We start from the raw sequence: 287,626 nt of genomic DNA, 5'->3' as shown, positions 1-287,626 counted from the left end.
CACGGGGAATCGCTCCCTCCATAGGTGCTCCAACTGGTTAGCAAAACACATCAGTTCTTTTACACAAAAATCATATGTATTCATCAGATTTCCTGAGAAGGGCAGTCTTATGATGATGAGTTCCCGGGTTCACAGTCTTCTTCACATCGTCCTGCTGTCCTCTAGTTGAATCCTCCTTTTTGAGAACAAGCCAGGGCCCCTTTTCTGATGCAACCTTTTGTAACAATCAGTACTAGATGAGTCTCCTTAATGTCTAGAGCTTTGTCTCCTTGATGTCTGCTTGATGTCTCCTTAATGTCAGACAAGATGTTATCTATTTATCAGCTTTGCTCGGCAGATAGCTAAAACCATCCTAGCAGAGGAAGAAAAAATCAGGAAAAAATGCAAGTAAATTTTTTATGTATCTTAGTCAGGGACTGTCAGGGGTTTAACTCTTTCAGTCTCTTCTCACAAGTGACTAATGTCAGGACAAGAGGTAATGGCCTCAAGTTGCGCCAGGGGAGATTTAGATTGGATATTAGGAAAAATTTCTTTACTGAAAGAGTGGTTAGACATTGGAACAGGCTGCCCAGGGAAGAGGTGGAGTCACCATCCCTGGAAGATGTGGTGCTTAGGGACATAGCTTAGTGGTGGGCTTGGTAGTGTTAGGATAATGATTTGACCTGATTATCTTAAAGGTCTTTTCCAACAAAAATGATTCTATGATTCTAGAAGTTATGCAAGTGTCATAGTGATGACCATGGTTCTTATGGCACTGAAGATGAATTTTTATTCTCCTTTAGCTCATTAAAGCTGTGGCTTATCTGATTAATCAAGCCTTGGGGCACTGGAGCACTGGAGTTTCATTTTTTTCTGAGCATAGGTATTTAGTGCTTGTTTGGAGGATTTTCATGATTACTGGATTAAAGCCTGACTGCAATGCAGAGAGCCTTTTTTTTTACAACTAGCTTCTTGCTTTTATATAGGGAGTTGTAGAAGACTGAGAAACTGTGTGTTTGTCTCTCCATTGCCTAACATCCGGTATCTGATTGACTAGTCTTAAACACAAACGAAGGAAACAGGATGTCTTACGGTTGAGCAAGAACAATAAGGAAGTGTGACTGTTGGTACAAACAGACCTACGGCGCAAGTGCAGCAAGAGTTCACAGGTTGGACGCTGTGCCTAAAGGGACTCAAAGACGAACGACCACCCAAAAGGTAACGCACAGGCGCACTAAGCTATGTATGTCACGTGACTGTTGCATGAACTTCAGCTGACATGCTGTTACAGCAGAACCAAGGAAACAGATGCAAGCAGTTGCAAAACCTGCTGTGGAAACTAAGTAAAGGCTGGCAATGCGTAGCTTGAGAGACAATTCTCCCCACCAAAGAAGACAGAAGACAAGGACCAACGGGACGCCGCTGGATCCACGGTGGTGATTATCTCTTGCTTTTCTAAAGAAATCGTAGCATCTTTCCACCTTTTCTATTTCTTCCCTCTTTCATTCCCTTTGTTATTCAATAAAGTGAATTTGCATCTGGTAATCAACATCTGACCTCCCTTGTGTCTTAATCTTGTTTAGGATGTATCCGATTTTCATCCCCTCTCCATACATTTGGAACAGGACAGGAGTACTGTTGCTTCTGCAAATTTCCTTAATTTCTGTGGAGTTTTAAAACAATCTCTTATGTGTACATACGTATTTCATATAGTACATTTATGACATGTTCCTTTATATCATTTGGGTAATCTTACGGTGTTTATGACAGGCAAACTTAAATACAAAGCACCTACTTTAGCCACGTAACTTGAACAAATTACAGCAGTTATAAGTCATTTAGGCACAAAGTTCTGAGTGGATGAGCAAGTGGAAGTGTATGTGGAGGATATGTCAGGGTGGTTTATGTCTCTTGCAATGCAAGAAGTTTGCATGAGAGATGCCTTGCTCTGGAGTCACATATGTTAATCATGGTCTGAAAGGGACCTCCTGGAGATTCCTCTCTCCTCCAAACATGAGGATAGATAAAGTTATAGGACTCTTGCTCCAGGCACTGAGCAATACAGGAGTTTCATGTTAAATTAATGACTGTTTAGAGTCACTGTAAACACTCATATATGTATCAACATAAACCATACAATTCACATGACCTTTTATCATTGGTTACTCAATCAATAAATACCTTGATAGCTTTACTAGATTTATACTATAAAATTTCCTGTATAGACTGGCTTTGCATGTAACCTTCTTCTTGGCCATAGCTGAAGCAGTAGAAGGTGTTTTCTTCCAATGGCCCACTGGAATACAGTCCCATGAGTACAAACCTGACTGATATGGTCCACATCTAAAGCATGACAGACCTTGGCTGTCCAAGCTAAAAAGCTCCCTGTCACAGCTGCTTGTCAACAGCTGGAAACAACTACTTCTGCAGACCTGCTGGCTCAGCACCCCAGTTGAATCTAAACCTGAATCCTGGTGAACCAAAAAAAAAAATCCAGAGAGTCTCTTTTCTGCCAATTCCACAATATTTTTCCCAGGAAAGTACCCTTATTGTCACAAATCTGTTCATTTGTAAGCAACAGCATAAATTCTGAGCTCACAGTCCTTTGAACACCACCATTACTCTAATTTTCTAGACACCGTAGGAAAATGTCTTTCTTTTGAAGTTCGTCTTGTCCCCTTGATGTAGATTTCATCTGTGCCTCAGCTCCATACCATCAGGATCCCTGTATATTGATTGTACCCATGCATATTGTACTTTACATTTTAAAATCCACTGTAGGAAATCGGTTCAATACATAGGGGAGTATTTATACCAACAGAAATAACACACCAAACATAAGTTATCTAGCTGTTTTCACCAGCTCCCATTGAAACTAGAAGCAGCAGTGCAAGGTTGAGGCTGGCACCACATAGATAGGGGGTAGGGTGAGGTCTGGAGGAGTGAGAACTAATCCCATCCCATCAGCTCATTCCCTGGTGAAACAGCAGCCAGAAGGTAAAGTCTGATAGGGTTGAGCCAATCTAATGGCTCATCATCACCTTTTAATTTAGGTTTATTTTGCTGTAAGAATATATAGTGCATCTTTGGACTACGTTCTTCATTTGGTAGTGTAGAGAACATGAAGTCACAACTGCCAGCAGTTCTGCTTATTAGTGACATGAGTGAAAAACTGTGAGGATACTTTTCATAAGTGTATATTTCTTTAGTTCTTACTGGCTGTGTGCAACTTTCTGCCCCTTCACAGTAGTACAGGCATCTCACTAGGGCCAAACCAGGTAATGCAGAATTAAAAATGCATGAATCTAAATATACCAGGTTAATGCTATACTTGGGCTATGCAGATCTGTTTATAAATGTGTATCAATAAATAACTGAGAAATTATGAAAATCCTGACAACACTATTCTGGAGAGGCACCTTATTGGAGGGGAAAAGAACACTCCCACAAAATGCCTGGATAAAGCAATTGCTGTGTAATGCAGAGCTCCAGCTTGCTCCTGGACTATCCACTGACTCACAGAAGGTGAGCTCCAAAGCAGCAAGGGTTAAGCAGGAAGGGTTGCCCAGCCATGCCTGAGGTGAGTGGTCAGGAGTCTCTGGCAACAGAGATAAGTAAGTGGGCTGGATGGGCAGTCAGGCTCAAGTGCTTCTGAATCAATTGGACCCTCTGCTGTGTCAGCTCAGGGATCCCAGTGCCTGGGAGGGGCAGTGGCTGGGGATGCATCATGATGCAGTTCCCCTTTCAGGCATGGTACTCCAGTGTCCTTTGGGGGACAAGTGCTTGGAGTGAGCTAGGAAGAGCTGTTAGCTGCTGATGGCCCTGCCCTGGGTGGCCTTTCCAAGGTAATGGCTCTCTGGTGTCTCCCTTGTGCTTGCAGGAGGAGCTGCCATCTCCCATTCCCTGACTCAGCCCAGGACTCACAGCAACGGCCGATTCTCTGCCAGTGCTGCCCCAAACACTGCTTCCAAGTGAAAAGCCCCTTTCTGTTAACACATGCAAACCTGAAAAGGCTCCATAAGAATCAATGTAAGTTTTCCACATAAATATAGGGTCTCCACAGAGCAAAAGAGTGATAGACGGAGAGATAGAGAGAAGTAGAAGGGTGGAAGCAGAGCAGGTGTGTCCAAATCCCACACCAGGGACCTTGACTCGACTCACCACTACCTTAAGGACAGGTAGAAATTCTCCTCACTTTACTCATATGAGAAAGTGAAGCTGGCTTACTTTCATTCTCTTTCACTTTTCTCTCTTCCTAACACTCAGAGACTTCAGTCTTTAGTCACTTGTCCTTTGCTGTAAATTTCTTTAAATTGGAACTGGGTAATCTCCCAGGTTCTGGGAGACACCTTTGCCAGAGGAATTCCTGGGGATATATTCCTTATCTGATGGAACTGAGAGTTGCTAAGCTGAGAAAGAACTGACTACAGATACGCTGCTTTGTTCATAGTAGAAATCCTGTTTTACCAGCAATGATGTTTAAGGAGCCCTGTAGCAAACTCTGTATGCTTGTACATTCATGTTCCTGTATTTTATTTTCTGTCAAATAAGGCTCTGAATTTGACTATCATGATTTGTGTGTCTCACTGGGAATTTGGACCTTAAGCCTATGTGTTTGTTACCCAGGACCTTGGAGATCTCAAATGTGTAGGAAGCATTTGAACTAATTTCCCCAAACCTGTTTCATTTTTGCACTCTCTGAGCATACATGTGGCTCTTAGTCACATGCACAAACCCGACGTGTAGCAGTTGATCTGCTGGGGAAAGACGGGGCTCTGACAATTTGGTGGAACCACTCTGTGTCAGAGGTGGCCTCTTTTACTGAGCTCATGTCTCCTGTAATGCTAAAGATAGCCATGGTCTTGGCTGTGATTTCTAATGATTGAATAGCTCTTCTTTTGCCAGAATATAAGCAGCTCATTAAAAGGCCAGCTAACACAATTCATCCTTAAATGAGTTATCTCAGAGCATGATGTAAGCCATTCTGCCTTGATAAAAGAAAAACAAGGTGGGGAGGCAAGGTCACACAGGAAAGCTGTGATTTACTTGCATCTCGTGGGAACAAATGAATAAAATCCCAGTGTTTTCCTGAATACATATTATCATTGAAGATAATTAGGGAGGTACTGATATCAAAAGATTACAAATCAGTAGCAGGACATTTTTCTCATGCAAAGAGCATTCAGTCAGATCAGGTGTGAAGGAGAAGTAGACCAACAATTTAAACATGGATTGACTAGCCAGTTATTCCATGCTGAACTGTGTCTACCCATCTGTCCATCCATTGAAAGCTTTTACACCCCATTAATCAAATGTCACGGGTTGCCAGAATGCTTGGCGCACATGCTAAAGTGTATATAGAGAGACAGTATTCTCACAGTCCTTTACTATCTCACTTAACTAATAAGCAAAATTACTGGCAGGTATACGGTCATGTTCTCTACACCAAATGAAGAATCTATCCCAAAGATACATTACATGTTCTTATAGCAACGTAAGCACTGAATAAAAGGCAGATGAATAGAACTTCCTTTCTCAGAGCTGAACTTTCAAAATGTGGAAAAGCTGTGATATGTTCCAAGAGTAAAAGCTATGGACTTACACAGGTTCATGCCTTTAGATAAGTAGTAACAACAAGTTCAGCACTTTCTATCTGATTTTGAATAAAAAGGCAGCACCATCAGTTTCTATCAGATGTTTGACCATCTGCCTTTTCAACTCTGCTGTGTTGCCTGGTTGGTTTGCCAGAGTTACACTGGCTTGGGTTACGTGTTTCAGGTGGGTCATGCCTTTGCCTTGTCTTGAACACTCTGGAGTGCCTCCTCTCCTGTAAACAAACATGTTCAGGCCCTGCTTGCTATTCTGCATGGCAAATCCAAGGAAGTCTTCACTGGAAGCCAATAAAACAGTTTCTGTTGCTAGAGAAAGGAAGTAGTAGTAGCATATTTTCCTGCTGCCACCATAAGCAGCTGTGGTCATCAGTCCTCAACAGCTTTTTGAGCATTCCCAAAATCTTCCCTACTTGGATTACCCACTTGGATCCTACTTGGATTACAGGCTCGAGTACCTCCATCCCCCATAGGCTTTAAGCATTTTCTGAAAGAGGTAATAATCCCCAGGAAGGCACAAGCCAGACCCATCCAACCTATTGTCCCCTGTGACCCAAAGGGAGATCCTAGTTCTCTCTCATCTCTGGTAAGAAGACTCAGTTCAGAAAGGGGTCACTGGAATTCTCTAAAAGTGCAGCTTCTTATTGTATCTTACAGTGGGAATATATAAACAGTTATATTGCGAGCTGCATTAGTGCAGTCTACTGCAAATACTTCAACCTATGTGCACAAGAAGAAGGCAGAAGACATTGGCAACTGTTTTGAGGCCAAGTGGGAGACATGCTCCTATCCTCAGAAGTGAGGCTGCCCCAGATACAGCTGTAGCATGAGAGCTTCACAGAGAAGCAGCACACTTGAGAAGCACCTCAAGGTGCCCCTCCACCTCGCTTTCAACTGGCCAGAGTGTTTCTGGCAGTGGCTGAAGCTCCATGTGAATCAACAAAAACTCAATAACAACTAAGTGTTACGAAGCAGGTGTTCTTTATTATGGTGCCAGGCAGCTCCTTCCATACGTGCTCCAACGGGTTAGCAAAACACATCACTTCTGATACACAAAAATCACACATATTCGTCAGATTTCCTGAGAAGGGCAGTCTTATGGTGATGAGTTCCCAAGTTCACAGTCTTCTTCACTCTATCCTCTAGTTGAATCCTCCTTCTTGAGAACAAGCCAGGGCCCCTTTTCTGATGCAACCTTTTGTATCTGTTGTGTACTAGAGGAGTCTCCTTAATGTCTAGAGCTTTGTCTCCTTGATGTCTCCTTAATGTCAGGCAAGATGTTATCTATTTATCAGCTCTGCTCAGCAAATAGCTAAAACCATCCTTGCTCGCCGGGAAAGAAAAACTGAGGAAAAATGAAAGTAAAGTTTTTGTGTATCTTAGTCAGGGATTGTCAGGGGTTTAACTCTTTCATATGCTTCACCAGGGCCAGGAAGCCCAGAAGGGAGAGACACAGAAAGGCATCAGAAGCAATACAGCAATGGAAGCTCAGCCTGCTGCTGTGTGCTGGGCCAGCTAGAGGTGCCAAATTCTCTGCAGATCTAATTCAGAGGCTAACTGCTGAGAGGCATGTGCTGACAGAGGTGAAGAGGTGGAACTCAAGATGCTTGCAGGAGGATCTACTGAGTCATCTGTGCATGTGTGTGACCAAAACATTGGAGAGGCCTTGTTGCTCATAGTCCTCCAACATCAAGTGAGTTTGCTGTGGCACTGGAGGAAAGCTGCAAGGAGCTTGTCAGGATGAGACACAAACAGAAAATGAAGCCCACATGTGCAGGAAAGGGGCATTTCCTTCCTTGAGGATAGGGGGGTCCAACCCAGCCTAAGTTTCAGAAATCTCATTAAAATTTTTGCTGCAGTTTTGCCTCAATACACTGGAAAACAAAAAAATGTTATTACCATACTGAGGACCTTGTAATTTCTTCCTTTAGGTGCTGAACCTGCCTTCTCACTCTGTAACAGCACTCACTAATAAAGAACACAGCACTTGTTAACAGTGTTTAACAAGTATAATGGGTAACTACTGATAATTTGTTGATCAAAGACGGTTGAGGGAGAAGAACAAACTCTATGTATTTAACGGAAGATATTGTGAAACGTTAAACTGCAATTTTATGTTCCTATGTTATCTTTCCATAGCAGCTATCTTCCTGGTTGAATTGTTATGTCTCTATTGACCTAATAAGGAGAAAACTGTGAGAACCTGAGTCTGTATCGCAAGAGTGCAGCTAACCGCCAGTTTGAGTAAGCCTGGAGGGGCCACGTAGACGGAAGAAGCTGGAGGTTTCAAAATCAGCCGCCATGAAGATAAAAGGGGCCCCTCAACTCGCCTGAATTTGCGAGCCGTAGGTGAAGCTGCGACTTCTCTCGGCCACTCAGCGCTGCTTTGCTTTCCTACCTTAATAAATTGAAGATAAATTTATTTCCGTATCAATTGACTCGCAATTTGACTATAACAAATTTGGTGCCGTGACTCGGATCCAGACTGCTAACTCGGAACTCAACTCTGGGAAGGCGCTCCGTCCCATTTTCGGATGGTCCCAGGGAGGGATCCGACTTATCTCACCTGGATTTTCCGAACTGAGATAGGAAAGCAAAAGAAAAAGAAAACTGCAGTTCCCCTTCCCATAACCCCGTAATTTTTGTGCACAAAGAGCCGGACAAAGACCCCAGGAGAGGGTAAGTATATTGTGGATTCCGTTCGGTCGGGGATTTTGGGTACCCGGGGTGCGTGTTATTGAGACGTCCTTTGGACGAAACGAGCGTGGACCTCCTAGTAGTGCGGTTCTCATTGTCTGCGAGGGCGTGAGCCATGAACGGAGGGAGCGAGTGAATTTGTGAGAAAGAAGGCACCTTCGGAAGATGGGGCAGAAGAAGAGTAAGGCTTCTGCTACCATGAAGGGTAGTAAGGGAGGGCTACCCGAGATGCCTCCAGACAGTCCCCTGGGATTAATGATCAGGTACTGGGATGATTTCCCTTCCTGAAAGGGGAAATCCAGAGAAAAGATGGTCCACTATTGCATGGAAGTCTGGGGAGGAAAACAAGTTAGAAAGGATCTATATTGGCCCGTTTACGGATCCTCCAAGGATTGGATATGTCAGCAATTAAATATATATGTAAACAATAAGCAACCATTCAATAAGGAAGAGAGTGAATATGCCTTTTTGTGGATCTTAGGAACCACTCAAGCGGCTAATTTATACCCCTTGAAAGAAAAGAAGAAGGATAAGAGAAATAAAGGGGGATCTGAGGAACCTCCGGTGTCTCCTTCACCGTATGTCCCACCCCCGCAACCACAGAACCCTGGACCATACCCGAACCCTTCCCCCTCTGCTCCAACAGAACTTGAGAATAATGAACCCTCCGAGACTCACTCCCCCAGTAGAAGGGTAACCAGGAGCCAGACTAGGGAACGGAGGGAGGAAGGCCTATTGTATCCACTGAGAGAAACTGCAATGGGAGGGCCACAACCTGGAGTTGGATTCGTAACGGTCCCTCTCAGCTCTGGGGATGTGAGGGAATTTAAGAAAGAAATGGGACACTTGCTAGAAGACCCCCTTGGAGTGGCTGAACGTTTTGACCAGTTCCTTGGCCCCAGTATTTACACCTGGGACGAGACGGACTCTATTCTTAAAATTTTGTTTATGGCCGAGGAACAGGGCATGATAAGGACTGAGGGGATGAGACATTGGGACCAGAGGCACCAACAGGGCCCCACAGGGGACATGAAATGGCCTCTACAGAGGCCCAATTGGGATAATCAGAATCCTGCCCATCAGAATAAGATGATTAATCTTCGAGATATAATAGTGCAGGGTATTAGAGACTCTGTACCCCGAGGGCAGAATATTAATAAAGCATTTAACGAACATCAGAAAAAGGATGAAACCCCCACTGAATGGTTAGAGAGATGACGAAAAAGTTTACAACTATATTCGGAATTAGATCCTGACAGTCAAGTGGGACAGGCATTGTTAAAAACACAATTCGTGGCCAAGTCATGGGTGGACATAAGAAAGAAACTGGAAAAAATAGAGGATTGGCAAGAGAGAGGATTGGATGAGTTATTGCAGGAAGCACAGAAGGTATATGTAAGACGGGAAGAAGAGAGTCAGAAGAAACAAGCCAAAATCTTTGTAGCTGCCATTCGGGAGGGACAAAATGAAGGAAGGAGGAAAGAGAACCCCAGGGGGGGTCCGATGGGCCCGAGGAAAAGGAGGGATAGCCCGTCGAGAGTAGAATGTTTCTATTGTCATAAGAAAGGCCACATGCAGAGAAACTGTCGAAAACAGATGCAAGATGAAGGGATTTTTAAGGAAGATTAGGGGGGTCAGGGGCTCTATTTGCTGGGGACCCCTAAAATTGCCGAGCCTTGATAAAATTGAAATTGGGTCCTCAGCATGAGGTGTTCGAATTCCTTGTGGATTCGGGTCCCGAAAGATCAACCGTCCGAAAGTTACCATCGGGATGTGTTGAATCAAGTAATTGGCGCGAAAGGGGAACCTTTCAAGGTGCCTCTGATAAAAGATGTAATAATAGAAACTCCAAACAAATATGGATTAGGAACATTCTTATTGTTACCGGAAGCCGAGTATAATCTTTTGGGGCGAGATCTAATGGTGAAATTAGGGATCAGTTTGGGGATAGATCAAGAAAAACTGCAAGTGAAATTATGCTTATTAACTGCAGAAGATGAGGCTGAAATTAATCCAGAGATATGGTATAGCCCAGAGTCAGTGAGGAGATTGAATATCAAGCCCATCACAATTTCTATAAAAGACTCGGACCGACCGATTAGAATTAAACAATACCCTATATCCAGATAAGGGAAAGAAGGATTGCAACCGATAGTGGAGAGGTTTCTAACCCAGGGACTTCTAGAACCTTGTATGTCCCCTCATAATACTCCCATATTACCTGTGAAGAAATCAGATGGATCATACCGATTAGTACAAGATCTGAGAGCAGTAAATGAACGCACTATTACCCAGTTCCCTGTGGTGGCTAACCCACACACTATACTTAACCGATTGAGCCCAGATTACAAGTGGTATAGTGTTACAGATTTAAAAGATGTCTTTTGGGCCTGTCGTTTGGAGGAGGGATGCAGGGACTATTTAGCTTTCGAGTGGGAAGACCCTCGCACCCATAGGAAACAACAATTGCGATGGACTGTGTTGCCTCAGGGATTCACTGAGTCCCCAAACTTGTTCGGACAGGCTTTGGAACAATTGCTAGAATCTTATAAATTAGACCCAGGATTAATTTTGATACAATATGTAGATGATTTGTTGATTGCTGGAAAAACCCAGGAAGAAGTTAGGAAGAAGAGCATCAAATGACTCAATTTTTTGGGCCTCAAGGGATTAAAAGTTTCTAAGTCCAAATTGCAATTCACGGAGGAGGAGGCAAAGTATTTAGGTCATTGGCTCACGAAAGGACACAAGAAATTAGACCCAGAAAGGGTGAAGGGAATCTTGTCTCTAACAGCACCCACCAATAAAAGACAGATAAGGCAACTATTGGGATTATTAGGATATTGTCGGCAATGGATAGAAAATTATAGTAGCAAAGTAAAATTTTTATACGAAAAATTAACCAAAAATGGGTTGGCAAAATGGACCCCTGAGGATGAAAAACATTGGGAGGAAGTGAAAAGAAATTTGACAGAAGCACCTGTCCTCAGTTTACCCGATATTCACAAACCCTTTCAACTTTTTGTTAAGGTGGATAATGGAACAGCTTATGCGGTTCTGACTCAAGGGTGGGCGGGGCAGAGAAAGCCTGTAGGATATTATTCTAAAATACTGGACCCTGTAAGCCGCGGATGGCCCACTTGCCTGCAGGCGATAGTGGCCACTGGGTTACTAGTAGAAGAAGTTGAGAAAGTCACCTTGGGAGGGGAGCTAAAGGTGTACACCCCCCATAACATTCGAGGGGTGTTGCAACAACGAGCTGATAAGTGGCTTACAGATAGTTGATTACTAAAATATGAGGGAATTCTAATTAACAACCCGAGATTAGAAATGGAAACTACCTCAATTCAGAATCCTGCTCAATTTTTATATGGAGAACCCAAAGAGGACCTAACACATGATTGCTTCCAGTTAATAAATTTACAAACTAAAATAAGAGAGGATTTAGAAGAGGAGGAATTGGATGAAGGGGAAAGATTATTTGTGGATGGTTCCTCACGGGTTGTGGAGGGACAACGGAAATCAGTGTATGCTATTGTGAATGGACATACCTTCCAGATAAGAGAATCAGGACCGCTAAATAAAGCCTGGTCTGCACAAGCATGTGAATTATATGCCATGTTGAGGGCATTAAGACTTTTAGAAGACAAAGCTGGAACTATTTATACAGATTCAAAATACGCCTTCGGGGTGGTGCACACATTTGGAAAAATCTGGGAAGAAAGGGGTCTAATCAACACCCAAGGGAAGGGACTAGTCCATGAAAAATTAATCCAGGAAGTTTTAAAGGCTTTAAGGGGTCCTAAAAGGATAGCTATAGTCCATGTGAAAGGACATCAAAAGGGACTAATTCCTGCAGTAAGGGGAAATAATTTAGCTGATGCAGAGGCAAAACGAGCTGCACTATTGATGGTCCAAACTTTGGAGGAAGAGCCAGGGAGACTAAAAATAGACAAAACTTTTACTCTCCAGGAACTAGAGAAGCTCAGGCGAATTGGAGTGAGAAGAGAAGGTAATAGGTGGCTGTTACCCAATGGCAGGGAAATCCTTCCAAAAGGATTGGCTAAGGGAATACTGAATAAACTACACCACACAACTCATTGGGGAATTCAGGCTTTAGTGGATCAGTTTGAGCTAAAATATGCCTGCGTCGGGGTATATGGTTTAGCTAAAAGAATTTTGGAAGGATGCATAACCTGTCAAAAGGTAAACAAGCAGCAACTTAGGGAAAAGGTTCAAGGAGGTCGTGAATTGGCCAAGCGACCCTTTGAAAGAATACAGGTGGATTTTACTGAATTACCGAAAGTGGGGAGATATCAGTATTTACTAGTCCTGGTTGACCACCTTACACACTTTGTGGAGGCTTTTCCGGCAGTAAGGGCTACCGCAAAAACAGTCATTAAAATTCTCTTGGAAGAAATTATTCCCAGATATGGGGCTATTGCAGTAATAGACTCAGACCGAGGCCCACATTTCATGTCTAAAATAATCAAAGGAACGGCTGAGTTATTTGGCACGAAGTGGGAATACCATACTCCCTGGCACCCGCAGAGCTCCGGGAAAGTAGAAAGAGTGAATGGGGAAATAAAGAAACATCTAACTAAACTTATGATAGAGACTAGGATGAATTTGGTTAAGTGTCTACCACTGGCTTTGCTTTACATTAGAACTCAACCACGGACAGATACCGGTATATCCCCCTTTGAAATGTTGTACGGGATGCCGTACGACTTTGGAGTATTAATAGAACATCCAAAGGTCGAAGATAAAATCTTAACAGAATACATTTTAGAACTCACCAAGAGGAGACAAGAGCTAAGGAAAAAGGGCCTGGTGGTACAGAGACCTCCCTTGGATCTTTCTATACACCAAATCCAGCCTGGAGACCAGGTACTAGTCAAAACCTGGAAGGAGGCCTCCCTGACACCTCATTGGGAAGGACCCTTTGTTGTTTTACTCACCACAGATACTGCTGTATGGACAGCAGAGAAAGGATGGACTCATGCTAGCAGAATTAAGGGACCCATCTTCCCTAAAGAGTGGACAGTGACATCAGAACCGGGAGACTTACGGATAAGGATAAGTAAAACAAGACCAGTAGATGAGTCACTCCAGAAGGGAAGTAAGGAGTAGCCTATATCAATGGTTTAAGATCCCATCTGGGAATACTCTGCGAAAGGTATATTTTGCACCTTGGAAAGAAGAAAGGATACCTGACCAGACTGGGGGAAGTGGACTATATAAACTAACTGGGACCCCTCAAGTTTTCCCCTTTTGCTGTGAAACAGAGACTGAAATACCAGAAACACCCAGGATAGAACATTTGTGGGGATTTCCTTATATAAAACACCCTACTCTGGACATTTAGGGTGGGTGGTTTGCCAATGTCTAGATTGTAGCACAGAATGGTCCTGTGTCTCATTTAAGAGACAGCCCTATTGCATGAGATGTCGCAATAATTTGATATATCCTGGGAATCAAGAGACCAAGTCAAGATTTGCAAATTGTTTTGTGGGTAGGAATTATTAGTACCCGAGACCTGGGAAATATATGAAAAAGATTGGCATGGGGTTCTAAGACAGTGTGCTGTGAAATTTGCTTGGAAACGGGCCCAACAACAAAACAGGTGGAAACACATGTAACTGCTGGCAGTAAGACTCCCCTGAAGACTACCTACTGCTGCCGAGAAGATACTCGTTGCTCTCCGCACAAGAGTAGAAGTGGAAGGCAGAGAGGTACCAATGGTGGGGAGAACGAAGGCTGCAGCCCCCTTGATGGCACTATTGACTGCCTTATTGATTCCCATAAGCTTGGGGAATCCACACCGACCCTTTAATTGGACATTAACTCGTTGGGAGGGCCCAGCTCTGCTCAAGTTCAACGTAACTGCAGGAGCACCCAGGTTTCTGACATCTCTATGCGAGGTTGTCCCTATAAGTCCTTGTCTAAACCAACTAGGCTATTATTTTTGTCCAAATTCCAATCCCGGAAAAAGCTACTGCAACTACCCTGGTCGTTACTATTGCGGTTATTTGGGCTGTGAAACCATAGCATCATCATGTCAGGTCCAGACCCCATATAAGTTTTTAAAATCAACATGGGGTCCTGAGAATTGCGGAACACCACCTCGACACGATGGTGTGGGGGGGGTGGTAGGGAGAAGCAACTGTCACAACATAATTTTAGAAGTTCTTCAACCTGAAGACTTGGGGTGGCTCACTGGTACAACCTGGGGTGTAAGATATTGGGAACCAGGAAAAGATAGGGGAGGACATATACTAATTAAGAAGCAGGAAATAAGATCATCACAACCAATAGGGCCTAACCAAATTATGAGGAACGGAGAGGAGAAATGAAGACAGCTAAAGCAAGAGAATACTACACTCCCCGTTACTTCTGGAATGTACCCAACGCCAACAAAGAGGATGGAAGGGTAACAGGAGGAAGGGTGGAGAAGGTACAACTGATGGTAGTAAGACAACCAGACCTGGAAATGGAAATAATACCTGAAGAACACCTGGATTTGGATGCGGCTCGGGAAGTGTTGACACGCTTTGATCAGCAAACTATCTGTGAATAAAAGAAAAGGGGGGAGTTGTAATGGGTAACTACTGATAATTTGTTGATCAAAGACAGTTGAGCGAGAAGAACAAACTCTGTGTATTTAACGGAAGATATTGTGAAACGTTAAACTGCAATTTTATGTTCCTATGTTATCTTTCTATAGCAGCTATCTTCCTGGTTGAATTATTATGTCTCTATTGACATAATAAGGAGAAAACTGTGAGAACCTGAGTCTGTATTGCAAGAGTGCAGCTAACCGCCAGTTTGAGTAAGCCTGGAGGGGCCACGTAGACGGAAGAAGCTGGAGGTTTCAAAATCAGCCGCCATGAAGATAAAAGGGGCCCTTCAACTCGCCTGAATTTGCGAGCTGTAGGTGAAGCTGCGACTTCTCTCGGCCGCCCAGCGCTGCTTTGCTTTCCTACCTTAATAAATTGAAAATAAATTTGTTTCCGTATCGATTGACTCGTAATTTGACTATAACACAAGTAACAGCACAGACTGAGTGTGAAAAGTGATTCATAGAAGAAAGTTGCAAGGTCGTGTGACAGGCAACATAATGAATGTTCTAATCTCACTAGATTAGCTTGGTAATGAATAAACTACACTGTCCTTCCTTTCTTAAATATTGCTCTCTTAAAACTATCACATTATGCATGTGCACACGTAGAAGTCGACTACAATGGTTCCCGCTGGTATCCCCCCACTTTGAAAAAACCTGGAGACAGCACTGCAGTGAACAATATATCCACCCGCACAGATATGCCCAAAACCCTTTCAAGCATGCAGAAACTGAGAAAACCAGTTTCTCAGATAGAAACAGTGTATGGAGAGACTACATAGGTTCTCCCTTTTCCTGAGCTGGTGGTGTAATCTTGGGAGATACAGTCTTAGACTCTTTCAGATTAAGGAAAAAGGAATATGGAATTACTCTGTTCAAGTAGATGCATAATATTATTTCCTTTATTCTGATTTACAAAGTGGTTGCAAAATGACTAGATTATCCTAGAATATGTGGCTTAGCAAAAACGAATAGAATGGCAAACACTTTTGAACAGGAATAAAAATACTCAGTTCCTCTGTGGTAGCATGCTGAATAGTTATTAGATGTGGCTATTCGAGAAAAATAACTGCACATTCTGTGCTAACTTTGTTAGCACAAGGAGTGCCCCTGAAAGAATAGAAACTCCCTCACAAAGTAAGTTAGATTGAAAGCAGTCATCCCCAGGTCCTTTTTGTTTGAACAACAGATTGCACTTCAAAGCAAACAATTATTAAAAAATTAGGAGAAAAAGCTTTATGATTCCCAAGACCTGCAATATTGTCTAAATACAAACCCTGTCACCTGTAACTTGTGAAGGAATCACAATATTCACTGGGCTACAAGGAGATGGATTTGTAGCTCAAATAAGCTGCTAAGACTTCTACTGATACAGAATCAGGATGACAACAACAGGAACTCGTCAAGTTAACTTCATTAAGGAATATTAAAAGCTACACCAGGCACTATTTCCATTTGGCACCTAGTCTTTATCCTATTACAGTGATCAGTGTTGCTAGCCCTGAAGGCTCTTTTTGATCTGTGTCCTGAACAATCTGGACCATTGAAAGTACTGTAGCTAAAGAAAGCCACGTTAGTTCCAAAAATTATTTCACCAAACACACTTCAGAAAAATCCCTAAGGAAACAAATAGAGAAACTGGAAGCTTGTAACAATAGCTGCATTGAATGAAGTGCATTGCAAAAGTCTCAAATATGAAAACTAAAAGTAAGCATGAGAGAAATCAAGCCATTCTTTTTTGCTTCTGTAATGATGAGTGTCCTGCAGCAGAATTCAAGGAGCAACACTCCTCTCGGGGATCTCAGCACCATTGGGTCACTGCCAGGAAACTCCAAAGCTGGTCTTCAGAAGCAACAACTGGAGGCTTTTTCTGTTGGCAAACACTTGGCCAGCCTCTAGGCACCAACACATTTGTGTCAAAAAGGTGTCAACTTTTGTGTGCCTCTAGCAGGAACAAACGACATGATTTATCTGCTCTTCAGAGGAACAAACTACATGCTTTGCCTGCTCTTTATACATTGATGAAAGGTGTTGTGGATTATCTTCCTTTACATTGCAAAACGTCTGGCACCTGGCAGCAGGAATAAACACTGATCTGTGTAGGAAGACAGTGGTCCCTCTAGTACACACCTGCCTCCATTCTTAATGTGAGAACATGCCCTGTACAAACGTACCCACAGTGCTCCTACAAGATCTGTTTCCTGACAGTGGTTTTCTATGCACAATAGATGTGCTGCAGAACAATGCTCTAGTGAGACTAAAAATTTTCTATTTTACATTTTTGAATGAAAACTGTCAGTTATGAAAATCATGTGAATTGACATTAAAATCTCTGCACTCAAAGCAAACTTCTGTTACTAGATCTCCATTCAAATGGATCAAAATATGCTTGTTTTCTTTTGGAAAACTTTAAAAATAGGCTGAAAGAATCTAAAAAAGATTAAATATCTCACAGAATCACAGGTGTTGGAAGTGGTGTTGATTCAGGTTTTGTCTACATTAGCAAGAAGTCAATACAACAGGAACAGTAAAATATGGTGGTCTTGAGGCTCTTCACCTCCTCATTCCTTCCAGTTCCGGAAGTTTACTTAAAATTTGATCTAGTTTGCCACAGTATTGAACATCCCCGGACAAGGTCCAAAACTTTTCAAAAGAAAACCCCAAAAGAATCAAATGTAAACACACATCGATTATATTGCTGCAAACAGGTATCAATAATAGTTTTAAATGCATTTTAAACACATACACCTGTGTGTATAGGCATATAAAGAGAGAGGTTTTCCATTGTTGTGCAGTAGGAACATCTAGGAACCCTGAGAAATTTGGAAACTCTCAACTGTGAATGTGTACAAGACAAAGAATGTAATAGGGCTATCTGGAACCACACTTAGAAAAACATGACACCAATGCAACATCTGAAAGACTCTTAGTCTGCATCTGAAGTAAACAAATGTACCTTGACTAGTAAGCATGCATGAAGACCGTTAGCTACCTTGATGGATGATCTACAGATAAATAGGATACCGGGTTAAAGAAAACACTGAGCTCCCAGTGAAAAATGATGAATCATTCTCACAGCAGAGATGGAAATGCTTCTCCACTGTGGGTGTGAGATTGCAAGAAACATCAACTGGACTCCTGTCTTCTTTAGAACAGCAGAACTCTGGATGCTGATCAGTATTGGTACATAGTGTTGTCCTATTATTGTTGGAAGGAACAGCTGCTGACATCCTTCCCACAACTGTTGCAGCACATTTTTTATCTCTCCTTTTGGGCAATAAGGGGTATCACACTTTGCCCATGCATATCTCAGCCTGGCAGTGGAACAAGAAGCCATTAGTCCTTCATGGATCCCAGGGGAGCCACCATGAACACGACACTTCTCTTTTCTGACCAGAGTTACACCCCACTTTGCAGCCCTTCATCCTCAGCATTTTTGCCTGAGCAAAGTTGTACTAACATTCACATTCTCCAATAAGTTGCTGGCTGGGAAGAGCAGGATCATTCAACCACGTTACTGAGTGATGAAAGAGACTGACCACAATTATTTTAATAGTATATGTATGTTTATGTATATATATATAGTTTATGTATATAACATGTAAGTAAAATAACTCAAGGACAACAACAGATACAATTTTGTCTTGGCATTATTGTTGTATCATTCTCTTATAGATACCTTGTAGGTAACGTGAGATAACTGTGGGATACTTGCAAGATAGCTATAACAAGAACAGATAACTAACTATTGAAATAGTTAATATTTCCATCTTCTCCTGAGAATGAAGAGGTATTGTCTGTTTAATTAGTGTAAATGTAAACTCTTTGTAATCAAGTATAGTTTAGGTGTTGCATGACAGCATTATGGTTAACATTTAACATAAGTCCCGGACAGAATATCTTGTCCATCAACCTTATCCATTTAATCAAGGACAAATACTCCTTTTGGACAACTTAAAGGAGAGTCGGCATGAGAAAATGGTCTTAAGTTGTCCTTAGATGACATGTGACTATATATGGATAAAAGGACTAAGAGTACTGCCTTACTAGAGACCCCTGAAAAGAGGAAGACATGTGCAGAAGGATTTGAAGAAGGGCCAAGAAGAAGGGTCTGTCACAATTACGTAGTCTATGCAAATAAGAATGAAAATGTATTAAATAGGCAAAATATGTACAAATTCAATGTATAAATGTGATCCGGAAGCCAGCATTGGGTGTGCTTGATCTGCGGACAAACCCACCGAGCACCCAGGCCTGAATAAATGAGATCACTCCTGACTGTGTGGAATTGGCTTATTGCACACCAGGTAAAGAATCTGCTTTTAGGATATCGGTATGAGATAACTATAATAAAGGCAGTGCATAGCTATAACAAAAATAAGAGAAAGACAAAGACCACAAGCTGAAGACAAAAATAATTTATAATTTATATAGTTTTCCTCAAGTGGCATAATCACACTGGCAGAATCACACTTTTCTTAGTACAGTTGAGGCTTGTTAGTTTCTGCCAAAACAGTTGTGTCACTAAATAATAAATTAAAGCACCCTTGTGATGAACACTGCTACAGGGCAAAATAAGTTAATGTAAGCCTGACCTTAAGTCTTAAAAACAGTAGCCTCAATGATTCCTGTTTGTACTTATCTGTATAATGGAAATACGCTGCTAATAGAACTGACCTGTGCTTAGACTTGTGCTGCATCTTAACTGCTATCGTACAGGGCTATGATCTGAACACTGATTTGCAGCACCTGCCAAGGGAGGACAACTGCAGGCAACAAACTAATCACATATCCTTTTATAGCAGGTCTGCAACAATAAAAGAAGAAAGTATATAAATATTTCTGGAACGTGAAGTAAGAGGAAAACATTTGGATGCTGAAGCAATACAGTGAAAATGCCTATACTTTGTCAGTGAGGGATGTCATAGCATTCATGCTATGGCCAACCACTTTTGTTAGCAGTCATTGTTATGTGTTAGCCCGTCCGAATAATTGACTGGACAGAGTTAGCTAAAATCCAATTCAAGTTTTATTAAATTCAAGCAAGCGATAGCAAGCAAACAGCGCTGGGCGGCTGGGGAGTCCTCGCGCCACCAACGGCTTGCGCCTTTCCCCCTGGAGTCCTTGGTATTATATTCTCCTACTTCCTTGTGCCAGGTATACTTCTGCTGCTTTCTGCGCCTGTGCATTGTGTTGCTAGGGGTCTTTCTCTGCCTCCTGGTGAAGGCTGAAGGTCTTCCTCGTTACCCTGTGGGTGAACTTTTGCAAAAATGTGATTACTCAGCTCCCCTCAGCTACGGGTCTTGTTTACTTTGCCGGATGTCCTGCGGTTAAGCTGTCAAGCCTTGCGAGCACATAAATCTTCCATACCCTCCCATACAGGTTTAATGAACAAAGCACGATATGTTACCTATTACGGTCATAAAAGGATGATACATTGCTTCACTATATATTATAATTTTAATTGATAAACTAATTGAACTAGAGCATTTTAAACAAGGCACCTCTCTCCTGGAGATCACTCATACCTAACACGGTCTCACTCAAACTGAAGAACTTACTCCTTAGTCCCAGAACAGTTAGAAAAAGGCTATGCGTGTAACATCCAGTAAAAGATAAGTAAAAAAGTTAACAAAGGGATCTCTTATGACTTCATTAGATCTAGTGCATTCTGTATTTTTCTTAATTTACCTGATGAAGGTAAAATATTAACATTTGTATATCAGTTATTAAAGTTATTATCTTGATCTCCAGCTCACTCCAAAGGATGGCAGAGAACCAGAACTAAGAACAAGTGCTCTAGCATAAAACACATCAAGCCTGGGCTGCAGGAAGAGAGATCAGATACACTCAGAAGAGCAACACATGGAGGGAAAATGTCAGGCTGCAATTTAAGTAAAAGAAACAATCTCATCAGCACTTCAATCGCGGCTGCTGAAGGAAGATATTTTTTAATCACTCTTACCAGTTCCAGAAAGAGATTATGAACATGCTTACTAAATGGGTGTGGGTTTGGTTTGGTGGTATTTTTTTTTTCTAGATACAGCAGGCTTTGTAAAGTGGTGTCCAAGACTCTCACAATTTACTACACATGAGAACAGACTAGGCAGTAGACAGGAACCGTTTTTTTTTTTTTTTACACAAGCACCAATTATTAATTTTTGCTGTTATTAGTGGGGTTTTTTTGGAGGGGAAACATGGGGAACTGAACCTTGAAAAGATTTCTGCCTTCTGTACACAAGAAAGGAAGAAACTAGGGTTGCTGCAGAAGCACATCTTTGATCCTGTTTATGCCATGAAAAGACCAGATTTGACCAGCATTCTTGGAATCCTCTTATAGGGTAGTAAAAGAACTAAGCTCAGACAAATGTGTGTTTGAGGTCTTTGAAGAAGTCTATTAAAGATAGGAATTAAAAACATGTTTCATGTGAGCATATTAGTGTTATAAGTATGGATAATTAGGACATTCACTTGCCTAGTCTACATTGGGCCATTAAAAACAAGCTTGCTGTCAAGCAATGCAGGACTAAACCTCTAATGTCCACCCTTCACTATAGTGACTGGGAATGCAGTAAGTAAGTGATCTTATATCCATGTAAAGCAGAAGGCTCAAAAATAATAGTATTTAATGGATTAACAGGAAAAACCCCTACATTTACAGTGTAATAGTAAATCTCAGCTACTCAGTGGTAAATGTTGGTACAGCTACTCAGGAAACAGAAGGGCTGTGAAAAGCACTGGTGTATTGTTTTAACATAAGGCATATGCATGAGTTTTGTGTTTATTTTTCACCCTGTCCTCAGAAGATATTAACTGTGAGGTGGAGACATTTGGAAAGAGGATATTATTCTTAATTTCTCATTAATAAAGAAAATGTTCAAACTAGATTACTACTAAAATTCTATCAGTTCACGTGGAAATGTTTCATTACAGTAATTTTTTCATAATATAGTGTTTCCTCAATTTCACACCTGTAGTTTCCTTAATACTTCCACACCTAAATACTTGATAATCCTTATTGAATAATCAGAATACATACATAAAGGACATTATTTCCATCTGTTTTAATTACTTTTTTCTTGTTTAGTCTTTGAAAAAACACCCTAGAAGACAGACCACTTTTTTTATTCATAAGATAGACATTCTTAAAGAAGAGTGCCTGCATTTAGGTAATGAATTTATTGGCCTACCAGTTTGTGTACCCAAAGACCTGCTTTCTGACAGAAGACAGCCTGAAGTTGGACGATAAAGGAGGTGTGCCTGGTAAGTGCCTCAAATTACAGCAAACAGCTGTAATTCGTGCATTATATTAGTGCTTAATACACTAATTTACAGATTCCCCCCAAATTGAACAAGACATTGTCCAAATGCTCCTCTTCTCAGTGGGAGAGGAAGCATTTTAGTGGACTCTTCTATCACTGCTAGGAAGATCCCCTTCTCCTATAATTGTTAATGTCATGCTACCTACATGCTAACTTCCGTATTCAAACATACAGTTATTACATGGTCAGTGCTAAGTTTCTGCATGTAGCCCCATGATGAGATCGTAGTAGGAAAACTGGTCATAAGTGAAGTTTAGCATTCTATACAGAGAGCTCCATACTCACTAAGAAGTCAAGGTTTAACATTAGCAAAGCAGAAGTTTAGAAGTTCACAGTATACAAGTGTAAGTGGTAAGTCTATGGGCCAACTTGACCTGAAAGGTTAAACAAGATTTTAGTGGTGAAGTATAAGCCACTTCCCTCCTTTTTCATTTACAAATGCAGAAGTAATCACTGTAAGGATAACTCAGTAGTCCTACTGATGTACAGCAAGCAACGAAGACTTTTTCCTTCTTTTTCTCTCTTTTTAGCAATGGAATTTTTCCTTCGTTTTCTTTCCCAAATTTTCAGACTTGTTTTTCACAAGACTCAGGGCCAATTGTTTTGTCTGATGCACCAGGTGGTCTATCAGCAAGAGTTCTTTTCCCAAGCTCAGTCCTGTTTTTCCAGACTCTGGTCTTGTTTTGTCCACTGGACCAGGTAGTCTGTCAGCAGTGCATATCTTACTAATAACTACTCCCCAGAATAAGAACACCACCCACAGACTGATAAAAGAGAAATCATACCCCGGAAAATATCACCAGATAGTCTTGCTTGTTTGTACTGATAGATGTGATCTAGGTAAGGAGAATTAATCAGTTAAACATCTTTTTGAGGAAAAGCATCCTTGAAAATCTGTAACCTAACGAATTTAGTTTATAATTTTCATTTTAGAGTAGAGAGCATAACAATAAATACCTTCTGAGCTTGTGTAGTAATTAAAGTTATGTAGCTGTAAAGTGTATATAAACTCTTAAGCAAAACAACAATGTGTGCTGGATTTGTGGAATTACTACCTAGCACCCTCCTCTGCACAGATCTGAAATAAATAAATTTCTGCTCTGTCTGTACGTTGCCTTGTTGCACACTGGGTACCGGACCCAGCTTGTGGAACAACACTACTACCACCATGGCAGAACCCTGATACTGTTACAGAAGAGTCCGGGAAGACCCTTTGCCAAGTTGCAAGGGTCAGACTGGACTCCCTGGCTTTAGAAAAACTTCCTCTCAAAGGAGTCTACCTGCAGCTGGATCCAGTCTTAGCCTCTGACTGTAAAGAAGAGTTTGGAACCTAGGTTCTGCCACAGAGTCAGTTTATTTCAGCTCAAGCTGGGACCCCAAACAAAGAAATACCTGGCCAATTATACCTTTCCAATCTAAGTTACTCTCCCCTCAGATGACAGTTCAGTTTAATACCAATATTTGGGTCTGGGGTCTTTTTGTTCTTCATTGGATGCTTTTTCTGTCTCCAGGTTTTTATCTGGAGGATTCAGCTTCTGTTGAGAATATGGACACCTTATTTTCCACAGGACGCAGTTCCACTGAGAATGAGGCTACCTTATTTTTCCCAGGATGTAGCTGCCTTGAGGCCTCCTTTCACATATTAAGCTCCACGTAAGTTCACCACTGGTGGCCTAAGGCTTCAGTAAATCTAGTTACTCATGCTAAGCAAAGCAAAACAAGTTTCAATTCAATCTAATTTTAAGCAATCACGTAATTGATTATGTTATTCTACAAGTAAACTATTTTGATCCCAAACAGATACCCAGTTGGCAACACCAATTAACAAATACTGCAATGAAAACAGCCAAACATAGCAAGGTAAAAGAAGGTTGTCCTAGCCCTTTCATTCATTTTTTAAAGGCAGAGGTTTAGTATGTTGTCCTTGGTCAGCAAGGCCTCTACCCACCAGGTCATCACTTTCAGCATCTGGAGGCCTCTCTGTGGGGGACAGGCAACCTGGCTGCTTTGTAGCAGAAGCATCTGCCACAATATCACCAGGGCTCTGAGCATGGAAGACACCTGACTAGAGCAGGTTTCGGGGGGCTCCCCAGTATCCCCATGCTGAGGTTTGGTTAGTATTTGTCTTATGAACATACGACAACCCATCCACAAGTCAAGGCCAGAAGGAAACAGCATAAATAAAAGGTATTCTGCAATTTTATACTTAGTCTGTATGAGTTCTTGCTTTTGAATGATGGAAGGACAATCAACCTGTACATCACATCCATCTATATTAAGTCAGACAGCTCTAGTGATGTTAAAAAGGTGGTATTTTCATTTACCTTTTACTGCTATTTTTGTATAGCAGGTACCATCTGTTAGTAGCAACTACTTCTGGTGCTATGACTTGTCAGTTATAACAATTTAATCTGTATCAGCAGAATGCATCAGAAACCCAGAGCCAACTACTTCCTGACATTCAGTATAAAGAGAAAGACTTATCCATTAGGCAGCTAGCAAACTGTTTTGCACTAGTTACATTTTCATTCTGTTCCAACTAGTGATCTCCATTCTGCTCATACATATATTTACCCCATGTTCCCATCAACTGGAAAATTGCTGATTCCAGTGCGCTGCTGCACACTGTAGCTCTCTTCCCAAAGCCTAATCTTAGATACTAGCAGACAAGCAGTATATAGGCCTTGCCTGTCTGTATATTCTTCAGTGTTTCTATGGGCAAGCAAAAGCACAAAGTTCTTGGGGTACATGTGATGCTGGCCAGCAACACTGAATGAGAAAACAAGAATCAGACACATTCCTGGGTACTGCACTAGAAATGGGGGGAGATGTGTGTGTCAGTGGAGTAAGGCCGTTTTCAAGCTGTGTAGTTTCATTAATACCCATTTCAAGCTACAGTGAAAATTAATAGGGTTGCTTGTGGTACAACCTTTCTTTCTAGTACATGATCAAAGAAAATCCTTCTCAGCCAGAGAAAGCAGCTGAGCCCTGAAGAATCCATCCCTGATCTTACAGTGAACTCAGTATTTTCAGGGGATGGATTCTTGGCAATAAATCACTTCAGTGTGCTCATACAATAAAGTTCAGACACAATCCATAAAACTAATAGTTCTTCCCCACATTATCAGGTATCAGTTGTTTGATTCAAGATGACCCAGGCCCTACGGAAAATGATTGAAAAGCAACTCCCTGTTTTTAACCGTTGCTACTATATGTAACAACTGTTTAAAAGCAATTAAGATACTTAGAAGAAAAGAACTAATTAAAACACCCAATAATCTCCTCTCTAACTCAATTATTACAGTTCTATTGATCAAGCTTTCAAAGCTTTTTTCAAAGGAGAACAATTTTCTTTCAATGGGTGAACAAAATGTCTAACTTCACCTACTACTTTATCATCCTCACAGTGTGTCAAGCATATCCATCTACACAAGGTTTAAAAACCTGCAGAAGTTTGAGTCACAATGACTTTAGTGGGATTGCATACCAAATGTTATTTACTCAGCCTGATTGAAAATTCTTGCCTGCATATTGAGTGAGTCTTAAGTGAAACCACCTAGCCAGCCCCATGTAGCACCTTGTCAAACTGCAAGCCCTTCCCTTAAAGCCTTAGGCCTCTGGTAAAGTATCTCAGACACTTGCTAGTTCACAAACTGCTCATACTCATCCTTCCCAACTCTGAACTTCTGCCTCCAGGTATACAAATCTGCCTTCAACCTAGATCTTGCCAGTCTTGTGCAGTACCACTATTTTAGCTAACACTTCTTTCTTCACTGCCTTTCATCTTCCAGGACCTTCCTGCCATTTATCAACACCTATCAACCTCTTAAAGACTTATTCCATTAAAAATTTGCAGCTGAGCATTTTTTGTAATGCAGATAGCTAATAATTGAGCCACTATAAAGTAGACAGAGTCCTCAGTAATACAGTGACCAGTCATTCAAACCAACTTCCATAATAATCAAAGAGAAATACACACAACGCAGCCTCCCTTCAACACTTATCTCCCTCTTCAAATTCCATATCATCACACTTTCCTTCTCCACAGTTCCTCCCCATATGACCTAATGAGGTTCTCATACTCACTGACATAGTTCTGCCTACTTTATCTCTTTATACAAGACCATTTCTGAACGGAGACAAAGAACAGGAAACATTTTTTTTGCTTCACCCACTATAGAATTCACTGTACCCCAGCATTGCTTGGCTCCTACACAAATACCACCTCAGCTCCAGCTCCGAAAGGGGGGCTGTACAAACTCTCTTCCCCTTTGTTACATTAAAGGGCAAAGGAATTTGGCAGAAAATAAACCCCCTTGCATTCCAGCTTGTCCTCAGATATCAGAGGGGCTGGAAGCGGCTGGGCTTAGATTCTGAGTGATGCCAAATTTGGCTTTATGAGTCTGGTCATGTCCAATATCAGTCTAGCAGCACTCAACAAAACCAGCACAGCCACGTGTAGGAGCGTGGTCACGTTCAAAAGAGCTCACATGGCTAGACTAATAATTGAACTCTTATGGTTATGGAATCACCGCACCTTCAGTCTAGCAGCGCTTGAGAAAACTAGCATGGCCGCATGTAGAAGCGTGGTCACGTTCAAAAGAGATTGATAATGTGCAGTTTAATGAAGCAGCAACAGATACACAAGTTCTTTGGCTTGCCAGTGATAAATTCACTGTCTGCAAAGCATGTGGAAGTTTCAGATAAGAATAATACAGCCTAGCTATAAAACATATTAAGTTACAAAAGCAACTCTACAGAGATTTCTAAGTTTCTTGGGGAGGATTTGGGGTAACTGAGTGTTTGAGTCTTACCCAAAGGCATCCCTATGCGAGGGGGAAGAGAGGCTCAGCCTATTGACTAATCCCAAAAGCCTAAGATGGTCCATGACTTGCCATTGATGATATCTTCCCTAGCATCCTCCTCTCTTAAGCTAGTTTTATACTATTTTTTACGTTTCAGGTGGAGCTTGAGTGACTCTAATCATACATGCCTTTGTTATAATTGGTGTAAAATTTCCTTGCTTTGTTTTTAAAGGTATAGACTAGAGAAAATTCGGGGCACAAGCTCAGTGAGGGGTGGTCACACCTGGGAGGTGGGTAGCTTTTTGGATGGAGAAGTGTTTTGATATTATAATAAGCCAAGTTCACTTCGGGACATGAGTTTGTACTGATAGATGTGATCTAGGTAAGGACAATTAATCCTTGAGTTTGTCAACAAGATGACAGGCTGTTGGCCTAGGGCAGCAACTATACAGCTTATCAGCTCCATAGTATCATCAAGTTCCCATCTCTGCAATGGTGTCACAGAGCCTGGCCACATTGTCTTCACTCTGCTCCACCCTCCTTGTTTTTTCTCTCAGAGTCAGCACACCAAGCTCCCTGGTGTTGCCAACATCCAAGATCACAGCTTATGTTGCCTAGGGAATTATTGTGGAACAGATTTTTTCATAGCTGCATTCTACCCTGGAAACTCTCATTGCTGTATAGGGGAAGGTATCTCAGTAAGTCCCCCTAGTAGTTACTCCACACCCTTATCTGCCTGCTGTCACTCAAATCAGGAAATTAATCTATTAGTACCTTCCAACAATCCTTTGAAGGGACAAAAGCAGAACACAAGGTCTGCTTTCTTACTGACATACATCAAGTCCAGTTTCAAGTGACAGAGTCCACTGATCAGACACAAACTACACTGGCTAACATGAGATATCATGTCCTAAGAGATATACTATGCTTGTTAGCATGGAAAGAGGATCTTGTAATTCATACAGGCTAACAAACCAGAAAGCAGGAACAGTTAGTGACTGTTGGGCAAAGAAACCTTCTGGCATAAGAGATAATGCACATGCCATACCCTTTAACTATCAGTAATTGAGAGTCAGTGCCAGCCAGCCTAACAGAGATCACCCAGCAATAGATGTTCAATAATTAATTGCTTGATTAATTATGGTACACACTGCTGCCTTGTTCTTAACTTATGGAAGTATCCAGGAACCGAGATGATTTATCAAATACATTATCTAACTGTTGTAAGCCATTAATATGCAAAATAAATGTAACTAGATTCACTATGAGACATTATGGAAGGGGAAGGTGCTTTTACTTCAAAAGTTATTTCACTTCTACTCGTTCTCTCATACTTCGAGCACCAAAGATGTATATCAAAGTAAACTCACCAGGACCACCTGCATGTCACCTGTAGGACACAAAACAGCTACTGAGTCTTCTCTGCATCTCTTGGGCTCTTCTTGATTGACTATGACAGGAGATGTAGTTCCTTTTTGGACAAATCCTGTAGGAGTCAGAAGTAATTCTAGCAAGAGCAATTAATTGCCTTGAAACATTGCTCCCTTCAGCATAGTTCCTACCTATTATCTTTGTTTTCCTATTTTGTCAGGATTATCCTGGCAAAAAAAAATAAGAGTATCATCAGGGCTATAGTTTGTCTTCATGTTGGTCTACAAGGAAGAAAAAAAGAGTATAATGCAGCATGTCGTAAACTTGTTGCTAGCCTCCTGCTGCCAGACTGCGTATCAGGAAGCAGCAAGAGCAAGGTTGCTCTCTAGGGGACAGGCACCCAGGAGCCAAAGGGGATCCTACAGCCAGCAGCTCATAGCCCTCACCAGCCAGGACCCAGGCCCACAGTAACCCGAGAAAGGGAAGCAGACCAGACCTGGAGATGGCAGCCAAGTCTAACCAAGAGTCCAGAGCATGAGACAACATCACAACAACGACACAGGTTCAGTGTTAAGCTGGTCCATAGGTTGAAGGCTAGATCAAGGAGCTCCATAACTAGGCATAGGCACAGCTGCAGCTGAGCTGAAGATCAGCACTCCTCCAACACAGCTCAAGCAACGTATGAAGGCCCAGGGTTCAGCTTAAATAGAACTCCTGAGTCCATGCTGTGGGGAGGAGGTCTCAGGTGAGGCTGGTCAGGTCTATTAAGGCTTATTGCGTCCTCAGGGCCCTGACACTGCAGATAATCTGCTGATAAGTCGTATGTGTCATGGCCGTGTTGGAGTGCATGTCTTTGGGTGTGATACAAACAGCATGCTCCCTGATGCTTACCAGTTTTATTGCTGTTAGTCTTCTCCCTAATTAGGGACCAACACAAGGCATTCTTTTAACCCTTCCTCTATTGTTTTTCTTGCTGCTTTCACATACAAGTGTTTCCATTCATAATCCATTCAAAGTAACTCTTGCAGTAGCTCAGACGGAATCCATGGGGATCCATCGTATAGTCACTTCCTAGCTCAAACAGAATCCATTGTATAGCATTAATAGAAAGTCTTGCTAAAGCCTTAGGCCACAAGCAGTGAACTTGCGCTGAACTTAGTCACATGAAGGGAGGCACGAGACTGGTGCATCCTATGAAAAATAAGGCAGCCACATCCATCAGCAGAAGCTGCATGCTCAAGATAAGAAAAGGAATGTCCAGCCTGGAGGCAGAGAAAGGATCCAATGAGGATCAAGAAGGCCCCAGACCCAAATATTACTGTTGGACCAAACTGTCACATGAGGGGAGGGGAACTTAGATTGTAAGGGTATAATTGCCTAGAGATTTCCTTGTTCAGGGTCCTGCTCTGGAGACATCCAGCTTGAGCTGTTCTATACTGCTGTACCACCCAATAAATTCGTCTGACATGCGTCATGCCAGAGACTCTGCTTTGAGGAACCCAGACTTGAGACTGAGAGAAGAGGAAGAGCCTGAGGGTAAGCATGTGTGTGAAGAGTCCAGAGGGGCATCCGTCAGCTCACTGGAGTCACCTGCTGAGAAGGGACTCCAGTCCTAGCAGCAAAAGTCTTGGGTGGTGTGTGTGCAGCTCCTTGAATAGTGTGTGAACACTCAGCCAGTGGCTTCTCCCTTAACAGTAATCTTAATACTTTTGCTAGAAATCTCTATGTTAGAAAGTCAAAGCAATAAATCTGTATGTGTGTTTAGCTTCTCTAAGTAAAGTAAAATGGAGGCTTTCCCAAAATCCCTATGAACTGTCATTGTCTCAGTGGCAAATATCTCTTATTCTAGCGGACTAATGCTATGTCTGTATCATTGTATATCACAATAATAAAGAAGCAAGTACTTCTGGAAAGGACTTCACATTTTTACTTTCACTCTTGATATTATGTCACCTTTCCTGGAGATTACAGGGAACTGTAATCAACATTTTTCTTTTTCTAAAGGGAAAAGACCTTATAGTTTTTGCTTTTTGAAATCACTTCCTAGCTAAGTGACACCTTTCTCAAAGCCCAAGTTATTAGTGTGGATTCAGTGGATGTAGTGTAATCAGGACCAATGTTGTTTTGCCTGGACCAGAGAATATGAAGCTAAGAAGATATTAGAAGTGATAATAGATAAAATTAGGACAATAAGAAAGCAATTGTAGGCACGTAGGAAGTAATTAGGCATAAGGTGACCTGTATGTATTTTATATTACAAAAATAAAATTAAGCTGCCTACTCCAACTAGTTCTTCAAGCACTGTCTTACAATGATGTTTCTAACGATGGTGAGGACTGTCTTACCAATTCATGAGGCAAACACAGCTGCAGCCATGTGATATGCGTTAACAGAAACTGTGATGAACTATCCATAGAAGCATCATAAATGTTATATTCATTATGCAGTGAGGCCACTCTGCTTTACCTCAAAGCAAGTAACTGAATATGTTAAACTGGCTGCATCAGTCTGAAGAACTCAGGGTGGGTTTATATGGGACAGACCAAGAAAAATCTGAACTTCCATGGGAAATTAGAAATTCCTTAATACATGTTATGGGCTACAAGGCATGTGATAAAAATACTGTAATATGTCAATAGTGAATAGCCACAAGATCTGTAGTTTAAAAAAATGGAAGCCATTATGAAAGTTTCAAGCTGAGTATGACAGATGAGTAAGATGTATACTGCAGTGTAATAAAAGTCTGACAGTTGTAAATAAATAATCAATTGCAAATTACTTTGCAATATCTAAGTGTGTCTTCTTTGCTACAAGGCTATTTAGCCAGATGTGCTTATCTGTGTATTGTATTCCAAGACAGGAAGATATTTCATCCTTTACAATGAAGTCTGCAAGGCACCCTGTATATGCAATACATTAACCGTGCCTGAAAACTGCAGTCTCCCGCACAGAGATGTCTGTGTGGGTCCCTCATTATGTCTGTCAATTTGAAGCTTTGCAGCTGCACTGGGGTGGAAACAGCTCACCTCTCAAGACCCTTCACTTGCTTATCAGACTCAGAAGAGAGAACTAAGACTAGATGTTTTTAAGAACTCAGGTCAGCACTGCAATCTTGCTATGTTTCTCACCTTCAGAGTCCTACCCTACCAGCTGGATCCCCTGGCTAAATATCCTCAGCGTAACAGAGAATAACTGCACTAGAAACCATAGCTGTTTCCTTCCTGCTCCTCCTCTCCATGGAAGAACTGACAAGAAAGCAGGCACTTGAAGGTGGGGTGAGAAAACTAAGGGAAATGTTGTGTGTTCCTAGCAATTACTGAGAAACAGAGACTCAGCTGGCCCTTCTATTGTGTTAAAGCGGTGTCACCTCTTAAAAGGACAATCATAAGACAAGGAGAAAGGAGTCATGGGATATTTAGTAAGGGACTCCTGCATATAGAATGAGAAGGCTCCCAGGCAACTCACAGATGGCACGTTTGGTTCTTGCTACAGTAAGCACCCCTCAGCGCCTAATGAACTGCAGCACCAGCATTCATGGATACATGCCCAACACCATAAAAGCGGTGATAAATCCTCTCCTCATATGAAGCAATGAATTGTGGGTGAGGATATATATGGTCAGTTGTGAGAGGCTGTCAAAATTTTGTCAGGTTAAAATTGCAGGTCTGAAAGACACCACTCATCTATCACTACCCCTAAACATTTCTAAACTCAAACAGGCATTTATGATTAAGGCAGTCTCCCTTCCTTTTCTGCTTCTTCTTAGGTTTTAGACAAGAGAGATGAAGTAGTAGCTTTGTACACAGCACCATTTGTTTCAAGAAAGGAAAACTAAAGAGAACTTTCAATTGTTTACTAAGGTACACATGAATCTGTTAGTTGTTCATGTAGAAGACATTTTTGGAAACATAGTCTGGTATCTTCTTCAACACAGCATGGATGTTCAAAATCGTTGAAAATAAAGTCCGTCCATCATCTCTTGTGCTTGGAGAACCAAGCCATAATGCTGTGTCACTAAGTGAAAAGAAAGAACTGCTGTCAAACAAGACACAGTAGAAACTATAAAATTGTTTTACTGAGGTTTATTTACTGCCTCATCTGTCAACCTCCATTTTTACAGTTCAGTGACCTCCTGGCTCCTTAAGTACAAAACAGAGCTCTGAAGTGCAAGTGAAGTAAGATTTATGATTACTCACTTCAACATAGGTCCATCTGATGTCCCCGTCTGGGCATCTAACACACTGAAGTAAACCTGATAGATTAATGTGACAGTAACACTGCCATAATTAGACAAATAGTAATAACAAGTATAATGCGAAAGCATTGTGTGTGTGTGTATATATATTATCTTAATGAACCATTGTTTTGTAGAAAAAAAATTTAATGGACCTTGGACACAATGTGTGCACAACCTCTTCACTGACCCTGGAACAAGAACGTATGTTATGCATAAGTAACATGTCCAAAGCTTGTCAAGATGCCACATCTGGAAAACGCTGTTTATGTTATCAGAAAAGCATATCGTGAAGGGCATCTAAGAGAAAGAAGAACTGCTTGTTGGAAAATCAGCCAATCACTGTACAAGTTGTGTAACTTTTGAACGATGATAATTGTATAATAACCAATGGAAACAGCACGATCTTTAGATTGTGTACAAGGCTGAAACAAAATGAACTAGTTATGCGGGTGCCATTGTTTCAGAACCAGGTATGCAGAATCATTCACTCTGGCATTCTTTAATGCTTCGTTTGCAAGTATTATCTTGCTATCATTAAAGAAAACAAACCTCAAATGCTTGCGTAAGATCTAGTATCCAGATCTTGAGGCCTTGTTGCAATGTAGTTGCAACACTGGATTGTGATACGTTGGGACTATGGAGTAGCTTCACAATGGATAAAAATGTTCTCTTACAGCTGCAGTTCTGATGTCCTTAGTTTTACCTAAGAAAGTCTTCCAGAATCATGACCTCTGTCTTAAAAAATAAAATGTAGGAATGATTTTGGAAACCAGATTTTAATCAAATAAAGTTATCTTACAAAAGCTAGACACAAATCTCTGAGTAGTGGAGCAGGGAAGTCTGGTAATTGTTGGTAACTCTGTCAAACAAAATACTGAGTTCCTAGTTCTCAGGGAGGAGGAAAGGAACAGCAAACAAGGTGACTGACAAGTTCAATTAATTCAACAGACGAAGCAATGGATAGTCTGTGCTAAGGAAAGCTTCTCATTCTCACACTCACACACACATCCTATCACCTGAGACAAGCCCCATCTACCACTTTGACCAGATGATGCGGTTGAACCTGGGGGAACCTGCTACTCACGCTGTCTGACCTGGCTCAGTGTCAGGCTCTTGGGCAGCAACTTGGCTCCAGCACATAACAGTTCCACCTCACACCCCCTGCCAGTACTCTATGTCAGACATCCCCCTAAAGATCTCTACTGCTGAGGGAATTTTGTACGCAGGTATCAACACAGGCTGCCCATCGGATTGGTTCATGATGATATTGCCATACACCTTTCCATCATTTTCAAGTATCATTCTGTAGGAGAAAATTTAAACGCAGCAGGATGTCGCAGGCTCATGGTTATGGGAATCTTTGCACTTAGACAGTGTTGCAGATGGAGTGATGTACTTCACTTGTAAGTGAGAAGTAGCAATATGTTTACTGATTTAACAAAGTTTGATAATAAATGCAACAGTGGGTTAACAAGATTCGATGGCAAGGTACGCTTATTATTTACTGCATAGAGGACAGGGTCAGGCAAAACTGTCAGGGAGACACTCCCGTTGAGTCATGAGGTTCAGAAAGGACCCCCTTGCATTCTAAACTCCTCCTCAGAGGAGAGTTTATGGATCCAGACTTAGTCCCAGACTTGGTCAACAGTTTATGTCTAAATGACTATATGTGCACAATCAATCCTTTATATCGCTTATCTAGGATTTCAAAGTTAGCATGCTATTAATGACTGCTAGGGGGGTTGGACTAGATGATCTTTCACGGTCCCTTCCAACCCCTAACATTCTGTGATTCTGTGTGATTCTGTGACTTACTGAGAATATGTTGTGGTAAGGACTCTCTAAGCCTCAAGGAGTAACTTCGAGAGGTGTCCCTACTCAAGGGGAGATCTTGGTGTGCAGCTTGCTGCTGTGCAGGACAGCTCTGTCACAGAGGCTCATAAAATTAACTTAGGAAAGTTATAAGTTCGAAAGAAATTTATTCTAATAAAAAAAACACTTAATAATCCAACAAAATTAGTAAACTACAGGTTCCAGATGCCACGGAAAATTAAGTACTACACAGTAAACTTATGCTTAAGGAACTAACTCAAAACTCAACTCGCTCACAAATGAAGATGAGGGCTCTCAACCTCAAGGAGCTACCTCAGGTGGCATCCCGACCCAAGGGGAGAGTCCCTGCCTGCAGACCCACTGCTCCGAGGAGAACCAACTCAATTTGTCTTCCGGCGGGACCCCATTTATACCCTAGACAAATCTGATCTGTGGTCAAAAATATGGTCATGTTGGTCTTCGTTGGCTGAGGGTCTCAACTTTAGACTGAGGTGTGAGTCTAACAGTAGCCAATTGTGTAACTCTGATGTGATCAAAATTAGCAGATGTTGTGGTTACCCGAGTTAGCAGATGTTTGCCGGAACAAGCAGAGTCAGCAGATGTTTTTATATTTTCACTAACGTTAGCAAATCTTGTGTCTCATCAGTCTTTCTTCATCAGGGTGGGTGCTAGTGCCACAAGCTCAACGGGCCCTGGGCTGTCCACTATCTATGGAGTAAGATAATTGACTTATAGTCATATCTACATACCAACTACAGATGTTAGTTTCTTCCAAATTTGGCTTGAGTTGGACATTGACCAGCACTGTGTTTAGGTAGGCACATTGTTCAAATGAACTCTTGGCTATTGTGTTGGTATCTGTCTCCCCCAAATCCGCTTTGAGCCAGATGCAGCCACCGTGACCAGACACATCCATTACGACCACCATTGATGGTTATCACTGGAGCAGGGATACAGTAAATAAAGGTCAGGTTGGGGGTGGGGTGAGGGGCACACTGCCATACTCAGCCTCTTGACTGTAGTCAATTCATCTTACCCTCAACAGAGTGGTGGTATGGTCACCTTTTGCTGCTGTGCCATAAATAGAATAATGATAATTTATATGCTTACAGATCCACGGTAAGTAGATAGTGAAGCTCTGCTATTTATTATGTGTTAATTTACATGTTTTGGGTCGTTGGAGTTGGGTTATTTGTTTTATCATGTACCAAACCTTTATATATAATATAATTATAATAAATAGACATATTAAAATTAGAGTTATTAAAATCATAACTGGGTGAAGCATAAAATTAAAAACTCCTGTTGCTGTTGGTGACCACCAAGAAGAGTTTCCTACCAATGGGAAATCCTCCTTTATTCTTTCCAACACATGGTTTATCTCTTCTGTAACATGATGAAGGGTGATTTTGATTTTTGTCCCTTGTTCTGAATGCATTCTAGCAGTTGACACAGGTCATCATGTTGTAGCAGTTTCTTCGCAAATGTAAGATTCATTTTGATGGGGGTAGGCAATAAACCTTGACTCAATGTATAATCAAATTGTAACAACTGATAAGAGATAACAGGAGCTGAATAATTAAAGTTTCATCCCATAATTTTAGTAAAGATACAAACACAAATATTTGAGTGTTTACTTGTATCTAATGTGAGGGTATCTACGAATATAAAATCCCAAAGGGTTCTCATACAAGCACATCCTTTTCCAATATATACAAGAACAGTTTCAGGGGCTTTATCAGGATTAATTTATTTTTGTCGAGTTTCAAGACAAATGTCTGGAACTTTGATGGTGCTACTCTCACAAATAAATCCTTGTTGTTCCCATACAACACATGTGTTAACATCAATAGTTTGCCATTTGTTTCCATTTCATTGGGCCCATACTCTATGTTCCAATGGATAGAGTATAGCTCCATTGTGATTTAATCCTAGCTCAATGATTTGGTATATGGTGTACACTGAAGCATCATGTATTGTTAAGACAAAAGCTGTGGCCTTATTGTTGATGAGGTCATAAGTAAAATTGACTAAATACCACCAGGACTGGAATTATTTTTCAATTTAGTTGCATTATCCCAAATTACCTTACGAATTTCAGTGGGTAAAGTGCCCTCTTCACCCTCTCTTATAATTGCTGAGCTTGGATACAACTAAGAGCTAGGGAAACATTATTCTGGGCTACACTAAGTGCATCCACAACCAATTGGTGGTCCCTTTCCTTAATTCTTTCCCACTGAGGCAATATATCAGATAAGAGCCATTGCTTAGTTCCCAATGCTAATAGAGAAGACTTCAGTAGGTGTTGTAATTTGTTGAAATAATTTGTTGTTATGCTCAATTTATAGTAACGTGAACACAGCATTTCCATTTGCCATGCTGCAGGGTGCTGTAAGAGAAAATAAAGAATTGTTTTCGCGGGGAGAGTCCAAAAAGATTACACCATTAAAAAGAAGGAAAAATCCATCATGCACTAATTCTATGTTTTGCACTACTGCTACCGGTAGCTTCCCAGGCAAGTGGGCCACAAGGTTTAGTTAAAGTCATAGGCAGAGTAGGTGGATGGTAGATGACTGCGGGAGCTGCGTGAGGACACTGACACGATCAATGTGATCTAACAAGTGAACCTTTATTTCCATGTTTCCAGTGCAATTTATGACCCTCGACCACACCCAATAAATACTGATTGGCTTCATTGCAAATAACAGCCCATAGTCCAACCTGATTGGCCACATTACGAGTCATGTTCAAGTCATGTTCACAAATGTTCACGCCCATCTTCTTCAAGAAATTAAAACTGCGTCATTAATGGCGGCTGTCTCTTCTCCTGCACCTGCAAGATGTTCGTGCCCCCTGCACCGGAAGTTGTTTATGCTTTCAGCAGTTCCAGTACGTCCCAGCTCGGATTCTCTGGAAAGGCTGGCTTGTTCACATGTCCCTTATTTCATAAATGTCCTCCCACAGATGACCATCACAGGCTGTCCTGGCTGTAATGTTGGATATTCCATTTTCCCAGTAAGTGGAGCGCTAAGCTCAGTTTTTGAAGGGTTTACAGGGCTGCCAGTGGGTATGTGTTGATTATTTAATTTACGGAGTACTTTGGGAAGTCGCGTATTCCATTGAGACTCCTGTAGTTTGAGATTCCTCTTCAATAAGCCATTAGCTCTTCCTACCATCCCATTTGATTGAGGGTAGTAAGGCGTGTGGAATACCCATTTATTTTTCTCTTGTTTTGCCCAGTCTTGAACTCCCTTACAAGAAAAATGTGAGCCATTACCACTTTGGATAACATCAGGAGTAGGCAGGTTTGAGAACCAACAATAGCCCTTGCACTGTATTTTGCCCATTGGCTTTCCAACAGTCACCACAAGCAAGCCAGAGACTACTTCCACTCCTGTGAGGACGTATGGATATCCTGCAGAGGATTTAAATGGTCCAATTTGCCTTGTAGATTATAGAGTTTTCCCTTCATTGATATGTAGAGATGGTGCTTTAGCAGGGGGATCTGCTTGTAATTTCAATCTACACTGGGGACATTCTGTGAGAATGGTTTCCCAAGTTTTTCTGTTTACAGGCCACCCTTTACCTCTGTGGAGCAAATTACAGTGCTTCTTTACCTGTGTGGCCTAGGTTTTGATGTAACCATTCTCCCAATTTATACCATTCAGGATTTAAGGTGATTTTTCTAATTTTAGCTAGCTTATCGACCTTTTGATTCCACTTTGTGGCTGGTTGGTTATCCTTAGCGTGAACTTTTACCCATCCCATCTTGAAAGGTGTTTTCCTGGCTATATATAGTAATAATTGCCAAGCTTTGCTTTTCCAAACTGGTGATCTATTCACTTCCCCATTCAAGGCTTCCCACTGACAGAGACACAGTGTGGCACTAGCCCACAGAGCATAAGAGTCTGCACATATGATTTTTCCTCCATTTTGTGCTGTCAAAAGAACTGGTCTTATTTCTCCTACTTGTGCACTGCCTTCACCTTCTTCTACAACTTGTTTCCCGGTGATAATATCTAACGCAACGGCCTTATGTTGCCATTTACTGTTTGTCCTTTTTGCTGAAGCGTTTGTGAACCAAATGTTTTCTGTTGTGTACCCTCAGTGAGGGGCAGTGCATCCAGAACGGTTGAAGGTTTAAAAGGTTGTTGTAATGCTAAAAGGTCTGTGTTTATGGGCATCTGCAATTTGGAAGCCTCAGTGTGTCCTTCAATTAATTGCATATTTTCTGCAACTCAAGTCAGGTAGGCAGACCATTATCTGATAGTAGATGTTCATGCAAGTCCTTCTGGGGGAGCAGTCCCCTTTAGGATTGCTTCTAGTAAATTAAATGGTCCTCTAGTTTGCACAGGTTAACCCTGATGTATTTTCTTAACTTGTTTAGCTGCTTGGACTAAAGATGAAAGTCCCTTTTCCCATTCAGAGTATGATTGTTCTGTTTCTTTAAATGCGGTTGAGCTAAGCAATAAAGGTCTTTTTGGCCCATTGGGGCCAGTTTGGAACAGGTTACAGTAAGTAGTGTGTTCAGCGAAACCCCGTTTGGCTATAATAGGGTTGTGGTAGTGTACTGGTCCCAGTGACTGATGTGTTTTTAATTCTTCAGTTCGAGTTTTGACTGCCTCTTTATGTTCTAGTTTCCACTCCCACACTTTACTTTTCCTTAAGAGTGAGTATAATGGATGGGAAAGGATAGAAAATCTAAAGATATGCATCCTCCATTATCCTAAAGTTCCCATTAATTGTTGTAACTCCTTCCTTGATTGGGGCATTTGCAGGTCTTCAATTTTTCTTAAGGCATCTGGAGGAATCAGTGCACTGCCTGCTATCCACCAATTACCTAAAAATTTTACTTCTTTACTTGATCCTGGACATTTTCCAGGTGGAATCTCAATTTCTGCTTTATTGATTGCTATACTACTGCTGCCCCTTCCTTCACCATCTCAGTCAGAATATCATCTATAGATTGGTACAGTTTCACATCTTGAGGGAGTGAGATTGGCTGTAAAAGTTCAGCAACTTCGGCATGAGCAATTGGGGGTTCCACCTCAACATGAGAAAAAACTTCTTTCCTTTGAGGGTGACAGAGCACTGGAACAGGCTGCCCAGGGAGGTTGTAGAGTCTCCTTCCCTGGAGATATTCAAAACCTGCCTGGATATGATTCTGTGAGACCTGCTCTAGGCAAACCTATTTTAGCAGGGAGGTTGAACTAGATAATCTCCAGAGGCCCCTTCTAACCCCTACGATTCTGTGATTCTGTGATTCTGTCATGTGAGTGAATGTTTATACCCCTGTTAAAGGTGTATTGTATTCTCTCCCAAAAGAAAACAACCTTCTCTTTATCCTCCTCGTTCAAGGGAACCATAAAGAACAGATCTTTTCCACCAAGCACTGCCTGCTAAGTAGCTGTGAAGTTCGCACTGTTTGGTACAGCAGCTGTTCCCGGGGCTGCACTGGCATCCCGGCGTCGACAGTCCGTTGTTAAACGCCATCTCCTGTCTGGTTTCCGAACTGGCCAGGCAGGTGCTCTACCCGGCGAGTGGGTTCTGGAGATAATATATCGTTTCTCCAAATCAGCCGTGACTTGGGAAATTCTGTTTCACGCCGCAGCAGAAATCGGCTATTGTGGCACGGCAGTGATTTGGGAGTCAGGGAGCGCAGGGGTGGTGCGAAGCCCCCGCGCTGTCACCTCACGGTCCCCACCAGAGCCGGGCTCCGTGGGGAAGCTGCGGGGTCGGTCCGTTTAAAACACCGAAACCTGAAATATTTTCATGCAAAGCGAGTAGTCGACATGGGCTTCTCGCCCAGAAGCCACAAATTGTCTTTGACGGTTTGACACACGACACTCACTCCCTCCACACCACTAATCTTAGGTCTTCGTCGTCCAGATCCACACCTAGCTCCTCGGCATCTTAGAATCATAGAATTGATATGGGAAAGTAGAAAATATCTGAAAATATTCTTTTTGAAATATGTGATATGCTTTAGTCGCTGGAATATTAGCTAGCTAGCCTTGTCTTTGGTAAACAAGAGTGTAACCCCCTGCCCTTGGCAGGGCTTAAGTAGGGTCTTTATCACTTGAAGGCCTGCTTCATTGTGCTCAAGTAGGGTCTTGATTACTTGAAGGACTGCTTCATTGTTTTAGGTAAGATAGGGATGGGGGAGGAATTTGTGCAACAGACCGTGACCACGGAGGGGAATGTTGCCTTGAGCTGTGGTCGTGGCGGGGGGGGGGGGGGGGGGGGGGGGGGGTGGGGGGGGCGGGGAGACACTGCCCAGCTGCCCCTGAACTGCCCATGCTCTGGAGGATGGGTTCAAAAGGACAATCATGATGAAGACTATCGAGGAACTCTTACTTCCTCCCCAAGACCACCAAAAGACCCCCGAAGGGGAAGACTGCGCCTGCACAAGGGGGAGGAGATCTAATTTACATCCGAAGAGGGACAGAGTGATAAATATGTAAATATGTAAGTTTTGTTGCTTTAAATAGGAGGCAATTACCGCGGCTCAGGGTGCAAGCATACTTAGGGCACCTGACCCTTGCTGCACCCAGCGCTGCAGAGCTGTAATAAACATACCTGCTTCACAATCAACTTTGATTGCGGAGTTCTTTCGCAGATCAGAATCATTAAGATTGGAAGAGGCCTCTAAGATCATCAAGACCAACTGCCAACCCAACACCACCACCATGCCCACTAAACCATGTCCCAAAGTGCCACATCTACACGTTTTTTGAACACCTCCAGGGATGGTGACTCCGTCACTTCCCTGGGCAGCCTGTTCCAATGTTTGATCACTCTTTCAGTAGAGAAATGTTTCCTGATATCCAGTCTAAACCTCCCTTGGCACAACTTGAGGCCATTTCCTCTCATCCTATTGCTTGTTACTTGGGAAAAAGAGATCAACACACACCTCATTACAGCCTCCTTTCAGGTAGTTGTAGAGAGAATCTTGTTGTGTTAGTATTGAAATTTGTGCTCCTTTATCTATTAAAAATGTCACCAATTGCCTCTGAGGACCTACGGGGATTAAAATATATGGGCCATCATCACTTATCCATGGATAAGCCTCCACATTCTAGACAGGCAGGCCCAATCGCCTTCTGGACATTACTTGATTTTTGACTTCATGTTCTGCAGTTCCTCCCTAGAGGGGAGGAAGGGGTTGTCTCCCTTTCTAGGGACAGGGTACCGGAGGAGTTGAATTAGCTCCTTCCTTTCATTTAGCTCTTCTGGAATGCTTCAATGAGACTCAGCACAATGCCTGTAGGCTGACCCTGAATCACACTCTGGGAATGCCTAGGGGCTAACACATTCCCCCCCTATTTAATTTCTCTTTGCGGGTTTTAAAATTTGTTTATCTTTGATCTAGTTTCTATTCCCTGTTTCAGGGGTCTTACTTTGTGATCTCCTCGATAGGGCTTCAAGGTTTTGTTTTTCAGCAGGCCCATCCTCCCAGCCCATTTTACGGCTTTAGCTGAAAATGCCATGCATTAATTCTGCCCATTTAGGGAGTTGTTTAGGAGCATTATTGCCCTAGTTTTTATTATATTCAGTATTTCTTTTAATCTCATCCAGTTTTGCAACTAGATAAGGTTTAAGAATTGCCAGGGCTCCTCTAATTTTAACATTGCAAAATCTGCTGTAGCAGATAGTGGTTCATCATGGGGTCCTCATTGTGCATGGCTTGTATGCAAGTAGCTTTTGTGACAGCTGTAGCGAGCTCACTTAGAGATTTAATGGGAATTACGGGGGGTTCACCTCACTCCATGGTGTCTATTCCTCCAGCCAAATAAGTTACTCAGCTGGTGATAGAATGGAGGGTATTTGTCAGGCTGGGTCCTAAATTTTATAAAACTCCCAGACCCCAATAGCCATTTGCTTCATCCTCACTCAATATTATTCAGTCACCACCACTTAGGCATACTGGCCATAAGTATTCAGTTTGTTTCACCTGTTTTTCTGCTATATTTCTTTTGCAAATGTATCCATTGCAACGGATCCCAGGGGGTGGTTTGCTTAGTATGTCGTGGATAACCACCTCGAGGTTCCACAGTCCACTCTGTTTTAACAGTGCGTCTGGTTTCATATTCAGGAAGATTTGTGGGGAACAAAGGTTCGTCTTCTTCTGGTTTGCTATTGTTATCATTGATATTAATGAAATGTAAAATGTGATTGAAGCAACTGGGAAGCTGATAAGAGTCCTTTGTATTGTCTTGATCCAATTTTGGTGAAACAGTAACTAGACATGATTTAAGAGTAGATTTAGGAACTAACTACTAGACAATATGGCTCTGTTAGAACAGGTGATGGATTGTGGTCTGGCCAGCAAACCATGAAGAACTGCTTGGGACTGCCAAGATTAGAGAAGAAGGAGGTAAAAGGTAATTCTGGCAAGGGGAGATCGCGGCCACTGTCTCATTGACTACCTACCCAAATTATACCACCTACTCAAAAAGGACAATAGAAGAAGACAGACTGTGGGGGATCTCAGCTGGACTGAGGCCCCTGGACAGGATGACTTTGACCTTGAGAGGATTCCAGTCTACCCGTAAGAAAACAGACAGGAGCAAGAAGAGCTGCAGCTGCAAGATAAGCAAGTCCTGAGAAAGTGTCGACTACAAGACAAAGACATACATGTCCTTTTGGCAGAAGAGCTGAGTTATAATGAACTGTGCAAATAACAAATGATAAGATTGTATAACAATTCTGAACCAATTAGAAAGAGACACATCTGGGAAAGCTAAGGGGAAAGAGAGTATAAATGAACAGGCAGTCAAGGCTTTTGCACTACCAGGCTTTCAAAAAGATTTGTTGTCTTGTCGCTTTGTCTGTCTCAACCGTGACAACAGACCGCGCATTAATTTGCGTCAGAAGCGAGGAAGAAGAACAAATCACCGAACGGAATAGTGATTAATGTGTATTAGTTAAGTGTATAATTATGGAAAACTCTGAGGCCAGGTGTGCTGTCTAGGGACAGACACCCATTGATGTGCATCAATGCAATAAAATACCTCGACTCTGTGTGCATATTGGTGTTTTGCACATCGGGTACCACACCCCACTTGTGGGACAACACTATCATTGGGATCACCCTAGATATCTCTATCCCAATGTTCAGGGTGTGATAGGTAGAGACACGGACAATTTAAAGTGCCAAAATCCAATGCGAATTTTATTATATTAGCAAGCGAACAAGAGCAAAGGCAGCGCTGGGCGGCCGGGGAGTCTGCGCTCCGCCAACGGCTCGCAACTTCCCGCCTCGTGTAAGCACATTATATACAGTCTCATTTCCTGCATTCGTGATGTCGCAATCAGGTCGATACTCTGCGCATGTTCCTTCTGTTGCTGGGGGGTCTTTCTCTGCCTCCTGGTGATCCTAAGGATGACGGCTGAAGGTCTTCCTCGTTGCCCTGTGGGTGGACTTATGCAAGAATGTGACTACTCAACCCCCTCAGCTACGGGTCCTGTTGACTTATGCAAGAATGTCCTTCTGTTGGGCTATCAAGCCTTGCGGGCACATAAATCTTCCATCCATACCTTCCCATACAGGTTTAATGAACAAAGCACAATATGTTACTTATTACAAGGGGATACTATTAGTTTCCTAATCTGTATGATGTTGGGGGGGGGGGGGGGCAGGGAGCCTGTATAAGCATAATTTTGACCTTTTCTCCTAACTTGTCTTTTCTCCTTTTCTTCCTGTAATTTTTTTTTGCAGCTGTTCAGTTGTTAAAGACAGCAATAACTCAGTTGTCTTCCTACCCTCTATTTCCTTCTCTAGGTCTTGCTCCTTCTTTTTTCTATTTTTTATGTGGCCCCTAGTTACGTTTAGGTGCTCTTCAATGGCTTCCCGATTATGCCAGTCATCATGAGCCCATTCTTCTGAGAAGTTGGGACTCAGATTCACTCCATCCCTCCATAAATAATCAGTGATACTACTTGCCATCCTGCCAACTATGCCAATTTGTCACAGATGGAGTGATGCACTTCACTCATAAGAAAAATATAGCAATTTTTATTGATATAAAACAGTGATTTAATGAAGTTTGATAATGCAACAGTGGTTTAACAAGATTCAAGGGCAAGGTACACTTATTATTTACTGCAGAGAGGACAGGGTCAGGCAAAACTGTCAGGGAGATCCTCCCATTGAGTCATGAGATTCGGAAAGGATCCCCTTGTGTTCTAAAGCCCTTCTCAGAGGGGAGTTTAGGTGTAGTTGGATACAGACTTAGTCCCAGAACTGGTCAATGGTTTATGTCTAAAGGACTGCATGTGCAAAATCAATCCTTTATATCACTTATCTAGGATTTCAAAGTTAGTATGCTATTAATGACTTACCGAGAATTTGTTGTGGTAAGGACTTAACCTCAGGAAGTAACCTTGAGAGGTGTCCCTACTTAAGGGGAGATCCTGCTGTGTAGCCCACTGCTGTGCAGGAGAGCTCAACGGACCCTGAGCTGTCTGTCGTCTGTGGAGTAAGATAATCGACTTACGTTTACATACGACTACAGATACTAGTTTCTTCCAAATTTGGCTTGAGTTCAGACACTGACCAGCACTGTGGTTAGGTGGACACATTGTTCAAATTAGCCCTTCCTTGGCTATTGTGTTATTATCTGTCTCTCCCGAATCCACTTTGAGCCAGATGCAGCCACCGTGACCAGACACGTCTACTACAGCCACCACTGGTGGTTATCGCTTAAGCATGGTTACAGGGAAAAAAAGGTCAGGTTGGGGGTGGGAGAGAAGCACACCGCCACAGATGGTACAGTAAGCAAGTTGTCAACCCAGCACAAATATACAGAGAATTTTTGTGCTGAGGCAATAACTGTGTCACTGATTCAGCATAAATGAATTGCTGATTTAGCAAAAATGTATTCGGTATTTGGCAAGCTATATGGTAAATAATGTAACAGTTAGGTCAGCTGCATAAGGAACTTGGTATTGGATACAAAGGGACTGGCCATCCAGAGAACATCAGTCTGAGCAAAATAAGAAAGTAAAAAGATCACAGGTCACAGAAAGTAAATACAACAAATAGTCAATTCACAAACTATGGAGTCAGAGTAGCAGCAGCAGATCAGCATTTAAGACCCCAGTAATTTGGGACCAAGTGCTATGAAAGCAAATATTGTCCTCCAAAGCACTTCAATGTGCCTAACAGGACAGCCCTGGAGCCACTGTGCCAGAAACATGGATGCCAGAGGCAACACTGGGGGTCCTGCACACCTTAACATGTTAGGAGAACTCATGATTTTATTTGTCGTAATTATATGCTGCTACGCTTTAAATAGTTTATAGTAATTATGTGATGGAGTGCTTAGGGTATTAAAGGATCATGCCATATAGGTTTTCCTCTTCACAATCTCTGTCTTCCACTGGACAATGCTGTTTTACATCAGAGCAGGCATAATGTTCATATCTCAATAAAAAAGGCAGCTCACAAGGACATGTGGTTAAATGCTATTTATTGAATAAGTAGAAACTAAGAGTAGTGAGTCAATCTTATGTCCTTTCTCGTGCTGGGAGGCCAAAGGTGTGTCAGCATTTGAGATGTCTTCAAGGTGGCCATGGCACGCTGTGCAGAATTCCCCACCATGGTGAGGTTCAGAACATCTGCAGATCTGCACTGCTTATAACAGTAACACCCTGTCCCTTGACTGACATCTTTGGCATGGACCCTGTTGTCTGACACCCTGCCCCTTGACCAATATCGGCAGCAGAGGCAGGATGCCGTCCGCGTTACCCATGTGAGGTATGATTCGCACCAATCACACTGCCATTGGTGGAGCCACAAGGCGGTGCAACTCTTACCCACATGCAAAAGGCATTCATACGATTGGATGTGGCTGCCAGATGACCAGGATGCCAAGTGTCCCTGGCAATCTGCTGGAGCCACGGCATTGCTCATGATCCCATGTTTGTTATTGGTGATCGGGTGAGTCACTGTATGGGCATGTTGTTGCTCACCTTTCACATTGCCTCAGTAAAGCTTTGTTTTATAACATGTTGTCAGACTCCATTACTGTTCAGATCAGCTTTTTTCCTCACAATACAAGCACTAATCTGCTGTCCAAAGAATGAGAAATGTCCACGAAGGACAGGTCACGTGTCAAAACATCCAACAGGACCACCTGTACATCCTCTTGTAACGTCTATCAGCTAGCATAACAGGACGTGGGTTGGGGCCGCTGCCCAAAGCAGATTGGGTCATTCAGCGTTCACTTAAGTAGGGCAGGACATTCAGTGCTACATATGGGCACCAGCTGGGAAGGCCCAGTCATAGTTGCATACACCTCAGGATCACTAATTCCTCATTGCAATGTCTTCTGATATGGTTCCCACTATACACTATTAGACCTTTTGTTCCTGCCAACATGTTCTCCTGGCAGTTGTCAACCCAGCTGCTGGTTGGTTCTTGCCCATGGTCCTGTTTGTCATGACTTACCACTTTCAGCCTCTCTTTGCGTTATACTTAACTCTTGCCCAAGATTAGGCTATAGCACTCCTCTCATTAGCATAAAAACTGCAGGCATTCCCAATGTCACAGTATCAGCTGGCATGATGGGCTAGGTGGATCCTTACGCAGAGTTCAGAATAAAAGTTGTGTCTGCTGGAATGAATCACAAGACATGCTCTTCCTCTTCAACAGAGATTGGCTTTTTTTTTAAAAAAAAAAATTACTATCCCAGCATGCATCCTGGTACTTTATTCCTTGCCAACTTAATTCTTGGTCATGTTAATACTGAGCAGTAGCAAGGTTTAACACCATTGCTAATAAAATTTAGTCACAAAAATCTTCCTTGGTAAGCACAGCTAAAAGGGGCAATGAATAGTTGGTGCAGCAGTTTCTGAGCTCTTGCTTCTAGATCTTCTGGGACCTTCTTATGGGATCATTGTCGAAGGATCTCTGTGTATCGTTTTGGGAAGTCTTTGAAGAGCCTGAGGGTGCCTATTGCTGCTGGGAATAGATAACTACAGTAGGCCTTGACTTCTAGCATGGCCTAGAAAGGCTAAAGAGATCTGTCAGCTGTCCTTGATCAAAGGGGCCTTGGAGTTTTTGTTCCAGCTGACACCGATTAGGGAGAGTTTGGCACCCTTTCAGCCTGTGCTGGGGGGTGGGGTGTGTATATAAGAGCTGGGCCTAAAGCATTGGTCTTTAAGTGCAGTTAGTGCAGAAAAGTCTAGTGCCTTATTTCTTAAAAGCACACACTTCCTCAGCAGTGGTGGGAGTGTGCTACAAGGTACTGTCCTCAGCAGCTGTTGGGAAAATTTCCTCTGTAGTGTTAGAGGTCTCAACCCAGACAGAGTTTCAGAAGGAAAGTGCTGGTCTGGAGCCAGGGGAGATCCTCTTCTTTTAACCTGAAGGGAGAAATACAGGTTTTGGGGTGTTTTAAGCAGAGGAGCTGCAGGAGGAAGTCAGCACACTATGCACAATATCATCAGACATATCATCAGAAGAGCCTAACTGGATCTTCTCTGAGACCCTACAGCTTCAAGAAACCATGGAGCTATGTACTAAAGGAGGAGCAGGCTGAGTCTATCCATCAGGGTGGAAAGCAGAGGCTCCCAGGATGATGGAAGCTGGTGACTCCTGGTACTAGGAGGAAGGCTCATGCTCTGCCTGAAGGTTTGTAACTACAAAACATGTTCAGTGTCATGACTGGAGAAAAGAGTCTGGGAGCTCTGTCAAGTGAAACATCTGAGCTGGCTGAGCCTGAGCCATGCAGGAGCACTAGAAGGAAACACTGAGAGTTAGTAGATAGTGACTCCTCTGCTGTAGGAAATAAGCCTGTCTGCTGTTGTCTGGAGGGCTTTGCTGCTTTCCAGGGGCTCCAGTTTATGATATCATGGAGAGCCTGTAGAGGCTTCTCTGGATCTCTGATTATTGTTCCCTGCCGCTTTTTCACATGGTCATCAATTACCAGGGGAGACCTTGAAAGCATCAGCTATGATACATATAGCCCTGGGGTGACAGTCAGGGGCATGAGGGCTCATGTGGTGTTTCCTCAGCCCTTCTGGTCAACAACGGTGGGGTTTTGGTTTCTACAAACATGACATGCTATTTGAGGACTGAATACAGCATGGAAGAGCTGGGATCACACACAGTCACAGCACGGTAGGGGTTAGAAGGGACCTCTGGAGGTCATCTAGTCCACCCCCCCTGCTAAAGCAGGTTCACCTACAGCAGGTTGCACAGGACCATGTCCAGGAGGGTTTTGAATATCTCCAGAGTAGGAGACTCTACAACCTCCCTGGGCAGCCTGTTCCAGTGCTCTGTTACCCTCACAGTAAAGAAGTTTTTCCTCATGTTCAGATGGAACTTCCTGTGCTCCAGTTTCTGCCTGTTGCCTCTTGTCCTGTCACCACCTGCCCTTTAGATATTTGTAAGAGTTGATAAGGTCCCCTCTCAGTCTTCTCTTCTCCAGTCTAATAAGACCCAGGTGTCCCAGCCTTTCCTCATAAGAGAGATGCTCCAGCCCTCTAATCATCTTTGTAGCCCTCTGCTGGACTCTCTCCAGTAGCTCCTTGTCTCTCTTGAACTGGGGAGCCCAGAACTGGACACACTACTCCAGATGTGGCCTCACCAGGGCAGAGTAGAGGGGGAGAATAACCTCCCTTGATCTCCTGGCTACACTCTTCTTGTATCCGCTGGACTAAGGTGGGGGGGAGCATCTTTGCCAACAGGATGGTCAACCTTGTAAGAAAAACTAGGAATGACAGGAAAGACAGAATGACAATCCAGTGAGGAAGTTATGGATCAGGTTATCAAGCAAAGGGTGTGAGCTCATGTGAAAAGAGAGAACTTTATCATCAACTAAACAGGGCTGGTGTCACCCAAGTACACACATACAAACAAGTGCCTACAAGACAGCATTGTAGGGAATGCTTTCATACCCTTTCTAGGAAGTCAGTATGATTGGGTGCTTCTCTGAAGCATTTGTACACTAACATGTGCACCATAAGGAACAAACAGGAGCAATGAGAGCGCTGTGCAGTTCTAGGATTACAGTATTACTAGGATCATGGAGACATGGTGGGATAGCTCATATGACTAGAGTTCTATGATGGACAGATACAAGCTTTTTAGGAAGGACAGGCTAGGAAGATGAGGAGGGGGTTGCTTTTTGGCAGTGGGATTGCATGCGGCCCTACCTAGGGCCAGACAACAAGACAAATGAATTTATGGTTCAGGATTAATGGGTAGAACAACTTGGGCAATGTGGTGCATGTCTGCTAAGGACAACCTCTTCAGGATGGAGCTCTAGATGAGGCTTTCCTTGGTCAACCAGAAGCCTCATATTTGTGGGCCCTGGTCTTAATGGGTGATTTCAGTCACCCCAGTGTCTGTTGCAGAGCACAAGCAATCCAGCAGACTTCAGAATGCTTTGACAACTACTTAACGCAGGAGACTGAGAAGCTGATGAGGTGAGATGCTCTACTGGTAGTGATCCTTACAAGCAAGTTGGACTCCCTGAAGGGCTGTGAAGGTTGGGGCAGCACTGAAATGGAGTTCAAGATCATGAAAAGAGGGAAGAAGGCAAAAACCAAGATCATAGTCCTGGACCTCAAGAGGCTGGACTTTAGCCTGTTCAGGGATCTACTTGGATGAATCCGTTTGATATGATCCTGAAGAGAAGAGAAGTCCAGGAATGCTGGTTCGGGTTTTTTGGGGTTTTTTTTGTTTGTTTTTCTCCCCAAAGGAATAACTCCCTGCAAGCTCAGGAATGGTCCACCCCAGCATGCAGAAAAACCTGCAAAGGTGGCAGGAGGGCCTGCATGGATGGACAAGGAGATCCTGACTGAACTCAATCATGAACAAAAAGTATACAAGAGGTGGAAGCAAGGATAGGTGACCTAGAAGGAATAGAGCCACTACCCAAGTATGCAAGGATGGGTGTTAGGAAAGACAATTCCGTCTAGTGTGTCAGTCAGCACAGGCAGGATGTGGAGCAACCACAAAACCACAGATGAAATGCAAAGAGTACATTTATTTTTGTTACCTCACCAACCAGGGGATCCCCAAAAGCAGCACCTGGGCAGAGAGGCACACAAGCAGGAACACAGGCATCACTGAGCTTGGCCCATGCTGGAGGATCGCTGACCCTGCTGTTTCTACCTGTTTATCAAGGATTTGCGCAGGCGTAGTTTACCCCTGTGCTTTGATCTTCTCTGTAGCAGGGCAGGAATTTCAAGCATGTCCGGCAGGGCGCCTTTAAGTCTATCATATGCCTATGTTATCTAAACACAGATGTTCTACTGTTAAGCACACCAGGATAAATAGCAATTAGTATGATACATGTAGTTTTCTACATCCCAGCTGCAGGTCACTTGAGTGTGTTTATAATCCTCCTCACCAGTTTTCTGTTACTCACCCACACGCCACCCCTTTGCTCAAGTGACCATTTCCACTGGGTCTGCAAAGCTGGAGGTGCCCATTTGGGCTTGCAGGGTGTAGGGCACGGTAGTTTACAGAGGCGCATAATAAACATCCACAGAAAAAGGAATAACGACCGTATCTATACAATAGTGCTTTGAATCAGGTGCCCCCCTCCCCCCCCCAACCCCCCTCCCCATTCTGTCAGGGAATTAAACCACTCTGCTAGCCAGGCACCACCAGTAGATTGTTTTATTTGATGCATTAAGTCCCGGAGATCATAGAATCGCAGAACAGTTTGGGTTGGAAGGGACCTTTAAAGGTCATTTAGTCCAACCCTCCTGTAGTAAGCAGGGACATCTTCAACTAGATGAGGTTGCTCAGAGATCCATCAAACCTGACCTTGAATGTTTCCAGCGATGGTGCTTCTACCACCTCTCTGGGCAACCTGTTCCAGTGTTTCACCACCCTCAGTGTAAAAAATTTCTTCCTTATATGTAGCATAAATCTACCTTCTTTTAGTTTAAAACCATTACTCCTTGTCCTATCACAACAGGCCCTGCTAAAAAGATTGCCCCCATGTTTCTTACAGGCCCCCTTTAAGTACTGAAAGGTGGCTATAAGGTCTCCTTAAAGCCAGGCTGAACAACCCCAACTCTCTCAGCCTGTCCTTACAGAAGAGGTGCTCCAGCTTCCTGATCATTTTTGTGGCCCTCCTCTGGACTCCCTCTAACAGGTCCATGTCTCTCTCACCAGAGCAGAGTACAGTAGGTGAATCCCTCTCTCAACCTGCTGGCCACACTTCTTTTGATGCAGCCCAGGATACGGCTGGCTTTCTGGGCTGTGAGCGCACATTGCCAGCCCATGTCCATCTTTTCATCCACCAGCATGCCCAAGTCCTTCTCGCGGGGCTGCTCTCAATACCTTCATCCCTCAAATCTCCTGTATTGATATCAGGGATTGCCCTGACCCTGGTGCAGGACCCTGCACTTAGCCTTGTTGGACTTCATGAGGTTCACATGGGCCCGTTTCTCAAGCTTGTCCGGGTCCCTCTGGATGGCATCCCACCCCTCAGGCATGTCAGCCACACCACTCAGCTTGATGTTATCTGCAAACTTGCTGAGGGTGCACTCAATCCCACTATCTATGCCATTGATGAAGACATTAAATGGCACTGGTCCCAATATGGACCCCTGAGGGACACCACTTGTCACTGATCTCCATCTGGACATTGACTCATTGACCACTACCCTCTGGATGCAACCATCAAACCAATTCCTCTCCCACTGAACAGTCTGCCCATCAAATCCATATCTCCAACTTAGAGAGAAGGATGTTGGGGGGGGCTGTGTCACAGGCCTTATAGAAGTCCAGATAGACAACATCCATAGCTCTTCCCTTGCCCACTGATGTAGTCACTCCATCACAGACGACCACTAGGTTGGTGAGGCAGGACTTGCTCTTGGTGAAGCCATGCTGCCTGTCTCGAATCACCTCCCTGTCCTCCATGTGCCTTAGCATAGCTTCTAGGAGGATCTGTTCCATGATCTTCCCAGGCCCAGAAGTGAGGCTGGCAGGTTAGTAATTCCCAGTGTCCTCCTTTCTACCCTTTTTAAAAATAGGTGTAATGTTTTCGTTTTTCTAGTCATTGGGGACTTCACCTGACTGCCATGACTTCAAATACCATAGAGAGTGGCTTGGCAACTACGTCGGCCAATTCCCTCAGGACTGTGGGATGCATCTCATCAGGTCCCATAGACTGATGTATGTTCAGGTTCCTCAGGTGGTCACAAACATGGTCTTCTCTTACAGTGGGAGGGACTTCGCTACCCCAGTCCCTGCCTTGCAGTCCTGCCTTTACTGGTAAGACCTGCATTGAGGAATGCACTTGTTCTCTGAGATCAGTGTGGAAGTCTAGAGCAAGGAAGACTTCCTCTTAGTGGAGCAGGATAAGGTTAGGGATCCATGTGACCTGATTGGATGTGTCCATGAGTACTAAGGGACATGGCTGATGTCATTGTGAGGCCGCTCTTGATTATCTTTGAAAGGCCTTGGTATGCTAGAAGTTGTTCTTGAGAGAAGGCAGCAATGAGGAGGATCCAGGGAACTACAGCCTCACATCCATCCCTGTAAAGATAGTGGAGGATATCCTCCCGAAAACCATTGGAAAACACATGAAAGACAAGGTCACTGGGAGTAGTCAGCACGCTTTTATGAAGATAAAATTGTGCTTCACTAACTTCACAGCCTTCTGTGATGAGATGACTGACTTGCAGATGAGGGTAGAACAGTGGAGGTGTTTATTTTAATAAGGCTTTTGGCAGTCTCTGATAACATCATAGATAAATTGATGAAGTACAGAATCATAGAATAGATTGGGTTGGAAGAGACCTTTAAAGATCATCTAGTTGTCCTGGTTTGGCTGGGACAGAATCACAGGCCAGTGTGCTGGGCAAGCCATGAGCAGTTTCTAACTCAGGGCAGCTGACCTGAGTTAGCTACAAGTGTAGCCCACACCATGATGTCATGCTCATTATAAAGGCGGAAGGTTTGCTGAGGAAGGGGAGCCTGTGGGGTTTCTGCTGGACTTCTTTCTCTGGCTTCTTCCTCCTCATGAGGACTCCTACCCTGTTAATTGTGACCTCTGCATATTAATTTGGCTGAGCGTAACTTTGTATACATTTGTTGGTCTTGGTGGTGTTTCATTAAATCTGTTTTCACTTCTACCCATGGGTCTGCTCTCCTGTTCCCAAAACCCCTTCCTGGCTGGTAAGGGGTCATCTGTTGATAGAGCAACTGTTACAGTTTAGCCCCAGGTATAGGCTAAATGTAGATGCTAGTCCAACCCCGCTGCAATGAGCAGGGATACCTCAACTACATTAGGTTGCTATCTGGTCTAGTATGGGCTGTATAATTGGATAGTGAGGTAGATTAGAAAGAGCCTGAACTTCTGGGTTCAAAGGGTTGTGATCAGCAGCACAAAGACAAGCTCAAGACCAGTCCCTCATGGTGGTTCAATACTAGAGTGATAACACTTAACAGCTTCATTGATAATCTTGACAATAGGGCAAAGTGCATGCTCACAAGTTTGCAGATGGCTCAAAACTGGGAACGGTGGTCGATGTACCTGATGATGTCCATTTGAACAGAGACAACTGACTGGTTAGAGAAATAGGCAGAGAGGAACTTCATGAAATTCAGCAAAAGTAAGTGCTGCCCTGTACTTGGGGAGGAATAACCCCATGTACCAGTATAAGCTGAGGCCTGACTTACTAAAAGCAACTTTGCAGAGCGTCTATGTTCAAGCACTTCCAGAATCACTGGTTACAGCCTGGTGTTTTATCTGAACAGTTTGCCACCATGTTTAGGCTGCTGTGACTGAAGTCCATTCAGCAGCTGCCTGCAGTCAAGTCAGTGTAAGAGCAGCATGTAACTGCTCCCTGAGATAGCCTGGTGCCCGTTTCAGTTTGAGATACACCACGGGTGAGTGAAGCTTGGCAGTTGATGAGCTGCTTCAGAAGCAGCTCCTGAGGTTAAACAGTTAAAGGCTGCCACTGGGCTAGTAATTATTTCCAGCCCACTAGCTGAGGAGTAGTAAACCTACCCTCAGCACAACTCTAGCCTCATTGCTACCTACTAGCTTTTACCCACTGCCAGACTAGCTGATGGGAGAAGCAAATGTGGTATATTGAATCTTGTAAAAAATAGCAAGATAATCGGTTACTTGTCAGCTAGGGATATCTGCTTGTTAAGTTAGTCATGCAGACACACTGAATTTGCTAGTACCACACGGTTTGCTGCAGCTTTATCATGTCTCCTGATCCCAGGAAAGGGATCTCCAGGGAGGCCTGCTAGCACTCCCAGCTCAACCCAGCACCTCCCACAGGCGTGGGGATTTCTGCCTTCCCAATGCTAAAATACGTATTTTTAATATGTTTATTTGAAAACATGTTTTGTTGGAAAAATCTTTTTCTAAATGGTCAAGAATCCCATGAATGATTTTGATTTAATAGACTAAAAAGCTACAGCTTGCACACATGCTCTATGAAACTTCTCTGTTGTGTCACCCTCTTCATAAACACTGGCCCTACAAGCCACCAGCCACTTGGGGAAACTTGGCTCTCTCCTGCATCTCCTTGGGGACAAATACCCCTCCACGGAGGCTGAGGGTGGCCAGCCCCTATAGCCTCCCTGGGGCTCAGGCTTCTCAGGGACATCTAGCTTGTGTTGTCAAGGGGAAATCGAAAGCAAAGCTCGCTCTGTTGGCTTTCTGTGTCTCCTGCTTTTCTTACAAAATTCACAACCGGCCCGTGTTGACTGAATAGAATTACAAAGGTAGGTTATTTGTTCATGTGCATGAAGTGTTGTCACGGTCCACTCAGTGGACCCATGATTGTTCGTTTGCTGTGATCTCAAAGTGCAAAATTAAGGTGACCACGCCAAAGGGCTTTGGTTCAACCAAACAGAGAAACTTTACTGTTCGCCTGTAAAGGAGCATGCGATAGATAAAGAGGGGGAAAGGAAAGATAAAAGTAAAGTGAAAAGAGGAAAGAGATTGATAGCTACCACCACGGGTCCAAGGTGTCCCAATTGTCCCGGGTCCAGGCAGCATCCCACCGGTCCTAACAATCGTCGTGATCCTTGGTGGGGAAAGCTTCTGGAATTTGGTTGCTGAGGAGCCATCTTTTATGCCAAGTAACACACCTTGCTCCTCCTCTGTATCTCCACCTCTTCCTGGCTCCATCAATGCTGATCAATCTTTCTTGACAGCAGTTATACAGTCCACCTTATCAGCTCAGGCTTGTCCCTGGTACCGGAGAACGGCACAGCACTCTTTAGCCAAAACAGAGCCGTCTTGCCTCTGCAAGGCTCCCTCTTTCAGGTGTTATCTCCCTTCACAAAGTTTCTAGAAGGGAGGAGCAGATACCAGCACTCTTTTGTGTGAAGAAAAAGAAACTTTTGCTGCTTTTTGCCAGATGAACAAGTTGCTCAGCTCTGGTCCTTGCTCTGTCCCGGGCATAATGACCTTACAAGCCTGGCATTCCATTTTTGGGATCAGCAACTGATTCTCAGGCAGACCGCTGCAGATTCATGTCAAGATGTTAGCCTAACTTTTGGGGTACCTTATCGTCTATATCCCTGATGACAAGGTTGAGACAATGCTGTTCTTTGGATCGACTCTTACAGTTGTCCCAGCCAAACTGGGCACATCCAAGAGATTTTCCTTTAGGGGGTTTTACAGCTTACACTATAAGGGCATGATATGAATCATTTTATCTACTAATGCGTATTTCTAACTATCCAATCATAGAATATTTTGTAGGTCTTGCACCACCATCATCTGTCAGTATCCTTGTGGTTTATCTGTTAATCCAGATGTTTCAGTCATCAACTTCAGCAAAGTTATCGGGCATCAACAGCAACCTACAGTTGCCTATCCTTTGGTTAATTTTGAGAGAACAGAGGTTTCCGTATCTCAATGGATCACTTGTTGTTTTCAGTAGCGGTAGGTGGTGGGTCTTGAGTCTGCAGATAGTGACATAGCAATTATACACTAATAATGTTGCTAGCTCCTAAGGACTGTGTATATCACAGGCAGAAATGTAAAAAGACAGAAGAGAAAAAGAGAGAGAAAATGAATTGCGGGTAGAAAGATCTGACAGAGAGCAGGCTCTCGTCTCTGCAGATTAATGGAGACTAGGAAAACCGATGCTGTGGTATGACCCCACTGGTGGCAGCAATGAGGGAAATAGTGATTAAAACAACTGTGCTCCCTGCCTGAAGGCTCCTAACCTCCCCCGGCTCCCCTGTACTACTTCCAGGCTTGGGAAGAAACTGTGTCCTAAACATTAAGCGCTGAAAGTGGGGAGAGACAAACCCTTTGTGCGAGGTTTGGGGGTTTCCACAGCGTTTCAGGCCGCTTCATGAGCCGCTCCTGCCGTTTCCCGGCACAGCCCCTGAGGAGACGATCCCAAGGCGGCCCGGGAGAAGGACTACATCTCCCGTCATACCCGCCGGGCAGAGGGAGCCGCCGCCATTTCGGCACCGTCTCCTGGAGCCGCTGGGTCGGGGCGGCGCCGCGCTCCCCGTTCCCCGCCGGCGCCATGAGCAGCCTCAGCGGCTACTGCGCTTCTTCAAATCTCCTCCTGGACCTGTGAGTGCCGCCCCGACACCCCTCCCACCCCCCGCCCCGTGCCCGCCGGCACCCTTTCCCTCCGGGAAGTCCGGCGGGTTCAGGGCCGGCTGGGGGGGGGGGGGGGGGTGGCGGTCAGACCGCTGCCCTGACCGAGGGGCCGCGGCCTCGAGTAGACGCAGCGCCAGCCTGCGGGGGAGCCCGGCGGGAGGGTTGGGGCAGGGGGGCAGGGCAGGGGGCTGGGTTTGGCAGGCCTTTGGCGGGGGTGGTAGAGTGGGTGACAGCGTTCGGTGGTGGTGGCAGGGTGGGTGACAGGGTTTGTCAGATCTTAGCAGGAGCTACAGGAGAGGTGACAGGGTTTGGCAGAGGTGACAGGGTTTGGTGGGGTGGCAGGGTTGGCGATGGGGTTTGGCAGAGGTGACAGGGTTTAGTGGGGTGGCAGGATTGGCGATGGGGTTTGGTGGGGGTGACAGAGTTTGTCTGGTAGATAACAGCACAATCCCTGACAGATGTGTGAGGATCACTGGCTTCACCAGGCCCCAGTGAATCCACAGAATGGTCTTTTGCTTTGAGTTCTTCATTTTGTAAAGTTCCTTTGTGTTTAGGAGAGAGTTAGGGGTAAAATATTTGATTTGACAGATAAAAGAAAAATAGCTAGAAAACAATAGTTAGGCTTAGACTTTTATTCTTCTTTTAAAGCACTAAAGATAAGGTTATAGTTCCCTGGGTGTAGCCAATAAGTTTTATTGTTTCCTATAAAGTAAAATAGCAGTGAATACATTTATAATTTAAATTATTAATTGTTTAAACTGCAGATCAGTGATGTACTCTGAGAATATCAACCAGTTTTTTGAAAAGAATGAGGTTAATCTTAATAAGCTTTTCTCTCAAGCTAAATTTAAAATTTTGTTGCAAGAGACAGCTAAATGTAACTAGATTTGGTATAGGTCATGTTGATTTCCACATATCTGTATTGGTTTTGGAGTATTTTCTGCAAGTTTGAACTAAGTAGTTAGTCTAGGTTTGCAGGTCCTCGTTCAAGCATGGCTGTGTTAGCCACTTAGTATCTTCAAGAGAAAAATACTAATCTTAAATTTTTATTAAGTTTTTTAGATACAACTGGTTTTATGTACTACAGTATATGGTGACAGTCTGCCTCCTTCAGGATGAATTGCCAGAAAAGTTCATTTGTCCAGTGGGCAAAATTTGTGTCATGATAAGTATGTATTTAGCATGTAGCTGAAGTGTGTGCCCTTGTATGACAAAGGACTGCTTGCCTGTTCACATGACTCAACAGGCATCCGTCATAGAAGAGGGAACAGTTGCATGGTAGGTGCACACATAGCCTCCCAAAAGGCTCAAAAAGTCTATTTAACGCACCCTAGCCAAAGGTAGAGTGCTGTTTTGCACTGAGGAGATGCTGGTTCATTTGGCATCTCAGTAGGACGGGTGTGGGCTCTCAAAGCTACTTAATTGGTTTATTGCATAAAGAATAGTAGTGGTAGAAAATGTGACAGCAGTCTCATGTCCCTTCTGATGCTGAGGACCCCAGCTATCGTAGCATGAGATGAGCACCTTCACATTGGTCAGCATGCTGCACAGATCCCGGCTGTGCTGAGGTTCACACTCACTGTGGTCTTTAGAGCTTTTCTAAGATTTAAGAAGTGAACAACTATTCTCCATTTCTGCATTCAGGTAAAAGAATGTTACATGTAGCTAAGCTGTTTGTTCTCAAGACAAGGCAAAGAATGTGGATGGAGTAATGTGCTTGTACATATACTGAGTTGGAGCCATGCACAGGCTTCTCTGTTACAGTCAGTCAGCCAAGTTCATCCAGCAGTCACCAAGGTTTGGTGAAGGCGTTGCATTCTTACATATCTCCAAAAGAACAAGTTAAAGGCCATCGTGGTGTGTGCTCAGGTTATGTGCTGGTCACTCATGCTGACATATGGGCTTCTGCGGGCAAGCAAGGCCTGTGGTTAAACTCTGCCTGGATTCTGCTTGACATGGCTTTATCCTCGTTGCAGTGTCTTCTGCAGAGACCTGCTACAGGTGCCCTTATTACACTGTGCTGACTTTAGTGGGTTTTTTAATGTACTTCCCCACTGGAGATCTTGTTTCTTCTTTCCTTGCTTAAATCTGTGCTACACTTCAGATTAATCAGCCTTAACGTTTTGACCTCTCTAGAGTTTTTAATCAGTATGAGTTCAGTTTGCTGTGATTTGGTGCCATTCTGGTGCCAGACAAGGTTCCGTTGCAAAAAAGTTGTCTATAGGGTCTCCAGAGTTGTGGCTATATGCTGAATTTAATTTGGCTTAACTCTAGGCTGCTGCTGCCCCCTGCCCTCAGCCACATGTTCTGGCAGTATAATTTCTGTGACCTGACAGTTTTAGCCAAGCGAATTTTTTCATTCGGCTCGGATACCGAACAGCTCACAGTGCAACTGTGAATTTCAGAGCCAGCATGAGGAAGGTGCAGTAAAAAGTGGTTGGGGAGGCAAGGGGGGCATGGAACTGGTCTTTCCAACCTCTATTTGGACTTTACATTTGGTCAGAGTGGTGTGTAGTGACATCTGGACTGCTAATAGGAAGTAATTATAAGGGTTCTATCTTGCTAATAACTTTTCTCTTTTTGCAAAGGTGAAACAGTACCCATGCTTCTTTTGTTGTGCATGATTAATCTGTTAAAATTATATTTAAGATGTGTATTACACTGCATGCTTATATTCTTATGATTAACCTTCTTAGATCTTAGACCTATTAAGTTCTTTTTACATGTAGCACTTGATACCATAAACAATTTCTACTTTTGATTGGTTACTGATCTTTTTTTGCACTGCTTTATTAGTACTGCTGTGACGATTTTCTGTATTAATATAGAAAAATGTAATTATTATAGCAGTAAGACTAATACTTGAAACTAATAATTACACAACTTTTTAACACATGTGTGTAATTTTGCGGTGCTGTTTCCTGTCTTAAACAAGTCAGGTGATGGGTATCTATGCCAGACTGCACTTAAAGCTTCCTACTTATGCTAACCCTTAGACTTATTGTTTAACTAGTAGAACTTAGAGCAGAAAATAAAAACTGAAACAAATCTACTACTGTGTGGAGCAGTCCTTTTAATAAAGTTATTATTTTTAACGGATCTAACAGAAAGTGCCTTTATTAAGGTATGTCTGCTGCTTGTTGGCCTCTGCTCCGTGCCCCAAAAGAGAAATTAGCACTCCAAAGGGCACATGCACAAAAGCATCATATTGGAAGTATTTAGAAACATTCTTTTTTTTTTTCGCTACAGTTATGTCTTATATTAGCTTCTGTTTTCTGCACTTATGCTTCCCAAGATGAGAAATGTCCAACTTACACATGCACTCCTAGCCGAAGCAGTTTTAAGGCCAGCATACTGAGGTACACCAAATTTGTAGTTGATTTACGTAATTATGCTTGGTTGAAAACTGACAGTGTAGGAGGCACAGGGCCTGCCAAACAGAGTGGATCCCTGGCAGCAACAACGCTTGCCAGAGAGGTGGAGAAGGCAGTTGGGGCAGATAACAGCTTGAGCTGTCATACTTGTAGGAGGCTGCTGTTACAAATCTCTCAGAGCTCTGGCAGTTGTTTTAAGTTAATTTGTTCATGCCCACCAGACATGTTCTCAGAACCAAGAGAGATTTTGTCATCAAAAATGAGATTCTTAGAGCAACACAAATGAAACATCAAATTTAAAGGTGTTTTAATTAAGATTGTGAGACCCCACCTCAAATACTGCATCCAGTTTTGGTGTCCCCACCATAATAGGGACATAGATCTGTTGGAACAAGTCCAAAGGAAGGCCACAAAGATGATCCAGGAGCCGGAGCATCTCTGCTGTGAGGATAGGCTGAGGGCACTGGGATTGTTCAGCCTGGAGAAGAGAAGACTCCAGGGGTACCTTATAGCTGCCTTCCAATACCTGAAGAGAACCTACAGGAAGGCTGGTGAGGGACTTTTTACAAGAGTGTCGAGCGAAAGGACAAGAGGAAATGGTGTTAAACTGAAGGAGAGTAGGTTTAGACTAGATCTTAGGAAGAAGTTCTTCAGTACGAGGGTGGTGAGGCGCTGGCACAGGTTGTGCAGAGAGGCTGTGGCTGCCCTCTCCCTGGAGGTGTTCAAGGCCAGGTTAGATGAGGCTTTGAGCAACCTGATGTGGTTGAGAGGTGCCCCTGCCCATGGCAGGGAGGTTGGATTAGATGATCTCTAGGGACCCTTCCAGCCTAAGCCATTCTACAGGATGTAGACGTGTGCTGCACATGTAAGTCGTTGTAAGAGATGTAGTTAGGTATAACTTAGATTTGAGTCTTCCATGTGTTGATGGATAGGTCCTGTGTAACAGGTGTTATTAGCAGGGGGCCAGTCTGCAATAGTGAGTGTCGTGGAAAACTATGGTCTTACAAAGGCATCAGAACATTTGCAGATGGGTACATCTGCATGAATGAAAACTGAGGATGGAAGTAAAGCATCAGTTTCAAACCAGAGCTTCCTCCTGTGGTCTTATATAAATTATCCAACCCAAAAGATTGCAGGAAGATGTATCTATTTTGTTACTTGCCATTAAACCTATTTTAGTATCTGTTCTTCTGATTCATTTCTTCTTCTGATGTGTCCCACTTGTAACAGCTGGTCTGCTATTCTGTTTCTGTGATGTAACTTAGTGTAAGCTGTACCTTGGTGTAAGTTAGACTATTTGTAGAATAGTTAGTTAAAAAGATCTATTTTCTGGTTTATGTGTTGGAAATACACGTTTGTCCTGTCATAAGGCCTTCGCCCTGTCATAAAGTTTAAGGTTAAAGGTTATAGGCCTTTTCTGTTTTGCACCTCTTGACACATTTGGAACAAATAAGTACACTTTTTAACACTTTGTAGACAGCTCTGAACTGTAGACAGCTGGTGTAACAAGTCTGATAAGGTGGAGCAGTTGGGGGTTTTGCAAGAAGTAATGGTCTTTTATCAGGTCATTACAGGAGTAAAGCACTACTAAGTTCTCCCTGTCCAGGATTAATGGTTTCTTTCATTAAGTTACACTGGGACAAAATCTGTCTGCCAGGTGGATGCGTTATGGTCTTATCAATCTTCGTTATTGCTGTGTGTATCCAGGTCACATGGAAGTATAGAGGCCAACTACAGTAGAGAGCGCTACTGTGCAATTACAGTAGCTGCTCTGAGTTTACTGGTAGGGTGAATTAATGGAAAAACATTGATTCTACAAAAGCAAAATGTTTTGTAGTATAGTAACATTTTCTTTCAAAACTTTGGATAGGATTTAAAAAGAAAAGTTGGCCTGGGGAATCTAATTCAGGTAGCTATGATCAAAATAATAGAACCTTCAATCTGAAGAACTCCATCACTTAGATGGACTCATCTTAAGAGGAGGACAGTGATGAGTTAACCTTCCTCCCCTATTTCAACTCTCTCCATTTAGTTTAGCTGTAGTGTAATCCTTTTTAAAGTCTTGGCATTTCCTAGATGACAAGAGTGTTACCTTCATTTATCTCAGGATGTTGGTTAGCTTCACTCTAGTTTATGTTTTCATTTACTTAGGGGCTTTAGGTTTTGATAATAAAATCTCCCATCAGAGAGTTGCAGTTCCTTCCTTAAGGACCAGCAGTTGTCTTTTAGCATATTGATTGGTGATTGCTCTGGAGGTCAGTGGGCTCAGGATGCTTAGAAGCTGTTTGTAAACTCTTCCCAGAGTTGCCTCTGGTGTTTCAGTAAGCCTGTGACTGTAATTTAAAGTTGCAGAGGTTGGGACATTAACATTTTTTTGTATCCTATGATACATTAAAATTCCTTAGGAAACTTAAAAAAATAGCATTACATGATTAGTGTCGCTCTATAGTACTCACTATTACATAAGTAAATACTCTCCTGTATATTTGACCTTGAGGACCATTATTTCAAGTGTTCTACTGGTTACTATTCCACATATATGTGGATAATACTGATCTCTTTGTTTTGTTTTGCTTGAGTAAAGTTCTTCATGTTTTCTCCCCAAAAATTCTGTTCCATCTGGAGTCTCTCAACAATGTATTCTGACTGTAATTATCCGGTTTTGTTACATTAAGACAGATAAAATTCTAGGATTTAAAATCCTGTCTTAAAGCATCCCCCAGCATTCTGTGACGTTAGTAGGCCTATTAATATTTATTTCTGCCTAGTCCTTCCTTTTCAGGTGAATACTTAAGCCCTGTGTGTCTTTGAGATTTGTTTGCAATTTCTCATGCAGCAATATCTCATGATGGAAACTAAGTAAAGTTTCAGTATCTGGCAGAGGGAACATTGCTTGGAACAGGGACACAATTTTGACCCTGGATACAGGGAGCAGGATGTTTATGATGTATAGAAAATGCAGTATGTGTTTGCGTTATTGTTAGTTCAAAATCTCTAGCCCCTGTATATGATAATCAGGCTGTTTCCTTCAGGTTGATAAATCATTCTTACAAATAAGCATGTGGCAGGTGTGGGGGGAAGGAGGCCTAGAATTCTGCTATTAAAAACCAATGGCTGTATGAGTCAAACCAATCAATGTTTCTGATTGCGACAGGATTTCAACCAGCTGTATGAGAACCTTCCTTCTCATCCCAGGGCAGCTTAATTTCTTGAAGAACCATTGGTGATGAGGTGTTTTGAATACCTTGTAAATATCCAAGTGGGTTCACTTTCCCCTATATATTATATTTTCCGTGGATCCACAGTTATTTTGTCTAATCTACTTTTTAGGACCACAAGCTTGTTGATCTGTGATTTCCTGGACTAAGACGTAAAAATTTCTGCCTCAGGTGACAATTGATAGGATTATGTACCCAGGCTGGTACAAGATACCACAGACCTAAACAGTGATAAGCTAAGGAGGAGAGTGTTTATACAAGTACATGGCATTGTTTATCCAGAGGAGCCATGTGTCTTAGTAAGTGATAAGACTAAGACAAGGGGGTCTTCACAGATATGTGACACTATTCACCAGGCCTCGTAAAAAAAAAGTGCCATATGTCTCAGTAACTAGGGGATCTCAACAGGAACCAAAGACAAGACTAAACCTTTGAACTTCTGGGGTGAGCATGTATGCTTAATGAACTGATGAATATTAACCGATTGATAGAAAATATAAATGTACGTGTCTTTACAAATAAAGCCCACTATAATACAGATGTATACGGCCTTGCTAGTAAGATATGTAACCAGACAGAGACAATCAGGAGAATTCACCAGGCTACAAAGCTCTGTTAGATAAGATAACCTAAAAGAAACAATCAGGAGAACTGGCTGAACCACAGAAGCTCTGTTAGGAAAAGATAACCTGAAAATCATAAAAATTCCCTTGAAAAAGCCAAGGGGGAGTCTGAACTTTTCAAGTTTAGGAAAGAGTGTGCAGGCTTAATAGGCTTATTAATATTAACCTCTCCGCCCGGGAGATGCATAATGATATGGTAATGAAACATATGATGTATGATGCAAAGATAGGTACATGTTAAGGGGTAAATATGTAGTATATGTAGTAGGCGGATCGGGAAGTCTGTGCCTTCCTAGTACCTTAGCCAATAGGGAAAGGGAGAGGGTCCTATGTGGCCAGGAAGTTAGGGTAATAAGGGGGCTGTGACCCCCAGCAACTTTGAGAGACCCCATGGGATATGCCCAGTGGACTTTCCCTTTATTCGAATAAAGTTCATTTTTACAAGACTCCTCTGTCTCCCTTGTGAACACTGACCACTGGGGACAGGATTTTCCACGCACAATCATCTGTGATCTGATCTAGTTTTAAGCACAAGGTTGAGCACAGGGTTACACAGCACAATTCATATAAAAAGAGATCTACAAACTACACCGTGAACAAAATACTACGCCTGAAAATATCTCCTTAATGTTTTTAACTGAGGTGAAAGAGAGGTGTCACTTCTCTGGAACTAGCTATTCCAACGGAAGATTTTGCTGCCTGCCAAGTGGAGGCCTAGCTGGTGAAAAGGCTTTTCTTAGAGCTCGTGAATATGCTGCCAGCTAATTCATTTTGTGAGATGGGTTGGTGATCGCAGTGAATGAGGCTACAATTTTTGGCTACAGTTGATTGGGGAACACTTGCACAGAATGATCAGCTGATTGACCCCAAAGGGCAATAACTGAATTGGTGATAGCATGGAACAGCTGGAACGGGTAAGGTCTGAAAGCCGCATAACTGGATGCAGGAGGTGACATCTTCTGGCTTGATCGGCCTAGTTCTAACATATAATGCCTGGTTTTGACTGTACTGTAACTTTCTTTATTTCAGATGCCTTCAGTGTTTGACGAAGAACCTTTCCAGATACGCTGCAGATATCAAGTCGTTGCCACCCAACATAAAGGATAAACTGATTAAATTAATGAGTAGCCAAGGGCAAATAACTGATTCAAATATCAGTGAGGTAAGAACCTATTCAAAACTCTTCTGTCTGGGATAGAGAAACTAAAACTGTTCACGTGAGACAACAGATAAATTCAGGCCTGCTTACTCTGTCCGTGTCTACAGTTTATTTTCTTAAACTTCATAATGTTAGTATGCGTTAGGAGTAATAAGATTATGTTTGTAGTGACAAGTAAAAATGTTCTCGCTTGAGTGATCTCTAACTTCTGTGTAATCAGCTGACATATATTACCCTTTTTCATTACCAAAAACTAGACTCCATTGCAAACTGGTAGAGACTGGTTCCTGAATGTAGTATGTTTCAAGAAGCTAGTGCGTAATTTAGTAATGAAGAGATTTTGGGAACTTGTTAGATTTCTGTTACGTTCTGTTGACGTGATGCATGTGATCTCCGTATAATTTATTTAAATTGTGATTCTTTGAAATACGATGATGCTAGGGCTAGATATGGGTAGTTCAAATTCTCTCATCCCTTTTGCTCACTGATGTGTGTCAGTGTTTCAAAATGAAACCACTTAAAGACTTTTCTTTAGCTGTAAATTCAGGGGCACATCTGTTTTGGTATCTGTCTACTGTTATCTTGTTCAGCCTCAAAGGGAGGTGTGAGCATTGAGGAAAGCTAAAGGTTGGCCTTAGTGAAACAGAAAATGAGTGACTCCGTGTTCATTCCTGCTTTGACCTGTGACTTGAAAGAGGCAAATAGTATCAGTTTCTCAGAGTCAGAAGAGTGAAGCCAAGACTAGAGGCAGAATCAGAAGTACTGTGGAAAACTTGGGAACAAGAAATTTTATCATTAGTATGCACCATTTTTTGCTTGTACAAAGTCTTTGAGGAAAAATCAGTCTTATTAATTTATCTTATTTTAGAAAATTTGAGTTGATAAATTTGGTTTAGGCTGTTTTTTCAGTAAGTAATCCTTTCTAAGCATCCTAAGAGATGTATGTAATTAAAACCATATGACTCTGTGTGTTATAAATGCACAAAAACTATTAGGATATCTTTTATCTGAAAACAAACTAGAGAGTTTAAGTTGCAACCTTTTCCTCTCTCTCTTTGTAAAATCTTATCTGTGTTTGTCTTCATTCAGCAGTTGATCAGTGCCTTCTCTTGCAGCCTGTCTTCCGTATGACACTGGGATATTCTGTTCTGGTTCTTTTTTCTTATGTGTTTTTCAGTTCTCTGTTCCTGCAATTTCCTGCAATTCTATCCTTAGCTGTCATCACTTTTCTTGGGCATGATATACTTCGGCTTTCTTTGCTAACAGTTTCCAGGTGTACCTCACTTGTATTTTAAAAAAACCCAAGGAAGATTCTGAATTCATACTGTTTCTCCATAGCATTTTGCTCCTCAGTTTTCCCGTTCTTTCATCTTGCAGATATTCTTGTCATTCAGCATAGCAAAAATGGCCAGTGTTGTTTAGCTCTTCTTACTATTCCTTGCTCACATCATGTATAACCAACATATTCTACATGTGACACATTTACAACGTCTCAATTAGTCTTCTGTATGGTTAAGGATTTTTTTTTTCTTTACTTACTGCTTCCGTCCTGCTCTTTTTTTTTGGTAGCCTCCACAGTATTGTGGCTAGATCTATTCTCTTGGAATTTTCCAGGCTATGCCGTCTCATTTGCTTTTATGCATGTCCTTTCTTTGATGTTGTTTTAAGTATTCTGCTTAAAGTTATTTTTTTTCAATTGAAATTCTGTTAACTTGCATTTAGATATAAACTTCTGTTTCATCTCTCACCTCCCTATTCTTGCCTACATTTGTGATACAGAATCACAGAATGGTTTGAGTTGGAAGGGACCCTGAAGACCATCTGGTTCCATCCAACCACCCTGCCATGGGCAGGGACACCTTCCACTAGACCAGGTTGCTCAAAGCCCCATCCAGCCTGGCTTTGAACACTGCCAGGGAGGGGGCAGCCACAGCCTTTCTGGGCAACCCCATCCTCACAGTAAAGAACTTCTTCCTCATATCTAATCTAAATCTCCCCTCTTTGAGTTTGGAACCATTACCCCTTGTCTTATCGCTACTCTCCCTGACAAAGAGTCCCTCCCCACCTTCCCTGCAGGCCCCCTTTAAGCACTGGAAGGCCGCTATAAGGTCTCCCCAGAGCCTTCTTCAGGCTGAACAGCCCCAAGACTCTCAGCATTATCGTGCATTATTTTTCCTTATTCTGCTTTTTGCTTGGAGCAGCCATCCATGACACGCACGCTAAACTCTGTATTCCAGCTCACTTTTACCATAAAGATCTGTAGAGCCATTCAGCATGTGACCACAGGATAGAAGTCGATACTTTAATCTCCTGTAATCTGCATCCAAACAACCCTTACTCTATCTAAAATTCCATCTTCTTTGAGACAAGTTACATTTCGGTACATGCGTTCAGTGAATACGAATCTATGAATAATAATATAAAGCAAACCTCTAAGTAATACCTGAGCATGTGAAGGTTCATGGGCTAGGGAAGCTTAATGCTCTAGCTACTTTAAATAGGCAGTATTCTGGTGGTCTTGTTGCTTCTCATTTAGACTTCCTTGCATGTAATAGTTCTTTTACTTATAAGATTTCTCATGCGGCTTCATAACCAGCAGTTTGCTCGCTTTTGTTGTGTCTTAGGCAATTTGGAATTGCAAAAGAAACCAAACAGTCAGGGAAAGCACCTTGAATAAATGTTGATGGTTGCTTTGGCTTTAAGCCCATCATCTCTGGGTTTGGCTGGTTTAGTTCCTTAGGTGTGAATTCTGAAATATGAGTGAAGTAAGAGCTGAATGTTATCTTGTGAAAACTACTCACAAGTGTACTGTGGAATATGTTAGTGGTTTTGTGGCAGGGAGAGACATATTTGAGGCTTCTAGCATTTGGAGGGAAAAAGCTGTCAAAGCTGTCTGAGGTCTGCCATTCATTTTGCAGAAAGGTTGCAATTATAATCTACTAGAAGTTTTTGCTTTTTTTCTAAAAGACAGTAAAAGATTTTAGCATCTTATATATTTGCAAAGCAGAATACCAGTATTCCTTCTAATATCTTTATTGTACCTGTTAGAATGATGGACCTGAGAAAGGAATAGGCCTTTAACAAGCTTGTCAGCTATGCTGTTATTTTTGCTTGTGTGTGGAAATTACTGTATGCTTTTATTCTTGCGAGTTAAGGAAGGGACTGACAAGCTTAAGGGAGTAATAAAACATCATGTGAAAACGTAACGCTTGCCTATTGGTCTGAAGGACAGCTCAGCAAAGGTATAGATTGTTTACACAGGAGGGGCTATAAACAATGTTTATTAAAAAGTAACGAGAATCCTTGAAAATTAAATTAGAGGTAAGATATATGGCTGTTGTTACTGAAATCTGAGGCCTTCTGTTGCTTTGGGTCTAAATTTCACAAATGTCCTCTTGGGGAAGATTTCACAAAAACTACAACCTATGGTCTTGTGGGAGTGAAAGAGCCTGTTTGATGAGAATTTGGTACCTCCTGATGGTATAATAAGGAGATTGCTTGTTTATGAGAAAAAGAGTGTGTGTGTAGGTGAGAAAAATACCTTGGGGCAAAATATCTTCCAAATATTACTGTTACTTGTTCAGCGGATTTAAGTTTTGATCGCAGTCAGTACTTTTTGGCACTTCAGATTTCGGCCATCGAAGTTGTGCTAGTAAGTTTGAGGGTGTTATCCTTGGTAAACATATCTGTGCTGACAGAAGCACTAGTGTTAGCGACTGTACCATCAAAATGGTACTTCTGCTGTTTAACTGATAGTGTTAACGTGCTCCTACTCTAAATATGGACACAGAAACTGAATGTTCATGCTGTAGGAGATGAACTGTTGCCGGAAATACACCATATTTTCTTTAGAGTTTTTAGTTCCTGGGGCTGGTAACACCATCCTCTAGTGAATATTTTTTAAAAGTTCTCTGTGATATCTAACATTACAAGTGTTTTAGATAAAAATATGCATGTTCTATGACATAGCAGAGTTTGACTGAAATGGTAGGTTTTCGTTACAGGTATTGCACCCTGCTGTAGAGTCTCTATACCTCCAAAACTGTGATATTTCAGATAATGCATTATTGCAGCTTTATAACTGCAAGCAACTGAAAACAATCGTCTTAAATTCTGGCCAAAAAAACAGATTGGGAATCACTTCAGAAGGTATGTTATCTGTCCACAGATAACTGGGATCTTATTTCTGTTTTATTTTTCTTGTTAGATTGGAGTAAATTGCAAAAAATATCTAAGGTAAATGTTGCTTAAAAAAATCCCCAATGCCACACCAGTACTAGTTAAAAGTCACTTCAGTGGTGTAAATTATAGGCCTAGAGCACCAATTGCCTTATGAAAGAGAGTTATTGGGTTGCTCTCCTGCTAGGTTTCTGTTAAAACTATGCTACATTTGATTGTATTTTCAACATCATCTTAATTATTCCTTCCTCAAAACTTGTTCCAAAGCCTTACCAGTACTACTGGTGTTGAAGTTTCAGGCTTCTGATTTCGTAAATTACTTTTTTCCCCTTTTTTAATTAAATGTATTTGTTATTAAATAAGCTTATAGCATCTTCTCTGCCTTAAAAGACTTGACTTGCTTTAGGACTTTAGGTGTTACTTTTAACCTCCAGTTTCAAGTTGTATCGGGAGCTATTAGCTTAAAAGAATTCAGCTTGCTGATGTTTATTTCCCACAAGTTTTGTTGTCATCAAAAGACACACTTACTCCTTTGCTCCATCATTAACTCATCCTTGTTGAAAATCGAGGCCAAATATTAATTTAGTGTTAAGCTAATGTATACCGCACTTCAGATCAGTCTTGGTTTGTATTTTCTTACCACTGCATAGTGATACACTTATCTTTTTACCTAAGTAATTGGTTAAACTGTTAAAAATGGATTTTTATTTCTTTTCAATGTCACCTCATTGTTACACTTTTTGACCCCTAAGATAGTTTGCAGTGGTCTTCCCTCAGTACCTTCATCTGTCCACTGATTTCTAATACCAGCTGAGCCTAGAGCTCTTTATGTATACTTTTCATCTATTTGGGTAGAGATGCCTGATAACTTTCGAATTAACACTGGGAAGTCTGTTTCTTTATTGGCAAGTTCCTAGTCTGTCCAGCTTTACTAACTTTCCTGCTTACAAACTGAGCCCTTTTTAAACTGAGAATCAGTTATGAAGCCTTTAATTTAAGCTGGAACAGTTCTGTATCACTTGTCTTAACTACATACAGAAAAAAAAAAAGACCCAAAACCACCCCATTTAAATCAGTGTTATCTTTTACTAATTCAGTCACAGGTTGGGATTTTTTGGTTGGTTTGTTTGGGTGGTTTGGGTTTTTTTAAGAAACCTTTTGGTACCTCATCCAGAAATATCTGAGCCTTGTCATTGCTAGTAAACATTTGCTGTGTAGGTTGCATGTGGAACATTTAATGCAGTTAATATAATATGCAGTACTTACTTCTCTGTCAAATTCAGCTACCAGTACTGTCCTTTCTATCATTCTTTGCAAAGTGGTTCTGACCCAAGCAAGTACTATTTTGTCCATGTTTCTTTGAAGTTCTTACTTAGTAACATATCTTAATGACATTCGACTTTTTACTTCTATTTGTCCAGAAGTGATGTAATTTTCTGTACTGCTGTAATCATCATGTTTCCATCATCCCTGAAATAAATGCCTTTCACGAATTGCATCTGTAGTTCATGTTTATTTTATTGACTACGTCCTGACACTTCTGTGCAAGTGTTTCGGTTATGACTAACTGTCAGCGCTCTGAGGGCACCAACAGACCCTAATGGCCATGACTGGTCTCACCTGCCATGCCAGCCTACACCAGTTGCCCATGGACCTTCAGTCCTGGCCTGAGCTGTCTCGCAGGTGTACCTGGTTCCTGTCCTACTTCTGAAGTACTGTTTTGATTTCCTAAATTGACCTCGGACATGACCTCTTACCTTGCTTTTTGCCTGATATTCACCGCACTGTCAGTGGGACCTAGCACTGTCGTCACACTGCTGTCAAGCCATTGGCTTTTTGTCACACACTCACTGAGGTGATACCTCACGTACATAATACCCCTCAGGTATCCCTCTGCAGTATGGAAGGGAATTCAGCATTAGAAATTTTTATCAACTCTAGCATTGTTCATTGTCATTTGCTTTCTCTCATTCTTGAATTGAAAGAAACCAACCACCAAATTGCTTCCTTGCACAGAGTCTTGCTGCTGCCACGTGAGATGAAAGTTGAACAGTCAATGACCAGGGGACGGCATATTGGATTCAGCATGGTGGTCGTGTTAAAATATGAGTAATTCTTTAAATTGCTCTGTTTCTTTGACAGGTGTCATAGCCCTGGCCTTATCCTGTCCTTACTTGCATGAAGTGTCTTTTAAAAGGTGCTGCGATATAACTGACAGTGGAATTCTTGCTCTTGCACTCAACTGCCAGTTCCTACAGATAGTGAGCTTGGGCAGCTGTTCAGGCATCACAGATGCATCTCTGCAGGCACTAGGAGAAAACTGCAAATTTCTTCACAGTGTGGATTTTTCATCTACTCAGGTAACTGTGGTGGCAAATGGCTAATTGACTTTTGTTTGTTTGTTTTTTAAGATTGTTGTGATAAAATTGAAAGGGGATTTTTCTAGCTGTACTCTTGACAAGATTTAGGACTGCAGTTCACTTCAGATTTCCTCCTCACAAGGAAAAGGAAAGATATATTTTGCATCTCAGTAACCAGAAAAATACACAGCATGTATTGTGGACCAAAGATAAACTTTTATTAGAATCTACCTAATATTGGAGGGTTTTTTCCAGTACCTTTATTTAATGCAATCATTGTCTTCAAGTTTTAAAGTAAACCAAAATATTTAATTTAAAGAAAGTAGAATCTTGGGCAGGTTATTGTCAGCTTTCAGTTAGGACAAACTGACCTGGATAACAATAATAATGGATGTCAAACAATATAAGCCCCTAGTAGAAGTAAACACTCCATAATTAGTTCTAGTTCAAGAGTGACTGTGCTTTCTGAATGGCTCCTCAGCTACGTTATGGAGTCGACACGGAAAGAATGACATTTAAAAAGTCAGAAAGGGCAGGTAAGAGGATTTAATAACAGTATTTAATATGTGAAGGGGGAAATCAGCTGCAACAGCAATACTGTAACATACTTCATAATTACAGTAAGATAATGAAGTGAGGGAAGGGAACTTTCACAGTAAGCGTGATGTTCAGTGGACTGTGATGGTGAGTGATTACACTGAATGCGAGTGAGGCACAGAGCATTCGTAATGAAGTGTCAGATCTGGAAAACATGTAGCAGGTTCTTTTTTTAGATGCTATTCTTCTTTCAGTTTTTCCAGAAGTATGTCATCAAAAGTAATTTTAATCTTTTATTTGGTAATTTTTATTATCATTTAACTCTATTTCTTCAAACTGACTTCATTACTTTTTTGTCCCCTTGCCTCTCTTCCTTTATAGGAAATAGCTACATTTCCGTGTATGTTTTAAATTAGGTGAAAGTTTCTTGCATAACTACACATTTCCACAGATTTTTATTCCTTTCTGATAATCATATGGTGATAATACACTAGAATTCTGAATTCCATTTGACTAAAAATAAATGGAAATATATACTAGGTATAAATGAAATAAGTTTAAGGTGAAGCAGAGAAACTGTGGATGGTTCATGGCTGTAGAGGTTGCAAGGCCTAACCGTATTCTTGTGTTTGAGTGCCAGAATGCATAGTAAAAGTACCAACTGGAACTGGCGAAGCTGTGTGAAAGAGTAGAATGGTGAGAATGTTGGAGATCAGCAATGCAAAGAAGGGCACAGCTCACTTGCAGGAACAGGGAAGCAGATACGAGCTAGGCTGCGTAGGGGCCAAATGCCTCAAGGTGATGTAGCCATTTTAAAAATTAGTTCATCTGGTGACTGTGGAGATGAAGTACAGTAAGTAGAAGGCATAGAAGTGCTGCAAAATAACAAGAAATGGGGTGGGTGAGGCAAAGGAAGGTTTGAACTAAGAAGGAACTGTAGCTCTGTGTCCTCTGTATGCACACAGAGAGTGTGAGAGGAAGCTTGGCCTGAAGAACTCCGCTACACTGGCCCAGGACCACATAAGGAATCTATTTATGTTTACTTAACAGTATGCTTATATTATTATTCTGAGGAGGTAGGTTTTATGTATAAAACCTGTACTGACTCCTCTACCTCTAGTGTGCTCTAAATCTCAGCAGTGTTAGCAGCTAGACACACAAGCTTAAGGGTCCAAATCCTTGTGTTGATTAAATGGTACATTTTATCTTTAATGTTCATTGCCTCGGTGTAGGCAGATAATTGTGGGAAGAATCTTGCCTGAAAGGGCTGTGCAGACCTCAGTGGTTTTCTGTGTAGGGTGTGGGACAGTTAAGTTCTCTGCAAAATGCATTGGCAAAAGCCAGGAGTGTTGCAGCTTAGCCATTTGATCTGTCCAGACACTTCTCGTGTAGGACAGAGCCGGGCTGCTCGTGTACTTCACTGCTGGTACTGGGCTCTGTAAGCCTTTGCTAGAGATGGCGTACAGAGTTTGGTGACAATCGATCTGTACCAAGGAGCTGGTGGATTTGTGGCTTGGTGCTGACTGCAGGTGGTTTATCCTCAAATGTAGGAGTGTACCCCATGATGCGGATGGGCAGATGTGGCATTACAGACAGTGCACATAGATGTTCAATAGAGTAGGAGATGATACTGCAGCACTGCAGTAATAGTACAGCAGTGGTTACTCTCAGCTCGTACAGGGAAGTGAGGGGACACTGTTTTAATACAAAACTGGTTTCATGCTCTCCTGCTGTCATAACCATATACTCACAAGCATCAAGACAGTAGCATTCTCTCCACTGTTCAGGTGCCAGCCAGGCAGTCTGGCCCAGGTTTGGTTTGGTGACGTGAAGGATAATAGACACAGGCTATCAAATCTTCATCACTGTGCTTGGGTTGGTCTTAGGTTGGTGACCATGCACTGGTTTTGGATGTGCTGGTTTATACCCTTTAGGAACCAACAGTGATTACTCTCTTCATTCTGTCCCACCTATGGGAGTTACTAGAATTTATTCATTTACTGCCATTTGTCTCCTGTTCTGGGTGTCCTGAGGAGTAAAATGTGCCGTCATCTTGATGACCAGCTAAGCTAGGTACTGACAATACCTGCTGTTCTTAGAGGCATTTATGTGCCTCTGTGCTGGGACATTCCTGTCCATTTGCACTGATCAGACCCTTTCTGTTACAGTTCTGTACAGCAGACTTGCAGTAGAGGGCCAGAAGGCGATAAGACAATTTGTGCAACAGGAATAATCCAGTCTTTAAACAGAAATGGAGCTTGTGGTCTCTGGATTTTAGCCGTCAAATTTGGCTGAGCCTTACTGTGTATATTTGATGACTGTTGTTTCTGCCATCTAATACAAGCTCTGTGAAAAAACCTGTGATGGATCTGATCCAATCCATCTTTTGAAGTGGGGAGGAAGTTTAATGAATTTGGTTCCTGGAAGCAAACAAATAAATTGGCCTTTCTTGCCTTTCTAAGGAAGAGAACGTCTTTTGTGTCTCTCCTCTGTCTTGCAGGTAAATCATTCCTTTGTGGCTGGCTGCAGCCAGTCAGTTTGATAAACCTTTTAGTGCGAGTGTGTGACGACTGCTGTAAGACTGCTTATTTGAGGGATTTTTGTCTTGTATAACTGGTTTGCTTTAAGATACGTACCAGTAAGCAGATAAAAGTCTGCTATTCCCAACCCAAGAAACTTCCTGCAGGAACATCTCCAGCAGTCCTGAAAACAGGAGAAAAATTGGTCTAGGTAGAGCAGAAATGCTTTAAACCTTATCGATTAAAAGTGCCATGCTCTGACCATAACAGTGAGCCACTGTTAAATGAGACAAGGAAGCTGCAGAAATAGCAGTAACACAGTTGAAAACATCCTGGTAGAAAGCCAGGCTGGATCACATGGCAGTAAAATGCAAGTGTTTAGTAGACTGAAAACCACCCATAGTTGGATGATTTTCTCTACAGGCTTAATTGGGAAGAAAATACTGTAATGTCAAGTGTATTCAGTGACTGCAGGGAGTGAATAAACTAATACACCCCACCCCCCCAAATAGCTGCGTTTGAAAAAATTGAGCTTTATCCACTGTGTTAATAACAATGTGTGTTTTTTCTCTAGGTAACAGATGATGGCGTTGTAGCACTAGTGAGTGGAACATGTTCAAAGAATTTAAAGGTAACTTACTTAACCCAATAACAAAGAAATGAACAAAAGCAAATACCTGCATTTTAAAATTAGTATTATCATCAATCTTACTTCTGAGGGATGGTTATTATTGACTGACTTTGGCCTTTGTTTATGTACACACTTGTCCTGATTTTGGTGATAAATATTTTCTGTCTCTGTGTAGCAGTGCCCCAGACCAGCTTTTTGAGAACCTCAGTCTTTCCAGAATCAGTTTTCTTCTGTTGACTGTAGTATGCTTATTTTAACTCATGTAGTTTTAGAGAGCTGTATAATAAATGCACATGAATGCTTAACTTTCTCCCTTGATTTCTTTGGTTTTATTTCTTGCTTCTGTTGAACACTTGAGGCAGAATTTGTAATGTGGATAATTTCATGGATTTGAGAAATCAGTTAGCACCTCTGCATAGTAAATCTCTTAACTCATGAAGACAACTGGGAAAATGAAGTTGTCTTTGCATAAAGATTCTCTAGGCACTGAGACAGTGATAAAATGATGGAGAAAAGGCATCCCATACCTTAGCACAAATTATCTACTTTTCTGTGTGGTACATTTCTTATCTAGGTGTGTGGGTTTTTTGCTTTTTTGAAGGCTGGTTCTGAATCCAAGCTATTCATCTAGAAACTAAGATGGGAAACAAGTCATACTTTTGCTTGTTTACAGAGTTTAATAAAAAAAACAATCTTAAACAAAATACCAAATCTGGGTCAACGAATAGTATTAATAACCTGGAAAAAATAGAACTGGTACTGTTTTATTTGAAGGGTGAAGATTTAGATTTGGGTTTGTTTTTTTCCATCTGATTTTGTCTATTTTGGACCATCTTTTTGATCATTAAAGTCTTGCGGTACAAGATTAAATTATTGTTTTTCAGACCATAGCAGTGAGAGATCGTTTTTTATATACTAGAGGTGACTGGAAAATATCTTTGTCTTTTAGCTGGTTACACCTTTAGATGTAGCAAAACATAGATTCCAGATTTTCTAAACAACCCTGAGACTATGCAGGTCGTCTTCGTAAGACACCTCTCGTATCCAGCCTACAAATGTAAAGCAATCCAGGGTACTGTGTCCGTTTCAAGAAAGACAGGGAACTACTGGAGAGGGTCCAGTGGAGAGCAACAAAGATGATGAGAGGACTGGAGCATCTCTCCTATGAGGAAAGGCTCTTTAGCCTGGAGAAGAGAAGACTGAGAGGGGACCTTATCAACACTTTTAAATATCTAAAGGGCAGGTGTCAAGAGGATGGGGCCAGGCTCTTCTCAGTGGTGCCCAGTGACAGGACAAGGGTCAACAGGCACAAACTGGAGCACAGGAAGTTCCGCCTCAACATGAGGAAAAACTTCTTTACATTAAGGGTGACAGAGCACTGGAACAGGCTGCCCAGGGAGGTTGTGCAGTCTCCTTCCCTTGGAGATATTCAAAACCTGCCTGGACATGATTCTGTGCGACCTGCTGTAGGTGAACCTGCTTTAGCGGGGGGGTTGGACTAGATGATCTCCAGAGGTCCCTTCCAATCCCTGCCATTCTGTGATTCTATGATTTCGATTAGGTCATTTGGACTAGGTCATTCTCAAAATGTGTATCTGTCTTAAAACACAAATACTGTAATAAGTTTTCATAAGTTTATTGTAGTAAGTTTTGGGGTTGCTATTGAGTAGAGCGGGGTTCTGTAAAGTTCCTAGAGGGTTTCTAGAGGGTTTTGAATGATTTTCCAGCAATGTTGGTATAATTACTCTGTCAGTATTATCTTCTCTCTTCTGTATTACTACTGTCCACAGTTTGTAGAGAATTGTATTCTTGTGTATAAGCCCTTTTTCTTCAAACCATAGAAACACAGTTCCTTTTATTTTTAATAAAAATTTCCAGCTTACAAAATGTGGCCTTTGGTGTTTCCTGGTCACATTGCTGTAGTTACACTTCCCTGGAAAGTGACAGGCTTTTTTTCATGTGTGCTGTGCATGGATGCCTGTGGAAGCTGTACTAGATCAGGAAGAACAGGTTAAGTACCTCACATAAGACCTACTTCATCTATAAGTGTTCAAGAAAGTAATATTGAGGTGGTGGGATTTGATTTCAGAAGAACTAATGGGAGATTTCAGTGATGACAGACTGAATAGTAGTCTGGATTTTGGTTGTTCGTTTTCCTGTGCTTTATAATTGTTTCTACTTTCTTAAAAGCCATGTATTTAAATGCTTTTGCATTTGGGCTTTTGGGTGTGGGTTTTTTTTTTTTGTTTGGAGGGTGGTCTGTGCAGTTTTAATAAGGCAAAATTTAATGCTTTTTGTTGAATGACAATTTTTAAAAAGCTGTTTTCTATCAGTATAAAGAGTCAGAATGGTTTAGGTCTCTTGGTTTACAAGCCATAAGAAAACAAAATTTAGTAAAGAATATGGAATTATTTGCTACAATCTCTTCTTCAGTGTAACTCTTCCTTGTGTGTGTCACAAGCCTCCCACCTCTGTTTCGTGTCATCAAAGTGCAAATTTATAGGCGGTGATCTAATGTCAGGTACACGGTGAAAAAAGTAGGGTCTTAAAATTCTCAAACTGTAACTAGCAGGCAGATTTAGAAGTATTTTTACTTCATTCAGATTCCGCATCTCACTTATTAAAATGGACTAAAAAAATATACATGTATCAGCTTTTGTATATTGTGCTTCTGTGAATAGTTCTTGTTTCCTCTGTCATCATTCTGCACAAAGTTGGTTTTGTTACAAAAGGTCCCTTTCATTTCTGTGTCCCTCAAGATACTTGGGGTTTATCATTTGGAAAGACACACTTTCCCAGTAAAACAATGCAGGAGGCAGTTATTTTTAGCCTAAGATCCCCAAAGTGTATATTACCAAATCCTATTTTCATTAGATGTAATAGTCTCTTTTCTGCGTTTTTTCTTGTATGTTCTGTTTATTAATATGTAAGGCAGCTGAGAGAAAAAAAAAAGTTGTTAATAATCTGTTAATTCTGAATTTATTGTTTCTCTACCAAATACAAGTACTAGTTTTACAAGTGCACAGAAATGAAGATGAGAGTAGTCTAGTCTTGGAAAAGTTCTTAGATTTCTTTTAGGAACTATGAAGACATACGGATAGATAGACATTAGGAACTTCAGCAGAGACTCCTGCATCCCTCCTGTTTTGGGAAACCCCAGAATTCAGTTTGGATTCTGTTCTCTTGGGCAACAAATTATTAGGAGAATGTGTGTCATAGGAAAACTGTTGGGACTCAAACACTGTAGAGTCTCAGTTGTCTTGAATGATACCTGTGTTTTGGCAAAACTCAGGTTTCTGGTTTTAGTTTTGACCCTTCACAGAAAAGCTGTCTTATTTTTCCTGAGGGTATTTTCCTGGTCTGTACAGGACCACATACAGGGTCAAAGCACAGAGGAGCAGTAGATCATAATTCTGGGTGGGGATCTCTGAAAATGGTTGGGCAAAGGAAAGCTCTGCCTCAAAACTATGGGTGCTCTGACAGGCTTTCATTACTACTGTTTTCTTAACAGGAGATCCACATGGAATGCTGCGTGAATCTGACCGATGTCGCTGTGGAAGCGGTTCTTACTTACTGTCCGAAGATACACATTTTACTGTTCCACGGATGCCCATTGATAACAGGTCAGTCAAATCACGCAGGGAGTAAGAAGAGTAATTACTTCCTGATAGTACCTTCTTGCTCTCTGGAATATATATTTTGTAAATAATCCCAAACAACTAATAACTTACTAGATAAAATAATAATCATACACTGAGATTTTTCAAAGCAAGGTGAGAGTTTTGCTTTGAAACATGGCAACCTTCAGAGAGGGGTTTTTTTGTTGGTTTAGAGTTTGGATTTTTTTTTCGTTTCCTTTATTCCCCCCCTCAACATGCTGATGAAGACCCAAAGTTGATGCTAAGACTTCAGAAAATGTGTTAGCATCTTAAACCCCTATTCTATTCCAAAAGTATGGAACAGCATCCATTCGAGAAACAGTGGAATGGAGTAAGACTGGTCAGCCTGGAGAAAAGCCAAGCTTAAGAGAGGTTATCATCTACCCTGGTTTTCTTAAGTTCAGTGGGTTGGTGGTTATGTGATTTACGGTTATGTGATTGGAGAAAAAAACGAGTGGTTTTGAATTATACTACAGGTATACCTGAACTGTGATATTGTAATAGCAAGATAAGCAGAAATGCAGATGTATCATTTAATTATTTTTCTGTTTACCTAATTTCTAAATGCCACCTCTATATATTCTGAATGAATAACAAGAAATTCCTTGGTTCTTTTGCAGATCGTTCCCGAGATGTTTTAGATCAGCTAGTCGTATCAAACAAAATCACACAACTAACATGGACTGTGTACTGATTATTTGTCATGTACGTAGGAGTGTAAAGTTTACAGATGGGAGAGCTCTTTCAGAAAACAAGCACCTTGGAGAAACAGCTGGTGACTTTTGGACCACCAGATTTGCTTCTCTCCTTGTTCCCACCAGAGGTCTCCATCACCATTCCAGTCCTTGCCTGGGAGCCTGGGCTTCCCCATTGTCTCTTAGAGCCCTGTCTCTTATCGGTGATCATAGTTCATCAAGAGGAAAGTTAAACTATAGTTAATATTGTGCTGTCATTGCTCATCCTCCTTGAAGTATCATGATTGGCTACTACTGAGCATCTTTTAGCATCTTAGGTACATGTACAAACCCAATGTAAGTAAGTCTGTGGTCTGAGTTTATAGTCTGAGAGGGTAGTTGGAACTTAAAGTACCAAGCCCAAACATAGTGTCAACGCTTACGCAGAAGTGTCTGTAAAGCTGGGACTTCAATCTGACGAAAGTCACAAACAGAACTGGTGAATGGAGGTGGCATTAACAGCAATGCAAATGTATTTTAAGTAGTAACAATCCATCTCCTTTCACCATGTACTTTTGCTAGGTCTGGAAGAAAAACTGTAGATACCTTTCTTTTGATGTTACTGTTGCTGCAGGTTTCTGGGTTGACTTGCCATCAAATACTTTCTGGATTTTTGCACATCCAAAAGTACGGTCTGTGAACATGTAAACATAAGCTTGCTTTGAAATTGTGGCGACTTAAATTTCAGAGTAGTAGCTATGACCAGTAAAAGAGGCTTGTATATGGGCAAATACTTATTTGATCTGGCTTTTGCTTACGTTCCTGCATGAAAATCCTTTTAGGAAACAAAATGCTGGTCTTCATAAGCATAGCTGTGAGTGAAATAGGACCAAATTTAGTGGCCGAGTACATGGATCTCAGGATGGTAGAGTTCCGCAGAGTATGTGTTCTGCTGTGTGCAGTTTATTGTATCTCCAGTGGCCCCCAGAAGCTGAAAATAACAGCCACATATATTGTTCAATTGTAGTCATAGTAAAGAAAAAAATAATTTAGAAGGGTAGAATGAGTGTATTACATGATGGAGCAGGGGTCTCATCACAGTAAGTCATGTGCACTGGCTTTCTTGAAACAGCATAGCTTCTAGTGAGACTGCTGTGATTTCTACATTAAACTGTCTCAAGTGGTAGCAGTTTGAGTGTTCTAGAGGGCAGGTAGCACACTCTGTTGATACTCGGCATCTAGTAGCAGGGTTTAGCTAGGGTGGTCTTACATGGATCTGATAACACTTAGAAACCCATGAGTTTAGGCAGCCATAAACAATGTGTTTACTTTATCATTTTAACACTTGTCATAACTGCCTTCATTTTAAGTGTTGCAGAAATAAACCAGTCTTCTACTAATCTATTTAACGTTCAGATCAAATTGCATGGAAGATAATAATATATGTTGCATCCAGTAATATTAGAGGATATTATGTTGTCTGGCAATACTCTCTGTTCTTCTGTTGAAGATACCGTTTATGGAAAAGCAAGTCCATTTAGAAAACTTGTTCAAATGTAACTGGAAGCGTAAGTTTCAAACTCCAGTGCCTACATCCCCAACCCTTTTTGCATATGGTACCACAGCTGAGCCCAGTGACGAATGCGTCCCTATGATACCTATGGGCATAGCTGCACCAGTACAAACCATTCCTGCATTACGGAATGTAGCTGCACCAGTACAAACCATTCCTGCAAACCAAAGTTGGTTTTGCTGCATTAGCAGCTGGCATCTGAAGGCTGTAATTGCAGCAGATCCTCGGACCAGATAGAGGCCCAAGAACCTAATTGACCATGTTTTATTCCCTTTTTTTTGGCTAAAGAGTAGTTTATTGCTTTGCCCAGTGGAATCCCTGGTATCAGCCAGGGCCCATCATTCCTTTTGAACTCTTGGACGTGAATTTGCAATAACTTTGTTTTGCACGGTTTTTCATGTTGATCCATGTAGCTGATTAGGCAGCAAAGACACGCTCAGTAATGATGTTGAGTAAGCAAAGAATAAAGATCAGGCTGCCAGCCCTGGTTTCAGGAAGGGTGCCACAAAAAGAGCAAGTAGAATTGTGGGCTAACTCAAGTGGGAATGGGTCTCAGGAGGTTTCTAGTCTAAGTTCCTGCCCAAAGCAGGGCCAGCTCCAAGCTCAGACCAGCTTAGTCAGGGATTTATCCATCCCAGTCTTGAAAAACTGAAGATGACTGAGCCTTCACAACCTTTTGAGGCAACTTGAAGGCAAATGCAGCTTACACCATGTCCTTAAATGTGCATGTATTTTATCATCTTCTCCTATAGCCTCTTCTAAATGTGTAACTTAGTAGTATATCCTCACCTTGTGCTTAAAAAACTGTACAATACTGCAGTGAATTAACACCGTATTTTGGGGTTTGAAAGTTTAATGTAAGTCACACTAAATCCTTCACTGTCAGACTTCATGACTTACATGTTTGTTACTAGCGTAACTCTACTGGAATATTTTTTGATTCAGTTTAAATCACAATAATTTTTAACATGTTTACAGGCACTGGATGAAGTAGGAGAAGAATGTCATGTATACGCTTATCACTTCATATTCTGTATTGTTTGGGTATTGTTATTGTTGTAAATTGTTGAGTGAGCACTGCAGAGTACTCACATATTGTTCTGAAGATTAAAGTTTGTAAGTCTTCCGTTTGGGTAGTTCTGAAAACTTGTCAAATTATATTTTATGGCTGTGTACATCTGAATGTGCTCCTAAACCTCCTACTTCATAAACACCATGGTTTTCTGAGTGAATACAACATACTTCTTCACGTTTATATGCTTCCACCACATCACCTCATACTGGGATAGTTCTAGGGGCATTGTGTTCCATTCTGCAGTTACTAGCTCCCCATCACTGCTTGTTCAATAGTGAACTGCTAAAGGTGACAGTTCCTGCAAGATTGCTCTGAAAACGTTGGTTTCTTCTTCAAATGGCTGCATTTACAGCCTCTTACCTGTGGATCAACTTTTCTTGTCGTCGTTTTGGGGTTTTTTTGGGTTTTTTTTTTTTTTTTTTTTTTTAAAGCCTGGAGGGGGTTCTTCCTTGACAGACATAGCTGAGTGATTCTGGAACTTCTTGTCCAGAATCTCCTCAAGAGAAGAGAAAAACAACTATATCTGATTTTTGTTCCCTGTTTTTATTTAGTTACATTCTGTTCAGAAACACTATGGAAGGAGAGATTTCTTCATCCCTCACCAGCTTCCCATGGATGAGAGGTTGCCTTTTTTACCCCTGCAAAGGTAGGGACTGTAGATCATTTGACCCTACTGTCCAGGGCATAATGTTACCCTGTAGCTATTACTATTTACTCACTTTCCACTTCCTAAAAACTTTGACTTTGGCTAGAGTTCAAGAAGCTTATCTTAGATTTCTGTGCAACTCCTAAATAATCACTCTGGCAGCTTCAAGAAGAGTAAGTTTTTATTATAGAGGGGAAGGAGCAGGGGGGAGATTCAAATTATTTACTTTGACATTCACAAGAAATATCCAAAAAAAAGAGCAAGGCACTTTCAGTTGAGCATAGAGTTGAGCATAGCGGAGAGTTTTATGAAGGAGAGCAATATTTTCTCTGTAAATAAGCTGCAAAAGTCTGTGAAAGCAGTGCAGTAATCTTTCAGCCACTGCCTTCTCCCAGCAGCAGTACGCAGGACATCCCAAACATGTCAGAGTAGTGGCAGAGAGCAAGACAGGGATATACATGAAAAACACCCAGCATGCAAACTCGTACGTGTAACTTGGCTTTGGATTTGCACTTCAGCGCAGGCCCCTTTGAATACAGTTTGCACGGAGTTTTTACCTCAAATGGAGCGAAAGCCTCAGTGAGTGTGACTGAAATCGGTGCAGCAAAAGTACAGTAATCTACTCTGCATCAACAGATATGTTCCCTGTTTAATTCCCATTTTCATTTTACATACTGGAGTGGACCGTGACACATACTTACAAAAACAGCCAGCCAAGTGAGCCACAAAATTCATTAGAGCGCCAGCTTCAGCAGGCTTCCAAGCTATTTGAGGGCTGGTAACTCCAGACGATACTTGATGTTAATCCATTGTTTTCTTGTCTGGTATACTCGGGAAGTGAATATTCTATAACTTTGTGCAACTGACTGCGAATGCTGTGGCTTAAAAACTGGTGCCTGCCGGGGTCGCCAATCAGCACTTCAGTTTGCTGTATCCTGATGCATTTCCTCAGCCAGTGATGCAGACCATCGGCAAGTTGTTCATCGTAAAACATATCTCCTAGAACAATGAGGTCCCAGTTGCCAGCCTCTGAATTAATGATGTTCTTAATGGCGATGGGGAAGGGATTCAGGTGGTTCAGTTCACAGTTCAAGATCATCGCCATTCCTGCGACTGATGAAAAGTCAAAGAAAAATGAAAGTTACTTTTTAGGATTCTGCCATTCAAGCCCCCTTATGAATTTCCTTGACACATCCTTCAGTCTCATCCCTTCAATATTTTTGTTTCTCCTATCTAGGGGCTTCCACAGTTTTCATTATGGGTCAAAATCTGGCTTTATAGTGATGGAATTTTACCCTCATTACACCATGATACAGGAAAGAACTATTCCTGGAATGGATACCAATGGAAAGCAATCATGGAATCAAACCAGAATATCCACCTGCCTTAATCTATGGATATACTTCCTCCCTAACCAATGAGTATTTAAATCATGAACAAACTGAATTCATAAGTCAATTACAGGAAAACAGAGTTTGGGGCAAAAAGACAAAATCTAGACCCTCACATATGAAAGTGCAGGAAAATGCTGTGGTCCTACAGAGAAGCCAGCTTGCTGCCTGCACTTGGACTTCTCTCCCAAACCAGCCGTGATGGCACACAGGCAACATTTAATGGAAACTTTGCTGTTTGTTCGTTCTGAGGAGCTATGGAGATACTGTCAGTGCTGGAGGGGCTGGTACAGCTCGCAAAATCCATTAATCTTTTTAGCATCCTTAGAACTTTGTTTGGAACCTGAATTGCTCCCCAATGGAGCAAAGAGAAGTAAATTTTAAGTGTGCTTTAAAAAAGAATATCTTTACTGAGAGATTATAAAAAAAAGCCTTACTAGGGTCGATGTCATTAGCGAGGACTTGTGATGCCCCACTCATCACAGCAGCTATTGCTGTGGCTCCACATCCACTTCCAAGATCCAAAACCGATCGTCCTTTGACAACACGTGGATTATCTAAAATATACCTGAAAAGGAAAACTGTTAAAGCAATGAACAAGATTATGCAAATTTCCCAGTTTTGCATTACACTGCATAAAGAGTTCTTGTCATACATGTAACGAAGCACAGTATCATAAAAACACTATTCCACAGGTGCAGCTGGTACATAGCTCTGTATTTGTCTCTGCTGATACAAAAATCAAGAACCACCATCCGTCTCCCTTACTCCTCCCCCACGCCCCCAACAAAAAGCAATCCAGCCAAGTAAGCAACATCTTATTTCAGTCGTCTCCTTCTCTGACAGGTGAGCTTATCTAGTAAATGGACAGAAACTGCAAGGTGACTAAAATGCTTGGCATCAGAAACAGGAAAGTAAGGGTTTGTAGAAATCAGAAGCAATCTGACTGAAGAAACACAAAGATGTACTCACAGTGAATACTGCACTCCTCAAAAGACAAAGCCCACCTGTTGCCCTAAAACACTGCTTATGCAACTGCTTGGAAGAAGAGGAATTTCTCCTCTTTCTCTTCCTGAGCCATGCAGACACAGATGCAAATACTTCTAGTCTCCTTAATGTGTTTCCTGAGTAGCAACAAGAAAATGAGAATAGAGCAGTGGTGAGCAGAAAAAGTATCTTCAGCTAGTTGCTGACACCTGCCAAGAGGAACCAGCAAGAAAAACCTCTAGGCTGGAAATGCAGAAGAACTGACAGAAGGCAAGCAGCAGTTATTGTTAACACTATGGATCATATAGCCATTCCTGAGGGTTCAGAACTTCAACAATTGCCTTGAAATTCAATCTTCTGCAACAGGGAAGGCCCTAAGTGACAAGGGGAAGAGCCCTAGGTGACATAAGTTACTGCAAAGTGCCATAAATTTACTACCAATTGCCATAACTTCTGTTAAGGTAGAAACAGGAGAAAGGACTCTACATTTGTGTTGTCATCCGACATAGAGGGTGATGGCTGACTCCTCACGCAGGGCTACTGGTAAGCACAGCTTTTGCAGGTGGGTTCCAATGCAGGGAACTGTAATGGAAATGTTAAGATTGGTGTAAACAGCAAACGGATGGATGGGAATGTCTGGGCCTAGAAACACTGGCAGGGATGGCAGGAGGAGGCCTAATAAGAGTGTCAAGTGATGGCACTTAGATCCCAGCACATCTGTATAGAGATTCCCAGCAGCCCAGACTGGGAGAACAAAAGACAACCTGCCCTCAAACTAAACACTTTGAGCCATTAAGGAAGGTTGAGACCAGGACTGAAGATACAAAATACCCAGATCAGACACCCAGGAGACATGAGGAGGGCCTGACATCCCATGACTCTTGTCTTACAGGTCATCACAAGGAATCCTACCAGGCAGCTTGGACACGGAACAGCTTGGTGCTTCTGAGCCTGTGGTGAGGAATCCCAGCAAGCGAAACTGGCTGAGTTTTAATGAAAACCACCTTCTCCTAGGAGGTCTGGCACCCACCTTTGTTACACCATTAACGTCATGTCACAGCATTATTCGCTACTTTGAAGACTACCGATTGTCCTTTTCTGAGGGCACCCAGGCGGGAGGTTTGTGCAGAGGCGCAACAACTCAGCTGTTTGGCAACACTCCCCCTGAGCCCCCCCACGCCTCCGAGGACAGCCTCTAGCTTACCAACAGGGCGGAGGACAGGGCTTGGACAGCCGCAGAAAGTGCTTCGTTTCCCCTTTCTAGGGGCTATGCTTGGATTTGCAATGACTTTCCAGCAGTGACTCGTGTGGAGCATGGCCTGGCCTAATGCTGCAAGTGCCTGGTTTCCAGCAGAGTGGTTCTCAAGTTACCGGTAATGGCTGTGGTGACTCAGGACAGCTGGAACCGGCTGTACCCCCTGGTGCCTTACGCTGCTGTTGGAGACTGCTGTCTGCCATGCCGCCTTAACGAGGCATCTTAGGTTACACCAAGAGGGACAGCTTGAAATGGGAGACTCCTGCTCTTGTGGAAATGCCAACTGTAAAACCAGCACAGTTACGGAAGCAGCATGTGTTCCTGCTCCCTTTTTCTTTTTACTTTTCCAGATTACGCAGCTGATTTCTGACATTCCCAATGCATCAAAACAAGCACATAAGTGTTAAGTCAATAAAGTGGTGAAATGCCAGATAATTATTGCTACCCAAATATCTGGGCACATGAATCGTACCATAACAAAACGTAGAGATTACCTTACCTAATTTAATTATGCAATGTTTAGGAGCACTCTAGTTCACCTACATGAGGGCGAATCAACTCGACAGTTTAGCTGTAAGACTCATCCTTTCCCTGGTCAAAAACGCCTGCCTATTTATGCTTTCTTGCAGAAAAACAGTAAAGACCCAATTCAGATCCTTCCCCTTCATCTGTGTGTGAGATGTCTGACAGCTTGTTCTTTGCTGTAACAAGTACGAACTTTTTCTGCTGTTCAAAGTGAGAGATTTGATTTTACAGAATAAAAGAACTCTAACTAGTTCCTGGGAATCAGGAGCATTAAAGACATTTTGACAGTAAGTGGCCAAAATCAAAATGAGGCTTCTGATGTGACTAAAAGACGGCCACAAAAAGGCTTGAAAATAAGGCTGCTGAAATCCTAAATGAGGAAAGTGATTCGGGCTCACCAGCACTCCAAGTGCATCAGCATAAACCTACTTTTCCGAACAGATGAGACACACATCCACACTCCTGTCTGTCTCCTACAAAAAAATCCCATGTGTTACGACAAAATAGCAGTCCTCCCGTTTGGAGCGACGAGTGACAGAATTAAACACCTCACTACGTTTTGATGGCAACTGCACAGCCCTTCCACAGATCCAAATTCAGCCCCGTTGTCGACACATGCATCACCACTGAAGACAACAGATTTCAACTTAAGACCCATAAGTTATTCTATATACAGCAGGTGCTGAAATGTCCCTCCCAACCAGCAGAGATTGGGTCTCTCCCATGAAAGCAGAGTGGAGTATAGATAATGCGCTCTCATACGAGGGAAATACGCATCGCTAGGAATCACTACACACAGGGCCAGGTCTGACATCCTGGCCCACAGCAAACTGGACTTATCAGCTTTGGTGATGTATGCTGCGTACCTGGAGAGGGCTTGGCCTCCTGGCCAGTAAATTGCCCAAAACGGGTCCCCATAAGGCCACAGGTCAGGTTTTTCCCTCCAGAACCTGCAACGAGGCGTAAGGAGGCGCAGTCGTATCTCTGGCGTGAGGTGCCCGCTGCTGGTAACCTCTGTGTTCTCCTCCAAAAACGCTCTCACCTCGGGGTCCAGAGACTTGCCAGGGCTCCAATGGCAGCAGCGCTTCCAGCGCAGAGAGGGGCCTCCCCTCCTGCTCCTCCAAGCCTTGGCAAAGGTGTTCTGCCTGCCCAAGAGGAGGAGCCACTTCCAGCCGCGGAAGGTCATGTCTCCCCAAGGACAAACCCTCCCCAGGTGAGCTCGGAGCACAGCTTATCTGAAGCAGGTGATGAGGCAGAAAGCTTGAAACAAACTCAGAGGATATTGTTTTTCATAGTGATGGATGACAATTCCTGAAAGGAGAACAATGCTATGTAAGTGATGACTCTTCAGTGACTTCAAGGCTATGCACCACCAGGGCTTTAGGAAGAGGAGGTCGAATTGCTGCTGTGTGGCCAGGAATGTGTGCCTTGCCCCTGCCCAAAGCCTTTGAAGTCTGAAAGAAGCAGTATTTAAGGAAAAAAGCTATCAAGAGACCCATTCAGGACAGTGCTATGAACATATCCAGTGAGAAACAACCAGTTAGCGGGACAGCTGACAGAGCTAAAAATTAAATGTGCAGCCTTTTAACATGTCCCTCCCTCTGCCTTGAAGATATACACACAGCAATCTTCTCCATTTAAGGTTATTCTATTGAATCTTAAGATTTTTGCAGTAGGGCTCTGGCATTGCGGGGCCTATGGACACAGTAAAGGTTATCAGTAGGTTGTATGAGAGATACCATTAATTACAAGTTTTATAATGGTGATGAGTCTTTCATATGAAAGCATCTTTTTAAAGGCAAGCAATTAAAGGATTTCCTCAAAAGACTGTCCTCTTTCTCCCTTGGATTTTTCAGGCTGCCAGCTCCAAAATGAAAAAACAAAACAAAACAAACTAAAAATCCCCAAGAACTGATCTTAATCAGAACACTCCCAATTTGTGGCATTTGTATGTTAAAGGATCGGTTAGTCTTATGGTGCAATAGTCTCATCTGGATGCTCTCAGCTGTAGAAGAAAGTAGACCTCCATCACCATAGCCCACTCCCTGTGAAAAACCATATCAATGTGCTCCAAGCTGCACAAAGAGAGAGAAACTGACCAACACATTTTAAAAAAATAAGTTTTTAAAAGGTGAGACATTCAGACTGGATGAGCTCACACTCAAAGGCCTTCTGACACCACTTAAGGCCAGTGTTCAGGTCACAAGCAACAAAGAAAAGGAGAATGGAAGATGGGTACATCAGAGTTTAGACTCATTTGAGAATCAGGAGAGTAGAGGAGAGCCACAGCACTCAGCTATGAGAGCAACTGTTTCCCTGCCTTCCTGGTCAAATCTCCTCCTTCATCTATTCTTTAATATTTCCATGTCCTTTTTTCCTTCCTCATCTTGCTCTCTAATTTCTTTTCAATAACTCAGACTTCCTTGCTTCAGGGCACAGCTTTTGAACTTCCCCCTACACTGATGACCAGAGAAGCATTTAAGGTCTGTGCTTCCACAACAGCAAGACTGCGAGTGCAAACAAATGCAACAGAAACCGTGCTCTCTATTTTGCGACTGTTTTCTCTCTTCTGCAGTGGTTTTCATGAAAAAGCAGAGCTATGCATGAAGAAAATCAACTTCAGCCCACCCACGCCAATGTTTCACAACAGAATTGTGGCCAGCTTCACCATCTAGAGCTGTGCAGGTTGTACTTTAAAAAAACAGACAAAGGGACAACAGGAAAAACATGCCAATAAACCAAAGTCTTCACACTTTGTATTTCATGACTCCAGTTTTTCTTTATCTGTCTGTATGTTTAGTAAAAGTTCCTATGTGTGTAGTAGCATTTTTGTTGTGTGCTGGCCTCTGCTTTAGGGTTTAAACTGGGTTTAGGTTTCATCGCTTATTAAAACGTTAAGCTGTGCACTTCCCTCCTGCAACACTTCGCTATTTAGGCTGATAGCCCAGTTAAGCCTTTGTTTAAATCGTTGGCTAAAGGCTTCATATTTTTATCAGGAATAAACACATGTGACTGAACATTTTGCATTTTCCCACATTTAAGAATGCCATTCAGCAGAGTCCATGTAATTAATTAATGTAATTAACGAATGCCTTCCTTCTTGAAGGCAGAGCTATACAACCCTTATCTGCCTAAGGGAAGCGTGAAGTTAACTGAAATCCATCCGAGATATAAATCTTGTCAGCTGACGCTGTATGCTGTTTTTTCCCCATGAATTGCTGCAAATTAGCAGGGCTGAGATGCGGTAGCATGTATTTTGCATTGCGTGTCATGATGGTTACTCTTTTAAATTAATTGTCATTAGAGAACTATCTGGCAAGAGCTCTGCGCTCAAAATGCCAAACGGAGCTGAAGCATTGGCGCAGGAAGGCATCAGGAAAGATATCCTTGCACTTGACACTCCTGGCCTTCCCGTCTTACTGGGAATAAGATCAGTAGGTAAATACAATTTGGAAAAGGGGACAAAACCAAGCAAAACCCATCAACCAACAACAACAACAAAAAAAAGCTATGCAATTTAAGCTTTTTTTTTCTTTTTCTTTTTTTTTTTTTTTTTGGAAAGCAGCAGGTCCTTTCAAAGCCTAACCACACCGACCCCACGCTTCCCACGGGAGGAAGCCAGACCCGACCAAGGCCAAAGGCCGCCCGCCTCAGCCAGGGAGGCAAGCACCGCGCCGTCACCCCGTCCTGCAGCCACCAGCGACCCGCCTGCACCCCGGGGCGAACCCCCGGGACGGCCGCTGCTTCCACCCGGACACCGCCGGGCTGTCACCCCGGGCTGGCCACCCCACCCCGGGGGGCACAGACAGCCTCCGCGGCGCGCCGGCAAGGGCAGGGGCAGGCCGGCACCGGGGCCACCGCCACTGCCCGGGCCCTCCCGCCCCGCGCAGGCCCGGCCGCGCCACGCTGAGCCGAGCCGAGCCGAGCCGCTCGGGCCGCCGCCCCGCTGGGCCTGGTCGAGCCGCCCGCCCCACCCCCGCCGGGGCGGGACCGGGACCGGGGAGCGCCCGGCCCACACCTACCTGCTCCCACCGACGCCGACGCCGACGCCGGGCTCTGCCCCGCCCGCTGCGCTGAGCCGGTGCGCGGGGGCCGGGCCGGGCCGGGCTGGGCCGAGGAGGGCCGGGCTCCCCGCCCGCCCTTAAAGCGGCAGCGCCGCGGAGCCCGCGGGGTCGGGGGCGGCAGCTTCGGCCCCGAAGTCTTCGCTGGTGCTTGGGGGTGGTTTTTCCCACGCCGCAGCGCTTCGGGGCGGCGGCCCGGGCCTACCCCTCTCTACATTCAGACCGCCGGTCAGCTTCGTGTGCTTGCTCTGTTCCAGCTTCATTTAAAATACTGTTTGAAAGACTTGGCATCGATGTAAACTAGCTCCATAATTTAAAATGTTAATAAAAATCCACACGGGAAAAGGAGTAATAAGACATACTCAAACTTGACAGCAATTAAATTAGAATTATTTTTTTCTCCCTTTGCATAGCAGATCAAGGCCACAGTCACATCTGGTAGGGCCTAACCAAGGTTTCCCCATCTCTTTGAAACAGCAACAGCTATTGCAGGTACCGGCCACCCAGCGCCGGGTGTGTTCCTCAGGCAAGCCGAACCTCTGTTTTCCTCGCCATGTGCTTCTCTTGCCCATGCTCCATCCGCCCCGTTAATATTTCTGCTGCTGTAAAGATCCCTTCACCCCTCTGCTCCCCGAGCCCTCTCCGGTGTGGGCAGGAGGAAGGGTTCTTCCCTCAAAGCACTGTTTTGTGGCCATTGCTCAGGAGGGCACGGCTCTGCTGCAGGTGAGCACCTGACAACCTCCCCACGGTGATGTTTCCTCTGCGGCCACAAAGTGCCTCCTCACCAAGCAGTGACCGTGACTCACTGGTGGCTGGACATGGAACCAAACCCTCCTGCGTCTCCCCTCTTCCCTGGCTGCTGTCCTCCGCAGAGGGATCCCCCTGGACAGGGGTTCACCACCCTCCCAGGTGCGCCCAGGGCCAGGGCCAAGCCCCTATGAAGGGTGCAGCAAGGCCAGGCCGGGGCTTCAGGTGGTTCCAGGGTTCCCTGCTGCCTGGTCCACTGCTGCAGTCCCATGGCCATCTTCCTGCAGGGGCTGGTTTTGCTGCCTTGATTATCTGGCTCCAGCCAAGGGAGGCTGGAGAGATGCCTGCGACTCTCCAACAGCTCCCACCGGGTATCCGCCCCATCTCCAGTCCCATCTGCTGGGATTTAGGGAATACAGGCAGCTTCTGACAAGAGTGACAAATGTGGTTTTCTCTAGCTTCCCTATCACAGAATCACAGAATGTTAGGGGTTGGAAGGGACCTCAAAAGATCATCTAGTCCAACCCTCCTGCCAGAGCAGGACCACCTAGAGTAGGTCACATAGGAACACATCCAGGTAGGTTTTGAATGTCTCCAGAGAAGGAGACTCCACAACCTCTCTGGGCAGCCTGTTCCAGTGCTCTGCCACACTCACAGTGAAAAAGTTTTTTCTTATGTTAACGTGGAACCTCCTATGCTCCAGCTTGCACCCGTTGCCCCTTGTCCTATCATTGGCCATCACTGAGAAGAGCCTGGCTCCATCCTCCTGACCCTCACCCTTTACATATTTATAAACATTAATGAGGTCACCCCTCAGTCTCCTCTTCTCCAAGCTAAAGAGACGCAGCTCCCTCAGCCTTTCATCATAAGGGAGATGTTCCACCCCCTTAATCACCTTTGTGGCTCTGCCCTGGACTCTTTCAAGCAGCTCCCTGTCCTTCTTGGACTGAGGGGCCCAGAACTGGACACAATATCCAGATGCGGTCTCACCAGGGTAGAGTAGAGGAGGAGGAGAGCCTCTCTTGACCTAAAGACCATACCCTTTCTAATACACTCCAGGATGCCATTGGCCTTCTTGGCCACAATGGCACATTGCTGGCTCATGGTCATCCTGCTGCCCACCAGGACCCCCAGGTCCCTTTCCCCTACACTACTCTCTAACAGCTCAGTCCCCAACCCATACTGGTACATGGGGTTGTTCTTTCCCAGATGCAAGACTCTACACTTGGCCTTGCTGTATTTTGTTAAATTTCTCCCCGCCCAGCTCTCCAGCCTGTCTAGGTCTCACTGAATGGCAGCACAGCCTTCTGGTGTGTCAGCCACTCCTCCCGGTTTTGGGACAAAGTGTCCCAAATTTCACACGCTGTGTTTTGAAAAGGCTCTTGTGCATTGCCTGAAGTGATGATCCTAAGTCCTGCAGCACTTAGGGGTGCCGGGTTTTTAAAAATAAGTCTGGCGATTACACAGCCTAAGCCTGGATCTGCCCAAATCTCTGAGGTTATGAGGCCCTCTAGTGATTTGCTGGCTTAGTACAATTGAAATGTGCTCTCCAGGGTGAAAGCTGCTCATAAAGCAGGACCTTTCCTTTAAAGGTGAGTGATTCCCAGTGTTCCGAGAGAAGATGGCCCCTTCACGCTGGGCTGCAGAGAGGCCAGGATGGAGGAGATGCACTGGGAGGAGGCCAGGACCCAGACATAAGCTGGTGGTCACCTGCCACATGAAGGACCCTGAAGTCCACAGACACGTTAAGCTATAGGGATACTTGCACGCCTTTTACTCTGATCCCCCAAATGTATATCAAGGTGCGGATTTTTATGGTTTAGGCTCAGCATCCTGGTTTTGGCTGGGACAGCGTTACTTTCCTTCCTAGTAACTGCGGGGTGGGGAGTGAGTGAGCAGGTGCGTGGTGCTCAGTTGCCGGCTGGCGTTAAACCATGACACTCAGGAATGACATTATTTCTTGAAGCCCTTGGGGGAATCATGAATTTTCAAAGGTCTTGAGTCTTTCAGCAGCTCTTGCTGGTCCTTTCCAAGGAGGGAGACATTGAAAACACACATAATACCCAAAAGTGTGCATAAAATGTGCAATTCGGGACACAGGTCTTTGGGCCCTCTGGATACTCGACACCATGCTAGGAATGAAGAACTCCATAATATAAGAGGAAAATAACTATCAGCATCAGCTCAGGATCTATGTAAGATGTGGAAACAGCTTTAAGCATACTGGCAGCTGATGATACACCTCTGCCTTGCACATTTTATTTTATGTCAGAGAAATCTAACATGAAAGCTTTTCCACTTGGATCTTAGCCTCTTTGATTGGGTGCTTTAACAGGTAACTTCTCAGGTCTAGTTTTTCTGAGCTCCTGATTCATGATATTACTCGGTAGCTACGTGAACTTCAGTGAAGTCACTGCTAGTTAATACAGACCGGCATCGTGTTGAGGAAGTTAAAAAAAAAATGTTCCCTGGCTGCTCCCAGCTTAGGGATTGCTTAGGTGAAAAAGGAGGGGTGAAGTCCTTGGTTCCGAGTAACTTTGGTTGGGAGGTTAAAACCACTCTTTCTTGTTCGAATACAAACATTCAGTTAGACTTCTAGCATGGCATAAGAAAGCTCTGATACCAATGATAGCTGCCATCCCTCTGGCAAAAGCCTAGGTGAACCACTTAGACTTTCAGGATATGCTTTGTGCTGGTTACTTCAGCAAAGTATCAAAGCCTGTCCCCTGTGAGAAAAAAATTTTCATTTCCAAAGGCTTTTTGCTTTAGATGGTGATATCTTGAGAATTTCTGCTGCTCAAATGTGTGGTACACTATGCAGCCAACTACCATAACTGTGCTGGAATTTACTCTGAGGACAAGGACGCCTTTGATCACAACATAACATCGATTTGGTGTATCATGAAGGAGTGCGACACTTGCAAAATGCAGCTATAGAGCAGCACACAAGGGACTCCTGCGTGTCCAAGGGAATTAGTGGATTACTGGCTGATGATACAACTGCCCAAGTCTCAGGGGAAATCTTGTTTGAGCCAATTAACAACAAAGAAACAGAACTGCACAAGGACAGAGAGAACGGGAAGGCAGAGAGGAGCTACCTTCACATTAACCAGCCCACGTCTCATGAATCTTCATAGACACAAAGGTTAAACTCAAAGGAAAGCAGGCCTGCGGCTCAGCAGCCAGGTGATCACCCAGTTGATTCCTTCTCTTCTACCTGTTACAGCCCCAATTTCCAGACCTCTTTTTCTGCAAGGCCAGCTGCCGCAGTTTGCTGCGGCAAAAGGACCTCGGTGGAAATTCACAGAAGGGAAGACGGATGGATTCAGAATGCTGTTGATTTGTAAAAAGCATCCCAACAACTCAGTATCAAGTCGGAGGTTTTGCACATCAGGATCAATTTGTCGTTGCCCAGAGGCTGTGGAAACAGGTCATTAGCAAAATGTAGCTCGTACATTAGCTAGTAGCTGAGTAAAATTGAAGATAAGAACTCTGGCTAGGTAAGGGAGAGGCAATTCAATTACTCTGGTGTGTCTTCAGCTACAATCCACACCTACTCATTTCAGAATCACGGTACATCTTTTGCAGTTGAAGAACAGATATCCTAACACAACAAAAATCACACATGACCTGTAATATATCCCAAAAGCATTAGGTGTGCTTTTCACAAGATTACCCTTCCCCACTGCCTTGCCAGCTGCATTGTTAGGAGCAGGAAGGAGCAGCAGCTGGCAGAGATGAAGGCGTCAAGTACCTTCTGGAAGTGGATGCAAGAAGGGGAATCTGGAGGGTGCAGCTTTTTTTCAGGGTGGAGGTGAGGTGATGAAATTGGGAGGAGCTGTATTAATCTGACCCTTGAGCCACTGTAGATTCAGTCTTCCTGATACGAGAAGTCCCTGTAAGAGCCTTAATGGTAAGACCAAGGAGTTGAAAGCTATTATCTCTGAGTTCATTCTTGATTTTGTCTGTGTGTGTGGTTAGAGCATGCTTGGCCTTAGCTGGCTGCTCGTGTTTATGCAGAGTCAGACATGGGAGCAGTTTTGTAGCATGGATGAAGATTGGGAAGACACAGAGAGTCAGATGGTTTGCACTTCTCTTTGGTGCATTTTATGGATACCTGTTTCGATGTTAAAACTAGAGGGTACGTATTTTCAAGCCCTATTTTTGAATGGCTGAAGTTGCCTTGAAACAGTGGGCTTTGACTCTCATATATCTCTTAAAATAATGATGCTTGGGTTCCTAAGTTTCAGATTCTAGCAATATTTCGTGACAGTTGGTTAGCATGAGTGAAACCTCACTGTGGAGGAACATTAGACAGAAAGCGGCTCAGCCTGATGAATATATTTGTAGCTAAGGATCTTGTCCAGAGATGTGTCCTGTAAAAATAGATGCTCAGGTGGCTTTAGCTGCACAGCAAGAAGATTGAAGCATGGGCAAGAAACTAAGAGGAAGCAGCCACCATATTGGCACAGCCACTTCTGGTGATACAACTACCTGTATTACTACACTGAAGGAGGTGGTGGTGGGTAGTTTGCAGCGGGATTTGTTTGTAGCTCCCTCTGGTCTTCCACAAACGGAACCGTCTCTGTTGTATTTTTTGTGCTGTTGCGATGCTACTGTGGTTACCTGTAATGGCTTTCTGGATGCTAGTGGCCACCCCATCTATCGTAGCCAGGGGTCTGGGATCGCAGCAGTCTGCAAAAGGAAGCTTTTGGATATCACCAAGGCCTTGGCCAGCTCTGGAGCCAGCCCAAGGTGGGACATGGGCGCAAGAGGAAGGCGGAAGGACTGTAAATAGAGACAAGCAATGGCTGTCCCTGGTGTTGCAGCATTTGGGTTTTCCTCTCGTTGTTTTGGATTTTTTCCTGTGCTTTCCTGCAAAGCCAGGAGAGAGGAAGACAATGGGAGCTGAGTGAAAAGGGCAGCCAGGGAAAGGGGCTGCCTAGGCACTACAGAACCTCTCCAGTCTGGTCTCCAGACAACCCCTAGCTGCCCAAGTTTTCCTGAAGGAAGATATTCTACATCTTATCCCTCCTGACCTCCTATGACAGGAAAATTCATCCTGCCTGCCTTTGTCCCACATCCCTTCCACGTGTGACGTACTAAGGGTGATACACAAGTCTCATGACTTCAGTATATTTATCAGACCTTAGCTCTTCCCAGACAATGTCAAACAACAGAGCTAAGACAACATTTAGTCTGGAGCATGAGACCACGACCACAGGTTGGGGCCCTGTCCCGTCCCACTTGGTGGGTTTTGGGGTAAGTGAATCTTTTGTATCCTCCCTTTTAAAAGGGGTTTTCCTCTGCATGACAGAGACCCTTTGCTCAGCAAAGGTAGTGAGTTAATAACCCTCTTTGGTCAGTAGATTGGCAGTGATAACACACTTCATTAGTAATATTTCACAGATCGGATAAAGGTATGGCTTTCCCTACTTTTTTCTATTAATATGGAGAGAGAAAAAAAGAGTGAAAAAGAGAAAGGAAGAGAGAGAGAAAGAAATATCACCACTCCTGGGGTCCAGCGACGTCTCGCAGGACCAGTCTGATATTTGATTCTTCAGTGGTGGGTGCACACCTATGTCTTGATTATTGGTATTTTTATTGTCCCTTTGCATTAATACTCATGAGTCCTGTTCACATTATCCCCTCCTCTTCTTGCTTTTCATGCTAATTAGGACACAGGCACAGTGTACGACATTTTGGGGGCTCCAAGGGGGTTTTGTCCACTATAGGTAAGGGAGTGGACCTCCTCAAGTCCAGTGTTGACATGTAGATAAGGGAGTAGGCCTCCCCAAGTCCAGAAACACCCCTCTTCGGCAGGGTTTGTCCGTTTGGATAGGAGAGGCTGGGTAGCTGCTCCAACTGAAATCCCCCTTATCAATAACCTCAACTAAAAATTCTGAAGGGGGGAGCACAGCTTCAACCTCTTATCTCCGAGGAGGTAGCACCACTCCAGCTCTGCAGGGCTTGTTCCCTCCTTAGAGCAGGCTGTACTGCAAAGCAGGCTGGTTTTAGGGCTAATACGTAAAACTTGCACTGTAAAACAGGTTTGTTCAAGACACATACAGAAATCTGCAAAACAGCTTGTTTAAGGCAAAAAAATCAGACTGTCCTTCACAGGTCCTAATGCAAGTGATGCTTCCCAAGCTTAGCTCTCTTCGTTGCCAGGTAGGCCGGATTCACCACTGTTTTTAAACCTATGACTAATTCCTTCTCTGTTCTCCAGGCAGAGCAATTGTTCCAGCTTGCTCCAGAAATAAAGCCTGAAGCCATAATATGTTTGGTCATCTGATTTTAAGGATCATGCTAACAGCCATTAGTACCAGGGATGAGGTAAGCAAATCAAGTTTTCAAGGAACTGCATCAGTTCACAGCAGCTAGTTGATTTTTTTAATTCAAATTTCTTAGTTTCCCACTGGGGCTCAGAGCCTGGCACCAGCTGAACTCTTCCTTTCAGCTTCCACATGGTAGTCTGCCAAACATTTGGACTCTTCCAGGGACCTGGGGACAGAGGAAACAATGGGGATCCGAGACAGACAAGACAGACAGGTGGTGCTTACTCTCTAGAGCTCCTAAAGTAAGCTGTTTGCCAAGGGCTTGGTAGAATATGCCTCCTCTCTTGGCTGATGTTTGCTATTACATCTTGGGAGGGTTTCAGGGTCCTCAAGCAACTTAGTTGTGAGCCAGGGTCATGCTACATCAGGACCTCTGCTCTTTGCTATTTTGCACTAGTATCCAGAGGACATGTGATATCGCTACAAGGATGCCCAGAGGAATGGAAACACAGCTCCCCTGTATCACCAAGCAGCCCCCTTCACACGATGAACAGGCTGGATCTTAAGTTTAAGGTGACCAAGTACAGAATAGCTACTATTTATGCACATGGAAGCATTGGAAGGTTACAGGGGGCTGGAAAAGGATTCTTTGGACCTCTTATCAATTTTCAGTGGTCTCCTACAAAGTGTTAGTTCCACTGTCTTTCCCATCCATACTGACGCAGCATACCCTTCAAAGTGGTGTTTGGCACACCTCTTCTTTAGGATACAAGTAACTCTGACACTTCTATATCAACAGGTTTCCAATGCGCACATGACCAGATCCATGGTTGGACTTGATTATCTTAAAGGTCTTTTCCAACCTGAATGATTCTATGGGGTTTGCTTACAGAACAACTTAAACTGATGTTAACACATATATAATGTTTTTGTGCATTTCAAGCTTCTCCAAGCTTGGTGCATTGGCAATGCACTGCATTTTCCTTCATGCAGCAGAGGACACAGTGCAGTGACAACCAAATAGCTCTTTTGGAGCTGGCTTGCTTCCAGCTGGACCTGTTACACACAGGGCTGGGCAGGTTGCATGTGGAGCTGCTTAGATGCCTCCTTGTCGCAGCCCCAGGGCTCCTAATAGTGAAGGCAGCCCAAGGAAACCCCCAGCCTCGTGCTGTGCGATCCTGCATCTCTGGTTTTATCAGCTGAGGCGTCAAGCTTCATGCAAGCAGCTACATCCAGCTGGAGTGGAAGCAGTAGTGTTGCTGTGACCCTGCAGCACAGCTCTTCGGCTGTGGCACGTTGAACTGGCACTGGGCGAGCCAGGGCAGGGGCATCTGCAGATAGGCTAATCCTCAATCTGAATAAATGGCCCAAGGATAACAGGGTAGATGGGCTCTGTCATCTTCCAGACAAGAAAGTGCCTCCACAACCAAAATCAGCACATCTTGGCTGTATGTGTTGGGTGTCAGGGCCTTGAGGGCACTAATGAGTCTTACTGGTCTTGCCCACAGCCCAGGACCCTATTTCAGCACCCCTGGGGCTGTCAGTCCCTGCCCCGGAGATGTCACAGCAGGGCTGGTTTCCAGCTCCTCACAGCCCTGCCCTGCCTATCCATGCCCCACCCCACCCCGCCCCAAGCTGTCCTCTTCCCCACAGCCATCCTGGGGCTGTGTTCCCAGCCTGGTTCCCCTCACTGGGCCTGATCCTGGCTGACAGCCATGGGCTGACATTAGAGTTAGAGCAGCCAGACACCCTGTCAGTGCCTGGCATTAAAGACCACTGCTGCTCTCTTGCCTTCACCCCACCTGGTAGTGCTGAGCACCAGAAAGCCAATAGCTCTGGTTTAGCCTGGAAAATGTTTTTGATTGGGATTTCCCAGCAATAGTTGCATTTCAGCCTGGAGGGAAGTGCTGAGCTAGCCCACTGCCCCACCAGACAGTGTCAAATGCTCCCACCCCCAAAGGATGTGCCTGATGGGAACGGCTGGAATTGCTCGGCATGGATCCAGGCTTAAATAAGTTGTGGCTATTGGTTTGCAAGGAAGTCACTAAGAAACATGATCCTTAAGGAGAAGTAAACCGCTTTGATCTCTGCCCTTCTGTTCGATGTGAGCTCAGAACTGATTTCCAGTAAAGCACGAGTGCAGTAAGCCAAAGCGGAAAAGCTACAATCTGGCTGTCATCAGTGGTAAGTCCACTAAGCAGCAAGTACTTCAAGGTGATGTGCTGTTATCAGGCATGAAAGTAATGGGCAGAGAGATATGGCTGAACCTACAGACATAAGTGTTTAGACTTCTGCTAAAAACACTAGTAGGGAAATTGAAACAGACCCTTTAGTGCTTTGATTAACAAGAACCAATTTTAGATTTATAATGTAACATCACTGCAATGATGTGAACAGGTATTATAACAGAGCACACAGCAAAACAGTAGACCTTGCTAAATGACAAAACAATTCACAATGCGTCATCATTGCAGGAAATACTTTTCATCTGTCCTTGATCTCATGTTGTATATTGGCTATGGATTCGGTGGATTTGGATTTCTTTAGCATGCCCTTGGGCTTTCAAGTGTGCTAGGATGCATTGTAATGTAGATGTGGGGAGTCTGTCACTTCTTACTGAATAAGGCTTCAAAGGGAAGTTGGGAAATTGAAATCAGGGAAGTTGAAATCAGACTCTAATTACATTTGTACAGAGGCCAAAGGCATTTCGACAAAGAGCTTACCTGCTGTTCATGGCCAGATTTTCTCCAGAGCTCATGAAAACATGGGTTGGTTCACGTTCCCACTGCTATCAGCAGACACGAGACTGCCTGGTTTTTGGAAACTGGCATAAAACAATATTTGTGACTAGGCTTTCAACACAACCCCGTTACTTAGGTAGATGTGGCAGCTTGAGTGCCTCTTCTCTGGGAGCTTTCCCAGTGCCAGAGATCAGCTAACTGGGAGCACACAGACCACTGGCACAGTTGTGCCCAAACCCCTGCCACTGCAGGCAATATTGCTGTGGGCCTATGGTCCAAGCAGCTTGCCAGCACCTCCTCCTGCCTTTCTTCTCACTGCAATATGTATCTATGAATCTCTAGTGTTTTGTTCTGTTGTTTTTTGGGGTTTTGTTTGTTTGTTTTTTAAAAAAGCTACAGCCCTTTCCTAGTGCTTTACATGGGCAGGTATATATATATATATAAAACTTTCCTGAGCAGATACGTTGTAAGGTACCAGGGTCCTGGAGCACTGAAAACAGAGGAATTGGAGTTTAGAAGCAGGGAAACAAAAACCCTCAGCTGGCAGCAAAAATTATTTCAAAATGAAGAAGAGAGGTTTGCCGTCCACACCAGCCTCATCTCACGCCGAGTGTGAAAGGCATCTGTCAGCAGACGATAGCATTGGGACGCGTGGGCTGCAAGGACTCGGCGTCGGGGCTGCTGCTCCTGTAGAGGTGCAGCTGCCTCCCATTGCAACACCATCGGGGCCAGCTTTGAGAACAATAGAGCTTTGTGCCTGGCAGATGTTCGGGCAGAGGAGAAGCAGTATTTGCTTTATTTTCCTGAGGGCAGTTGAAGCACCGGGAGTGCACTGACCTGATTTCCAGGAGGCTGGTGCTTCTGTGAGTCAGGCTACAAACGATTTGGCCAAGGTCATGCAGCAAGTGAGTGATGCTGTCGGATGGATGGAAATCTCTGTGTGGGTGCTTTAGCTTGATGGCCCCAGCACAACACCTCCATTAGTGCGTGACATGCTAGTGATTTATCCAAGCAGCGTACTTTGCTGATTAGGTTTTATCTCAGTAACGGCTGGAACAGTCTGTGTGTCTCCTACATCCAAAGAGCAGAAGGCGTACCTCATTCTGAGCAAAATATGGTCTTTGACCTCAGGGTCTTGGCACTGAATTATACAAAAGGTAATGGTTGCATATGATCCTTCTTCTGACTTCATGGGGCGGAGGGGGGAAGGAAAGCCCACCTAATCAGTTGCTCAGCAGGAGAAGGCACATCTTGCAAGCTCAGTATAAAATCACAGGCAGAAGAAGAGTGAAATGGCAGGAGTCACCACAGATTTTTGCCATTCTGTGCCACTGAACACGTGGAGAGGGGAGGGCAGGGTGGCAAAGGACACAAACCTCCAGAAACTGGGCACAGCAACTGTGGAACTTGCCTGGGAGCTGTTTCTGAGGCGGTGTTCAAAGTCCGTGTGCCCTATCTGCATGGGGTGTCATTGCCACTTCCCTCTGCTGGAGGTCTGAACCCCTGAGAAGGCCGATTCAGGCAGGGAGGAGATTTGAAACACGAGTGATGAGGCCGGACCTGGAGGAGCTGCCTCCTCAGCAGAAGGCTGAGCTGGGTGCTGTAAAGCCTCACTTGCAGCACAATGACCACAGGAATGAAGACAGGCAATGTAGTTTCATCCTTGCCCATGTTTTAGGATCTGTTATCTGGTGGTGAACTAGATATGCTTACCAAGTAGGCAGACAAGCCTACAGGTTGGTTGTGAAGGGAACAGCAGGAACATAGGGCCAGTCCTGGGAGGGAGGAGGGAAGAAGGTGCAATTAGCTATTAAATCATTTCAGTTACCTCATGAAACCTCTCCCTCACGGATCCTCTCTGAAAGCAGATAAGAGTGGAATGTGTCTACATGTGTTCGCAATGCAAGGGCATGTGTATGATGGATGTACATAAAATGAATAAAACGCAATGAGCAACAATAGGGAATTAGAGCTTTTAAACCTTTAAATTTTAAATCACTGAAGCTTCAGAGATCCTATGGGAGAGATGTGGGAAAGTAGTCATCTTTTACTTTGTTATCTATAATTCTGCTGTATGAATAATAATTACACAATGTGACAGAGGAAAGCCATGTGCTTTTATTCAAGCTTAATCTTTATAGATATGAGGCCAGTATAGATGATGAGCTACTTGCTTTAATGGTATTATAATTTGATTTAATATTAGAATATGTGCCTGCAGTATCTGCTTTCTAAGCAACGACGAATGGCGCTGGAGGAAATGTTCTTTGCTTTAGGTCTTATGGCTAGTGATCTGGCTTATTTAGTTTCAAACCCTAAGGCAGCCAATACCTTTCCACTGCTTTAAGTAGTCTTCTCACATAAGCTCAGAGAACAAAAATTGCTTTCTTTATGAACCTTGCTATAAAATCTTCTGCTGCTGTTGTTTTTCTTCCCACTTCCGCTACATGCTCTTCTCTGCTTTGTGCCAGAGTGACTCCAGTTTTGGTCTTACAGTCCATCCTTATCCCATCCTTCTTTCAGCTAACTATTTGCACTTAGCTTCTTGTGAAGTAGCTCACAGCACTGTTGAACTGCTCAACTGAAAGTCAGCCAAAAGTAGAAAACTGTTCTGAGCGTTACAAACGTTCGTATTGCATCTTAGTTGCTTTCCCTCTCTTCCACCCTACAGGATCTCATGACTATAGATATTAGAGCAAAACAGGAGAAGCTTTCAATGGAAAATCAATGTGGCTTGGCAGCTAGTGAAAGATCTTCTGCAGGGAACTGTAGAGCTGTGTGAAGGAGTTGAGCAATCCATCACCAGCAGCATGATTTCTAATTCATTGAAGGACGCTGAAGAAAATAAAAAGTGAAGCAACAGTGTCACAGCAAGGAGAAGGGATGTAACCTTTAAATAGCAGGCTTTTTCCACCTCTCTGAAGCACAGGGCATTGGCTCCTTGCAGAAGTAGGACAAAGAGCTTGACGGGCCTATAGTCTGATCTTTTATGGCAGATCCTAAGGGCAGGGGGGGCTGACACACTTATTAGCATTTGACCCAGTTTAAACTAACAGGTTCTGAGAAACAAAGAGTCGCTGAGAGGTTAAGGAGAGGGAAAGCTGAACCAACTTGATATTGAGAGAAATATTCACTGCAACTGAAGACACAAGTACCTAAGGAAGAAGAACAAACCTGCCAAGCCAAAAGCCTTCCCTTGTTATGTTGCACCACTGGCAATCCAGCTGGTGATGGGACAAAGCTGTTGCCACAGGCGAGCAGATCAAAGGGAAAGGTTTCCCACAGTGCTGGCCTATGCCCGTAAGTTTGGGGTGTTTTTTTGTTGTTATTTTGGTTTGGGTTGGGTTTTGGTTTTGTTTGGTTTTTTGGGGGGTTTTTTTGTGCTCATCCCAGTCTGAAATTCTCAATCCTACCTTATCTCTGTTCCTTGGAGGAACACATAAGAAGCTTCTAGGGCTCTGACACTGCTTTGTGCTCTGCTGTGCCAGGGACAAGCCTTATCTCGCCAGGATTATTGTTAATATGCTTTGAATAGGGGACATCCAGCCCATCCATGCCCCTTTGGAGCTTTAACACCCTTTGTTGGTGAAAGGAAAAAATACTCGTAATCCCACTGTTACCTCTGATCATCCCAGATGTGTCTCATGTCACAATCCTATCAGCCACTGCCTCTTCCCAGGCTGTACAAATGCTTTTCCATGGCGTTTGGCTGATCAGTGATTATGTGCAGCAGTTCATGATGCTTTGGGGCCTCATCTTCATTATCGTCTCGCTCTTGCAAGAAGCTCGACAGCCTCTTTGTGGACCTGCCTGCGACTGCTGTGAAATGTAAGCAATCCATGTTGCAAGCAGAGCAGAAGTGTTTGGTCTTCTTGTAAAACAGGGCAGCCCCTCTAGAGAGGCACTGGTGACCAGTGCAGGGTGGATTTGGACGGTGAAAAGACAACCAAAATGCTTACACACTGGAAAAAAAGTAGTGCAAAAAAATCTCAGTATGGAGAAAAGGCAATCATGGACATTGAGGGAACAACTCACTGCTTTCCTGTGCTGTACATCATAAGATAGCATGCATCAGGTGATGGCACGTGATACAGAGAAGTGCCATTGCACTTTGCTCGCACACCTGATGTGGGAAGACTTCATAGCACAACGGAGCATGGGGTGTGCACAAAGTGCTCCTGGGTGCTGCAAGCCACCGCAACTCAGCCAACTCTGTTCTGCAGTGCAGGCTTGCTCCAGCCAAAGGCAAAGGCCTCTGCCACCTTTTCCTGGGAGCAGTTGTGTATTCTCAGATAAAAGAAGAAGGAAGTGTCTTACAACAGACTTGGTTGTGTTCCCCTCCGTTTTGTGCCAACATAAATGTAGCTGAAGAATGAAAGAAGACAAATGAAAAATTAGCTGTAAATGGGTATCCAGTGTACCTCCTGGAGTGGAGGAAAATATTACCACTGGGCAGGAAGAAAAGGGTCTTGATGTAATTAAAATCCTGTAGTTGAGCTCTGAAATTTTTGGTTATAATTGATGTTGTTGTCCAGTGAGCTAATTTTCAAGCCTGCTTTCGCTGTTAAGATCTCCTAAAAGTTACTGATTCCTTGCAGAGCCAGAATGGAGGAAAAAAATATGAGTGTGAAGAACAGCTACCCAAAGGCAGCATGCAGTGTCTAAAGCTAGACCACCTTGAAGAGGAAAAACTAGAACAACTTAGATGGAGGGGTTTAGATGAGAAAAATCCAGGCCCAGTGACATAACTTACCAGAGCCCAGGCACACTTGGCACTGCCAGGTCTGCTGGCACTGAAAAGCAACTGAGTGGCCTTGTCAGGATGGTGTTTGTGCCCAGAAGATCAGTCATCTCGGAAGAAATCACTGCCCCCATGAAACACTGACAAGAGGGTCTGTGGGAGCTGTACATACAGGAGTGGGAGCTCAACCTCACAACTGTTCCAGGAAGAGAAGTAAGTTTATTAGATTTTATACCTGCAAGTTCGTGTGTTGTGCTTTATCCCCTTGTTTAACGCTGTATGCATTGCTGATTTTATTGAGATTGAAGTGTCTGTGCACTGAACTTGATTCAAGCAAAAAATACTGTCCTGTACAAAAGACAGCTAAACCAAAGCAATCTAGAACCACCTGCTGCCCAAGGAAAAAAGTCAGGACCATCGTGTTAAATTTTGGGCTACTCTTAGAAGCTGTTTTAACTTGTACATTCTTTAGAGAGGCTGGTGAAGCCTCTGTCTTGGACTGCCTGGAGTCATCTATGCCATCAGGCCTCCAAAAGTAATGCCTGCAATAAGAGAACAAGATGGTACATCTTCACAGTAAGAGCAATTAGATTTGAATGAGAGTCAGAGACTGACTTAACTTTTATCATCTGACCCAGAGCTGAATAAGCAAGCACACACAAGTTAATAAACAAACCAAACTAAATAAAATAACCTAGCTCTCAGTGCAAAGTCGAGAAAATAACTGGTCTCCTGGCAAATTCCTACGTGGATCTAGCAAGGCTCAGCTTGTTATACCGAGTGCTGCAACCACCAGAATCAGAGATCATGATAGGGGCCTCATCTTTTTTTTTTTTCTTGGATATTGGGAAGTGAGGAAATTGGTTTAGCTCTTGTCTGCTTTCAGCAGAGCACTACAGGAAGCTGAGAAGTAAAAGGTCATAAAACTTGTTACTTTAAAGGGAAGAAGAGAGAGAGACGCTGATCCAGGTTTCCTCCAAGTAGGAAGGAACAGTTATTCCGCATGCCTCCGTAAAATGACCCATGCTGGATGAAATATCAGGTTCCTTGTGAGCATTTCCTTATCAAAGGTGCTTGTTGAATAAGAACAAATGTAAATCATAAAAAGAAAAAATGTGGCTTACGCTGCTGAGAGCTAAGTGAAAGAGGTCGTAAGAGTCCACAGTAAGCCAAGGATGAGACTGTAATTATTACAGACTGCACGGACCAAGGCTAGTAAACAGATAAACACAGAAGGATGAAAGTGCATCTTGAATTCTGCAAGCAACCTCCTTAAAATATACAGAGGGCAGAATCATCTGACATAAGCAGGGGTTCTCATCAGTTTGGAGAAGAAAATCTTAGAATCGTCTTTGTCTCTTTAAAAGTAGGTGCCGCTCCAGAGCGGATCTGCCAGTCCTTTGGCACTGGGCAATAATAACGGCGGGGCGGGGGGGGGGGGGGGGGGGTTGGTTAGTAAGGTGGAGAAAATACGACTGGTTTCTTCCTGGATGCGGCAGAACGGTTAGTAAATCTTAAATAAACTGGGAATGAAGCAACATTTTAGATTTTTGCTTTGAAACAGAGCGCACGAAACAAAGAAACAGTGCCCCGTCCCCGGAGTTAACGTGGCGCGATTAACATCAGCCCCTGCGCAGGGATGGAGACGGCACAAAAGCCACCCCCCACCCAAAACGCCGATAGGGGCCGGCGATGTCCCGCTAAGCGGGGGGGGGGAGGCGCCGCCGCGGCCGCCCAGGGTTTAAATGCCCCGCGGGGGCGGGCCGGCCCGGCCCCGCCCCGCTCCCCCCGCCCCGCTCAGCTGACAGCGGGGCCGCTCGGTGCCCGCCCGCCCGCCGGAGCCGCCGCTCGGTGCCCGCCCGCCGCGGCCTGCGCGCCCCCGCCGGGGATGGGGGGTGGCGCGCCGTGACCGGCTCGCGGGCGCGCCCCCGCCGCCGCCGCGCAGAGCCCGCGCTGCCGCAGGGAGCCGCCGCCGCCGCCGGCGGGATGAGCGGGAGCGGCGCCCCCGGGCCCGGCGCGGCGCCCTGCCGCTTCGCCCACTACTTCGTGCTGTGCGGCATCGACGCGGAGAGCGGGCTGGAGCCCGACGAGCTGGCAGGTGAGCGGCGCCGCCGCCGCCGGGAGCGGGAGGGGTGCGGAGGCCTCGCCCGCACCCGCACCGCTGCGGCTGGCCGCGGCTTTTGGGATCCGCTGCTTCAAAATGTCTGCTTACCCGCCCCCCGAGGAAGGGGACAAGCGAGGCGGCGGGTGAGGGGGTCGCCGAGCCGGCAGAAGCCGCCGGGCGGGAGTGGCTGGGAGGGATAAAGCATCCCCCGGAGGGCTGGTGGAGCATCCCCCGGGGCGCAGCTCCCGCCGGCGGCGGGGGGCGTTTGGCTGCTGGCATGCGCCCTCCCCCGCAGGCCGGGCTCCGCCGACCCGCCGTTGGCCCTGGTCCCTAATGGTGGAAGGGGAAAGGCAGCCCTCGCCCGCCCTCGGCGGGTGGGTGCAGAGGCTTGACCGCGACCAGCGGGGTGCGACTGAGGGGAGAAGGGTACCGGGGGTTAGGGGATTGATGGGAGCCGAATGACCGAGCTTTCGGAGGGGCAAATGCATTTTCTTCTCTATTCGCACTGGAAAGGGGGGGGGCGGGAATCTGGAAGAATGGAATAATTAATTAATAAATTAAGGGAATCACATCTTTAAGTATACAGCTTTATTCACATCTTCTGTCTATTCAGAAATAGTCTTCCTGCATCCTTCCTTCCCCCTCCACCCGCAAAAATGTTACAGAATCAAAGAACAAAATTACTACTACAGGATCTAACACATTTTCTAAAATGTTTATTTTTGGAGGGTTCATGACTGGGTGTGAGCTGATTGTGTTGGGAAAAGGCAGTATTCCTTCCTGAATGTCACTTGCGTTTAAATAAAAGGAACTGTTTAAGTCAGATTTTACACATGAAATTAGGTCGACTATAAGCTTAATAATGGGGCTTAATTGCATGGAAGCCAAATATTTCGTCACTGAGTTACGAGTTTGAAAGCGCTGAAGTGCATATGTTTGGCCATTCCCATGGGTTGGCACTGCAGGCACATGAGCTGTGTGCGCCTGAAGTTGAAGGCAGCTGTAGCTGTGGCAGTGGGCACCTCTGCCTGGTGACACGGGATCCTGGCGAGGTCGCCACTGCTGTTGCATCAGGAAGTACCTCGCCTTCTGGTGGTGTAGGAGAAAGAAAGACTTGATTTACATCACTGATCGATGTACCCTGGCTGAAGTTCCTATTTTCGTAACCTGTAGAAGGGGTGGATACACGAGGCTGACGTTCCAAGGAGCTTTATCTTAGCACGGGGTACCCAGATCTTTTCCCTTTGCAGTGAGCATGCACTGGAAGTAGCCCTAGGACCTCTAAGCTGAAATTTTAGCCAAATGTGCTTTAATCTCTCTTTGCTTTTTCGCATGTACTAGTGACCGCAATTGTGTGTTTTCAGTTTTGCTGCTTTTAATAGGAAACTCCTGGCTCGTGAGCCATCTCCCAGCTGATGGCGTGCAGGGTTTGATTTGCATAATATGACCTATTGGGGTTTCAGCTACTTAAACTTTGAGTCATCTCTAACTCTTTTATCTGAAAAAAAGAAACTATTTTTAAAGCAGTGTTGGCTGGCAGGCTGTGCCTTCCCTCATGAGTACCCAGACTTTGAAACTCGTCTTTTGCTGATTTCTGTGCCGTTTCCCACTGAGATGCACAGGCATGTTCTTGGGGAGTGTGGCTCAAGGACAGGCTGAAGGTGCTGGGTTCGTGCAGCGTAGTGGCTCGGCTACATCTTTTGTGGTCATTCAGTACGTTTAGCTGAACTGCTGCAGCAACACTAGGCAGATTTCAAAGCTAAAGAAAGTCTCCCTCTTCATTTTTCAGTAAAAGAACAATATTTTGGCACATCTGGGATATGCCTGTTTATAAAATACAATGCAACAGTGAATAATTTCAAAGAGAAATTACCACAAGTAGTTGTTTTTAAAGCAAGCGGGGCTTCTTTTTTTCTTCCTTCTCCCCCCAGTAGGACATAATAAGTAGAAATGTCTTTGTAACTGGTTTAAACTAGGCAAGATCCAGCAGTATGGTTTGAGCATACAAAAATTTTTGGTAACGCTAGTTTGGGAGGCATTCTCAATACCTAGGAGGGAGAAGTGGAGTAACAAATACGATGGGACTTAATATTGCTGCTGAGCAATGTTATATTTTTAGGGACTCGTGACAAGAGCTTTCTGCTATCAGCTGGGAGCTCAGCAGTTGGAAATGTTAGGGAGGAACAGGGAGTGCTGTGAGCCACAAATATAATGCAGCCGTGGAAAAATTAACTCTGGTTTTAGATGTAGCTGAGAAAACATTTTTGTTAAAGCTTGGGGAGTATTAATGCCACTGTAGGCAGGCAGTAGTGAGATCCCATCTAGAAATCTGTTATAGGTTTCAAAAACCAAGCTACTAGGATTGAATTCGTTACCGGAATAGGTGGGGAGAAAGATGCTTGAGGGCACAGAAAGTCTATTGTATCACAGGAAACCCACAAATGAAGGCTGTTTCTTTCTAAAAATGCTCTTTAAACATTCTGTAGAAAGAAATGATCCTGTTCTTTCAATATTGAATTATGTAGCTGTGATAGCTTTCTGTCTTGCTATCCTTGTGCTTAAAGAGCTTGTTGAGGTAAGTCACGGCATCAATGAAAAGTTGCTGTGACTTAAGCGGCTGCATAGATCATCCCCAGTTTAGCAAAAAAGTAATCAAGAACCTGCTTATCTCCCAACCTGAGTCCCTTAGCGCTAGCGTGCACAAAGTGCCTCTCTCAAGCTCGGTTTGGCCGAATGGAGCTGTGCTGGGGCTGAGCAGAGGAGCCTGAGAGGAGCTCTTCTGCTGCCCTGGCGCTGCTCCCGTCAACAGAGAAGCAGAGGTTACAAAATCCTCGAGGGATTTTCGGCTTCCAGATGGACTCACTGGTGATCAGCTGAGGCACAAACACCTCACTGGGGTAGGTGGTGGTGTGCTGAGGAGCTGCCGGTGAGTCAGCTCTGGCGTCATCTGGAGCTGCCTGACCTGCACCCTCAGTTCGCTGGGGACAGCCGGGGACCCACTCCCACGTGAAGGCTTTCCTTGCCTGGTGGCTTAAGCCCAAGATCTTTTTCCATGCCAACCCTCTGCTGTAAAAAAAGCAACAACAACAAAACAAAACAAAACCCCCCCCAAAAAACTCACCACACCAAAAATCCCTCATCCACCTCATCAGGCATGGAGTGAAGTGTTTCCGTGCTGCTCTTGGAGGCCAGGTGAAGAACTGCCTTTTTAATTCTTATTGTAGGGTTGTTAGGACTGTTCACAAAATGAAATAAAATCAAGGTTTTAAAGTTGTATAAGGTCTTGATGTGCTCTCAGGAAAGAATGACTTTATAGTTCTTGTTTCAGTGGATGCTCACTGCTTAAAATAAATTTCGTAGATGAGAATTTTCCACCATGCAAATGGTTCATTTTGCTTGTGGTTTTGTTTTTCTTTTTTTTTTTGTTTGTTTGTGTTTTTTTTTTTTTTCTTTTGGATGTATGCTATTTTCTGAAACAGATTTTCCTAATTATTATTTTTTTTAATAGGAAATTGCTCCACAGCTGGCTTTTCAAATGGTTTAATTTTGGTTTTTTAAGTGAATTAATTTTGAAAAGTAAAAAACTCTTTACCTGTTGCTCAACTTGGTAGCGTATCCAGGCACGCAGCAAAGTAGCGAATGGATTATAATGCTGTCAAAATACTTGTGGCACTATCTCAAAGCTCTCAGTCAAGGATGGAAGAACAAAATCTTTCTAGGGATTTGAGGGAGGAAAGGAAACTATCTAAGGATTTCTTGGCACTTAGTCGGAGAGGTCAGAAAAGAAAAGCAGGGTATTTGATGTGAAATATCTTGAAAAGCATGAAAATTCAGTATTGGCTCCTGTGCCCTGTTGAACTCCACTAAAATAGGATGAAGGGAGTTTTCTCTCACGTTCTGGGCTGATGGAAAATATGCTTCAGTTCACTTTCGTCTTCATGCCTACTTCTTTCAGGTAAAGCCATTTTGAGGCTATCAGCCTTGGAATTGCATGTGCTTAAATGAACTCATTATAGTAAATATTTAACATTGCCTTAAACAAAAAGAACTAATTGGTCATTAAATTTTTTCTATCACATATTTTGTTGTACTGTATGAACTTTATATGTGCAAGGCACGAGGTTTTTTCTGGCTGTAGCAGCTTTTACATTTTGCTTGGAGAGCATATTAAACTTCGTAGTATTTTGTTACAGAGTGTCACACGCTGCAATTTAGAAAGAACCAGAATACCTATGACTCAATTAAAAGGAAAATTAAGTATCTTTTATTGGGGAAGAAATTTAGTACTCTGGAGGAAAGTAGAGAGAGAGAATTAGAGATGGGTGTTTTGTTCCCAAGTGGGAGGACTGTCTGTGCTCCATTGAGGGTGCTGTTACCAGAGCAGTTTGGAGGGAGAGAGGATGCGGTAAGCCAGTGCGGGAACTGGGGCCTGAGGGACCATGTTGGATAGTGCCTTCTGCGTCTCAGAATGTGAATATTGGTGGAGCTGTGGTAGCCCTCTTGCTGTGTGAAATGAAAAGTTTTATAGCTTTTTTTCCACACATAAGCTGCAAAATATTACCTCAGGACTATGCTTACAGTCAGGAGACATTCTAGTTATTGTATCTTGTCTAGCAACATATTTGTCTAGTTTTGGCCATTGCATAAAGATTCACTGTCTTACTGTCCTTGTTCAATATATACTTTCAAGCTGTAGAGAGCTTCGTTACTCTACTTCTAAGATAAAAATATTTTTATTATTTTTTTTTCTTTATGACCAGCAAAGCTGAGAGTGCTTACTGATCATGCTCATTAAAAATGCTGAGTCTTGGAGAAAATAGAGACTGCTTCTACCTCATGCTGTTTCCCTGCAAATATCCAGATATTGGTAATTAATTTCCCCCCAATGCAATGTTACTTCAGGTCATAATGTTGAAAACCAAACAGGGTGTGCGGCAGTCTGGCCAACTGTGCTTCTTGACCTGGACCAGCTGGAGAGCTGGGCAGAGAGGAACCTGATGAGGTTCAATAAGGGCAAGTGTAGGGTCCTGCACTTCGGGAGGAATAACCCCATCCACCAGTACAGGCTGGGAGTTGACCTGCTGGAGAGCAGCTGTGTGGAGAAGGACCTGGGAGTTGAAGTTGACCATGAGCCAGCGATGTGCTCTTGTGGCCAGGAAGGCAAATGATGTCTGGGGGTGCATTAAGAAGAGCGTGGCCAGCAGGTCGAGGGGTTATTCTCCCCCTCTACTCTGACCTGGCAAGGCCACATCTAGAGTACTGTGTCCAGTTCTGGGCCCCCCAGTTCAAGAAGGACAAGGAGCTACTGGAGAGAGTCCAGCAAAGGGCTACTAAGATGACGAGGGGACTGGAGCATCCCTCTTATGAGGAAAGACTGAGAGCCCTGGGGCTCTTTAAGCCTGGAGAAGAGATGCCTGAGAGGGGACCCTATCAATGCTTATAAATATCTAAAGGGCAGGTGTCAAGAGGATGGGGCCAGGCTCTTCTCAGTGGTGCCCAGTGACAGGACAAGGGGCACAAACTGGAGCACAGGAAGTTTTGCTTCAACATGAGGAAAAACTTCTTTACCCTGAGGGTGACAGCACTGGAACAGGCTGCCCCGGGGAGGTTGTGCAGTCTCCTTCCCTTGGAGGTATTCAAAACCTGCCTGGATGAGATCCTGTGCGACCTGCTGTAGTCAAACCTGCTTTAACAGGGGGGTTGGACTAGATGATCTCCAGAGGTCCCTTCCAACCCCGACCATTCTGTGATTCTTATCCAGTAGGCTCTTATTTTTAGAAAGCTAAAAGGCTTTTTTGTCCTTGTGTATGTTTCGCACCTGCGTGCTCGTGCCTTGCAGAGTCTTCCCGCAGCCTGCGCCATTCTCCATCACGCTTCCTTTGTGCCGAGTCACCCTGCAGTGCCAGAAAACTTGGTGGCATTACTACAGCGATACAACTTCCTGCGTAGGTGGCTTTTCTGAAAATAATTGGGTTTTTCCTAGTTTGCTGGAAACAGACCAAGAAATTTCCCTGGATCAAGGAATGTCTAAACAGTTAGGGTTCCTGTTGATGACTGACTCAGTTGCCACAAATGAAAAGTGGGCTACAGGAGTTTTGCTTTTCATTTTCAAGTACAGTCCGGAGTTGCACAAAGCATTTTGGGAGGGATTGTCCTGGATGTGGATGAGAGTGGTACGGGTAGAGAAGATGGCTTCTCTTGTGCATCTTAACAAAGCTTAACTTGCTCCTGGGAACCAGTTGTAGTAGATTGCTTGGGATTTCTGATGGTTATAGGGCTTGTGGGAGGGATGGGACTCAAACGTTTCTCCCGCCCCCCTTAAGAAGCGATGCTCAAATGCAGCGCTAAATCTTCTGACTATGGCTGGAATAAGCAAATCTCATGGATGAGGGATTGCATGTAGTGTCTGGCTTATTGAAGTAGCTGTTGTTGTTTGTAAATTGTCATAATAAACAAGGAAACACTGGGTATATATTTAAGAAACCTATATTTGATAAAAATCTAAGCTGGGTTAATATTTTGTTCATGTGAACATAAATATTTTGATCTTAGTCTGCATAAGTAAAGTGTTGTGCTTCTAGTTAAAAGGAGTATGGAGATAATCCCTGCTCCTGTGCAACCTTGACTGTATGCCAAAATAGAAATAACGTTTCTTTTCTTTTCTACATCTTTAAAGGTGTTGGCATGGACAGCTGCTGTGATGGTTTATTCTTAAACATGTATTTTCATTTGCTACTGGGGAAAAACAGAATTGCATTGTAACACTGAACAGATTTTTTTGAAAAAAAAAAAAAAATTCTGAATTATACATTAAAAACTTGGCTCCTGTAGGAGGGTTTCTGCAGCCAAAGGAAACAGTGCTTTTTATAAAGAATTGTCAATACTATTGACAAGTACCATCTCCAGTTACAATAACCTTTAATAAAGAGTAGCTCACTTGCTTACTTGGATAACAGACCATTTGTGGAATTGCTAATGGCTGTGACATATTATTATGCTTTGGTAACAGCGTTTTCATTCTCTGTCTTTATATGTGCCAGAGAGACACTGGATTTAAATCCTCCCTCAACCCTGGTGTGACTATTCAGTTATAAATTTGCTTTCATCTAAGTTTTTTTTTATACTGTATTCCTTTGAAAATAAGGTATTGATTGGGTTGGAAATACATCATTATTCCTATCAATAGCATTGACTCACTAATGCTAAACCAAAGAGAATTTCTTGTACTTTTTTTGCCAGATAAGCTGCTGTTTTAATTTCCACTTAGAAAGACTAAACCCTGGTTTGCTGCCAGCAACTGTTGCGGTAGCACAGAAGAAGTGACTGTGTACGTGAGGGTTTTTTTTTTTCAGTGAAAATCCTAGTAACTGGTCCGTTAATATTGCAGTAGGCAGCCTTTTTCCTTCACATAGTGTAAACCACAGTAGCAATCAAAGTGCTGGCAGGCAGAATGGCTGAGCTGCTGTCCTTTATAAGAACGACCTAAATCCAACCCTAATCTTGTTCCTGCGCATCAGCTTGAAGTCACCACTGGCCCAATCCTGGCGGCTTAGTGATGCAGTGGCTGGGGAGAGCGGGGTCCCCAGGACCGCAGCTGCTTGCCTCGGATGAAGAGCACTGAAAGGCAGACGTGCACACGTCCTGAAGAGTGTGGCACTGCTGGATCAGGCCTCCTTGCGGCTGGCTGTTGGTAGGGAGCCTGAGGAGAGATGGTTTTTTTGAGCCTATGTTGGAGGTGGAGGTCCCTGTTGCCAGCAGAGAGGCTCCTGTGTCGATGTCCGCCTCCGCAGTGGTCCTTGTGGCACTGGAGGATGGCAGCATCTGGGGATGGCGATACCCGCCGCTCTGAAAATGGGCGAGCAGAAACCATAAATATGTCAGAATTGCTCAGGGCAGTGCGTGACTGTAGTATTGATTTCTTTGCTCAGCTGTTTGCCCATGAAGCCTTTCTGTCCTCGCCAGAGCGATTTCCCAGCGCTGCAGGAGCTGTGCCAGCACCCTGACACCCTGCCCACAGCTCTCGTATGCCAGTGCGGAGCTCACCGTAGGAATACTTCCAAAATGAGCTGCTTCAGGAGAGGCTGAGATGTATGCAAGCCAGCAGGACAAGGGCGTCAGGGCTCTCTTGCCTGCCTTCTTTCACCTGCCTGTCATGGACTAATCAAGTTGTCCTTAATGCCAGCTCGTCCCTGAAACACGCTGGCAAATGTACAGCCTGCAAAGCCTCTGCGTGGGCTGGCGCTAGATACATGGCTGGCTCGCTGCTTGCCGCTGCAGTTGCTGATCTGTTGCAATGAGGGTTGGAGTCAACATGAAATGTGAATGAAGAAAAAAAAAAACCAACCAAACAGCGTGTGCACTTTGATCCAGTTAATGCTGTGGTGGTTGGCTGGTGCTATTTGAGATCATGTAGGGCCACTTAGATATGTGGGAAGATTACAAGTATCTTGTTCAGCCATCTTTTGTGCATATGGAGAGGAACCGTAGCAGTCAAAATATGTGAACCTACATAAAGTTTGAGTGTAAAGAACCTACCTTCCCTCCCTGCCCCGTTATATACCTCTTGACCAAAACACAGCAAAAAATGTCTGGTAGGAGAAGTTGGGTTGAGCAAAACCAAATTTGGTCAGGAAACAGTAGGCCTTCACTGTGGTGTATTGATCACATCAGCCATATTGATAATCTCAAAAGTAATTAGGGAAGAAACGGTGATGGGTCATCACAATAAAAGACACATACTGGGGAGATGACTAATGTGTGACAGACTGCTGAGGTGTCAGATGCTGGCACGGCTGGAAGAAGCTTCTGTTACATTACCAGTATGAAAATATAAACAACTCAATTTGTGCTCCTTACTTGGAGTGAAGGATAGTTTTACACATCTGTCTAATCATCGTATTTTAGCTGAGATCTTTCTCATGGGGGTGTCCTAGGTTTGAGGGAGGTGCCTGTCTGGAAATGTGAAGCCGTGCTCCTTCAAGGTGTAAGGTTTTGCTTCTTCCTATGTCCTCCACCAACCCAATCCATGAAAAATAACATTGAAACATCCAAACAGATGCTTAAAGAGTGAAATGGAAAGAATATTCCCTTGCTAATACATTCTTTGTGTAGAGTTGGTTTGAAGGACTTTGCTAGATTTAAGTGACCTGCTTTGAGTGATAGTGTAAAAATTAACTCTTAGTAGAATAGAATGTTGTGGGGAGGGGTCTGGTTTTGGTGGATCTGTAAAGAAAACTTGCTCTCTCACTGAGAACAACCTTCACAATTTCATACAAAAATGTCAGCGGTTCTTGGTTTGTGTTCAGAGGCAATGTTTAACTATGTCAGTCTTACGGTGAGCTTCCCCCCCCCCGCCTTGGAGCATGAACTTGGCTTTGCTTTATAGACATATTATTCATCAAATTGCAATAATAATTCTGGGACCTAGTAGCAATTAAAAAAAACCCAAAGAAACAAATCAACAAGCTTTATATCAAATGGAGTAAACTCGTGCTTTGAAGCTGTGTGAGTGGTAGGTTGCACAGCATGAAAGCTAGAAGAATCCCCTGTCCATCCCCTTCTTGATATTCTCTTGTTGTGTTAAAGACTAACATATGGAAGGGTAAGGGGGCTTAATGTGAAACACCATTCTGTGTAAACAATTACAGGATTAAAAAAAAAAAAAAAAGCAAAGCTCAACTGTCATGGGTGTAGTGGCTGCTGCTTTTCATGGATGACTGAAATTGTTTGTATAAATTTGCATTTTCCTTTTAGCATCTATATAAACCTATGCTCATTGCCATGCGTAGCTATTTTCACATACAAACCGATTGGCATGCGGTGATATGCGATGTAATGCAATGTCATCTGTGTTAGCAGTAACTATAGTTACAAGGAAAGAGCAAGTGTCACCATGGATGCCTCTTACACAGGGCTGCCCAGGTGTAAGAGGTGCTTTGAGTCTTTTGTGACTGAAAGACAAGAGGGCTGAGCTCTTTGTAATGAAACAATGAAACTGAGCACTCACTTCACTGGTAATTTCTCTATGAAATATTGATCAAATGGGTCAAACCGTCTGCTTTGGACTGGCTGACATTCCGGATGCTGCTGTCATGGTCCAAATAGGTGTTGCTTACACTGACTTTAGATGCCTGACAGGTTCTGGAGCCTAGGTTCTCGCTAGCCTGGAGACTGTCTGGAGGGTCCAAATCCCTGATTTAGGAGACCACCTCTCCTGCTTTTTCTCCAGGTTGCTGCTGAGATGAATCCAGTCAGATGCTGTAAATACCTTCTCCTGGACCCTCTGGTCTCCCGTGAGATGCTCAGGAAAGAGAATCAAGATTTATTATTTTTTAAATTCAGACTATGAAGTATTTGAGCAAAGAATGCAATATACAATTGAGTAAATATTTGGCTTTTCATTGTTGAGGGAGGGGAGGATTTGCTGATTAGTTAGTTGTTCACGCAATACTATTTTTCCATCTGTATTCCCTCTTGGTATTCTTGTTTGTTTTATGCTGCGCAGTACTCTGACATGAATTTAAAATTAAGAACAATTTTATGCTTAAAAACAAAACAACAGCTCTGTTAGCATAGACTTTCTCTCAGCTGTGATACTGGCTGGTGTGGGAGAGATGAAGGGCTGTTGCACAGTTTCTAGAATGGGACTTTTTGTAATGTAGATGATGTGCTTTCTCACTTTGTGTATTCTTCCTGCATAACAATTTGAAAATACACAGGACCAAGTATTTGAGGCAGAATTCTCACATTTTATTAAAAAAACCTCAATCCAAATAAAACCAACGAAACACCAAAACCACCCAAACCCCTCAAATTTTGTGTAGTCACATGAAGGTGAAATGGCTGCTCATGACTTACAATACTTAAGAACTGCCAGGTGCTTTGTAAAATGACTGATGGTGGTTGTATACTCTGTCACAGAGCTTTGAAGGGTGTATTCTGCTGTATGTTTTGCCTTGTAAACGCTTCAAGAATGTCAAGACCAGGAAGAATGGTACAACGATGTCTCTAATGCACCCCTTTTCAGGTTGTCAACCTTTGTCTCTAATGACTACTGTTATGAATCTATTAAGTGAGAACATTTGTCTCTGGAAATCAGGATAGCAGCTATGCAGCACAGATGAATTAGGTGTTTAGCCTTTTCCCAAGATGATGCTATTCGATAGGTGTGTCTTACTAGCATTTGCAAATATGTTGACTCTTTCTGTCTTTAACGAGTGTGATAGCAGATGTTTAACTCTCTTAATTCAAGCAGGGATGTGTAATCTAGTGTTTCTATCTCAAATCAAGGAATGACAAAGAGCTAAAGAATCCCGGTGTAAGGAATGCTATTAGGTAATAAATTTTTCCTGTATAAATATGAACATCTGCACAGGGTGAGGCAGCTGTAGCTGTGGTCTGCTGTAGTACTGGTCATGGGAGATGTTAACTTTCATAACAGCAGTTCTGGTTAATAACTTACTGTCGTTTCTATGTCCATGTCTTTGTTTTCTTTCTTCTTGGAGCTGCCCACAGTGTGGTGAGTTGGGAGGGGAAAGAAAGAGCGCTGTTGAAAATTCCTCAGTCAAAACCCAACAACTAAAAAAGCCCCTCTAGCTTAATGTGGGCTGAACTTTCCATGAAAACTCTGCCTTAATGAGCTTGGACCCCTCAGCCTTGCTTTGTCCCTGCCAGCAGGTGAGAAAGAGCTGAGGTCCCTGGCGCGGATGCCCTGGCTGTGACCCAGGGGCTCAGGGCCCCGATTAGTTCAGCTCTCATGCTTTCAGCAGGAATAAGAATGAGAAAACATCTTGTCTTGGAGCCTGGATATATTCATGCTCCTCACTTGCAAGTCTGTGCTAGCGCTGGAAGAAGCATTTGTCCAGGAGCCATGGAGAAAAGGCACAGATTTAGGTCTGTCCCAGAGCTGAGAATGAATTGCTCGGAGCAACTATCACAGTGAAATGTCCAAGATATATCATATTTGATAGTGGTGAAGATCTGAAAACGATTTGCAATTCAAAATCTGTCTTGGGTTTCAGTTATTGGTTAATATTTTGTCAGCGCTTCGTGGCAACGACTTCTGACTGTGTCCAAGCATTGCTTGTGGTGCACTGAATAGCTCAAAAGGGATGCTAAGCAGGAGACCATCTGTGTTGTTAATAGTGTAGTGTTATCACACTCAAAACTCAGCTTGTGTGATTGATAATGTGATCACACTAGACCTGTTTCCTTTTTTTTTAAAAAAAAAAAATAATTAAAAAACCCCAACCCCCCAAAACAATCTGTATCCATATCTACCAACTTCTGAGCCCATAGGTCAATTTAATTTTGTCAGAGGTGAAACGGAAAGATACGGGATTTTTTTTTTGGTGAAGTTCCTGCAGCTAGAGCAGACATCCTAATTAACCTTCCAGTAACACAAAGGGTGGGGGAGAAGCAACAGCCCTTTATAAAGCAAGAGAGGCCCCTCCACGTGGGTATCCTGGCCGGCTATTGGCAGCCACATAGCTAGGATCCCAGCACAGCGTGCATTGCCTCCTGCCCATCTGGTGGGTGGGGGAATAAGGGGTAACTTGTGGTACTGAGGGGGAAGGAGGGAAGATCAGAGCTAACAGGCTTGTGTGAGCAAAAGGAGCTATAGATGAGAGGACTGTGATTTCTGTCCTGGCGTCCTGTCACATAACTCTTAGTGCTCTTCACCTGTACCTGTGAAACCATACAGATGTGTTAATGCCATCTTTCTTAGTCTTTCCTTCTCAGTCTCAAATGAATGGTATTTGTTAGAGGAGCAATTCTGCTACAGCTCCTACAATGTGATAACAGGCGGTGGGAGCAAAGCTATGTTTGCCAATAAATAGCAACGCAAGGATGGTTGTTTGCTGGGTCCAAGTCCTTCCTCAAGCTCAATGAAAGGACGTAGGAGCTTGGCTGTGTTGGTGCTACTGCATCCAAGAGATGTGTCTATAAAAAAGGACTTTTTTTTTTTTTTTTCAAAATACACTGAATGGGAGATACAGCAGCAGAATGTGCCGGGGAAGGGGGTTCTCTACTTTTTTTTCCTTCTTAATCTTCCCTGTTCCCACATTTAAAACCAAACCAGCTCATCCTCCTGCTTTATTGTTTTAAAAAGCTGTTCTGACCTTTCTGATAATACTGTTAAGAACCAAGAACTGTATTCTGATGTATTAAAGTGCTAATCATGCATAAGGAGTCATAAAACTGTATTAAGTGCATTAAATTTTGAGTGACTCCAGTAAAAGGCACTGCAAGGGATAGCTAATCACTCTACATTTATGACTTGTCTTGGAAGTAAATGGCAATATTCAGCTAAATCTGTCCACTGAAACAGCCTGGAAAGAGATGGCATGGCATTGCATTGCAGTGCAGTGGGAGGCTGGCAATCTACGCTTGATTAATCTGCTCATACCGAAGGGGCATCCCTCCATGCTTCCAGCAAGCTTGTAATAGATTAGTGCATTAATGAGCCCCTGAGTAACTGAGACTATGCTTGGGGGCTAGGGGGGGAAATCAGAAAGGGTAAACATTGCTGACTCAGTTTCTCTTTAAGTTACCTCTAAGTATTTTTTCCAAGCAGTGCTTCAGTGATTTCATGTTAAAGTGCCTCTCTGCATCACTAACAGTAGCAGAGCTGTTGGGAGGGTTTGACCGTCTGGGTTATTTACGCCTTTTTGTTTCCCTGAACTTTCTCTGCTTGTAAAATGTTGTGATCTTCAGATGGGAAAGACTGACACTTAGTTAGTCACAGCTATGACTATGTTAAAGAGAAGTTGGGTACAAACCTCCCTCTGGGTTGGCCATGCAGTCTGCTCAGTCATCTTCTTCTTTTGAGCGGGTTCAATTAACTGGGTTGGTAAAAGTGTGTAGAGGTCTCTGAGGGCTGACATTAATTTGCGGTCCGAAAAGTTTGGAAATTATTCTAGCCTTAAGAGAAACAGTTTCAAGAGGCTACTTAGCTTTTGCAGGGTTGATTGTCTTTTATTTTCACTTTCTGAATATGTTTAATAAAAAAGGGATTGTGGCTAGATTTAAGCAAACTCTTGCATCGAGGACTTACATTTTCTGTTTTCCTTTCTTGCAGTGGCTTATTGATAATTGTCTGGTTAATGCAATTAAATTCTACTCCTTAAAAATATATCATCTGGTTTATTTTGTGGGAGGTCATCAGTTTCACAATATTGTATAAAACTGAAACCAAATCCTCCTGTCTGCAGCTGCGGTGTTAAATAGAGCATCATTGTCATGTGGTGAGCATGGCTGTCAAAACACTTCGGGCAAAGTGGGTAACATGAACAGTTCTTCTACGTTAAATATTTATAGAAGAAAATGCAAACTCAGAAGGCTGCCAGCAGACGGACGTACTGCTTAAATACATTGTTGTGTTGGTGAGGGCATGAGTCTTCATGCTGCAGCTTTAGGAAGAAGACAGTGAGTTGCTTCTCCTTGTGCACAGGCTCAACGATGTACTTTTCCTGCACAGGAATATATATGAAAAGCAACTGGAAATTTAAAACTTCAGAAGAAAAGCAATAGCTCTACACAAGTAATTTGCCTGCCAGCTGCCCCCGAAACGGTCCATTCTCTTTGTCCACTGGTCTTCTGCTACCAAAAGCTCAGCACAAGCCTTCTCTTGCACGCCTAGCCTCAAGGGCCGGCAAGTCTTTTGTTTCAGGTCCTCTGGTGCAAACAGGTGGTGAACTACAAGTGGCGAAATGCTGAGGAGAAAACCATGTAATTAAATCTGGCACTGTAGTATAATAAATCTCCGTTGTATTCTTTAGCTTTCTAGATGCCTTTCGAGCAATACACAATGGCTGTGATTAATGACTATTGTATTGTCTTAAATAATAAGCTTGAGCCTTCAGATAGGTGACATAATTTAGCCATAATGAGCGTCAGCTTCATGCGTTTGATCTCAATGCTTTGAATTTCAGCGTCATTGTTGCCATGTCCTTGAGAAATTGTTTTATGCTAAGAAAGCCAGTAAAGGGGGATGGGAGGCAATTTCTATGAAAGTGTGAAGAATCCAACCACTCTGCTGCTCTGAGAACATTGACCTTTTTGTTGTATCTTGTTTTTAAATACGCGAGATGAAAGCAGTTGGATCTTTCATAAACTGGACCCACTGTTATTGAGAGAGATTTTCTCTTTGACAAAAGTATTCCTTGCAGGGAGGTATTTGCTGACAGTGCCAGTGATGGGTGTTTCCTTTTGTGTGTCAAGATGCACCAAATACCTATAGCAGGGAAAAGGCTTTTCGATCCTTTCTATGCCATCGCCCTGTTTGTCACCTCCTAAGCAGGCTTCTCTGTTGTTTCCTCCCTTGACTGTAGGCTGCAGCTTTGTGGTATGAGCTCCTATTTTTTCACATTTCTCTCTCCATTGCCTGGGTTCAGCTGACACAGGAGAAAAAAACATACTCTCTTCCCTGCAGCTACCTGTGAAGAGCTTTCCCTGTCTCTGTGCTGTGTATCTGCACAGCACTTTGGCAGAGCTGGGAAGGGAGGACTGAGAAACTACAAAGCACATCAGACCTAATTATTCAGCTAGCATAAGGCCCTTTCTTTCCTGCTTGGCATATTTGCTCTTGACTGTGTGGGTAGTTTGACTGACATAGTGTGCTGACTTCAAAGCCATTGCATGGCACCACATAAATGCTTCAAACCCAAATCCATCCTCCTTCGGGCAGCCTGGCCCAAATGGGCATCCCTAACAGCAGGGTTTGGCAGGGCTCATAAGTGAAGGGTCAATGCAGACTCTCCCCCTTGTCATTATTTTTCTGGGGATGAGGGGGAAAGGGATTTAAAATCCCTCACCCTTTCCTATTAAGTCTGACTCATTTTGTCTGGTTTAGCATTGTGGTAGAAAGAAACATAATGGATTTGTTAGGGTCAGTGCTTCACAATGTGACGGTTGACTTTGATGGGCAATAGGGCCTAGTTTGCCACTCCAGACAAAGGATTTGTAGGTCTTGCAGGCTGCCATCTGTTTCTAAAAGCAAGTTTTTGTGGAGAAGGGATGCAGCTTGCATGCTGAAAAAGTTGTGGTTTTTTTTTTTTCTTGAGAACCGCTGAGCCTTTGTACTTGAGCTTTTAATTTCAAAACTAAGCACAGTTCATTAATAGTAGGACTCCCCTTTTGCCCTCCCCCAGGCAAGCTGCACATCCAGATATTATTAGTGATTGGTTGATGTCTTCTAAAATACAAGTATTTTAGAATACATGTACTCATTCCCCAAATGTGTTCGGTTTTTCTCTCCAGCTCCCACCCAAGCTCTCTGAAATGCAGTGTCTGGCTGCATTCAGGTTGTTTGCATTTATTCTGATACATAAGCAAATAAGGCACAGATTGGAGAAGAAAATATGTTCAGCCTTCATTTGATTTTTCACTTGTGCTGAAGTTTTGTCTTGTGCTCTCTTAAAAAACAACAAGGAAGAAACAGTTGATCATACTCTGCCCCTGTAATCCAGACTGGAAACTCCTACTTTCCTGCAGTGATTCCACTGCAGAGTCTCTTAAATAAAATGGCCAGCTAACCTGTAGGGCTTAAACATGCTGACAAGTACAATCTATTTATGTGCCATGTGTTAACCTGACTGTTAATGGATTGTTTCTATGTATAACTACTGGAGGTAGCACAGAGCTGTGCAGTCTAGGTCTGGAGGGCAGGAAAACATCCTGCTGCAGGACTTAGCAAAAATAATGAGTAAAGCCTCTGCAGTTTTCTTCTTTCCAGCTGAAGATGAACAGGACTGCCAGCACTGATTAAAATGTCCTGGCTCGCAATCCTGTCCTGCCCATTTATTTAGCCAGTTGCTCTCCTGATGCAATATGGCAGGGGGATGGTGGTAATCCAGTCCTTTCTAACACTTTTATGGTGGTGTTTTTTTTTTTTTTTATTAAGGGGAATGACTGGTGTGGATGCTGTAACTGTGCAGGTACACACGTGCATCGCTGAATAGAGGGCTGGAAGTGCAATACTCCCCTCGTGGTGGCAAGTGAGTTCATACGCTGCCAGTGAATGTCACATTAAGACTGTGACGGCAGCCAAAAGAAACTGGGACCTTCCACTCACCCCCAATAGCCTGTGTCCTGTGCCAGAAAGACCTGCCTCCATAGCCACCCCGGGCATCCTCCTGCAAACCAGCGTTTGCCACTGACACTTTTTGTTTCTGCTAGTTCCCAGCCACTAGCAGAAAGCTGGCAAGCTGTGTGGGGACTTGTGCTCTTGTTGCTGGAGTGCTGTATCTCTGGCTGTTCCTGGAATTAACATTTTCTCCAAACTCGCTCCCAGCCCTGGTGAGCGGCGTAGTGCTGGGGGCTGGCGCGGGAGAGGGGGCTGCTGGCTTGCCTGCCCTACCGACCAGTGGCAGATGGAAACATGTCCATCAGCTGGTGAGCAGCACGACCAGCTCTGATTCCCCGCCCTGGCTTTCCTTGCAGCTCTGCTCCTGAGCCGGCGCTGCTGGAGCAAGGGGGGCTTTTCTTCTGTGCAGGCAGCTGTGAAGAGAGGAAGATTTTTTTTGAGGGAATTAAGTGAATAAAATGACTGCCTTTGATGTGGTGGCCTGGTTTTGTACCAAGCTTTCTGCTGCAGCAGGTGACAGCCTGCCCCTCTGCCAGATTTTCCTCTGGAGTCTGTAAACGGCTCCTGCAGAGCAGTCCTGGACTGCCTGTGGAAACCATGCCAGTGGTGTGGCTTTGCCTAGGTCAATTCTTCCACCTCTTCCCATCCTCTGTTTTTATCCCTCAAGGGTAGGACTCTTCAGGCTTCATCTTGAGAGGTGAAGACAGCATCTATGTTCCTTGGAGATTCCATCCTCAAACATGTCAGGAATATTTGTCAGAAATTGTTCTGCAGCCGGTGTGGAGCACCCGTGCCAAGGGAAGGCTGCTTGCAGCAGAAGTCCTTGTCTTGCTTCTGTGGAGCTGAGGTCTTCAAGGTCCAAAGGATGGCACAAAAAGCCTGGAAAACACTCCAGATAAATACCTGAGGCCTGGAGAAGCAGCATTCCTGGTCAACGGAGTTAACTTAAATGAGGGTGTACCCAGCTCTTACATGAAGACCAGAGCTGATACGTAGTAGGCAATCTGATCACAGGTTGCTTCTACTAATACAGGCTCCTAGGTGCTCTACCTGGCCATTTTGTGGAGTTTAAATATTTTGTCAAGGAAGGGCTTGTCAGGTCCTGCCATGTAACCTAGCCATCTCAGGGTAGCTGATGCTGATGATTTTCTTTGGAGACATGTGATGGTTCAGGCATCAAATGTATGCCTCAGGACTGAGCCCACCCAGCTTCCTCTAACTCATTTCAAGCAGCAGAAAAAAACCTGTGTCTCCTTTTAGGTGCAACAGTGCCACAGCGTCAAGTCCTAACACCTATACGGGACTCTTGGAAGTATGTTTGGGGAAGCCCAACATTTTCATGCAGTTAACTTTAAATTAGCGAAGCTGAGAATCTCTTGGCTGTCTTCCACTAAAATACAGGGTGACACAACAAGCTTCAGAATCTTCATTAGCTTAAGATGAGAAGATTAAAATTGAAAGGGTTTAATTTAAGAAAAATTTTCATAATCGGATGCATCAGGTACTTCTAGGTGGTTGTGTTATCACTGTATTTAAAATGAGTGTTGAGTTTAAGAAGCCAACATGCTCTTTATGGTCCACTTGTGGTCTCCAGGCTTTTAGTAACATGTGTATATACTGTTCCTTGGGAGCTATCGAACTCGCTGCAGTGGTAGCTGTATGATCCTCTGTATCTTCTTTTTATGTGGTCTTTGTATCTTCTACACCTTTAATAAAAAATAAATAAAGGGGGAGGGCAGGGGATAAAATACTTGAGTGGGGACAAAAATGGTGGAAATACCTTTTGCAGAAACAACATTGATTTAGTTGGTTTAGCCAAAGAAGCTTTGGCTCTATCAGAGGAGAACTTTTCTGCTGTACTTAATTGAATTTGCCAAGCTGGAACAAGCCCTGGCATAGCAGTTTCAACTCCTGCCTTTGCTAGTCAGCAGCGTTCAAAGCTGCAGAGGGGTGATGAAAAACACTGAGCAAATGCTGTGTGAACTGGAGAGTCAGCCCTGAAATGCCTTCTTGACCTGGTGGTGACGATGGGTCATTTCCTTCTTCTGAGTCAGTTTGGGACATTTGAGCACGTGTCCCACACACAAAAATGATTTGCTTACTGCAGGCAGTGCGGGCTGCCACCACAGAGATTTTTCTGCCTTGCGGAGGTCTATGTGTGTGCTCAGTGCCGTACGGGCAGGTGCCCGCACAAGCTGTGCTCTGGAGAATGCATCTGATCTGATCAAGCCTTTATGGAGAAGGAAAACTGAGATTACTTGGGAGCTGCAAGAGGAAGCCGAGAGTTTTCAATCCCATTACATAAGAGTGTTATTTGTGTCTGGAAGAACAAGGGTGTAGTAGAGGAGTCCAAATCCTAAATTTTAATCCTGATGTGGCATTGACTGTAAGTCCCAAGGAGCTTTATGTTCTGTCTTTCCTGCAGTCTCCTGAAGAAATGTGTTATTTGTATAGGGCAATGAAAGCGTTGGCTATGAAAGCTGCAGTTATTTACATGTACAGTTGGACAGTTCTGAACCAGTTCAGCGCTGAGTGGTTTCCGCCTGCCTAGTGGGATGGCGGGGGACTAACATCCTACCAAATTAGTTGTTGCTTTAATTGGGAAGGGGAGGAGCGATGTGCAAATGAATGCCTTCCATTTGAGTTCATTTGGAGCTGTGGGTAGGAGCTGCTGTTTTAGTTTGATAAACTTGATAAACCTCATCTGCTGTAACAGTGATTTCAATTGGAGGAAGATAAATTGAGGTGGAGACGGAAATTGGAAGGCACAGGCTCAAGCCTGAGCAGGAAGGTTGTTTTAATAACCTTGTAAAATACATGTTGCTTCGGTTTGAAATGAACGCCAGCTCTTAAAAGTTTTTAAGGTAAAAAGGCAGAGACCTCAAGTTGTTCAGATGTATTTGAATATATTTGAGATGCCTCTGAGTCTAGAATGAGAACTTTCTGTTTGTGCTATCCAAAATACTGATTAGTAAGATGTGCTGACAGAAAGGAGGAATTTAATGCAGTCAGGGGAAGAGTGATGTAGTTTATCTATGGGTATGGGTGTGCCTCTGTGGGAGTGTGAAATTCCTGCCCTGGATTAAGGGAGAATGGTGAGTGCTTCTATTGGACCCAGAGGAAATGACTTTAAGGGCAATGAATAGTGTTTAGGGTGGGGGTGAAGAATAGGAGGCAACGTACACAAGTCTTGCTCTAACTTAAGTTTATCTTTTAGGTTTGTTTTTTGTTTGGTGCATCACATTAATATAGCCCAGACACAAAGCTTAAGGCTTTGAGAAAGCACACTAAAACTAGAATACAGACTGCTGTTTGGAAAAGTGAACTTACAGAAATGTGTAGAGGAGGAGGTCTGTAGCCTAAGAAATAAGCAAAATCAGTAAGAGACCTGTTAGTTTTTCCAGGTTATAAGGGGAAAAAGATTATCAAACAGAAGAGTAATCAGTTGGTGATGCTGAAAGTCACATAGTTTTACAACACTGTTAAAAATCCTTAAAGCCTTTACCCACAATGTGGAGGCTAAGGGTGCTGGTAGCTGTTCTTTCTCCAGATTAGTGGGAAAGAGTGTGTGTGTACAGAGATGCATGTGCAGATCATGTTCCTCTCTTCCATGACAGATAACTTAATTAGAAAATGGAGTTTAAGTGACTATAATAGTCTTTTGCGTGGGGTGTCCAGTCAGTGATCTAAGCAAAGAAGCCTGCTTGCAGGTGAGGAATGTGCAGTGGCTTTTTTTTGTGGTACGTGAGAACTGATTCTCATGCTTGTTCAAGAGCCTCATTATTTCACAAGTCCTATTATTCCACTGGGAGTGATCCTCTAAATCTCTCCAAACTTTTCACTTATGTTAGTGGTAGAAATTTTGACACCTGGCTCCCTCACTCTGTCCCTCAGTTCACTAACAGAAAGTTGTGGAAATATGAAACAAGAAATCATGGTTTTGGTTTTTGAGGTTGTTTTTTGGTTTTGAGTGTGTGTATGTTCAGGATAAGTCAAGATAATGTTCTTAACTTCCTTAGGACTCTGAATGTAAAATCCATATTTCAAAATCTATGAGATGAGAAGTAAAAAGACATTTAGCGGAGTGCTTTTGATAAATGTTTCCGAGGATTTGTTGACAGGTGACATACCCTATTTTTACTATAACATAAACTAATGTTAAACCTCTGACAGACCAAATCACAGTATTTTTTAAATGGGTACAGCATTTACATTTTCTTGAGATGTGGCTCTGATGCAGTCATTTGCTACAAGCTTATCCAGAAGGCTTGGTTTGTGCTGTGAAAGCACAAGCTCAGTTACATCCACATTGACCAAAATATCTGCTGGTCTTAGAAGTGGTAATAGCTGATGGCTGTCTCTTTTTCTTTCCTTTTGAAGCTAGCAGGCAGTGTGTCATCAGCCAAGGTGGTGCTTTTCAGGACTGCGTGATCTTTGTCCCTACAGTGAAGGTACCACCTAGTTCTGCAAGGTGATGGGTGGCTTCTGAAACTGGCTGCAAAAGTTGTCCTGCTATTGGAGCAGTGAGTGAGGACAGTCAGCCGTTTCAGCGCGGTGGTGGCAGTTGCTGCAGCACTGGCAAAGCAGTGACTGGAGGACGAGGAGAGTTGCAGCCATTCATGACAACTTTTAGGGAGACGCGTCACTTGATCGGGACTGGCCTGTCTGGTGACACTTAACTGCACAAAAAGACTTACCTGAACTATTGTGCCAAAAATCTTGTGGGTGGGAGTGTGGAACGGATTTTGGCAGTTTTCAAAGACTTAAGTCCATTCACTGATATCTGAAATTCTTTCCTTCAAAAACAAGTTTTCTTATTCTTCAATCTTTGACTCTTGTATTGGAGTATCAACAAAAAGGAGAGGGTTTTCTGAGGGCCGGCAAGCTTTTTTTTTTTTTTTTGCAAGAGGGAGTGTGGTGGAAGAGGCCTCAGAGGGCTTGCGCTGACAGCAGTAGACACCCTTCAGGAGAGTCCTCTGCTCTGCAAGCTTTGTCTTTCTCCACAATACTTAACCCATCTAGTACGAAAAAGGTCTTGCAGCTCTCTTTGCCTTCTGTCTTACCTTGCTACATCTCAAAAAGTTTCCTTTTTGAAACGTATAAATTTAATGTAAGACAACTAAGCATAGTTGTTGCCATATCTTGTATTACTGGGTTAAATTTAGTTGGAAGGCTGAATTAAAAACTAGGTTGTCTGATTCAGGCAATCCCATGTGTTAAGTAGCTTGAGCTGCAAATGCTGTTCCATGCTGCGTATCAATGTCTGCCTGGATCACCAAAGAGTCAACCTAATGCCAAAGAGGATTCAGAGTGCTTCCTATTACCCAGTAATGGTGGATAACTCATATAGGACAATTCCTGTCCTGGTCACATGTACTGTCCATCTTGTCTGATAGCTGGTATGTACTGTTGCTATGTAGTATGAATCATCGACAGTGTTATAAAATAACTCTCCCTAAGGGGGCACGTCTTCATGGTTACCCTTCAGAAAGGTTGATTCACATACTGAAACAGTAGGGAGCTTGTGTGTGTGCACATGCATCCTTCTGCTGAGCCCAATGTGCTATGGGCGGACACGGGCAATGACCAGTCAGTTTTCGTCCTCTACTGATATCAAAGGGAGCTTTTGTTTTGCTGTCTTCTGCGTACCCAGAATTCTTCTCTTCATGGGCATCCCCAGCCTGTGAAATAATTCAGGTGATGCCTGTATAACTTTGTTCAGTTTGTTTGATGGATGGGATTTATCCCCATCACTGTATTACATTTCTGTTGTAACTTTTAACCTTATTTTGGAAGGTAGATTAGTCGGGGGGGGAGGGGGGGTGTGGGGGAGTCATAGCTTGTGGAGACATGATATCTTTGGAAGTGAGAGAGAGGAGGATGTAGCTTTTTGGATTGCTTCCTTGAGGCTGACAGATTGACTTTCTGAAGACTGTACCAGTGCAGGCAGATTTGGCATTTTTGAAGAATATGCATACTGCTCTTTTACGCAATATTAGGAAACTACTCCAGCTCAGGAAGATGCTAGGCTCCTCCAGTAGTCTAAGAAACTGCAGCAGCAGTGAGTACATTGCCCCTGAAAGGGAGCTGGTGCACCCTGCTGTTTTGGAAACCTGTCTCAAATAGTACAGCAGCCTCTCAGTGCGTGGTTACTTGTGCTCAACAAGCTATGGCCCTTCAAACAGAGGCAAGAATATGAAGAAATAAAATATTAAGCAGACTGAAGTTCAATGTAATCACTGCGTTAATCAAAACTGCAGTGCTATTTAGCACAAAACCAGTTGGAAAAAAGTAATGGCTCGTCAATATGGGTTTAATTGATTTGCAAATGATTCCATCAATACTTTGCCCTTTGATGTATTCATTTTATCCAGTTCATTTGTTATGTAGCTATTATTTCTCACCAGGCAGTCACAGCCCTCCATAGGAGGGATCTTGCTACGGCAAGACTCAGTTTGTCAGCGTGTTTGCTCACTGCAGGTTTGCCAATGAAGTATACAGGTGGTTGTTTATAGGCCTCAAGTTTGGGCTTGCCTATCTAAAATTCCTGGGAGAGCCCCCAGAATCCTTCTAGGAAGAGCAAAAGAGAGCTTCTAGGTCCTATTTTAATTTGTGGCTTTATGTTATGGTTGGCTGAGGGTTCAGCAGATCTGTACCTCAGAGCACCTGGGAAGCAGTGGCACAGGCTGACACAAGAAGTTTGGGAGTGCTCCCCTCCAGAGTCCTGCACTCAGGCTGCATGCTCATCCTGCCACTCCTTTCTCCCCTCCTCCTTTCTAGGCAGTATACCTGAGGTGTCCTTCAAGAGCAGCAGTGCTACTAAAACTATGTCTTCTAATAGGAATTGATGCACAGCATCTGTGGGGTTGAGGAAGGAGATAGTCATCTTGCTAAAACTCTGCTCACAAAGGGGATGTTAAGTACTTCAGCTGTTTAAGGGAAGCGTACGGTCCCACTCTTTATCGTGGTTGCTTACAACAAATCTCTTGTGAAAGAAAAGGGGGGGGGGAAAGTCTTTTTAAAAGTTGTGTGAGCACCTGGCAAGGATAGGACTAGATGCTGTCTGACTTCTGAGTTGCTGCTCCTGGACTAATCATCATTGATGAGAAGATTAAATATCCTTACAGTATAAAAGTATAAGTTGATGTATCTTTTCGATGTCATCCTGTAGTTCATATTCCAAGGTCCTACTACAGCTTCAGTTTACAAGGACAAACTTTTTTAGTTGTATTGCAAGGCCTGTAGCAGCTCTAAGGGTCTGTGTGAAGAAGTGCATTCTCCTAGGGCGGAACACAGGTCACTTATTTGCTGTGTCTTGGAGAACTGCAGTACCTGGCTGAATGAAAAGCTTTTGCAGGTTGCATAAACTATTTGGTATGGCGTGGCACAAAGTAATGCAGCACATTGTGAAATATTAATGTAGAACTTAAAATCTTGCTTTAAAAACTTGTTAAACTTTAATTACAACAAGCATGGTTTAGACACCTCATTAAAATGTTAGAACCTGATGTTCAACGCCTGAGTTCAAGCAGGAGATTATCCTGAAATATGCATGCAAACAGGATTTCCCCTGCCCTTCTTCTCCTTCAGAATAGCAGAGAGGATGCATCAGAAAGTGAAGTACGACATTAGCAGTGCCAGTTACAGGAACCTGCATGGATTTAAGTCACTAGGTTCGTAGCCATAAAACAGTTTGACCCAGGAAGTAAAAAGCAATTGTTTATCACCTTCACCTTAATGGAGCCCATAAATCTGACCCAATGAATTGTGCGGAGCACAAGAGGAACTTTGATTCTGTGATGCAGTTAGAAGATTCAGCATGAGATTGAGGAAGTCCCTGTCCTCACTGTCAGGATTTGTCCCTGTGTTTTATCCAGCTGATGATCAGTCAGGTGTTTCACCTGACAACAATGAGCTCATCCCAGTCAGATGAGTCATGTCACCAGGGAATGATGGAGTTAGAGTCATCTTATGGGTCTTGACCATGGTCCTTTTACAAGCTTCTTGGCTTAGCCAGGCATGTTGGTTTTCCTTTACTAAAGTTTTGTCAGTGGCACGGCACCATTTGAAGTAACACGTAATCCTTAATATAGGCTCTGAAGGACTCTATGTAGTGATTGACTTGGCAATGCTTTGGAGCACCTCATTTGCAGCTAGGTGGTCCATGTCTGACACAGAGAACTCGAGCACTGTTGTGTACATCTCTGAGAGGGCCTTTTGTTCTTGGTTGCAGCGATTATGGTTCAGTGGTTCTGTAAAACTGGTAGTTCTCTTCATTTGATCCTTTATGTAAAAATAATGAATGAATTTTAAAAAAATATCCCTAGCCCATTGCAGGGATGACTGTTCCAAAGTGGTGAAGAGCCTTGGGCTCTTCAGGTGCAGGCTTCCCTCACTGTAGTGGGTGCCTTAGTGGAAATTATAAATGCAGTCATGTGGAGTAGCAGCGTGTTATTGGACTGCCTTGCAGTAGTGTGTATGTGGGAGACAGTGGGAGGGAGGGCAGAAATGAACAGTGTCCTCCTAAGAAGTCGTCACTGGCTATACATTTGGAAGACCCCACCATTACCCCTTCGTAAGCCGCCTTTTGGTAAGGTAGCTATGGGAACCTTCTTTCAAAAATTTTTCATCGTCCTACATTTCAGGTTGGTTTTAATGTATTTCATTCTTCCCTTCCTTTCTTCTGTGTCTTAATAGTTTTCTTTTCCAAGTTTGGGATTTCAAATGTCTGTCTTTTATTGTCTTTTATTTTTTGAAGCGGTGCACATAAAAATCTTTCTTCCTTTAGATAAAAATTTCCACTATTCAGAAATTTAAAACTTATTTCACCTGTGAAGCCAGAGACAGTTTCCCTGAACTGTTTAAAGCTAGTGCTGCTTTCTTCGTTTTCCCCATATCCTCTCCATCTTCCAGGTGTCTTTTTAACAGAAGAGACTGAAACCATCTCTGAGGCATTGCTAGCCTACCGTGCAATGCACTGGAGCTTATGGAGACTTTTATATCATAATTAACTTGCAGATGTTTAACATAAAAATTTTATATGTGGATCTGAATGTAGCATCATTTACCATGCGTAAATAAAACAAGACCAGGGCTTTGCAATAATAATGAGACTTCTTAGTCAAAAGAAATGTGAAAATCCAAACCAGAGATGTCTGAGATCATTTTGCGGCACTTGTAGCCAAGTAAATCGACTCAACTGCACAGGTGTTTAGAACAAGGACACAGGAAATAGAAAATTTTGATTTCTCTTTTAAAATAAAGCCAGAATTAACTACAAGCACAACTTGTGCTGCCCATTTCTAGCCAGTATAAACCTTTTTGGTAGACCACCTGTAGTCTCCTCCTGACAACAGTCCAGCAGTACAGGCTGCTGGCTCTGGGTTGGATGTGAAGAGCTTCAAGTGACACGACACTACATTTTATTTGATTTCTCTCATGCTATGAAGATCGTAATTCTGAAGCTCTGATGGCAGCTCTGAAGCAATTAGAGGTGACAAACGTTATACAGAGCATAAAAGTACTGGGTTTTTTTCACATTGCTTACCACATCAGCTGTACTTTTGTGGGGACCCGTGGGGTCCCAAGCACTCCTGAAAATCTGATTGCTACAGGCAAGGCAGATAGTGGCCTGTGGGGACAAAGCCCCCACAGTGTTAGTTAAAAGTGAACGTGTGTAAAACAGGCCGGAGAGTGTGTTTAAACAGTAGCAATAGATAGAAAATCATAAATGGGCCAGCGCAATGATAATTATTAAAGTTAAAAGAAAAAGAATATGGATGTGTCTGATCCTCACTAAATACTTGACAAGTGATGCTAAGGCAGCTTGGAGAACAAAGTATTCATCTCTTCCTGTCTCCTCCCCAGTTGGAGCCTGTGGAGCAGGGACATGGATGAGAAATTAAGCAGAAGATTGCAGCCACTTTAAGGACAGCAAATCCTGTTCTCTAAAATGTATGTAGATGGTTACTGAAGCTTCGTTTTATGTTCTGTTTCATCTCTGATGTGGCCTCTCAGAGATCCTGTAATTTTTGTGACTGCTTGAAATATTTCAGCACTCCTTCTGAATTAAGGCAGCAAATTGCATAGATGAGTATGAAAAGATTATTTACTTTTTCTTTAGATTGTGGACATAATAATTGCTTAAAAGTTACCATATTCACTGATTTATAAAAAAGGAACGTTGTGCTTTCCTATTATGTACAGGCCTGTCCCTTGTAATGAACGCAATGTGAACATGTTCCCATCTTTTTTTTTGTCCAGTTGTTTATTGTAGTACAGTGTTTTAAATAGCTGTTACTGAGTAATTGAGTGTGTCTCCAAATATGTTTTCAGGTGCTAGTGTGTGAAAAGTAACAGATGCTTTAGGATAGCACCTATCTCAATGTTCTTTAGGAGAAAGGTATAAATCCATAGGTACAGGGCACCTATGTACACCTTTTTGATCCATAATTTTTTATTTCACTTGCTACTCAGTGCTCCCTTTAACATCCCTAGTCTACTTGGACTGTGTATTTGGTTGGCTTTGTTCCTGTGACTGCATTTCTTTTCAGATAGCTGACTTGTGTTTGTTCATATTTCTTGCAAGAAAGTTGATGAGCCAGAACTGAGTCATTTTATACTTTGAAGGATTACGTAAAATTTGGGATATTAAATTTACTGGTTTGGGTGAATGTTGCAGTGAAGTTGTCGTATTACTGAGGACTGTCACTGTTCACCCAGTCTTGCTGCGGTCCGTTGAACAAAACGACAGCTACAGGAAACATACGGTTTCAGTTTTACCGGCACAGTGTGTTAAGCAATTCACGATTTGTGTTCTTAACCTGTTTATTGAGCCTGATTTTTAGTAACCTCTGTCAGTGAGGTTTGTTTGTTCTAGGGTGGCTTGTGTGAGGCTTCCCCTTGCCAGTTTATTGGCGGGGCACTGCGTCTGTTTACAACACAGATGTCTGTCTCCTACAATACAGTCATACAGTTCCCATTCAAATTGAGCTTTTTTTAGAGCCGTTGAATGTTTTTAATATTCAAGCCCACTGCAGTCTCATAACTTAACCTACCAGCTGAAGTGAAGGCTTTTAAATGAGACTCTTCACTGCTGTTCCTATGGTTACACTGGAACAGAAACCTGCTAAATAGGAGCCAGAAGGCCACAAAAAAATCTTCTAGTAACAGTTGCTATCATTATTGCAACTTTACGATTTCGAATTTATTCTTTCATTTTCTTTCAATATTTCCTCTTTAACTGGAAGCGTATCTTTCTGAGGATTAGTGGCTGCTACTGTTGGAAAACAGTAGCTAGAAGGTGATGGAGACAGACTGCCTGGAAACAGGTTTTTGTTCTGCTTGCAACTGGATTTATTTTCCACCGCCCTTTTCTATCAGAGTTAACTTAAATTGCAAAGTACTGTTTATGTGCCATTCTAAGAGATAGTTCCTGGGTTAGCTGTAGGTGACTTGCATGCAAACGACAAACCAGCATCAACATACACCTTCCTATCACATGGTGGGAGTAGTAAGTGGTACGTTAACTGCTATTGTGGGGAAATAATACATATTTAAAGCAAACAACTAGCAGTTCCTTGCCCGCTGGAACAAATGGAGCCCAGGTCTCCTGTGGATTTGCCTTGTGCATGATTAATTTTTACTGTCTGAGAATAAGCACGAGCCTTTCCTCACAGCTGGGGCGTTTTGTGGTGTTTCCCTCACGTTGTGCCTCCAGGGATGGGGGGGGGGGGGGGGAGCACACATGGCAGCACTGGTGGGAAATAGGGTGTCGTCCTCCCTCTCTCATCCCCACCCTATGCCCACATTTGGGTTGGAGCAGAGGGGTCTCCCCACTTACCCAGTTTCCCCGTCTACTTTTGGTAGCACTAGAGTGTATCGGGTCAACACTGCAGTCTCTGGGTGCTCATCCCTTGGGCTCCCTGGAGGGGCATGTGGGGGGGTTTAGCCACAGGGCTCCTCTTGCCTGGAGGTTGGAGAGGACATGGCAGGGGCCGGGCGGCCACTGGAGGGGGTGCAAGGGAGAAGATGTTTGGCAGTAAGCAGTGGGACTGCCCCATGTCCCTCTTGACCCTTCCCACATCAGTGAGAAGCTGGGACAACCCCTCTCCATCTCTCCAGGGTGGTGCCAAGCAGGCAGCCGGCTGTTCCTGCAGCACCTGCTCGTTTTGGGTCTGCTTGGATCTGCCTCTCCCAGAGAGCCCCTTCCTCTGCCTGACTTTCCTTGAGCAGCAGATTGAGTTGTCACTTCTGTTATCTTGCCAGTGCTGGTGAATGCAAAGTTTCCACAGGAGAGCAGAGTGAACAGTAGCTGTAGGAAGACATGTTATCTGCTTGGGAACTGACCTCTTGGGGCTTTTTCTCGTTCCTGTTTAAAAGCATTGCCCTTGTGAAAATACCCTCGAGCCCTGTGGCATGAGAGCAGGCTGAAGTCAGCTTTTGTACTGCAGAAAGGCCAGGGTAATTAGACATCTATATAAATAACACTTGGGGACACATTAGAACAGAAGAATGTTTATTCTGGCTGCTCTCTGGATACGTGAGTTTGGCTTACTTTTTAGATTATTGTGAAGGGTGGATAGAAGATCATCGTAAAAGACGAGCAAAAAAAATCGGACCATAATCACACAATGCAGGCTTTCTTTCTCTTTTATAATACTCTTTGTGACTCAAGTCATGTGCAATTTGTAAGAATTGTCAAACCAAAGAAAAAATTAAAGAAATACAGAGTTGAAACAGAGATGGTTTGGGAGCGACTGAAGGGGAAGTGGCAGGACTACAAATTGTGAATTAAGGGTCTGCTTCCTGCTCTGAATAAATTCAAGCTGTGTTACTTAGCGTGGTACTACTGGAGCAATCCTTGCTCGTATCTCAGTGGTAAAGTGTCAAGAGTATCTGGGGCCAGTGGGATTAGAAATAGCAAGAAGCTGTTGGGGCACTGGGAGGGAAAGCAGCAAAGCAACAAACTGTAGCAATGTATACCTATCTTTCAATCGTGCTTTGTGATAAATTAATTGCTTTTGGTGGTGGACTCTGCCCTTTGAGTCAGCAGCTTGGCTCTGACCCATGGATGTGCTAGAGGGCTGATGGCAAATCACTAGGGTTTTCAATGTGAACCTTATAAATGTATAAGGGGTGTAACCATGACCAATGCACCTTGCATGTGATGAAGTTTAACTTGGGGTGATAGTCCGTTTGAAGGTAAGTTGTGCAACTTAGTCATAGGGAATAGTGTGGTAAAGTGATAACAGACGCTCATTTGAGTGCCTGTTCTCTGAGGGATGATGGAATGACGAACACGCTGCTTGTCCTGTGCTGGATCTGAGACTTCTGCTAAGCTTCGTCTGTAATAATGTTTTAGTGGAGGTGAATTTTCAGCACTGGTGCAGTAAATAACTCTGCCATGGTAAATTTGCTGTACCATTTAGTGAAGGTTGCTGGCTGCTAAGAGACTGACCTTTCTCCCCGGTCTGCTACTTTCAGGGAAGTGAAATTATTGTTCCAGAAGCTAGTGGTTTATTGGTGTGCATCTTGAGGTGCTTAAAATCTCCTTCAGTCTTTGATATGGTTATCTTTATGTAAACACAGTAAGTCTTGGGGATAAAATGGGGAACTTCAGAAAAGCTGTTAACTGCATGAATACATTCTGAATTTAAAATTAGTAACACTTCTGTCTTATCAATATATAGACATGTAAAAGTTCACTTCGTACTTCCCCCTCCCATTCTGTGTCCATTTTTGTCTTTTAACAAAGTTTTTTTTTTTTTAATTCTAGGCATCGCTGATAATTTTTCTTTCCCCTCTGTCTGTTGAATGGCCAAAGAGGGAAAGGTGTTTAGATCATGACCTGAGGCTGGTTTCTGCACGGCCATGTCCTCCTATACAAAGTTCCTCAAATGGCTTTAAACACAAAGTTCCTTTGATCTACATCTACACTCTGAGAACTACTGAGAAATATCAATTCCTTCTGTTTTCCCACTGGGCAAGATTTAAGCCTAAGACAGTCCAGTAAAGAGTTTAATGGAATTCCTTCTTTTGGCAGGATTGTGATGGGAGTTGCTTGCAGGGGTGATGAAGTAGAAGCTAGTAGCTCTGGCAACCTTGTTGTGATAGAGAGCCCTACTCTTCCCTGTGAAGGGTGACACGCCTCCTTCTTCTGCAGGTACCGAGATAACTGGAAGATACTATTTATTGCCAAAGATAGCTGCCAAGGTCCTCCAGGCGTGTTCTTTATTTGTTCTTAATAAAGTGGAGAAAGGTACTACCTTTTTAGTCAAGGTGCTACAGTTGTCCTAGAACTTGGGTGCCATTCCTCAGTGGAGAGAAGGGAAATCTTTTTTTTAAAATTAGTAGGATGTAAGAAAATAGATTGATTAAGCTTTGTGGTTTTACTCATTTATGGTTAGTATATGTGAAGCATAAGTTCTGTAGCCACTAATAAACTTATAAGAAAGGTTAATTGATGCATTTTCTTTTCACTTTTACAAAGACACAATTTCCTTCCCCCTGCCTCAGCCTTTCTTCTGGTGGTCTTGTACAAAATGAACTGAAGAGATGATTTTTTTTCTTCTCTTGCTTTTTCTGCTGTTCAAGAACGTATAGGACCCAAATCCTGTTAACAGGAAAAAAAGATTGTGGGATGTTTTTTTTTAAATGGACTTTATAATTAAGATGACGTATTGCACTTTTGGAGTGTTGTAGGTGATATAGGAAGTAAATCTAAAATAAGGAATATCTTTAGTTGCTGGGATCTCTTTTGTTGGCTACACTCATCACTTGGGATATACCACCCAGAGCCTTCTCCACAGCTGTCTGGGTGCCAGTCTCTGCTCTCACACTGTTATTTAAGGGCTGGTTAGGAGGATCAGCATGCACATGAAGCTGGGCAGGGAGCAGACCCTAGGAGTGTTCATGCACTGACTGAAAATCTGGACAACTGGGTTATGTCTGAGATCCTTCTTGAACATCTCCTTCCAATGTATTAATGTTGTACTTGTTGTACTTTTTTTTTTTTTTTTGTGCAGAACATTTTTGGTTGATATTATCTCTTTTGGGAGGTGGGAGAGGAAAATTTAGACCCAGTCTCTCCCTGCTCCAGCAAGCAAAACAAACCCCCAAATGAATGAATTTTCCATGACTGAAGGCCAAGTGTTCTGCCTCTTACACCATATTAAAGCAGACTCTTGCTATTCCCTTAGAAAGAAGATATCGCTGCATTTTGTGAAGATGCTGTGTTTGTAAAACACCTGAAGCTTGCTTGCTGGATCAGGCCTTGCAGGGACAGGAAACACAGCAAAGTGGTGCCTGAACTGTAGCTGACGTGGGGAGGAGCTTTGTCTCTGGTGACTGAGGGAGGAAATGTGATGAGAAGCAGCATCCTGCAGAGCTGGAGGTGCCCAAGGAATTTTCAGGCCAAAGGAGGAGTTACTTAATGAATCCATAAACCCCCAATCAGCGAGCAACCAACCCTGCAAGTGCCAAAAGCCAGGCTTTTCATATATATATGGTGCTGTATCCACTTTTGGATATGGTTTTAAAGTTTTTCAAAGACCAGAGAGCTCAGCAGTGTTACTTTTCCATTAAATCCATTTTGTGAGAGCCTGAGTAGTACCAGCCTTGCTGACGATAAGTTTGTGAAAGCAGTTCACATGCAAGTGTTGCCTCTGTGCATGTGCTGCCTCTGGGAAGATGATGGATTCTGTAATTCATATCAACAGACCTGTGTGTCATTCTGCAAACAGAGGCAATGCTTCAGATCAAATCAGTAAATCGCTCCTGAGCAGGAAACCTTCCAAACAGGATACCCTCTGCATTTTAAAAACAAGCATCATAGCTAATACTGGTATACAGGTACTTACTGACAGCATGCTGATAAGGGCAGCTTATTTTAGAAACATTCATAGCATCTCTGAGGTTGGTGAGTATCTTTTACATGTGGAGAGCCAGGCCATAGTAGTGCTCCCCAAGGAGGGGAACAAGGAACTGTATGCTTAAGTGATGATGGAAATTTCCCTTCAGACTACACCAACAAACAAAAAGCATACCCTTAACCTCTTGCTATTCAGGCAGCTTCGGCAGCTGCACATAATTCAATCTTAGCCAAACTAGAGAACAAGTGAATGAGGAGGATATAAGCACCTTGTCAAAAAGTAACTTGGTTGTTTCTCTTCAGATTGAATCTTTCTTGACTCTTCCTTCTTTCCCTATTTCCCCACCTCTAAACCAAGAGCAGCAATCATCTAAATGAGTCTTACTAACACTGCTTCTCTCAATCTTGATGTGTCTTAATTTTAGTTATGTTCTGTGGCCTGAACAGTATGTTGTCAGTGTTAATGGTTTTGCATCTAAAGACTGTCTGTCCTTAAATGTATACAAGAATGACTTTAGAAAGCATGTTGAGTTTTGCTTTGGCAACAGTCTGGAGATGCCTGTGTACCTGATAAGCTTTATAGTGCTGCCCAATACCATAATACAAGCATCATAAGTTATCTGGATAAATGCAGATTGATTCCAGTCTTTCAGCGTAGGAGAAAATCAGAACAGGAGGAAAAAGTGGTAGTGAGATTAGGGCCTGCCACTGCCTTAAGGGCACTGTGAGGATGGGGGGCTTATGGAGGCTTCTCTCTTTCTGGAGCTGGAGGAATAAAGAGATGGGGAAAAATATGCTCAAAGTAGAGTATGCACTATCTCTCTGGCTCTGAAAGAAATCTGAGGACATTCTGCTTGTAATCTTTCCCCCAGAATCCTTTCTTTTTAAAGCTCCTTTACCTGGGATGGGGGGTTCACTTTACACAAAGTTTACACTTCCCCCGTGTGTAAGTGCGATGGGGTCTGATCAAGTCACACCTCGCACCTTCAGAGCCAGGTTGGCATCAGTGGCTTTTAGGATTTGCTGTGTCCTTCTGTCTCATGCTGGGCTAATTTAGCCTCATCTTGGTAAACAAGAAAAGGGTCCTTATTCAACAGATTTGAGCTGGAGTGACTGCAGCTGTCGTCTGGTCTGTGCGCAAACCAATTTTGTTCATTCCCTCGCCTGGCAGGAAGCCTGCACCAGAATTGTGTCGGGACTAATCAGCATTAAACCAACGTCAGGAGGGCTGCGGCAGGCTGCCCTGTAGCAAGGCAAGAGCAACAGGGCTCTTCAGGAGGGATTAGTGTAAGTCCTGCCCGGGATGCAGCTGTGCTAGGAAAGGCACCGAAACTGTACAGAGTATTTTTCTTGGGCCTTGTTGTTGTGAAAGTCCCTAGCCAACTGCCAAAAAAAGTAGCTTCACAGTGAGAAATCAGCATGACTTGCTCTGTGTGACCATAAATGTGAAAGCCAGGAGAAGGTGCAGCGTCCATGGAGCTGTAATACCCAGGAGATACAAGTGGGGCCTTTGAGCGTGCTGGGCTTTCTTCTCCTGGAGAGGCAAGGCAGCGGGGAATGAGTAAGTTCAGTGTGTGGTCTCTAGCCAAAAGATGGTGTTAGTGATTCTGCTGCTAGTCTTATGTTATACCATAACAGATCTGTTAGTACTAAACAACATGAAGGCTGGGAGGTGGAAATATTTCTGAGAGAAGACCTGAGGCTTGGCAAGGGATAATTCATAGCTCTAATGCCTCACAGTCTCTGTTTTCCTGCCTGGTATTTATGCTGCATGTTCAAGAGTACCTCCTGGTTTGCGCTCAAAGCATTAAATCAGAGAGATCCCAGCTTAGGCTTTTTGCTCCAAAGATGCTGAAATGTTGACATCTTACTTTGCTCTCCCCTCCCTACAGCTATTGAATTGTCTTTGCAGTTTTTCATGTTGAAAATTAATTTTGTCTTACCATGATCTGGCTTTGAAGTCAGCCCTGCTTTGAATGGGGGCATGGACCGGATGACCTCCAGAGGTCCTTTCTGACCTGATTATTCTGATCCCTCTGCTTTCACAGGTACATGTTTTGGATGATCCTACACCTAAAATTCTCCAGTTTCCTCTCTGACTCTCTTAGGGGTCCATCTGTTTGTGTATCTGCTCAGCATTAGTCATCCCTTCTCTGACTGTAGATACAACAATTCATTGTATAACCATATAAACTGGGTATGCTCTTGTACTATCCACAGCAGTCACAGTCATGCTCTAAATACCTTTTAGGACTCCTAAACCTCTAGGTAAATCTGCATCTGCCTAAATTTACACGTCAAAACTGTTTTCTAATACAAAGCTAAGCCCAAATGAACTTTTGAACCATGTCCCTGCCACATGTTAAGTGTGTTTTCCTTGTTTAGGAAGCTCATTTAGGGGGAGCAAGCAGACCTTCTGGTCTAAGATGCCCCAATTAATTATCTACGAAATGTGAGAAATCCTCCTTCTTAGGGAAAAATCACAACAAACCTGTCTGAGATGGGAAAACTGAGACCTAGGAACAGAGCAGCTTTCTGAGCACTCTCATCACTAGAAAAATCCCTCAGGCCTCAGTGAAGAAGGGACCAAAGTCCCCAGCCTTGCCTTGTGCTTACTCATACATGGGATAGCACCGGTGGGGATCTTGGCAAGATTCAGGCTGCTTTGGGCGTGAGGGTGTGACAAGATATAGCACCGTGTTACCGACGCTTGTGTAAAGCCTGAATGCCTCCCCACCGAGGTCTCCTCGGGCAGTGTCTGATGGCATGAAGCGTGTGGTGGGTGTGAGGTTATTAATTAGGCAGAAGAGTATTGGCTACCAACAGTGCTTTCTGAAACACTACTTTCCTAAAGGGAGGCAAAATGGTTTGGGGGATACTCTTTAGCAGAAGTAAAAGGTTAAAAAAAACAGGCAACCAGAAAAAAAAACAACCCAACCTAACTTTTTGAAAACTTGGTATCCAGCTAGTTACTAACAGAAATGGATGGGCTTTCAAAGGAGCCTCCAATGCATATCCTTGAATAGTCACTGAAATGGTTGGTCCATTTCTGTCTGGAAAATATATGAGAACCTCTCCAACTCTGGTATCCCTGGGGTTTTTTGTTGTTGTTGTTTGTATTGTGCTTTTTTTTTCCTGTGGTGATGTTTTTGGGGTTTGTTTTTGGTTTTGTTTTTTTTTTTTGGCTAGTCCTAGGTGAGAGAAACCTGGCTGGTGTGGGAGCTGTGCCCGTGCTGCAGGCAAACAGGGCACAGCTGCAGGGCAAACGGGACCGTGCTGTGCCAAGCACGCCTCCTCTCAGGTGTCTCCATTTCCTTAGTCATCTTCTAGCAATATTTTACCTGTCATGTTCATGCTAATGGTACATCTCATTGTTTCCCTGACAAAAGTGACTGAAAATAGCTGTTTAAAAGAGGGACGGCCAGTAACAAAAACTAGATTTGCTGTAACCCAACCCCCCTTTTATCTTCTATCCTTAAAGACTGGTATTTTTTCCTAAACGAATTACTGCATTTTCAGAGTCTCTCTATTAGTCACTGGATCTTCAAAAGCAACTTTCCCAAATGCAACGTTACACTTGGATTCTGGGGGCCTATTTTACATGCTTAATCATATGCAGTGTGCTCTGCTGAAGGCCAGTGGCTTCAGGCTGTTACCCTGAAATTGCTGCCACTTGCCATTTCTGATGCAAGAGGTTGTTTTTTTTAATTCAAGGCATTTGACAAGTTTGAGCCCCCTCCCTGCGGGATCGCAGATGGCAGCTAAAGGGATGCTGGAACGGTTTCACTCCTACCTTGGTGATGACAAACCAGGCTTCAGGACAGAGCAGCAAGACTCCGCGAATCTGTTTGAATAGATCCCGTGTCCCCGGCAAATGTGGAAGGGACTTGATGCTCCCTATGATGGCTAGTGCTGTGGTCTGAGGTCCTACCTGCTTACCCATGCTGTCCTGCTTGATCGTTATGTCCAGGCCTCCCCTCCTGTCCAAATCTCAGTTTCTTGATTTCTAATGCTCTTATGGAGCTTGCACATGTAATGGTAAACCAATCCCTTCTTAGTTTTGTGGGGGTTTGTTTTTCTCTTCCTCCCCCCTCCACTTGTACAAAGCTCCAAATGCCATGATTGTCTACTAAAAGGGGATTTTTGCATTTGGTGACCTTTTTGAAACTGTGAGAAGATAGGAGAGGAAACAACAGGTAGTATTTCTAAGACATTAACAGGTCTGCCTTATAGACCAGAGAGGCACCTTGGTGTTCTAGAGTTGAGGCTGTAAAGGAGCTGTTAGCTAAAACAAGGCTGAAATCCTGTTGAGCCTGTCCACGTGATGTCCTAGCTGGAAGCCCCCTTTTTCCACAGTGCAGGTTTACTCAGAGCTGGTCCTGGAGGAGCTGCAGCAGCCTGCAGTCTTTTGCTGCCTCTTCTGCTTCAGGGCATCCTGTGAGAAGTGCAGAGCTGCTCTGGTTGTCAGGGAATTAGTTACTTATCTTCGAGGAGAAGGGCTTTTCAGGAAAATTCGAGCTGGTACAGTCCTTTCTCCATCTTAAGGACCATGTGGGTTTCAAGTTTTGTATGTGTCCAGCTTGTGTTAGACCAGGAGTTTAAAGAAAGGGACAGCTTGGACTTGAAACATCTGGAAGTGCAACCTTTTTCAAGTTGTGATCTGACTTGGGAGCCTTGCTTTCTGAATAATGCTGGGAAAAGAAGCTGCAGTCAAAAGCTTTTCTTCTGCTTAAAACTGTAGAAATTACATAATATATAAAAATCCTCCCCCACCCATGCACATTTATGCTTCTTGCCATAGTGCACTGCTATTGTATTGCCTAGCTTTCATTGTACTCTTTGTGAGCTAGATGGGCTGGTGCTTATAAGTTCATTTTGTAGATGTGCAGCTCACTTTTTTCAGTTTTTGAGGCATTGTGGTTTTTGTTGGACTTCTTAGAATGTATTCCCTTGTTCTGGGTAGTAGTGCCAGTGTGTGCGGTCCTCTTTCCTTCTGCTCTCGTTCATCGACTGTTTCCCACCCTCCTACAGCTTTTGTACAGATGTGATGAACTGGATGGAAAGACTAATCCATCCGGGGAGTGGAAAGCAGCGCTTTCCCCTCTGCTCTTCATCCCACCATCCCTCCCCCAGGTATCCTTCAGGTGGCTCAGCTCACCTGTGCAATTCCCCATTGGAAATGCCTGAGCTGCTGAACCAAAAGCTTGGATGCAGGCCTGGGAATAAGGAGAGGTGAGAGGAGAAGCTGGGAGCTGCTTGCATGTCCTGAAGCATCGCTGCCAGGTGTCTACAGCTTCACAGAGCACCTGAGTGCAGTGACCAAGTCATAACCTGGGAATTGCATGGGGCTGAAGTCACACGGGCTTGATGTTAAGAAATAACCCATTGCAGCTTTTTTGTATTGTAGCCACTGAGGCTAAAGCTGCAGAGCAACTCAGGCAATTTCCTCCCCCCTTTTTCTGCTAATTACCGGTGTAGATTGTTCTTAGAAGCTACTGCAGAAGTATTCTGTTGGGGACTTTGCAAAGCTTTGTGTTATTTTGTGATTGGAATACACTTCTGCTGTAGCTTGCTTAACTATGATTGTACAGGATATGATCTTTCTCAAAATGCAATTTCCAAAATATTAAGTAAAAGAAGGGTTAGAGAAAGGGAAAAACGGATCTTCTGTCAGGACAGAACACACATTGAAGTAAGTGCTTTTGCTTCTACAGGTTGACACAAGGTTGTGATTAAATGCATTTTCAAAGCAGAAATGAAAAAGGCTTAGGAAACACAAGTTATTTTAGACAATGTTGATTGCTTGGCATCTTCAACATGCCCTGACAGTTCAGGGAGATGATGCAATGTTGTGTGCCTAAGAAAGTGCAAACCTCTGTCAGAAAGTCCACCTGGTTGACTATTGTGGAGTCATGTGAGTCTGTGTGTTATCATTTGGGTAGGACAACTGCACTTTGGCCTAAACTGGAGAAGGAGCTGTACCCATACAGGGCTCGGGTTTTGCTGCCATTAAGTCAGCTGCTCAAGATCTACCCCTGTGGGCTGCATCAAAATCCGTTGTCTCTTTTGACATGGAGGAAGCAATGGAGAGGTGGGAAGGTGTTGTGGGATAGTGCTGTTGCAGGATTGTTACAAGTGCATCCTCCACTGTCACTGCAAAGTGGAGAGTGTTACTGACCTGAATGAAACAGGGCTCAGCACTAGCCTGCAGCCTAAACCAGCTTTGTTGGAAAGCACCAGTGTAAGAAAGGGAGCAGGAAAGGTGAGGGAGATACGTGGATAAACACCAAAGATCTCTGGGACAGGTGGTAAAGGATGTTTCTTTGGGGAAGGATTAATTTGGGAAGGAATGTGCTGGTTTTGGTTGCGGTAAAGTTAATTTTCTTCCTAGTGGCTGGTACAGTGCTGTGTTTTGGATTTAGGATGAGAATAATGGTGGTAACACACTGATGTTTCAGTTGTTGCTAAGCACTGTTTATACTAAGTCAAGGACTTTTCAGCTTCTCATACTGCCCTGCCAGCGAAGGCTGGGGCTGCACAAGGAGCTGAGAGGGAACACAGCCAGGACAGCTGACTCAGAGGGGTATTCCATGTCCTATGACATCATGCCCAGTATATAAACTGGGGGGAGTTGGCTGGGGGCGTGGTGGCTTGGGGATTGACTGAGCATTGGTCAGTGGTGGTGAGCAATTGCATTGTGCCTCATTTGTTTTGTGTATTCTATTATTACTATTATTATTTTCCCTTCCTTTTCTGTCCTATTAAACTGTCTTTATCTCAGCCCACAAGTGTTACTTTTTTTCCCTCCAGTTCTCTCCCCCATCCCACTGCGGGGGAAGGGAGTGAGCAAGCGGCTGCATGGTGCTTAATTGGTGGCTGGGGTTAAACCATGACAAGGGGTTAACCAGAAGCACCACCAGAGCAAACAATTCCTCAAGCTGTTTATAAATTGATCCTCTGATGCCACAAAATACAAATTCAGGTTGAAGTTTCATATTTCTGCATTAAAATAAGTCACATTCAGGCTGTCATATTGGTATAAACAGAGAATAAACCTTGCTGAATCCAAAGCCCAGGCTGGAGTCCTACTTTAACAAGCAGCCTTTTTCAGAGGCACAAGGAGCGTATTTGGAAGCTTTGTTGTTCTGGCTTATAAATAAGCTTAGCTAGAAGTTTGGATGTTTTGTAATTCTTTCATGACCCTTGAATTTGCAGCTGTAGGATATATGTGAGTGCTCAGACTCCTTTCATCTCATGTACATACATAGTCTTTTTGATTTCAAAGGGGAATTCTGGTCCCTACATGCATCGCCTGTTCTTGTGACGACTCTGAGAGCAGCCCTGTTGGACTGATTCACTGTGTATGTGTGAAGCCCTTGAAATATTCATTATAGTCTGTGGTAATCTGATATTAGTGAATCGTTTTACAGTCCTTTACAATAAGGTATTATTTCAGCTTGATAATGGAACTGCAGGCTTTATTTAAGCAAATATCCAGAAATACTTATGCTCAGCTATCCTCTGCTTCACTTATTGCTAACAGCTGTGTAACTGCTGACATCTGCATCATTTGTTGTCACAAATATTTATAGTTTGGGTCTTTCCTCTTGTGTGTGCTTCCTATGCAAGTATATATTAAAAAAAAATGCTTCCTTAATGTAAATATTTAATCCAAAGCACACAGACCTGTTAACCTTTGCATTCGGGAGGTATCCATCAGGGATGCTCGTGGTGTATTTGCATGTTGCAGAATAAATCACCAGAAACCTGTCAAACCCTGGAGAGATATGCAAATGCCTGTGTCTCTTTAATCTGGCATGTGTGTATCCTGTCTGATTTGACACGGGAATTCTATTCCCATGGGAGCAATGCAGGAACCTCTGATGCTACTGCAGTGCTGTAAGGAATTACAAGCCAGCTGGTGTGCAGGTTTGAGGACCGTCTCTGTTGTTGCTCTGGCCATTTTGTGGAGCTGGGAAGAGCCTCAGGTGCAGGGGGCAGCTTTTGAACCTGTAATGGAGCATTCCTGCCAATCCTCTCTTTTTTTGGGAGAGAGGAAGCCTGCACAGTATGTGGTTGTGAATACATTGTATGTGTGCTCTCTCTTATATAGAATAATGCTCTTTAGTTGGTAGGTTTGTCTTTCATAGGGAATGTTAGTGGGGACTATTGAAACACATCCTTACCCATCATAAATTACTCTCTCCATGCAAAATGATTATACTCCTGTTTTCTGTAATAGGATGCTCAGATTTAGCTGTCCCACATTGTCACACCAGGACACCATCGTTTTCAGAGTTGTGTTGCTATACCCATACATGTCGTTAATTCTGTTTCCCTTTGCATGTAGTTCCCTGCGTTTATTAGACCTCCCAGACCTTAGTACGCTCACAGAGACCAAAGGTACTAAAGTGTGTTCAGCTGTGGCACAGTCCGTGCCTAATCCAGCCTTGATCTGCTCAGTATGGAATACTCCATTTCTAATGTATGCTCAAACAGTTGCTGAGGTCTCCAAAACAGCATGGTATGGCTTGCTGCATTACATGAAGCGTTCTATTTCACTCCATAAAATTCCCCTTTATGTGAAAGGAAAGTGTAAAATACTATAACATATCTCATGCAGAAATAATAGGAATTGTGTGCAATGGCCAGGAGGGCTCTTTGTGTCTGTTTGGTGTGGCTCTAAATGCCTTGGTTTTGAAGTAGCCTCTTTGTAGTTGGTGACAACTCATGCTTATTTAAAAATTAGAGCAGCAATTACATGCCTTCTACCCGTGTACTTTTAGCGTGCCAATCAACCTGGGATCCAGGCAGTGAAAGATTAGTGGATTAGTGGGAAAGAGGAAACATTTACTTAAATGCGAAATAATTTTGGGGTTATTTAGATCTCTGTTCTCTGCTGCTTCCATCTTTACTAGCAGGGCACTAAAATAATAGGCGAAATCTGCACTTTGGGCAAAAGTGGACTTCAATTTCTCACTCTCCTTTTTGTGCATCTCTCCAGCTCCTCTTTCAGAGTTCCGCTGGCTCTTTTCAACCCTGTTTCAGGCCAAGAAATATTCTGTTTCTTTTTATGGCTCTCCATGGTCTTTTTATCTTTAGGGTCTAAAGCATCCCTGAAACATGCACTGTTTTTATATGGGTATCTACTGCTCTACAGAGGGATTTTTGATGGAGTGGCAGTGGAAATTTGAGGGGAGACGAGGCAAGACACTGGTATTCATTGGTGGGCTTTGGCAAAGGAAAGAATTCTAAGATATAGAGCCCTCTGCACTGACCCCTTTTGATTGTTTTGTGGGACTTTACCTGTGTTCGCTAAGAGATTTTGTTGATGACAGTGGAAGGTGTATCCTGGGGTTTAAGGCTGGGTTGTTGGGAGAACAGGCAACCCCAAAATACTCCGGAGAGAGAATTTGATAGAAGCCTTGAAGTGGTATTTTGAGTATACAAAGGTTAGGGCCGCACCTGCAGAATCACCTCCATTTCCAGATGTCTGTGCGGACAAATGGGACAAGGGAAGAAGAAGGCTGAGGTGCAAAGGCATTTGTGAGCTGAACCCAGAGAGATTTTTCTGGCCTTCTCAATGGAGATCCATCTTTATAGAGATGCTTTGGCATCTAATACTTCACAAGGCATTAAGGGAAGCCAAAGGCTCCCCTTTGTAGGGATCTGAACTAAATCAAGAGGCATGGTAGAAATACTGCTGGACTTTGTGTTTTCCGTCTGGCGTCAGTTTGGATCCAGAAATAAATATTGGTCCATGCCTCCGGATTTCAATCCTGACATTTTACTGTGGCATGGTGATTGTGTCCTGTTTTCAGCTTTCTGTGTTTTCAGTAGACTTGGGAACTGGCCAGAAAATGGTCAGCAGTGATAAAGCATAAATCTGGTTGTTTATGCTTTGTCTGAAATATGTAGAGCTCAACTGCAGTGAAAAAAGCTAAAGCTTTATCTAACTAGTCGTGGTTTACTTAAGGTTTACTTAAGCATAGAGACTATTTTTCATGTGGCTTAGATGTGCAATTACTGTGCACTGATAGCTTCTTAATGATGCCCTGGGTAAACTCACTTGGCAGCAGCCTGTTCTTCAAACAGTTTCTAAATGCAGGTGGTGTTGACCAGGACGTGCAGGTTCTTGCAAAGACGTTCATGGCAGAAGAGGTATTTTAACTGACGAGTTACAAGAACTGATCTTTCTTTCAATAGGTTGATATTTTTGCCTCATGACAATGTTCTGACACTTTCAGTTGAAAAAAATCCGTTGTTGTTTTTTCAAAGCTAGTAAGAACTGCATCATCCAGCATATTGTATAAATGTCTTGTTCCTTCAATGGCAGGTTTGCCCACAGTTAGAAGCATTTGCAGCAATATGCTGATCTCCAATTGTTGTAGTACAGCTGGGTTGAAGCAGCGGAGAGCAATCTCCAAACTGAAATGGTTCCTCAGGTAGCTCTTGACTGAAAGTATCAGCTCTAAGGACCAATACGGCTGTGTGGGCAGCGGATTGTCATCTGCCCCCGTCTTCATTCCTGCTCACCACCCTTCTCCATCTGGGAGCTCTGGTAACTTCAAGCCTTTCCTGTGGGTTCTTGTGACTTTTCAGCATGCAGAAAGTTTTTCTCTTTTCTTCTAAGAGGATTCAGTTGCTGAAAACTGGCAGAAGAGCAGCTCTTGGAGATTGTCATAAGGACAATTCTTTATTGGCAGCAGCTTAAACGGCAGTTTCTCAAAGACCCCTAAACAGAATCAGTTTGTGCTACACAAGGGTGTGTTTCTACTTCATGCCGATGAAAGAGCTTTCCTGACTACAAGAAGCAAATTTTTTTTCTTTGCCAGACCTTTCTCCTGTCAAAACTACATATAACTAAGTTTTCATAAAGCTTAGCAGCTGCAGCCCTTGACAGGCAAGCATTGCCTTGTGGTAACCCTTTGTTTGTAAGGGGTATGCAAAAAAATGTATCTCGGTACAGTGAGGAGCTGATTCTGGGTCCGCCCTCTCTAAATCCACCTCTTGCCCCACTGATAAAATCAGTTGTCCTAACCTCGCAGGTGTGGGGTGGCTCTGCAAGGAGTGTTAAGAAGCTGTCCCTGCTCAGGGTGTTTTAAGTAACTATCTTGGGTGCCACTGTTGGGTTGTGGATTGTGCTGTTTGAAGATGAAAAACGTTCTTCAGAAACTGGGGATAGCTTCCTTCTGGTCACCACAGCCTGTGATTCTGGAGAGTGCTGATTAAAAACCAACCACGAGTCCTTTGGATCCTCTGTGGCTCAGCACACCAAGGGACAGCTTTTGGGGGCATCAGAAAGCAAAGGTTTCCTTTAAACCGTGGAAGCCTATTGACCAGCATAACAGTGCTAAGTCCAGGGAGCAGAGGCCTCAAGCTCGTGCAAGATGGGTAAAAAGCAAGTTGCTAAAAAGCAAAACCCCAAGGCAGACGTAAGCTGACTATTGGAGCTGTGGTATGGGCATTTTTGTGCTCTGTTTATGTCAAAGTTGATTAGTGCTGAAAATGGTCCAGGCCAAATTAAGCTTCTTTCTTTTCTTGTACTGATTTGCAAGCTGAGCTTAATTAGGGTGGCAGAAGGTGTTATCAGTGAATTTATTCACACTGTGCTGTTGTATAAATGCAGCTTTGGTGAAACTGCTTCTAACTTCAGGTAACAAAACACCCGAAACTTGCCATCCTGATGAGTCAAGGGAGACTAATATTGGTGCATGATATTATGTGCATTTCAGAATGGTTTGAAAAAGTATCTGTCTTAATACAACCTGGTTTAAAAGATAGCTGAATGCACTGTGATTATAAAAATAAAGCTTGTTCTTGTACTTAAAAAGCCCCAAAGCAAAATTTACTGAAAAGTTCCTCTTTCTTTCCCGTATTCTTGCACACAAACCTAAACAGTAATAATACAGGGATTTTTAGGATGACAAGTTCTGTTTTTTTGTGGGTTGGTTTGGGTTTTTTTTTCCTTTTCTCATCTCCAGAAATACCAAGTGTAATAAAGCAGATCTTGAGACAAGACCCTTCTTCTGCCTCTGTCCCAGTGGAGTAGAGGACAAAACCTGCTTTAAAATTCATTTGAATTGATAAATATGTTTGTGAGTGCCTGTTTCCAAAAGCAGTCTGAGAATACCACATCATGTTTTAACACAGAAATCAGGTACATTTGAACTTGATCCTGACCTTGTGAATGAGTAGAAAGCACAAGTGTGAAAGGGGTCCTGTGCAAAAGGTGCGACTGGATACCTCATTCCAGGAAGCCGTCCAAACTTCCTGGAAGATGTGATGGCATCTTAAATGCCTTCACTTCCTTGGCAGTTCAGCCCAAGCCTGCAATCGGGTGCCTGTTACTCCAAAGCCAGGGATATCCTCACTGGACAGGCTTTGGCATCTTGCTGTGTTTAAGGACCTGAGCTCGTGTCTTGCTCTTGCTTGAACATTTTTCACTCTGCTATAGTTAATGCTCTTCTGGGAACTAAGAGATGGGTTTCAAACCCTTCAGTTTGATATGGTCACGTACATTTCTTGTTTGCTACATAACTAACCAAAAGGTTAGCAGGCAATTTAAGAATAAGGATGTATAAAACTTAAATGAACTTTTAATTAATGCTTGAATTGTTTTCTCTATTAGTAAAAATGCTCATTCATTCCGTATCAAGTATTCAAAACGAACAGCAGATTTTAATATTAAAAAAAAAAAAACAATAAAAAAGAAAATATGCCACTTGCTGTATATAAACAGAATAGACCAAGGATCTCTGGGGCATGCTTTCCGTATACTGGCTAGCAGTGGATTGGGAGCCCATGCTTGGAAAGGCAGCACGGCAGCATGAACAGAATGAGTGAATTCCACACACCTGGATTTCTAGAGAAAATAAAGGCCCAAGGCATAAAAAATTCCCTGTATTTATAAGTATAGGTCCAGTTTTATAGCCGCTCCGCTGTTTCCTGCTAATACATTCCAGTCTTTGCGGACAGGCTCCAAGGTCAGTTGTGTAGGAGCACCAGGCCTCAGGTACCTGTTTAGTAACCTCTCCCCACCCCACTGCAGAAAATCACCCAAATTGACGTAATTTAAGCCGTGACTTTTTGAATTTGACAAGATTATGATGCGATTTTGTGTAAAAGGTATGGTGCAATTCATACTTGTTTGCTGGTGTAGTGGGATATCTGTGGTCTGTTGGCAGCTGGGACTTGAGGCTATTTTAAGAAGCTGACAGTGTTGTTGCTGTATAGTGTTACTCTGTAGGCAGATAGTGAAGTATTTTAATCAAGGTCAGAAGGAAGGGATGATGGCAAACTAAACGGCTCATGTTAGAGCCTTTTTCTCTTTATTTAGACTTGTGCAGTAGCTCTTTTAGGTGAACAAATCTTTTTAAAAGGATTTTTGAAATACTGAACCTTTTCTAAGTGTAACTAGTTTGTGGCAATAGTCATATTGTGTTTGAATCAAGAATTAGGCTATACAACAGTGTTCATAGCTCTATATTTATATCACTGTTGTCAATGATCTTCTGTCATTTGACTTCTTGTGCAGGAGTTTTTACATAACTTCTGTGACTGTTTAGCCATGTGATTGATGATTATAAATGGACAAAATACTGAAATGGGTAGCAAAACCAGAACCTGTCCCGGTACATCTGGCTATGCATACCTTCACGAGTTGTTATGCCTTTCCTATTTGCTCTTCCTATTGCAGAGGTGGAGGCTAAGCCAAATTTCCTTTGAGTGATAATGTTGTAAAGGACTTTTGGGGAAAGCTGTGAGGGCAGCCTGGCAGACAGGCTTGTAAAGGCAGTGTGGGTATGGGCCATTAGCAAGGGGAGTCTCCAACTTTGGCAATTGTTTGTTTTGTTTCCTTTAATTTAAATATTTATGAAACTTTTCAGTTCAAACAGCTCAAAGGTACAATGAAATAGCTTAAGAAGGTGGAGTGGAAAAACAGCATCCTGCAAATTTGAATGTGGGTTATCTTCAAGTGCCTCCTAAAGAAATGAGAAAATTACCTAAAATACAAATTCACATCTAAAAGTCTTTATTGAAAGAACTCCTGTAGCCTCTGCCGAGGCTGCCTTCCCGGAAAATACAGCCTTGGCAGTATTATCTGATACCTTTGAATGATGCCTGGATTAACAGCTCAAGTAGGACGTCATGGTGGAAATACTCTGAATTTACACCTAGGAACTGAAGGGCCAGAGAGGTCAATGGTAATGCAGCTTTAATATGCGCTCCAAATTTGTAAAAGTAGATTTGACTTGAGGAGGATTGCTCAATGCCTTTGCGTAGCGTATGAATGGGACTATTTTGATGAAGGAATGCCATGGTGTCTGTGAAAACATTTTTTTTTGTTTTTCTGCAGATGAGCAAACCAGTTGGAAGAAGTATCAGTTAGACATGCTAGCAGAAAGCTCTTCCATTAGAAGTGCCTACTGGGGTAGCTGTTACTGGAAGATACTAAAATTGTTCATCCAAGTTCTAAACGTAGCTTATTTATTCAAATTTTAGTCTAAAAACACCTTATTATGAGACAGAAGTGATGAACAGAGCTATTAGGTAACTTCAGTAAGTCCTGAAAATGGCATGCAGTACAGCATTGAAGGTGTAACAACATAGCTAACAGTAGTAGACTAAAGAAAACTTCTTGGGTTTAGTTCAACACCAATTAAAGAACTGATGGTTTTTTCCCCTGACTCTCATAGGCTCTGGAATGGCTCAATGTATGAACAAAGGTGTCTTTCGTAACAGGGAAGCTGTACAGCAGCGCGCTGCTGGAAGTTCTGAGAATTTAATCTTGTTACTAATTTTGACAAGTATTTCTACGATGTCCAACATGGCGTTCAACACCTTTACAGTGATACAGTCGTGGAGGGTTTTATTTATCACATGGATTTACCCTTTGCCAGTAGTGGGGGGAAGAGAGTCTGCAAGGGGGAATGTTTAATGTCTGCTTCACTTTTTTTCCCTTCCCCAGTACATTTGTATATCTTTTCATTTTGTTCATACTTGCTTTTTTTTATCTCTGTTTGTTATGTTGTGTAGTCTTGTACAAATGGCTAGAAGCAGATCTCCATGGCAAGAGCTCAGATACTGCAGACAAAACCTCAGGTAAAGAGGGGTTAAGGACAAAAGAATCACCAGGCCCTCTCTATCTCTTTATTTTCGGTCTTCCAACTCCCCTTCAATCAAAATAAGAGTCAGAGTTCAAAAACAAAATCAAAACCCTGGACTCTTTCATTCTTTTACCTAATTTAAATCAATATCTGGTAAATTTTTTTCTATTTCTTGAAGCTCTCTTGGCAGATGTGCTTCCCCTCTCCAATGAAAGGCCACTAGTGGTGTCAGGTATATATGGTGGATATGCGATACGCTAGATCTTTGTGTGCTTCATAAATATGAATAATATTTTGTGTGAGGCCGTGTTAGAGGATGCTTATCCAGAAACTCAGCTAGGCTTAGCTATGTGGATTTGTGAACAAAGAGTACTGGAAGGTCCAGCTCCACCCATTTCTGCTACAGAGACCCAAAGGTTGCTGACACCTCAAGGAAGCCGGTGTTGAAGTCTAGATTTAAATAGCAATATTAGTGAGGTATACACACACACACACACACCCTGCCCAAAAAAAAGCCAAATTATTTAGGTGTATTGATAGGGTACACAACCCACTATGGCTTCCTGCTGAAATATGAACCATCAATTCCCTTACATACTGACATGCAAGAGGTAGGTTAGCTGAACGCTTTTACTTAGAAATAGCTATCAAAGAGGTTGTCACTGTGCAGTCGTGCTCCCAGTATGTTCCTCTAAAGGAATAAAAGATATTTTTATTTCTGTGGTCAGAAGCATTCCTGTCTACGTTCCAGAGCTTGGAAGGAGCGACAGATAGCTCGCATTCCCTGGACCAGAGGGTGTGGGTGGAGGATGCCTCTGCCTATTTGGTACATATTTTTGAATGCATCCATAGCTGTGATAATTAATTGAACAAGATCTGCTGAAACCTTATGATCACTAAATTTTTAAATATGATCACTCATATGAAAGCCATCATGGCTGACGACCTCACAACTGTACCTGTATTTCCCTAGTAATTGTGTCCTTCATCCAAAACACAGATCAGGCTTATTTTCTAATTTTGAGAAACCTTTTCATTTTGAAATGAAATTAGCACGGTTTTTCTTGATCTAGCATCCATCATTTCACCACTTGCTTTTCATTTGAAACTAAATGTCCTTTTGAAAATGAGTGCCTTAAGGGGAAGGCACAAGTTGTTTAAAAGTACCGTTACACAGGATGTAGTATCCAATTGAAATGGAACTTGTCTGACACATTTTACACAATTTTGAAAAAGTACTTGAATGATTTTTTTTTTTTTGGAAAATATCCTGAAAGCAAAAGGAATCAATTCAAAACTAAATTTTTAATTTGCCTCTGAGAGGCAGCTTAACCTATGAGATGTGCTGTTTGCATGAATGGGTACCACACATCAAATACGATGTTTCTGTCCGTATTCATAGTACTGTTATCTGGCCATTAATATTTTAGAATATGGATTCAATTTGCATTTGATACTTGCTTCATTTTTAATGTGCCTTGCTAATCCTGTTTGGGAAGTTAGCAAGCAAGCACTTAAAAGCACATAGCAGATTTAATGAAAATTCACTCTTTGCTTAGAATAACAGCTAAATAAATTTTATTTGCCACGTGTGACTCAGCAGTTCAGAACTGCCAAGGCTGAGAACTGATAATATTGGGTACCCCTCGGTCCAGATCCCTTCCTTCATGTTTGCCAAGAAGGTTTTGTTCCCGGTGGTTCTCTTCCAGCTGCTTGTCAGTGTGGAGCTGGCTTGCATGGTCCATGTCTCATTTTATTTTGGTGAGAGCTGGGGATGTTTGCTGCTAGTTTGGCCAAACGATGACATTTCACCCTGACACATGGGCTGCTTTCTGTCGTATCCTTGTACTGTTTCTTTCCTAAATTATGTATCATCTCCTCTAAAATCTTACCCTGCCTGGCTTCCAGGAGGCAGCTTTGTATGGAGGGTGTGATGTGATGTCCTTTTGAGCTAATGACCAATTGATTCACTCCAGTGTGGTTTCCTGGCTCTTCTCTTTTGTCTCATGATTGAGCAAACTGTATTTCTTGTGTGTGCATTTTGCCTTTAATTTATATATTTTTAAAACCACCGTAGTAGTAAAATGCAAACCCTGCAGAGACTCTGCAAAGGTAAGTTATTTGTGCCATTGACTTTTCTGGATAAAATGAATCCATGTTGTCAGCCTACTAGGACATTGTTACTGCTGGTTTTGAGAAGCTGGATTTCTTAAAGCAATGCTTGTACTTCATAAACAAAACTTTTTAGACGTATCTGTTGTCTAAACAACTGCATGAGTATTTGCAGCAGCATACAAATCATTGGTCATTTCCAAAAGCTGATTGAAACTTTCAGTTTGTGTTGATTACAGTGGTTTATTGGCAAATACGCCTTGTTGTTCTCCACTGGTTCCAGATGCTGCCAGAGTATTGCCCATCAAGATGGGGGAGTGGTTTATAGGGAAAAAGATACAAATGATATTCGATAACAAGAACAGCAAAAATTCAAGGCCTTCCCCACTCTTGTATCCCCAGTGATGTAGTTTTTGGTCTAACTTGGAAGTAAGTACAACTTTATCTGGTGGGGTTAGAAAGTAATTGAGCCACCAAACTAGGAGAGGAGATTTTCCCATGGAGAAGCCTTCCAGGACCGCTTCCCAAATCTCTCTGAGCAGTCTGACGTGCTTCCAGAGTCTGCCAATGCTGCTTTAACACCAGAGGACAGGTTAAAGGCCAGACAGCACCTAGCACCATGCAGCAGCTGCCTTCTCCGCTCCACCACAGGCTTAGGCTGTGCTACCAGAACAGATAGGTAAACCTGCTGGGTATGTAACCCTCCGCCTCTGGGTGTGTGTGGAAGTTATTTAGGTGAAAGCTGGGTGGTTTGCTGTCCCGCTCAGTGTAAGCACACAGAGCCACGTCCCCTGAGATGCCACGTATCTCAGGTGTGCTGGCAGCAGGGCTCTCCCGAGCACACCCGGTGCACAGGGCAAAGCCTGCCTCAGTTCCTTTGGTGCCTCTAAGTGAGCATAGGTATTAGAATCAGTAAATGACATGATGAATGTGCATTGCTACTGGAGTCCCATTTACAGTTATGTGCTAGTACCAGATGATTAATCAATTTAGTTGTTGACTGTCATCACTGGGGGCTATTTCTCAAGTAAAAGGTGTTTTTACAATACCTGTACAATGTAGAGTGGAAAACTGGCCGCCAAAGAACCTGTGAAGGGCTCAACCAATGAACTGCAGAGGTGATGAGTGCCTCTGATCTGCACAAATTACCCAGTTAGCAACCATCAGGTTTCAGGAACATTATTTTTTTTGTCATGAAAAAGGAAACTTTTAAAGAAATTTGGACTCCAGCAATCACTTGCCGTAAGCAGTGGAGAAGTTAATGAAGTCATTCAGATGCTCTTTGAACTTTTAGTAGAAGCAAATTTAGCATCGAATATCTGCCTTTCTGCTAATTCACAGTTATAAGGTAAACTGTGTCAGATGTGAGAAAGATTGAAGATCTAATTAGGAAATAACCTCATGCATATTTATTTGATTATGCGAGTACATTAATTACTATTTGATACTAAGAATTAAAAATGTTGCCAAGTGTGTTTAAGTGCATACCTGGGCAGCAAAGTTTCACTGGCTTTGCTGGTTGGGATTTTTATTTTGTGAAACTTTAAGAATCAGTGGATGACATTATATCTTTGTCTCTAATGCCACTGCAGAGAACTTCTGGACCAAAAATACGAGGTTATTCTACTGCTGTGTCCTGTAATAGAGTAATGATCTCTGGTTTTGTGCACTTCATTCTGAGCTTTGTAACTGAGCACGGAGAGGATTTTCACAGAGCTTGTGCTGTGGGCTGCCATAGCAGCTAGTGGCAAGTCTGGTCCAACTTGGCAGACGTGATGAGCTAATCGGACCCCAACACATCTTTTAATTTGATCCATTTTAGCTGATACCTTCAGTTTTCTTTATTTCTATGATGCACATGCTTTTGCTGAATTTCTGGTTTGCCTTGAGCAATTCCAGAAGCAGGCTGAATTCCCCTGCCAGAGCTCCTCACATCTTACCATCTCCATTTATTTCTGCCCCGGGAAATATGGGTGCAGCGTTGCATCATCTCGGACTTTTTCCTCCTCTCAAACACAAAATACCCTTCTAGGAGATTATTTGCTGTCCTCCCCTGCGGTTACCCACCAAAATCAAGTCAGACAGACATAGTGCTAGGAAAAAAAAATGCTACTGCAATGTGTCTAAATCCTGTGTTAAAAATGAGCCATTGTACAAAAATACCCATATCTTTAAAATGCCAGGGACGTTTTGGGAAGGAAAAGATTTTTAAACCCTTTCTCTGAATGCATTTGGAAGCAAGTGCTGTTGGAAGAGCTGGTTAGCTTTCCTCCGCCTGGCTCCTGAGCCCACTCGTTGCAGCAGCTCTTAGACTGGGGCAAGGTGCAGTCCCAGCACAGCTGACTCGCACGTCTTGAGGAATTTCCACCTGCCTACACACATCCCCGTGAAGGGGATCTCAGGCGTGAGCCTCTGCTTCCCCTTCCCCACCAAGCGGGCGGCTGGCGTTGGTGTAAGAAATGCCTGACCTTTGCCTCCTCTTCCTCCACCTGCCTCTGTGGTGCAGGGGCCGCTGCAATGGCCCTGGCACTGCAGCCCCTGAGAGAAAGTGCAGGTTCTGCCCTCTACGTTGAAGATTTGTTAAGGGTTTCGTACAACAAATGGTTTTCAACCCTCATAAAACTTTGCCTGGATGATTTTTACATTGTGATCTGCCACTGTGGTTTTCTCCCTTACCTTGTGTTTCCCACAATTATCAGCAGATCCTAGGCTCTGTCGGGCAAAGACTGAGAAGCTCTGCTTTCGTGTATCAGTTTGTAGAGAAGTTTCCTTGGATTATTTCACTCCAAGGTAAATGATTGTGTAGACTGTGCTTCGCAAGGAGCAAAGGACACGTGCCAAATGGCGGTGGCCTCAGAAAGCTTTGGGTAACTGCTGAACTGTGAATTCCGCAACGTCACTCGGAGGCTGCTAGCTGCTCGAAGGTTGAGTTGTCATAAGTAACTCAGCAAGCACAAATTGTACTCCCGCAGTCCACGTTGCCTTCACAGAAGGGTTAGTGAGGTTAGTGACTTGTAGTTTTAACTTTTCTGCAGGAACGATGGGTTGCCTTTAGACCTTGCCAAGCGATTGAGTATTTTTTTTCATCCAAAATAACCTCTCATTAAAAATCATTAATGAAATATTTGGTCTATCTTTGAATATAAAGAGAAATTTTATTTTTTTTTTTAAGAAAAGAAATCCAATTCTATTTCAAATGTTTTTTAAAGTATCTAGGTAACACTAGGAAGTCCCAAAGGCAGCCTTTGAGTGCAAAGTAAGGTTTGAAAAACATTTCACATGGTGAACTTAAGGCTATCATCCCATTCATCTCTCTCAGGTGAGAAAGGGAGTGAACAGGAAAGACCCACCTGTAGTCTTTAAAGCAAGAAGCCTGAAATTAGTAACCTGATACCTGAGAAAGGTGTAGTAGAGGGTAATATAATTAATAGATTTTCAGAACTTCTTATTTTGGTTACTGTGTTGCACACTGTAGAATATGCAATGGTGGAAACTCCACTAACAATATCACTGTGAAATACACTTCTTGTATGCTGATAACTGGATGCATTTCTGCTTGAAGTCTAATTTCAATCTTCCTCTTTGAAGTTGCTGGATTCTTTGTGTGGAAAAAGTCTGTCCTTGCATTTTGATGTAAAAAAAATAAATGTATAATCTTCACACAGGACACTTGTGATATAAGAAAGATCTGTAAAATCCTTGAGTAGTTTATAATAGCTGAGAGGTGCTCATACCTTTTATTGACCCTAAGTTTCTAACAAACTTGAGGGAAAGCATTCTTTCAGTGTCTAAGTAAAGCCAAATCTAGATATTCAAGCTCTAGGGGAAGGTGGAAAATTCAATTGAATACAGGGTCTTTTTCTATAAAACTCCAGCAGTAATTTTTCTCTTAACAATACATTTGCATGCTGTAAATACTAAGCCAGAAGCTGTGTTGCAACTGTAGTAAGATTTTGTGGGAAGGAGGGTAAGATCAGACTGAATGTGCATCTTTTCTGTGTCTCTTTTAAAAGTAGTACATCTGTTGGGAGTGAAAATGCCTTTCAGATTTAAAAAAAAAAAAAAAAAAAAAAAAAAAACAACCACCAAAAAACAACAAAGTGAAAGCAATCTGCCCAGGCCAGCACTCACTGAAGCCTCACTGCTGTGACAAGTCATTATTTCTTCGTTTGTTGCAGGAGAGAATTTTGACCAGAGTCCCTTAAGAAGAACCTTCAAGTCCAAAGTTTTGGCCCATTATCCTCAGAACATCGAGTGGAACCCCTTTGACCAGGATGCCGTCAACATGGTAGGTCGTAGCAGTGACACAGAGAGCTGACACTGTGGCACTGCACGGGCATAGCAAGGCAGAGATGAGCCTGATCACTCCCTCTGCCCGCTGGCAGCAGGATTTCTGTCCTTTGCTTCCACATGAGCGCTGGTGGAGATGGTGTGGTATTTGGGCAGGTCTCCACAGTGCTTTGCTTATGCAGAATGCATGAAGGGCTCAGAACGGTGCTTCATCAGCACAGTTAGGATGGTAATAATTCAACTGCCAAGGCTACTTATGCCTTTTAGTTCTGCCTTTGAACTGGAGGTGTTCAGAGGAGAAGTGATGGGGCTGTGCAGCAGGAATATGGCAGCAAGAGGTAATAGCTGGAATTGCTGCATTATTTGTCTCACACATTACAGTTGAAAATGTCTAGTATTCATGAAGTGTGATCATATTATTGGATAAAAATGGAATACTAAAACCAGCAAGAGACCTATTAAAATAAAATAATTGAACTGAGCTGCATTCAGCTGAAATCAAATGGCTGAAGAACACATCTTTCATTTGCAGTATGTCTTGGAGAAAAAAAAGCATTTACTAACAGCAGCAGTATTTAATGGTCTTTTAAATCATCTTTTGGAAAACTTCTTTATTGTTTTGATCTGAAACATCATTTAAAGTAATATCCACCTCCACAGAATCCCTTGAGGCAATTATTGGCCTTTCTGATCTTGCCTTGCTGTATTAGTTCTGCTTGTGTGTTTGCGTTATGTGAGCTTCCAGAAGCAATTTTCCTCAGAGAAGAAAATGCATAAATCCTTGAAGGTTAACTTGTGAGAACTCTGGCTTTGCTGGATGCCTAAGGAATTTCAATTGCCTTCTGAAACCATCCTGTCGCTTTAAAAATAACCCCCTGAAGTCCCAAGCAATCACTCTGCCTAGGACTCCTGTTTTCTCTCCCTTTCAAAGTATATATCAAAATACAGAGCTGTCTTTAATAGGGAACTATTTCTTTCCCCCCACTGCTTTTTGTGATTATCCCTGCCTAATGTCACCTACTATCTTCTGTGGCCGTTCTGCAAGTAATGTGCGGTACCAAACTAAAGCTGTCAGCAGAGAGGAAAGTGAAATTTTTAGGAAATAAACCTCCTATTTCAGCCCTCTGGTTCATCAAGGCGTAGAAATCTTAGCCTGTATTTCTGAAGTCCAAGGAAGCATTGTCCATTTAACAACTCATGTACTGAAATAAATGAATTAAAGGTTCTCCAGTGTAATTTGAAGGAGCAGGCTTTAAGACAAGCAAAAGCATCTTTCTCTCCACGCCCTCACCCACTGTGCAATTTGGGTATGGAGCTTGCTGCTGAAAAATATATAGGGGCTTAAAAAGTGAAATAGAGGATCTAATGGAGAAGAGGTGAACCAGTGCTCATGGGCAGTGGTCCAGAGGGGACCTTTGGTTCAGAAATATCTGCAACTGATGATGGTTGGGAGGAGGAAGGGGGCGGGAGGGGGGAATTACTGTGTGTCCTGCCTCCATGTTTAGGAAAAGGGTATATCCTGCTTATCACTTTTAGAGATAGGGTATGGATTAGTCGATATCTTGTCTGTCTTTGTGCAGCTTCCGTATGTTTTTACAAACCATGTTGATTACAAGCCTTATTGCAAATATGATTTAATTCAACATTTTTCTGCTGTTGGATATGTTTAAAAATAAATAGTAAAGTGCTCTGAAAACCAAAACCCTATCCTTTGATCAGTAATTTTGGATAGTTTTCTGTGTTTATACAAAGATGCAATAAAGGTGACTGGCAGCCTTCTCGCTGTTAGCCAGCCGGCTTCACCAGTGGGCCAGGCTTTCAATCCCCTTAGCACGTCCCAAGCTGCTCTTCCCCAACGCTCTCCTGTGGCGCATGTGACAAACACAGATGAGGTGAGAAGTGATTGATGTCCGAGGCACTAAGATGAAAGTTTTCACGAATTAACTGCAAATTTGAAGCTTTCTGTATTGCTGGAAAATGAGCGCAGGCCCTTCCTTTTGATCTTAGCTTCTTAAATGACTCTTGGTTGTTCTTCCCTGCCTCGGTGCTTTCCCATCTTCTTTCTTTCTCTGCCTTTCCCTGTGTCCTCTTGTGGGTCTAACAACAGTGGCAGTCTCTGTGCCAGGGTTGGCAGCCAGGGTCTTAAAATGTTGGTATTCTGCATGTGCCAGGCTGAAACTTAATAGATGGGTGTCCCTTTGTGTATGTATATTCAGTAGATAAAGGATGAGAGAATCATAATTAAGACTTGGAGGAAATTTATTTAAAACAGCCTTCTGAAACTGTCTCAGCTGGTCTGAATTTCCCTGATGCTTATCTGTTCTTGATTGTACCAGTATATATAATTTGCTTATCTGGGTGTTTTTCTGTAAAGTGAAGAAAACGTAATCTTTGCTAGTGTTGAGAATAAAACCTAAGATTTTGGCCTGATTTGATTTGATAAGGCTCTAGCCACCACTGAATGCCCACATTCCAGAAATAAATTTTTATTAAGCACGCTTGCCAAACCATGAGGTTAAGAGATATTTATTGTGCAGAATGAATTTAAATAAAGTATGAAACAAGGATTTTTTTACTACTTCTTTATTGGAAAAGCCTTAACCATGACACTGCTGTTAATGCCTCAATAAAAACTATAAACCTTTTGAGTGAAAATGTGGCTGCTGTTCAAAAATGGTCCAAGCTGCAGTTTCATGCTTTATGTCAGCAAAGCCCATCAATTGAATTAAATTCTTCTACCAACTCCAGGCTACTTATTTCTCTATATATTAACTTTTAGAGCAGTACATGAGAGCTGTCCTAGATGACTTATGGGCTTGCTAGCATGTTGTGAAGTGAGTTTGGCCCACCTGCCTGAATCCCAGCTGGGCTGGTAGCAGCTTTATCAGGTCTCTGCAAGGTGCACTGGTGAAGTTCACAGTAGGACGTGCCTGAAAATATATGATTATTTCTCTTGACTTCTTCCACCGTCAGATAAATTTACTTCTGGTCAAGGTGGGGGATGCACTCAGTCATGTGTTGGTTCACATCCCTTGGGAAAGTTGCCTTCTGGTGTTGCCTTTTGGAACAGGAGGAGCACTTTGAAGGCTCTCCCTTTCTTCTTTCCTTTCATTTCATCAGATGGAAAGTACAAAGGAAGCTTTAGTTCTTCGTTTATAAACATACTGATTTAGCTAGAACATAAGGAGTTTCGTGCTGACGCACATTCAGACAAGTTTTGCTGGATGTTTGTTATTTAGTATTAGATGGCTGATAGAATTCCTGAGGAATGCCTGGAAAAATGCCTCGAGTTATCACCAGGACTATGTTTCAGAGAAACCCAGTGTAGCAGAATCACTGCAAAAGATTTTGCTGAGTGGTAAATAAAAAAAAGAGGCTTTCATAGATTTTGAGTGTTTCCCTCCCCACCCACTTACTCCAGTCCAATTTTGTAGCACTTAAGGAAGAAAGTAAGTGTAATAGCTGTCAGTCAATTGTGTTGCTTTTTTTTCCCCTTTTAAGAAAATTAGGGAAGATCAAAGAATTTCAAGAAGTCTCTGTAATTTGATTTCAGTGGTATAAGATGCTTCCTTGGCTTTCTGATTTGAGAGTACTGTGGGCACTATGTATATGCAAATGAGAACAAAAATGGATGTTTTTATATGGTGCTTAAGTAAATGAGACAAAGAATGTTCAGTAGTGAAAACAATTTCACAAAGTAATGAAAATGAGTTGTAATGACTTAATAGATATGTCATTTTGGAGGGTGTTTTCCTTTCTTCAGTCATGTCTAACTCTTTTAAGTGGCATCAGTTTTAGGCTGTTTGCTCTTGGGCTACTTTTCAGGGGGATTATGTTTGATGATAAATGGCTTGTCATGATGCAGTGGATAAAAAGAATGTGCCTGTAAAGCAAAAGTAACAAAATAAAATTGTAGCTTAGATAACTGTATCTATTTCTTTCTCTTTCCTTAGCTGTGTATGCCCAAAGGGCTGTCTTTCAGGACGCAGGCAGATAACAGAGATCCGCAGCTCCATTCATTCATCATCACCAGAGAAGATGGCTCTCGTACATACGGGTTTGTGCTCACATTCTACGAGGAGGTCACGAGCAAGCAGATCTGCACAGCCATGCAGACACTCTACCAGATGCACAACGCAGAGCAATACAGCAGTGTTTGCGCCTCCTCCTCGTGCAGCATGGACTCCCTTGCCAGCAGTATTGATGAGGGTGATGCCACGTCCCTCGCCAAGCTCCAGCGGTACAACTCCTATGACATCAGCAGAGACACACTGTACGTCTCCAAATGCATATGCCTCATCACCCCTCTGCCCTTCATGCAAGCCTGCAAGAAGTTCCTGATCCAGCTCTATAAGGCAGTGACCTCCCAGCAGCCGCCACCTCTGCCCCTGGAGAGCTACATCCACAACATCCTCTACGAGGTGCCCCTTCCGCCCCCAGGGAGGTCGCTGAAGTTTTATGGGGTTTATGAGCCCATCATTTGCCAAAGACCTGGACCCAACGAGCTGCCGCTGTCTGACTACCCACTGCGGGAGGTCTTTGAGCTGCTGGGCCTGGAGAACCTGGTTCAGGTTTTCACCTGCGTTCTTCTGGAGATGCAGATCCTTCTGTACTCACAAGGTGGGCGCTTGTCTGGCACGTTGGGTCTGTTCCCAGCAGGCAGCTCCTGGGCAGCTGCAGCCACAGGAGCTAATATAAAGCTGTTGATTTTCATTAGGTTTGTGAAATGTGAGAATGTAATGAAAAAATGTGAGAGGAATGAGTCTGTCCTAATCCAAGCTCTAAATAATTGTTTCCTCCAGGCAGTCTAGGTGCCGCTTGTTTAATTATGCATTGTATTTATCACTTGTGACAGTTAGCAATAGAATTCACTAAATTCTTATACTTACATTGCCCTTGATCATGCTGCAAGACAGCATGAAACTAATCTTGTCTTCTGGAAAATATCAGCAGAAAGTAGTATGTCTGGCGGAAGACATTCTTGCTACTTTCTTTTTCAAATTTCAGCAGCATATTGAAATTTGGTGAGATTTGCTTCCCCCTGTATGATGGATATGTTCTGGTTAAAGCACTGAAGAGTTTTTTAGCACTTAAGAGGCTGACGTTTTAATGCTGGGTTGGAACTGAGTGGAGTTACAGGGCGTCCCTTTATAGTCCTACTTGCGATCTTTGGAAACTTTTCTGACAAGGATGCTGGTGCTTCTTTTTGAGTTGCAGTTGGCAAAGGCTAGTTACACTGGCAGACGTTGCTTGCCCAGAGCCTGTCCATGCTGAAGTATGCCAGCAAGCTTTTGAAAGTCCGGCCTGTACCTTTTCTTTTCTGGTTATGTCTTTCTGCAATAGCATAATACTTTGCTACAAGTTTTGGGAATCCTGACTTAGGGCTGTGCATGCTCTGCAGTTTTACACCCCTATGACTGTTTCCTGTGGGATGTTGGTTGCTGTGAGTCTGGCCCTGGTGATACTCCGGTACCAAAAGCTACATGCTGCAGCTGTTGCAATGCACCAGAGTGCCCAAACAAGTCAAGACCAAGTTTCCTGCTACTTTCAAGGGGTTTTCCAGACATTTTGGAGGTTACTCTCACTGGATGCCTGTCTATATTATCTGGATACCCAAACGGCTTCTGTGATGCTCACCCTAAATTAGTGAAATGTGCCTCAGGGAAAAAGTTGGTGGGGGTGGGGTGGTTTCGTCAGACCAGAATGAACAATACGAAGCCAGGAGGTACGCATACCTTCTAACAAAAAGAAGAAAAGATATGCTGAATACCTAGACTTCTCAAGAGATGTTGTTCAAGGAACAGACTGCTTGGAACGGAGGGGAGAGAGAGGATAGGAAGCCATCTAAAATGAGTACAGGTAATGAACCTTCAGGCTCCAAAAGTTAACGCTTGGGTTTGTCATATAAAAGAAAAGGTCAGTAAGTATAGTAGTAATACTAATGAATAGATGACTGAGAATGGGGAAAAATGTTCAGGGAGGTGGAAGAAGGTTAGTTCTTCTGCAAATGACTGAATTCAAAGGATTGCGAGTTCTTTGCAGATCACTTCTCCACATGGACTCCAGGGGTTTGCTTTCAGGAACTGAAAATGACGGGCTTTATCTGCTCTCAGTTTGAAGTGTGAGCAGAAATCCTGCTGTTAGTTTTGATTAGGCTGCTTTTCCCCTCCCTTTTGCTTCTGTGTGTGTGTGCTTACCCCTTTCTTCATGTTTGAGTCATGCTGCCTTTGCCACTTGACACTGAGGTTCGACATTAAGCAGCAACATCACTGAAATGCCTCCCCATCCCTACTCATCGTTCCCACCTTGGTCCCTGCTTATGGACTCACTGAAAACTGAGACTTTTTTTTTTTTAACTGTAAGCTAGTAACATTGGGAAAAATCTGCTTGTCAGATTACATTTTGGTGATATTTTGTGCAGATGGAGAGCAACCTGTGTATGCATTAGTTTTGTAATAATCTTTGAGATAGATACCGAATATCCAGTAAATAATTTTGACTCAATTGTCAGTGCCACCAGAAGTTAGATAAATACGTGGCTGTCTTCCAATGACTGGCTCTAATTTAAGGGTTTGCTTGTTTTGTTTGTTTTCACTGTAGGTTTTTTTAAAGAAAAATGAGATGATTGAAAATTAATTCTCTCCACCCTCTGAAATTCAGATACTTTTTTTCCCCCTTTCCCTCTATTATTGGTGAATCTAGGGATGTCCTTGATATGACCTTTACTTCTCTGTCTAATATAGGCACAACCTGATGGCACATGGGGAAAAGCATACAGTTGTATTAGGGAAATACTGTGATTATGTAAATAGCATCATAATGCTGGTTCCCAGAGGCGAGGAATGTGGAGTGGAGGTCAAGTGCAAAGCCTCAGTTTTGGCATAACCTGATAGCTGAGTGCTTGGCTAATTGTGCAGCGTGGCTTCTTTTAAATGTCAGTCTTACAATTCCTGAAAGAGGAAAACAAAGCAGCTCTTTTCCTATTTGAGCTATAACTAGGCTAGATACCACCGAAATCTTCTCTCTAAACTTTGAGATCCATCTGGGAGAAGCTCTTTGTTAACTCCCATGTTCTCTCAAGGCAAAAGATGAAAAGAAGTTTTTGGCTTACATATCTCTTGTTCCAAAGTAACGAATGAGACAGTGATTTTGCAAATTTGTCCTTCCTTCCCTTTCTGCTTTAAAGAGGATGGACTCACTGGTCTATGTTTCCAGTGGCCTGGCCTTGCTGCAACCTTCTGAAACTCAACAAGAGATTAGTAGAAGATGGTCTTGCATCCACAGAATGCAGTTTAAAGCAGGACAGCATTATGAACCCGAAGTCAGAATTCACTGAAATCCTACCATACTCAAGAAATCAGAGCACCAGACCAAAGCCTATTTCAGTTCATCAAACTATTTCAGTGAGAGTACTGGTAATAATACATGTGGGAAATGTAAGCTGACTTTTCCTGTGGTTCTCCTAGCCTTGTTGGAAGGGAGCTTTTTGTTCAAGCTTGCTGTCTTGGTTTGAAAGACAGGTGTCTGTGGAGGAAGGCAGGAGCCTCCCTTGAAATGGAAAGTGCAACCCCCTTCCCTCCAAATTATTATAATTTTGAAATTAACGGGCCTTCAGGCAAAGATATGGGGAATAGGAATAACAGTTCTTTACTAATATATATATATAACACAAGGCAGGGAAAAAACCAAACAACCCACTGGTTTACACTGACAGAGTCAGAAATACAACCTGACACCCTGTTAGGGTGGCAGTAGCAGTCCGATAAGATGATGGCTTCAGTCCTCCTGAAGCAATGGATGTAGTGCTGTTGAAGCAGCAATCAAGTAAAAGAGTCTGGTCTTCCTCCGAAGGTCCACTGGTAGGTAGGTAGCTCTTGTCCTCTGGAACTCCAGTGGGGGGAAAAACTCCTCTGGGAATCCAGTGGAAGAAGGCTGCTAGGGTGTTCGAAATCTCAGTTTATATTTAGCATGGACTGCTTGGCTCCTTCCCCCCGGGTGGAGCATCTCACAATGGGATGGGGAGTCGTGAGGCAGTTCCTTGATGGGCCATTAACAGGAGATAGCCCAGGAGCGAGTTATCGATGGGTCAGGCGATAAGGCATTGTTGTGCCCATTAACAGAAGATAGTCCAGAGGGGGGAGGCAGGGAGCACTGCCCCACCTGGTCTCAACAGCTCCTGAAGATGGTAATAGAATACTTTTTTTCTTTTTGGCACATTTTACACTGTAACCTAGGACACTTGCCAAAAAATTTGTTCCTCTTTTTAAGGAGTAAAGACTTCTTTTGGAAAGTTGAGCAAAAAATAGAAATTGTTGTGCAACCCTGACCATACAATGAGCCTGCTGGCTGTCTGCTGAGAACCTGAAACTTCTCACTAAACATCTGTCCACTAAAGGCCGATGACTTTTTGCAGCCAAGAAAGAGCAGGAGGGATATGAAGACTGCAAACACTGGGAACAACTGGCCAAACAACTTTAGTTCCAAGCTTTATAGGCAACCATGGGCAGTGGGCTGCCTGGCAAAAGGATGGTGGTCAAATTGAGTTGCACCTAGTTGTTGATAACAGCAGTGAAGGACTGGCAGGAAAGTTGCACAGAGACTGTACTGGCTTTTCTGGAGTGGTTTTTCCTCTAGTGAACTAGGAGTTGATGATGAAAAAGTTTATTTTTAACCCTGTAGCTGAGGCATAATGTTTCCAGCAGCCTGAACAAAGGCATCCAACTAAATGAAGAAGTGAGAGTGTTGGGTGACTTTACCCAGCTTGCCCTGGATGTGTTCCCGGCACGATATGAAAGTGTCTGTCACAGCTCTGCGGTGGGGACAGGACCGATTGGTAGCTGTTTGTACCATGGCTGCTGCTGTCAACTTTAGGTATCTGGTTGCGCTGTTCATGGTGTTTTACGGGTGAGTGGTGTTCTGTCACTTGGGAAAATGAAGGGATTTTCAGTGGACTGTAACTTCACTTTGCAGCTGTGATGGTCAAGGAGGGTGGTGGAGACACTGACACGAAAGAATGATGAGCTCATTTTTTGAGCTCACTTTTTAAGCTCTTTCATTCCTGAACGTTTTGGACTGCAGGCAACTCCTTAATCCTCAATTTCTCTCAAGTTTATGGTTTAATCTTGAAAGCAGCCTGATGCTAAGGAGCTATCACCATGGCTTTGCAAACCAGAGTTTGGGAACCACATTATTATGTCCTTCTGTGGCAAAAGCATTTCAGTCTGAAGATGTGAAACATCTGTGCAGCTTGTGAGCAGCAAATGGTGCTGTGGCAGCGTTAGGGCAAAATGCAGAACAAGGCAAGGATAGCTTGGGAGCTGGCAGAGACCTGTGCTTGCACCCTAAATGGCAAGACTGAAAAGACAAGTCCTTACTGTTAATGGAGACAGTGTGGACTTCCAGGGAGTTAATCACAGTCACTGATGGTGGGTAGGTGTAACAGACTGCTCTAAGTGCCGACTTTGGCCTGCAAAGATGATACAGAAAGCTGTACCTGAAAACACTAGAAGCAGAACTCTTGTGGCTTCAAGTTACATCTTCCTGCACATAGAGAATACTTTTAAGTTTAAATAGGGCCAGATTTCAACAATGGGGCCTTGAAAACCAAGGGGAGAGATTAGATATTTTTTCCCCGCAATTCTTCAGGGTGCAGTCTTTGGATTGCAGCCTTATAAACTTCATCCTCAAAAAATGAAATGTTGGATTATGATGTGTTCCTGTGACTTTTAAAGGAAGGACATGAGAACTACTAGACTCCAAATAAAGAAGAAAAAACTGACACAGAATCATACTTGTTATCACTAAAGGCACACGCTGTAGCACTCATCTGATGTTGTGTAATCTTGGGCCTTACAGACTTTCATTTGTGAAACAGACTTGCCGTTGTAGTTTTATTATAGTTTATTCAATTGTAGAAATTAATACTCTTGCAAGTGCCCTTTATTTTATTCAGAGCACAGCTCTCCCATGTGACCATGGAGATGTAAGGGTATTGTGAATGTCTGGGCTTCCAGCGGTGTCCAAGTTAATAATGCTCTGCGATAGCTGCTACAATTTCCCAAGGATTGGTAACAAAATGCCACTGGCTTGAGAAGTCTGCTGGAGAGAGATGAATTAAACTGTGGGCTCTGTGGAAACCTCGGCAATCCATTTTGTATGTCTGCCTTTCTAGGGATTTAAACATGAGAGGGAATGCGTGGATGAGACAAAGATAAACTTCTTAGAGCTTAGGCTGTTTCCACTCATTATAAGGTTGAGCATTTCCCAAGTTGTTTTTCAAATGGCTGGAGTAATTGCTCCTCAAAGATTGAAATATTCCTTGCATTATTTTTTTTTTCAATCTTAGGAATTATAATACAAATGACTATGTGCATATATAGGCGTCTCCTAGAAAAAGGTAGTGTCTGAAAGATCTTTCTTACAAAGTCTGTTTTGGGGGAGATTTTAAAAAATGCATACACACATGACATTTTTGCCTTTTAAAGCATTTTTACTCCAAATAGTTACATAGAAAACCTTTGCTTTTCTGCTCGCTATATATAAATGGTTGCACTCCACACTAGTATTTATCAAAACCAATGGGAAGATATTGCAGAGAACAATTTACATGTGGACAAAATGTGGCTATGCTGTGAAAGAGACCTGGGTTCAGGGCCTCAACAGCACCACAGAGGAGACTGCAGTGTGCGTTCCCCTGGAAAGGAGACAAGTAATTGGACAGAATAATCAGAGAATCAAATACACTCTTCTTTTCTAACTTAGGTGAAAAGACAAAACTGTTTTTCAATTAAAAGTTGCTCAGTTTTGTTAGCTGAAGTCAATACAGCCTGAAAAGTCAAGTTTTTAAAGCATCTGGAAGCAAGGAGAAAGGAGCTAGTATGGGTCTGTACCACAACCTCACTCCTGTTTCTATTCACAGCAAACTGTAGAGGAAGACTGGGCAACTGCTTGTAACACTATGCATACACACACACACACTCTACCACCTCTCCACTTTTTTTTAATTGGATCGTATTATTTTCCATTATAAAACATCTTTACCTTTTAAGAATGGGGGAAAGAAAGCTTAAATTAAGCCTTTACATTCCAATTATGGCAAATGTCAGATAAATAACATGGCAGGCAAGAAGTGGTCTTATTGCCTGCCAGAGTCTGTGCCCTCCCCGACACCCTGCTGCCCTGGCATAGAGCTGCTGCCCGCCAGGGAGGCTGCTCTGCCCCACAGCCATGGGGACGAGCAAGGGGCTCCCTGTGTCACCAGGGGCATCTTCACGGGTCCTGCTGCCACCTTGTCAGCATCTTTGTAGCCTTTTGCCCTGCTGCTGGAGGCTTAACCATGCCAATAATGGGAGCTAATTCAAGTTTTCCTGTGAATTAATTCTTAAGGTGGCTCTTAATCATAAACTAATTTATGCTGAACCACTGATGGCAGGCTGTGACATGGATTAATTGTATAAATGGAAATTTATTGAAGTGGAAGTTATTTTTTTTCCATTAAGCATTTGCCAATGAGGGAAAATGCGAAGAATTGGCCTCAGTGAGTATCAGCCTCAGGATATTTCCCTTGGGGCAGAACTGATCCCCAGTCTGAGAGGCTAATTCTTAGTTCAGGCAGTTAGATGCAGGCTGATCTTGATCACCCTGTTTAAGAAAATACATGTTTTCAGATTTCCATGGATTGCCACTCTGCTTTTATCTTGTAACTCACGTGCTGTGTCACTCACTGGTAAATCCACTCTTTCGTCAGGGATAAAGGGCGTTGAGATGCTGTGGGTTGTTTCCCCAGGACGGTGTGCTGGTTACAGCCCCACGTCACTGACCTGTCCAAGTTGCCTGAAGGCAGCGCTGGTGCAAGGTGATTTCTATGGCAAGTAAACATTTCCTGAAGCATTTTTGTGCATTTTATCTGAATGTCTCTTAAAAATCACCTGGTCTGGCTTGTCAGTAATCGCAGCTGCCGGTATACAAACCAGATGAAAGATGGAAGATTCCAGGATGCTTTGAAGTCTGAGACACTTATATGCATTGCTTCTGTGGAGCTATTGAGATCTGATTTGAAACCCTTTGCTTTCATAAACAATTTTTGTCTCAGATGTGAATTTCAGATTTCCTTTTTCATCTGCAGTATGCTATATATAAACATTACAGATCTGAAGGTACCAAGCCCCTAGACAGGTCTTATAACTGTTGTGCCCCGTTCTTGACTCGCGCTCAGAGCTCAAAGCAAAATACTAGGTTTTATTTTCCATTTTTTCTAATATACCTAGCTCAGCTAATCCATCTCTTATTACAAAAAGTAGCAGTTGAACAGCGATTGCTTATAATACTTTGAAGAGGTAGCATGTGGAAAAACTATCAGTCACGAGAATGTTTTAAAGCTGGTTCAGGTGTTTCCCTCTGAAGAATTATCTCTTATTCATGAAGGTTCATTGTGGTTTGGGTTTTTTTTTTTCCCCTCTGTTGTTGGCTTTGTTTTGTTTAAAACTATTGCTTAGAATTGTTTTGTTCCTTTTGATAAGGTACTCTTTGAGAACATCCTCTGATTATCATCTTCCAGGATACATACTTAAATACGTGGCTTTGCAAAGCTGCACTTATGCATGTTCAAAAAGCAGTAGAGGAAAGAAAGTGGTGTCTAGGTAACCCATCTTTTCAAATGCTTCCAAGTGCTTTCAAATTGTATGTAGAGCGGGACTTAAGAAGGAAAAGAACGAGGAAGCACGGTCTATTTTTAAAGCATCATACTGGATTTAGAAGATCCACACTGAGACTCCAGCTCTGCAGTAGGCTGTCTACCTTACCTTTGGTAGGTTACTGGAACAGAGTTGGAAAACCGCCGAATTGTTCTTTCATCGGGAAGGCTGTGTGTGTGGAAACCAGAATAACAGTGTACTGATCATGGAAAGACACCGTTTCTGGTTCAAATGAGTATGTGTGTGCTCTTACACAGGCCTTGTACTAAAAAAACCCTGTGGTTGGGCAATTGCTGAGAAGGTCCCAGGTGAAATTCACTTCTGTTTGATTATGACCAAAGATTTGAACCTGTTTTGGACGTAGCACCTGAACAGGGGAGGTATTAGCTCTTCTGGGCAGGGGCATCATTGCCCAGGGGTCCCTTTCCCCTCCCAAAGGACATTGGTTTCTTTTTTGCTGCGGCATGGGAAGGATTTTGAGATATCAGACTCCTTTGTAGCAGGAGAAGTAATTTTTATGTTGAGCTTTGTGAATTGCTTAACAACTTGGAGCATCTATACTCAACCTGTAAAATTAACGGAGAAGGACTATTTTGATTTGTTTTCTCAGTCACTGCCTCTGCTTGGACTTTAAGATCTTTGGGATTGATATTCCTGCATGCACAGTATCTGTTGTAATATACCATGATGGTTGGTTATTGTCCTGTTATTGTATTACGAAGAATCAACATCAAGACAAATATTTGTCAAATTTTGGCCTCTTTCAGAAAAACATTTATAGTGAATTGATGTTCAAGTGCCGAAACTACTTCCATCTCCATCACAAAACAGTGATTCATAATTATACAGGAATCTCTCAGGGTTTGCATTTTAAGCATTACTTTTTATCTTGTGAGCCACATGAATGTTACCAGACCTTTGTAAAATGTGGCTGAACCATGGCGCTCGCGCAGCAAAACTGCCAACCCATGGCGGAGCGAGTCCCCGCTGTGGTTGCTTGTCCTGCACAGGGAATTGAGATGCAGGGATTTGGCCAGGGGCCCCTGGCAGGCGCTGCAGAAAAAGGGGTTGGATCCAGAGTCTTTGAACTCGACTCTGTTGCCCTCTTCACTTAGGGAGAAGGTTAAGTGTGAGACACATAGCCAAATCCAGCTAAGTGGTTGTTAGGAGGCAGCAGTTGCAGTAGAAGCCATAGGGGCCACTTTGCCCTGGGATTATCCTCCTTGAGCAATTTCTCTTGGAAAATGTCCTGCGTACAAATCAGAGATTTAACTCTGAACAGGAAGATCTTGCTGTAGGGGCTGTGCTCGGTGGTGTTCCCTGTCTTGAAGACACAGGATAGTTCCCTGTACCAAGAAGGCAGCATGAGAGCTGTGGGTATAGCTGCCAAGCAAAATAATACTGTGGTATAAGCTATCATCGCTTTGAGAGTGGGGAGAAATGAAAAGTAAAAATAAGTGATACAGCAATGCATGTAAGAGAGGTGGAGCAATCAGATGGAAAGGAGATCGAAGGTAAAAAATTTAAAGCTAAAAGTCCATCTGCACACTGAAGAGAAACACATCTGGCGTTCAGGACATTCAGTAAGACTCCAGATCTTCTGGGTCCGTTTTCCACTGTCCTGGGCTGCACAGCAAAGAGAAGGGGAGGCATTGCACTATGCTTGGGTCTCCACTGTCTGCTACTTACTTCTGTACCCAGGGATGATTTTGCATGGATCAGATCTTTGCTTTGGTGGCAGCAGCTGCTGCTGTGGGCCATCACCATGGGCTGTGACCTTCTGCTTATGCATTTAAAGCAGTCAGTAGTAGCCTTGTTGGCATTGCAGGGCCTCTCACTGCGTCCAGCATGGTGTACAACACATGAGGTGGGTGAGCCCAGAGAAGAGGAAGGGAGTTATTTATTTATTTCACGGATCTCAGGAAGTTGCCTTGATTTGAGCCATTCATCACTAAGTTTGTCACCTCCTGTGGATGTCACCCAGATAGTGTTTTAACTTTTTTGTATCTTTTCCGGATGTTTCTTGATGTCAGATAGGTGGGAAACAGGACTGTTGTGTCCTCACTCTGCTCAACAGACAGGCCTTTCTCAAAACACTCCCTAAACAGGCAAATACTACCTAATCCCCTAATCTAGCTCTAAAGATTGCAGTAGGTTGAGAGAGTAGTTTTCCTACCTGAGCCTGCCATTCATAAAATAACAGGCAAAACTTGGCTTGCCGTTGGGGGTTGTTGTAAAAGTCTAACAGTGATGGTGGGATAGGGTTTGGAAACGCTCTCTCCCTTGACGCAAACAGGCTGGGGATGGTGGGATAGGGTCTATACAAACCCTGTTTTTTCCATCCATTTTTTCCTTCATTCCTTTTTTCCTGTTCTGCTTCCGCTTTTTCTCTCTCTTGTTTGGGGAAATGGAGGAATCCCTTGTTTCCAGGTTGTCCTCGGTATGCTTCCCTCAAATTCTGATAGGTACAAGAATCCCTCCATCAAAAGAGCCTTTATGCCTTACAGGATATGTGTCTAACCTTGTACAGACTTGAAAGTAAATACAAAGTAACTAGAGTTTCTTACTTCATTAAACAAATATCAAAAGAACGATTTCCATTTTTTTTAAATATTATTTTTCTGGAGGAACCTGGGAACTTCCTTCTCTTCTGGAAACAGTGCTGGGTACATAAATATGTTTTATCTCTGCTAATCACTAACAAGCACATGAGCCACCAGTGTGCGCTTGCAGCCTAAAAAGCCAACTGTATGCTGGGTTGCATCAAGAGAAGTGTGGCCAGCAGGTCAAGGGAGGTGAATCTGCCCCTCTGCTCTGGTGAGACACCACTGGGAGTACTGTGTCCAGCTCTGGAGCCCCCAACACAAGAAAGACATGGAGCTGCTGGAGCGAGCCCAGAGGAGGGCTATCAATATGATCAGAGGCTTGGAACACCTTTCCTATGAGGACGAGCTGAGAGAATTGGGCTTGTTCAGCCTGGAAAAGAGAAGGCTCTGGGGAGACCTTATAGTGGCCTTCCAGAACCTGAAAGGGGCCTGCAGGGAAGGTGGGGAGGGACTTATTACAAGGGCCTGCAGTGATAGGATGAGGGGTAGTGGTTGGAAGCTGGGAGAGGGCAGGTTTAGACTAGATACAAGGAAGAAGTTCTTCATCCTGAGGGTGGTGAGACACTGGCACAGGTTGCGTGAGGAAGTTGTGGATGCTCCATCCCTGGCAGAGTTCAAGACCAGGTTGGATGGAACCTTGAGCAACCTGATCTAGTGGAAGGTGTCCCTGCCCATGGCAGGGGGGTTGGAACTGGGTGATCTTTGAGGTCCCTTCCCACCCAAACCATTCTACGATACGATGAATTAGCCTAATAATTTGGTCATCACTAGTTGGTTTTTTTTAAAAAAAAACCAGCTTCCTCATAGTAAATTGGTTGCAAAACTTGTGCTGGTGACTATGTTAAATATATCAGTAGCATTAAATAAAAGTGAGCATGCATTTCTAGACTTGAATGCCCTTATCCAAAAAAATACTTGCAACTTTGCTGTGAAGATCTGTTATTTCACGTGGCTGTGTAGATCAGAACAGACTTTGAAATTGTCTCATGCATACTAAGACATGCTACGAAATTTCAGTATTTGATTTTTATTTTTTTTTACCTTTAAATTTTTCAGAGTTATGAAATGTTATCAGACACCTAAGCTTCACCAGTAGGTCTTGTCAGTTGAGTTTGTATAAGTGCTTCTCAACAAGACAGCCAATGGATGTGTATAATTATAGACCATTGCATAGGGAGGGATTCATAAATGGCTGATCTGTAGCTGGGAATGGTTTTGAGGTGTAACCTTGAGACTGACTTGTATGCATGAAAATCATTTTGAAGATTGAGTGACTAGCTGTTAGACAAGATGAAAAATGTTTTTGCCTTGCTGGCTGACCTTCTGCAGATCGAGCGTGGTGTTCCACTGAGAGGTGCTAGCAAGAAGGAGAATGGGTTATGCAATTTGTTGTTTTAATTTGCATATTTATTCAAGTGCGTCTTCCCAGTGACCTCCTAATAGCTGAGCAGTGACGGATGACAGCGCTTTTGCTGTTGCTGATGTATGCCAGGGTATCAGGCTGGCTTGTTCAGAAAATGGGAAGGGCCAGGCTGAGCTCCTATCCAGGCAAAAGCAGTCAGTGGGGCTATAGGAAAAAAGCCTTCTTCCATGACTCAAAACCAGAGTGTTCACACATATATCTTTAATTTCACCGAGTGGAGAGAGGGGCTAGGAGACAAGGGCAACAATCCAAGTGTTACCCAGGATCCAGGGCTGGCCTTGGTGAGAGTGAAAATCTTTTGGTTGCTCAGGCCAAAGCTCGTGAGACTTGCCTGGCGCTGATGAGAACTGGATTTGGATACAGCCATAGAGGAGACATCCCTTCTGCCGCTCTTGCTGGTTACTGACAACGTCCCTGTGCACTGAAGCTGGGGGGAACAACTCCTTTTGCAAGTAGTGAAGAGTCACTTTCACGAGTGGCAGAGGCCCAGGGCGGGAATCAGAACTGACTCCCCCTCTTGTCTGTGCCATGCACATCGTCCACATCCAAAGTCCCGTACAAACCTGCACTTTGGTTTTCCTGTCTTTAACCGTTACCGTTAAATGAGATGTACTGCTTCTTTGTGTAAGTTAAGATTCCCAAGGAATTGGGGCTTAAGTACTTTGATGTTCTTAGAAATTTGGGACGAGTTGTTATTAATGCAGAAGCTGCTGTAATATGGAGTAGACGTAATCATCTGGTGTCACATTCACCAGCATCTTAAAAGACCCAGGGGCCTTTACCTGTTTCCTAATGGATTGTCTGCAGTTCAAGATTCACTGTAAGGATGACCATCTCTTTAATCCCAATGTGTGATTATTTTATTTTTTTTTTTTTTAAACTATGTTCTCAAATTTGGATTCCATCATTTATATTAATAAATAGGTTGTGGTATTGCATCATGCCAGCTGGATATTTGAGAAATAATTTGCTCTTATTCAAATGCTGAAATATACTTGCAGCTCAGCTGGACTGAATTAAATTTTAATTTAAAAAATAATGCACGATGTGTTTACTTGAACCAAAACATTGCAAAGCAATGAACTAGTGGATTAAATACAAATTTGAGAAAATTAATGCAAAATAAATATGCTAGCTATACAGAATATTTTTGAGAACTAAATTTCTATTAGCTTCTGTTTGGATTTTACTTAAAAGCAGTGCTTTTAAATACTTAGGGACTGTAAACTTGTGCTGGTATGTGGCCAAGGAGAGTCTTCTGGAAAGTACACTCAGGCTTAGAAGCATAGTAGTAAGTGGAGCAGAAGGAGGCAGGCAGGGGCAAGAGAGAAACTACAACGTTTCCTTGAAGTTCACTTCTTTCCCTTGTAAAAATACATGTTTTTTATAGAATTGAGTATTATTATCCTGTACTATAGAGAGAACTTGTGGTATATTTTAATAAATGAATTTAATGATGGAATAGATCTAGATACGATATGAATATTTATGCGCAGCAGTTTCTTCCTGAGGGTAGTGAGTTCTGACGAATTAAATAATGTTCAAGGTTTTTAAGTGCCATCTTATTTTCAAAAGAACATCTTACCATATAAACATGGTTTCTGTCTTGTTTTGTCACAGATGTCCTTGCCAACCAGATTTCAAAAGCGAAACACAGAAAGATAATTCAATATCTCTCTCTCTCCCTGTCTAGATTATCAGCGTCTGATGACGGTGGCGGAGGGGATCACGACGCTGCTGTTCCCCTTTCAGTGGCAGCACGTGTATGTCCCCATCCTTCCTGCCTCTCTCCTGCATTTTCTGGATGCTCCCGTTCCATACCTGATGGGACTGCAGTCCAAGGAGGGAACCGACCGCTCCAAGCTGGAGCTGCCTCAGGAGGTCAGTCTCCACCTTTGGGGTTGCTACTCTGAAACGTGTTATTAATATTCGTGTGAACTGGTGTTAGGAGACATCTCTGGCACCATGAAGACTGTTTGCTAGCAGGAGTGAGGTGGCGGGAGAAGTCTACGCGGCGCTTCTCGGTCCATTTCTGAATGTAATGAGTGCCACCAACTGCATTGAATTCTAAATGCTTCTCTCTGCTTCTTGCTGTGACACTGAAAGCTTCTCTGCTTTCCCTACATCATGTGCTTCACCAGATGTTGTTACCCTGTCAGTGTCAGAGTCCTATTGAAAGAGGGGTAAAGAGCATTTCATTTGGGGATGGTCCTTACAAAATTGAGTCTCGGGTGTATTTGCTAGATGATACAAGCCTCTCCCTGTCTCCCCACTGCTGCTGAGAAGCGTGCCCTATCCTGTCAGCCTTGTTCCACTGAGAGGTGAGCCCATGTGTTCCCGGCTGGGTCAAAGTCTATTACTAGACCAGTGTCCTGGCCTCAAACGAGCCAGGTCTGCATTAATACCATGCCTATGAACCACTTAGAGGTATACGCGCATACATACTTTTAAAATATTGACTCACTGCAATGATTGTCTTTTGGACAGAAGATCTTCTGTCCTCCTGTGCAATGGGAATTGAAAACTTTGCCTGGTCTGTCACATTTTCCCCAGAGGAAAAAAAGGAAGGAAAGGTCATCCTCCTAGTCTAGGTATTAAAGTCACTGATGGTAGAGAGTGAAGTGGAGATTTTTCTACTCAGAATTTGACCAAGATGATTAAAACTGCTTCACATTTTAACCTGTCCACTGATCACTCTCCGTACTGCAAAGTCTTTGCGATATGGCTAGCCTGCCTGCTTTCGAGGTGGTGACTGAACCCATCTCTTGAGCATGGTATGCCTTTTAACTTGGGTTTCTTCTTAAAATCAGTGGGAACCCTGAGAATAACCATTTGTATGGCTGTAACATCTCCTGATGGTGGGAGTGCTGTGCTCAGCTCCATGGGGGGACCTCTTCTGGGGCAGAGTCCCTACGGCTTGCAAATGGGTGCTCTTGCGCTGAGAAGGCAGGTGGGAGCAGCAGCAGAGGAGAATGTGCAGGAGGGGGAGTTTGTGTGTGGAAGTGGAGGGATAAACGCAGGAATTATTACTGTTAATCAGTTTTTAATAAAGGTCTGTTTTAAGTATTAGGTGGAGGTGACTGATTCGTAGCCTTAGTGGCATGTAACAGCGCAAATCAAGTCTTCCCTCGTGGATACAATGACCCAATTGCATGAAATTTTCATTGGTGTGGAAACGAAGCTGGTATCTAGCTGCACTTCTCCATAAAACAATGCAAATATTACATAATTACTGTGATTTTTAAAATTATTAGTCATGTGCCTTTAGTTAGCAGATTAAGCTGTCATTTCCCTTAAATTAAATTTTTAATGTGATGGGCTTGCAGTATCACTGGAATAACAAATTAAATATAGCCAGTGAGGGAATAGTAATAGTGGAGTAGAAACCACACCACACCCCCACACCCCCATTATGTTGTTTAACAGATGAATGAAAAATATCAGCATTTTTGAACATCCCAGGTCCAGTAACTGTGGAAGAGGGAAAGAAGGAAGGGGTATTGAACAGGGAAGATCTTGAATCTCAAATTCTTCTAGACAATAAAAGATAGAAAATCCTTCAACATGTGAGTAGTGATGAAGCACTATGTGCTGTAGCATTGCTTTATGGTTCAGGCCAGGGGCTAGCTTTTCAAGCTCTTGCTCTAAATATAAACCATTTGTTTGTTAGAGATAAAAATTCTAACAACTGGCCATCATGCTGTCTTAAGGTTACTAATCTCTCTGCATTAACTTTAATCATCAGATGTTTTTGAAGAGAGAAGTGAGACCAATTCCCCAAGGGTTTTCTGAATCCAAATCTCATTTTTCAAATTCTGTAAATGATATGCAGAGCTGAAATTAAAAAGCCTTTGAAATGAAATATTGATAGATAAGAAGACAGTCCCTGAGCTAAAGAACCGTACCAATGCATACCACAACTCTTTAATAGCTGTATAGTTAAGTAAAGCAAATTGTTTCGTATGAAGAAATGCTTTTCTTTGTACAGTCCAAATTTATTATGAAAAAGTGAAATGAAGGGACACTTCTGCTTTACCAAATGAATCCTAATACCCTTTAAAGTATCTATGTGAAAGGTGATTAATGTCAAACATGTCCCTGAAATATCCAATATAGTATAACCATGTGTGCTGTAGAATGTGTTGTCCTGCTGAAAATTAACCTTTTCAGAAAAGGAGGAAAATAAGTCCTTTTTGTTCATGTTATCTGAAGATTAGTCTACAGTGTTTGGTGAGAAGTAAAGAACAGTATAAGTGCCTTGGAGAAGGCAGAGGAGCTGTGCTAATGGCCAAATCGGGCTAACAAAGACCTGCTGCCCTGTGGGTTTCTGCATCTCCCATTCTGCAGCTTTATGCCAGGGTAAAACCCGTCAGAGCTCAGCACCTTGGGAATCTGACCTGGTTTAAGATTTTATTCAGCGTGGTGCACTCAGACAGTGAATGTCAGATGTAAGCCACAGTTTGGAAGATCAGTTACTGGTTTTCATTCTGCTATTATTCCTGAGGGTGCGTTTGCAATGTAATTAATTTTTATGTAGGGTTCTTCCGTCCCCCCATTGACACTTTCCTAGTAAAAGTATCTGCTCTGCTAGATTCATGTCTTCACTTAGCTTTAATCTTATGGGCTGAGATCCATCTCCATTCATAGCAAAGCTGTCTAAGAGCACTCTGAATCTCGGGCAGAGGAATTGCTAAGATTAAAAGCCTCCATGGAAACAGGGGGTAGGGGGGAGTGGGGAAATAGGGCTTGACCTCCAGTGGACAAGCTATGCTCAGACATGATCCCAAGGGGTTTGCATGGGACCTTCTTTTGTAGCTTTGCTCATAGCAGCTCCGTCTTTCTCACTGAACACCTTGTTCCTTGGTAGCACAGCCACAGAGGCTTCTTGCAGTTGGATCCTGGTTAAATAAACGTGCCCCTGAGATGCAGTGGTTCACACAAATAGTATTTACGTGGGCTGAGAAGTGGTGCTGCACATCCGGCTTGCTGGTGTGTCCTGCATTAGTCTGGGAGGGGATATCAAATCTTTGTAGTGGGAAGTTTGGGATCTGCAGGTCCTGGGGGAACAGGAGAGGGCAGGAGTCTTTATTTATTCACTAAATCATTGCCATCCAGTTGGCCCTCAGCTTTACTGAAGTCTGAAATGTCACAAGCTAGACAATGCAGCTAAAGCCTCCTGCATATGTGTGCTCTTACCCTTCTGTCTGAAAGTACCCTGGAAAAATAGGGCTACTTCGCAGAGGAGCCAGTTCAGTGCTGACCATCTGTTTTGAAACTTCTCTTTGTGTTTCAGGCAAACTTGTGCTTTGTAGACATCGATAACCATTTCATCGAACTGCCAGAGGAATTCCCCCAGTTCCCCAACAAGCTGGAGTTTATCCAGGAAATCTCCGAGGTTCTCCTGCAGTTTGGGATCCCGCCAGAGGGTAACCTGCACTGCAGCGACAGCGCCACCAAACTCAAGAACCTGGTTCTTAGTGACTTGGTGAACGACAAGAAGAACGGGAACATCTCCAGCAATGCCCTCAACATGTATGAGCTGCTGAAAGGCAACGAGACGATCGCCCGCCTGCAAGCCCTTGCCAAAAGAACGGGCGTGACGATGGAAAAAATGGCCATCACGGCTCCCCTCGCGGAGAAGGAGAAGGATGGGAAATTGCCATGTGAGGACGTGGAGCTGAGGGACTACAAACTGAATGTGCAGCTTCGCGAGGTTTTCGCCAACCGCTTCACACAGATGTTTGCAGACTACGAGGCTTTCGTCATTCAGGCTGCCCCCGATATGGAGTCGTGGCTGACAAACAGGGAACAAATGCAAAACTTTGACAAAGTAAAGATAGCCGTGTATTCGTTTTTCCGTCTGAAAGTGGTTTTGGGAGGGAGGGAGAATAGCTACTTTATGTATGTGTAGCCTAGATACTCTAATCTGCCGTTCTTCATCTGCCTCCCTGAGAGTTTTTGTCCATTTTGATTACACAGGGCCAGATCGCCTGCCAAAGTAGATCGGAGCAGATCCACTGAGCTGGTCAGAGCTGTCCTGGCTTGTACAAACCAAGCTGGCAGGCTTCTGCCCAGTTGATGGGGCCTGTCCTGTGGGCTTGGTAGAAGGGTAGCAATGGAAAGTGATTTTTTTTTTTTTCTTTCTTTTTTTTGTTTGCTGAGAGGAGAGGTGCGTACAGGAGACAAAAAACAAATCCAGTCTTTCTTGTTTCCTAATCTCACAGTAGAGCTTTTTGTTAACAGGTGGTGTTGTTCTGTAGAAGGTTATCACATCGTTGTGGCAGAAGAATACTGTTATGATTCCCTTGTAGTGTGTACACAAGAGTGAAAAGGAGACTGAGATTAGAAATGGGGAAATAAATAGCATGTAGGCCAGCAAAAGGAATGAGAAACGTTTGGAAGCTTGCTCAGTTATTATTTCCAAGTGACTTTACAAAGTAGATAGCGCTCTTAGCCATCAGCTTTTTCAGATACAAGTGCTTCTCCAAGGAGAATGTTACAGGGGTAAACAGTCCAGAACAGACTAAATATTGATTTGAGTCAGTTTTTGATCAAAAAAAAAAAAAAAAAAAAAATGCTGCCATGCCTTTTATTGGTCTTGTTTGTCTTCAGGCATTGAACAGTGCAGTATTCCGAAGGAGGGGGTCGTTTGGGCAATCTGCACTAGTACTGCTGCAATAAAACGGCCTCTTAAGGTTAGGGTTTTCAAAGCTCAGTTAGAGACTTAGGCACATGCTCAACTTTAATTGGAATTTCATGATTAATTGTCCTGCTTAGCTCCACAAAAGAGCATTAGCTGAAGAGCGTCGTATACCCGTTGATATGTATGACACCTTAGTAAGTGATCAGGGCCCAAGCAGGGATGCTCAGACCAGAGGTCCCAAGTGGGCACACATGGCAGTGGTCTGCTGCAGGTTGCACAGGGCTAATTCTTGTGGGCGGTAGCTGCCAGGCTGCGTTCAAAAAGCTGGCAGCACAGGCGCTGCTTCAGTAGCTCCATATTCCCTTTACTCTAGCTGTCACAAAACCTCCCCGACTGCTGATGTCTCACAGTCATGATCAAAGAGGTGACCCATGAGGCAAACCCCTTCGTAGCTGGATCCTGTCCTCCCTGAGTGGTGGTGTTGTGGTGGGGAAGCCTTGTCCAAGCCTTCCTGTTGGCTGTTGGATTGGTTCCCTGCCGCAGGACGGCTTGTCGTGTCAACACCGGGTGGGAACATGGCACTAATGAGCTGTTCTGTATTTCAGGCTTCCTTCCTTTCGGACCAACCTGAGCCTTACCTCCCATTCCTTTCACACTTCATCGAAACACAGATGTTTGCAACCTTCATAGACAATAAGATAATCTCCCAGTGGGAAGAGAAGGACCCTTTTCTGCGAGTTTTTGACTCCCGAATTGAGAAAATAAGGCTATATAATGTAAGGGCCCCTGCACTGCGGACATCCAACTATCAGAAATGCAGCACTTTGAAAGAAGCAGGTATGTTCAGACAGGCTAGTAAAATATTCAAAAGTACAATGTCAGCCACAAAGAAATGTAGGTCTTCAGTCATCTGAGCGTTGCAGCCGGTGAGGAAGCCCTAGAGCTACCTGAGAAGGACTCAGTGGTGTCCTTATTTTCCCTAGGTAAAAACTTCAGCATGATTTTAAACACCAAAACCCATGTGCTCCTTTACCTTCCCTTTGAGCTCTCCTAGGCCAGTGCCTTTAATAAACACAAACCAAACCACGGAGCTGGGCTCACCGTTTCTCATTTCGGGCAGCTCCTGTTCCATTGCCAGGAGAGCTTTCCTTCACCGTGGTGGTGGGACCAGCGCCAGCCACACCAAGGAGCTGAGCCCCGGTGTCTGCTCCGCTGTCCTCGTTTCCCCCTTCCCGTAAAAAGACCTTTTTTTTTGCCTTACACCATTTGGTTAGAGCAGCGGGGGATGCCGGGGACATAATCTTGTGTGGCATATTTAGCAGGTCCAGCAATAGATGCTCAGTATTAATGAACAATACACTGTGTACTGAAGACTTGGATTATTTTCCATTACGGTCACAGGATGCATTTTCAAATTATACTCGAGTTTCTTACTCTGCAAGTATGTATTTCATTTCCAAGTAATACAGGGAAATTATACTCTTCATTTGTTGGGACACTTATTAATGAACTGGGGCAAACATATTTATCTTTTTTTTTTGTTTAATTCCTTCAGTGTGTTTCACTTTTTACAAATGTGGCAGAAATAGAAATTCTGTGTCTCCTTAACTTTTTCTGTTTAAAACCAATTCTAATTTGCAGGTCGACTGTCTATTCAGCGTCTAGTTTTGGTAGATATTGTGGCACCGGAACCTCATTTTCTGTCTTGTGAAAAGCAGCAAACTGATAGTAATACCAACTTTCCTTCGTATTTACCATTCACATTATATGTGACCCTAGCACCTATCCAGCACCTCTTTGTTTAACCTACTATTTTCAGAACCCTTCAAACCCTCTGACCCCACACCACCCAGTCCTTTCCTCCAAAATAAAACCATGCAAAGCGACTTTTTTTTTTTTTTTTTTTTAGAAAGGAAAAGAAGGCTGCTGAGTTCCTAATGATAATGTGTGTAAATCTTATGGCAGTTTCTTTCCCATCACTATTTTATAACATAGGAAATGAGTTCTGTGTTGCTCTTGACAAATGGAAAATGGATTTAGCTTCCACATGTTGCATATTTATTCACTAGCCGTGATATGCTGAAAAGAACAGGCCTGCCCATTAATGGATGGGCTATAAAGAATTGAATATTAAAATTGCTAATTAAATGCTGATTTCCCCCATACACTTCCTTTCCCCTCTCCTTCACAGTGCATCTGAGTCGGTGTTGAGAGGGTGACAGGTTTTGTTTTCATCCTGCTCGAGGTTTGAGATGAAATCCTCACGTCCTTGGAGCAAACGACTGAACCGCATTAGTCTCAGTGGAGCTGAGATACCTGGGGAGGCCTCTCTGGTCTTGCCGTAGCCTCCCCTGTTTTCAAGCACGTGTTCGTCGTCTTGATGCTGCTCAGGCCTCGCTACAGTTGACAGGCCTTCAAAAGGCATAGCTATCCAGTAATGGCATATCTGATTTCAGGAGGAGGATCATTATAGGTGCCAGACATTTGCAAAACTCGAGTATTGCCCCCCAATGCATCTGCCCAGGGAGGTGTGTCTGGGGCAAAGCAAGGCGGCCAACCCCACAGAGAGCTGCAGCCAGCCTCAGAGGTCTCCATCCTGCCGAAGGAGCCTTAAAGCCAAACACCGAATTGCAGGGAAAGACTGCACTTGCTCTTCCCAATTCATAACCTGTCTCGTAGGCTCCCGTCGACACCTGCTTGCTTAACAGTTAACTTGTTTGTGCCAATACTAGTTGTGTTGGGTGAAGAAACTAAAAGCAAAATAACAGAGTAACAGCACAGATGTTTCCTCACTTCTGTAAGTGACAGGTTTCTGGGTCTATTTAACTTTTTAGAGCATTTTCAGGGATCGGAGCATGACCACTTCTGTTGTTGTAGCATGTGACTTCAGGCGGTTCGCTAACACAGTTGTTCACCTGTGACTGTAACTTGCAGCCCAATCCATCGAGCAGCGGCTGATGAAGATCGATCACACAGCTATCCACCCGCACTTACTTGATATGAAGATCGGCCAAGGGAAATACGAACAAGGATTTTTCCCAAAGTTGCAATCGGATGTCTTGGCAACGGGACCCACCAATAACAAGTAAGCGCAGGTTTTATTTTCTGGATTTGAAAACAGATTTCTCGTATAAAAGTGTCACATAGTTGGACAGAAGTCCTAGTTTTGGATGGCTTCTGGCCAGTCTAATGAACCCTAGCAACTCTTTCCATTTCTGGTTTGCGTGGGCTGCAATTTTTGAAGTTAGAGCCATGGTTTGGGTAATGTTAGAAAGCGTTAGCTCTGGTTTTGGGAAGATTCCTCAATACTGTTTTCTGTTGAGTGGCAAGTACTGTGTCTTCTCATATATATTGTTAATTTTATCATTGCCATAAGAAATTTAAAATTTATTTCTTCGCTGTTTTGCACTGAATAGGGTAATTTGGAAATCCAAGCTAAAATTCAGATTTTGAAAGAAATTTTGGTATTGGAGTCTCCACATCGTAATGCAGACTGAAATTAATGCCCACTCTGTTCTTCTCTTTCCTTTGTTATTACATGCCCCAAAGATTCTTATAGCTCTTTTTCAGTTTCCACATTGGAAGAACCTGGAAGAATAACTCTGTGAGGGTGGAGAGTGTGTGGTTCTGTACTTGGGTTGCTCTTCTGAGTCTGACAGGGGTCTGCAGTGCACTTTGATATGAAGACAGGGGTACCTACGGCTGTGGAATTGAGCACAGCATTACATAGTTAATTTGCCTAATGTAAAATGAGAACCTGGAGCAACTTTATACAGTTATACTCGAAGTGCTGTAAGTTACTTCTTAGTTTTCTTCTCTGAAAACCCAGGAAAGAGGGGGGTTTCTTCTCCTTCAAAAAAAGAAGAGTTGTGCATCAATGTTTACTACTTCATGAAATTATTAGCTCAGGCCTTTGCATCCACTTTCTGTGGTAGGTCAAAATGGAAGCAGAGAGAAATCTGAGAGCTCCAAAAGCTGCAATTGTCCAAATGTTAAAGCTAGCTCTTCTGGCATGCACACACACTGCTCAGCTCCTGTATGAGGTGCCCACTCAATTCTATTTATACACCTTTTGTGCACCCCAGTGCTAGCTAATCCCTTTTTAATAACCTAATAGGAATAAGACTTGCAAATGATAAAATAAGATATCCTTAAGCATCGAATGTTTAAAGAATTGCGTTCTTTAAAAGAAATGAAAAAAAAAACCACAAAAAACCAAGCCAAAAACAACAACCAAAAGGAAGAATGTGTATTTCAAATTTCCTTTGTTTGCAGTCTTCTTACAAACCGAGACAAAAAGTTTACGGGTAATGCTCCCTTGAGGAATGGAGGATTTCTTCATCTTGTGGGATGCTGTGTTTAGCAGTCTGCCTCTTATCCTTATGATGGGTTTCAGTTTCACAGTGTCAGCAACAGTGTGAGTGTGCCCAGCCTGCTCAAAGTTGCTTATATCTTCTGGCTATATTGCAGAATCTTAGTGAATCTATGAATAAGCATCAAATTAAAAATAGTTTTCCTTAGGCCTTTTGAGATGTTAGATTGGTACCTATTCTAAAATGAGACTTTAACTCCCTGAATGGTAATTTTGAGTAAGGTAGCTGGGTTTGGTCTTCAAATCGCAGCATGTTTCAGAATTTGTAAGTACCAAAATCTCATTACTTACCGCAAAGCGGTGTCAAAGTGACAAATGTTTGGAATTCCTCCAGTTGTATATTGCCAAAAAGGTTTGTAATTGGAAAATCTCAAGACCATCTGTTTATATCTTTCTGCTTCCTGGTTTTTTATAGGAGCAGCTGAGAGGACTGTCTTTCTTTCTCATTTAAGACATGTAATTCTGCTGAATTTACACCCATGTATAAAACAGATAGCCTTTTTAAGCTCTCTGCAAATACAACATAATTCTTTTGACCACAAAATGGATCGAAGTATATAGCTTTCCACTAATCTGCATTTCCCAGTGTGTGCTTCTTGGAGATATGTTATACTTGCATATGAGACCGGGCCTTTGCGTATGAGGACGGGGGAAGAGAACATTTCAGCTACATTCCCAGGGACTTCAGATGTAGGTATTGTGTGAGTTCATAAAGTTAATGCAAAGCATATTGCTATGTAGATGAGAATTACTTTTGCAGACTTCAGTTCTGTACAGCAAATTTTGTCCTGAATGTTGTAAGGAAGTGTATTTGCAGGAGGAAAAATTTAAAAAAAAAAATAAAGAAAAAGCATTCCTATGTTACAGTCAATTGTTGCTGGACAGTAGCAAATAAACCAATTCACAGCTGTTTTAATGAAAACCTGTCCTCACTGGCCAGTAATCAGATTTTTATTGCTTCCCTTTCTTGGCAGATAAACTAACAAATATATAACTAGAGCTTATAATGTTATCTGGCTATTCCCTTCCTGTAACCAGGCAAAGCACTGAAGATAACCTCTGTCAGTTTCTAGGCTGTTAAATGTATAATGTATCTAAATCAGAAATATAATGCTAGGAAACACTTCTAGTTTTAGTTCTAGATCCTATATGCAATCCCAGAAAACCACATTGCCTGGACAAGCAGAAATTGTGTTTGTGAGAGGAGGTGTCTGGATCTTGCTTGCTGGGCATGGAGAACAGGGCTTGGGGACAGAGGGAGGGTTGATAGTCATATTGGATCGCTTCCACCTAAACACAGCTGGAAATAAATGTTGATCACATTACCACGTGTAAGTGTTAAAACACCAAAGTCTGTCGTACAAGTGAGGTCTAATAACGTTTCATCTGTCAGCCCGCGGCCATGCTCAGCAGCATGCATTGCCCCGCTTCTGTCACGCTGCTGCCTCCTCCTGCTTCCCGTCAGGATGTCCTTTAAAAGACCGGACAAGGGGGTGAACCTGTGTTCCTCTGGCCCCAGCCAGCGTCACACTGCTTGCTGCTTTCTCTCGCCTGCTTGGTCACTTGTGGGTCGGAAGAGCAATTCCTCTTACGTTTGCTCCTATTCTTGCCAGCGTTCAGACTGCAGGTGCATGCTTGGTGTCGTTAGGGGCTGGTCTTCACCTCCTCCCCATGGTGGTCAGGAAATGTTGGCTTGCTCAGCTAAGCAAGAACTTCACTGAAAATAACTCCAAACTTCAATTTACTGAAAAGAAATTAGAAGTTTTAAAACAAGCAAATATGTATATATATATACATCTATATATATACATATATATAGAAACAAACCCAAAAAATGAACATCCCAAACAGAAAAAAATCCCACCTCAAACCCCCACCTCCATAAAACTGGAGAATAGGCTCCTAGGTATGCAGTTTCCCTAATCATCTTTTTGATCAAAACCCCCCAGAACATGGAAGGACATTAACTGCAGAATATGTAGATATAAACTTAAGCAAAAGATAGTAACTTGTTGTATCCAAATTATTTCTTATAAATTAAAAGAAATTATTTTTTCTGTAAAGAGCAATTCTTCCCAGTTAACAGCAATTAAAAAAAAAAACCCTCCAAACAAAAAACCTCCACCAGTTCTGTCATTTTTCCCATCAGGCAGCAATGTGCCACTTGAGGGACTCCCTCTGTGCTCATCGCCTTCAATACATCCCCCACGTCATGGGAAAACCTTCTGAACCTACAGAGAGCAGCTGCAGCTTCCTCTGGGTTCAAAAGTGGCCCATCCACACTGCTCTAGCCTTGTAAAACAGTGGCTTCTGCAGAAGTCCTCCTAGAAAGCATCCCAGGAGGAACAGACTGCAGTCCCTTAGGCAGTTGGTCTATTTATCTGGAAATAAGCAGCGGTTTCCGTTGTCCTCCTTTCCTTTTTCAAACCCCAGCACCACATTGTGGTTTCTGCATGGTCCCCTCTTCCTTCCCTACATGCGTTTTCTGCCAGGCTTTTGAAATTGTAGCTGGGACTCCACTGGCTGATGTATTCGCAATGATCCAGGAGAGGAATTTGAATGACAAAAAGCCAAGCTACATAAACACTTCATGGTTTTTGATTAGCTAATTGTTAAATTAGGGTGAATATGCTTACAGTGCAAAATTAAAACAATGAAACAAGCTGTGTTTTCAATCTAATTTATTACCTTGTAACTTAATTTGTACTAAGAAGCTTGATAAATGAGATTAAATATTGCAGAGGAAAACACTGATTGCACACCAAGCATGGGAATATATTTGCATTTTGGCAGTTTGTAGTGAATGCCTGCAAAGAACAACTGAGCTGGTATTTTTTTCCTTAATTTCTTTTCATTTTCAAAGGAAGGTTTTGCCTTGTTACACATTAACAAAATGGCTTGAATTATCCTTTTTTTTTGCCTTTCTCTTTGTTTAGCCCTGGTTTTCCCACCTTATTTATCTGCCCCCTGCTTTTCTCTTTGCTTCCTTCCCTGCCCAGCCTCTTTCCTCTTTCTTTCCTGCCCTGGCCACTTCTCTCTCCAGAGCCCCCTCACTTGTACCCCAGCTTCCTGTGAGCTTCATGCTTTTGTCTGCCCTGTGTCCTACCTGACCTGACCTGCGGCGATCCCCAAAGGAGGGTGCAGTCCAAGTCTTCCAGCACAGATCCCGCTATACTTGGCCTCCTAACCTCAGGCTTTAGCTAAGCGATGTGTTGCTCTTAGCCTTGAAGCAGATTTCAAAAGTATTTGTTTGCTTTCTCCAGGCGTTTGTTCCTGTGCTGTGTTTTGCTGACCTCACCACTGTGTCAGTATTTATTTGTCGCAATATTTATTTGAGGAGTGTATGGAATTGGTTCATTTTTGTGCTCCAGTTTATGGTATGACTCGTGTGGGCCCTGTCCTGTGGCCTCCATCACTGGCCCCACCTTGAAGCCGGGAACTGCCCAGGGTTTATCTGCCTGGTGCTCTGGTTCTCCTCATTTTTAATAGGAATGCTGTTTGCATATTCACTAACATTAACACTGGTTAATGTTTTTAAAGAAAATATGATATATATAATGCAAAGTGGTTGCTGAATCTCTATATGATGGTAGAATTCATTCTGGTTTTAACTAAATTGGGGTTTGTATGGGAAATGGTCTGTCTCTTGTACTGAGTGCTTCATATTATATGGGCTTTTTCTACCTCCCTATCTGTTGGGTAATGTTTTAAGGCTGACTGTCTTCAGTGAAGTTTGGTTTTTTTTTTCCTTAATCAAGTCAAACAATTGCATTTTCAAGTATTATAGAGTAGCATGTGTGCAGTGCATCTAAATGAGCCAAAAATGAGTCAGCAGTGAGCCATCCACACACAACGCTGATGTTATTTAAACTTTGCAAGTACTAAAAACTCACCTTTTACATATGAAAACCTGAAAAAAAGCAGTTACTATACATAACCTAATATAGCAAACCACTGACAGGTGCAATGAAAATGGTAACCGCTTGTGTTCACATACCTTCATTTTCAAGAATAAAGTGTGACTGACAATCTGTGCTTAAAGGTGGTTTCTGAAAGGAACTATGTGCTATGGGGACTGGGAACCTCCTGGGCAAGTCTCCTGAGTACTGATCCTCCGCTCATCTGGTGCAAGGTGGTAAAAGGGCAATTAACTTCTTTCAAGTAATATATCATTTTGAAATAGCTCTGCAGAATTAAAGTTCACAGGGAAAAACGCATGTCGAATCCTTGCATCCTCTATTCTATTTACTCTCCCCTGAACAGTGTTACGTCTCAAGGCAGTTTGCAAGTTAAGTGCCACTTAGGACAGTGGTTCGTCAGGGCTTAAGGAGTGATGCTGGCAAATCGCTACCACTGTTCCTTGCAGAGGATGGTGGTTGTGGGGACCAGCCTTTGAAATCACTTCTTTTCATATGATCTGACGAGACAGCCTGTCAGTGCAAGACCACTCGCTGCAAAGCATTTTACTCCTTTTTGTCCATCCGATCAGCAGTTTAAAAGCTTTCCTGTTCAGCCCGACAGCAGAGATGGAAAAGGTGCATTAGTTTCTATTTGAGCCTGCATCCTCCTTACCATGGGCAGCGTGTGCAGAGCAGAACCCTTCTCCTGTCAACCCATCCGTGGTCAGATGGAGCCTGGTTTCGACCTTCCTTTTGACTTGTTTGGTCCGACACGTATTTGACGTGGAATCTCCGTGTAGTTCCACACAAACTGCTTCCGAACCCAAGCAGATGACATGTGCAGTCTGTGTGTATTTAATGTGTGCAGGCCGCGTGCATGCTTTAGAGGGATTTGGTGGAGGGTGTAGTACAGCTATGTGCTAATTTGTGAATACAGAAATGCAGTCAGATAACTCCTTTGATGGAAGTATATAGGCAAAAAGGGTATTGTCATGATTTGCAGACCTACATAGCGGTCTGCCTCAGGAGATTGTCTACATGAGGAGATTTATGTTCTCTCCTGTGGACTAGGGCATTTGTTTCCTTCATTCCCTCTGTTACCACTGCAAATAGAATGTAAATTACAATAGTGATCATTGTGGTGGTGGCAATATTGGTTAAATCTGCCTGTGAATGAAGTTCTCTAGCAGCATGTTGCATGTATTGCAGTATGTATCCTGCCTGTTACATCCATGTCTGGTTAGGGTAGGCATCTTTTCTTCATTTCTCTGTGGAGCTTTAAAAAGGGGAGGGGGGACAGGGCGGGGGGGGAGGGGGTGGAAGTAGGGGGAGAGATATACATGTGGTTGCAGTACAGCACGGCCAGTCCCTGGTGTGAGGCTACTGTTTTGCAAGACTGGTTTCTGACAGTTCAGCTTTGATGCTGACTACCTTACCCTTTTTATTACAGAAATTAGGCATCACAGGTTAAGTATCGTCTTTTCCACGTCATCTGTACGTTTCCTCCAACCTCTGCAAACCTATTCATGCACTTGTTGGGTCTAATTTGATATTAAACAAAACTGACTTCACTGTCTTTATGTTAAAAGGGTCTTAGTTGGAGGTGTCTTCATTTCATTCTTCTGTATTGAACAGAGCACACTCTTCCCTGGTTCCTCCTCTGAAATATCACTGCTTTTTCACAGCCCCTGGAGGTGAAGAATATTCATCTTTGGACATGGGAGTTAGATATGGGCAGACTACCAAAAGGAGCCTATTCTCCCTTCTCCACGTAGGCAGCTTGTCCCTGGGCTCTCCGCAACACAGCGCCTGAGCTGCAGCTGCTTCGTCCCCAGAGACTTGGTGCTGGTAGCAATGCCTCCGCTGCGAGGAATAAACGAAACGTGCCAGTAGTCCATCTCTACAGGCAAAAAATAAAGGGGGGGGAGGGCATTTTGTTGGGTCAGGGAGTACTTAGGCAGCATCTAGGCTGGGCACTTCTAGGTGCCAGGCAGCTTGGGGCTCATCCCCCCCCCCAAGGCAGGGACCAGCCAGGAGCTCATCTCCTCTGGCATCCGCTCCACAGGGTCATGAGCGGTGGTGGTTTAGCTGAAAAGCCCAAGACTAAGGGCTGACAACAAGCAGGCGTTTGCCCCTGTGAGTACACCTTTCCTCGCTGCTTGGGCAGAGCCGGGGCTGAGGTGTGAATCTGGCAGCAGCTGATAGCAAGGCTAGGAGAGGCACCGGCGTGGGATTTCGGCAACCCAAGGGAGGTGGTGCGGCCACTGGGGAGGGCCTTTAACCCCCCTTAAAATCACTTTCAGTGACCAAAGGGAGTGGAGGGGTAATTTAAAATGCAATCTCTGCTGATGAGAGTGGAGGGAATGGTTATTGTAATACTGAAGCATTATTTTGGGAAAAGTCTATGTGGCCCAGTAAAGAAAAGGCTTTAAAAGATTTAACTGCTTAATCCTGCTTATCTGCTGTTAGATCTTCACAAAATCTCCCAGAGAGAATCATAGCGGCATCCAAATGCACAGACCTCACCCAGCGCCCCAGCAGCTCCTCTTTCTCAGCTTAGAGGTTGGGTAAGAGGGAATTCACAGCTCGCTGCACATATGATTGCTCCAGCTGATGAGCAGCAGTGTTTTTTTCATAAACACCCAGTGATCTTTATGTTTGTATGATTAAAATGTTCGAATAGGTCTGATTAATAATCCGGAGAACGGTCTGTAGCTTCTGGGCTGGAATTAACTGAAAATACTTTAATGATGGTGTATTACTTGTAATTATGCTGTGGCTTTCATTCTGCTCTCACCTTTGGTGAGACGTGTTCCCGCAAAGGACGCTTCTAGCAATTCTTACGTCTTGCAGTAACTGCAGAAATGCAGGTGGACAGCGATCCAAGCTTTGTCTAGGATTCAGAAAACAGCATATGAATTGGAGCGGAAAAATATGATATGGGTAATATTTGATCTATAACTTTCCAAGGTATTATCGGCATTCTGTCACATGAAATGTAAGCATGGTACTAACTTGCAATAAATGGAAGGTCTCTAGAGCCAGGTAGCTAAAGTCACTTTTACATCTGCTATCCTCTGTTTGAGGGGGTGTCTCTTCTGCTGCATTTCTATTCATTGAGATTATTAAAATACAGAGTTTTGTTTCCCCCCTCTCAGTCATCTAATAAGGCGTTGAGTGTTGCTTCTGAAAAAAAAAGAAGTGGTGACTTATTAAACTCACGAGCTGTATATTTTTAAGACTTCTGAGGAGGTGCAAAGACACTTATGTCAGCAATGTATTCCTCTGAGAAGGTATCAGCATTTGCTGTGCAGACATCTATTGGACTGTTTTGTTTAGTTACCAGAGACTTGAGGCTACATTGGTTTAAAAATAAATTTCTTGTCATAGGGGATATTGAGGTGCTGAACCATAATTACATGCAGACCCAGATGTTTATTTCTTCCTTTTTACTTGTTTTCTTGACATTATTTGGTAGGTAGGAAAGGACTTCAACTTGACCATAAGAACTGTAGTTCCTGTGTATTTTTTTCCCTTTTTATCTGTGTGGTTAGCCAAAATTTGATCTTCGATTGACCGACTATTGATGGAGATAGCTAGTTAGGTACATGTATGCAAAGTCCTTCTCTCTAGAAACAGGACGCTTTTGTAACCGGGGGTTACATCTCTGCACTTCTCTTGGGTCAGGTTCCCGTCCCTACGCATCTCCAATGGCTTGCTGGACTTGAGAGGACCCAAGTCCAGCTCTGTGCAAGGGTTTCCTCCTCCAGGCATGCATCTGCCTACATGTCGCCAGCTGAAACTCCTTGCCCAAATAGGATCTGGGATCTGACCTGCCTGTATATGCTCCTGTTTGGGATGCACACAGAAACAGAAGGGTTTGGGATCTGGAGACTGCTGTCCTTGCCAATACCACCTGTGTGGAGAGGCTCCCCAAGCACACACTTCTGGTTTTGATGTGGGCATCTCTAGGTTTCCCTCTGTATAGATTTATCGAAGGCAGAGAACCCATATCCCCAGGGGCTCTGCCTGTTAATCACAGCTCCTGCTCATCTTGGAGCAGTCATTCTGGCCTGGTGCCCAGAATGGACACTTCAGTCTGGAATAGAATGGCCAGGATGGAGACAGGTTTTGTAGGGTCCTTTTGACTCACTACTGAAGTTGGGGAGTGTAGGGTGTTCTTTTCTTGATGGTTTTTTTTTTCTTTTTCATTCTTTTTTTATTCTTCCAGGTTTAGATTATCTCTTCAAATTCTTCCAGGTAGTTTCGTCCCGTAGGTAGAGCTTTATTCATACATCCCGCCAGGCACCGGAGCTGGAGCGCTGCCCTGGGCAGGCTTTGTGTTCTGCTTCACCTCGGTTTTGCTCTTCAACTTCAGAATGTGGGAGAGAGGCAGAACAGATGACTTCATGAAGTGACTGAAAGGCTATATGCTAAAAGGCTTTTTTTATTTTTTACTGTATTTGAAAGATATTTTTAATTTTAATAAACACAACCACAGTAATTAAGTAAATCGTTCTGAAGATATAGCCTTCATGTGCATTAAAATACTTATTTTTAATGCTTGATAGGTTGCTTTATACAGTGTTACCTCAGCTTTGTTTTATAAATAATGTGTTAACTTTTTTATTCTCTCACCAGTTGAGCATTTTTGATTTCAAGGATTTGACAGAAGGCTATAGTATGATTAGAAACCCTGCAATTAGACTAGAAGTTCCTTGAGACAGAATTATCTTGGGTTTTTGTTTTGTTATAGCATCTGGCGTAAAGGAGTTTGGACACTTGGGAGCTTTCAGGTTGCTCGGTTTCAAACCTGGTTACTAAGTGGCTGCTTTCAGGCAACAGCTTCAGATGAGGAAAAAATTAAACTGGACATATATGAGCATGTAGAAAAAAATGCAGGCTTTCTGTGGTATTTAGATACCAGATGCAAAAAAAAGATACGGTGAAGATAGCGACATGATTAATCCCAGGAACCATCAGTATTGTTTATAGCCTTTAGAGAGAGGTGCACCCAATGTCACATGAGAAGTTTCTCTGAAATAATTCCTGGAAGTACCACAGAAAGTGGAGAAAGGAGAAGTACCACCTCTCACAAAAGAGAAGTTGCTACTCAAAATAACATCATTTTTATCAAACTTCAGCAAATGCAGCCATCACTGGTGGCGCTGGGTAACTAAGTACAATGATTTACCTAGTGGTGGTATCAATGTTGTGACATGACCTGCAATTTGGGTAAGACAGGAGTTCCCACTGGAGACCCTGGCAGGCAGCAGGCATGTTTCCATCAGGGCTTTTGTCCCTTGGGAGCACGCTGGCCTGTCCCCTGCCAGGCGGTTTCACACAGGGAGGTCAGGCGCCAGCTTGCGCCCGCATCTACTGCAAGGTCCAAGTTTGTGCTTTTGCTTCTCCTGCTGCAGACCCGTCAGATGTCCTGTGGTTCCTGACCCAGGCTTTCCCTCCTGTTTTCTTTTCACTCACATGGGTTTTCTCTCTCTCTGATTCCCAGCCGCTGGGCCAGTCGCAGCACCACCGCGCAGCGGAGGAAAGACCGCCTGCGGCAGCACTCGGAGCACATCGGGCTGGACAACGATTTGAGGGAGGTAGGTGGCATCATCTGCAAGTGGCACGAGCTTGTGACCCAGGAGCTGAGGTTTTGACAAACGATGTGTTCTTACTTCAGGCAGTTTTGTGGCTACCGTAAGGTTTGTGTGGGTCTCTGTACCCATTTAGATGCTGCTTGTCACAGATGCTTGTGTATGTTGTACAACTTGAAAGCACTCAACATAAATAAAATGCTTTTATTATTTTGGAAGAAGACAGCCCCTTTGTCATCAGGAAAATGGCTTATTTGCTGATTTAGACCCTGATTTTGTTACTGCACGCAGAGAGCAGAGCCCTGGCGCTCAACTGGGTGCAGCTGCTGAGCTCTGGCCAGGGTGAAGGTCTCTGGAAAAGTCAACTCCTTGAATAAATGTCAGCACTATAGAGGTGAATGAGGCAGGGCTCGCTCTTCTTTTTTTTTTTTTAAAAGGATTTTTTTTTTCTCTCTCTTACATAGATTCCTGACGTGAGTAAGCTCATTTGAAAGGTTAAGACTTTGGGGCCTTTTTATGCCTAAAGCTTGGAAACTCCCATGTACCTTGTAAATGTCAGTCACATACACGCATTTCTTTCCCATCTTTTCAGTTTCTCGTCCTTCATTAAGTATTTTCTGCCATATATTTCCATTGGTGTCCATGTGCTTCTTTGGTATGTCACTAGCAAAAATAAAACACTCATGCTGTTTTGTGGTAAACCTTGCTGAATGGTGTTGGCCGGTGGAGGCATTTGCCGTCTGAATGGATGAATGGACTCTTGAACTGCGGCTTTGAATAATGTTTCATGGAAACACAGCAAAACAGCACTTGTACATGTTTGTTGCTATTTTTGCTAACTTGGCTTTGCAAGTATATTTTAAATGTTGCCTCATGTATATCTCAGCAGAGCCTTTTCAATACTTTGTCATGTATTTACTTTCTTCTTTTTTTGGCTGTGGATCATATGCATGCTTCTTTTGCTTTGTCTCCTCTTTCTTTCTGGCTATTCTGCCATTGGGGCATCTGCCTCCTCTTAGCCATCGGAGGAGCTTTTGCTTCGTCAGAACTCAATGGCCTTCTGGGAGTGGGATCAGGGACCACCCCCTCCTGCACGGCCTCCTAAAAAATCCTTCTCTGAATGCTGCCTGGTATGTTTTAGTTTTTCTTGTTGAAAGCTGCTTTTGAGATGATGTTAGCGTGAGGAACCGCTGTCTTCACTGCATCTCAAACCTCTCCCTTTGTCGTAGAGTATGAGCACGTCCCTGTAGCGTGTAGCTGAAGTGTGGTTATAATCGGAAAAGTAGCTGAAGATCAGCTCTAGGCTTCCACGCCAGTTCCCTGGCAAACATGATGGCTCCAAGGCTGAAAGACAAGAATTTTGTTTTGCTTCATTTTTTTCCCATGTTGCTCGCCTGGCAATTCAGCTTAGGGTGTCAAATCCAAAAAACATTGCTTTCTGACTGCTAGATCGTCACATCCCAGTGTGGAAGAGGGCGGTGGTGGTGTGCGGATGCTGATGAACAGGCAAAGGGCAATCAATTGGTTCTCTCATCCCACCCTTATTCTTCTCTTGAACTTACAAGAGTTAATAATTTTTTTCTTTTTTACTTTAGTATAATAACATGACATACAATGAATAAAGTAAGGTTATCCATGTTTTGTACTCTTCAGAATATAACCGCACTTTGCATTTTATTTATCCCTTTACATTTAAAAATAAATACTAGATTTCCTAATTATATATTCCCTGTACTACTCTTTCACTGTTTTCGTTGCTAATTTTTGCACTGAGTTAGATGGAAATCACTTGTGAGATTGCTTGGACAACATGCTTTTATCATCTGTGGGTTTTTGTTTTTGTATTCCCACATGTAGTTTTTCAACCATTTTTAAGTCCTTACGGTGTTGGTAAAATTGTAACTACCTAGCTGAGCACTTTCGTTGAATGCAGCTTTCCATGGTAGAACCCTAGATTCTTGTCTGACCTGTTGGACTGATGTTAAGTGGTTTTTGACCAAATTTTGTACTGAAAAAATCCAATTGAGTCAAAAAAACTGTACTCCCCAATTAAAAAAAAAAAAAAAAAAGAAAAGAAAAAAAGAGTGATCTATTTCAATTAACTTCAATGTGTTTGGATTTTGCTTTTGCTTTTCCAGATCTAGTGGAAGGTGTCCCTGCCCATGGTGGAGAGATTGGAACTAGATGATCTTTAAAGTCCCTTCCAACCCAAACCATTCTATGATTCTATGAAATAAATTATTTTCTCCCCAGACAGAAAGCTGTAAGGATGCAGCAGCTGTAGCAACCTCTCAGTTCCCAGAAAACCCAGCCAGCAGCAGCGCAAAGTTGCTAGAGGGATGTGACTGCCCCTTTCGGGGGAAGAGCGGTCGTTGTCACATACCGTCTCCCAGAGAGGCGGCATTAACTGAATAAAAACACACAACGGGAACGCAGCATTCCTGCACCAGGCTGTGAGCGCTGTGTTTCGAGACTTTTGTTTGGCAACATTCTATTATCTTACTCTTTTTAACAAAAACTTTATAAATTATGCTTGAACAACTTTTTAATAGGCTTCACATTTGCACACCTAAACGTGGCCAACTTCTCAGCTCTGCTCAGCATGCAGCCTTCTCACTGATGTTGGGGGCAGAGGACACTTTTTGATTGGTTTGGGGTTTTTGGCTAAACAAAAAACCCCCAAAACAAAACAAAAACCAGCCCACCCCTGAATAACAAGGCAGTGGAGTGGGAAGGTTTGAAAGTCTTTTGTTATAGCTTGGATCTTTTTTTTTTAAATACTACGCTAATTTTTGTCCATACTTCTCAATTTCCACCCCACAGTAAAAACATGAATGATCCTAAATGTCAGTTTTGTTTAAAACGAGCTTCACTTGTAATTAAGAAGTTAATTGATAATAAAACCAAGTCTCATTTTTCCCACATAAACTATCCAGATGAAAAGTAATGGATGAAATCTTTCCCCTTCACTAGGTGTATTTCTGCTTCTTGTAATTTATTTTCCAAGGATCTTTTTCAATTCGTGTATAGTCTGGTCACAAATTAGACAAATGGCTTTTAATTTTTTAAATTTTTTTAGAGTGAGAATTAAATAACAATGGAAGGAAACTTTATTTGGTATTTTGACTTAATTGCTGAATGAAGGTATTGCACTTCTACACACTTGCTGTGGCTAACTTTGTGCTAGTGGCTAACAGCACAGTTCACTAGCTCACATTGACTGTTGCAGGAAAATATCTTGCTTTTTCTTTTATCAAAAGGGAGCATTCCACTTCTCCAGCCTGACACCTAAACATCAGACAAATTATGATTTTGTTCCTAGATTTTGTTCCTAGATTAACACTAGCTCATTCCTTTTCACCAGCATTTGCTTGCCTACGATTAGGATGAGGAGAGTCCCTCTGACTTGTAATATCTAAAATTATTCTCTTTATTTTTAGAAATACATGCAGGAGGCGAGGAGTTTAGGAAAAAATTTAAGGCAGCCCAAACTCTCAGACCTCTCTCCAGCTGTGATTGCGCAGACCAACTGGAAATTTGTGGAAGGGCTGCTGAAGGAATGTCGCATGAAGGTAGGTCCTCCCCTGTGTGCTCCCCCCCTTGCTTACACTGAGCCTAAATAGCATCACCAGATGGTGTCCTGAAAGTCCTTCACAGCTGGAACGGCATCAGCCTGTTGGTATAGCAGGCTATTGCAGGGTGGATGTCTCTTTAGTGTTACATTGGTCACCTGCTAGAAAAGAAAGGAACATATTATTGCTCTTCTGTTTATGTAAAGTTGGTGGAAAGAGTAAAACAGGACAGGAAGGAGAATCAGCATGAACAGACCTCTTAGGGAGGATTTCCTTTCATTGTTCATATTTACATGTAGCCTAAACATAACAGGCTCGAGACCCTCAGTCAAAAGGGAAGCGTTCAGCATGTGTGACTGTTGTGCACGTTGTTTATGCAGAGCAAATGAAGTATAGCAGTTTCTAATATTAAAGAAGCAGCTTTTATAGCCACGGAAATACAACTTTTTCTCTTTGTGTTGGTTGCAGTTGGTGCTGTGCTGTTACCTGAGTTTTAAACTTCAATAGCTACGATAAGAAGATAAACAAATACTGAGTAAGACTGAAAATGTATCTAGCTCTGTACTCTGTTTTTGATACCAGTCGATAATAGATCAACAGTGTAGGACTAGGACAATAGATAAAGGGCATAGAAATAGGACAGTATGAAGTAATCATGCAAACTTTTTTTTTTTTTAAATTATTCTTTTTAATTTACAATTCTGTAAAGAGATTTGAAGTGTCTCCAGTCAGGCCATTAGCAATAGTCTCTAGATTAAGCATGTTTGAGTAAACTAATCTATCAATCCTGTCCCTTGTTGGGTAACATTCTTAGAAACCTTTAGGGATTTTTTTTTTTAATAGACTAAACGCATGTTGGTAGAGAAGATGGGCCATGAAGCAGTGGAGCTGGGACATGGAGAAGCCAACATAACCGGTCTGGAGGAGAATACGTTGATTGCTAGTCTCTGTGATCTGCTAGAAAGAATCTGGAGCCATGGTCTGCAGGTGAAGCAGGTTGGTAACTGGAAACTCAGGACTTTGTGCACACAGTGCTCTAGCAAATGCTGAATGCCATCTCTGCCTTTTAAGCTGCTACTCATTGGCATCATTCCAATGTAAGTGGAAGGTATCTTTGGGCTCAGAGTCCCTGGTTCGTATCTTCTTGTGAGGATTTGAGGAGTTTTGGGGGTCTTTTTTTGGGGGGGGGTGTGTGTTTGTTTTTATTTTTTTTATTTGAGAAGTACCTCTGGAAATTGCAATGATGTTGTCAAATAGGCGTTTGGTTTCTTCTCTTTCAACCTTCAGAAGGGAAACCTGGGGAGAGGACAAAGAAACAAGGCAGGTGGTGTGAGTGCTAGGTCAGTGGAATAGTCCTGTCCTCTTCCTGAGGTTTCATGGCCCAAGAGAGAAGGATGGATTGTCACTACTGAATGTTTTACCCACTGAAATGCCATCCCATTATTTTGCACTGTTCGTTGGCCTCTTTTCTTTTGCCTGACTTATTTAAAGCTACGTACTAAATATTCAATTTTCAGGGGAAATCTGCTTTGTGGTCCCATTTACTTCAGTACCAGGAGAGAGAAGAGAAGCAAGAGCATAGTGCAGAGTCCCCAGGTGAGTACTTGGCAGTTGAGTCCATGAAGCAAAAGTACTTGGGCCTGGGAGGAACAGCGCAACCATATGAAACGCATGCAGGATTTTTGGTGCCTTTGCTTGCTGATATCACATTTATATTTTAAGACCTTTCATAGTCATTGTGAAGATGCCTTGATGTCAGGACAAAGTGGACTGACATGGTTGGAGGCAAAGGAACATATTTATTATCGCTGTCTGGAAGATCACTTGATGTCTGTTCACTGCCTTAGTTCCCTTTTAAGCAGCATTGAGTGAGGTGGGAGAAGCAGTGCTTCCACAAGAGATCATTTCTGAAGGAGCTGAAGGTGTAGCGCTGTGGCTAAGACAGCTGACATTTTTCTTTCAGTGAGCATAATCTGTCTCTCAAATCCCAATGTGAATAACTCCATGTTCAATAAATTTTATGCTGGTGGACGGTACAGTTCAAAAGTTGTGTAATTAATCTCTTTCCATCAGTCTTAAGTGCTCAGTTTATGCTTTGGCTTGGTCCTTCACAGCCACTAAATTACTTCTGTGTTGTGAAAGAGGTTGGTTTTCTGACAACCTTGAGATCTCCCTGCCCAGTGGCTGCTGATGGGTATTGTAGTAAGTCTCTGAACTTCAGTGGGTCATCTTCCCAAGGACTCTCCAATCCTCCAGATCCTGCAGATGGGAACTTGCACGATCAGTCCTCAAAGACACATCTATGGACAAACTAGTCTCGCTCCTGAAAAAGACTTTTTAATAAGCCTCAATGAGTAATGCACTGAGCAATCTGGCTGGCAGGCACAAATTCCTGAGAGCAAAATGTGTCACCACAAAGCAGTTTGATCAGAGTAGTGCAGCACAGAAATGCACGTCATTCTTAGCATCAAATATGCTACTGTAGCTTGGTTTTATTTCGTCCTTCTCGGTTGTGGGCTTTCCATAGAAACATATTACTAATAAAACTAATCGTTGGACAGATTTAAGTTAATGTATTTCGCATACGAAAAAGGAATCTAAATCTCCGAGTTCAGTGCTGGATTAAGGAAGGAATAGGTAATGTATTAAACATTTTTCATTTTGGCTACTTCTGCATTTCCAGGATAGAGTTAATGATAATGCACAGAAACGTTGCAGTTACAGACACTTAATTATTTTCAGAAGTATGTAAAACAAATGCATTGCAGACCATTACTGTCATTTTGTATGAACTTCACGTATTTTCTCCACTGTAGTTGCTGTTGGAACGGAAAGAAGAAAGTCTGATACAGGAATTACTCTGCCTACTTTGAGGGTTTCCCTGATACAAGATATGAGGTACACAGTTTGTTTCCTAAAGCATTTAATTGTGTAGCATAAGGTAAAGATCCTCACTGGCTTTAGGTCTACAAAGGGTAAGGAGAATCAAAACTTCTCCTCAGCCCACATTCAAATCCATGAAGTGTTGCCTTTTTATTTTGCAAAACTTTTTTGCATGTTCGCTTGATCTATTTTAGCTAAACGACAATGAAAACCACACAAGTTTTACTGGGCATTTTTGTTTTCCAAGTGGGTTCTCCTAGCAATAAAGCCAGCTTCTACGAATAAGAGCAGCTATGTTGAATTCCGTAGTACTTTGAGTTTGTTTCTTTTTGTTTGTTTTAAATTACTGACCAAGCAAGTACAGTTGATAGACAAAGCAAAAGGACATAAAAACCTGCTGTCAATGCCTGAGCAATATTCTTTCTTTTCAGTTAGCATTTTATGTCAAATAGTAATAAATGTACAAATTTAGAAATGTAACCAAACCTAGTATTTGTGTGAGTTTAAAGTTGGGATGCGAAGTAAGAGAGGTGCTCTGTAGGAGACCACACAAAGCTCTGGAGAGCTTTTTAAGCAGTATTGGTTGGGAACCACAAGGATGAGAGAGTAAGAAGAGTGGAGGCTGATGCAACAGCACCGGGCAGTTCTTCAGGGCATCTCCCTGATCAAGCCACTGCCAGGTCAGGCCACTGTTTTGACATGTCACTTGCCATGGCTTAAGGATTGCAGTGGGGTAAAAGTGCCATGAAAAGAGGTGAGGAGTAATGCAGTAGTGCTCATCTGTAAAGAGCTGCTAGCAATTGCTAGTAATTTGATGTGTGAGGCAACATGAGTGTTGTTTCTTGTAATACCATGTCCTTCTTCCAAGTAAAAGTACAGCAAAAAATCTTACGGTAAAAATAAAATTAATTGTAGTTAGTTCACAAAACCATGATTACAGCGATGTGATTTTTACTGTGTGTGTTATTACAGATACATTTTTTCTAATGTGAGATGACACAGATTAGTCAGACTTTCCTGAAAGAACGTACTTCCCACCTGCAGCGTGCAACTTTTTTGTTTGATGCTATGTAGTGTGAGTCTTGTGCTCTGATTTTGAAGAATATGATGTGCCACATAAGGCTAAAACGACATGTGAAAGAGGGAGGGAGAATATATACAGTGTAATTAGGAGTATAATGCCAAGAGGTCATTTTGAGCATGTGTCTGTCATTTTAGCATCCCTCTCATGGGAGGTGGCAGCTATTTACTTAATTCAGTCCTGTGAGGCTGACAGGCATGGAGAGGGTCAGTCTGAGGAAAGGATGAAGGAGGATCTGGAGCGGAAACTCGCCTGCTGGGAGGAGATTGCCAACAGAGGAGGCTGTGTGTGCACTCGCTGCTGCGTGCATGCGCTTCATCTTCTGCATATTTCCACTTGAGTGATGAAAGCCCAGCACAGATCTGAGCTCTGTTGCTTGAAGAGAAAAAGTACAGAAGCAGAACACTACTTTTTGTAATAACTTGGGTATTTGTGATTGTCCACAAACATGTCTGGTCATAGAAAATGCTGGGCAGATGGTGAGTTGAATTTGTCATCACTAATTTCGTGGCATACTTTCTCCTGCTTGGAAGGAATGCTGCTTAATATTTGTTTGCACACACAGATTGATGCTGAAGTTAGAAGGATGGGTAATTGTTAAATTGCCGAGGTTGCAGTGTGAACTGAACTAATGGCTAAAGGATTAAGCATTGCCTTAAGCACGGCTTGGTTTTGATGGCTCATGCAAGGTTATGTAAACAACTTAAAAAGCAGGGCTGAATCATAGTCACGTTCTGAATGTGCCGTGAGCCTGAGCTACAGGTAATGCGGTGTGGCCTCTGCCTCCCTCGCAAAGCCAGGCATCTTAGATGTGGTAAGGGAGATGCTCAAGATGTTTATTTTGGTTCGCTGCACAGACAGACTCTGCCCAAGTGTGTTTGGGGGTATGCCCTTCAGCCTTTCCCCCAGGTGAAAGCATCTGCAGCATCTCCCAAACCCTCTTCCAGCTCCCCAGCAGACTCCTGCTGCAGCCTGCCTCCAGCGTGGCCTCACCCCTTGGGCACATTGCTGTGCGTCCAGCCGGACCAGTCAGCACCAAGGCAACTCCCCGAAACCTTTGGTCCAGCTGGGTTCAGGTTTTGGGTCCTTCCCCTTTGGGCAAGCTCTTCCTTGCTACCAGCGCTTGCCTTCATGCCCGTGTGGTGCCTCCCCTCCCGCAGGGAGCTGGCAGCGGAGGATGCGAGCCCCAGGCGTTGGGCCCACAGCAGCGATGCTTAACCTGCTGCTGTCAAAAGAAGCTGGGTTAGCAAAGACCTGGTACCTACACGGGGTGAGCTAGTACGGCTTGTTTCTGACTGGGCTGGGAAGGGGAGCATGCACACCATCCTCGGGGGCATGGTGATACTGAGCAGCTGTAACCTCTTCTGTCAGCACAGCTATTTGCAGAGGGTATCTCTCGCCATACCCCAGGCTTACATTTGACAGGGTAAATAGATTTTTCTTTATTACTAATGGGATTAAAAGCAAGTCCCAACCTAGGGAGTTGCATTGAAATTGCTGTTCAGTGCTCTGACAAGAAGAGTTTGCTGTGCGGTGGTGAGCATACAGTGCTTAGGCTTAGGTCACCGATAAAAATAGAGCTGTTCTGACTCTTACAGCTGAGAGTGAAATAAATTTGAGCTCCTGAATGCTCTGTTCTGTTACACTCCACTTTTGCCGAGACCAAGAATGATTACTGAATCTTTTTAATGTCTCTGGCAAGCTGCATGGTTGCAGGTCCTTATTTTTCCCAAACGCACAATTAATGCCAATCTGGTCTGAATCAGAAACAGGTAATGAAGACGTACAGAGCATGCATGGAATAAGGTTGAGTCCATCTGTACTTGAATCTTCTCACAGTAAAAGAATATATTTTACTCAGTGTTTCATATCAGATGTAATTCAAGCCGAGCACTGGGAGGGGAGGGAAGGAGATGATAGTCTGCTTTGATCTTCCCATCTCAAAAGACTTGAAAAGTCTGAAGACAGCGTCTCAACAAGATGTAGTCAACTACAGTGTGCATCCTGTTTTTCTCAAGGACTCCGGATTACGTGTTCAGCTGTCTGGGCTGGAAGGTCTAATGCTGGCTGCCATGCTCTGGGCCCGCAAGGGCTTTCCAGTGCCAGGAGCAAGGCTCTCGGCAGTGATTCAGCTGGTAGGCATCGCTGCTGACAGAGGGAGGCTGCTGAGCTTGCTTAGGAAGGGCAAGGACTTGTATGAGAGTGTGATGTGCCCTCCCGGATTTGTTCTACAGCTCACTGAGAGTTAGTGCTTGTCACCCGGTCCATCCTGTGTCATACTGGGAAACAGAAGGAAAGGTTATCTGAAAAAATTTTTTTTTTCCTTTTTCTTTCTTTTTTTTAAAGGGGTTTTAAGAAACCTAGGTTTTGCCACTGGTAAGCTGCCATTACTCCTATTGATTGTTTCTTCCTGATAGTGCTTCAGATATGTGCATACAGCACAGAGCCAGCCATGTGATACAGACACCTCAGCTTGGATTGCAAAGGTAGCCCTATATTTTGAGAATTCACGTAGGTCAGCCCGGCAGAGAATGGTGCTGCTGAGCTACATCTGGTGTCCGCTTCATTTGTGCAGAGCGAACACGTGTTTCTGGACAGCACTAAGTTGTACTTTGCAAATTTGCCCTTAAGATCCTAGTCCTGTTATGTTAGCGGCTCTATAAACAAGAGAGTATTTTTCTCAAATAATGCAGGGTCTAAATATAACGCAAAGCACGCGCTTGGGTATAACAGATGGGGGAAAGCACGAGACAGTGAGACTATACTAGTCAATGTAAAAAGCATCAGTCACAGCATGACTTTGTTGGATTTTCTTTGGAGTAAATATTGCCACATTCCCTAACACTCAGCAATGCGTGGAGGGTCTTCAAGGAAGCTGCAGGAGCTGGAAAGTAAATCGTAACAGAGAGCAGTTCAGACTCAGCTGATGGTACTTGGAGCCTGCCATGGAGGTTTGGAGGGCTGAATTGTCTGTGCACTTAACATGCAAACTGCGAGAAAATTAAGAAATTGCAGCCTTTTCTTTCCCCTGCTGGAAACTGTTACTCATTTTTCTTGCTGTTTATTTAACCAAGTGCGGGGTTTTTGGAAGCAGCTTCACCCTGCCATGGCAGTTCTCTTCCTCTTCTAAAGCTCCTCGTGCTCTAAAACTGGGGTTTCTGGCATTCTCCAAACTGAAATGTGGGAAGTTTAAAAAAAGAAAAGCAAAACCTTAGAAGAAAGCCCCTGTGGAACAGTTCTGCTTTCCTACAGACCAGGCATATGGAGGGCTATTCAGATTATCACTTACATGAGGGCCTCTTATATCTCTGAAAATGTCATTCTGCTTGTGACTGCCTGTTGCTGGTTTTGCTCCAACAATCCTCTTTTTTCTCAGATTTCCCATCGCTGCTGCCATCAAGGGGTTTGTTAGAGCCTTCAGAGTGGATTGTGGTTTGGAGAAATCTTAAGATACCTGTTTGTTCTCTGCCCTCCCAGACATACCCGCTTGTGTCAGCAGCTTGAGGGAACGACTGATAAAAGCTGACAAGGTGGCTGCTGTTTTTGTTAGCAGTGTCCATGAGGCCATCTACCTCAGGCAATGCGGGGATGAGCAGATCTACCCCTGCTCGCCTTGCCCAAGCAAATGCCAGGACACAGAGCAGCTGATACGGGCTGTAGTGCATCCGGGTTGCAACCTGCCATGCCCAGGAAGGGCTGCCCCGTGTCCCCGGGCCAGCCTGGGGCTGCTGGGGGTCTCAGTGCCACAGCGCAGGGCTCTGCGGGGCCCTGCTGTGGATCTTTCTCTAGAAATGATGTCAGGAGACGTTTTCCAGTTCAGTTGCTGCATCACACTGGATGTTGCCATTTGAAGCATGTAGAATTTTTATGATTCATCTTTTTTTTTTTTTTTTTCCTACTCATTTCAGGCATGTTCAGAACATGAGTGAGATAAAGACGGATGTGGGGCGAGCCCGAGCCTGGATAAGGCTTTCTCTGGAGAAGAAGCTTTTGTCTCAGCACCTGAAGCAGCTACTTTCCAACCAGGCACTTGCCAAGTAAGCTGGCTCTTTTTCTCAAAGCTTCACTTCCACATCTTCCTCCGTGGTGTGTCAAGGTGCGGTGCAGGCTTGGGGCACAGCCAGGCACCCTGTTTGGGTACTGTGGTTCCCAGCTAGAAGTGATTGAAGGGCAGAAGGTAGCTGGGGGAGGAGGTACTGCCCACGTGGCAGGGTAGAAGTTTGTTCATCTGCATGGAAAACAAATCACCATTTTCAGGAAGGAGGCGTTAGGTTTTAGTCAGATCACTGCATTGATCCAAGGCACTTCGCACCCCTACAATCACTAAATCTGGTGCAAATGAAGGAGCAGGGGCAGGAATGCCCCTTTTCTCCCAGCAGCCCAGCCTTAGGTTGACTCAAGCCAAATGCAGGCCCTCATCCTGACTGATGATGAGCTGCACGAGCGGCCAGCTCTCCCAGCCACTTAGCAGCTCCCCCAGCTTTGCCTCCTTTTGCCAGCACAGGCACTTAAAGATCTGCCTGTGTAGATGCTCCCTGACTTCATTTTCTCAAAGAAAAAATTCTAGGAAAAAACCCACCCAACTTTATGAAAAGAAAACATCCTAGCTGTTGCAAGCAGTTGTGGCTCTGTGACGAGTTACACATGATTTATACTGGAAGCTACCAAATACTCAAATCTGCTAATGGGAAGAAAGAGGAGTAGCTGGAGACAGTCACCTCTTGGGTGATCAGCTAAAGGCATGGTGACAGACCTGTCTTTTCCTGAAGTTTGATCTACATCTATCTACCTCCAGCAGCTTTTTGGGAGCCTGTTGCCTTCAGACTACAGGCAGTGTCACAAGCCCTGCGCTTTCTCAGAGCTGGGCCAGGTTAACTCCTGGTGTGTCTTTGCACTGCTTTGGGCAATTGGCGGTGTACATTTGATTCACTGAAGTGAAAGAGTGGTGGGAGGACCCCTGCTGCTCTTCAGTGCCTTCCCTGGTGTGGTGCCTTCTGCTTAGTTTTCTCTGTCGCAATATGGAGCAGAAGGAAGATGAGGCTATTAGACAAGGCTGTTCTATAGTGGGAAGACATGAGGTTGCTGTATGTTGGTTCAGGTCTGCTGTTGTGAGTAGCGTTAGTTTATATCTGTTCTTTGCAGCAAACCAAAACTGATCCTGTTATGAAATGAACTCTGTAGCTATGGTGGCGTGGAGCCTAGAGTCATCTGTAAAACACGTGTCGCATAAGGGAGTAAATGTCCCCTGTGGGTTCCTAGCAGCTTGTGTTAGCTGGAGAATCTCGCTTTTTGTACCTCCCATTAAGATAAGCCCTTCATCTGGTGTTTTGAGATTCAAACACCTTTTAAGATACATGGTGCTTTTCCAACAAAAAAAACAAAAAGCAGCAATATATTTGTTTCTACCAGGAAACTTTACAAGCGTTACGCTTTCCTGCGCTGTGAAGAAGAACGGGAACAGTTTCTGTATCACCTGCTCTCACTCAATGCTGTGGATTACTTCTGCTTCACAAGCGTCTTCACCACAATCAGTGAGTTGGAGAATCAATTTATTTTTTTTTCCCCTGATAAAAATTAGCTGCTGTCATGATTTGTAAGAGACGATGTTGCTGTTGCTGGTGCCTGAGTAGCTGAACCCTTATCTGCAAACTTTGGTTGTGGCTGCCGGGCTCATTGGGTGCTGGGTGTTGCTCTGGGAAACCAGCTGGAGAGCCAAGGTTGTGTGGGAGTGCTCTGCATAAGAGCATTGCACAAAGGAGAGTAATCAGCAGAGTGCCGCTGTAGCACTTGATTTTCCTCACCGAGCTGTATAGTTTCTTTCATCTTCCCTCCCAGACAAGTCCTCTATATCCTAATGCTTCTTGCTGGCCTTCGCTAAGTGTGCATCCTAACAGCCTGCTCTCCGCAGACTGAGAAGGAGATGGAAGTCTTGGAGGATGAAATACAAGGCGCTTTGTGCTCTGCTGCATATTTTAAATCTCTCTTTATCTCTCCTTAAATGCCAAAAAGATTCCTTCTCCCTTCCTCTCTTGTAAGGAGGAGAGCAAAGATTGGATCAGAATCGGAAAATGAATCTTGGTCTCTCCAGCAATGTCAAGAAGGCAGGACCCCAAGAGATGACCTGATTATTTAGATTCACCTTGACAGCCCTTAGTCTTCATTTCCCAGCCTGTTCAGAGTGAAGCGAAGCAAGTTTTACGTGGCTGTCAAAACAGGCACTCACTCTACTTTTTCTCCTCTTAAATAAATCCCCTCAGAACTAGCACAGCGCAAAGAGATTTATTCATCCTTGATTACCTTATTTCTGTGGGGCATCCAGCTGGACAGCTTTCCCCTGTAGGACAAGCGCTTGGAACTTGAGGGTTTGTTTTTTTTTTTTTTTTGGAGTGCAGTATCATTGTACGGCGCACAAAAAGTATAAAGGCACCCAGCCAAAAAAAAGGCAGCTTGTGAAACATAGAGAAGAGAGCACCTCTTGCAGTGCTAGCATGCAGTGTCTGAGTCAAATCAGGGTGGGCGGCAGTCCTTTGTCTTAAGCACGGATGAGCGGTGCAGATTTAAAGGCAAAATAATAACGAAATAATAGAATAATAAAATACTTTTTTTTTTTTTTTTTTTTTTTTTTTTTTTTTTTTTTAAGGGGGGGGATGTCCACAGAGACACATCAGACTTGAGACTCTGGCTGTGCCGTTACCAGCCACGCCAGCACTTTTGACCTTCCCTTTTCCCCCATAACCCTCCGGCTGCCCCTTGACCCTTCGGCCCGCCGGGGCCTCGCCGCAGGCGGGGTTTATCCCTTTCCTCCTTACACCCCGGAGCCCTCCTCGCGCTGGCCCGGGCGAGGCGGCGGCCCCGTTCTGCCGCGGGGCTGCAGCACCACCGTGCGGCGCCGCTGCCGCCCCGCCGCCTGAGGGCTGCCCGCCCCGCGCTGCCCGCCCCGCGCTTCCCGCCCCGCCGCCTGAGGGCAGGCAGCACCGCGCTTCCCGCCCCGCGCTTCCCGCCCCGCCGCCTGAGGGCAGGCAGCACCGCAGCCCCCGCGCTTCCCGCCCCGCCGCCTGAGGGCTGCCCGTCCCGCGCTTCCCGCCCCGCCGCTTGAGGGCAGGCAGCACCGCGGCCGTCGCCGCACCGAGGGAGGTGGCGGCCGAAGGGCGCCTGGCGGCGATCCGCCGCGGCGGCAGCTCCCGCGGAAGCCGGGCTGCAAAGCCGTTGCTTCGGGTTTGGGGCGGGGGATGCCGCTGCGGCCCGCGGTGGGAGGAGGGTACCTGCCGCCGCGGCGAGGCACTCGGCACGTTCGTCTCGGCCTTTATAGGGAGAGCAGAGGAGGAGTTCTCCTTGGTGGGTTGCTGAGGCGCGGGACAAGAACTTGCTTTCAAGGGAGAGGTGTGGTTTAGCCCAGAAATTACACGTTTACTGTAAGGTAAAAAAAGAATAAATTCAAGACTAACTTATTTTTCCCTCCCCCTGTTCTTAGTGATCCCTTATAGGTCAGTGATAATTCCCATCAAAAAACTAAGCAATGCAATAACCACGTCAAACCCGTGGATATGTGTATCGGGAGAACTGGGAGATACAGGCGTAATGCAGATTCCTAAAAACCACCTGGAAATGACATTTGAGGTGAGTACATGCTCTTTACATTTTACATTTCAGTTTGAAAGATGCTTCCAGATAAACATTAATTTGGTGAGGGTTTATTGTCTTCAGATCGTAGCATTTCGAATTCTGTCCAGGTTTTCGAGGTCGCTGTACACTCGGATCTGTGCAGGAGAACGGAGCTGCCTGCCCCTCCTGTGCTAGATGAAAGTTTCCTGTGAGCGTGTTAACCACAGGCTTCACTGCTGCCCCTGTCCCAGCCCAGGGCTCCTCTTCATACCTAGCCACTCTACTTCCACATCGCATTCCCTTGCACGTCTCCTTGCCTAATTTTTCCTTTCAGGGCTCATTTCCAACTCCTTATTTCACTTCCAAGTTTCTTTTTGCTTCTTTCAATCCGTCTTCCCACTTAACCACCACCCAGATCTGTTTCTGCCTCTGGCCTGTCCGAAATTTCTTCTCCAGCTCCTTGTCCGGCATTGCTGCTTTCCTTCCAACCAGCCAGTCTGACCCCTGAGCCCTTCAGCTTCCCAGCTTCGGGTGCTACTCCTGGGAAATCGTAGAGCCACCATCCCTATTGGACTCTCTTCTCCGTGCTCACAGTGGTTTTCTCTTGTTTGACTGCCTGGCGTTCCCCTCTGCTTTCCCACCCATCAATCACAGGTTGGCTCAGTGCCACCCCAAAGCAGCTGGTAGCAGGAATTGCAGGGAAAGCCCCATCAGGCTCCTGTAGCTCCAGGCTGTACCATATCCAGTAAGGAGTGATTTTGTAGGAGAATCTGCTACTAAAATTGAGGTTGCGTCCATTGAGCATATGCAGACTGATCTTCAACAATAGTAAAAAAAAAAACCAACCCCCCAAAACAAACAAAAAAGCCCAACGAAATGCTTTTGCCAAATGTAGGTAGATTTTGACAGAGATAGAGAGGATATTTTCATGAGACAATGGCTGCCTCTTGTTCAGATATTCGTATACTGTAGAAAAGATCTCCAGGTTTCTAACAAGCAAAAATAACCTATTTAGACATTTCTAAAAATGATTCTAACACTGTTCTGGATTATTTCTTTGGCTGAAGCTTTCCTAAAATATCAACTTGGGTTGCCACCCACTATGGAAAATGTCAGCCCAAGCTGCTTGTTTGGCAGTGTCTGAAGCAATGAAAACCAAGATCTTGCAAGGGAAGGGCTTAGGTGACGTTACTAGATGTTGCTGCCAGCCCCACCTACAATTACATATCGCACTGGAATTCACAGTCCCGTTTTCCTTGTTCTGACTCTTTGTGATGTTACGAGTCTCATGTTAGTGATTTTCGTCTTGCCCAACAATAAGGAAATCAATCTCTGAAAATTAAATAAAAGACCTGAGGACCGCTTTGTAGCGTAGAGTGAGTCAGCTGAAGGTCAGTATGCTCAAAATGCAGTTTTGAAAAGCTGTTTGTACTGGAAATCTGTTTCTTCTACAAAAGCACACCTTTTTTCGCCTTAGCTCAGAAATTTTTAATTAATGCTTCTCAGAAATAATCAGAGTGAGTGCTCACAACAAAGAATGTCATCTCTTCGCAAGCTTTTAATAGTTTTATTTCAAGGTTCTTGTTTTCTCCTGTCTTAAAATAATTACTCTACTTTTCAAAACGCATATTTGGTTGACAATACTTGCTGTTTAAATCAAAAGAATCTGCATAGAAACATACATTTGAGACCATATGTGTGCATGTCGTGGGGGGGGGGTGTTGTCTGTTGTTTTTTTAAATTAAGTAAAAACTGTTATTCATTTCAGTGCCAGAATTTAGGGAAGCTGACGACCGTTCAGATTGGTCATGACAACTCAGGGCTACTAGCCAAGTGGCTGGTTGATTGTGTCATGGTCAGAAATGAAATAACAGGACACACGTACAAGTAAGCAACAAGTTTTCATTTTCTTTGTCTGAAATTCTTACTTGTTAAATCTAGAGAAAACAAGAAGGCATTCATCTTCTCCTTAGCTGATGGAGCACTGTGGGCTGGTTGGGGTACCTGGCAGGGTTGGGTTGGTCTCCCCCACCCCCAGTTCTCTCGTTTCAGAAGCCCTAGTTGAAATCAAATAATCTGATAAATATTAAATGAGTCTTGAATGTAGGGTTTTCTTTGCATCTCTGAGACAGGGCAGACAGTATGGATACTTTGGAAGTGATTCACAGGTTTATGTCTAATAATGAAATCTCTTGATTTAAAGCAATGTGGTAAAATTGTGCCCAAGTGAGCTCTTTAAACCCCCAAGAGCTGGAATGATAGGTTAGGGCCAACCTTTGGTTTCTTTTTCTTCTAAAAAATATTCAGATGTGCAAGTATTGTAAGAAATGTACAGAAATTTGGATTACGAGAAAGTAAGAGCTCTTTAAACCCCCAAGAGCTGGAATGATAGGTTAGGGCCAACCTTTGGTTTCTTTTTCTTCTAAAAAATATTCAGATGTGCAAGTATTGTAAGAAATGTACAGAAATTTGGATTACGAGAAAGTAAAAGGTTCTGATAATTTCTTAATCTTATATTGAGTACATACCTCTTGTGTCAAAATGATCTCGTAGCTCATCATTGGTTTTACAAAACACCTGACTAAGCAGACTAAATTTTTTTTCTAAATGTGGACTTGGAAAACTGTGTTTCAGGGAGGTGAGCTCCAGAGCTCAGTGCTGGCCACAGCGTATGGGGGAAAGTAGGAGGGAGTGGCATATAAGCACTGGGGGTATGGACATGTGCATGGATTTCATGAGGATGGTGGATGGGGTCAAAAAGTACAGCAATAAAATGTGAGGTGAGGTTTGAGTATGAGGAGACATCACAGCTTCAGTTGGGTGGGAACTCTGTGTGGGGATTTTGTTGTTAATCATCACAATATTAGTAAAGGCTGAATATCAGTTGTGGTTGCAAGTGAAAAGTAACCCAGCAGAAACAGAGATGTGGCCCGTGAAATACGTGTACAACACTTTCTGCTGCCCCGTGCTTTCACGCAAGCTTTGCCTATTTCCCTTTTCCTAAGGGCGGAGGTGAACGTAGTTTTCTGGTTGGGTCCTATCAGCCGTGGTGCAGGGGCTGCTGCCCGCTGAGTTCTGGTTTGTGAAAAGTTTCTGACTACAGAATGCTCCCTGCCCGTTAGCCGTGTTGATGGGTGCTAGCTGTCCCTGTAACTTTGAGATCAAGCTAGACTGCCTGCGCGGCTGACCTGTGCTTGTTCTGGCTGCGTGGCAGGTTTCCCTGTGGGCGATGGCTGGGAAAGGGCGTTGACGACGGCAGTTTGGAGCGAATACTCATTGGAGAGCTGGTGTCCTCCACATCTGACGAAGAGCTGGGAAAGCAGTGCCGTACCCCACCCCAGCAGAAGTCTCCTACCACAGCTCGACGACTGAGCATCACATCCCTCACAGGGAAGAATACCAGTAAGTCCTTTCCTTTCTCTGCAGGGCCCTAGAGAAGGGGGCAGCAACTGCTGAGAAACAAAGCTGCTGTGAACAGGCGAGCTCCTGCTGAAGCAAGGCTCCATGCAGAGGAACAGCTGCAAGCTGATGAGTTTTTCCTGCCCCAGTTTATGTGTCTGCAGCTTGCTCTGTGACTGTACGCGCTGCCTCTTTCGGTGTCCCCATTTGACAGTTGAGAGATAATAATCTCTTTCCTTGGAGCATGGAGATATGAGATGAGGGAGGGGGAGGCAACCGAATTTGCAGTAGCTGATGCTGCTCAGCTTCCTGGCTCACTTTGCAGTCAGTGGGAAGACAGTCCTCGCTGAAGGGCAGTTCAGAGCCTGATGTGGATGCTGTGAAGTGCCTTCTGGAGGAGCACATCTCCAGAGGGACCCTAGGGGACACCAACTTCACGCCCCTAAAATTAGCCTTTGTGAGTAACTGCACCTGGCTACAACAGGGCATGGGACTGTAAGGGCCGCGTGAGGCATTCTTCACTAAAGCATACAGAGGAGCACGGTGTCGATCCTGTTCGTAAATCTGTCCAGCTCCTGTAAAATTAGAGGGCACGACTGCTGAAATGTCAAGCGAGGAAAGATTAGCCTCCAGGAGTAATGTAGCATTTAAAAACCACCGCGGGACCCCTGTAGTGTGAGTCCATGTTAGCTGGAGGAGTAGGCACCAGAGCTACTTGCAGAGCATTTCCTTGGGTCCGAGAACACTAAGGCCCAATAATTCGTCTTGTGAGCTACATGAGGCGCTGTGTTAGACCTGCCAAACACTGTGGAGGTCATCGTGTACTAAAATGATACTGAATTACTCCATGCTTCCAAAATAACAATTGTGGGACAAGCTAATAGCAACCTATGTATGTCTGAAAAACTAGGAAGGACTCATAGAACAACCATGAAAATGACTGAAGTCTGGAAAACGTCTTAAAATCTGCTTAAAATGAAGTTTTAAAGGTTCAGTCTGTTTCAGTCAGAAAGTGAGTAAGGGACTAGACAATTTTTCTGCAGGTACCTGCATAGGAAGATGAGGTGGTAGCAGGTGGAGGTATAGCATGATTCAGTTGCAGAGGCATACAGCTAAACAGATTCAGAGCGGAAACATGGCATGCAGTTTAACACAGAAGATAATTTACTCTTGGAACCATTAATAAGGAATATTCTCTGCCTGTGGCCTGTCACGCTGGTACAGTGACTAGACAAGTGCCTGAAATAGATACTTGTTTGGGCTCAATAAAACGTTGTGGGTTCAAGTCAGGAATTAGTGAGTGCTGAGTTTTCTGGCCTCTGTCATGTAGAAGTGAGTCAAATGACTGGGCTACAACCTCTCAGCCCATGTCTCTTTATGTGAGTGTTGCTGGACTGTATGTGATGAGCAAGATGTGATTAACTCAAAATAGTTATCAAGCCAAATCCCTGGGTTGTGCATTTTTAAGTAGGACAATTTATTTGACTATTCCAGGGGTGCTCATCAGTTGCTTGTAATTAAAGCTCAGGTTTACCCAAGACAAATTATTGCCTGAACTCTGTTAAAGAGGCAGAATAATTCCTGCAGTTCAAGCTATGTCATCATGAGAATTTGATGAATATTTTAAAGTTGGTATCTTCAGCTAGTGTGCTCTCCATCATTTCAGAGCCTAACGCGGGACAGATCCAAGAGGGAATCGGGGAAGCCGTGAACAATATTGTGAAACACTTTCACAAGCCAGAGAAGGAGGTACTTCCTACTTTTCATTACCAGCCTGGTATCTACAATGCATGTAAATATTTTTATAAACAGAAATGGAACTGAAGTACCAGTAGAGACTGTTAACCTTCTGGGCCACAAACAAGGCAAGTTGTACTTACAGACTCTCCCTTTCCCACAGAGAGGGAGCCTTACCATTCTCTTGTGTGGAGAAAACGGTCTGGTCGCAGCGCTGGAGCAGGTCTTCCACCATGGATTCAAATCGGCTCGCATTTTTCATAAGAATGTCTTCATCTGGGATTTCATAGGTAAGCTGGTATGTGATTCGGAGGCAGAATGAGAAGAAAGATTCGGGCTATTTGCCCACAGCCCTTGACTTCTCATCAGCTAGGGTGCCATTTGTTCCTGCCTAGCGCCTGCTCCAGGTTGCTTAAAGTCGATGAGAAACAAGATGGAAGATGAGAAATACTAAACTCCATGTAAGGGAGGGGTGTGAACCTGTGCAGAAATTTAAGAGCACTTCAAATTCTAGTCATTTATTCATAGATGAATGTTCAAACAGCTGCTTTTCTACCCAGAAAGAAGGTAGGCTGCGAGTTGGGGTAGAGTAGCAATCAATGTTAGGGGGAGAGTTGGGGAAGGGCAGGGAGTGAAAAGTTTAGATTTCTAGTTGTTTATGAGAACTCTCCAATTCACTGCACTGGTCTTCTGGTGATCCTTATCTGTAGGTCTGTGTTGCGGTAATTTAAGACATACTTATTTCCTTAAAACATGCTCGGAAGTTGAGATACTTAGCCTGAGGGGTAAGTGCTTACTCGGAAAAGGTGAAAAATCAAAGCTGGTGGTATCACTTACAATGAAACGGTTGATTGGTATTCTGGTGCAGCTCCTTGATGTCACCTAATTGTATCAGACATCAGCCAGTCTGCTGACCGCTGCTGTGTAGCAAAGGTGGAGATCACCACCTAACTATGGTCTTCAGAGTGAGGAATCCATGTCTAAACTGTGCATTAGCTCCCAGCAGGTTGGTCTTTTTAGGGATTCCCTTGTGTAATTCTATGTCATGATAAAGTACTTCCACTCACTGGGTTCTGATTTTCTCCTTACCACAGAAAAAGCTGTTGCTTATTTTGAAACAAGTGACCAGATTGGAGACAATGAGGAGGCCCTTTTGCTTCAGAGATCTTCGTGCAAAACCTTCTGTCATTATGTGAATGCCATCAATACAGCTCCAAGGAACATTGGAAAGGATGGCAAATTCCAAATTCTGGTTTGCCTGGGGACAAGGTACCTAACTGCTCTTCGTTGTATGTGTCCTCTTGCATTAGACTAGAAGAATATTTTTACACCATTGTTATTACCTTTAGTTTTCCATTTTAAGACGTCTCCTACCTATCTATTATCCAGTGCCTATTTTAGTCAGCTTTAATACTGCGTGAAAAATGGGAGCAAAGAAGCAGTAATGATACGTGGCTAGTGTCTAAACTGCTAAAATGCTTTGAGCTCTTTTATAACCATTAGCTTGACAGTCATATGTATGAAATCTGTCTCGTTGTATTTTTGATGGAGTGCTGGCTTTGGGAATGCAGAGTTCCTTTGCAAGAGCTGGTGCGTCTGTAAATCCTCATTGAATCACTTTTTGCCTATGAAAATGAGATGTCTGTTATAATTTTGACAAAACTATTCTAGATGAATATTTCTTTTCTAATAGGATGTTTTCTGTCTTGCACTTGGCGGGGGGGCTTAGTTGTGTTTTGGAGGGTGGAAGTTGGTGTGTGTAGAAATAAGTACCATTTTTGTCTTGTCTGGCTGGCTACATGGAAAAACAGTTGGAAAATTCTACTGGCTTTTTCTGAGTTTTATTTTCCCTGTTCCTGGTCTGAAAATGTTGCTGAATTCTTCCAAACTCAATTGTCCAATTCTGCTGAGACCTTTCTAACCGCATTCCTACAGTATGTTCAGTTACCTGTATTTTACTAACAAAATCAAGTGTTATGATGATGATTTATGTGCAAACACCATGCATCATCCACAAAAAGAGACTGTGTGTTTTGGGTTGTGTTGTTGGAGAAGAATTTCAATTTGAGATCTCTTGCACTCAGTGCTGAAATAATTCCTTTCATCGCCTTTGCAGGGACCACTTGCTCTCTCAGTGGATCCCGTTGCTGGCCGAGTGCCCACCCATTACAAGGATGTATGAGGAGAACGCTCTCCTACGGGATCGCATGACTGTCAACTCCCTTATCCGAGTCCTACAGACATTGCAAGATTTCAACATCATCCTAGAAGGATCGCTCATTAAAGGAGTAGATGTTTAGCATGGCTTTGCCGAGAACTTCGTTATTCCTTTCCCGAGCAAGCAAACCACAATTGGAGACCTGTCAGGACTTGAACGCGATGGTAGTGCACCACTGTAAGGCCCAGCTGCCAGCTGAAGCGGGAGTGGGAAGTCCAGTTTGTGCCCGATGGGGACTGTCCTCTAACGCTGCAGAAAGCTAAGATGCAGTATTGTAGTTTATTTGAAACAGAAATTTAGTATAAAATAGAGTATTTTCATGTGTTAGATGTGTGTAAATATGCTATCTTCTTTAAGAAATTATATGACTCTAAGAAATTTTTCTTAGACTTGAATGTTCTTGTTCTGACTATGAGTAGCTTAAACCCAGGGGAAGGACTTGGGGGGAGGGAAGGGCCGAGGTGGGAAGGGATGCCGCTACTTGCTTGCAAGGAAGAAGCCAATCAACGTGTAAATACAGCGCAAACTCAGCAGGGCTTTTTTCAGGTATTGCAAATTAATACAGCAAATATCCTTATGTAGCCATTGTGATTGTCTCACTCTTGGAAATGTTGTAGGCAGATGCTGTGTTACCCTACTGTGCGTGGTCTCTCCTAGGTTTTTTGTTTGTTCAAAGACTTGACCCTTTCCATGTGAGGAAGTTGTGAGTCATCATTTTTTTTGTGTGTGTAAGGTCTTTCGTGTCACTTCTGTTGATCTCCAGAAGGGGAGACGAGTGCTGAAGTGCTGGAACACTGGAGAGGAGGACTGCTCTCGGCCTCAGAGCTTGAGAGTGTGAAACACCCATTTAAGCGGTGCTGCTGCAGCCTGAGATGGGGAACGATGGCTTTCTTGACTCGCTCTGTGTGTCCCTTGCCTGTCCAGATGTTCTGATGATTCCCCCTGTCCCTCAGCCAGTTTGTGTTGTGGATGACTTTTTTTTTTATTTTCCATGTTGAAGAATTTAGTTCGTACCAAATTCTTGCTGTACTTGAGAAGAATCATTGCTGTAGAGCCACAAACACCAGTGTTGCTGTGCTACTGAACCGTATCAGCTGGTTTTGAAATGCTGATAGGTTGTGAGTCTTCCTTTGTCCTGCAGAATGAGTGTTCCTAGGAAGTACAGGATCTTTGATTGCTTTTTTTTTTTTTTTTTTTTAAATTATCCAGCTGAAAAAAAAAAAAAGGAAGTGAAGCAAAAGGAGGTAAAAAAAAAAAAAATCTCACTTTGGCATTCCGAGGCTTCTCTCCTACACTCTTAGCAGTTAATGCGTTAGTAATACAGCACGTATATATACGTACAGCTCTTGAAGAGGAACCGGGAGCAACCGAAATCCTGTACGCTAAAAACTTGACAAGAGATTACATTAAAATCATCTTGTGGATACCGTGCAGCAAATACAGAGTGTATTTTCCATTCCTGTGGATGGGAGTTGGAAGGATCTGAGGGCATAGTTAGCTTCATCTGGTTTTAGCTTTTGGAGGTTAGTTTAAATACAGGTGTTTGTTTTCACTTGTTTATTCCCTGTGACCTTGGCCATTTCATCAGTGGATTTCTGTGGACGTCTCACTCTCAGTCGTGACTTGGGAAAGGCCCCTGACTGGTGCTGCAGGTGCATCGCCTTGCACTGTGCTCTCAGGTGGTGTTGGGAGGGACTTGGGAATGGTGGGCAGTGGCAGGTCTCGGTATAGCGTGCACGTGGTGGAGAGCTAAGGAAAAGGAAAGAGGATGAAAATTAGGGTTTGCTTTCTCACCAGCCTTTTGTCAAGCTTCTGTATTTTCCTGTCATCCTTCTGCTGTCCAGTTCTTCTACCAGCACTCACTTTAGTGTCAACATTTCACGTGATATTCCCAGCCGGAAGAAAAACTCTTTGTGTGACTTTGTTTCATTAGAAGAGGGAGTTTTATGTTATGGAAGGTTTTTTGTTTCTAAGAAAGAAGTAAAATAACACTGTCAGGGAGTCATTGACTTTAATGAGGGTTTCGGCTTTTAATAACCGTTCTTCCCTCCTGGGCTTGTACTTCCTTAAACTCACTAAACTCATCGCAAATACTGTAGGCAGCACTGCCATGTCACTACTGTGGGTGTGAGTAACTAACGTAAAGGCTGTGAATGGTGTCAGGAGTTAGTAGCCAGACCCCACGGCTGTGTGGCATCTCTTTAATGTTTCCAGAAATGTGAAATTTGGGGTGTTAGGGTTTTCTGTGTGGCCAGGCAAGTCTGCTTAAAGTCAGCAGAAGAGGCATGACAACCCTTCAGCAGCAATTGAAAACGCGTCCCTAGTACTTAACTCTATCAACAAATTACACATTTAGCACCAGAAACCATGTGGCAGCATTATTTGGTAATGACTGCTTCGGATGTTTTGATTTCTATTACAACCCAGGCCTTTTATGTCTAATGACTGCTATACATGATTTTTTTTCACACCCAACCCAGTCTAAGTGACTTCCAATTTACTGAAATAATTACCTCTTTAGTCCTTGGATTTCTTCACAGCATCATCTGCGTTTGCTAACTGGATACTTCTCAAAAGTATATTGCTGCGTACTTCTCCAAAGACTATTTATGACTTAAGCAGTCGTAACATTCATCTGACGTGACACGGGTTAGGCAGGGTGAAGTAGAAATGTGGGCACCTCTAAAGGTGAAGCATAGGTGAATAAACCACACAGAGAGAAAAGGGCAATAACGACATAAAGTCTTTCTTAAGTTAAAATAAGTCAAAACCTGAGAAATGTTAAAATTCAAAACAGGGCCTTCCCCCATTTCAAACTACATTAGGGAACTTTTAGCACATAACTTTAGCACAACTCCACGTCAGCTTTTTCAGCAAGTGTTGACTTGTTTGGCTTTGTCAGGTTTCACATCACATTAATAATAATACAATAAAAATTATGTATGTCTAATATTTCCTTGTAGGCAATAAAACACCCTAAGATATGTTGAAAGGGGCACAGCTGAGTGCCTCAGATTCCTAGAAGACTAGTTATTTGACAGCCTTGAGAGTCCGGTTCTTTGTAGTGAGTTTTTATTCTACCGTGTATGTTTTTTGGTTTTTGGTTTGTTGGGTTTTTTTTTTTTTTTAGTAGACTACTTTTGTTTATTGGAAGCTGTGAGGTTTTTTTCTGTAAAGTTTACAGAAATCATTCTACCCACTAGAATGGTGAGAAACCCATCAGGATTCTTCTAAGCTAACACAGTTTTTAGTTCAGTGTTAAAGCACCTTCTTTGGTTGAGAAAGGGAATCTTGGAAAAGACCAAAGCTCTCTGGTGTCTGCTTCTGAAAAGAAAATAAAAAAATTCCTACCTGATACACCCATCTGAAGATGCATGAGTTTGCGTAGCCCTGTTATACTGACATCCAGCATGGTAACTTGAGGGAGTCAGAGTATCAAATGCCTCACTATGTACAAAATGCATTATTTATAATTCTCCGAAACAAATGAAATTCTACTGTTTAGTGAAGAATCGACTCATGTTTATTCCAGGCTGGTTTGTGTAATTAGATATCATTGTTCCAAAATGTCTTTTTAGAATAGTTGCGCAATGGCATATTTGAGAAAATTCCTTCTTTCAATCAAATGAAGGTGCGCATCTTAAGGGGGAGTATTGTATGTTACACTTGAAATGTACAGATGTGCCCCGTGTAGCTTAAAATGATCCTTAAATGTCTCCATTAAGTATATTTTGTCTTTACATTATTACTAACTGAATAAGATCTGGATTATTTTCAAGACGACATTAGTAAAAGTATTGTTATATCAAGCACTTTAACATACATACCACAAACTGACATGGGTTTTTCAGGTTTTGAAGTACATTGAAATACAGCTTTTCATGCTATGTCCTTTACAAATAAAACTGTGAGAATAATGGTTGGTGTCACTTTCTCCTTGCAGACGAAGCGAGAGATTCGAGCCTCAAGCCGAAGAGCTGATCTCCACCTGGAGGGCATGTTTCGTAAAGGGAACAAGTCGAACAAAATGGTTCGGCTGACAGCGACTCCTGGTCCTGGGGATGTGATGGAGCAAAGGCAGGGAGAGGGGGTGTGAGGGTCCGCTCTCGGAACCACCTGCCCTTCTGCCTCTCCTGGTGCAGAAGCCTGACTGTGCCGAGCCTGACCAGCTTTTGGTTTTCAAGGCTTAGGTGGAAAGCGTGGCTGATCAAAGGGAAGAGTCGGCATCACAGTAAAGTTTAGCTCTCACCAGGGCGGTGTTTGCTCGGCAGCCCGCGTTGCTCTCCCTTAGTATCTGGAGCGCATGGGGAGGAGTCGGGAGAAGGGGGGGTGGGATCCTGTTGGCAGCAAAATGGGAAGCGTGGGATTAAATGCAGCCGAGGGTCTCTTTCCTTGCCTGCCGTGGGTTGCTCTGATATTTGAACTCGGGGTTAAAAAGCTGGAATGAAACTCATGCCCGCCAGTCTGTCAGTTGGCATGTCCCGTAAGAAGAGAGGTTGTTAGAGAAGAGAGATGGGTGCCTGCAACAAAAAAGGTGCAAAAGAATGTTAGTGAAATGCCCCCCGCCTAGTCATTAGAGGCTTTTCTAAGTTGGACTGGATTTTCAGAAATTCCCCCCACCCTGTCCCTCCCAGCTCTAGCTCTGCTGGAATTGGCAAAAATAGGAGAATTTTTGAAAACTGCACAGTTGCAATGCGGTTCCCTGCATGTGTGTGTGCACAGTGTGGGTGAGGTGGGGTGTGTCTGTTCGTTCATTTCAACTCTTGGTTTTGAAAAGGCAAGAGAATCTCAGGAGAGGAGTGAAAGTCTCCGAGCCTGGGAACATATTGGTGGGAATCCTGAAACACATCGTTTGATGATACTGATGTTTATCAACAGTGCAGCAGCGAAATTATAGGATCCCATAAACGTGAATAAAATCCGTAGAGCTGCTTGTGGTCAGGTTGCAGTGGGAGGAGTGGCCATACTTATCGCACCTGCTCACTCAAGGTGTTAGGCTTAAGTGTGTAAATTAGAGATAGTGGGACCTGACATCTTAAAGGCAGTAAGTACTTGAAGTAAAGCAGGACTAAACTTGTCCAGAGGAGGAAGTGCAAATAACTTCCTCTCCACTGCGCTATCATCGATGCAGGCTGGGAACCCTACCAAGTTTTCTGCAAAGCGTAAGTAGAAGAAAACTGTCTGAGAAAACTGGCATGGGCAGGAGTTGAAATAGCTCGCCCATCTGGTTTGTTCCTTTCCAGCATTCAGGTAAGCTGGTTGGAACAAGTTGTGCTCAAGTTAAGAGCGAAGCTCCTTCCCTGTCGGTCACCGCATCAGCTCAGAGGTTGAGGCTCCTGTCATTGCAGTGAGGGAGCATTTCATTGCCGACATTCCTGTTTTCTCTCCTGCTGTCCCGTCAGACATGTATGATTATAAGCTAGTTTGAGTTCAACACCGGATGTGCAGGGAATAGGAAAATTTCTGTACGGGTCTGCTATCTGGTGGCCGGTTAAGGTAAACTGTCTGCAGAGCTGATTTGTCAGTGGAAAGCTGTAGTTCTGCAGGAAAACTTCACACTTTAATGAGCCCATCCATATTCCCCGCAGACCTCACAGGGCATCTCGGCTCCTCTGACAGAACGTCTTCTCTCAGAAAAGGATGTGACCAGACAAATTATTTTCTCCTTTAAGCAAGCCCACCTTTGTCTTAAAGCCAGTGGGGGAAGAAGGGGGGGGGGGGGAAGAGAAGCAGAGCCAAAACCCCCCTGATCCTTACCCATAGCATATTTTTCAAAAGATTTTACTGTAAAGGACCTCATTGCTGTGTGATCTAGTGACAACGTTGTTATCATTCAGTAATTAATTCAGTGGGATCCATAACTGTGAAATAATTGTGGTTTATATCAGAGAGGCTCAAGTGTTCATACCAGTTACTCTAGTATGAGTAATAAAGTAATCTGTAAGATATTGTTCCTTCTGCTTGTAGTGGATATCCGAGACTTGTGCAAGTCTGCTTGTCTTGCACAAGGGGTAAACCCGAAAGGTAGCCAACACTTCTAATTCTTTCTTTTTGTGGAAAATAACTGTCCCTTGCCCAATACAGACCCCTTAGTTTTAGATGACCTTTTCCCTGAATGATCCATTGACTTTTAGACCTGGCCAGAGCAGCAGGTTAAAAAGGGTGAATCGTGGAGCGGTCTGTTCACCCAGCCTCGGGTGTTCCAGCCCTGCTGTAGGGTGAAGTGCTGAACAAGTGAACATGGCAAATGAACAAGTGAGTTTTATTTGCCAAGTTCACGTGGCAGGACCGTGCAGCAGGTGTAATTCCCGAGGAGCTCAAACGCTTCGCACGGGGCATCTGTTTCCCCAGCGAGAGGCAGGTGTGGAGAATGCAAGAGACATCCCAATCTTCACACAGCACATTCAGTGCCAGAGTCTCTCCTGCTCCCATGGCCGGCTGATAACAAGCCTAAACTAAAATAGAAGTAAACTCCTCCCACAATAGCAGCCAGGTGTTGGTTTTGGTGCTCTGCAATCCTTGCATTCTCCTGCTTTCAACGAGAAGTTTTCAGAAAGGCTGGTGTTGGCCTAGGGAAGCCGTTTTTCTTACCCTGCCTCTGCAGCCAGAGGGAAGAGGTGGGCTCCTTCAGTAGGCCTTGCGAGGAGAAACCTCCCTTGGCTGCTTTTCATTACGCCTAGAGAAGTCCAACAGAGGCATCTTGCGGAGGCAAAGCTAACATTAATCTTTACGAATCTCCCCCCAGCACTGTCTTCCCATACTGAGTTCATTTCTTCAAAGACATCCAAGTGATATATTAGCATGTTCTTTGCACATCAAAAAAAAAAGAGTTTACAAGAGTGAAATCTAAAAGTGATGGACTGCGGTAGCTGTATTTTTTACAATATATTAATAATTTAGATATGAAGACAAATCCCTTACTTGTCTTACAGAGGCACAGGATAGAGACCAGAAAATGTGGCTTCAATTTCTAGGTCTCTCTGACTTCCACTGAGACCTTTAAGGAATTTGCTTACGGCGTATCCCATTTTGCAGCTGGGGAGCTGAGATATGAAGTGGTGGGACTTCACTTCAGCCGGTCTCTGCCTTGCCAGTCTAGGCTGTTCAGCCTTGGCGTTAGCAACTGCTCGTCCAGCGTCCATTAATGTGTGCCTGAGAGTAGCTTTTCAATGCTGCTGTGACAGAAGTACCCTGAGGTCTCACCTGTGGTTAATTCCAGTTTAAAGGCCTTGGTAAAGCCTGTTTATTTGTGGTGGTGTTGGCACATGCAAGTCTGTTTAGCTGTGTATGGTTAGAGAGTTTTGTAAGTGTTATGACAGAAGGACGGGCTTTCTTCATACTTAACTACAATACAGTGATTATGGTTACTATCTGCAATGTGATTAAGCACTACTGAAGTGTATATAAATACTCGCCTGGCTGTTGTGTGAGGATGGTAACCGATTCCTTACCAAAAGGGAGGAAGAGGAAACAGATGCTTTGCAAGAGCAAAGTCTCCCTGGCTTTTCATCCTGAGTCCAAAGCTCTTCTAGGAGGTACAGCCGTCCATTAACATCCCTTGATCTCGTCCCCTCTCTGCCCCACAACCTGTCCCTGCTCATTGGAAGCCCAAATAGAAACAGATCATCACCCATACCAGCAAATGCATGGTGGAAGATATATGAAGTGCAAGCAAGAGATTTCCAATAGTAGTCAGAAATGGTCAGTACAACCAAGAACCATCTTTGTTGTTTGGGTTTTTTGGGTGTTTTGGTTTTTTTTTTAAAAAAAAAAAAGGCATGGAATTAGTTTCAAATGAACTGGGAACTCAGCCCAAAGGCTGTGCTCCTGTACTTGAGATAGCTATGACCTCTTCCATTAAGTCTCCTTAGCCAGTTCCTTCTGCTCAATGCTCTCACCTGAATTTTTACCTGCTTGCACAAATGCAGCTTTTGAGTGGTCATTACCCCATGAGATAAATAGGATGGGCTCTAAATGGGACCGTGTAATATGAACCCAACAGAATCTAGAATTAGTGTGGCTATTGGCTTGCCTAAGATCTAAACCTGTTGCAGATGGTCTGTGGTTCCTGACTGTACAAATAGTATGAAGCTGGCTGAAAGTGGGTGTGGTGTACAGGACATTCCCCCCACCCTCTATAAAATGACATTTAGAAAGACTGCGTGCAGGGAACCTAAGTAGAAACATCACCCTGTGGCTCTACCCAGCTTTCATATTAAAGCTGTGGAAAAGGTTTCCATTCACGGTAACAGGAACACAGGAGATCTAGGAAAACTTGCAGACCAGAGAAGCTATTTAATTCATCCTCTGCATGGACTTTGTTAGAAGGGAATTTCAGATGTCAGCAGGAATTTGTGCTAGATGGGTAGTGTGGGTAGCTGTGATCAGTGAGAAATAGGATAGCTGTTCTGGGCTTAGTCATTTGTGTTTAACTGGCACAATGCTGAGAAGTGAGGAATGAACTAGCTGATCTTCAATTCAAATGCGTGTCCTAGGAAGTGCAAATGCAAGTTGATCCACCATGGCTTGCTGAAGTCAGTGGAAGTTCCTAAAACTGATGAGTTGAGACAGGCATTCACGAGCACTGGAGTCTGCCAACCTATTAGTTTGTGCACAGAAGAGAAGCAACTCTCTTTTGGGAAAATAACGAAGAAGTGACTATTATTGCTGCTTTCAACACACAATGTTTATTAAGCCAGTTCCACTCTTAGACCTAAGAGTTTGCTTCAAGGTGATCTCAGCATTTTGAGTACAAACGCTTATCTCTGTGAAGGGCCAGGCTTGTGCTAATGAAGATACTCGAAAGCTGTGTGTTCACCTCTTTTGTTAAGATAGCCCGGAAGAGAGTAGTGGCGATACAGTGTCTGACAAGCAAGCAAGCGACGGACCGTGAAGACTGCCAGCGTTGGCTCTGGGTAGAGTTGTAGAGTTGTGCACCGCATTGTTTGTCTTATCACTAAGTGCAGGACATCCTGGATAGATCCCACGCAACCCAGTATCACAGATTATATTTGTGGGCAAATCTGAGACCCCCGATCTCCACGGAAGAGCAGGGCCTAGCAGCACAAGGCAACAGGACATGCATGCCCTTTTTCTGCCCTCCACAGCCCACTCCGGGCTGTAGTTACCAAAACCACTTTGACAGCTAGAGCTTGTGCGCGTCAGTCGTTTACTCATACTTGGCCTGTAGCTGAACGAAGCTTTCCTTTGACATTGGAAGTTAAATCTGGGGCATTTAATGGGATCAGCTCCTGCAAGCATCCAGAGCCTTGGGAAGTTTTCATCCAAAACCTGGTGGCAGGGCTACTAGCAAGAATTCCCAAGCACTGCAAGCCTCATGCCTTGCCTGGTTCTGTTGCCGTCCAAGCTGGCCATGTTCCTGGCGATGTCCTAGGCTGAGCTCCTAAGTGAGGTCCCTCCCCAAAGAGCTTCCTGGGATGCCCTTCTGTCCCTTGGACCTTGCTCCTTTCAGGTTTCACAAGCAGGGGGATTCTCAGTGACTTTTACTTTTGTGCTGAGAATAAGGGTTAGGAAGGGAAAGAGAAGGAAGCAGCAGCAAGATGGGGGAGGAAGGAGCCTGTAGTTCATTGAAAGGGTTCTCAGCAGGCAGTTTCCATAGAAGAACCTCCCTGACTCCCCACCCCCCTTACCCCCTGCCAAAGTATTGCTTGGGGGAGGATGGCAGGAGTGGCAGGAGGGCTCGCACTCCCTTCGCTCCTCCCAAATCTAAAAGAGACTTTCTGCCTCTGGCTTAGACAATTAATCAGGTAAGGAAAAACTATCGAGGACTCCAGGCACAATACACACTGCAAGATCTTAATTGATTTCCCCTTCCCCTTCTTTCAAAAAATATTTGCCTGCAAGGGCCCGTACTATTTTTCCCTTGTTTTAGCTATGTTGGCACAGGAGCCATGGTAAGGAGCTGGGAGATGATGGTAGCAGCTCTGTTCGTGTCTGTATAATCACTCATGGCTCTCTTAGCTAATTAAAACCAAAACCCCTCTAGCTACCCTGAAAAATGTAAATAACTTTTATTAAAACATTGTTCTGTGGTATAACCAGCACCCAAGTTACAGAAAGGCTGTTATGAAACAGGAATTTGCTTGTGAAGAAGTGGATGGCTGCAAACGAAGTGTAAGCCAGGCTTTCCTCATGAAAGCATTAAGCTGGGAACAAACAGAAGCGAGTACGATTAAAAATGCATGAAATGCACAAAGACAAACAGCTGGCAAGGGCCAAAGCTGTCTGAACACCTTTGCATTGTGCTTTGCTTGTCTCTAGAGTTAGCACAGATAGAAAGGATGTGATATATGCAGCGAAACAAGATTTTTCCAAGGGCGTTGTGTTCTTAGCACAAGTAGCAAGGAAATAGACAAAACACATTAAAGCAGGAGAAAAACACTTGGATGAGACAGGGGAGTGTTTGTTCTTGAACCTCTGGCTAAATGGACAGTGCATGTTGAAGAGCAGATTTGCTGCAACGTAAAATAAAGGGACAAAATGTGAATGTGAAGCCAAGAACCAAGTCCAATATAAGGACACACAGCTCTTGTGTATTCACATTTATATCAAAACCCAAGCATGTTTTGTACAAGCACAAAATGAACTCTTAGGGTAAAAACAAGCAAGTGAAACTTCTTTGTTGGTCCCTATACCTAATAAAGATGCTACAAAACAGGCCTGATTTAATTCTTCTCCACTTGTGGCAATGCCAGACTGAGCCCTCTAATCTGAGTCAATAAAACATTTAAAAGTGACTTTAAAGATGACTAAATGAATAACTCTGTGGAATTACACGAGAAGGTAAAGCCAAGTGCATGCCTGAGCTTTGCTGAGCTGAACAGCATGGGCAGGAGTGTGGCAATTCTGAACACCCCATTCCTTGAACGGAAATCATGGAGACATTTAGAAAGGTGGTTCTGCTTTTATACAAGCCTGTACAGATAAGCATAGCTCACCAACAAGATTACGAGGAAGGGCTGCAAAAGAAGCGGGATGGCCAAGGAGTTATCAAAGGTATAAAATAAAAAGAAAAATAAATTAGGAAAAAAAAAAGTGGTAGGACAGCACAGGATCAAAATAAATAGGAGGAGAGCTGAGGGAGCCAGGGCTAGAGAGGACCACGCAGGCTCAGGGGGCAGCAGCTCTGAGGCCCGTGAGTGAAACAGCAAGTGGAGCACAAAGAATTTGCCTCTTCTTCCTGGACTGCTGCCTTGCTCCCTCCACCAGCCCATCTCAGACAGCCCATGGGAAGCCAGCAGATACCTGTGGGGATTCTAGAGGGCCACGACAGGGACTGCGTGAACGCCTGGGGGAAAGTGGAGCCATAAACTCTTTGAGGTATCAAAGGGGCCCCGGCCTTGATAACCTGTGAGCCCCTGAGGAGAGGAGCACGGGGTCTCCGAGCACTGCGCCGGCCTGAAGAAACCACCGACTAAGGCTGCCAGCGAACTGCCCTGTCAAGCTGAACCAAAACCTTTCCCGTCTTATAAAAGGTCCTGCCATCTCACGTTGCAGTGGGACAGGTGAGCTGCGCTGCGAACCCCACGGCGCAGCTTGGAGACCAACGTGGTGTGGTGGCACAGAGGAGGCCAGGGCTTGCGGAGGGACGAGGCTCGCAGGTAGCCAGCCAGTGCTCTCCCACAACGTTTTTAAGGTGAAAAAGGCAAGAGACCACAAAGTGGTGCCTAGAGAGTGGGCAAAATGCTGGTGCTCGCTCCCTGCTGCTGTGCTGGTGTGGGAGTCAAAGACTTTGATGAAGGCAGGTGCAGCTGGAGGAGAAGCCAGAGACCTGGTCGCGGGGAAGAAGGGTCTGTCCTGGCACCACTGGCGCTGCTTGTTGTGCAGCAGTGCCACCGAGAGCTGCGAGAGTGAGGCAGGGACCACAACAGCACGTCAACTGAGGTGGCCCCAAGGAGGAAGAGAGAGCCGGAGTGAGGATGCACCTCTATATTTCTCTCTGACAGCTGAGCAGTGTAACCTTTGAAATGCAAAGATAAAACCAGACTTAAAAGTCCACAAAGATGGTAGGTGACTGAGCAGAAATCTTGTGCACTTTGGCTCGTTGGGAGCCTTGGTGTGTAATTCAACCTTAAGAGCAGCCATGAGCTCAGCCTGGAGCTAACACATCCACAGTCTTAGCCAGAAAGGTTATTCTACCCCCCAAAGTCAGAGCCACGCATGCCACTCTACATTTGGAATAACTAAGCCTGCACTAGAGCTAGCGTCGTGTCACAACTCGGTTGACCCAAGAGCACAGGAAGAAGAGGAGCATCTAATGGAAGGAACCTCTTGGTCTTATTACCCATTTGTTTTCAACCTTTCCACCACAATGTGGCACAGTGTGTTGCAAGGGGAATCAATAACAAAGTCCAGATCTGTTCTCTGCTGAAAGGCCAGTGTCAAAACCCTTCAGCTTATGTAGGTTCTTTCTTTTAAATGGTAGTCACACTATCAGTGAGGGAGGTGCTGCTCTGACGCCTGCTACCAGTTGGGTGGTGAAAGGAGACTCGCAACCCTGCAGTTCTAGGCTTTTTGGGTTAGGTTTCTGTATTGTCCCTATAAGTTGTTTCAACTTCATATTATTTATTTTGAATAGGAAGCATTTATCCACCCAAAGCACTGAAGTCTCCAAACTGGTAGCAGACAGCTAGCATCAGCCTCTGAGGGGTTTACATTAAGCCTACACGTTTATTTAAGAGGCAATTTCTGCTGTCTAAGTTTTGAACAGTTTTACAGGATTTATGCAGGCAGGTAAATGTGAGCCTATATACTCCTATGGTTGGCAAGCTTTTCGAAACAAATATTTAATTCATAAATTGTTTGGGAAAGTTAAGCATGATAACAAATGTTTTAAAACTTACTTTCTTTGAATCGTCTAATTTATTGCATCGTATGACCACAGTTTAAGTTACTTGACCCAAAGTATCAGATCCACAGGCATAAATATCCTACTGAGTCGCTATCTTTTCCATCTTGCAATCAGACCAGGGCCAAAGAGATCATTGTGCTCCTTTGTCAAATCAAGAATTGCAGTTTCTGTCTTGTCGTAGTGTTGGAAGAAGATTCTGTCTCTATGTCTAGTGAAAAACTTTGGTCTAAGATCTTGCTTTTTGGTCTGAATCCAGCCTTGTCTAGTGCTCAGAATTTGCACTACAACCAACATGAGTCCATAAAGAGCAAGCTGCTCATGGAGCTACAAGCCGCACAGTCCGGAAGCAGTATCAGGTAGTAGTTTTTCACTGAGTTTTGCTCTTTCTATCACTCTCACTTTCTGTCACACCCTGGGCATCCTGTGCTGGTGAACAGTACGAGACATAAAAGCTGGCAAGTGTTTTACACCCTTCTTACTAAGCTGCATCTGATATAATCTAGACCAGGTGATTTTCATCCAGTCAGAGTAGTCTCCAATTCCTTAAGAGAGAATAACCACGTTGTGTTTAGCTTGCTCTGCGCTAGAACTGATCTGCACACACGCAGGTACTGCTTTCTTCCGTCTTCAAAAGCCAATCCCTGTTGACTTTAGCCACCCTAGACGTGGTCATGCTGGTCAGAGACACCTCACAACCTGAGAACAAGCGATGGTCTCTCTGCCAGCCCCAGCTTCCTGATAAGAGACCAGGTTTTGGGTTTTTTTGCTGGACATAATTGATGCAGCTTGCTTTCCCAAGACAGGAGATTCTCCGCTCTGCTTCAGGCCCCACGTATGGTCTTATGGCTTTTCTGACAACTGTGTGGAATGGATGCTGTCGCTCACTTGATGAATACTGTAGAAGGTGTTTTGTCGTAAGATCACCTTATGGTACATATACTATGCAATTAGTTAGATCGTAGAATCATAGAATTGTTTAGGTTGGAAAAGACCTTTCAGATTATCAAGTTTTTCAAGTTTAAAGCAGCTGTTACACCACCATGTCAGACTAACAGTTTAGTAGGGCTTCTGCATTGTTGGTAACAGGTTGTACTCCAGCAATTCGGTCTAAATTTCTACGAGGAATGTAGTTAAGATGCTGTAGCTGGCTGCTCTCAGTGGTTTGGCAAGGATCCTATACGAATTTCACAAGGGCAGATGACATGTTCTCCTCCTGTTTACTCGCCATGACAGACTTGGAGAATGGAAAATGAACAACTGCTATCGTAACAGTTGCCCTGTAAAGGGACCTGGATCACATACAGCGGGTCTTGCCTGAAACATGATGGCATGTACTGGTTGGAAGGGAGTTTGTGTCTTTCTCTGTGCATTTAAAGCGTTAAAAACACATGAGCAGGAAGCAGTGGCAATGGTGGATTATACAAACCTAGCAGGAAAGTGTACTCTTGCAGAGCAGAAGCTGGCCAGCATGAAGACCAGCAGAAGCTGGCCAGCATCACAGCCTTAAGGCAAAGGCAGTGAGAGCCTGGGACCACGAGCACGGGAGGGGACTGTCGTGGCATGTAGATCACAAAGCAACATGGTATTTACCAGAGCTAAATAGTCTGATTTTAAGGACAGGGGGACCTGTGCAGCAGGTCTGAAGGTAGCGGACTCTGACACTGACCTGTTTCAGTGTCGGTCCCCAAGAAGCTGAGTCTCTGGCATGCTGTGCCTGCATGAGGTTCATACCTGACAACCTGGTCTATCTAGGGTTAAATAGACAGGTGCCACCAATTTGAAGTGGACTCTTGTGTTTAGCAATTGGTATCTGGCCCCCACACCTCCAGCACACCCTCAAAATGTTGTTTCCAGTGCCCCAGTCACCATCTAGATGCTGACTGAGAGTAAGGAGCATACTGGGAGCCCATTTGCCACAGCTTATAAATAGACTTTAAAGGGCTGCTGCTGCCTTAAAGAATGGCACATTGAAAACCTCCCCCCCTGTTTTGCAGGCCTGCTATGAATGGCTACTTATTCTAATTTACAGCAGGATGTGTTTTACAAGAGGGTAAACTTGGCTCGACTATTCAAGTGAGAAGCATTTGAACGCTTACACACACAACTGGGAAAGACCTGGGCCTTCACAGAACACACACATCTCTGCTTGATGGGCACCAACATCCCCGCACCTGAGAGTTGCGGTTGAGCCACTCCTCCTGCCTTCTCAGGTCTGTCTGGGACCATGGCTAGTACTAGACGTCACAAAGAAAAGTACCTGAAACCTTGAACTGTTTTGCTTGCCATCAAGCACTTAGTAATTGACCTAAGTGGGACGGATTTAGTCCTTGCTCAAACTTGTCTTTTTTATTTAATTACATGAATTAGATGTTCATGATTCCCCAGTCAACTCTGAGTGCAAGTACTCTGCCTCATCATTCACAAGGCAAAGAAGGATTAGCTCAAGAGGTCACTTTCGTAGCTATCCAGTTTTCCCACTTCCCTCCAATAGATAACACAGATCAACCATTAAATATCGCCTTTGTTTTTAAACCTTGTGTTAGGCCTGGTTCAGCCACTGCGAAGTTGTCCTGACAAGGAGAGTCAGTCAGTGTAGCTATGGATAGAGATTTGTTTTGACAGCATGCTGAAAATAGCATCTCAGAAACCACACTGCTAGCTGGTTTTAGAAAGGCCAGTTTTCAAAGTGTCTCTGACCGGCCCGCTAGTTACTCTGTAAACAGCAATCGCTTTGTTTAGCTGTTTTTCAAAAAGTGCCTGTGCCTGAAGGACAATGCCATCCCAAGGCTCCTCCTCATGGCCTGGCCATCCCTGCAGGCTGCTCTTATTCAGCTTCCCCAGGAGCCTCTGGGGCTCATAAGGGGAGCAGGAACTCGCTTGGGGATGCCATCACTCAAAAAGCCACCCGACACATGCTCACCTTGCCTTCCTCCGGGGAGGCTGGGCTCCCTGCACATCCCATATGCTTCAGGGCACTGCTGCTCGGCTGAGGCCCCAACCTGCTCAGGTGAGCTCAGTCACTCAGCTGGAGTATCTCTCTCCCCACCCCAGCACCTCATCAGCTTTAACCCCTCGCAGGTAAGACCAGTCACTCCAGTGGGAGAGAGACAAGTGCAACTACTATGTCTCTAACCAAAGACATTTCTTTGGAAGCTGCAAAGTATGTGGCATGTAAGTCCTAAAGTTTCCTGGTTCAAAAATTGTCCTTTCCTTGCTGAGAGGCTTTATACATCTTTCCTGGAGATGTAGACAAGTTGCAAAACACCTACTCTGGCCCTGCAGGGCCAGTGCCCTCTTGCATGCCTTCTCTCTCGTACCTATGTGGCACTGGTGCTGCCTTCCCTGGTGGTCTCTGCGCCACGGGGTCAGTGAAGACAGAGGAACTTTCCCACTGGCCCTGAGATGTCTATCAGATCACTCTGTGCCTGTGTAGCACAGGGCTCATGCTGCACATTAGCTCTGCGGCTCAGGCTTTGACACTTCTGCCCTGGAGGCAGCATCTGAGTCCCTTGACTTCTCTGCATGCAGTAATATGCAATATGAACAGGCAGTCAGACCTGAGGGAAGTCACTAAGGTCAGATGTGTGTCCTTGTTTGGGTTTATTTAAGTCTCTTTCGTCACCCTGTAGAGTTACTTCCTGACCATGAACATCCATTATGGGGCCTGACGCGCTTTCTGGGATCCCTGTGATCAATATCTGCTGAAATTTTGCCTGAAGCTCACCCATCCTGCTTCTGCCCTCCCCTTATCTACCTGTCTTTGTGAGTGAAGACTTATCCTGGAAAGTCTTTCACCTTTCCTTATCTTCTTTTCACTTTCAGAATGGGATGCTTCTGCCCTGAGGAAGGGGGAACAGTATCCTTCTGCCTCCTCACATCGTGCTGCTTTCTCCCTTCCTGCCCTTTTCCTCTATCTGCCCTTGGCTGTTGTTTTAAGGATGTTATACGTCAAATTTGGTTGATTTGTTGCAGTCCAATTAGCTGATTCAATCCAGTTAAGCTATCTGAAGTTATCTGTGTAATGTGGTGGCTTTGTTAGCCAACTCCATTCCCTTACCCTTGCAAAAATTTTTGCCTCCAGCTCCTCCCTCCAGATCTCAGCAGTAGATTTCTATTTGGGTCTTGGCTGCTTGTTCAAAGCTTGTGATCGGGACTCCAGGTTCTGCAGATTTCCTTCAGGGACCATCTCCTCCCGCCGCCTCCTTCCCCTGGTTAGACAAGTCTGCCCACAGCTCTTCTTCCTCGCCAGAAGACCTTTAAGTACTGTGTCTGTCTTTGGCAGCTTGGCAATAAGTTCAGCAAGATGCTACCCCCTCATGAGAGTAGTCACTTGTAGTTGAGCTTGGTGAGAGGTACCTATCCTCTGCCTTGCTTTGGCTGAGTAAAAACTCTGCCCACAGAGAGACGTGTTTTCTCCATAGTTTCTGTGGGTCCCTGCAGTCAAAGTCTTAAATCTGAAACTCTGTCATCTCCTCAAAGTGCCTTTTTCCTTTCCTAGGGCTATCTCGGTGTTAGGTTGATCTCATTCTTCAGCTAGCTCCTCCTTGATCTGGGAACATATTTTTTTATTATTATTTTATTCTTTTTTTTTTTTTTTTACTGTAAAGGGGACCTATAGACTTTGTTGTGTCTGCTGGTACTGTAGATTAAAAAGAAGTGTCACTGAGAAAAGACCTGTAGGCTAGAAAATCTCCAGAGAAAGAATGGTGATGGGTGAAGCTTTAACTTGAAAAGATACTGCCTCAGGTTGCTTGTTTTTATTTAGCAGAGTTCTAGGTATGAGCCTGAAGAACCTACACCTGTGAGGAAATCCTTCCTGGCAGCTCCCCCTAGGAGTCCTCTTGCCCCCCATGCTGGCTGCTCCCTAGCAGAGGATTTCAGGCATCAGGGTACAAACTCTTTCCTGAAACATGACAAAAATCAATTAGCTTCCCTAGGTCTTTCGATTCCCAGACATCGTCACTTACCTGCTTGATTCCTGTTGAGAAAGAAGTCAAGAGAAAAAGCCTGTCGTGCTGAAGCACGGCTTTCTAGCCACTATGGATGCCGGCCCAACAACCTACCCTTGCTTTTCATTCTTTCCCAGCCAGCTATGTCTGTGTTCAGAGCCACGCAGTGGCAAACAGGGTTAAGGAGACAGATGCACTTAGTCAGGAGTCTTCAGTTCCGTCAGAAGCTTCAAAGAGCAAATTCTGTCCCCTACACGATCCCACAGGAGCCCAGGCCTACACAACACTCTCCGAAGCAGTTCATAACTTTCTCTTCCCTAAAGATTACCCTGCAATTGTCAGTATAAAACCTGGAACCTCTCCCCACGCTGCTGGGAAAGATGAGGGTCTCTGTTCAGAGGAGGCATCTCTTTTGGGAATTCCAAATGCTTGGTCTCTGTTTTCAGAACTGTCCCAAACTACAGGATAAGTGGGGGTGGGGCAATAACTTTCTTGACAGGAAACAGCCTGGCAGGCAGACAGGGCTGATCTTCTTAATGGCGTCTTCGAATCGCCTTAGTATAAATCCCCATAGAATAGTCTTATTGGCTTTAATAGGGATGAAAGGAATAGTGCTGCAAAGACATGACTAGGACTTGAGAAGCTGCATTAAAGGTGTTTAAGCAGTAATAGAAAATGATAATTTTGCTATAGAATTTGAGCAGTCCTTAAGAATTGAAGATAATTATCGTTCTCTTAAGGAATTTGAAATATCAATTAAAAACTCTTTAGAAAGATTATCATTCTCTGTTAAGCCCTGATGGATTTCTTACTTAGGCTGGGCTATAAATGTTCTGCCTGGTTCCTAGGAGTAAATCAGTTTGGGGTCCTGTCTCTCTGAGCCACATAATTTGAGTACTTCATTCTGGCAGCATGAATATCATAATATCTATTTTTATTATCATCAAAATTTGCTGTCACTGTTTATTTGTAGCCATCTGTCACTTGGCCTAAAACATAAAACAGAGGCAAAAAAATCACATTTCTTTATTAACCTGCTTGCTGTAGACTACCAGTTCTGTGAGCATCTGCACCCTCAAAAAATGAATATGCTGCTACTCATATGGACAACGGGTGCAAGCAGGAGCTAAAGAAGCGATCTGCTGATGATCGCTCCCCCTGAAATTGTACCCCTTGGCAAAATCTTATTTACAACTATAAGTCAATCAACACTTTTTTTTTTTTTTTTCCTGAAAGAACTCCTGGTAATTTTTTTCAAAATCCTTTGGCCAGGCGTTTAGCCAATAAAGCAAACTTCCAAATTACTCAAGTTGTAAAAAATATTTTACGGTGAAAGCTCAAAGCAGGAACAGCTGCCTGGGATTGGTGTTTGACAGCTGCTCTTCACCTCACAACGAGTAGCCTATTTGTATTTACTTATTCGTTAATATTGAGAAATAACACAATAGGATCAGATGTCTTTGTCTTGGCAAATGCCCTACTTTTCCTCTGTGTTAGCGCCTCTGCCTCAGCATTCATGGTGCATCTACGGTTGGTATTTAAAAACCCCTTGTGGTTAGCTTTGTTATTACACCATTGACATAATTTATCTTCCCAGATAAAATAATTAAGATCCCACCCAGGAAAGGTACCAGTTTAACTGGAACACAGCAACGGTTCCATTAGTTTTCCAGAGACCACCTGCGTTCTTAAGTAAATGTTTTTAAGAACTGACCTGGCTGAGAACAAATCCTCTGGTTTAAAGCTCTTATTCCAGGTCACCTGTGATCTTCATGAAATCCCACGTTCTTCCTTTACTCCAAGCTCTGAGTGGAAAGGAAGATGCTTAATTTTTAAAGCAGAGCCTTGTCAAATGAGGCTTAACCTGTAGCATAGAGGCACACGCATTGTTTCAGACATCTGCATTTTCCAAATTAAACTCCTTAGGCTTGTTCCAAGTTTGGGGCTATTTTTCGTCACCCTCTTTCCACACAGTGAGGTCAGACAAGGTGTCCCTCTGACAGTGTGGGGAGCACAAGCGGTTTGCTCAAGGGGAAGGGGCGAGAGGAGCCCTGATGAAGGCCTATCAGCTATTTAGGTCTTTTTTTAATTTTTATTTATTTATTTGCAAGCTGGCTATCAGCCAAAAAATGGAAACTCAAACCACTGTTGAGTTACAGGGTAGCCCTGAAATGCCACCAGCAAATGCTTCAAGGAAATCAGAGATGTTTCAGAAAGGGAGGTTTTGACCAAGTTCTCCATTTACGCGTTGCCATTTGGACTTCTGCGGATAGTAGTTGTTTTCCTCTGAGAGGGCAGGAGCGGCCGAGCTGTTGGCAGGCCGGAGCAGTACAGCGTTTGGAAACTCAAATCTTCCCCAGGTTACGGCATCAGCTCTGCTCACTGTCGTAAGTTAGAAGCCTGTGTTCTCCACTGAGCTTTGGGGCTGGCACGAGGTTTGCAGCGTAAGGGCATAAATACACACCCGGGGAGCCGCCCTGGCCCACCCTGAGCCATTCTGTTAGTGGTGGTGAGGGAGGGCAGCAGCGGACAGGCGCCAGGAGATCACTTTTGTTCAATGGGGTGCTGAGAGGTAGCACGTTGCTTGATACCTGTGAGGATTCTCCTTGAAAATGCCATTTCATTCTCATTTGGGGATTTAAATACTGTACTAGATGGCACTGGACTGAAAGGAATGGCACCGAGGGGCCTTGAGAAGTGTTGAGAAGGAAAAAAAAAAAAAAAAGAAAAAGGAAAACAATGGGAAAAAAATCTGGGAGAATCACTCCCTCAGACCAAAGACGCAGATAAAACCAGAGGCGTTATATGCAAACAGAAGTTGCCAAAAGAACTGGTAGAGTTCCCTAGACTAGTTAAACCCAGCAAAATTAGATATGTATTTTGAGAAATTATTCAGCGCTCGCTACACCTGTGCCTCTCAAGTTGAATGTGATTTGGTTAACTGTGTCTGGAAGGAAGCGCTGGTAACAAACGATCGTTCAAAAAAACCCCTAAAACCACCTCACAGCTAAACCTGGAGACTTCCTTGTGCGAAATCCTCCTCCTGCCCTTGTGCCCGAGTTGCCTGGTCTTGCAGCACTGCAGAAGGAAACAGTGTAGAGTTACCGAGGGGCTACAAGCAAGTAGAGACGGCGTGAGGTGCTCAGAGGAAGGTGAGGAGAAGCAGACTGTCCTGCTCTCCTGGATATACCCCCCAGGTCAGCTGGTGCTGCTGCTGGAAGTGAAAGGATCATTTCAGCAAGAGCTCTCGGTGAGTTGCTAGATCTGCACCTAAATTAGGATTAGACCGAAAAGGTCGCTGCCAGGATAAAATAAGTTGCAGAAACACTCATCCCCATTTTTTTTAGTACTTTATCCCACAACAACAACTGCACACTGTGCCCGAGCTGCTGACGACTCTGTGGGAAACTTTTTATCTTTTTTGAAGGGTTCGAAAGAAGGCCCGTGGCATTCGGGCTGGGTGTGAGCGTGAGCCCGGGAGGGAGCAGCTTGCGGTTTTGTTCTAGTCACAGGCTGTAATGGTGCTAAGTCATAACTGCCCGCGTGTCACCTTGTCTATCACATGCCCATCCTTCTGACAGAGCTGGTTGTTAAAGGAAATCTATTTCAACAGAACCCCCCAGCTGTTTCGTGAAGCAGGTCTTCCCAAATTGCACAAAGAGCGTGAACCAAAGCTTGTGATGACGGGAACTTTTAAATCACTCTGACGCAGCAGGAAAAACTACATGAGCCACTGATGATTTTTAAAGCACGTTAAAATGAACCCTACGTGGAAAAAACAAAACAAAACAAGAACAACCAACAAACCAACCCAAAACCAGCAAAACACTTCCCCCCTCGCTCCCGGGGCCCGTGACCCCCCGCCCGCCCGGAGGTTCCGCGCCGGTGTGAACGCAGCTGCGCTTTGCGGGTAGAGGCGCCGGTGGCCGCTGCCGGGTGACGACCGGCGGCAGCGCCGGTACCAACGGCGGGGACGCGCTCAGAGGAGCGGTGCCCGCGCAGCGCCGCGTTACGTTGCGGTGCGTTGAGGTGCTGCGTTCCGCGGGAGGCGACCGCGGTGACCCGCCGCCGCGCGGGCAGGTGCCCGGGCCGGGCCCGCGGGGGCCGGTGCTGAGGCCAGGCCCCGCCCACCGCCAACCGAAGAGGGCGGGGCGGGGGAGCGGGCCGCGTGCGTGAAGTCATCTCCGTCGTCACAATAGGCAACACCTCCCTCCTCCCAGGCTTCCCGCGCGGCCTTTCTCCCTTAAAAGGACAATGGGGCGCGCAAAGCGAGAGGGCTTGATTGAGGAGAATGGAGGCGTGGGAACGGCGCATGCGCAGAGCGGCGGGCGCCGAGGGGCGGGGCGAGGCGGGAGGCGGGGCGGGCTCGCGCGGCCGCGCGGGCTGGCCGGTAGGCAGAACGCGGAGAGCCGGGCAGGGCGCGCAGCGGCGGGGCTGGCCGCGCACCGCACCGGACCGGACCGCACCGCAACGCTCGGCACGTCTGTTGGTGGGCGCAGGAGGGCGGTGAGTGGCTTCTCCTTTTTTTCGGCTTAAGGAGGGGAGGAAGGAAAAGTGCAGCCGAGAGGGAACGGGGGGGTTAAACCATGTTTGTTTGTTTTTTTTTCCCCGTTTGTTGGTTTTTTTTTGTGTGTGTGTGTCGGTGGGGTTGTTTATTTTTGTACTAGCAGTCGGTGGTTTCTGTTAGACGCACGTTAAAACCGGAGCCGGTCTTCAGTTCTGCCGCGGCAAAAAGGCTTTGCCGCCTGAAAGAGTTTGACACGCGTGGTTCCTGCGCGCGGTGTTTCCCCCCTTTTCTTCAATCAGCGGAGTTTAAAGGAGGTGCTGGCGTGGAGAAACGCCTCCCGCCTTGTTGCGGACCCGTCCCAAGAACTGTGACTCTCCCCAACGCCCCCCCCCACCCCCTCCAGAAGTACGGTTAAAGCCCCGAGTGCGAAGAGGAAGCGCAGCCGGGTTCCCGACGATTTAACTCCCGAAGCGATGCCCAGCCGCGAGGCGGGTTGGGGAAAGCGGGCTGCCCGGCGGTGACGGGGGCTGCACGGCGACCTTGCCGGGCCGCGGCTGCTCAGCCCCGCCACGCGGGCTGCGAGGTCCCGCCGGGAAGGGCTGCGCGGCCCCGCCGGCGGTGCGTCGCCGGTGGGGAGCGGGGAGCGCAGGTGCGGCCCCCGACGCCTCCTGCACCGCGCACCTGTAGCGACGGCGCGCACAAGTGGGGGCCGGCGGCGTGGCGGAGGGAAGGGGGGCACGGTGGTGCCCGCAATCCTCCCCCCCCCCCCCCCCCCGCCGTGTTTCACGGGGGGAGATGTTTTTACCTTGTGCACTCACTGGTATTTGCGGAGGGTCTGGTCTGTGCAGCCCCGAAACGTGCGTTTGTGGGCTGGCGTGGCACGTGCTGCCGGTCGCACGGGTGGCGGCGCGGGGCCTTCCCCCGCCTCGGCGGGCGCCCTGCCACCGTTCCGGTGCGCGGCGTTGCCGGCGTGGGGACGGGGCGGCGGGCGATGGCGTCCTGCCGCTCGCGCAGCGCAGCGCCGGGGAAAGTCGCTCCCGTCCCCGTCAGCCTCCTGCCCGCCAACAAGTTTTTTTAACTCCCGGTTTCCGCGGGGTTTTGCGCGGAGCGGCGGGGCGGCCGGCGTGCTCCCGGCGCGGCACGTAGGCAGCGCCCGGCTGCAGGGAAAACAAAGGGCTCGCATGTGCTGTGGGCGCCGCGGCTCCCCGGCGCGCCGGGGGAAAGCGCTCGTCCGCGTGGAGAGGGGGGGTGGGGGAGTGGAATACCAGCCTCGGGGTGGGGTGTCGGTGGGGTGACACTTGTCCTGCGGGGGGGGGGGTGTTTTTTAGCGGCTGGCTGCCGGTTTTGGAGGACTTTGGAAGGGTGGTGAAACTTTGGGTGCAGACGCGCTCCCCTGGGTACCGCGCTGCGCGTACGGCGTTAGTGTGCGCGGGCGGGCGGGCGGGCCCCGCAGGCCGCCCCGCGGCTGCCTCGGGGGTCGGGGCTCCGGGGGGGGTCCGTGCCGCCCCCGCCGCGGCGTGCCCGCGTTGCTGGGAGGTCTGTGACGGCCCTTTGAAGTGCAACTGTTGCCATGTTTGAATTACGTCAGGGCCGAGCCATGAGGAGCCAGCGCGGGGCGGGGGGGACGGGACGGGATGGGACCGGGGGGGGGGGGGGGAGCGGCGGGAGGCGGCCGTCACCCTGCTGGGGCAGGGGTCGGGGTGCCCGGCGGGGCTGCTGCGGCTCGACCCCCGCTTCCCGCCGCTTCCCCCCCCGCCCCTTCCCCGGGCCGGATGGGCGGCTGCACCGAGACCGCGTGGTGGGGCGGTGTTTGCAGCGCGGGGGCCGCCTCGCAGCGCCCACCTCCGCGCTCGGGGCTTTCCTCCCCGGCGCGCCGCCTTCCCCTTCCTGCGCTGCTTTAATTTATTTTTAATTCAATATTCAGCTTTCGACGAGTTGAACGCTTGGCAGCCCCGGGGCGGGGGCCGCCTGTGCGCTGCCGCGGCTCCACCTGACCAGCGGGGCCGCCCGCGAAAGTAGGTCGTCCGCCCCGAGGCGGGGGGGGGGGTGTCTTTGTTCCCGGCGCTGCCGCGCCTCCGCCCGCCGCGGCCCCCAGCCGCCGAGCGCGCCCGCCGGCGGTAAACGGCGCGGGAGCGCGGCGCCCCCCGCCGTGTCCGGGGCCGGCGCTTCCACCGCGCCACGCGGTGCTCGGCGGAAAGCGGCCGCCGCCTCCTCCCGCCCTGCGCCGGTCCTGACTACTTCGGGCATCTTTAATCGCTGTTGTTTTAGTTTAAAAAAAAAAAACGAACCAAACTTAGAGTTTTGCTATGCGCCCAGTCGCGCTCTCCCTTTCGTGAGATAAAAGTTGCTGTCCCCTCTCGTACACCGATGCGTGTGGCTAAAGGGATTTAAAGGGACCTGCCAAACCTGTTGTTTACCGGCTGTGCCTTAGCGCGGCGAGCGGGGCCGAATCCCGCCTGCCCCGGGGCTCCCCCAGCTCCGCCGACGGCCCTTTCCTGGCGGGAACGGCCCCGGTTCGTCCCACAAAGAGCCTTGTCCCCGCCGGGTTGCTGACGGGCAGTCCTTTGGACCCCAATTATTCGGTAGTCATTACCATTGCAAAAAAAAGTTTGGAGGTTCTGTCGGCAGCTGGCGCAGGATGCAGCCCCTCAACCCGCTGCCCTGTGCCTAAAGCAGGCGTCCCTCGGGTGGGCTGAAGGCAGGGCCGCTGCCACCGTCCCCCCCCCGTGGGTGGGCAGAGGCAAGGAGAAGGCCCAGTGTCCTCAGTTAAGCCCAGAGCTTCAACAGCATTGTGTTTGTGGTGGAGGCTGAGCGACATGCTTGAGCACAACCTAACTGTAATGCTCTCTTTTTCATTTTCCATTTTAATTTGGCGCTGGTGGAAGTTGGTAGGCTGACAGCCATGGGGACATCTGTTTAACCCTTTTACAAGGGCAAGCCAGGAGGGTGACGGTGCCTCAGCAAACCCCTTTCCTGCTGTGTGCTTGCTTCCAAAGGTGAGAGTGTTTCTGTAAGCCGTGTGCAGGGCACGTGCTGTGGAAACCCTCTTCTCCCCAGTATGCACATAGCTAGATTCACTGGGTAGTTTACAGCTTTTTTTAAATAAAGAGAAAAAGATGGCACGAACTCTGCAGCATAGGGGCAGACAGTGAACTGGAGGCCTTTCTGCTGGCACCATTGGACACTGAACTCATTTGGCACCCAGGTGAATTCCAGGTTCCTTGGAATCTGTAGTCCGTGGTGGAGAATTGGCAAGTAACAAGTCGTGGGATTTTTTCAAACACACCCACAGGCACCCAGCATCCAGCTCCCACTGAAAGTAGGTGGGATTGAGTGCCAGAGCCTCTGGGAAAAATTCCTCCTTGCTTCTCTTCCAGCCCAGAGATTCTCAGAGAGTTGCTAATTGCCTACATTTGCAGTCTTTCCTTTAAAAAGAGGACATCACTGACTTCTTAGTAGAAGAAAGATGTTAAAAGAGCTGATAAACTCACACTGGTTAAAAATAAACATTAAAACTGTGACGGTTTGTTGTCTTACTCATACCGAGCAGCTCTTTGTGTCACCCACCTCTCTGTGTTGCATTGATTCGTAACACCTGATGCTTTGTACCTCTTTCATAACGAGATGAACCACGTGCACAGTCCCACTTGACAACCAACTTCCCTTTTAGACTTGCACCCCTTGTAGCACTTGCTTTTTAACAGAGAGAAGCAGCTAGTGAGCTGGGGCTTGAAAGCTGGGTGGTTAAGCAGAAAAAACGGGTGGGACTCCATTTCATGACTCCAGCCTTTGCATTTCTGTAGAACACGCTCAGTCCAAAGTCCAAGTGAAATGACCAGTAATATTACTTAGACATGTAAGTGGATCCTTTTTAATAAAGTCACTTCAGCTATTCTGCCAAACAATTACTACCACTTCTGTTTGAGTCCCCATCAGGTATGTTACCCTCTTTAAAAAAAAAAAAACAAATCAAAACTGTTCAGTGCCTCATGATCTCAAGTGTCTGTGCTGCTTTCTCAGTAGCAGGTGGTTGCAGACAGCATTGTAACAGCAGCAGTGACTGCACTCAGATAAGCATTGCAGACTGAACTCCAGCACATGCTTGAGAATGTCCCAGGTTTCCCTTGCAGGGCTCTTGATCAGGCTGAGCATGGTGTTAGTTATGCAATAGATGCAATAGGAGTTTTGGGCTGGGGGAGGAAGTCATCTTTCAAGGTGGAAAGTCTGCAGGTGGGACAGGTTTGGGATTTTTTTCTTCTCCCCCCACCCGCAGATCTTACTGATTACTGTTTTCATGCTTTGGCCTATCCCCTCTGGAGCACTAACCTCATGGCAATTTAGAGGAACACCCAAGTGGCTTAGCCTTTCACTTCTCTAAACGTGTTAGTTGCTTATTTCCAACTGCAGGTCAGCAGGTAAGTAGGCTCCTTTGTGACTTGACTGCTTCTGAAAACTTGACTCAGAACAGCTTGTGGCGCAGCCAGGATGCTGTTGAAGCTCAAACATGGGAAAGAAATACCCAGTTTGACTTTTGGTATGTGCTTGGTAGTTGTTGCCAGTTGCGTCTGGTGTGCGAAGATTTCACTGCCGCACTGAGCACACAACGGTAGCTGCTGCGGACAACCACTGGCAAAAAAGTTTCTTATTTTGGCAAAGATTCCTGAAGATGTAGTTTTGACCTTTTCCTGGTTTTGCTCTGCTCATCAAGTGAAAACTCCACAGGATGCTGTTTCATTCAGATGTGTCTGGGCTGTAGTGGCCAAATACAGCTTTCTTCTAAGTAAAGTTTTGGGTGGAGAGAGGAAGGGAAGTGGAAGGAAAATCTGAGGATATAGGGAAGAGTGTACAGTATGCACAGTTCTAAGATTATGGTTGTTGGAAATTAAGTCACTCTGGTTTGAGCTCCAAGGACAGAGAACAGTGTAAAAGTTTTTGCGAACACTGAAGTTGCATTTTCAGGTGACTCCAATTAGCTCAGTCTCTTATGTCCTTGGGGCGTTCTGGCTTTATGGATGTTAAAATATGGTTTTCTGGGGTCCAATTTTAACTTCTGTTCCAAAGTTTCTTTTTGCAGTAAACACAGGGGGGAGGTATGTTTACATTGAGTCTCTGATATAGATCAGCTCCTCTGTTGATGTACAGTTCTCTGTCCTGCAGTTAATTTTTTCAGTAGAGGTATTGCAGTTTATTTCAGCAGAGGGACAGGCCCAAGAATTTATTAGCGAGACGAGCAACTCTGCTTCTGGCGCCGTAGACAGCTCTGGAAGCATTTTTCGTGTGTGTGCATGTGCCTGGGTGTATGCACTTGCAGATGTAAAAGCCAGAGCACGTATATTCTTTCTATATTAAGGCATCTGTTTCTTTTCCCTTAAAAGAAAAATATCGCACCGTTTTGGCTATGTTTCTTAGTTCTAGTGAAATGCTGTAGACATGAGCATTGTGAGATTCTTGCTGACAGAAACCGGCTGCATCAGCATATGCAGGCAGATCGTATTTTTCCCAACTTCAGGGAGGCTGTGCCAAGGCTGTTTTGTACACAGAAAAGGAAATATTTGCAGGGGTTCTTCTCCTCTCTGACCATGTACTGGCAGTTTTGGGTTGCACAAAGGGTGAATGATCCAGGGCCAGAGTGAGGGGAATGGGAAGAGAGGAAGGTATTGAGTAGTTGGACTGGCATCCCTCTGCTCTCCCATAACCCCAGGGAATGTTTCTCTCAGCTTTGCAAGGAGCAGGTGAGCATGTTCCTTCCGACTGGCCTGATAATTATGTTACAAAAGGAGACAAGCCTGCCTTCTAGGAATTCCTTCCTTTCTGTTATAAAGGGTTTTCATTCTTCTTGGCTGATCAGAAAGAATGCAGAAGGAATCTGGAAAAGCAAATGAAAGTGGCTCAGCTTTTCTTATTTTAAAAACTGAAAGAGTTCAGAAGTTCTTCCCTAACTTCAAAACTTAATGAGCCTCTGAAGCAATCCCTCCTTTTAATTTAGATCATCAAATTAAATTTTGCAAAGAAAACTAAGCATCGGATTCTAGTCCTGACAGGTAACGAAAGCACGAAACCATTTTCACACACGTATATGATGCATGCCACTTTTTGTACCGGCCTTTCAGAAATGTAATAAGCAGGGTGTGTGGGGTTTTTTTATTCCTCACCTACTTTACTGTTCTCTGCTTGACTCCAACTTTGTTTTGGAAGACAAGTCTCTTATTTTTGATGCTGCTTTTCCAAAAGTGAGAGGGCAGAGGGATGGGAGTCCATCCAAGTTGTTGTTTAAAGCAGAACTTGGGGGAATAACAACTTATACTCTTGCAAGGAGACCAGGGAGGAGGAGGACAACAACCACTTCTCCCCTGATTTAGGGGAGTACAGCTCCCCAACTAGTGCAGGTAAATCTGTTTCTGCAGAATGACAAATACGCTCCACTAGCATTTCTGATTCTTTGCTGGTGAGCTGTTCCTTTCGCTTCTGTGCAACTGCTGAGTTAAAAGGCTTTACGTTTAATAACATGCTTAAATTTGGCAAATAATATGTTTAAATAATATAAATAATATGCCTAAATTTGGCAAAATTAACTTCTGTAATGCTTTTTAACTTTGATGGAAGTTACTTCATTCCTCCTTGAAATCTTTTTATCTGTCCCAATTTTCACGTGGTTAAACTTCCATGGCTAATATTCAGGTGTTACGGAGCTGGCAGTGTTAACTCCCTGATTCTAATTTGAGCTCTAAATTGCAAAGCTTTCAAGTTAAAGCTTTTAAAGGGCACAGTCATATGTACTTGTGAGTACACATTGGCTATTAAGCTCTCCAGCTGACAGAATATTTAGTGTATAATGGTCAAATGGCAACTGTTTAGGATTAAATGTGTAACTGAACTGACGCCTTCCATTTATAACTGCGCTTCGATGCAGTTGTCAGAGAAATTTGTTTTACTTGTGGTTTTGCTACTAGCTCTTCCCCATTCAGGCATGATATATGGTAATACCGTTGCTGACCATTCATCAAGTGGGAAACAGATGGCACTAGTTTCCCTTGTATTGAAAGATGGCGTTGAAAGGCTGCTCCTGTGAGAGTGGCAGCAACAATGCAAAACAAAATATTTTGAGAATATGTGTCTGATGCCAGTCTTTGCCAGAGAATTAATTGTAAAATACGCATTTTGTTCTACTGTAGTATAAATACCAGCTGGTGACAGAGATCATCTCATCAGCATCTGGATTTCTGGCAGAAACCAGGTTAGAGAGTGAATCACATTGTTGATAGCAGTTCTGTCTTGCCCTGTAACAGTCAAGATGTAATTACTGCTTAAGTTTTGCAGCACTGATGAACCATGTGTCTGCAGTTAGTGTTTGACTTTCTACACAAAAACACCAGACCATGGACTTAAGGTTGGGGTGGTCAAAATGTAAAATTGCTGTTTGGTAGTTGAAAATTCCCAAGTGAGTGTGCTGTTGGATCTCCAGAGGCTTTTTAAACACAGCATCTTCAAGAGACTGTCTCTTGAAGTAGCACATTGGATGCTAAGAAACAAAATACATATTCTTCAGTGTTTGCCTAGACACTCTGTTGTTTGTCTTGACAGTCCTAGGTTACTAACCTGATTTGTCTATGCATTCATTTGCTACATGTCCCTGAAAACATACCTGAGCAGAAGCACAGAGTAGTTCCAAGTCTAACCATCCCTTAACAAGCCCGTTCAGCAGGTCACTAGTGGGATACCTTCTTTCACTTAACTGCAGCTGCTCCTGGCCTCCAGGCCAATAATGTGTGAATATTGAATCTCCTCAGAAGCCTGGCAGGATTTGGGGTGACTTTGCTGGATATTTGCACAAGTCATCCTTGGGAGAACCTACCCTTAGGTGAGCACCTTGTGCTGCAAATATGCACAAAGAAGAAAGCAATACAGCGGTTCAAGCCTGTGGCAGCCAGTATGAGTTGGGACAGGAGGGAAGGAAAGACCTATCCCTTCCATCTCTCTCTTGAGCCTGGAGGATCTCCTTAGCATTCAGCTTGCACAAGTCCCTTGCCATCAACAGGCTCTGTAAGGGGTTAGGTCAAGACAAGCATTTTGGAGAGTCGACTTGTGTCTTTCTACATGTTTGTGCAGTAGTAATTGCAAGGAGACACAACCTCAGTGGACACCAAGTGGCCTTGTATTACAGTATGCTAGACTGAAATGTAAACATGGACATTTTCAGCTGGATGTGGGTTCCTTAATGGATTTTGTGTAAGAGTATTAATCAACAATATTAGATAAAATTTTGCTTTTCGGTTGTTCTCAGGAGCCTGGGAACCTTCTGCATTTATTTTGCAGCGCTGCCATGCTCTGATCTTCCCCTCAGGGGTGGGGTGGCGGGGGGGGGATATATTTTCATCTCTGTGTGGAGGAGTGACTAGGCCTGGGTGGTTCACTAGCTTTGGCTGTGGTCCTGCAAAAATGTGCGGGATCTTTTTCCCCTCACATGTGATCTCTGTCTGTCAGTAAGGTAAGCATGATGCTAGGTGTGGTTGTTTTGTGGAAGCGTATTCTCGACCTCACCTGAACCTGCTTTTCAAATTACTTTATTGGTGTAATGATGTGGCAAGTCTTGGCACTGTAGACTGAAGATTTCAGGTTAATTTTCTCTGTCCTTCTGGAGGATATTAGAATTACGTCCTTTACCTTCCTGCAGGTGGAAGATCTGGGGACTGATCCCTATGCCACATACATTCACCAGTAACCCAAGTTGGGTTGCTGGGACTTGGCAGTTCCTGGGAGTGAGAAGTGACTGGGAGTTCCCTCTTACCAGACTTGCCCACAAGTGATGGAGATGCTGCTTTCCTGAAAGTCCTGCCTGAGCTACTGGATTTTTGAGTAGTATTTGTGGGGAGGAGAGGTAACTTTCTGTTAGCTTTTACAAGAATATAATGATTTGGTCTTTTGTTAAGGGAAGAGGGGGAAATCTTGTGGTATTTGCGTGGCTCCATCTAATTTTAATTTTTTAAAAGCAGAGGGAGCAATGGTTTTAAACTAAAGGAGGGTAGATTTAGACTGGGTATAAGGAAGAAATTTTTTACACTGAGTGTGGTGAAACACTGGAACAGGCTGCCCAGAGAGGTGGTAGAAGCCCTATCCCTGGAAACATTCACAGCCAGGTTGGAAGGGGCTCTGAGCAACCTGGTCTAGTGGAAGATGTCCCTGCTCATTGCAGGGGGGTTGGACTAGATGGCCTTTAAAGGTCCCTTCCAACCAAAACTGTTCTGTGATTCTATGATGGAAGTTCTCAGCAGTGGGAGCTTATTCTCTTGGAGCTTCTTGCAGGCGGTGGCCTGTCCCCTCTTTGAGCAGTTACTGTGTGATAAGCAGCAGAGGTGGCTGCTGGCTCCCTGCAGCAGGTGGTTGAGGCAAAGCTTGCACCGTGGTCTGTTTAAAAGAGAACATCTTGGAACGGTCCCTGCCTGTGTTACAAGACAGATACTGTGTGGCCTGTGAGGACTTGCCGTGTATCCAGGCCCAGCGCCAAGAAAGCACCAGCTTTGTTCAGTTGTTGGTTTGGTTTTTTGAAGAGCTGTGGGAGCTCTGTTTGACAGCTTCTCATGCTGTGTCAGACTGTGCCTAACCAGGAGTCTGCACTGGGGAGTAACTGGTGCCTGGGGAGAACTGATTTGGTGGTGAGGACATTGTGTGTTTCTGAAGGGGTCTTTGTCATGGTGACTGCAGTAAATCCACTTGTAACTAACTTTTAAAAGTTTCTGCCTGGAAAACACCTCCACTGTATATTACCTGCTCTGATAGCAAATCCCAGCCCAGGTGTACTGAAAAGGATAGGCAGACCCTAAGAGCAGCACGGCCTTTGGATTTCTGAGCCAGCACTGAGTTTGCAGAGCTGGTTGTTAAGAAGAAACTACTTCCTTGTAAATGGAGCACCTCTTGCTCCAGTGTCATTGGCTGTGGCTGGGATGCGTGGTAGGCACATGCTGAAATGTGCCCCAGGGTCCTGCTCACCGGCCCTTTTCTTGCTAGGTTTCCTTCCCATGGAAAGGAGGGTGGGGAAGGCAGGAGGGTGAGAACTGAGCCTGTGCTGACACGGAGCTGGGATGTGGCTGGGATGCTCACCCAGGCCTGAGAATCGAGAAGTGCTCCTGGCTTCTGCCGTGCAGACATGGCCATTGAGGACTGGGTGGGACTCCACCCTGCTGTTTTTAGAGCGGCTTTTCAGGTATGTCTGCCCTACAGCCTGGAGGTATGACTGCAGCTCATTTAAAATGACTCCTACTCACTTTCAACAAAGTTTGGCAGGGATGTTGCCAACAAATACCGGTGATGATGATGAGGTAGTTCCAGTGACCCGGGGTTCAGCTGCCAACTACTTCTCCAGGGGCTTGGGCAGGTTCACATGGCTTGTCCTGCAGCTTGTTTTGCCACATACATCAGACTTTCATTAGCCAACTCAGCTGCATTCACACCTCTGGGTTGTGCTGTTGTAGATGTGCCCTTAGAGTAGAGTTGTGCAGTAAATGAGCTTGTCACAAGTCCTGCTGGGGATTGCTTAATATTCCAGCTGTTGTTGGTTGGGTTTTTTTAAGACACTGCATTCTAGGTGCATCTGCTCTTCTAAGGCAATGCAGGATAAAGCTGTGGCCTAATCTAGCAGGTTCCCATCCATAATTATAATTTACGTTTGGTTTGCCCAGTGAATTGCCCAGGCTTTTCTTTTGGTATCTAACAGTGATAAGTAACACCAGCTCATGTTTGTTTTCACAGGCTACAGCTGGGAGGAAAAGATGTTTGGCTTTCACAAACCGAAGATGTATCGGAGTATAGAGGGCTGCTGTATTTGCAGAGCTAAGTCTTCCAGTTCTCGTTTCACTGACAGCAAACGTTATGAAAAGGATTTCCAGAATTGTTTTGGGTAAGAGTCTTTCTTTAGTCAACATCGTGGTTAGTCGTGGTGTTGATCTCCAAGCCATGAACCTGACGTGCTGTCCCCCTTGCTCTGGAAGACTGGAAGGTTATGTTAGCAGAGGTGGGTGGTGGGGGAAGGCTGGCTTCAGCTTACTCACAACTTTCCTGGTCAGGCCAGGAGGGGCTGGATCCTCTGCTGCTGTGTATGGTACTGTTTGGTTGTCACTGTGCTGTTGCTGCTGATGGAAAGCTGCTGTAGTTCATAACAGTGAAGGGTCAGGCTTGTGCCTCTCCCACCTCACTGCACATGCAGGGATTTACACCCCTCTCAGACTGTGTTTTGCTCTTGATCCTTAGAGGTGTGAATGCCCACACAAGATGGTAGACAGCACATGTTCACAGAGGTTTTCTGTGGCTCTGAAGATTCAAGAGTGTTAGACAAAACTTGATGAGTAGGTTCAGCAGGGTTTATGCAGACTACCCTGTTTCAGGTATTGGTGCCTGTGTTCAAAGAGGGCATATCAACGTGTTACTAAAACTTCTCATTGGAAACCCATTCTGATGGAGAGAGAGCATAAAGTAATTAGCTTTCCAATTAGGTAATGTTGCATGTAATGTTACTTGAACGCATTGGTAAGCAAAACTATAAATTCCAGTGATTTCTTGTACCAGCTGTGACCTTTTAATGTTTTTGAAATACTTTCAGAAAACTTTGAAATTCTGTATAAATTTGTGTCCCTGAATTGTCAGCAAAGCAAATTCTTTTGTGATAGCTCATAATTGTTTTTTACTTCGTTTATTTTGAATTTTTTTTCTTGGGCAATAAGAATGTCTCCTGTTTATGCTGTAGCTTTCTGTGAAATGATTTCCCCTGGAAAAAGTCTGTGTTGTTGATAGATATTGTCTGCTTTTTCTTTATAGTCTTGTTGGATTACTTCTCATCAAAATCTTAGGCCCAAGTGGAACTTTCATGCATTGTATTAAAAACTGTATATACACATAACAGTATTGTTACTCTTGTCTCAAGTGCTTAACTTCATGTGTAAATCTTTGCAATCTTCAGAAATATTTCCCTCTCCCTCCCTTTTTCTAGAAACACTCCTTTCCTGTACAGATTTATAGTGCTTTGTATTTACCATGGATTGTAATAAATCTGGTGCTCCCAATTTTCCTTATCATGTTTCTTGACTACTGTGCTTGGCAGTGGAAAGATGGTGTGAAGACCCATTGCTTGCTTTTTGTTTTGTTTTGGGGCTTTTTTGGGTTGGGTGGGTTTTGTGTTTGTTTTTTTTTTTTCTGCTAACTGCAGTAAAGAAGCTTGCGGTGTACCAGGGCCTTTGGTCTTGTGCTATCTGAAATATGTTTGCCGAGGTAAAAATGCAGTCTTTACACTGAGCAAATAATGGCTTATCTGAGCCTGCCCCATTCATCTAAAAATGCTTCAAAGTCTTCCCATTTAAGTAGCTGAAAAATTCTACGGTGTATCTCCTCTTTATTTCTTTTAGAGTGGATTAGCAGTAGAGATGATTTCTGAAGAAAGCTTGTTAAAGGGAATGAGTATTGCTGTTATTCCAGTGACTGCTGTTTCTGAAACCCTGTCCTACGCATATGTGGGAGTGTGTTAGGTGGTATTTGTTACTCATCCTTGAAGGTCTGTGAGAAAGTTAAGAGCTGAATAAGCTTTTGTCAGATCTGTGAGGTTGGTTTCCAGATGTACATTCAAGGAATGTGATTATTCCTCCTCCCTCCTTCTCCAATCGAACCAACCAAGACGGTGGTCAACAGTGTGTTGTTTTTTGTTTGGTCAGGTTTTTTTGTTGTTGGGGTTTTCTTAGAAAAAAACAACTGAAGGTGATGGGACTGGTTTTTTTTAGTGCCCCTCTGGAGGCGGTTTACAACACCTTTTGTTTCTATATGGAGGAGTGCTTTCTGAAAGTGAGACCTGGTCTTTAAGTGACAATGTTTGACCATCCCAGATGAATTATAGTGCCTGAAAAACAGAACTTGAGAACCCTTCTTTTTCCATCAATTTTCATGCTTCTTGCTGTTACCAAGTAGGGGGGTGCTTTTATTAACTGTTGTCAAGTGATTTTTTTACTTTTGTTTTTACCAGGCTCCATGAGGCCCGCTCAGGAGATATTTGTAATGCCTGTGTCCTTTTGGTGAAAAGATGGAAAAAATTGCCAGCAGGATCCAAAAAAAACTGGAATCACGTTAGTCATTTATTTCTTCTCCACCCCAAAACTAACTCATCTCTGCCTTGGTCCATCCTGCTAGAGAGGGGAGGTACTGGCAAGGATTGGGGGTTTGCTATTGCCCCCCCACTCCCTTCCCAGCCCCAGCATCTCTTAACTCCTTCTTGGAGTATTTCCTGTTACATGGTTCTTATCTGTCTTTGGCTTATGTACAAATGGTGATTATGCAAGCGCAGGATGGAGTCACAGACTAACTTACCTTGTAATTCCTTGTTTTCACAAGCTCATAACTTTGTCCAGAAGTCTCTTGTGACACTCAAAACGTTTCAAATTTGGCCTCTACCCAAAATTGGTCGTGCCTTTTTTTTTAATAGTAACAAGCAAGGTGACTTGCTCAAGCAACACATAAATCAATGTCATTTAGTCAGATAATTACAATGACTAATATCTCACAGCTATTCCCACTTGTATTTTTTGTTTTGATATATCTAATTCAGTTTGGGCCTAGGGCTGGGAAGATGATCAGGATTCTTTGTGTATGTTATAATCTTTATTCAGGAAGCCTTGATGGTAATGGGAGCCAGAGCTATGGTTATTGCTACCACTAGCTTTATTCAGAAATTAAATTGATGATTTTTTAAAAAAAAAAAAAAAAAAACCAACACAAAACTCCAAGGCAAATGCTTGGCAGACACTTTGAACTGAACTTGTCTTGGCTTAAACAACTGTTGTCTACTAAACTAAATTTGTCAAAAATAGGAAGAAGGCAAAAGTTGAACTGAACGTGCTTTTTAAACTATTTTGCTGCATTTTCCTGCAGCCTCGGCCTCTTGCAAACCAGATCTAAATGAAACATAAGACTGTCAGTGCACAGAACTGCCTTGGTTTAGCTAAATTGGTTTTGAACACCTTCAGCGAAGTCAGTGCAGATTGCTTGGCTAGGGCAGTGTCTGGGCATGATGCAGAAGTATTATGCATGTATTTTCTGTGTTCTAGGTGGTAGATGCCAGGGCTGGACCCAGTCTTAAAACAACACTGAAACCAAAGAAAATGAAAACTCTGTCTGGAAGCAGAATAAAGAGCAATCAAATCAGCAAACTGCAAAAGGAATTCAAGCGGCACAGTAAGTGGATCCAAAGAGATTTTGGCAATAAACGTTGGCCTCCCCTAACATAGCTTACTGTTAACTGGCCAAGCTGAATCACCATCTAGATTCAGTTGTGTGCCAGCACATTTGGGCGCTCCATGTTTTCACAACCTGTCGTCCTCTGAGAGCTTGGAGAGGGGATGGAATGAGGAGGAAGAGCTTGTGTGCAGGGTGGGCTGTGAGACAGAGGTGGGGAAGCAGCGAGGGAGAGTGGGGAACCTGGCTTGAAAGTGTAAGCAATTGTAGCTTGTGTCCCATGCTTAAATGACATGTCTCTAGAAAGAACTTCTTGGGCAAGACCCTCATTGAAACTAAAGTTGGAAGAGGTTTCCTCCTGATCTCAGAAATGTGCTGTGGCCGTTTTTCAGCTCTCTTCCCAAGAAGCACTGTTATGTTGATAATGCTGTCAGTCTTTTTCTTCCATACATGTTTTGAACCCAGGCTGGCTGTTTAGCCTAGATTTCCCTGCCCCGCCTTTAAATTCCTACCATGGAATTTAAACTATATAGTTTCCTTGCATCTTTCCTTACATTCCTTCCTTTCCTCTGCCAGTCTCAGTGATTTCTTTCCACTAGCACTTAGACACTTCAAATGGATTTGGATTCATAGATTTCCAACAAAGCCATCCGCCAGTGTGCTCTTACATATATGTCACTACTTTAGGCTTTTCCTCCAAACAAACCTTCCAGCTTCTTAACTGTTGCTCACTTGGTCTTCTATCTTCACTTATTCTACCTGGCCTGAGGGAAAAACTCTCCAAAGAATCAGTAAAGGCCCTGACCCAAAGAACTTGTACCTCTTCATTCAACATGCTCTTGTTAATCTAATTGTGTTACTGTAGGTGCTAGAGATAACTAAAAGGTAGGCCAGTAGACCCTTTGTTAAGGTGTGCACCTGCACCGAGTTTGTAGTCTCAATCCAGCAAAAGCTCAATAGTACCTAACCCACCGCACTAACGAGAAGAGCTTTGCAAGACTTAAACTGAATGGGTAAGAAAGATTCACAGTGAGAAAGGAAATACTATCATCTGAAGCACAGATCCCCATCATCTTCAAGTATCTTCTAGTGATTCCAGAGCAGCACTAGGATCTTGTCCAAAACATGGCCTGCACAGGCTATGTTTGAGAGCCAGGAACTGAAGCCTGATCCTGAACCTCTTTCCAGTCCCTCATATACAAGGATGCTCTCCAGTTCTGAGGTCTGTCTCCCAAATGCTGATAGATAGTCTCTCTACTGAAATCAGCAGGGGCAAGCGAAAAACAGGTTGTTGTCAGGTTTTTTCTTGTTAATTAAAAAAAGTCATGTTTCTTTGTTCCCAGTTGGCATACAACCTTTTCCAAGTCAGGAAAAGGGTAAATTGTTGGATGCATGTCCTGATTCTTGCATTTATTCTTTCCCCTACAGATTCTGATGCCCACAGCACCACTTCGAGTGCCTCCCCAGCTCAGTCACCCTGTTACAGTAACCAGTCTGATGATGGCTCTGACACAGAGATGAGCGCTGGGTCCAGCAGAACACCAGTTTTCTCCTTTTTAGATCTCACGTATTGGAAAAGGTAAAAAGCAACAGAATATGTGCTCTGTGCAGGTAGTAATTCACTTCCCGTACAGAGTGCTTGATTCTGCTTCTTCAGGAATTTGCTGTTGATGAACTTACTTTGTTTTAAGGATATAATTTAAGTCCCAGAGTATTATACAGTGTCTGTCTGTCTTTGGGAAGAAATGTCAAGACCTTTCCCCTATGTCCCTCTAGTTCCCTAAATACTAGTACAGTTGCTGGAAAATATTTTCATGGTTTTGGGAGTAACACATAATACTCTGACTGTCATTATCTTGTCTTAAAACTGCTCTCTGTAGACATGATGTGTTACCAAGTACAATAGTGCTCTCAGCTTGCCAGCAAAACACAGCATTTAATTTGGTTGACCTGTGATGGTAGTCATTTTAAAAATAATAAAAAAAAAATCTGGAGCGGGAGGAAAACAAGATTTTCTGGGAGCTGATGAACTTGTTATCTTTTATTGCCTGTTGTGACATGGTAATCCCTTGTTTAGCTAATCGCTCTATTGAAATTGTTGTGACTTTGCTGCCTCCTCTCAAATAGTGTTTGCAAGTGCATTGTAGTCAAGGTTAGTTAGCCCAGATAATTGTGTATCTGAAACTTCCCTGGGAAGCAAAATGTGAGACTTAGTTTTGTGTAGACATGGCTTTGGGGTGGCTTTTTTCTTTTTCTTTTTTTTTTTTCCTCCCCCCCAAAGTGATGTTGCGGATTTGGACACAGACTTGTTTTCTCTTTCTGAGCAGCCTTTTCTCTCCTATCCTCTGAGCTGGAGGCTCAGGAAAGTAGTGTCTTGGGTCAAACTGACTTTTTAAATTTCTGTGAATTCTGTATATTCTAAACACACAAACTCTCTGTGTCTTTCCCTGCCATTCTTTCTAGGCAAAAGGTCTGCTGTGGGATTATTTACAAAGGGCGTTTTGGAGAAGTCCTCATAGACACTCATCTCTTCAAACCTTGCTGTAGCAATAAAAAGTCTGCCACTGAAAAGCCAGAACAAGAAGGACCACAATCTCCAGCAATCTCCACCCAAGAGGAGTGGTGACTTCCTTGGATAGCTGCAGAAGGTTATACAGATCCTCTTATTCTCTGGAAAAATACTAGAAAAGTGACTGTTCACTTTGGACACCTGCTATGCTGCCAAAAGACTATTCCCTAGAACTATTTTGGGTTTTACTGCTACAATTCCACAAACTCTGAAGCCAGTTTGTATCCTTTCAGAAAGACTGTACATAATATTTAAGATGCTATGGAACACTTCGCAAAGCTGAATGCTGCTGCAAGGTTGTCTAATTTTCCCCTCCTCCCCCCCCTTCTTGCTTCACAAGTGAATATGAGGATGGGGTGTTGTATATTAAAGTATATGTAGTTCATGTTTCTGTATTGAAAAGAGCAGCGGTTGTAAGGCGTTTTTTTTTAAGTTGGTTGGTAACCTCCCTTAAATCCCCAAGAAAATATTTCATTCTTAGACATGTATGAGTCAATACGATGAACTAATACATAGAAATGTTATAAGTCACCTCTCTAGCTATATAAATATATATTTTTTAAAGGTGTGGAGATCTCACCCTATACTACTGACGTAACAAAGACAAATACTTCATCCTTCCTATGTGACACAGACTAGTAAACTGCAGACATCTCTACTGCAAGTGGTAGTTACCTGAGAAAGTCCCCAACATAAAGTGCCCTTCAGAAGGGGTGGGAGAGCTCTCCTCAGCTAAGGAGGAAGATTTACCTAAGAATTGAACATAGCAAAATGGGAGGCTACTTGGTTTTAACCCAGCAGCAGACACCCTGGGCTTCATGTAGTAACTGACTGGTGATTAGAGATGGACCAAGAAAACATCTTGATGCCCAGGTTGGGTGTAGATGATGGCCGAAGCTGAGTAACTGCTATCTTTTGGCCCAGTGCAGCTGAAGTGTGACCACAGACCAGACTTCCTGCTGGTTTTGGACCTGACAGAGAACCAAACCCCTCACTAACCGAATCATAGGCTCTGATCCAGGGACATAATCTGATCGCAGCCTAGGGTCCGGATTCATGAGTGCTGTTTTGGAACCCTTCCCCCGCAGTGCTTCTCTGTTTGGGCTTTGGTTGGTTGTTTGTTTAATCAACTGCCAGATCAATGCTTTTGTGAATACTGGATATGAAAAGTTCTGTAAAGAATGGTGCTGTACTGAATCAAGGCAGCTCTTTGCATACGTGAACAAAAGATAGCATTTCTCACATGGATTCCCAGACAAACTCGTGTGCAAGCCATTGTGACACTCCTTCAAACTCCACTTTGCCTGTAGGGTGGAAGCAGCTTCCTGGGAGAGTGTGCTGCAGTTTTAGCTCCCAGTTGCTTCATGTTCCTTTTATGAAGGTTTAACTTGTGTAAGTTGGGAATTCTTCTTTGTTTGTTTGTTTCTGTTTTCAGGGGGAGGGGGGAGTTTTGTTACTCTTTCGGGATATTCTACAATTGATTGCTACAAACTTTCCTTTTTGTGAGAGTCATTGGCATAATACTGTGGTGGGTAGGACTTTAGGACTGGATTTCCATGTAATCTCACTTCCTAAAATGGGAATGCTTAGCAAATTAAAATATAGGTATGGAAAGATATGCAGGTTTTAAGAGGAGCCTCTACCCTCAAATACCTTCAAAGCTTTTTTTTTGCCTTTTTTGTCCCCCCTCTTTCCTTTGGGTAAGCCAACCTCTGGAGAGAAGAACATCAGGGGAAACAGGGCTTTGACTTATCACAGCCTTACAGCTTAGAGTTTTCATTGGTCTTACTTTGTTTTACCTACACTCTGAGATTCTGAAGGGAGGACAAAGCTGCCTACCTTGCTTTCATCTGCAACCAAATAGAATCATTTAGGTTGGAAAACACCTTTTAAGAAGATTGAGTCCAACCGTAGATACCATGGATACTTGCCTGTGTAACAGCTTAACTAGGTTAGCTCTGTCTAATAAGGGCTTGGGCAAGAGTCCTAGCTGGTTTTGCAGACACCTGCTTTCATTTGAATTTGTGTTTTCAGCATCAGTAATTCTGTACACATAAGGCTGCAGTATCGGTGGTAGGATGTGCTCTGATACGGATCATCTCTTCTGTATTTATTTATTTATTGCTAGATTTCAACCGCCAACTGCTTCCCCTACTCCTTCCCACCTCTTCCATTCCTGGTAGTAATGCAAAATGAACTGTATGTAGTCATGCACTTTGTATTAATGTATTAGAAATCTATGGAACCTGTTTTGTACTTTTATACTGTTCAGACACTTGTAATCCAAACTTTTTTTTTACTAGGGTAATGAATAAATTTAGACTTATTTAGAAAATAAACAGCTTCCCCTCTGTTTATTTCAGATCTGTTCTGTTAATTAAGACTTCGTGTTTCAACCAGCCCAGGAAACGCATGTGTCTATTTGAACAAGACTGCAAGACTTTTCTCTTTTTTCTTTTTTTTTTTTTTTTTTGCGGGGGGGGGTGTGGTGGTGGTGGTGAGATAATTCTCTTCCTATTTAATTTGGAAAGAAGAGCAGAGCAAGGGAAGGAGGTGATGTTTATTATGATAGACAGCTGTCTCTGGGCAGAATCACCGAGCTTTCCCTTGGCAGTGCATGTGTGTCAGGCATTCTTGTACTGGGAAGGGGTGGTGCTGACATTTGGTGTTACGGGAGGGCTTGCTCTCTGTTTAGCTTGGTGGCATTCTGTGAAGGCCAGCTGAAGCAACAGCGTTAAAGGGTTGGTGCTGAGAGCATGTGGAAATGACCCTTTCCAGATCCAGTGGGATCGGTGGAAGAGACTAGCGCTGCTCTACTGAAGCTGGAGCCTGAAGTGTTTCTTCCCACAACAGGCGTAGTCAGCTGGATAAGCTCCAGCAGACGTGGGAGCAAGGTCTCTGGCAGGAGATGGCAGTGAGTCTAGAAGATAAGACTGTTCCCTGGTAATGGGGAAAACATTGCAACCTGAAGCATGATGGCTTGTTGCAAGAGACCGTTTTGAGCCGTAGTGGGGAGACTGATTTATTCCTGCTGATAGGCTGGCTATTTTCTTCTAAGTTGAGCACAATGATATCCTGAGATTCATGTAGAAATCATTTCAGTAAAAGCTCTGCATGGACTGCAGGACCATGTGATTTTAGTACAGTCACATCTATTTTGGACATAGGTACATTATGTGCTGGAGATGCCTAAACATATGTTGGGCATGATTCAGTTCACCTAAAACAAAGTTCTATGTGAAGTCACTGAAGAGAAGCAGGTGCATCAAAAGGTGGTTTAAAGCAGGTAACCTAGTGTATATCCTACTCCTTGCAACTTCCACCCTTTTTCAAGTAATGAATTCCTTTTCTTTCTCTCTTCTACACTGCTGCTGCATGCTGGTGACTACAGGCACTGTCTGGGTAACCTCTGGGTGCTGAGAACGTCATTGTTGATGGACTGAGGGCTTTTTTGTGGGGCAGATAACCTAATGGAGGGCTGCAGCTGTGGAGGAGGAAGCTCCTATGGGAACATCGGGGAGGCAGGGTTTGCCATCCTTGGAGCAATGTAAAATGAAATCAGGAGGCAAAATCCTGGGTGAAGTCGTCCTGTGCTTCACCTGAATCACCTGTCACAAGGACAAGTGTGACATCTGCTAAAATACCTTACAGTGCAGGCATTATAAAAATGCTTTACAGAGGATCGTATACTCCCAAGATGAGGAAAAACAAGGCATGTGACAAGAAGGTATTTTGCTGGAGTTCACCAATGGACAGGGAGCAGATCCTCTATTTCCAAAGCTTGAGCCGAGTGCCCAGAGCTTCTGCTGAAGTATGCAAGGCAGATTCTATTGGCCTTTGTATGCCGCAGCATGAAGCGTAATTGTGATTTGTACAATGTGGAGATTTCTTTCTCTGTGACATCTGCAACACCAAGCCTGTAACCTGCTTTCTGAGCAGACAACTGGGTACCGTCCAGCCCCAGCGACTAAACAGTTACAACTCTTCCGAAGTCATATAAAAATTTAGTTTCAATATGATGTAAGAAAAAAGGAAGCTCCTTCTAAATGGTTCTTGTAGCACATAATGTCATTTTCAGGTTGTCCGGATGGGGGGTTAGAGCAGTCTGCTCTGTGTTCTGCAGACCTGGTCCTGTGATCGCCAACATCAGAGATACAGCTCCCTTTTGGCTCTTGTTTTCAGTTTCCTTCCTAAGGGAATCTGGCCACAAGGGGGAAAGGGAGCACACGTCCAGGTCCCCTTTTCCAGACATGGAAGCGTGGTACCAGGGAAATGCAGCTGGCTTCTTCCATATAAACCATCTACAGTAAACAAACACAGAAGCTGTGCTCCCTTGCCAGATAATTACATGTGGGGTTTGTAACACTGTTGAGGTATCAATTTGGTTGCGATGGGCAGCGTGTAGCAAATCCAGCCTTTTCAGCAAACCCCATGTTGCTGTTTAGAGGAGAGGTTGCAGTTGGTATTTCTATTGGAAACCCTATGTTTGCATTGATCTGAAATGGCTTTGAATTCTGTAGGCGTGGAACAGATAACTTGCCCGGTTACAGGTCTGTGGAGGAGAGGGAGTGATTTTTCTGGGAGAAAAAAACACCTATGTACTTCCAAATCCTGAAAATATTTGAAGGGAATGTGGCACTAACATTTTATGCCATCTCTTATAGAAAACTTAAGTTTTGTTTTATATTTATTAGTAAGAGTTATTTAGAGGATATTTGCTAACATACCCAAGAGAGAGGTTATCACTATGGGAGCCAATGACATCTGCTTGGCCCTGTCCTCCTGCCTGGTAGAAGATGGACTGGGAAGTGACAGGCTCCCCTGGTGTCCTAAGCCTTCACAGTTCCCGGCATGGGAAAAGGTCGTTCATCATACCGCTCAGCCCTTGCCCTCCCCGTTGGCTGTAGGCTTCTCTTCACCACAGATGCTGCCTCAAGCGGTCTTAGCTTCAGCAAGAACCTGGCCCCAGGTCTCTGCTGAAGCCAAGCACAGTACTGGGAGGACTGGAAATGGACTGGGAAATGTGCTTGTCATGGGTGAAACTCCTTAGAATGAGATGTAGGAGTTGAGCACTGTGGAGACTGCAGTGTGGTGCAGGTGGGTTTTATGGCTGATGCCTGCGACATGGACTGGGGAAAATACAGACATTTAGGAGGTTTAAAAGCCCCCGTACCCGGGGACACAGCAGGAGGCATCGGTGCGAGCACACGCTGCCAAACGGCGTGCCCCTCAGGGCCGGGAGGGAGCTCACAGCTTGCTAGGGCCCTTACGTCCTTTCCATGCCACAATTTTCTCCCGGCAATGCCGCCAAGGCCGCCAACTTCCACGCCGTCGCAGCTTTTGTTGAGGCGGGACACCCGGGCCTTGCGACGCTGGGTACGTGACCGCTGGCAGCTCTTTTTGGACCGGGTACGGCAAAGGCGCGGCCCAGCGGGGAGAAGGAGCTGGCCCGGCTGCCGTGGCGGCAAAGCGGCCCCCGTACCCGCCGCTGCGGAGGGCGCTGAGGCCTCCCGCCGGCGTTTTGCCCCCCGCTGGGGACAGGCGGGGCCGCGGGGCGGGGCTCCCTCCGCCGCCTCCCTCCGCCGACGGCCCGGCCCCTCCCGGCGGCCGCGAGGTGGCGCTGGCTCCGCCCCGGCGCGCAGCGGGAGGCGGCGGTTTGAGGCGCTGGCGGGGGGGGGGGGGGGGCGCCGGCCGCGGGGCACCGCCGGTGCGGGTCGTCCGCGCAGGGTCCCTTTCCCGCCAGGCAGCCACGGCGACCCTGCTCAGCGCAGGGGATCGAGCCTTTAGTTGCCCTCGCTCGGTGCTGGCTCCTTCGCTCGTCGGGCCCCGGCCAAAGGCGAGTCACCTGGTGGTGTTCGTCTCTCCGTGCTGCACCTGCGCGGCCTGCCAGCTCTGCTCTCAAGCCTCAAAAAATGGGCATAGACCTCCTCCTCTTCCTCGCTCCGGCGGGAGCCAGTGCTCCTCTCCACTGCTGCCTGGCTCTTTAATCGCTTCCCATCTCAGTGACGAGCTAGTGGGCAAAGAAATAAGAACAAAATGTTTTTACCTGGGAAAACCTAATGGCTGGGCTAGTAACGGGCTAACAAATCGTGGCCTCGTGGGGCTCTGACCACCTGGGGGTGGTTTGAAGCCAACCAGGCAAATCAGCTGGCAGGTGGGTCTGGAAGCTGCAGAAAGCTGAGCTTGGCTGTTGGTAGCTCTTCCTTGCTGACCAGGTTAAGGAAAATACACGAGAGTGTGCCCCAGAAAGGCCGTGTGCCAAACCCTGGAGAAGAGAGATGGGGAAACGGAGGCAGAACATCATGTAGGTACAGGCAGCTCTTATTTTGCTTGGATCAGAGTGCCTCAGCAGAGCATTTAATCTGTCTCAGTAATCTCTTGCCTATAAAAAATAGGTGCTTGGAGTGCTTAAACGGAGGAGAGTTTGGGGGAGGTATGGGTGTGGGGCCATTTCTGAGGAGGGGTGGCCAGACAGAGCTCTGTGTACACAAGGAGCAAGGGCAAGAGGCCAAGGAAGAGACAGCATCAGAGCCTCTTTGGCCACAGGGAGTTTCAGGGAGCTTGTATAACCAGGAGTACTGGCCTGGCTCAGAAAGGCTCCACTGTGGCCGTAGGTGATATTGCCAGAGTTGCACATGCACCTGTGGTGGCTAGTAAGCAGCTCCAACAGCAGATTCAAGGCTGTGGGGATGCTTCTTTCTTGCCTCAGAGGTTTTACCTGACACCGGCAGAATAAAGCAACTGTTCAGTTTCTAGTTTAATTATTTGTTTGTTTGTATTCTGTTTTAATGACAGTCGGTTGTCCTTACGTGGGTTTTACTGTGAGCATCATCATGTCATCATGGCTCCAAGGCTCTTGAGAAGAGGTGAAGAGGGAGCAGAAAGCATTATGAGCCTAGATAGTGTTCAGCACAGATCAAGGGCTAATCCCAGTTAGCCAGCATGATTTTGGACACCACAAGATGCTGACTGTTCAGTATCATCTGACTAATCGATGTGCAGGTGTTTGCAGTAGTGGTAAGCAGGTCAGAGAGCCACCATACCTTCTCAAGCATGCCTCTGCTGGCCTGGTCTTGTCTCTCTCCTTCATCCCTCTCCTAAAGCTTAAGAACTACAACGTGGTGAAGAGGTCAGGAACGGAGCAGTGCTTCTAGTCTCTTGAAAAGACTGTGAAAAGCTTGTGTGGCAGGGAAGGAAGTGGCTGGATATTTTCTCTGAGTAACTTCAGCTGGACTGTGTGGTGGACATGGAGCAGCTTCTCCTCCTCATGCCCTATCTCTCCCTGCCACCTTCCCAGCATTGCCTCCCACTTCTAGAGGGCAGCTGGAGGCAGAATGAGACAGGCTTAAAAACACTTCAAGGTGAGGGCGTTAGTGTTTTGTATGGAAATGGAGCTGCCTATCACTAAATGCCTTCCTGAAGGAAGGGGTGTTAAAAGATAGGTTGTTTCTCCACTGTAGAGAGGGAGAGTAAAATTCCGGACTTCATACTTCCATGGACCCCTTGCTTGGGTATCACTTATTGCCCTTCAAATGAGCACTTAGGAACCCAGGAAGGCAAGCCAGCTGAAATCCTCCGAGCGCCATTCCCTGTGCCCTCCCCACCCTGCTAGGCACAAGGACTCCCTCTTTGGATCTAAATTCTCCTTCCATTTTTGTTCCACAGTCATCTGCATGATTGCTCTTGGGTTGGCACCCTTTCCAGGCCGTTGCCCTTTACAGGGTGCAAGTTGGGCAGCCTCGTCCGTTCCCTGGATACAGTTCCCTCATTGTCACCTGACCAGAGGTAAGCTGTTGAAGAGGCTGGTGCCACCATAGCACTCTTTGCTTCTAGCTACAGTCTAGCTTTTGGTGTGTCTGAGATGATAGATAAAAGACAGAATACACAGATTTTAATTTTTTTTTTTTAAATTGGAGGGACCAGAGGCACTATTATAAAAAAATTAAAATGTCATTATTTTTGAGAGTCATCATCCAAAATTCCTGTGCTGTACCAAACCTTCTCCCTTGGCACCTAGGAGGGAGGTCAAAAGTAAGAACACAGAAGCATTAGTAGTATTATAGCCGTGCCTGGTAACAACACTTTAAGAACCTTTCACATGTTTTCACATAAACTCTTATTTTCAGATTGTAAAACTCAGCTATAAAGTTCCCCTCCTTGCTTACACCAGGCACTTAAAGTTTAAGACTATCAGCACTTCAGTCAATCGAATTTCCGGTTAAAGCAAAGTCCTAAAAAGCCTCTTACATATTCTAATTCAAATTTGCTTTTTTTTTACAGTCTCTGCACTTTAAAGTACGGAGTGGTTGAGTGAAGTTATTTATAACGTGCACACTCTATAGGTTTCCAAATTAAATGCAAATGAACAGCTAGTATATTTGATTTGGTACTTTAATTTTTTTTGGCTTTAAATCAGGTCTAATCCTGATGGGTGCCGGGGACCCGTCAGAAGCCCAGCTTCTTGTTTTCAAGATAATAGGAAAGCCTGTTTATTAGGGCAATGGGAAGGAGATGGGACAGACAGCTGTACAGGGCTAGCACAAAAAAAAAGTCGCTGAGCAGCCATGAAACAAAAAGATTACTAACTACAAATGTTTGCTGCTAAGTGAAAAATCCATTGCCAAGACAGGTTTTGCACCCTTGTTTGTAGTTAGAGAGGATCCTTTCCTGGCAAATTTTTCTATTTGCCTCCCTTAAAAGCTCGTATAGTGAAGTATTTGCAGTATCCCAAGAGAACAAGGATTATGATGACCGTGTTTAGCTGTGCTGTAAAGAAACTGAGGATAACATTCATTTGTTTAAAGGCAGAGCTCTACAACATGTACATTTCCTTGTAATGCTAGACTTCATTTATAACCATCTCAGTTTAAGCACCCTTAACTGAAGGAGGCAATTCTAGGTAATACACCAAAAATCCCATCCTAGGAACATTTTAAGGGTGTCCATAAATCCATCTCTCAGGTACATTTTGAAAAACCTCTGTATGGCATCAATCACACCATCCTGAAAACACCACATGCCCACTCCCTCAGCAAAAAGTACTTTGAAAGTGCCTGAATTGATGGAGTTGGCTAGAGGGCCCCCTCTGTGCTCATTTCAGTGTGCTCTCAGGGTCCCACCTCATGGAGGAATAGGAAACACCCCATCTGAGGACCAGTAAGGGAATGCCCTGGCTATGGCAAGTCCAGTTTGAAAACTACAAAGAGATCATTGCCTTGGAAACTCTTGTGAGAGTGAGCCTGTGAATCCCTGTGAAAATCCCAGGTATAATTTTTAAATGACTGAGCAGCATCAGACTGGGATTCCTTTGGAGGACCTAGGACAACTCTGCGCGGCGACAGCTCTACATGGGCCAGCAGATTCTGCCAGTCCTCCCCGCCACACAGCCAGCTCCGCAAAGCCCTTGAACATCGACAGGGGCTCTGTGTGGCACCCCAGGGAGCCCCGGGCGCCTGGCAGTGAGCGGTCTCTCAGGGGTGGCGGAGGGGGGACCACCCGTCAGGTCATTCCTGCACTGCCTGCAGTGTGCATTGCATCAGGGCGAGGAGGAGGAGGCGAGCAGGCAGGGGGGCCACTGGCAGGGGAGGCAAAGTGGGGAGCAGCTCCGGGCACAGCTCCGAGTGCCGGTGGCAATCCAGCTGCCTGAGCCCTGCCTGGCAGGAGAGCCTGGCGTTTTGATGACCTCAGCTTGTTGTTTGGGGGTTTTTTTCTTACTTTTGGGGAGTGGTGGTGGTTTTTTTTAAATTGAGGGACTTACAGGCATGGCATCCCACCACCCCAGCATCTTCCTCAGCCCCAGGCAACTAGGAATGCAGGGCGCCAGGAGACCCCACTGCCGTGGCACTTCTTCCCCGTCTGCACAATGCGCCCGACAGTACCAGCGCCGCATATACACGAGCAGAAATGGGTCTAGGACAGTTCAGCTCGGCAGCTGCCTTGCCCTCACGCCCGGAGCTGCTCCCCCCCCGCCTCCCTCACCACTCACCCAGCTGCCTGCGTGCCTTCTCCTCCTCATGTGCAGCGGGGAGGACTGACACAGTGCCGCACAGTAGGGTGGGCCGGTGGAATCTGCAGACCCACGCAGAGTTGTCTCTGCGCAGAGTTGTCCTCATGCAGAGTTGGCCGTGCACAGTTGCCCGGGTCCATCCTTTGGATGTGCACAAGGTCCCCAAACAGAGGCCACTCTGACATCCCTCTCCAGCATGAGGTCTCTTACCTTTTAATTCTTTCTGTGGTATTTTGAAAATGTTTGTCAAAAAGTGAAGCTGTATTGAAAACAGTCAAGAAATAACTTTACTTTCTAAACGTCCCTTGGATCCAACTACAAAACTGGCTTCAATGACAAGATGCAAACCCTGCTACCTTCCCTCGTGACACTCAGTCGCTTGTGGGAAACTGAAAACCTCCCAATGATGTTCATTTCTGAAACAGCCCCTTCAAACAGAATGGAATAGTTTTTTAATGGAAATGCCACTTTTATTAAGCCGGATAGTATTTCCTGTTTTGTCATGACAAATTAAATAAAAGTGTTTGATGTAGAGTAATTTGAAAATCTATAAATTGGAAGAGGACATAAAAAGCCATAATTGCAGTTTTCACTGCTCTGGGTTGTATTCCTCAGGCACCACAAGGTTTGAGAAATAACACAGGGGACAGGTTTAAAATAGAAGATGCTATGTTGGGGGGAGTTGAAAAGATGGTTATGGGATGTTCTCTAAATAAAAAAAGGATCGCTTTAAAAAATGACCAGCAACCCTGATCACACATCCCAGTCCCTTCTTTGCTGTCTTTCCTCTTTTGGTCTGGTCCTCTGATCCCGAGGAACTGAACTCTGATTTGGTTTCCTTTGGTCTGGGCTGGTGCCTGCCTGTGCACACCCTGAGACTGGCAGCTTCAGGCAGGGCAGGAAGGGCAGTTGTCACCCTGGGCCCGGGCAGTCCTGCCCAGAGGCAGCACACAGGACCTCTGCCTATGGTCACAAGGGTCTCTGTGGGTATTTGAATACTGTGTGCAGTTTTGAACACCCTCAATACAAGAAAAGCACGAATGAATTGGAGCAAATTCAGCAGGGGGATAACAAGATGGTCACTTTGCTTGTGAGGAAGAAAACTAGACTTGTTTAGCCTGGAGAAGACAAGGGTTAGGGTGTATGTTACCTGTGCATTGATCTTGAGGAACCTTACAATGCCACAGTGATAAAAAGCACCCTTACTGTTCCCAGGGGTAGATTCCTTGTTGCTAGAAAATAATCCCTACAGGAAAACTCAAACCAGTAATTCACCCTGAAGCAGAGCACGGTTTAACATGCTCTCCTCTAAGGCTTCCAGAGTGCAGAGATGGAAGCACCACAGGGGCTGCACTCCTCCCAAATGGTACACATGCAAGTAAATGTGCTCCCCCGGCAGGCAACTAGCAAACCATCAAGCCCTGGAATATGATACAGATTCAAAATAGAGAAGTGATGGGCTTGGTTGTCGGCCAGAGTAAATTAGTGTCATTGACTCATCCAAGCCAAGTGGCACCAGTTGAAGATCTGGACAACTAAAAGTGTTTGGAGACTATAAGAGGTACAGAGGAATTACTGCGAGTAGGACCCTTTAGCAGGGAAAGAAGCTCAGTGGGTGATGCTTGTGTCCGTCTTGTCTCATCGCTGCCAGAGCGCTGTGTTGTGATGTGAGAGCCATAGCTATGCTCACGGTAACACTGGCCCCTGGTGCTGTTGTTCTCGGTGTGTAGTGGTCCTGCAAGGCTGTGAGAGCCACGCTCCACTTGGCTGTCCTCCACAGCAAAACAGGCCACAGTGCCAGCGCCGCTGCAAGCTGGTACGCACGGTGGGCAATGTTCCTAGAAGCTGGGCTAGAGATGCTAGACATGCTTCCCTGCTGCCTGGTCTGTTCCCAAGTATTTGAACTGTGAAACAGCGTGATGCCCTGCCCTAGTGATCGGCAGTGCTGCAGCTCATGAGTGTTTCACCTTCTGTCACTTAGGAAGTAATTGCTGCCTGATGACTCTGCCTGATCTGGCATAGTTTGACCCTTGGTATTTGTCTCCAAGAGGTGATCTTTGGGTCCCCTTCTGCCTGAAAGGGGGCTGACCAGGGACCACGACCTCTTCCCCACCTTCTGTAACAGTAAGAGAAAGAGATGTTATCCCCACCTAGTCTTTTTTCAACTCTGCTTTAAGGAGGGTACACATCAGGTCACACATCAGTAGGTGGGCTTTGCTGATAGATCAAGAAGCTCTGGCATTCTTCATTGCCCCTAAGCCACTGGTATAGCTTCTGTGATTCTTATCTTTATCACTTGCAGAGTACACAAAGTATCAAGAGCCAAATTCTGCTCAAGGATGCAGGTCATCTCAATTAAGTCAAAAGACACTGTTTTTTCATCTGAGAACAGATGCAAATTAAATGGCTGTGAATTTTACAGCCGATTCTACATAGAGACTACTGGAGTTAGCCTGCTATTTTATGTCCCGAAGGGGCAGGAGATTTATTGTCCTCTTTTAGGCTGGATTGAAATAAAAAGGAATATAGGAACCCCTTACTCATTTTTTCTGTTATTTTTAAGCTTCAAAAGTTACAGAGCTTCTAGAAATTTTTAAATAGTCACAAACAGAGGTCAAGGTACCCTAGAAAGGAAAACTGAGTAAAATCTAATTGTGTATATAGTAGCTCCCTTAAGTAACATCACCTTCTTAGTCTGATCTGCACACACCACACCCCCTCTTTTCTCTCTCTCTCTCAACTTTGTCTCTTTTGATGTTTCTGTCATTTCTGTCTGGCCTGTTGGATGTGCATTCAAAGTGTGAGTGATAACTAATCCTAATGTTTTTGTGGCTGACTGTGCACCTTTGAGAGTAGATGGGAGTCCTGATACGAGCTGAATGTTTAAGACCAAGAACAAATGGAAAATGGGAACAGACAGTATCCAAGTGGATTTCAATACAGGAAGACTGAGCAAACATGGCTTTTAAGGAAGAAGTAAAAGTGTAAGTTTTCTGAATGAAAGAAAAGACATTTTTTCCTAAATGTAAGCAGTGGCACTAGTGCCAAGAATGCAGGTTCCTATTGCAGATGAGGAAAAATGTGCCTTTTAGGAAAGGTCTGAGAGAATACAGAGATACCTGGGAGTGTGGAATAAAAGGAGAGCTGAGAATTATCGGGACCTGAGCAGATTTTCAGTGGTGTTAGCACACAGTAACCATCTGTTGTCTCTTTTGCTTCTGGAAGGCCTCTGTCAGCAGACAGGAAGCAGGAGCTTCACCTCATCTGTATTACCAGCTTTCCATGTGAGACAGGCTGTTTGCTAGGCAGGCACTTTCTCCTCTTTTGAAGGCGGGTAGTGAAGAGCCCATCCCCTCTGCATCATCTCTCATCGTTTATACAAGCTAACCCTCAGCTATTGTTTGTGCCTATGTGAACAGTGCTCTGTGCAACACGATGTACGGCTCCGAGGCTTAGATGGGAAGCTTGTGAGCTGCAGACGGCTGCGCGGTGACAGCGTGGGGCTGTGGAGAAGGCACGCAGCCGAGCAGAGATCCGCTGGAGTCACAGGGTGGAGATACATGTCCTCCCTTGAACAAAATCTCCGTCTGCAGTGATCTGTGTAGATTCCTCAGACCCCTTTTTACCTGCAGGGAAAACTAAACAGGAATGATTTAATATTCATGCAGGAAAGTGTAATTCAGACTTTTGTAGGCTTTGAGGGGCAAGGGAGAAGTTATGGAGGTGAAATTTCTGCCATGGAATTTGGAAGATGATTCTGGAAGTCTGATATGTAGTTAATTAGATTTGATTTTCTAACACAAAAATCTCAGACAAGTCAAGTCTCTCCCCTTCATGTTAGTTCTTTATTGTTTCCTGCGTCGCTCAAATTAGGTTAAAAGCAACAATGTCTGAAAACTGTGAACAATGAGGTAGATTTCTCTTAATTTTCTAACCTGGACGTTATGTACCTATGAGTTGGCCAAAATAAAAGGGCAGTGTTTGTATGAGGGATTATGCTTTCTGGCTGCCTGTGGCTGCAGGGGAGCCCACTCCATGACCCCGGACGGGTCCCCTCCCAGCCCTATATACTGTAATGAGAATAGAGATGGTATTTTAAACTCTGTGAATTATTGCCTGCCTCCTTGTTTAGAGTGCTTTGGCCAGTTACTGCCAAGTTATTGGCCAAACCTAGTGAGAAGAGAGTTCAAAAATTATGCTGTCACCTCTGCTAATGTCTAAACTGGAACAAAGTGAAATTTGCTTCTTTCTGTTTCACATTTTTCTCTCATTTTATAGTCTTTGAAGAAGAGTAGCTGTTTAAAAAGTTAGGAAAGACCAAGATTTCTGTTTCTGACACTCTGGTCACAATCCCCTGTACTGACAACATAAATGGCCTTTAAAGTGGCTGTAAATGTACACGTAAAATTTACAGATAGTAAATCAATATTTATGTGTGCAGGGCCTGCTATTGCAATGCAGCAATAGTCTAAGTTATACGCGTATGTGCACAGGATGGGGAGTTTACCCAGGGCCCTTGCTAACTTTAAAGCTGCCCCTCTGACTTCAGACTTTCTCTTCTCTTTCCTCATTAGTTCCATTGCCCTTGTTTGCATCTATGTCAGAGAGCATGAGCGATTCAAGGGCTAGGATAATGTATCTAAAAATACAATAGAGTTTTATAAGAATATCACATTTCCCACTGAAATTCTTGCTGTGTTACAAGAACAAATTATTTCAGTTTGTCTTAACCACTTCCATAACATACACGCAGACAAAGCCCACTGAAACACAGAAAGCAGGTACTCAGTGAGTTGTGCACTCTAACTATGTATTTTTACTTTTACAGCTTTGTTAGGGCTTAGATGCATGTGCATTGGTGACCAGATGAATTGTTTGAGATGTTGCTGTCTAGGAAGGCATTAAAAGCTTGTTACAAGCTATTTGTCATGGATTATCTGCTGGAGGTGAGGCTACTGAGGGAGAAGGCTGTGGGAGGGGAAAGCCCAATGGCAGCACACGCAGAAGGTCCCATCCCAGTTCTGACTTGGTAAGCCCGGGACTGACTGACGCTGTACTGTCATTTCTGCTCCTTCTTTTCCAGGGTTTTGCTTGTTACAACAAGTAACTTCAAAGCTACCAAATTTACAACTCGAATCTGGAAACACATCACAGCCTCTGTGTGTAACCATTTGGGGGATGAATCAGGCCACGTACCCAGTTCTAAATATCTGCAGAGTTAGAGCTGTCTAGCACAGAGCTTTAAAATATTTATAGAAATGTCTTAAAATCAACGTAAGTAAAATGTTTGTCAGTAAGGGCTATTTGCAGTAGTGTAGTAAAGGATTATCCAGTACTTGAGATCCCCTGCAGCCCTTGGAACATCTACCTAATTTAAAAATGTGTTTTTCACTTCAGATTTCCTAAAAGCTTGGGGGTTTTTTGAATTAAAAAAACCCCGCCAAACCAAACAGCAAAACAAACATACAAATTAATCATGGCTGTTAGCTGACCACTGCTACGTACTTTCAGCTGTAGTCCTTTTAAATACATCGATTGTTGTGAGCAACCCCAGACAAGGGAAAATGAGATTTCTGTTTCTAGGTCTGTCTTTCTGTCATCAGCTGTAAGCTGTAAATTAATTTAAATTTTCAAATGAGTTGAAAACTTATGCCCAACAGAATAAATAAAGTGTTTGGCTTTTAAAAAACCCACACATTCATCATCACTTCTAACCGCCTTAGTATCTAGATAGCAATAAAAATAAAAAATGATTCAGTCTTCAGTACATTAATTTAATAATTATAATCATTCACTGGGCTAGAAGTATTCAAAGGAAATTAAATGTGCAAGTAACAGGCCTCATGACTATGCAACAAAGTGAGAAATTTTCGAATCACTGTTTTAAAGCATGTGTGTTAGTTCACTGTTCTCTATTATCTATTTAGAAATCACTGTCACAACTCTCTTACTAACGTATGAGGCAGAAAATAAATCTATAATAATTTCAATCAACTTCATAATTTTTTAAGACATTGCTTTTAAACTCTCCATTATCATATGCAAAATAGCAAAGTCAGTTCCACTTAATTTATTTCATATGTTATTCCGTCAGCATCACAAACAGTTAATTGTTATAGATCTCTCCGAATTATGAGTTCAAGTCATCCTTTCCTTCGCAACACTTCAGCTGCATGCTACACACTTCATACTGGGTAATTGTCTGATGAAGAAGGGAAGCAGGTAGCCTGAGGCTATTACAAGGAAGAAGCGTCAATGAAAAAAACGTTGGACTCAGGTGTTACCCCCTAAGGACAATGGAATATTTGGAGGATGAATAGAAAGGGAAACATGATGAAACTAACCAAGAGATGATTAAAAAAAGATAGTTTAACTTCTCTCCCTCATCAGGGTGCTACCTGTCACTGCAAGCATTCTCTGCCAGGGTAGGAAACTTCCAGACAGCCATGAGATTCCCATAAAAGGTGCTGGATAAAATTGACTGAGCGCACTCTGAATGCTGCACTTACAGGATTTGCTGGAACGATTAATGTGAGCCTAGCAAACCACTTATTAGCTAAGCAGTATACTTTAAAAAGGTCTAAAAAACCTAAAAATTCACAAAAGTGTTTAAATTGGAGTCAATTAATGTCTTGTGCACTTAAGTCCGTGCTTTGCTGGACTGGCAACATAATAATCACATAAAATGCATCTACTCAGAAATAACCCCCTTTCTTCTCAGTCTACCACATGTGAACAGCCCCCACCTCCCCCTGCCCCGCCCCAGAGCAAAGCACACGCTCCTCCTCTGATAATTGCAATGTAAAAGAACAGCACCTTCTTCTTCCTCTGTATGGTCGGAGTGGCAGGCGGTTTGGAAGGCTGACAGCATCTGGTCAATTTGCTAAAATTCAATCTGCTCTTTTACATAATTTTTTATCCTTGACACCAATTTTCAAGGGAAATTCCCATGTAAAGCTCTGTTCAATTGCACCTGCAGGCTTGAATGGTGTTCCTAACTGCAACAGCTAAACATGAAAAAAAAAAAGGTTAGAAGTGTTTTGTAGTCCATTAAACTGCTGTATTTTTTTTCTACTTTAAGTCTGTATACAGAATTTCAGAGTAAATAACCATATCTTGATTAGCTGTGAGAAAGGTCATTTGCTGCAAGGCTGGGGGGAGGAAACTTCAGAAAAATATTTTCAATTGCATTGGAAATTTAGGCAACTAATTTATGTTCCACCCCAAGGGTCATTCATAATTGTTGGGGTTTGGTATGTTGTGTTTTCTCTGCTACACCCCGCCATGTAAAGGGAAGAGCAGAAGAGGAGCTGCACAGTACTGTATAGCCCTGTGTGGAGCCCTCATATACCTGGGGATGTGCCAGGTCTGTGAATCCCCTTGTGTCATTTGAAAAAAAAACCCACAGCTATTAAGTCAGAGAGACAGACTCAGCCTGTGAGCCACTGAAGTAAGACAAATAAATTAAAAAAAGAGAACAGTTATAAATTATATTGGCATTTCATATGGCCATCATTTCTGGGTATCTTCTTTATAATATCAAGGTGAGTAATGTCGTTTCTAATGGATTTTTAAGATCCTCTGAGTTTTTACTGTACGTTTCTCTATTCTGTTTCTCTGCAGAGAACAGAAGTATCCACCTAACTCCAGTCAGACACCATTTTAGGGACCTTTCTGTGATGGTACAATATACTTGAACTACGCAGCAAAAGCAGCTTTTGGCAAGAGCAAACTAAAATGCAAAGCTGAAACTAGTAAACCTTTGGCAGTGTGAAACTAACAGCAGCATCGTAGGTAGGCATTAAGGCAAGGTAAGGGAGGTTTTTCAGCTAAAATCTCTCTCATAAAATATATCCAAATATTCAGATTGTTGTTTTGTTGTTTTGTTTGTTTGGTTGGTTTTTGTGAGCACATAAGTCAAATTTAGGCCTCCACTGAATACAGAAGAAGCTGCAAAATACTGACCTCCGGGAAGCCCATGGCAGTATTTCCAATGGCTTCAATGAAGGCTGGATGCTCTCTGGCAGGATTACTTATGTACTTAAAGATAAACCTATGAACAAATATTTACAGACCCAGGGGCTTTTGGTTTTATTTTCAGAGTGGCTGAGCATTTCTGGTTACCATGGATGTCAGAGGGAGCTGTAGGTGGCTCAGCATTTCTGGAAGTTCAAGCTTTTAGCTTCGGAATTGTCTGTTTGGCCTAGGGCTACCAGGAGTCCTACCTACCCCAGGGGACTTGAAGGGTGTTAAGCCGGACTGGTTCCTGGTTCTGCATCTGAGATCTGATCCACTCACCAGTCACACAGCCTGTGCTGTGGTGCACCCAGCTTCTGCTCTGCTGCGCTCAACTGGCTATCTCAGGAAGGGAACTCAAGTGCAAAACAGGCCAGCGTTCACCAGCTCATGTCCCTACATGTAACGCTGAATAATTCAAGTGGTTCCAAAGGACTCTGAGGACTGGGAAGTGTAGCCATGATCCAGGCATCCGGCGTGGCCCCGGATTCTGTGCTTTTGTTGATGTGCTGGTGGCCACAACCTAGGTGTGTAAGACAGGGCAGCATTCAAAAGGGAAATTTTTTTTCAGTTTGTGCTAACAATCCTGTGTATCGTGCTGTTGACTCTTGAGTCAATCTAGGTCATCTTAGTTTGTGGAATTAATGCATATTTATTTATCACTGAAACATGAAGATAACCACATCTGCTCATGCTGCCTTTCAGCCTTACTGTATGAGAAGATTTCAAGGTTGTGTTTTGTTACGGTTTTTATAGTTTCCCTTCCAAGCTGCAGGATGGTCACTAAATGTCTGTCTCTCTCCCAGGCTCACCCCGGCTCTTTGTTTTCTTATCAGCAGCGGTAGCGGTGCAGGAGTATAATACTCCTCTGCTTTTCTGAGGACCAAAAACTCTGCTGACGTTAACTCAACTGGAGGCTGAAGGCTCTGATTATTTCACAGGTTTTTGTCTTCAATTGTGCTAGTGTACATTTGATTGAAAAACAGGAAAATTGAAATAATTCTGTATTCTGGCAAGCTTCAGAGCTGGTTCTGGTATTTTTTTACCAGAAAATTTTCCTCATATTCCATTGGCTTTAGGAGGTATAACAGTGGTATGCTTTTTACAACATTTTTCATTACTTTTTCACAACTACATTTCTGCAAGTTCAAAGTGCTGCAGAAACACTAGTTTCGTTTTGTTTTTTTTTTTTTTTAAACGGGATCTCTGAATCGAGCAGTATTCATAACTTTTAAAACATATGTATCTGAATTATATGAATAATACAGAGAGTAAACAATTATTCATAAACACTTTAAGTAAAGTTCTTTCATGTCACTTTTCCATTAGCATACAAATACTGTACTGGAAAGCTGTCAAGATTTTTATCTCAAGGAAGCACTTACTGCTCCTCCTTAAAAAGACGAACTGTCCCATTACGGTCACAATTCTTGTCAGTGGGAAAAACAGTAAATGCAAAACCCCCATGTTTTTCAATATGAATTTTGAATAAAAGTGAAATTTGTAGAGTATATTGTCTTAATGAAGCCACTGGGATTAGTCAAATGCTCAAAATTAAGCATGGGCTTATGCACATGTTTAATTAGGGTCCCGAACAAAAAAATAATTTGCAGGCTCAACTGCAGTTTATACTCCCTGTGGCTCCAGGCTGCCATGTTCTGACACTCGTGTGACTGACTGCACTCATATCGACACGGCCAACGTAAAAATGCAAAGTGCTTAATCAAATTGTTCCAAGAGAAAGCTTGTTTCTTGTGGCAAAACTTAATAAGGTAAGAGAAAACCAGATTAGTTTCTATGCAGACATTTTAAGAGGGAGTGTTTGAACTACTGTTCATAACAAATATTGAAGGTAAGTGAAAATGGGAGTTAGGTGAGGTAGGTCATTAAAACAATGTCCAACATTTAATTCACTTTAATAGCATAAAAAATATTAAGACCCAAGTTGTCAGGATCCCTGGCTAAATGCATCCTGCTAGCCATCGAGCCATCTGAGAGTTCTATGAAATTGTTGGCATGGTTTGAGCCCTGTTATAAATTGTCAACAATATTCCTATTTCTGATAAAAATCAATTGCTGTTTTTTAAAATATATTGATAGATTTACGAGCAATTTATTTGCTGGTGAGTCTAAGAAAATTATGGTTGCAATAGAAATATAAGATTCTTCTAGAATACAAATTAATAAACAGCCTGGACTTTATTAAAAGGTAGGAAAATGAAGGACTGCGATCAAAATTGTTTTTCATACTTACATTCTACAAGGAATGAAAATGAGCAACATAAAATTAAGCATACACCTGTACATTTTTAGAAAACACCTCTCCACTTTAATAAAGCTATCAGAGGGCTGTTTTAGAGTTTTGGATCTCTGCTTTGTGGCGTTTTTTTCCTATAATTTCTATTTACCATGCTTTTTAAACTTCTATTAACACCTTCCCCACACAAATACCATATTATTTCATGTAAATTTTAAGTTTTTACAGGAACACAGATTAATGAAATAAACTAACTGGTGATAAAAATCTCTAAAGCCTTCTAGCTTTGTTCCCAAATAATTTTGGGTGTTTTTTTCTCCTGACTGAATCTCACAATAGCACTTTGTGAAGTTGCCAAATTCTGCCCCTCTTTTTATTCAATTATATACAGGTGCGTAAAATTTTGCATGTGATATTTCATATGCTCAGAACTTGCAGAAGAAAGAAAATGAAGCCATAGAACACGAGGAAAAACTTCTTTACCCTGAGGGTGGCAGAGCACTGGAACAGGCTGCCCAGGGAGGCTGTGCAGTCTCCTTCCTTGGAGATATTCAAAACCCGCCTGGATGAGATCCTGTGCAACCTGCTGTAGGTGAACCTGCTTTAGCAGGGGGGTTGGACTAGGTGATCTCCAGAGGTTCCTTCCAACCCTGACCATTCTGTGACTGTGAAACTGAGTCCTGAGTTCAGGTCACAGAGCGATTTCAGGAGTGTCAATTTGTCTGCCACTCACCCTGTCTTTCTAATGAGAAGTTGTCAGAAAGTGGGGCCTAGGTTTTTCTTTCCTTGCAACATATTGGTTAATGATGCAGAGAAAGATACTAGATTGCAGAGATAGTCCGCGATGGTGTGAAACAAGACTTTAAAATTAAGTTTAACTGAGACCCAGAATGCATCTGGGACATAGTAAGATCCAAATGGAAACACGAGTGAAAATATTTTCTACAGGTCCACCTGAAAAGCCTGAGATCAAAGGTGTTTAGGTGGCAATAAGAAGGAAATAAATCTGTCACTCGTATTTCCCTGGGAATAATGAAAATCCATTAGCTTCTCTGGAGGAGTTAGGGTTATTGGTCATAGTATGAAAGGTATGAAAGCTTCTGAACAGTCCAAATCATAATTATCTAAACCGTACCTCAGACGACCAACTGGATGTGGTGGTTTGGTGTCTGGCAGGGTTTTGGCGCGGTTTTGGCGGTGAGGGAGGGGGCTAAAGACATGGCTCCCGGAAGAGGCTTCGAGAAGCTCCCCTGGCTCCTATTTCGGACCTGCCTCTGGGCAAGGCCAGACCAATGGTGCCTTTGCGAATGACTGAAAGTGAAAGAAGTGGTTGATTGAGTCTCTTTGTTCTGTTTGTGTTGGTGAGCAAAGGGGGATGGGAGAGACACAACCATGCAGACACCCAGGTCAGTGAGGAAGGAGAGGGGGAGGTGTGCCAGGGCAAGGTTCCCGTGGTGGGGTGGCGGCTGAGCCCCTGCAGCCCATGCAGATGAGCCATGGCCCAGAGGTTGGCCTGCAGCCTGTGGAGGACTCCAGGCCAGAAGAGCCGGGGACCGGGCCCAAAGCAGACCGCGACTCCAACCGCCTTGAGGCCCTTTTGGTTGCATTTTCTCCTCCCCATCTCTCAGGGGACAGGGTAGGGGTGAATAAGCGGCTGCGTGGTGCTTTTGGAGTCAGCTGGGTAGGCTCAAACCGTGACACTGGGTAAAGGAAACAACCAAGTCAGGCTGTTATATTTTTAAGACCTATTTGACTTAAATATTTTTAAGCCATGCATCATGGTCATAAGGGAAGAGCCAGCCAGAGATTCATGCTTGTGAGATGCCAGGCGATCCTCTGCTCCACTGAGACTGGAGCCATTAGCGATTAAGGACCCTGCAGCTGAGGCAACGGAGATGGAACCAAATCAATTTCTGTGAGGAGAAAATGTGTTAGTGTAAGAACTCAGAAATATGAAAGAGAAGGACCTCAGATGATTGAGAAAGTTTTTATAAAACAATTGGGAAGATACTTTGATGGAGATGAAAACCATAGCAAAAAAGTGCTCTAATAGAGAAATATAATACAGCAGAATATTTTAATGGTGGCCAGCAGCATTGAAGGGCTCTTTAGGGCTGCGATGGAAGGACAAGGTCACTGAGCAATTTTAGCTACTTCTTGGGCTCTGCCAGAGGAGCAGATGAAGGCAGCACACCTGGCTCACTCAGTATCGTGTAGCTAATCCCTGAGCAGAACAGTGAGCATGTGCAGTTCTACGGTTCCTACTCGTAATAAACTCTTCCCACCACAGAACTCTCCTTTACCTTTAGGAAAAAGAAAACATTTTTCCACAGACTACCAAAACTAAGTAATAATAAAGGTCTGTTTTGGAAACAGCGTTGGGTTTGAATGGGGAAATACACTGGGCAGCTTTTTATCAGCATTCCTGTGAATGGTGGAGGCAGGACTGTCCCCCTTTTCTACAGGCAAACATCACAGATGCTACTAACTTTGAGTACGTCATTTGAAAATAACGCCTCATTCTCCAGAATACTTTGTATGCAAAGGACAATACTATGCTCAAAGCATCCCCCCCGTTTATGCTAGTTGCAGCTGTGAATGCTCTGTATCTACAACCAGATCCTAAGCCATCTAGAAAATTAAGATCATATCCATGTAAAGTTCTTCAGAAGTTTGTAGAAGACATAGGGATAAATTTAGCTTAAAGATCAGTGTTCACTTGCATTATTCATAAAAACACCTTTTCCTGCAGTTATTTTGCTCGTTCACTGTAAGTCATCTAAATCCTGAAAAAAAAAATAGGTATGAGTCCTGAATGCATCAACTGTTTTAATGCACAATCCAGTTTTGTTCTGAGGCCACATCCATGCCAGGCAGTGAAGAGGGGGAAGGGAGGGATTTCATGGAGAAAATAACACTCTAAATGTATTAGTTCATCAATTTATCGAAACGCCAACAGAAAGACATAAAATGAACTGAATTAATAGTGGGTTTAAAGGAAAACTTACTTCTACTATTTTCTAACTTTTCAGTGTCTAATTTTACAAGCTTACTAATATTTTAACATCAAATTTCCAAGGTTTCCCCAACAGTCTATCAGTCAGACTACTCTTCTGTCCCATATACTATCTTTCTCCCTTTCATCTCTTCTGCATCTAAGCTAAGAATCTTCTTGTCCACGCGCCCAGTTATAGAAACACAGAAAATGCAAAATCCTGAAGATGAGGGCGGCCCTCACAGCGGAGTGCAGTGGCCATTCGAAGCCTTACAGTCTGCATGTTCTCTGCACATAAACTCTGGAGAGAGTTTAGCTGCCAAAAAACCTAACAAGCAGAGGTGTGAGTTGCAACTTCCAAGACTTAGGAGTAGGCAAACTTTTTTCATAGGGCCAATGAAAGAAATGCTTCTGGCACAAATAACAGACCCACTTTCACGTGCCAGTCCCTATTGCAAAGCGTTTGTGGGAATTTCCAAGTCACACCCTTGGAAATTAGTTTATTTCTTTTGAAATTTTCACTCATGCACACCAAAACCAGAAATCCCCCATGAATGTCTACTCTGCAGTGTTTCCCCTTTTGCAGCTGAAGTTTGATGAGGTCCTAAGGGAGGACAGAGAAACTAATAAGCAGGTGCTGCTGCTTGCACCACATCTTTCTCCTCAGCTGGTCAACCTTATTATTAAGGTTGCCCAGCACTTCCCAATTTATTTTTTTCATTCGCTTTTGCTTTAACAGCTTTTTCAGTTCCAGATGAACTCTTCCATTCTAGGTGTCTGCCTCAAACTGAGTTGAGAACGACCGAGTCAGCCATTTTCAAGAATGGGACTAAAAACCCAAGCAATTCACAGGGTCCTTTCCTTTCTGCGCTTTCACTGAAATTCCAGAAACCTGCAGCCTGGGAACAGGAATTTCAACTGTGCTGTCAAGGAGGACCTTTTGCGCAGTATGCTTATATGCAGGCAGTTGGCACATACTCCACAGAGAGCTCTTTCAGCTGAACTTGTAAATTCTCCAAAGATGCTTCTGCCAGGGAGCATAACTCCGTTCCCTCACAGACCTTACAGGTGTTAACATGGGCTTTAATTAAACATACTCTGTTTGGCCTGGAGCTACATAGGTGAAATTTGACTAAGCTTGTAATGGCTGCTCCCAGGCACACTAACTATTTCTGCTTACTTTCATGGCTCCCTTTCTTCTTTCCCTTGAACATTATAGAAGAAGAAAATGTCTGATGAAAATGCAGAAAGTGGGGGGAAAAAAGCAAAATGGGGGGAATGGAAAGGAGGCAACAGAATGAAGAGTTCTGGCAAGGTGAAGACTGAGTGAGGAGATTAAAACTGGCTGGGAATTGGAAACCAGAGTGCCTGGCACTGGTGGCACAAGAAGAGCAGGAATGAACCAGTTTGCTAGGCAGGATTGAACATGGAGGTAAAGAGGAAGGAGAAAAAGTTTCTATACAAGGAAACTGAAACTAGGGTCCTGTGAAGAAAACACAGAAGAGAAGGAGCAGGCGTGTAAAGGGAGAACTGTATCTTTAAGAAGCATTTGCAAAAGTTAGCTAGAAATCAGTGTGGTGTGCAGCACCATGTGCAAGGCAGTGCTGGACACTGAGGGAAGCACCCTTTCACCAGACTCCTTGGCTTTGAGTTCTGAGCAGCAGACAGGTAGCCACAAGGTACATACGTGAAAAAACTCCTCGCAGCATAGCATAGCCTTGCAGCAACGTATTTCCTAAGATCTTCCAGGTTCTTCAAATAATTTGGGTGCAGTTCTGACTAATATTCCTCTTTGTCATACCTAGTGTATTCATCCCTTGTTGGCTCCAGAATCCCTCAGCCTTCCTTTCTGAGAGATGTTCCATGACTGAAGCAGGCTTCTCTAGCGCATCACTGTATAATCTTTGCAAGATGTTTACTGTATGTCTTTCCTTAAGTTAACAAGCAGCTGGTCTTATTCGACACATCCATTCACTTTCTGGAGTTTCACAGTACAGTAATAAAAGGGGTGGCAGGGAATGAAAGGGGGAACTTGGTCTCAGTCTTCACCACGGCTGGCTGGGGGTTGGCCCACTGTAGCTAGAGGGAGGCAGGCTGACACTGGATGCCACTGGGATTAGGAAGCGTTTCAGTAGGCTGGATGAAGAGTGGAAAACTGGAAGCGGACGGGCAAAGAGTTGGAATTCTGTGCAAAGGAGATACTGCTTCTCAGAGGAGCCTGTGACTCGGACAACATGCAGACCCAGACAGGAAGACTAAGCCTGGGCTTCAGGAAATAGGAATGCAAGAAAAACGAGAATGGGGTAAACTGCTGGGACTGGGAGAAATCAGGGGAGTCGCAGTTGGAGGGGATAAGCAGAATCAGTCAAACATGGAAAAATGAACAGTGTGGTTTTCTTCAGCCGTCAAAGTGCAATCCCCTTTTGATCCTGGAGTAAAAGGCACAGATCCTTGGGCTGGGAATGCTGAGCACCTAGACTCTGTGGCTATGATTGATGTGCAGCTAGACAATGATAACCTATGATCATCTACTTAAAGATGATCTCACAATGGATCTGCCAAATGGCATTAAACTAATTAATTTAGGATGTGCTTAATCCTGGCATTTTCTAGCTTTGGTGTGCTTGACCTTGCCACATTAATAACGCTCTTTAACGTACTCTAGAGACAACACATGTACTATAAACATATATAGCATCAGTCTCAAATTGTTATTCTGTGTTTGGTTTAGAATGAATTTCAAATACCCTTTGATTTTAAATATGGATTTGGCTTGTAGGAATCCTCCATTATTTTTTTTCTCTTTTATACAATTTCCTAGTTGCAAAAGTGCACTATAAAGTAGTTTGAGAGCCGTAATTATGATTTATAGAGTAGTCCCAGGTGTCTCCACGTTAATTATGACTTATTATTAATATATGCATTAATTGATAATTCATTTTATAATTACTTTGCAAGCAT

At 43.8% G+C, this 287,626-nt stretch overlaps 4 protein-coding genes across 8 annotated transcripts; 3 read left to right on the top strand and 1 right to left on the bottom strand.

Annotated features, from left to right (window-relative positions):
- The first annotated feature begins 56,783 nt into the window (after nucleotides 1-56,783).
- On the top strand, nucleotides 56,784-80,409 carry AMN1 (antagonist of mitotic exit network 1 homolog). The gene is made up of 7 exons (XM_086461546.1): nucleotides 56,784-57,013; nucleotides 65,288-65,420; nucleotides 69,422-69,566; nucleotides 71,739-71,956; nucleotides 75,587-75,643; nucleotides 79,155-79,266; nucleotides 79,923-80,409. Exons 1-7 carry the CDS (start codon nucleotides 56,784-56,786, stop codon nucleotides 79,994-79,996), a joined length of 969 nt encoding a protein of 322 aa, XP_086317672.1. The 3' UTR covers nucleotides 79,997-80,409.
- A 3,609-nt stretch (nucleotides 80,410-84,018) lies between these two features.
- Nucleotides 84,019-88,663, bottom strand: ETFBKMT (electron transfer flavoprotein subunit beta lysine methyltransferase). Its single transcript, XM_009959480.2, has 3 exons — nucleotides 88,295-88,663; nucleotides 85,099-85,229; nucleotides 84,019-84,383 (listed from the first exon to the last, which is right to left on the bottom strand). The coding sequence occupies exons 1-3, from the start codon at nucleotides 88,612-88,614 to the stop codon at nucleotides 84,019-84,021; spliced, it is 816 nt and encodes a 271-aa protein (XP_009957782.1). The 5' UTR covers nucleotides 88,615-88,663.
- Nucleotides 88,664-107,982: 19,319 nt separating this feature from the next.
- Nucleotides 107,983-222,375, top strand: DENND5B (DENN domain containing 5B). 5 transcript variants are annotated; one of them, XM_086467503.1, is made up of 24 exons: nucleotides 107,983-108,094; nucleotides 156,097-156,162; nucleotides 162,458-162,567; nucleotides 166,523-167,189; nucleotides 180,984-181,171; nucleotides 184,584-185,120; nucleotides 186,539-186,770; nucleotides 187,575-187,661; nucleotides 188,868-189,018; nucleotides 199,714-199,807; nucleotides 200,821-200,931; nucleotides 203,242-203,373; nucleotides 204,217-204,369; nucleotides 204,891-204,969; nucleotides 206,190-206,271; nucleotides 211,246-211,374; nucleotides 212,747-212,868; nucleotides 214,809-214,954; nucleotides 216,708-216,826; nucleotides 218,154-218,341; nucleotides 220,005-220,087; nucleotides 220,239-220,365; nucleotides 221,170-221,344; nucleotides 222,192-222,375. In XM_086467503.1, exons 1-24 carry the CDS (start codon nucleotides 107,983-107,985, stop codon nucleotides 222,373-222,375), a joined length of 4,074 nt encoding a protein of 1,357 aa, XP_086323629.1. The 5 variants fall into 5 exon arrangements, with proteins under 5 accessions (XP_086323629.1, XP_086323632.1, XP_086323652.1 ...); XM_086467506.1 differs by lacking the exons at nucleotides 187,575-187,661; nucleotides 200,821-200,931 and adding an exon at nucleotides 204,664-204,693; XM_086467526.1 differs by lacking the exons at nucleotides 156,097-156,162; nucleotides 187,575-187,661; nucleotides 200,821-200,931 and adding an exon at nucleotides 205,729-205,751 and having other exon boundaries at nucleotides 204,891-204,973.
- A 25,548-nt stretch (nucleotides 222,376-247,923) lies between these two features.
- Nucleotides 247,924-261,448, top strand: SINHCAF (SIN3-HDAC complex associated factor). The gene is made up of 6 exons (XM_009946096.2): nucleotides 247,924-247,939; nucleotides 255,364-255,511; nucleotides 257,618-257,717; nucleotides 258,696-258,822; nucleotides 260,251-260,401; nucleotides 261,286-261,448. The coding sequence occupies exons 2-6, from the start codon at nucleotides 255,384-255,386 to the stop codon at nucleotides 261,446-261,448; spliced, it is 669 nt and encodes a 222-aa protein (XP_009944398.1). The 5' UTR covers nucleotides 247,924-247,939; nucleotides 255,364-255,383.
- Nucleotides 261,449-287,626: the final 26,178 nt, after the last annotated feature.

This window comes from Leptosomus discolor, chromosome 1 (assembly GCF_034619465.1).
Source record: "Leptosomus discolor isolate bLepDis1 chromosome 1, bLepDis1.hap2, whole genome shotgun sequence".
In the NCBI taxonomy this organism is placed as follows: Eukaryota; Metazoa; Chordata; class Aves; order Leptosomiformes; family Leptosomidae; genus Leptosomus; species Leptosomus discolor.
Note: the sequence above shows the minus strand (reverse complement) of the source record. Positions and strands in the feature narration are given on the sequence as shown.

What these genes read in the sequence shown, in the direction of transcription:
- AMN1 (XM_086461546.1), top strand. Translation starts at nt 56,784, where the DNA reads ATGAGCCGCTCCTGCCGTTTCCCGGCACAGCCCCTGAGGAGACGATCC. An exon ending in TCAAATCTCCTCCTGGACCT is followed by an intron (nt 57,014 to 65,287) that starts GTGAGTGCCGCC and finishes TCTTTATTTCAG; the next exon opens with ATGCCTTCAGTGTTTGACGA. An exon ending in ATTGGGAATCACTTCAGAAG is followed by an intron (nt 69,567 to 71,738) that starts GTATGTTATCTG and finishes TTTCTTTGACAG; the next exon opens with GTGTCATAGCCCTGGCCTTA.
- ETFBKMT (XM_009959480.2), bottom strand. Translation starts at nt 88,614, where the DNA reads ATGACCTTCCGCGGCTGGAAGTGGCTCCTCCTCTTGGGCAGGCAGAAC. An exon ending in GGAGGCCAAGCCCTCTCCAG is followed by an intron (nt 85,230 to 88,294) that starts GTACGCAGCATA and finishes TTTCCTTTTCAG; the next exon opens with GTATATTTTAGATAATCCAC. An exon ending in CGCTAATGACATCGACCCTA is followed by an intron (nt 84,384 to 85,098) that starts GTAAGGCTTTTT and finishes ACTTTTCATCAG; the next exon opens with TCGCAGGAATGGCGATGATC.
- DENND5B (XM_086467503.1), top strand. Translation starts at nt 107,983, where the DNA reads ATGAGCGGGAGCGGCGCCCCCGGGCCCGGCGCGGCGCCCTGCCGCTTC. An exon ending in AGCTGGAGCTGCCTCAGGAG is followed by an intron (nt 181,172 to 184,583) that starts GTCAGTCTCCAC and finishes TTTGTGTTTCAG; the next exon opens with GCAAACTTGTGCTTTGTAGA. An exon ending in ACCTGGAAATGACATTTGAG is followed by an intron (nt 214,955 to 216,707) that starts GTGAGTACATGC and finishes TATTCATTTCAG; the next exon opens with TGCCAGAATTTAGGGAAGCT.
- SINHCAF (XM_009946096.2), top strand. Translation starts at nt 255,384, where the DNA reads ATGTTTGGCTTTCACAAACCGAAGATGTATCGGAGTATAGAGGGCTGC. An exon ending in GATTTCCAGAATTGTTTTGG is followed by an intron (nt 255,512 to 257,617) that starts GTAAGAGTCTTT and finishes TGTTTTTACCAG; the next exon opens with GCTCCATGAGGCCCGCTCAG. An exon ending in CCAAAAAAAACTGGAATCAC is followed by an intron (nt 257,718 to 258,695) that starts GTTAGTCATTTA and finishes TCTGTGTTCTAG; the next exon opens with GTGGTAGATGCCAGGGCTGG.